The sequence below is a fragment of the Podarcis raffonei genome, chromosome 12 (genome assembly GCF_027172205.1).
Source record: "Podarcis raffonei isolate rPodRaf1 chromosome 12, rPodRaf1.pri, whole genome shotgun sequence".
Classification (NCBI taxonomy): Eukaryota; Metazoa; Chordata; class Lepidosauria; order Squamata; family Lacertidae; genus Podarcis; species Podarcis raffonei.
The window spans coordinates 22212164-22500521 of NC_070613.1; the positions used below are offsets into that span (position 1 = coordinate 22212164).

General features: G+C 43.4%; 5 protein-coding genes and 4 long non-coding RNA genes across 19 annotated transcripts in view; 5 read left to right on the plus strand and 4 right to left on the minus strand.

The window, feature by feature from the left end:
• The first annotated feature begins 3007 nt into the window (after nucleotides 1-3007).
• Nucleotides 3008-51164, plus strand: C12H10orf67 (chromosome 12 C10orf67 homolog). The gene is made up of 16 exons (XM_053359253.1): nucleotides 3008-3247; nucleotides 6103-6223; nucleotides 7339-7482; nucleotides 8901-8975; nucleotides 9955-10104; nucleotides 19832-19973; nucleotides 21828-21886; nucleotides 23558-23629; nucleotides 26586-26657; nucleotides 34403-34555; nucleotides 35562-35641; nucleotides 35780-35845; nucleotides 37078-37162; nucleotides 37615-37698; nucleotides 40208-40313; nucleotides 50800-51164. Exons 1-16 carry the CDS (start codon nucleotides 3078-3080, stop codon nucleotides 50862-50864), a joined length of 1644 nt encoding a protein of 547 aa, XP_053215228.1. The 5' UTR covers nucleotides 3008-3077; the 3' UTR covers nucleotides 50865-51164.
• A 5137-nt stretch (nucleotides 51165-56301) lies between these two features.
• On the plus strand, nucleotides 56302-63130 carry LOC128424156 (uncharacterized). Its single transcript, XR_008332937.1, has 2 exons — nucleotides 56302-56362; nucleotides 62993-63130. It is a non-coding gene; the product is annotated as an uncharacterized LOC128424156 (long non-coding RNA).
• A 4771-nt stretch (nucleotides 63131-67901) lies between these two features.
• On the minus strand, nucleotides 67902-70759 carry PTF1A (pancreas associated transcription factor 1a). The gene is made up of 2 exons (XM_053410029.1): nucleotides 69867-70759; nucleotides 67902-68473 (listed from the first exon to the last, which is right to left on the minus strand). The coding sequence occupies exons 1-2, from the start codon at nucleotides 70540-70542 to the stop codon at nucleotides 68271-68273; spliced, it is 879 nt and encodes a 292-aa protein (XP_053266004.1). The 5' UTR covers nucleotides 70543-70759; the 3' UTR covers nucleotides 67902-68270.
• A 10517-nt stretch (nucleotides 70760-81276) lies between these two features.
• Nucleotides 81277-93959, plus strand: LOC128398353 (uncharacterized). The gene is made up of 2 exons (XR_008327099.1): nucleotides 81277-81546; nucleotides 93849-93959. It is a non-coding gene; the product is annotated as an uncharacterized LOC128398353 (long non-coding RNA).
• Nucleotides 89968-99853, minus strand: MSRB2 (methionine sulfoxide reductase B2). The gene is made up of 5 exons (XM_053359358.1): nucleotides 99705-99853; nucleotides 97948-98060; nucleotides 96936-97012; nucleotides 92911-93058; nucleotides 89968-91665 (listed from the first exon to the last, which is right to left on the minus strand). Exons 1-5 carry the CDS (start codon nucleotides 99844-99846, stop codon nucleotides 91558-91560), a joined length of 588 nt encoding a protein of 195 aa, XP_053215333.1. The 5' UTR covers nucleotides 99847-99853; the 3' UTR covers nucleotides 89968-91557.
• Nucleotides 99854-99947: 94 nt separating this feature from the next.
• On the plus strand, nucleotides 99948-197255 carry LOC128398351 (uncharacterized). 4 transcript variants are annotated; one of them, XR_008327095.1, is made up of 3 exons: nucleotides 99948-100149; nucleotides 103683-103852; nucleotides 197077-197255. It is a non-coding gene; the product is annotated as an uncharacterized LOC128398351 (long non-coding RNA). The 4 variants fall into 4 exon arrangements; XR_008327096.1 differs by having other exon boundaries at nucleotides 103683-103848; XR_008327097.1 differs by lacking the exon at nucleotides 197077-197255 and adding an exon at nucleotides 146853-147048.
• ARMC3 (armadillo repeat containing 3) lies at nucleotides 107062-166238 on the minus strand. 7 transcript variants are annotated; one of them, XM_053359349.1, is made up of 20 exons: nucleotides 166057-166238; nucleotides 159633-159722; nucleotides 157532-157580; nucleotides 147044-147161; nucleotides 144313-144438; nucleotides 142851-142919; nucleotides 142454-142629; nucleotides 140358-140552; nucleotides 138782-138965; nucleotides 132358-132510; nucleotides 132134-132239; nucleotides 121024-121273; nucleotides 120292-120428; nucleotides 119423-119591; nucleotides 118686-118786; nucleotides 117026-117142; nucleotides 115153-115236; nucleotides 111445-111645; nucleotides 110428-110590; nucleotides 107062-109009 (listed from the first exon to the last, which is right to left on the minus strand). In XM_053359349.1, the coding sequence occupies exons 3-20, from the start codon at nucleotides 157577-157579 to the stop codon at nucleotides 108800-108802; spliced, it is 2607 nt and encodes an 868-aa protein (XP_053215324.1). In that variant the 5' UTR covers nucleotide 157580; nucleotides 159633-159722; nucleotides 166057-166238; the 3' UTR covers nucleotides 107062-108799. The 7 variants fall into 7 exon arrangements, with proteins under 7 accessions (XP_053215324.1, XP_053215326.1, XP_053215327.1 ...); XM_053359351.1 differs by having other exon boundaries at nucleotides 142454-142626; nucleotides 166129-166235; XM_053359352.1 differs by having other exon boundaries at nucleotides 142460-142629; nucleotides 166129-166235.
• Nucleotides 197256-203419: 6164 nt separating the features above from the next.
• On the plus strand, nucleotides 203420-263524 carry PIP4K2A (phosphatidylinositol-5-phosphate 4-kinase type 2 alpha). Of its 2 annotated transcripts, XM_053359356.1 has the most exons (10): nucleotides 203420-203817; nucleotides 223383-223480; nucleotides 225413-225509; nucleotides 238417-238569; nucleotides 252415-252561; nucleotides 254277-254315; nucleotides 256578-256691; nucleotides 259484-259724; nucleotides 261408-261511; nucleotides 262452-263524. In XM_053359356.1, the coding sequence occupies exons 1-10, from the start codon at nucleotides 203677-203679 to the stop codon at nucleotides 262530-262532; spliced, it is 1215 nt and encodes a 404-aa protein (XP_053215331.1). In that variant the 5' UTR covers nucleotides 203420-203676; the 3' UTR covers nucleotides 262533-263524. The 2 variants fall into 2 exon arrangements, with proteins under 2 accessions (XP_053215331.1, XP_053215332.1); XM_053359357.1 differs by lacking the exon at nucleotides 238417-238569.
• A 3551-nt stretch (nucleotides 263525-267075) lies between these two features.
• LOC128424392 (uncharacterized) overlaps nucleotides 267076-288358 on the minus strand; it is a 23956-nt gene continuing 2673 nt past the window's right edge. Inside the window, exons 2-3 of the long non-coding RNA XR_008333005.1 lie at nucleotides 286979-287211; nucleotides 267076-267149 (exon numbers count right to left, since the gene is read on the minus strand). This is a non-coding gene — a long non-coding RNA (uncharacterized LOC128424392). The remainder of the gene's footprint in view (nucleotides 267150-286978; nucleotides 287212-288358) is intronic.

Below are 288358 nucleotides of genomic sequence, written 5' to 3' on the forward strand. Positions count from 1 at the left end.
ACAAGGGAGAAAGGGTGAGTGGGGAAGAAGGCTTTGTCATGGCCACGCTGCCTTAAATAGCCTAGGCATAGATCAGAGAAAGCAAGTTTTCCCTCTGGACCGTGCCAAAGCCCTGCCCACTGCAACACAGCAGCCACTCTAGAAGAAGAGGAGGAGGAGTTTGGATTTGATATCCCGCTTTATCACTACCCTAAGGAGTCTCAAAGCGGCTCACATTCTCCTTTCCCTTCCTCCCCCACAACAAACACTCTGTGAGGTGAGTGGGGCTGAGAGACTTCAGAGAAGTGTGACTAGCCCAAGGTCACCCAGAAGCTGCATTTGGAAGAGCGGAGACGCGAACCCGGTTCCCCAGATTACGAGACTACCGCCCTTAACCGCTACACCACACTGGCTCTCATTATCCCACCCCCCCTTGGCAGCCTTGTGCCAGGCTGGTAGCACAACTCGGGCGCTCCGTGGAGTGGCAACAACTCAAGAACTGTTGCATGCTGTTGTTGAGGATTAAAGCTACTGCATCCTATTCATTTTTTCTCTCCTTACCCACCCCCATTCCACTTGCAACTGCCAGTCAGCACTGTATGGTCACTGAGCATTCTCAATCCTTACTTGCCTCTTTGGGGAGTTCCCAGCCCCTTAGGGATTCCCCCCACCCATAAAGATGGTTTGTTTGCAAGCGCTGGGGTTTCTCAAGTCTATGGCTACATGAGGAAATGCACTCACAGCCTGAACACTAGAAATGGCAGGAGCAATGCACAGTTATAGCACCTAGTCCTAGACCATGGGTAGGCAAACTAAGGCCTGGGGGCCGGATCTGGCCCAATCGCCTTCCAAATCCGGCCCGCAGACGGTCCGAGAATCAGCGTGTTTTTACATGAATAGAATGTGTCCTTTTATTTAAAATGCACATCTGGGTTGCTTGTGGGGCCTGCCTGGTGTTTTTACATGAGTAGAATGTGTGCATTTATTTAAAATGCATCTCTGGGTTATTTGTGGGGCATAGGAATTCGTTCATATTTTTTTCAAAATATAGTCTGGCCCCCCCCACAAGGTCTGAGGGACAGTGGACCGGCCCCCTGCTGAAAAAGTTTACTGACCCCTGTCCTAGACTCACCTACAAGGGTTGAATGCTTGTTCCAGCATGCTCTAGTATGGAGGATCTGGCAGCAAATCTATTACTCTCTTTTAAATACTAGGACCAGCATCCCCCATCCCCCCCGCGTTTCATAAAACTGAGACCTTTCCGAATAGAGATCTGTGCTGGTTTTCAAAAAGTGAACCTCTAAATCATTTTCACACCCACGCCAGAAATTATTGCAGATATTATAGCTTTTTTACCCATTCCATTAATCATGTACATTTGCATTGCTATAGTTACGTGCCTCTTTTGGAAGGAAGGACGGAACCATTTTGTAAGTCACTTTTCCTCACAGGACACAATGAAAGATTAATAAAAGAAATGTAGAAAAAAAAGACATTCAACGCCAGTAAATACAGGAAGACACATTTAATGTCATTAATTCTGTTTGCTGTATCTAAATTCAGACACTGCATGTAGACTCATCCCAAGCTATCTTTAAGACAGAAAACTGTGTCATCAGAACGTTCCTTGAACAGTTAAAAATGGGTGGTTATTCAAGCTTGGTGTAAGAAGGCCTTGTCTGATCTGCAAAAGATTTGCTGCAAGACTCCTGCTCTGGGTGCAACAGGTCTGAAGTGGGGTTCAAATCCCATGCAAACAATATAAAATAGGTGGTATTTGGGCGGGAAGGGCCTAAGTTTGGCGATAGAGCACCTACTTTGCATGCAGGAGGTCCCAAGTTCAGTTGTCTGTGCCTCACAAAGCAATGCTACAAAAGAATCACTTTACCACAGCAATGGAGGAACCTCAGACCTGGGTGCCAAATTCTGCCCTCTTAACATCTTTATCTGGCCCAGGTGACCCTGCACATGCCACACCCCCTTCTTCCCTAGCCACACCTTTCACTGGTCCTGCTGCACATTTTCCCTAGGTAATTTTGCTTGGTTGCAATGTGTCCTTGAGCTGTGGCAATGCCTCCTGCTTCCCTGCCACCACACCGCCAGAGCACGATTTCTGTTCTCATCCTGAAGCAAAGTTCTTAACCTGAGGTACTATTTCTGGGTTAGCAGAGTCTGTAAGCTGAAGCGTATGTAAGCTGAAGTGTATGTAACCCGAGGTACCACTGTACAGGCTTGAGTAGACCCAGAAACTGTGTTCGGTACTGCAATAACATAAAAAGATTAAGAGGGTTTCTTTGAAAACGTGCAGAGTACACTCCCTCAATCAGATGGGAGGGTTTGAGGACATGACTCTCAACTTGTACAGACTCAGACCCCAGGCAGCCAATATGGAGCCTGAGGGAAGCGGCCTCAAAACCTACCCTCCATTTTAGCCTTAGGCACAGGAGTGATGTTAGACAAACTCTGTATCCGGGAGGGTAAGGTAAAGTTAAAGGACCTCTGTCCAGTTGAATTCAACTATGGGGTGTGGCACTCATCTCGCTTCAAAAAGAGGGAGCCGGCATTTGTCCACAGACAGCTTTCTGGGTCATGTGGCCAGCATGACTAAACCGCTTCTGGCGCAACGGAACACCATGACGAGTGCCAGAGCGCACGGAAACACCATTTACCTTCCCACCTTCCCACCCACTTCCCACCTGTTTATCTACTTGCACTGGTGTGCTTTCAAACTGCTAGGTTGGTAGAAGCTGCGACAGAGCAACGAGAGCTCACTCCATAGCGGGGATGCGAACTGCCGACCTTCTGATCGGCAAGCCCTAGGCTCTGTGGTTTCGACCACAGCGCCACCCGCTCCCTCCAATCTGAGAGGATGGGCAGAGGTGCCCCTGCGTGATTCTTCATGCCCATTCGTGGCTCCATGAATGGAGGGGGAAAGTAGGCAGAAGGGGAGGGAAAGAACTCTGCAGGAAATCATCATTCCTCCTTCCTAGAATGGAGAGCAGCAGCCCCTCCCTTTGAGTGCGCCCTGCTTGTCGCCATGGCACCCCCACCATTAGCTCCTGGCCAGCGTTGTTACTTGCTCTGAAAGAAGAGGAAAGATGGCCCAGTCCATATCTCTCCCCACCGTCCTCGTCCCTGAAGAAGAGGACATTGGTGCCACTGAGCGCGCACGGGCCCTGCAATCCACGCGGAGGCTGAGCATGTACCCCAACATCCTTGAGCTCCTGACACTGTATAACAGCTTTGATGAGTTGGAGCTGGACTACCGGTAATGCATCAGAGCTGCCTGCAGGGGGTGATGGGGAGGACGGGTGAGAAGGGAAGCGAAGCAAAGGCATTCTTCCTCTCTTCTCCTTCCAATGAAGCTCTGTGGAGAATTCAAAAGCTTGCCTTTATATCTCACCGCCATTTTCTCCAAGTGGCTCAAGGAGGCGTGAAAATGATTCTCCCCCATTCTATCCTCAAAACAACCCTGTGGGGAAGGCTAGGCTGAGAAGCTATGATTGGCCCCAAGTCAGTCAGCTTCATGGCTGACTGGGGGATTTGAACTCAGGTCTCCTAGGTCCTAGTCCAGCAGTCTTACTGCCATACCACAATATAATACAACACATGTAAGACCCAATTGGGTTTGACTCTGGAGCAGATGCTGCTGGCTATTCATAGCTGCTAATTTGTGTTTTACTTTTAAAAATATTGTTATTTATTTATTTATTTATTAGAAATATATAATGCTTAATAAAAAATATGTCATTTACATAAAAAACAATAAAATTATAATAAAATTTCCTTAAAGCTAGATAAAAAACCAAACAAAAGTATATATTCCAAAATGAAACTGAACAGTGTTCAAAAGAGAGAGTTAATAATTAAAGAGTCAGAGTCTAGGAAGTCTGGATAAATATAATTTATAAGAGACCTTTAAAGGTCATTACTGTCTTATCTCAAACTACCCGAGAGAGTGTGCATTCCAGAGGAGAGGTGCATAGCTTTATTCTGTGCTGCATATTCTATGTTTGTGAGCCGCTGCGTGTTCCTCTTTTAAAGAAGGGGCAGAAAATAAAAACTAGATGATAAATAAATGGACTGTCTGGAATGAGGCAGCTTCCCATATATTTCTTCATTTGTTTTCCATTGAGTCTTGAAACCAGAGAATTGTCCTACCAGGTATCCCTCATTTAAGAATTAAATAGCACAATGTATTGCAAATCCCGTCATACTGAATGACTACATGGACACTCCAGATTTAATTGGCAACTCCATGCTTCCTTGTGCAATTCCAGAAGGTTGGCGGTTCGAATCCCCGTGACGGGGTGAGCTCCCGTTGCTCAGTCCCAGCTCCTGCTCACCTAGCAGTTCGAAAGCATGTCAAAGTGCAAGTAGATAAACAGGTACCGCTCCGGCGGGAAGGTAAACGGCGTTTCCATGCGCTGCTCTGGTTCACCAGAAGCGGCTTAGTCATGCTGGCCACATGACCCGGAAGCTGTACGCCCGCTCCCTCAGCCAATAAAGCGAGATGAGTGCTGCAACCCCAGAGTCGGTCACGACTGGACCTAATGGTCAGGGGTCCCTTTACCTTTATGTCCCATTAATGCTGTGCACCAGAATTAGTTTCCTGGCATCTCCAGTTTATTCTCCCAGTGTAGAATGGTTTAAAACTGAATTGTATCTCTGAGCCACTTTCTGAACCAGTAAATGCCATTAAAAATGGATGTTAAACTTTATCACGTTGCTATTTAAAGAACTTGTAGATATGATGAGACTTACAAACAGGGAACACTTGCATGTTGCAGAAATGCGATCAGGGGAGTGGTTCTGAGAGATGTTAACGCAGAAGGCTATTTTTAAAAATCGAACTGGCATGTGTCCCCGTTTTGCATTAAGAGTTCCCCCTGCAAATGAGCCAAGTTTAGCCTGGGTGACGTACACATTGACTCATTCTACAGCCAAGAGACTAAGCAGCTGCCTTGACCACCTGTTCCCTGTTGTTGGAAAATCCAGTCATGTTTAGAATAGCAGCCACCTCCCGAAGATTTGCGTGTTGTCATTTCACCCACCTTGTTAATCTGGGCTTCCAAAACATTGCCACAGTGGAAGTCCAGGGAAGGAAGGAGGGGGACCCCTGTAGTACAACTGAAGAGTGTGCATGGCAGATGTAACCAAATGGCGATCCATTTGTGCTCCCCAGAGAAATAACATTTTGAAATCTAAGCAGGGCTTAGCTTGGCCAGTGCCTTGATGGGAGACTGCATAGAATCCCCTATGCAAGCTGATCTGAAAGCGAGTGTGTGATAAAAGTGAACTCAATAACTGTGTGAGTGACGGGATATCCTTTTAGAATCATTCATTATTGAGGAACATATATAAACCCTCTTTAAACTTTCTACATACAAGTAGTGTGGAGAGTGGGGACTGTCACTTTTTTGCTCCCCAAAATTTAGAGGGAAACCTCTGAAGCAGGGAGCTTTCTGTACTTTATGGAGGATCCCCGCACAATTTAAGACCCTGATCTATGCTCTACATTGTGCAGGCAGCTTCCACAAGTAAAGGAGAAGAGGCTGCTGGATCAGGCCAATGGCCTATCTAGTGCTGCATCCTGTTTTCACAACGGCCAACCAGATGTCTCTGGGAAGCCTGCAGTCTTCATCTGAACATCAGAGAACTCCCCGCTTTTACAGTTTCTAGCAACTGGTATTCAGAAGCATGTAGGTCATTGCCTCCTGTGGCAGTGAGTTCCATAGGTTAACTATGCTTTGTGAAGAAGTACATTCTTTTATCCTGAATCTTCCACCTTCAGCTTCATTGGGTGTCCATGAGTTCTGCTGTTATGAGAGAGGAAGAAAAACTTTCCTGTATCTACTTCCTTGCTGCTGTGCAAAATTTTTATAGACTTCTGCTTCAGAAGTTCACCCTCCAGCTCATGAACAATAGGGAGCGGAGCGGAGCTTCACATGCCTGTCCCCTCTCTTGCATTGCTTTTACACATGAGTAAAACACTTGAACGAGGCAATAACTTAAAAGCTTAATGGATAGTTTAGCAGATTATTGCTACTTTAAGCTTCACATTTGTTCTGTATAATATCTTTGCTGTTTCAACTAACTATATTTCAACAAAAAAATCCATAGGCACACGATTTCAGATAACCTGAAAATAGGTTTTGGGATCTCAGATCATGCTACGCAAACAGATACAAGTGAAATAGGAGATATAAAGGTCTTTATAGAAACGACAAGAACTTTATTACAGGTAAGCTGTTTTCTGCCCATCTCTCAAGCAGAGCTTTGCTGGAATACATATGTGGCACTGTAGCTGTTTACATGGGAGGCGGGTGACACTGTGGTTTAAACCACTGTGCCGCTTGGACTTGCCGATCAGAAGGTCGGTGGTTCGAGGCCCCACAACGAGGTGAGCTCCCGTTGCTCTGTCCCAGCTCCTGCCAACCTAGCAGTTCGAAAGCACACCAGTGCAAGTAGATTAATAGGTACTGCTCCGGCAGGGAAGGTAAACGGTGTTTTCATGGGCTGCTCTGGCTTCGCCAAAAGCAGCTTAGTCATGCTGGTCACATGACCTGGAAAAACTGCCTGTGGAAGCGGACAAATGCCAGCTCCCTCGGGCTGTAAAGCGAGACGAGCGCCGCAACCCCAGAGTCATTCACAACTGGACTTAAGTGTCAGGGGTCCCTTTACCTTTAGCTGTTTACATAAAGTAGCTAGTTCTTATTTTGTGCCAACAACAGCCATTTTTAACCATTCTAATTTAACATCTGCATTCATTCTTGCTTCAGAAATCTTGGCTATTTTTTTCATTCCTTTCATTGTCAAAGTCCTTATTGCCACTATTATCAACTGTAGATAGCATATGCAGGGGGAAAGTGAGATCAAACTGTTTATGAGGCATGTGTGTGCAAGCCTAGAGGAAGCTAGGCTCGTCCTTGTAATGCTAAGCCTTAAAACTTGTAATGCTGAGCTGTAGCTTAGCACAGGTGTGAGAAACCTCTGGTCTCCTCCAGATGTTGCAGGACTACAGTTCACATCATCCCTGTCGGCCATGCTGCCTGGGATTGATGGGAGTTGTAGTCCAACAATATCAGGGTGCCCCCAGGCTCCCTATCCCTGGTTTCAGTGCTCTGTCCAAACTAACCCACTGAAACAGGAATGCAGGTGTCTGGGTGTGGTTGTATTGGGTTAAGATGCCCCTTCCCAGGCCAACTTCATTGAGATCACACATGGACTGGCACAGTCTGTGTGTGGTGCTGTTCATTTAGTGTGCTGAAACAGCTAGTTTGGTAGCTCCATTCTGTTCAACAGCCACATAATAAATCGTTTTGAATGAGCGTGCCATTAATCCTTTTGTATTTTCAGTTCACAGACAGGCTCTACAATGAGTTTGCTATGTACCGAAAGATCCTTAAAGCGCAGTATGAGGAAAAAATACAGGAAGAGGCAACCAAGCTCTGGCTAGCCATAAATGACAGGCTAAAATACATTGATGACTTTTACAAGCAGGTACAGGGCAACTTTCCTCATTCCGCTTTAAGCATCCAAGTGCTGAAGTGTAAAGCATCAATGCGTAATCTGTGTGAAGGTTTTGTGTTTGTTTGCTATTTGGTTAAAGCAGTGTGTGTGTGTGTGAGAGAGAGAGAGAGAGAGAGAGAGAAAGAAAGAGAGAGAGAGAGAGAGAGAGAGAGAGAGAGAGAGAGAGAATATCATATGCTGGCAGTTAGCAGTGCAATACAGAAAGCACATTAAGTGGTTTACCCTGTAATTCCCTCGTTGTGCTATAAAGCACTATAGAACTCAGCCTAAGAACCAGCCCCAAACTGGAGCTCTTTTTGTTGTAGGCAGGGTGGTGAGAGAGAGATTGTTGAAAGGGTCTCCCTTCCTTTTCCTTTCCTCTCTTTTTAAAACAAGTGATTATGTTTATATGTTTTTGTTTTTTTAAAAATCAGCCTTTCAGTTTGGGCATGTGTTACAGCAATTGTCAGCACAATCCGCTGTTCACTGCTTAATCAAAAATAAGCATGAGCTGAGTTCCATAAGGCGTAGTCTCAGGTTAGCGTCCGTAAGGTGGCTCTGCACCATTATTCTGCAATGTTCCAATTGCATTCAGAACAGTGGGATATACACTACGGATATGATCCAGGGATTGATTGTGCCGAGCCCCAGCAGAGCCAGCACAGGCAGCTGAGCCCTGGCAAGCCCTGGGCACGGTCTGATATCTGCAGGGTTCATGTGCCGTCAATGCTGACACAGCAGGGGACTGGACAGAACTGCCGCCTGGTCCCTCCCTGACCAGAGAACAGGATGCTGTGGGCTTGTGGCTCCACCTAAAGGCAATCCATTGTAACTGCTTCTACTGTACCAGTCACAACCTTTCTCCAGAACTTGTGTGCTTGGGTGTTGCAAGGGCTAAAGGTGTTGGAAGAGGCAAAAACACACTTGAGGATTGTACCTTTGCTCCAAAGAGCAAAGATAATGATGGAATTGCTTTCTTTCCTTCCTTCCTTCCACATTCTCTCCTTCCTTCTTGTTGCATTTCTGTCTCACCTTTTTCTCCAAGGAGCTCAAGGTGGTGTACACAGTCCCCCCCCCTTTCAAGCCCCACAATAGCCCTGCGAGATAGTTTAAGGCTGAGAGGTAGTGACTGGCCCAAGGTCACCCAGTGAGCTTCATGGCTGAGCAGGAATTTGAACCCTGATCTACCATGTCCTAGTCTGACACTCTAGCCACTGTGCCACACTAGCTTGAATACGTCTTTTTTATTTTGAAATTTACAGTTGGGCAGCACCTTTTTTATTGGGACCAACCAAAACGTCCTAAGAAAGGCACTGCCCAACAGTGGACTTTGAAACATTTCCTTGCGGGCTTTGCCTTTTACCGTTTCGATAATCCGTAAAAAGTTAAATCTCGCCCTTCAATTACAGAAAGAGGAGAAAATGCGATATAGCTACCAGCAACAACTATGTGATGCACTTGCAATTCTCAAAACAAACTATACGGTGAGTTTTTGAATTATTGCTACTGTGTATATTTTATTTATCTGACACAGCGCGGGGTGCAGCGTACCCTGGTTTGCTTGGTTAAGGAATTCAGAGTTGGAATGGCCCAGCTAAAAACCTGGCCCCATGAGCCAGGGCACAAAAAAGCAGTTCTTAGGGTCAGGTGCAAACGTCATACAAGCAGATGTGGTATCCTTGTGCAGGCTTTGGGATTCACCCCTGCTCCCGGCTGAGCTGTTCGTAAATAGCAGAAGCAGCTACTGGTTCTGGAATGCAGGTGCTCCCCCACCTATCCCTTCCACCCATCTGATCATAGCTGGTCATATAGTTGTAGAGTTGGACCAAATGGATCATCTAATCCAACCCTCTGCAATGCAGGAATCTTTCGCCCCACCTGGGGCTCGAACCCACGACCCTGAGAGTCTCATGCTCTATCAACTGAACTATCCATCCAGACACATCCCTCCCTTCCCCCACACCCTTCCCTAACTACTGAAATAAAACAAGAAGTTTGCTTTTGTAGGTAGCTGGCAAACACTGTGTGCCCAGGTAGACTATGGTGTCCATTCCCCTATTCTCCTCCCAAAACTGCAATTTCCAAAGCTCTCTGTGAAGAATGTGGGAATCGTAGCTCTGGGAGGGGAATTGTGGAACGGCCTACTGATCATAGAATCATAGAGTTGGAAGAGATCACAAGGGCCATCGAGTCCAACCCCCTGCCAAGCAGGAAACACCATCAGATAATCAGATAATGCTCATCTGATAATGCTCAGCACCCTAAACTACAGCTCCCAGGATTCTTTGGAGGAAGCCATGGCTGTTTAAAGTGGCACCATAGTGCTCTAAACCTAGGGTGAGGATGTAGCCAAAGTCAGGCATGATTTAGTGTTACAAAAACCAATCCAGCTGTTGCTGCTGTGCCTTCTGACTGCGATCAAGTGCTTTGTGTCTCTCATTAATGCTCCTCTTTCCTTGGCAGAAATATTTCTTACTTGACCCATCCGAAGAAGGTGGAGAAACCGTACTTTCAAAGTTACAGGTACTGAGGGGCAAGCTTGAGGAGCAGGCTGCTACAATTGAAAATTTGGAGGCAGAGGTAACGAGGCTTAAACAAATGTCCCCTGAAAAGGTAGGTGGTTTTCCAAAGCCTTTAGCACATGGATGTGGGCTTCCAAACGCTGTAGTTATTGTTTGTTGCATTTATATCTCACCTTTTCCTCCCAGGAGGTTTCCCCCTCCTCATTTAATCCCCACTGAAACCCCGTAAGGTAAATTAGACTTAATGGCCCCAAGTCACCCAGTGAGCTTCATGGCCAAGTGGGGATTTGAACCCTGGTCTCCCAGGTCCTTGTCATATCAGTCTGCCTCAGGACACCCATTCAGATCCCCATAGGAAGCTGCACTTAATGCAGAATGCTGCAGTGCAATTGCTGACAGAAGTGAGGCCTTGTCAGTATATAACATTTGTGCTCAGAGATCTGCACTGGTTGATTTACTACCAGGCCAAGTTCAAGATGTTCTTTGTATATACAGCGGTACCTCAGGTTACATACGCTTCGGGTTACATACGCTTCAGGTTACAGACTCTGCTAACCCAGAAATAGTACCTCGGGTTAAGAACTTTGCTTCAGGATGAGAACAGAAATCGTGCAGAGATAGCAGGAGGCCCCATTAGCTAAAGTGTTGCTTCAGGTTAAGAACAGTTTCAGGTTAAGAACGGACCTCCGGAACAAATTAAGTACTTAACCCGAGGTACCACTGTAAAGCCCTTAACAACTTGGGACCAATTTACCCACGTGTGCCCACTCAACCACTGATGGGCGGAATTGGCACTACAACAGGGACCACATAATATCCGTTCCATTTTTTTAAGGACTCAGTCGTTTAGTGTGGCAGTGTGGGAATGTTGTGGATAGTAGGAGAGGATATATTGATTCAATATTATCCTTCCTCACTCACGCTAGTGAGCTAGTAACAGAGCACATTCCATTGCACAGTGCTGGAAGCAAGTTGATGGATTTGTTAGAATCGTTTGAATTGAGCGATCCAGTCTGGCTTGTTCCTGGTAAATTTCCCCTTTAGTTCCCTCTTAAAAACAAGGATGACACAACAGTCTTCTTTTAAAAGTAATGATAAAGTTTACTTACATTCAGTTCACAGTATTGTCCTGAAGGCAGGCTTTAATCTTGTAGTCATAGTTACAGTTGTAGAGAAAAGAAGCCTCACACTTTCTATCTTGCGGCTTCCGTCCTCTGTAAGGATGAGCCATGTGTTGCTGGCTAAGAGCCGGCAGAGGAGTCTGAAAGGTGAAATGGGAAGAAGGCAAAAAAGAGTTAAAATAGGAAGATGGCTGCTTGACTGGCCCTTTTATAGGGTCTGCTAGGGCCATGCCCATCTACCTGGTCACACACAGGGGGGGGAGGCTCCAGAGCAGGTTTGAGAGGAAGTCCTACCTGTCTGGAGCAACATTCCCCTGCGTGTCCACTCTAGGAAACAGGAAATGTTGTATTTGACTGCTACAGTGAATGATACATCCTACAGGCAGCACCTGGTGCTGGATTACCAAATAGGCAGAGTAGGCCTTGGTCTGTGGGCCCTACGCCTTCTAGGGGCCGCACAACAATGGATCAAAATAATATTGATTTGATCTTGAAATAAAATTACAATCGAGCTTTCTTAGTTCAGTGTGAGGGGGGCCCTGAGATTTTTGACTGCCATGGAACTCCCTGCCTATTGAGAGCAATGCTCCGCTGAACTCCTTTTGGCACCTGCTAAAAACCTCTTTGTTTAGACTAGCCTACCCAGATGCTTAGAAAGTTAAGGTAATTTTAATCTAAGTATTTCAACTTTTGTATGTTTCAAAGTATGGTTGCAGGTTTTTCTTGATTTTATTGTTTTATCTTTTTGTAAACCGCTTTGAGGTTGTTGTGTTTTAAAAAATAATCAAGCAGTGTATAAATTGTATGAAATAAAATAAAAATAAATAGGAGTTAAACATTTTTAGTGTAGAAAGGCAAATGTATTTCCCTCTAGGACTGTGAGTTGCTACAGGGAGAGCATTGCATAGTCTGTTCTTATGTTATACTGATGATACTCCATTAGGGAATGTCTTTGGACTGGGTTGTCTGCATGGTGAATTGGGTCTCAGTCCTGTTTCTAAACGATAGATGATTAAATAGCAAATGTACCCTAAATTCCATCAAAGAACTCCACAAGTCATACTGGGGTTTAAAGAGAAAGTTTTTAATCACTGTCTTATAACATACAGTTTTGCAGTGGGTAAATTGCAGCATGAAGTTAGCAACTCAGAAACTACATAGGGTGATAAAGCTTTGAAGTCTCCAGAACGATGTACATTCATATTTCGCATCTATCTTCTAAGCCAGGTTGGCAAGGTTTACCTTTCCAGCACTGCAGAAGCAAGTCCCCGCGCTGTGCCAGTTTAGCTCAGCGCACAGGGACTCACCAAATGGGCAACTTAGTTCAGGGGCGGCTCATGGGCCTGTTAAACGACCCCCATGGGCTGCTTGTGGTCCATGGGCCTTAGGTTGCCGACCTCTGTTCTAAGCAAAAAAGAACTGTTGCTGTGGGCAGATGGTAAGGAGAGCCTCACCACAAAGCCTTCCTTCTGTGACAAATAGCTGCAGAATGCTGCAGAAAACCCTCCCTTTGCTCGTTTTGATAGTGTCCTTGCTGCAGCAAGGCTAATTGTTTTATTTACAGTTCTTATTTATGACGGATGGTGGCGCTAGAGCTATAGATTCACCATGCAAAGCCCACAAAACAGAAGCTACAGCACAACTAGATTTTAGAGAACTGTCTCTTACAAACAGACCGCATTTGATTGTAAAACATTTTTTTTCAATCTGTGCAAATAATAGATTACAAATAGTTGCTGTTGTTAATTATGATGATGCTGGTGACAAGCATTGTTATCAGTATTATTATTATTATTATTACTGTTATTATTATTGATATCCCCTTCCTCTCCTCCCACCACTGCCCCCATATACTCTCACTCTGCAGCAGATGGGGGGGGTGGAGCACTGCTGTAGAGAGGGGGATCAATTTTGCTATATAGTAGAATCATAGAATTGTAGAGTTGGAAGGGACCACAAGGGTCATCCAGTCCTACCCCCTGCAACACAGGAATCTTTTGCCCAACGTGGGGCTTGAACCCATGGCCCTGAGATTAAGTGTCTCACGCTAGTAGTAGCAATAATAATCTATATGCCTCTTTTTAGCCCAAGGGCCCCCAAAGTAAAATGCAGCGGAATTCAAGGCAATAAGATAACAAGATAAAATTAATTTCAGTTATGATCCTTGTGGCTCACAGCACAGTGAGCCTTTGATGCGTGAGTTCTAGCCTTTTAAGCCTCTTAAGTCCTGAAACAGTTCTTTAAAAGATCCTTTGAAACCGTGAATTTACTGTGTAACCACATAGAGTGGAACGATGTCTCAGGGGACTTTTGACTAATCGTTTCTTTGTACTGTGTGATGTTTATTAACACCCTCTGGCAGATCCTTAACTGGAGAAATCCTAGAGGGTTTGGGGGAGTATTTTGGGGAGTTAAATAAAACAAAAAGGAATCGTGTCAAGTCCAATGAAGCAACTAAGTAAGAACAGTTTTCTGCAACCCATGGCTTATACCGATGGTGGGGTGGGGACGATGTTAGGGACTCACTTTAAATTGCCTGTTATGAGCCCATGTGCTTTTGGAGGGTTATATACCAATTTTAGCTTCAATAATTGATGCTGCTTCCTAATTAATTGTAATTATTTCTAAAGAAGAACAGCTGCATATTAATATAATGGATGACTTCTCACATCTCTGCATTTTGGCCACTGATTCCCATAAACCTAAATGGGTGTCAAGTGCTTGATCACTGTGATCATCACCTACTCCTGTACTTGCATGATCGTGAGCACTTAGCTTTTTTTCCTTTTTTTCTTTGAGCTTTTTTATTTTGTGTAAATGCCCAGAGAATTTACACAAATGGACAGTATACAGATGATGGTGGTGGTGGTGGTTGTGGCGATGATGGTGGTGGCTTTTTATTGTAAACTGTGTTTTATTATCTGTGCCCAGAGAACTTGGATAGCATACAGATGATGAAGATAAAAATATAACCTTGAAACAGTCACTTTGATTTCAATAGGATTAACTCAATAGCAAAACTCTGTGTACAGCAATATATGTATATCCTACTTCACATCCCAACCCTAAACATATTTTACTTGGAGTTAGTCCCATTTTGTTCAGTAGCACTTCCTTCTAAGCAAATTTGTTTGTATTTTAACGTAACTTACTCAGATTCTCCTACAAATTATTCAACTTGTTCAGTTCTGGTTAAGCCAATGCAGCCACTTCACAACATGGGAGAGAACTGTAAACCATTCCATGGTCTGAGCTGAACATAATGACAACATATACCAGACATAGCAGCATTCTGAGCCAGCATTCGACACCCACTTGTGTTCTGATAGAAACACCTTGTGGCTGAGGCAGCCATGTGAGCCACTCTGGGAAATTATTTGAGGGGATGAGTAGGAATCCCCATATGTCATAGACTAGACAGATGAAGAGGAATGGTGGAGACCGCCTCCCCAGGGGCTTCCAGAGAGGAGGAAGGGGCAGATAGTATAGATCTGGAGGGCCCAGGTCACACCCTAGGAGAAGAAGAGGGAAGAAGTTCGGAAATAATGGAATACAGGGAGCAGGAACCAGGTAGTGTAGAACAGGCAGAGCCTGAGCAGCAGCTGATTGACACACTGTCACTTGAGAGTACAGTGGTACCTCGGGTTAAGTACTTAATTCATTCTGGAGGTCCGTTCTTAACCTGAAACTGTTCTTAACCTGAGGTACCACTTTAGCTAATGGGGCCTCCCACTGCTGCCATGCCGCCAGAGCACGATTTCTGTTCTCATCCTGATGCAAAGTTCTTAACCTGAAGCACTATTTCTGGGTTAGCGGAGTCTGTAACCTGTAACCTGAAGCGTATGTAACCTGAACCTGTACAGTGGTACCTTGGGTTACAGACGCTTCAGGTTACAGACTCTGCTAACCCAGAAATAGTACCTCGGGTTAAGAACTTTGCTTCAGGATGAGAACAGAAATTGCGCAGCAGCAGCAGGAGGCCCCATTAGCTAAAGTGGTATCTCAAGTTAAGAACAGTTTCAGGTTAAGAACAGACCTCCAGAACGAATTAAGTTCTTAACCCGAGGTACCACTGTATCCCAGAACCTGTTCCCTCCCCAAAAGCCAAGTTGAAAATAGCAGAGAAGAGGGCTCAAAGGTTGGTGGCACTTAACAGCCGCCATAGGAGGTAGGAGGAGTCTGAGGAATAGGAAGTGCAGAGAAGAGGAGGTGGAGCTTCACTTGAGGCAACTTCACATAATGAACAGTGTGGATGGAATTTTGCCCTGCTAATTCTAATAATAAAAAGGAACTGAAAAGCTCGCTTTTCCCCTGTCTCTCTGCTTTACTGGGCAGGCGGCCACTAGCCACTGACAACACCCTGACACCAGGGATAGCAATAAAATTAATTGATTAATAAATTAATAAAATGAACCAGACTCTTTGAAAAGTTGGTGCTGCACAGAGCATAAGTCCGAGTGCAAGGGACAGCTACCCACTTTCCCCTGCACTTCAATCTTGAGGCCAGTCTCAGCTTGGTGGCAAAGTTGCACTGCTAGATTGTAAGCAAGCTTAAGATTTTGTGATGGGGCTTTGCATAAGTATAGGGAAGTGGGGCCCTACCACCGGGCCTGCCCCCAAAGTTGTGTCCCTTCTTCCAGCTCCAACCAGTTCCTTCTTGCATGGCTGATCTCTGGTGCATGCCTTGGCTGCATGAAGGTTCCCATCTTACAGGTGCTGCATGCATAGCCGGGGGGGGGGGGGAGCTTGGTTGCCGGATGTGACCCCATTCATCCTTTGGTGCATCTTGTGAACACTCCTGGTTGCACAGGGCTTCTGATTGCATAGATGAGCTCTCACAAGTGCAGGTAGTGAACCATGCAGACCTTCCCTCAAGGCATAGAGGCCAGGGGTGATGGATCAGGGGGAAAGGTAGGTCGGTGAGGTGGAGCTGGTGGACACCATCCGGCTTGCCTTTACTCTGATGGTGTCAGGGTGCTGCTGACGGCTGCTGGCTAACTTCCCAGGAAATCAGACACAGAGAAAGAGAGAGCTTTTCAGTTCTTTTATTTCTACAGGATCTCAAGAAGACACAGGAAGAGCACCTTACTCTAAAGCCCATGTTCCTCATAGCAAAGCTCCACCCCCCTCTGGTCGTTAATTCCTATCAATCAGACTCCTCCTGCTGCTAACAGCGGGTACTAAGTATAAGCTTCCTTTGGGCTCTCTGTTCAGTGATTCGCACAGAACAGGGGTCAGCAAACTTTTTCAGCAGGGGGCCGGTCCACTGTCCCTCAGACCTTGTGGGGTTCCAGGCTATATTTTTTTGGGGGGGGGGATGCATGAATTTCTATGCCCCACAAATAACCTATAGATGCATTTTAAATAAAAGGACACATTCTACTCATGTAAAAACACGCTGATTCCCGGACCGTCTGCGGGCCGGATTTAGAAGGCGATTGGGCCGGATCCGGCCCCCGGGCCTTAGTTTGCCTACCCATGGCATAAAACGTCTGCTTCTCGGAGATGAAGAGGGTCTGGTAAGCTGTTCAGAGACAGTGTGTCACTTGGCTGCTGCACAGATTCTAACACAGCTGACTCCTGCCTCTGTTCAATGCCAACTTGCTCCTGTTTTTCATCAGTCATTATTTCCCAACTTCTTCCTCCTCCTCCTCCTTCTTCTGGGGTGTGACCTGTCTCAAACACAAGTCTAGGTCTATACTCTCTGCCCCTTCCTCCTCTCTGGAAGGTTCCTGGGGTTCCTCCACCAGTCCTCCTCACCTGCCCAGTCCCTGGCAGATGGAGCCATTTCATGTAATACACACATGGAAGGGGCGGGCAGGAGGGAGGGAGGGAGACAGTCCAAAATCTGTGACTTGAGCACAGCCAGGCCTTTGCCTTCACACACAATGGATGCCTGTTGAATGCATGTTTTACCTGATCCAGCACAACAAGCAAACAGGGAGATGGTTCTGCTCCACCAACTTAGGGCATCTGCAGCCAACCAACTGAAGCTCCCCCCCCCCAAGAGCTCAAGCTGCTAGAATTTTATCTAGTGGAGAGAGGGTGGACAGTAGCAGTTTTAATGAAAAAGAGAGTCCTCCCTCCCCAAATCCTCGAGGGCTCGCAATCTAGCTGGCTAACATGAACACCAACCAGGCACAAAGGAGGACAAAGAAACAAAGGAATTGGGACTTGTTAGTAGTGAAGAGTAAGTGAAGGGCCTCTGTGGATGCTCTGTGTATAACAGTGCAACAAACACACAGCTGTTGTACATCGTTACTTCTTTTTTTTTAATGTCCTGAGATGGCAGAAGAAACCGAGAGCAGGGGGCCAAGAAAATGTGCAGAAGGAATATCTTTCCCGGGGACAGAGTTGCTGTTGCATGTTGATCATGTTTTCCTAGTGTTCAAATGCCAATCCTTTGTTGCTGAAAAACACAGCTCTCCCACTGATCACCATTTAGTGCACCTCTTGCAATAATTTGCAAAGTTTGGTTCAGAGAATTTGCCACAGATACTTGTCCTGTGGCTGGAATATTCATTCCCCCTCTTCAGTTCTGAAGTAAACCTCTTCTGTTGATGGCGGAGGATGTTGTTGTTGTTGCTGCTGGGAAATTCCCTGGGAAAAGATGAAAGTCCTGGCGCTAAAGTAATATTAATGTCAACATCTGGCAGGCCTTGCATGGGAGAGCATTCCCTACAGGAGGGACAACTGAAATGGCCTTCTCCATTGTTGCCACCTTCAAAAATTCCCATGTAAGAGGCCACCTGAAGAACATAGGTGCCAATCTTAAGGTCGAGGAATATCCATGTCAAAAGATGCGTTTCATCGAGTATTTGCGTCCCAAGTTTGAATATTGTTTAATAATATTTTAGCCTTATTTGAAGGATGGGATTGGCTTAGGCCCTCCTCTTTCTAACTCTCCCTCTCTCTTAGCTCACTGTTTTCTTCATGTACTGATGCCAACTCGGTTTAATTCAACATGAAGTGAGGCAAGACATTTCAGAATATAATTATCTGAGAAAAACAATTGGGGAAAATTCACCTCTCCCTTCAGAAATATTCAGCAACATTTCTTCCCACCCACCCCACAGTTTTTCTGCCCTAAATAGAACAGATGGGGAGCATTTCCCCTTAGCTCTGAATTGGGCTATGAATTGTACTTATAGCAAGCACAAAGGTTGGAAAACGATAGAAATTATTACATTTTAAAAATGGCACCCTTCTGTAAAGAAGCATCTCCTGTTTTATCTCACAACAACCCTGTGGGGTAGATTTGGCTGAGAGAGGGTGACTAAGTCTAAAGTCACCCAGTGGGGTTCATAACAGAGTAGATATTTGAACCCAGATCTCTCTGGTCCCAGCCCAGCACTCAAGGCACTTAGAATGGAGGGGGGCAGGCTTGGAAACCATCAAGATAAATCACATTTCGGTATAAATATGTTCCAGGCATTGTCTGCTAGTTTTCTTTCTTCTATATCTTCAGATGATCTTAAAAGGGGAAACCTGCTTTCGAAACTAATCAAAAAGACATGTTTCCTTTAAATAATTACTAGCCATCGTGTTAACTAGCTTTGGGACTTTTTTCCCATAAGGATATCAGAAATCCACATGATGTTCTAGTGGCCATTGCAAAGTCGCGTTTCAACTTTCTTCTGAGAGCTTTTTTCCATCTTGTTGAAAAGAAATATGCGGCAGTAAAAATCTCGACAGCCATTTGACAATCTATGCAAATGTGTTAAATAGCTTTGAAGCAGACAAGAAGAAAGGGTGGCTCTCCCAATAAGCTTGGATGCATACGAAGTCCTTTCCATAATGAACGTGGCAAGATTTTAACAAAGGGCATGCATAATAAAAATGTAAATGAGTTTGCTTTACCAAAAGTATAACTTTAAAGTCTTTTGTTGCGTGCTGTCCTGGAACTTTCCTACAAGGTTATCACTGTTCGCATGGAGATTTAAACCAGAGTCTTCAATGGCATTAAAAAAAAAAAAAGGAAACCCTTGGACGGCCTATGTGTGACGTGCATGCAAAGTTATCTTAATGTTCAGAATATGAATTGCCTCTGGGTGGCTCCGGCATGAAGCAGAAAAACCAACTGTGTTGGTATCAGGCTGCCTGATGGACTCCATGTGGCTCCCAGCCTGGAAATTTCACCGATTTGACGTCTGATGTGCTCCTCATGGCAATGGCAGTGCTGTCACTGAGAAACGGCACAAAAGCGACAAGCCCCGCCCCCTTTCTCCTTAGCCGTGCACTTTGCAACCCCCTGGAGTTGCCTGCCCATGGCTTCTCTTGCCTGCCTAGTTACGGACAGCACTTCATAAGCACAGAGAGAAGTGTGGGTGGATAGGCCCCAGCTGCCTTCCTGGATGCAGGCCCCACAATAAATTGGCCTGAATGATGAGGGCAAACAAACAGTATGATATGCATTATTCCTGTCAATAACGTGTCCCCATGTGTTACAGTCTTTGTATGTAGGGTTCCGCAGCCTTTCTTCCGGAAAGTTCTATTTAGTCCCCTTAGTTTCCCCTCCCATTCATATTATAACTAATATGACAGGATTCAGAAAAACGATATGATAGCTTGCATTGTATAATTACTGTGTGCGCCCCCACCCCCACCCCGGCGGCATATTTACATTGTGTGTTTGTGGTGGTGTTTTTCCTTTTACGCCTCACGGTTTTGAAAACAGGCGGCTTCTTAATCTTTCAGGTCGTACATGATTTAATGATTGAAAAAGAGTTGCTTCAGCAAGCGAACTCGGAGTTGAAAGGAGAAAATGCTACCCTGCTTGACAAGCTTAAACGCCTTCAAGAAGTTATAAAACTCAAAGTGAAAGAAATGACTAACTTAGGTAAACTTTCCTTATAGAACAAGAAACTGATTTTATTTTATTTTATTGAAATTTTGTGGAAATTATTCAGAGCCTAAATTGAGCCAATAAGCATAGCGTGGTAATTATTGTTTCCCCCCCATTTTTTCTGTAATTTGAGGTGGTCTTGAACACTTTCAGAAGTAGTAGAAAGTAACCTTGTTTCAGTGTATGTTTTCCTTGTATTTACCAATGGGGGGGAAGGGAGAGAAAGGTTTGTTATTTACACAAATGTTGAGACTTCTTATATTTACAGTTCCAAATGATTATGTTGAACAATACTGTGAAAGAATTTTCTCCAAAGTCTTCATTTTAACAAATACCTATTCTTCTAATAAACCAATAGCTCATACCTGCTCCTATGTAGTACCCATCTGACGATGAAGTATAATAAGAAATCCATTTTAGTGAGGTGTATAATAGACATTACAATACGTCTGCTGCGGGGTGATATGCTATGTTTTGCTAGTTATTTCAAGGCAGAGCTGATGCCCCAGAGCCTTAAGTAGTTATATATTTTACCAATTCCTCTTTTAGAAAAGGCTTGAATTTATGACATCTTAAAATGTGTGCATATTTCTTTTTTATTTCATAAAATTTATATTCCGCTTGAGTATTTTAAAAACCCATCAGAATATAAATACGCAAGTGCTAACATGCTTTTTATTGTTGCATGCTGGAAATTCAGAAATGTCTGGGTATAGAAGGTGTTTTTTTTAACCTTTTCTATAAAAAATAAAATAAAATATATTGCATTCTGGTCTTCTAGGGCAGGGGTCAACAACTTTTTCCAGCCGTGGGCTGGTCCACCGTCCCTTAGACCATGTGGTGGGCCAGACTATATTTTGAAAGGGAAAAAATGAACAAATTCCTACGCCCCACAAATAACCCAGAGATGCATTTTAAATAAAAGCACACATTCTACTCATGTAAAAACATGCTGATTCCTGGACCATCCGCGGGCCAGATTGAGAAGGTGACTGGGCCGCATCTAGCTCCCAGGTCTTAGGTTGCCTACCCCTCTTCTAGGGGCTCCCAATGCAGCTAGCATGCTTTACGGTGGTAAAGTGCATATATATATATATATATATATATATATATATATATATATATATATAGTAAGAACATCCATCCTAACAATACAAATGAAGTCATTACAACAGCGTTAATGGAATTAAGGGGGATAAAAGCATCAGTGCTGTTGCACAAGAATAAAGCATGAAGCCAGAATTATACTCAGTGCTTTTTTTTCCTTAAAAAATGTTTAGGGGTACTTTCATTTTGACTCAAGAAAATCACCATTTTATAGATCAAACTGAGACAGTAAATGGACAAAAGTACAAAGATTCACAAAATGTTTAGGGATATGCGTACCCCTGCATCTCCCCAGAAAAAAGCACTGATTATACTGATGTAATTTCATCACCTCACATTATGGTGTCTTCTCCCCACCCCACCCCCAACGCTGCCCAATGCTCAGAACCTTGGTCTGAGCAATAAAGAACCACCTGCTAAAGCACTTTGTATTAGCTGTGACTAACAGCAAGGATGGGCAAGGCTGGTATTAATGAAAAGCAATGGGCGTTCAGACACACTTGGCTCTTGAACTTATTTCTCCCTCTTGCTTCTGTGGCCAGCCAGCTGAACAGCGGGGAGAAGGGCTGCGAATGTCAAGGGCAGTTGTGAAGGTCACCGGTCTGCCACTGCCTCCATCCACCCTGCATTCCAGTGGGCTCACAGACTGACCTGTAGTGCACAATATGAATCTCTTTAAATAGCCATGTAATTTCATGGTCTGCTTTATCCCACCACCCCTTTTTTTCCTGCTTCTTTCAGAGTCTGAAATAAAACATATGCAGGACAAAAGGCAAAACGATATCAAGACAATCGAGAAGGTACTGTATTCCTTTATTTATTTATTTTGTTGACAGTGATGGATTAACTCATAGAAAGATGCAAGAGCCTGGGAGTCATTCGCCCCCATATAGCCGAAAGGCTGTTCAAAGGCTGGCCATCCTCCTGCCCCAGCTTTTGAGCTATGTTTTATATTAGCCCCCTTATTGTTCGGAGATCAAACAAGCTGGTGTTCTTCCTTTTAAAAGATGCAGCTATTGAGGGGCTTGAACTGGGAAATCTCAGAGTCCCAAAGCTGGAAGTTACCTGGGTCAGGTGTGCAAGGGAACAAGCTTGTGAAATTTCAGTGCAGTACCTGCAGTTAGCAGAGACAGTGTGAAAAATGTGGATTTGACATGTCTAATATTCTGTCCAACAGCAAATTCAGGCTGCTGAGTGTCTGTTGTGAAAGTGAAATGGCTCCACCACAAAATAACAGGGTGGTTTTTAAAAACTTCATAGGAATGCAGTTTGTAAATCAAATGAAAAATAATGTTTTAAAGTCCCTCAAAAGGCCTGACAAGCACCTGTGTAGTCTCAGAACTTACAAAATGTTGATACTAGCTGGGCCTATAGAGTGGGGAGAATGCAGAGGGTGGGGAACCTTTTTGAGCCATAGGGCTGCATTCGCTTGTAGGGAACTTTGCGGAAGACAGAGATTTCCCCTTTCCCATGGGCTTCCTTTCGCTGCTGTACCAGTTACACTGGCTGCCTGACTATTTCCAACATGAAGGTTTACTAATCTTAGACAACACTTTGATTTTGGTGGGTCTACAAAAGCATGTTGAGTTATAAAGCCTTACGCAGCTCAGGAACTCAGTACCTTAAGGACTGCCTCTACCCATATTAACCAACCTGGACCCTGCGCTTGTCATCCAAGGCTCTCCTTGAGAGGTTCAGAGGGTGGCAACACGAGATCGGGCCTGTTTTGTGATGGCCCTTGCATCTGTGGAATGGTCTCCCCAGAGAGGCCATCATTACATGTCTTTAGGCACCAGGCGAAAACATTCCTGTTACCCAGGCCTTTGGCCATCAAATAATCTATGGTCTGTTAACACTGTGTGGCTGGGGGACTGTTAGTATGACTATTTTATTATTATGCTGTCTATTATTATGCTTTGTTTTATGTTTTCATTATTATTCTCCATAAAATATCTTTTTAATGTTGTACACTGCCATGAGTTCTTTTGATAAACGACAGTATATAAATCAAATATAAAATAAAATAAGCTCCACCCCCACCCCATGTCCTTTATTATTATTTGTGCTCATGATGGTATATGTTATCCCACTTTCAATATTGTCTGCTCCTGCAAAAGTTTTGGGGATGGACATGCTGCTTAGTTTCCTATCAGTGCATGTCCCATAGATTCCTGCTGAAATCCTGTAACTTTTAAACCACAAATGTTACAAGGTGCTTTGTTTTGTCCTCATTTTCTTGTGCTCCTCCAGATGGCTATAATGTGGTAACATTGGGGAAGCATCACAAAAATAATAAAGCAGAATGATGATATGTGGATGGTACAGTATGAATCCATCTCTAATGCACTATTATTGAATACACCTGTGGCGGGGGATGGGACGGGACACCAGTCTAGAGGAGCTCTTTGGATGCAGCTCACAGTGGTACCCTCTTATAATCTGAAACCTCACAGTCATGTTTTACATTTTAGCTTCAGAACGCTCAAGAAATCATAAAACTGGAACTTGACAGGGAGAAGCAGAGAGTTCTAGCTAAAGCTCTGGTAAGTTCCTAGAGAAAAATATTAAGCTACTAAACATCATGTTTGCTGGGTCTTGTTCAGATATTGCATTATCGCACCTTGTGCATTTTTCCTCATTTTTCCCTTCCCAGTAAAATGGCTGGAAGGATTGAGCTGGTGTCCCAACATGAAATGGAGAATTCATTCATAAATTTAGGTCAAGCTCCATTGTGACCTCTCAAGCTTATTGGCATTATTATATAACAAAATGTGCTTCCCAGCTTTCTCAGCCACCTTGAAAATGGGAGCAGAGGTGGTGTGTGATCCTGAAGTTTAAAATTCCATTCTGAATATGTACATGAGTATCAGATTATGATCCCTTAACTGTTTATTTTGCATCTTTCTTCAGCTCTTGAAGACAAGTCCAGGTGGCACTAGAGTTTGAACTTGGAAATTAGAATTCTACTCTTGAGTGTGCATGCCAGATTTAATTACAGTATCCTAATCTTCACTTCAGAAAATCACATTGTGACATATTCTGCATTTTTTACCTTCTCCTTTAAAATATGAGTGAGGGGTTCAAGTTGGTATTTAAATGTGAAATACATAATTACATTCATCATTAATGTACATATGGAGTCTCATTGTGATATCTGAGCTTCCAAGGGTATTTTATCCCAGTGGTCCCAGCCAGGGAACAAAGTTCTAGCCCAAATGGGGCTATGTAGTAGGCACAGAGTCCAGAGGCACCACATCACGTGTCAGTAGTACCAGTTCAGGATCCATGATCAAAGTCTGGACAAGCTAAGGCCAGGTTCCAGCAAAGCAAGGTCAGACAAAGTAGAGAAGAGATGCAGACAAGCAAAGTCAAGCAACTGAGATGACAAGGTCCAAAAGTCAAATAAGCAAGGTAGGCAGCACCATGGATAGCTCCAAGTGGCTCCTGGGCTTAGGCAAGGCAGGCTTGAGCGTCGCTGCAGACACCAGTGAACCTAGACCGAGTTTTAAACAGGACTGCAGCTTCTTCTCAGCACCCAACTCTTTTAGAAGCCATTGACACCTGTGGCATGGAGGGGAGGCCAGGGTTCTACTACGGCCTCTGGGGAGGGCTATGAAATCTCTTTTGGCCAAAGAGACAGTGTCATTGTGGACACCTCCAATGCTGAGTAGGCAAGACAATCAAAGGTTGGTTCAGAGGGCAAATCCTTTTCCTCATCTAAGATGAGGCCTCTGAATCCATGTCCTCTTCCCTCAAGGATTGGGAGTCATTGCCTCTGGGCATAGCAAAGGGAGACATTGTGTTCCAATCTGTTTTATATCTAACCTGGTCCTCTGGAGAGTTTGAGACCCCACTCAGCAGAATGCGCAGGAGGACCTCCACACCGAAAACTGGCTTACTGCATTACCACATTTGGATGTGAGCGATGTAATGCACGGTGCCATCTAAAGAGCCTAGAATTACCTAAATGAACTGCTGCTTGTAAATAGTTTGCACATAACACTTGGCCAAACCAGGGCTTAGCATGAATGAGCAATGTGCAGGTTGATCCAATGGAGCTGAATGCTGGAACAGTCAGGACAAACAAAAGAAATAACTTATTTACATATTGCCTAGTTACACCATGGATTGTGCTCCCGTAAGAGGCAGTGATGGCCACCATCTTGGATGGCTTTATATGAAGTTTGTTTGTTTGTTTGTTAGTTAGTTATACCACCCTTCATCCAAAGATCTCTGAAATTATACGAAGTGATAGGGTATATGGCTATGAATGGTTACTATCCCTGACAAATGTGTTCTTCCTCCAGTGTCAAAGGCAGTGTGCTTCTGAATGCCGGTTGCTGGAGGGAAGAATTCTGTTGTGCTCAGCTCTCGCTTCCCATAGTTCACTGGTTGGCTGCTATGAGAAAAGGGTGCTGGACTAGATGGGTCACCGATCTGATTCAGCAGGCTCTTCTTATGTTCTTAGCCAGGTTCCCAGATCAAAGGTGGCATCCAATGTGCTCCTCCCCCAGTCCTGCTGCTGTGGTTTGGCTTAGCGTTATAGCTGAACCTCGACTGTTGACTGGACTCTGTTATTCACAAATCACCCCATGCATGAGATAAGCCAACAGGTGCAAGGTCAGCCAAGCCAGTTGCTATGGCAATGGCCCAGTGTTAACTATATAAATGATTAAGGCTTGTCACTCAGTGGGTCGAAGTCTGCATTACATCTTGAATTGCTGAAGCAACAGAATTTGTATTGGTATGTGTGTATCTGCATAGCCTACAAGCTGAATGTACATATCAACATCTGGAACTGTATTACTGAAGCCTTTTTTTCGGTAGCAGCAAACTATTTGGGACCTTAAGTTGCCTCTGTGTGGTGAGTGGATTGGGTGACAACTTGTGGGTGTCTCACTCCAGCACAGTAGCAGCAGAACCTGGGGTGGAGTGCAGCAGCCACAATTTTCACTCCACAAACCTGCCTGCAGAGAATGGGAACACATTCAATGTGGTTCTCATTTAAAGGCAAACTTACCAAATTTTCACTTTTTAAAAACAGTATGTGAATTGAAAAAGAGCTATCCTTCAAAATTCACACGTCTGAATATTGCAATCCAGTTCTCTGGCCAAGTAATGTGTGCAAAAATGCCTACACAAGGGTAAACTGCATGCAAATGCATATATCAGTGAAAATAACATACACAAATGTATTGTAATAGAGGAGATTTTTTTGCAAAATGTGTAAATTAGGAGAAATTGGACACAAGAATATGTATAGTAGGAGAAATTCACACAAAAATGTGGACTACATATCAGGCAGGATCTTTTTAAAAATTTGCAAACTAATGTAGAAATGTGGAGAAATGAACTTTTGATTGGAAGAATGAGAACCTGAAAGAAACCAAATTGGACATATTCGTCCATCGCCAAGCTTTCCTTTCTAGTTCTTGAACTTTTATAAACAATTTATTCCCGCAACCATGTTGAATTTTCTTTTGTCTTTGTATTTTTAAGGAAGTGAAAGAAGCACAAGAAGCTGTAAAAATGGCAGAGGCCGCTGCTGCTGCCGCTGCTGCTGTACCAAAGGTGATTTTTACTTTATTTGTTGTTTATATTCTTATTACCTAATGATATGGGATGTACCTGATATACATTGTATGGTATGCTTGACTTTTGGGCTGGGAGATGGAGGTGGAGAGAGGATTGGAATGGATATTGCCTAAAAGCACAGCACATGCCAGTCAGGCTGGAATCTTCGCACACACAAATAGAACACCCAGCAACCAACCATGCCTTGGGGCCTCTGATCTCTCGCTGTGCCCGAAAAAAATAAAACACCTATCCACGCGACACTGATTAAAACAGCTCCACTTATATACCATGTAAAGAATGAAAGTTTAAAGTCTCCCTCACCTCCTCCGCTTTCCGCCCTCCTATTTTTCTCTTTCTCTGTTTTCTCCTCTCTTTCTCCCTCAGCCCCACATTGCCTGCAACAAAAAATGTCTTTAAATGACTGTAAATGACATGTATGAAGGATTCTGTGATTTGAAAATAGAGACACTGAATGTGCTTTTGTTACTTATGGAAAATCTTACAATAAAATGTGTGTGTGTGTGTGTGTGTGTTGTGATAGAAGTTGTTGGAGAAAGCCTGCTCTCTGAGGGTTGCTCTTCTCCTCAGCCGCCTCTGCTGTTGCTGCTTTGCTGCTTTGCAAATGGCACCGCCCACAGCCTGCCTTGTGGCAATTCACTCGTGGCCCATTTCAGTCAAAGTCTTGGTTGCCTGCCTCAGTGGCAGCAATTCAAGCTAACATGGTGGGACGCAGAGCTGCATAAGGGGCGGCCAGACAGCAGGGGCGCCTTCCCCGCAATGGCGGGCAAACTTGGAGAGAAGGGAAAGGAAGGGACAAAAAGGATGGAGACAGAGGGATCTTCCACACGAGGGAGGGGAAAGCGAGGCGAGTCTCCTTCTTCAGTTAATTGGTCTGCCTGGTGAATGCATTTCTCAGCAGGGATGAGGAGCCGAAGGACCCCAGTGTGCGCACTTCTTCTCTTGCCCTTGGTTCCCTCTGCAGATGAGACACGCTTGCCAGCCCAGAGCTAAAGACTTCTGAGGCACAAGACTCCCTGGAAGCCCCACCCTCTGAACTTGACAGCCTCAATCCCTCAACCTCAATGTTGTTTATTAGGGTTGTTTATTAGATGGCAAGGGAAAGGCGCTAGCACAAGTAACATTTCAACCATGATTTTTCATGAATGGGAGGTGGCCCCGTTGTCCCTTACTGGTGTCATGCTCCCCCCCCCCCCGCTGTGTCGCCTCAACCTCCTTTCCTTGCAGTGAGACGCTCTGGGCAACGCCCAGTGCTTTCCCACCTTCCTCTTCCTCCCTCTTTTCTCAGTGGGCAGCTGTGGTGGCAGCGCCCTTCCTCTCCCTCCCTCACAACTGGCAGAGGGGCAGGGCATGCACAGGTGTCTCTTCGTAGCCATGAGAAGGAGGAGGAGGCACTGCCCCTGCCCCAAAGGCCCGGCCTAGGCACAGTTTGCCTCCCTGTGACTTCAGCCTTGATGAGGGAGCCTGTTGTCAGGGCGTCTGGTTATGTCCCCTCAGAAATTTGCGAGGCCTCACCACCACTATGCCACTGCTTTTAGATTTTTAAAGTGAGAGGTTCTTGCTTAATTGTTCATCTTCTCAAACTCTAGTGAGGTTTCCAAAGATGGTTTTGTACACAAGACATGTTTCTTTCAATTGACCTAGTATAAAACAAATATCTCCATGAGATCATGTGACTCAGAGCCTTATCTGTTGAGGTCTCTGTTCCCCGGATGTTCTCAGCAGTGCTTAACTTAAAAGGTGGATGCAGTGGGTGCCTTTTAAATAACAAAATGTTACTTTTATATTCCTTCACAAAAGGCAGGGTGAATTTAGAGCTGATAAACACTGACTAAAGGTTATTGTTACCTTACATCTTCCTCAAACTTCAAATAGTGGCACTCAGCAAGCCAAGTACTCAAAAGTTAACATCTAAATTCATTTATAAATCTCCCTGGCTCTTTGAAGCTGTATTGCCTGCAAAAGGTATTTGACTTCCTTTATTAATCAAACTGATATTTGGGGAAGTGTGACATTCAGTGGGAAAGCCGCACATGCTGAGATTAGCTGATTCTAAAAACTGTTCCAGAAGAAAGGACAGAAATATGACCAGTTAATTATAATGTGCAAATAGTTTCAAAATATCTGTAGTTTGTACTGATAAATATAAAATGCAGTGTGTTATCAAGCTTTCTGTTTGCTGTGCTTTAGGAGGCAAGCTAGTAACCCCATGCATCAGTGTCATTAATCCCTTAAAAACTATTCCCCAATAAATTAACCTGCAGGATCACCAGCTGATAAAGTATAAAGCCCACTGAAAGTAATATGGCTTAGGTGAGTCTTAACTCACTCTCTGCATGGATTTCAGTAGGGCTTAAGCATCACTAACTTTCCCTAGATAGGGGCCAAAGGGTTAATTTGGGGGGGATCTACGTGATTAATATTTTTAGACCAACCAACAGAGCAAAGAGATGGTAGTGACAGCTGGAAACTTGGAAGTGTGGCTCATCCGTAACTAGGGGTGTAGGAAAGCAGAAATTTCTGTTCCAATATGTATTTGCCACAATTGGCAGTTTCCATTGGGATTATGGGAACTGTAGTTCAACAACACTGAGGGGGGCACCATGTTGGCTACCCCTGCAATAAGGAGAGTTTAAAAAGCGGAACATCGTGGCCAGGATCCGAAGGTCAGTAAGCTGAAGGGTTTATATTTCTCAAACAGCTCCACCATGCCACATGGCAAAGCTCATATTGTTAAGAAATGTTGATGTATATTTTATTACCTTATTATTTATTTTATTTATATACCACCTTTATCTCCCAACCATGTCAAGGTGGTGTACATGGTTCTTCTCCTTCGCCCCATTTCATCCCCTTACAACAACCCTGTTGAGGTGGTTTAAGCTAAGAGATGGTGACTGTCCTAAGGTCACCCAGTGAGTGTCATGGCTGAGTAGGGATTCGAACTCTGGTCTCTCAGGTCATAGTCCAACACTCTAACCATTACACCAAAACTGCTTAGAGCTTTTGATGTTTCAACGGTATATAAATCCTGGTAAATAAATCAATAAGAATAAATAGTAAACTTAAAAAAAAAGTTTCTTATATGATATGAGAGAGGAGTTCAAGAGGGCTGCTGTTTAAAGGAACTGGGAATCAAAAAAGCCTACTGGGCATGACCAAACCATTTGGGTGCTCCTAAAGTAGCTTTTTTGGATCCTAGCCATCCTGTTGGCATTTTTTTGTATTTATGCATGTATATATTATTACATATATCCCACCTTTTATATCCCCTAAGGAGCTCAAGGTGGAATACATGGTCCTCCTGCTCCTCAATTAAACGTCACTTGACCCTGGGAGGTAGATTAATCAGAGGGACAGTGACTGGCCCAAGGCCACCCAGTGAGAGCTTAATTCAAACTCTGGTCTCCCTGGTCCTAGTGAGGGCCATCCCTGTGAGGTGGCCATGGCTGCTGATCTGGTGACTGTGTCCTGAGTGGGGTTGTCTATCCAGGGCCAGAAGTGAGAGCTGCAAGGAAACCTGGAGCAGAAGGTGTGAGTGGAAGTGAAAGGAAAGTGATAGCATTGATCAGATAATGCTGAGGGCAATGCCGCCTGAACAGTTTCAAAGTAAGAAATATATTATGAGGCCATAATAAAATTATGGGGCAGAACATTCCTTCATTAGATTACACCATCCTTATAAAGAATTTAATGGTCGACTTTCAATGCTTTAAATTATCATTAATAACTTGAAAAGGAGCACTAGCTTGTATCTAACATTAATCATACTCAAGAGTCGACCCATTCAAATCAGTCACCATAACTGACTTAGGTCCATTAATTTCAATGGGTTTACTCTAAAAGTTAGCTCAATACAACGTTTCACTATTACATGAATGCCATATTCTTGAATAATATAGACGCTGCAAGGAACCATTCCTTGTTGCAAGCATCACCTAGAAATAACTGGCACTACCTGCTGTTGCACAGCAATGGGGCTAGCAGTGATTGGCCTGGTGTAACCTGCTTGTCGATTCCTAGATCAGGGAACTGATTCTCCTCTGTCTAGACTTCCGGGTTGGCGCCATCGTCTAATGGCGGATTCCCTCCGAGCTCCGGAGGGAATCGGCTCAACAGGGGCTGGGTTCTGCCGCGGCGGCGACGCGGGGACCCTTAGAAACCACAGGCGCTGAAGCCTGTGGACCTGGTGACTCGGCGGGCACCATTTGCGCCCCCCCCGACCCGCAAAGGAGCCTTTTTAAAGGCTCTGGAATGGGGGACGGAGAGCGGCGTGGTGCTGTGAGTCGACTGCTTCCCCTGCTGAGTGAAGCCGCATGCCATGGACGGAGAGCGCTAACTTCTTCTTCTGAACATTTGGATTAAAAGTAACGACCCGTGAGTAACACGGTAATTGGACTTAAAAGGGAAATTTTGGGGGGGGAATTAGGCACGACCGGGCAAGGTGTTAAGAGGAAGTCAGCCTACCCGCCTTGTAAACATCGTAAAGCAAGGATTTTATTACTAAGGTTGTGAGAATACCTTTCTTCTTTGTGGAGAAAAGCAATTAACTTTACGTTGGGGCAATTTAAGTGATTGTGCTGGAGGATAAGAGCTAACATTGAGAACGGAATTCACCCCTCCCCCAAGACCCGGGAGCGATCGGTGAGAGAGCCTGCGGAAGAGGCATAAAGACTTTGACAGCTGTCAAACTAGCTGTCAAAGTTGGAAGAAAAGGGAAACTCTGTTTTTGCTGACTCTGCTGGTTATATTCGCTACAATTTGGTAACAAATTGTTAAAATAAAGAAGAAAAGGCTAACTTGACTTTTGGGTGGGAATTGGAAGACATCAAGAAACTAGAATCCCTCTAGAGGGGGTTCAGGACATTACAAAAATGGCTGTAAGTGGAAAAATACTGGCTGAACTGGAGAAGACCTTCTCTCTCCTGGGAAAACTGCAGGAACAGACGGATGTTTTGACTATAAACGTCACAATACTGAAGGGAACAGTAAACAAAGTTGCTGAGCTTGAAAGGGACATGATTCAAGTTCCTGCAGATGAACAGGGAAGCGCTGTTGTTGATCTAAAAATCCTTACAGCCAAACAAGAAAAGAAATTTGAGACACCTGAGAATGTGATTGAACATGATGATCTGAAGGAAAAAGAAGGAGGAGCTATGATGTCGCAGATGATTAAGAAGAGCCAGAGGCATGTTAAGATGGATACAAAGGAAAATAAGAACAGGGTGATGAAAATTTGGTCTGAATTGAAGAATGGAAAATGGAGAGATCTCCTTATATGGAGATCTGAAGACATATGGAATACAAACATGGCTAATGTGGAAATTGGAGCCTTTGGGACATTTGGACTTATGAGAAGTAAGAAACAAGATCTTGGCTCCATTGTTAAATATGGAGGTCTGGCTGGAAGAAATATGGACCTTATTGGAACAGAGCTTCTTCGAGATTCGGAATCTAAAATAAAGGACTATCAAAAAAACCGGCAGAGAGGAACTGAAAGAGAGTTGAGCGCCTCGGACGTGAGGTCGCCAGGCTGACTGCAGATGGACTGATGGACTTTGGTTGGGGTTCGAATTCGGGAAAGGGGGTGGTGGGGCTTTGGGAATCCAAAGGGTGTATAAATATATTTTGGTTTTGCCACTAACATAAAAATGGGGTTCGGGGAAGGGAATTGGGGCCGACCTTAGAAAAGGATTGTTAAGAATAAGTGTTGACGTATAAAGATTGAGGTTTTTAAGTTAAAATGGGTTAATTAAATTGATGGGGCATTTAGGAAAAGTTTTTTAAGAATAAGTATTGATATATAAAGATTGAGGTCTATAAGTTAAAATTGGTTAATTAAAATGAATTAGAGAAAATAAGGTGGGGACAAGAATTTGCTGAGCTAAAAATTGGAATTGGAATACAAGAAGGGCAGGTGTGGGGAAGTCAAGGAAATTGGTTATGGAAAGTAAGCAATGTAAACTTTTTCAATTGTTTCTTTTTCTTTTTCTTTCTTCTCTTTTTTATCTTTTTTGTCTTTCTTTTTTATTTTTTGAAAATTTCAATAAATATATATAAAAAAAATAAAAAATGATTCTCCTCTGTCTAGAGCAGCCTTCGCCAGCCTGCTGCCCTCCAGATGTTTCAGCAGTTGGGAGCTGCAGTCCAAGACATCTGGATGTCACCATGTTGGCAAAGGCTAGTCTGGAAGCACCTGAATGACGAACAGATTAGGATCCCTGGGCTGAAGCCCACTTCATGCGCACGCGTGGCAGCATGGCAGAAACTTCCCTATGGTTTGGTCTCACAAAGCTCAGGAGTGTGAAAATATCTCAACCATGTATGCAGAACTGAGTGTGTGGGTCTTTATGCACTGCTGTGTACCAATTGTGAAGAGGAGGACAATTTTTAACCCCAAAGAAATAATATATTAGTAACAGGAAATAGGATAAGGTATAGATTGCACTCAACTCTTTCACTGTTATAGCATGAAAAAAATATTGGTGCCAGTCAGAACCTCAGAGTCCCCGCACCCCAGCATCCCTGCTTAATTTGCTGATTATGTCCATTGCTACTGTGGCCTTTATGTGAATAAGTCAGCAAATAGCACTATCTATCTGGGTAATTTTGGCTGGTATTCAGAGGCATACTGGAAGGCATCCAACAAGGTTCATAAAGCAGCATGAGAGAAAATAGAATACAATTACTGTTAAGCACATATGCACCTTGTTCAATATTTATCATCTAACACAGATTTGATGAAGTCGCTTGAATTGTAGGCAGATACAGTGGAGGGCACCTGCAGCCATTTCAAAAGGTTTGCAAAGCCTTGTATTTGTATATATCTGAGTTGTGTTTGCGCAAGGAAATTTGCTCTTTTTTTTAACATGAAGATATAAAAAAAGCACAACAGGATTCCTGCGTTTCACAGAAAGTTCAGACACCTCTAATGAAAATCTTACTTTCCGCTAACTACTGAAAACTGATTATATATTTAAGAAAAAGAAATGGGTTTGAAATATGATATAATAACCTCATTCACCTAAGGACCAGTTCTTAACCTACCTGAGAGTTTCTCACATGTTTATAATAATAAATTGTACGGTTTTGTTTAACTCTGAGCAATGCCCGCTATCCAAAAAAGGCTAGCCTAAGGATCTTGACAAATCAGAAACGAGCTGCTATGTGCAAATAAATAGCTCATATACCTCATGCAGTTCGAATCCATATTTCCTTGACAATTTCAAGTTGCGTGTTTGATGCATGTTGTTAAAACTTTAAGGCAATGTCCATATAAATGCTATTTGTTGCTTTATTGATAAATTTCTGTATTTGTCTTTGTGTGATTGCATACATTAGAATATTTTTTTATGTAAACTACTTAGAGATTCTGTATATTAAGTGGTGTAAAATACAATGCAATACCAAAACAAAATACAAATAGATGTGTTCTGTATTCTCCAGTAGCTTTCAGCACAACCCTATACATGTCAAGTCAGACAAGGCCAGCTGGGCTTCCCTTGGGAGGGCATTCCTGATTCTGAACAACGCCATGGAAAAGGCCCTGCTGCTCATGTCTACCTGCCATACTCCCTGTTTGCAGAGCAGGAAGACAGTGGATCTCAGTGGTGAGGGGGATCCCTCTGAGACAAGGTGTTCCTTGAAAATCTCAAGGTGTGATGTCCAAAGTGCGCAACAGTAACTCAGGTTTGTTTATCGCTGTTGTTATTTTATCACAGGTGCCCTCAGTGCAAGAAGGAAAGCTAGCAAAGAAGGGAAGGAAAGGACTGAAAGGGAAAGTAGTAAAAGCTGCTGCTGTCTTCGCTGCCGTTGCCGCTGCCGCTGCCACCAAAGAGGCCAGACAAGCTGCCACAAAAGAAGCAGAATTGTTGGTATGTTTTGGTGATAAGGTATTGCTTTGTTACTCTGATCTAACGTAACTTAGGGGAATAGACACCAGGCCATATAAAGGTGAGAGTCGTGGTTTGTTTTTTAATGACACTTCCAGCGGAAGGACACCTGCATCCTCACCTGATATTTTTCATCCATCGTGTGTCCAAAACAGCTGGGGTAACCCACACACCTCATCTCACTACCATCCTTAAGAAGAGCACCACATCTGGGTGCTTCCTCAAGAACACAAGCATGCCTTTGCTGAGATTTTCACTGCCCGTGCTTTCCTTCTTCGACTTTCAGGACAGATAGACCAAGACATCTTGGTTGTGCCCATTCTAGCCCTTTGCTCAGGGGTTGCAATCCTACGTCCAGTCAGTTTTTATGGAGAATCCAGATGATGATGATGATGTCAGATCTTTACAAAAAATTCCCTGCTATTTTGCTACTTGGGAAACTTTGGCTTGTGGGCCTAATTTGGTCTGGCCCAAGTCCCAATTTGACATGTGGTGCCCTTCCCCACAAGCCATGCCCACCTGTCCCATAGGAACAACCAAGAACTTAAAGTGAGTTTCCGATTGTTCCTTTGCAAGCGGGCTCCCTGCAACCCCTGATCCTTTGCAAGTAGGGCTCTCCCAAGTTGGCTGGATAAAGCAGTATAGATTCTAAGTGCTTCCTCTAGACAGCATTTTTCTCCCTCTGCAGAGGAACCCTCATGCTAAGTTTGGCGATGATATCTCGAGAGGTGGCTGACCCTATAGAGAAGAAATGGACAGGCAGACAAACCACTTTCCAAAATATATAGTATATTTGTCATTGCAAGATATTTTAGAATATATCGCTATAGAAAAATTGAGATTTAAGTCATTGATTGATGGATTGAAAATTAATAGCAGTGGCCAACTATTATTGTTGTGTGTGTGTGTGTGTGTGTGTGTGTGTGTGTGTGTGTTTAGTATACATGGCAATCAATGCATGGCTCTCTTTTGTAATACACTTGTACAGGAAGATGAGAAAAAAGCCTTACAAGAAGAGATAAAGAGGCTCAGAAAATCTGAACGAGATGCCAAGCTGCGCGTAAAGAGGTATATGCACAGGAATTTGCTGTGTACACAATATTGCTGTGTATTGCTGTGAATTTGCTGTGTATCACATATATTATAAGATTTGTTAACTTCCACACTCACAAAACATACCAATGCTATTCTTGCCTCTCTGTTTAGACTTGAACAGGAGTTCAGTAAATCGAGTCGATCTTGGGAAATGAAGTTCGAAATTCTAAAGAAAAGGTATTATTACATCCAAGATGATAAAAGGTCTGGAAACCAAGCCTTATGAGGAGCAGTTGAGGGAGCTGGGCATGTTAAGCCTGGAGAAGAGAAGACTGAGAGGTGATAGGACAGCCATCTTCAAAACTGAAGGGCTGCCACATGGAAGGTGGAGCTTGTTTTCTGCTGCTCCAAAGGGTAGGACCTGAACCAATGGTTTCAAATTACAAGAAAGGAGATTCCGAGTGAAGGTTAGAAAGAGCTTTCTGACACAAAGAGCTGTGTGACAATGGAACAGATCCCCTTGGAAGGTGGTTGGCTCTCCTTCACTGGAGTTCCTTAAAGAGAGATTGGATGGCCATCCGTCAGGGATTCTTTAGCCCTCATTCCCACATTGTAGGGGCTTGGTCTAGGTGAGCCTTCAGCTCCCTTCTAACTACAATACTTTGATCCTATGCAAACAATTGTGGGCACTCTCTACCCACAGTTAAACATTTCTCAGATCCATTGATTTCAGTGGAAACATACTTTTGCATATGTCTGGGTCATACGGTTAACATAAATACCTATATATTTTGGATTGGATCCAGAACTATGTTAATTGAATCTAGTCAAAATTAGTTATGATTTAATCTAAATCCCATTGGTTTCAATAGGAAGTAGGAGTAACTCAGTCTGGATCTGAACTTCTGCTGCTAATACTTACAGGTGCGAGAGAGAAACTGTTAAGTGGATATTGGTGCAACTAGCCATATACAGTGGTGCCTCGGTTTACGAACTTAATCCGTTCCGGAAATCTGTTATTAAACTGAGGCGCGCTTTCCCTAATGAGGCCTCCCGCTGCCGGTACCCTTCCACCGTTCGGATTCCATTATTGGACTGAGGTAAAGGTTGCAAACTGGGACACTACTTCCGGTTTTGCAGAGTTCATAAACCAAATTGTTCATAAACAGGATGGTTCTTAAACCGAGGTACCACTGTATAACCTTAATTCATGTAAATGAAGCTTCCATAAGAAGATAACGAAAACAGCTGTTGTATATTATCTATATAGCATAACTGGCACTAGGAAGCGCCTGCTGGTTAAAGGGAGCCAAAACTCCCATTGGGTACATAGAGGCTTCTGTAGCTCTTTGGCTTTATCCTTGTTTGAAAATAAATGTTTGGGGTTTTATTTTTTGTTTGATTTTTCTTGGGGGGGGACTGCCTTTAATTTAAGAAATACAATTTAAACATTCCCATTTATCTTCTAGCCTACATGCCATTAAGGACGAGATGTTTCTTAGACAATCATTGCGTCAATCAGCAAAATTTAGACGCCCTTCGCTGGCTGATAAGGTATGTTCAGATAAGCAGCCACTAAGGGCAGACACATTGTTAGGTACAAACTTGGGGCATGGGCAGAAAGTTTGCATAAAATTTGCATATGCTAATTCACATGCTTAGATGCCTCTGGGAAATTAAGTTGACGGTTGGCTGAGGCCTCTCCTGCTGCCCTGTAAAGAACTTGTTTTTAAAAAAACAGTTAATGGAGGGAATCCCCTCTTTCAAACCTCTGGTGTTGGCAGGGGTGAGGAATATATATTTATTTCTGTTAAGGGCTACATTTATTTGGGGGTGATCTGGGCAGGGTGGGGAATCAGATGCCAGTTGTGGGTAGGGCCAGAGCCATAAGTGCTCATGAAACCATGATTTCTGAACTGGGTTGGCAAACCATAACATTGAAAGTACTGTGATCAGCACTGATCATGGTTTATAAATAACAGAAATGTCTCCTGTGCTCCTTCCAGACAGCTCCTCCTCTGCACATCCAGCACCCTACAGGCAAATTGGCTTCTTTTACGAGCAGCTTGTATATGCAGTATGCTCCTCTGGTACGTAGTTTGATGTGTGTCTATAATATATGTTGCTTCGCTTCAGTGTCCTTCTCCTCGCACCTGCCCACACATTCCAAACAGGTAAACAGGCCCTCTCAAAGGTGATACGGCTTTGGCAGCAGCCTGTACACAACCCCCCTTTGCCCACAAAGCTCCTGATCCAGGAGGGGATTCTGAACTTGGGCACATAACTTGAAAGATAATTTATATTTATAATTTTATTAGTTGTGTATATATAAGATGGTGAACAAAACTGCTGATTCCTTTGGTCAGTTTGTGTGCATCATAAGCATTGATAGATGCCTGCAGGAACACAAAAATGAACACACACCGTCCTTTTTTGTGAACAAAATATGTTGTTACTGAATCACATCGTTAGTCCAACTAGGGCTGCATATACACCAGGCTTCCTCAACCTCGGCCCTCCAGATGTTTTTGGCCTACAACTTCCATGATCCCTAGCTAGCAGGACCAGTGGTCGGGGTGATGGGAATTGTAGTCTCGAAACATCTGGAGGGCCGAGGTTGAGGAAGCCTGATATACACTATATATTTAAAGTGCATTTAAAGCACACACACACACACAAGAATCCTGGAAACTAGTTTCTTAAAGGTGCTAGAAACTAAAGGGTAAATGATAGTTCCCAGGATTATCGAGGTGACACAGTGCTTTAAATGTATGGGGGGGTGTTAAGTATAGTTGTTTAGTTCACATTGAAATGGAGAATGCCTGTATGTAAGAAAATTCCATTGAAGCTAGGGTTGCCATATTTTGAAGAGCAAAAAAGAGGACACCCAAGAGAAAATGACCCCATGAAAATTAAAAGTCCCAGGGGGCGGGGTTTGGATGCAGAGGAGAGGTATCATATTAAAAAAGAAGGGAGGGAGTAAAAGAAGGAGGGAGGGAGCAGGAAGGAGGAAATCAGGAGTGCAATCTGGAGGGAGCTGTTGCTTCAGTCCCGGGCCTCAGTTCACCTTGCTTCCTTCCCCTCCCCTCCCTTCCGCCAGGTCTGTGCCCAGCCTAGCCCCAGCCACCACTGCCATCTCACCAGCAGTCCCTCATTGCCCAGCAGATGCTACAGCAAAGGAGGGGACAGGGTGGGGGAAATGCTGGGAAGGAGGAGAGACAGAGAGAGGGGCAAGGCAGGCAATCCAGGCAAAGCGAGAGCCTCCTTGCCTCACATCACTCAGCAACCAGGGCACAAGAAAGTGAGGGGGAGGGGCAAACCAAACAAAAAAACCCCGAACATTTTGGCAAATTCTAAAAATCCACCCAGACAGAATTTTTAAGCCTGAAAAAGAGGGCATCTCCGGGAAAATCCGGACATATGGCAACCCTAATTGAAGCGGACTGAAGCTCTCTGAGCTGTAACAGGTTGATAATTAACTATTGATGTTCTCTGCTAGCTTATACATGAGTGTTTAACCTTAGATCATGTGATTAAGACATTCAATTGCAAATCTCCATTTTGAAAGGGAGTTGCCTTTGCCTTTTGTTCACAGTCAGAGAAACCTTGTGATAATGAAGCCTCTCCAGGAGCTGCATAGCCTTAGGCTGGATGCAGGCTAATGCAAGCTATGGGAGAGAGAGCTTTGATTTTTGCTCCGGTCGTAATTATGTTATATACTTTAGAAGAAGAACCTATACTTATATAAGCATATGTTTTATGTAATTATCTGGGTGTATCATTGATCGTTTTTTGTACATGTTTTGCAGAAGTTCTGATTAGTAAAGCTATGAATCATGGGCCTTCCAAAAGGGGTCAGCTTTTATGCATCCAGTTGCTTCATGCTGCGCAATATTAATATCTGCAATAATGTACATAGCCTAGCTTAGTACCACAGCACTGTCAGGTATCGAACAGAAGCATTTTTCATTCCATCATTCAAGCACCCACTAAGCTCCTTTTAAGTAGAGATGCCCAGGTGTGAACCAGGGACCTTCCACTTGTAAAATGTGACTGCTGCCCCCCAAGCTATGTGCTTATAGGAAACTGCCTTATTCTAGGTCAGCCGAACATTGTCTACTCTGACTGGCAGCAGCTATCCAGGCTCTCAGGCAGAGAAGGTCTTTCCCATCTCCTTATTCCTGGAGATGCCAAGGACTTTACCCAGAGCCTTGTGCCTCGGAAGCATTTCCTCTACCACTGAGCCAAGTCCCTTCCCATAATCAGGTTGTGTTTATAAAATTGCTGATACCAAACTCATTATTTTAATACAAATTTCTGCAATTTAGGAGGAGTCACTGCCTTTATAGTGTAAAGGCAGGGTCTTTCTAGCGTGAGATTTCTCAGAATGTTCCTTTGTGCGGGAAAGTTATTTTTGTGTAAAAAATGGTATCACAATTCGTATTATTCATAACTGCCATACTTCATGATGCTTAAGATGTCTAGATTTATGTTAGTTACCATCCTGGTCAACCAAAAGATGCAGTTTAACTAAAAGGTTCCTTTAATTTAACTGCAATGGCTTTTGAGTGACTTTAAAAATAAATATTCCATGTTCAGCCCAAGATAGGTTCTCAGGCAGATTCAGGTTCAAATGAAGATGAAGAAGGCATGGATATTGAGAAAATCCCAGTTCTGATTAAAATTCCCAGCGCTTTTGAAGCTGGTAAGTAATGACATAATTATATGTTGCAGAAACTGTTTATCTTCAGTTAAACATTACATTTTTTCTGTCTTCTCTCTTGCTATTAAAACTGGATTATAGTTGGGGAGAATGTGTCCAAAATTATATAAACAATGGAACCAATAAGCTTTATTCGTTTAAAACTTTTATCCTGCCCTTTCAAAATAGTACAGAAGGCTGTGTGCGAAAGCTAGTATCATAACCATGCCAGAACATGTTAAAATACATATAACAAAGCTACCATCCACATCTATGTGGGAGTAAGTACTGCTGAGATCTGTGCAGCTTGCTTCTGAGTAGACCTGCATATGATAGACCTGCATAAGACTAAAAGAAAGTGTTGGAAAAGATATGGAAACAAAGTCAGAAGATAAGATTCAGACAATAAGTAGGCACCAGAGACTGAGTCAGAAGAGTTCAGTTTAATTTTATTTCAGAAGTAGTTCAGCAACAAGTAGAGGACCAAAGGTTCCCAACCACTGAGCTAACAGCTGGCAGGTCACATCACACGGGTTGCATTCCCATTGGCAGGCGACAAGCTAAAAGCCAGATTCTATAAACATAAGAAGAGCCTGTGGCCCATTTCGTCCAGCATCCTGGTCTTACAGTGGCTAACCAGATGCCTACAGGAAGTTTCAAGCCGGAACTGAGCACAATAGCACTCTTCCTCTCTTGTTGCTTCCAGCAACTGGTGTTAAGAAGCACATTTCCCTTACTGGGGTGATACCGGTGGGGTAATAGCTCCGGTGAGGGACGTTTGTGCTCCTTCTGGGTTACTTTGCCCACCTTTGGTCCCCACCCTCAACTCAGCTCTAACCTGTGGCTCCTAGAAGCTGTCAGCATCCAACAGCAGCCACACTCTGGGAATGACTTGGACTGGCCTGCTAAACCAGGTGAGGGTAGCCAGTGGGTCTCAAACCCTCAATGAGTTAGGGACTTCCCCTGCATGTAAAGACAGGCTCTGGCAGATTGAGCAGATGAGACTAATAGTGGGTCCAACCGTCCAGCAGGCGGTTTCTGCATGTGCTGTCAAGGGAAGTGAGGGACATTCGGGGCTCATCGACCTGGGAAGGTAGCGCATCTAGAAAAAGGAAACTTCCTGCCTTGCAGGATTTCTTCGGAAGAAGGAAAGGCTAAGGAGTAAACCCTATAGAAATCTAGAGTGCTTAGGTGGTGCCTTGAATGTCTCCTTTCAGCAGCTCCCGCAGCCAAGCAGGTACCAAGTGTATTGCTCTGCTTTCCCTTGGACCACATAAACAGGGCTAAGAGGAAGGTCTTGTCATCTGGACAGCCCAGGACCTCCATACACACTGCCCAGGCTTGCACCCAGGGGAGGTCACTTTGGTGCTGCTAACACAGCAGTTTGAGTTCACCCCCTCTAGGCACACTCCATTGTCTCTTGAGACAGATGGATGCAAACAACTGCCTTTAAAGGTAAGGGGACCCCTGACCATTAGATCCAGTTGTGGCTGAATCTGGGGTTGCAGCGCTCATCTCACTTTATTGGCCGAGGGAGCTGGTGTACAGCTTCTGGGTCATGGGGCCAGCATGACTAAGCCGCTTCTGGTGAACCAGAGCAACACACTGAAACGCTGTTTACCTTCCCGCCGGAGCGGTACCTATTTATCTACTTGCATTTTGATGTGTTTTCAAACTGCTAGGTGGGCAGGAGCTGGGACCAAGCAACGGGAGCTCACCCATCTCATTAGGAATATAGGAAACTATCTTACATCAGGCCATATTATTTGTCCATCTGCCCAAATGTTGTCTGCTTACTGGCAATGGCTCTCTGGTGTCCTCAAGCTGAAGGCATTTCATATCACAAGCTGCTGGAATTGAACCTGAGACCTCCTGCTTGTGCTCTACCCCTGAACTGTCAGGGTAGCCATCGTAGTGCCTTCCAGATGTTGTGGAACTGCCATTCTCATCAGCTCCAGCCAGCATAGCCGGTGGTCAAGGAAGACGGGATTTATAGTCCAACACCATCAGAAGGATGCCACGTTATCTATCCCTGACCAACACACTTACCTGGGAGTAAGCTTCTGTGTTCAGTGTGCTCACTCCCAAATAAATGTGTACACAGGATTGCAGACTTTGCTCTTTTTCTTCCTTCCTGGGCCTTTGCTCTATGTAATTGAGCAGTGTTAAAAATGGGATAGCATCTGAGCTCTTCATTGTGTGATAGAAACCTCAGTTTTGTTTTATGTACTCAAGGAGACTTTTCTCACAGTCTGGTAGAGAGGCACTATTTGCACTGTAATCTTTAGAGTCAGTCTTAATGAGCAAGAAAGACACGAACCCCTAAGATAAAACCACTGAGGAACAGCGACTCTTTCCGTGGCTTGTCAGTAGGAGAGAGCTCAAACAGAAATATCTGATGCACAGAAGCAACTCCAGGTTTTTTCCTGATAGATTACACTGTTTGTTTCTATTTCAAATTACTTTGTCAGCGCAAGAAGAAGGGGTTAAGAGGAAGGTCACTCTTAACAGACAGTCACAGTGAAGGGAATGACAAGGAGTTTCTAATAAATTTGAAATCCATATCTCTGTCATTCTTGTAACCCCTTTGAAGTATAAAACTTAAAAGTATTAAATAATTCACATGGATTCCCAACTGATCTTCTCAAAGGAATGTTTTCAGCAGGTGTCAGTAAGGGGAGAAATGCAACACTGCTAGCTTGAGGGGGGCGAAATATATGATTTAACCAAAGTTAGGCTATCGCTTAAAGTTTTGATGATATCCATAAGAACAATTATTTTTATCTATTTAGAAAGATGTATAAACTGCTTAATTTAAAAAAAACCTAAGAGGTGTACATAAAACAATATGAAACAATAATCAATAAAACGAAGTTAGAAAATGTTAGAAACAAGTGTGCATAACTGAAGTATATGTCCATATAGCCTGTCTGAGGTAAATGAGTATTTAGCAGGCATCTTTAAAAAAAGTGAGGGTGGCAGCCTAATCATAATAGACAAGGCATTCCAAAGCATAGCTGCTGCCACACTGAAAGGTTGACTCCTAGCAAATGTGGAACAGGTATTAAATGGCACTTGTAAAGCTGAACTTACGGTAGCTGCCTACTCAACCAGTTCGATCTGTGGAAGTACAAGGTGTACTTATTATATGGGACACCAAAAATAGTATTTGGCCAGAAAGAAACCTGTAAGCTGTCAGGCCAACACTGCACCAAACAGAAGTTGATTAGCAGTGTTTGTGTTCCGTAGAATTGAATATAACCCCCCCAAATTCAAGCCAACTCCTATCTGAATAGTTCCAACTCTGTGCTCTGTTTCTTGATCACACTGGAGTGTGGCGGAAGGTTGGAGTGAGACAGAATGATCCGACTCATTCTGCATGATGACATATCATATCTCTATCTACATCTGCACAAACGCATTGGCTCAATTCTCCAAGCGCTATCCTTTTGCTGTCAAAGTGGCAACCAGCCACACACAAGCAGGAAGTATGAGTGGGCTTGGGGAACTCCAATATTTGCAGAATTATATATTTAAAACCCCCACAAATCTTTAGGGGGAAGTCCATATGTGGGACGGGAGACAACAGCCCAATTCAGACAGAGCGTGCTCATAACGCCAACCGCCTGTTGGCGGGAAAACAAAAAAACTGCATAGGGTGGAAGAATGGAATGAAGCATTCTGGGAAACCATGCACAGGAACGACTCTCCTCCCCCCCCCCACTGCAACATCATGTTGCAGTTCCCACTTGTTGTTTTCTATTGCTTATAGGAGCAACACCATGTATATAACTTGCTGTCTAACATCCTTTCTGTCTGAATTTTCAGTCATTAGTTTGTGTTAAGCTCATTGATATAAATGGACTGGATATGTAGGCAGTAGAGACTGGTCAGTCTGCTAGCCCCCACCTGTCTGTCTTCTTACTGGCATCCAGTCCAGGAGGCACCCATGGCTGCCAGCTTCCTCTTCTTGTCCTTGGGGGACTGAGCAGAGAGGAGGATGGGAACAAACCAAAAATTAGTTGGCTCCACCTGTGATTGGCGCTTGCTCTACCTACCTTTGGCCTCCTTATCTTCTCCCCCCCCCTTGCAGTCCCAATGGGCACCAGCCACCTCTGTATTGGCGGGTGGGGCATGTATCAAAGTTGCACAGCCACCCTAACAACTCTGATTGTGGAGTGATTCTAGCAGGGACAGAATCTGAGCAGTGGATGTGTACTCTTAAAAGACTTGGCGAAAATTCTTCCTTTCCCCAGCAGCTCCTACCTCCTAATCCATTTGTCCATGGTTTTCGTTCACCAACAATATCAGCTCCACATATGCTTTAAAAACAGGAAATGGAGAGAACAATTTTCTCTATTTAATCTGTGTGAAAATAAATCCTTAAATATTTGTCAAAGTTTTCTGAACACCTAAGAACAGTAATTACTAATAGGGCTGCTTAAAAATATATATTTTTTCATTCAATACTGTAACCAATTGCCTAGTAACAATGAAATCAAAATCAAACATCATTTACTTGCTAAAGGCTCTAATGAAAGTAGTGGAACTTGGAGAAGGGCACATGTCACTCTGGACATGCCAATACCATCGAGACTGAAAGACTGATAAAGCTTTGGCTTCTGGTTTTTCTTTCTGAAAAGAGCTTATTTATTACATAAACTGATCTCTTTATCCCAGCACAGGAATGTCAGATCCTGGAGCTGCAGTGACAGTATCTTATTGAAACATTATAGTGATAACTTTATCAGCAGTGTGTGACACAGGGTGACTCCAGCCCACAACATGTGCCTTTGTCATAGGTGTCTACAAACATTTCAGATAAATTGTTTCTTTGGTCTGGAAAAAAAACATCCAATGTCCCTTTGGCTCTCTCCTCTGCATATCTCTTTAACTTTTTTTCTATCTATATATATATTTACAGCGATTTGAATTTGCTGAGAGATAAAAGCCAGACTGAATGACCAAAAAAACCCAACCCCCCAAAAAACCCTCACACGTAACATTACTAGTGACTCTTTAAATGGAATTTTTCATTCAGACTTTGACATTAAACTAGAAAAGCCTTTTGGCTGTGACCATACAAGCATAATAAATTGTGTATGTTTGCGATACTGAATGAATCTTGCCCATATGCTGCGCTGCAAGGCTACATGAATGAAGCATTTACCAAATCAGGCCCACCACATTAAACAGAAAAACAATCTTTATTCATGGTAACTTATCAGTTTCAATTAATCAACCTTAACAATGGAAATTCTGATGTGTTCAAGCAACTTGAAAGCAATAGGTCATCTCCAGGGCAGCCATGTTGTGTCTTTGTGCCTATGGCTTCAAACAAAGCAACATCTCCAATAAATGTCCACATACAATTCCATATTGGCAGCATAGCTACTTTTAAACATCTTAGCACACCTCGGTCTCTAATGTACTGGCTCTGCAGATATGCACTGAGTTTCCCTCAGGTTTTGCTGTTCCCAAATATAATTGTTTTCTAGTATTTTTTTTGGAGCTCTGTTAAGTTCAAACAAAGGAAAAGACATTTCCATTGGATGACCATCCTTTCAGTTCCTCTGCTGCTATGTGAATAAGCATTGTGCAAACCATTCCAATGGTATTGAAAGGGGGTAACCATTGGTTTGATTTGGTTACACGGTTTCCTAAAGCGCTCCCTCCCACTGCCTTAGGGTCTGTGAAAGGTCCGTGACCTGTTTAGAACTGCCAAGTGAAATGTCATGTCGCCCCTCCCAAAGGGGAGTATCTGCATTCATTTGATCAGTATAAAAAATGATTGGGGATGGCGAGATCAGTGCTTTTGAATTGCAATTTATAGCAGTTTACAAAAATGCACATTGTTGGAAAAGAAAACATGGAAGTGTTTCTTTCTAAATTGCATTACCTGTGAAATGTCATTAGTCTTTTTAGGATATTTGCATCCAATTTTTACTATGAAAAACTCAAGAGAGGCTTGAAGCGAAGAAACAGGCTCCCCTCCCCCCATTGTATTAACTCTTACTCCCCTTGTTCTTATTCTGTATTTATTTTTGGTATCCAAGTATCTGGAAACTAAAGTTTCATGCAAACTTCTTGTTTTATTGCTGCCTTCTTTATGATAATAGCATGTGGCGCTGATTTCTCCAGCATGACACGATGATCATATCTTCCTACAGAGTTTATGCAAAATCATTGTTTAAATACATTTGGTGTATGTGTGTGTGTTACAACAGCATCTAGATTGATACTTTCTCTTTATTCGGTCCCCATACTCTGAGATCTACGGATGAAGAAAGGTATATAAATTTAATAAATAATAATAATACTCTTCCCAACCCTCCTTTTTTGTAAAAAGCTTTTCAAGATATTCAGGCAATTTGTAAAAAGTCATTTGTTGCACTGGAACAAATTGTTGTGACCAGTGTTGCATTTATAACTGGAGACACAGCAGTTGAAATAGTTTGGAATCTCATTTTAGGCTGCTTGTGTGTGTGTGTGTACATTACACGGAATATCCATGTGGTTTATTCCCTATTTGGAAAATATAGGTTATCTTAATACATACATAATTTAATTGCGCGCACACACACACATACACACACACACATATATTATAAATTCTGCGTTATTTTCCTGAACCAGGATGGAGAGCTCACATTACAGATGTGCCAGAAGTAGGCAAGTTTCAGATGGGTTGGCTACAGCTAACTTCTGCCCTTTCCCTGCCCTAGAATGAGAGGCTTACTTGTTTCACCTCCCAGCAGAGACTGAGGCTGGTTATTTATAGGGATTCCCTCAGAGGCACCATAGGCACCTGCTTCCCAAACTCTGGAAGGTTCAAAGTAGGACAGCAGTATTTCATTAACTGCTGCATAGGTGACGTCACCTGATTAACTGCTAAGCCTCAAGACGTCACTTTCCACACAAGCAGCAACATGTGGGTGAACAATGAGAGGTTTCCACAGCAGCTGGAATAAAAACTAACATGTAAATTAATGTGGCACGTGAAAGGACAGCATTGGCTCCTTTTCTACAGCGTTCCCCTCTGCCTGAGAATTTTCAGCTGGATCCACAATAGAGTTGCCACCTTTCTTTTTTCCTTTTTCTCTACTCTGAACAGCTGCATCGTGGCAGAAGTTCAACGAATGTAACTTTATCTCAGCATGCCGGGAAAGGCTGCACCCATTGAACTTCTGCCTTTTGCGCAAATCTCATCGAGGCAAAGGCTCTGCCAGGAAAATATAACCACCCTGATTTTACCACATTGTACAACAGGCTGTGTCTCTTGAAAAATCATCTCTGCCTGTCTCCATTTTAAGGACAACTTTTCAAAATCCCCTCCCCTGTGCGAATGTTTGAACAGGTGAAACAGCCCTCCCATCACAAATTAATTCCTTGTATGTAAGTCTCCCTTGCTTGAAACAGAATGGGTTTCCATATGTGTTTAGTGCTCAGGTTGACAGTTGGCACAATCCTATACATGTCTACTCAGAAGTAAGCCCCACAGACTTCACTGGGACTTACTCCCAGGTAAGTGTGCATAGGATTGCAGCTTTAAAGATAGTGTGTTTCAGGGTCTGTCTTCAGGTCTGCATAGGATAGTAGCCTTTGATTATGTGGTGCCTAAGGCAGCTTCCAATGGAATACAGATAACTGGATTATCTGTATTCCATTGGAAGCTGCCTTATACTTTAGACCATTGGTCCATCTAGCTCAGTGTATTGTCTACCACGGCTGGCAAGGGCTCTCTAGGATTTCAGACTTGTTTCCCTCCCAGCCCTATCTGCAGAACCTGGGACCTTCTGCATGAAAATCACGTGCTCTACCACTGGTGCACAACTACCACTTAACACAACCCTTTATTGTTTTTGCTGCAAGAGGCTAAGGTGGCTAGCCACCTGGAAACTACAAGCGAGCAGTTAGAGGTGTGCAGCCCAATCCTATGGATGTGTTCATGCAAGTGAGTCTTGCGCCTTTAAAAGCCAATGGAGCATCTCCACGCCATCAAAATACTATACCATTTTGATGGCCCATTGATTCCAGCCTGTTTTGTGTGTTTTTAAAATGAACTTGAAGCACAATCAAAATGAGATAAGAGAAAAATACCAACAAAATATTCAAGAGAAGGACCTGAAATCTCTCTGATGTTCTACCAGGTCTCCTTGTGGCGCTGGCTTAAACATGGCAGGTAGTATAGAGTTGGGGTTGGGGTATACTAAACCCCTCATGAAATCTTCCTGGTCTTAGCTCATGAGCAGGTGATGTCCTGTCTGGTGGCAGGTGGGGGAGCATCTGGTGGTGCATGTATTGCTTTGACGGTCTATTGTCAGAGGTTTTCAACCTTTTTGAGTCCATTGCTCCCTTTACCAACTACATTCTTTCTGCAGCACCCCTGTGGGGCTCAGGAGCCCAGTTATGTCACCCTTTGCCTGCAGAGCTGGCAGCCTCTTTCCCTTGTGGAGTGTTCCCTCAGCTTCCTCTCTTCTCCCCTCTCCTTGGGAGTCCTCTGGGCAGCCGCTGCTGCCGCCCCTGGTCTCTGAGCTACCCTTCCTCCCTCCCCAAAGAGAGGTGCCTCCTCACACTGACCCAAAGGGGCCTGGGACTTGTCTGTCCATTTCCCAACAGCAAGTGCTGGCGGGCAGGCTGGCTGGGCTCGCTCGCTTGCTTGCTTACTTACTGAGACTGCCTCAGCTCCTGGCAACCAGCACCCCCTGACCAGCCCCAGAGGCAACATTTGCCTGCGGAGCTTATAGCCAGTGTTGCTGCAACAAACAGCTGTGCAAGCCTTTGGGAGGCAGAGATGCAAGAAGGCATCATAGGAGAGAGGCAAGGATAGAGGGACAGAGGCCAGTGTTGCCTGCAGCACCCCTGGTCTATGTAGTAGTTGCTACTGTTTTTTTTTTAAAAAAAGAGTGTTTTGTGGCACACTAAAAGCTAATAGATTTGTGTGGGATTGTTGAGGGTGGCAGCAGGGGCATAGGAAGGGGGCGGTGGGGGCAGGTCGCCCTGGGTGCCCTCACTGAGGGGAGTGACATTTGGTGCGCCCCCCCACCTGCCCGTGACTCCCAAGCCCACCCTGAGCTGTTGGGGTAAGGGGGGGAGCTGCGCCACTTTGCTGGTGGCATTCCCCCCTTCCCCCTTCGTTTTGACAGCTTGGGGGAGGCTTGGGAATCGCAGGTGGGCAGTGCGGCAAATGTCCGCCATGGGCGGCTTGCTCCACCCCCGTGAGGGGCTTCCTCCGTCCCTGGCTGCAGGGCGCACGCACCACTCCAGACATCCGAGCGACTATCCCACACTTGGGAGGGCACCCTCTGTGCCATGCCTCCCTTGGGAGCATGCCCACCCTGGGCAGCCCAGGCATATGCTCCACTTCTGGGTGGCAGGAGAGGATATATTGTTTATTAATATCCTTCCTAACTTGCGCTAGCAAGTTTCTTCACTTAGCAGAGTGCATTCCCTTTCTTACGCAGAAGAAAGCTGGTTGCAAACTCGTGTGAGTTTCTTAAGACAATAAGCAATTCAATCTGGCTTGTCCAGATTGAGGTATGTTCTAATATTCCTGGTAAGACCCCTTTTGAATCCTTCCTAAAAGAATAAAGACACCACGGTCTTATTCATAACAAAAAGGAGTTTTACTCACGATCAGGCAGAGCACAGTGTGATCCCTGAAGGCAGGCTTAAGGCTTAAAGTTACAAACATGTACAAACAGGTTTACCCCATATGGAAGATGATCAGGGGAACTGCTGTGGGCAGTCAGCAGTACGGTTCAGGTGAATGCAGGAAGCAGGCAGGATGAACAGGAAGGTCGAAAAGAGAAAGGTAGCAATGTGACTTGGCCTTTTACCAGGTCTGGAAAGGTCACACCCACCTACTAGTCACATGCAAGGAAGGATGCTCCAGGCCAGGAGGAACAGGAAGTTTCAACTGGCTGGACCAAACATTCCCTTGCATGTCCACTCTAGCAAAACAAGGAATGTTGTATTTGACTGCTCCCAGTGGATTACATCCCACAATTTGTTGTGGTGGCAGAAGGTTGTGTAGACTTTATCAAATGTGTGACGTGCTCTGTTGTGGACCAGAGCCCACATCAACAGATGCATGAAGTAGTATCCTCTCCTTGAATCTGATGTAGACTCTGGTCCACACTAAAACTTATATGCAGTGTAATCCTACACGTGTCTATTCAGAAACAAGCCCTGCTTTCCTCAGTGGTGCTTACCCCCAGGTAGGTGATGCAGTGGCTTGCAAGCCTTACCCTTCAGGGTGCAGCAATCCTTTCTGCAGCAGACTGATTTGGTTTAGAAGGGCTCATCAGTCCAATGAACAAGGCCGTGGGAAGGCAATATGCCAAATGCTGTTTTTATCATAGTCTTCCGACAGTGGGAAATAGCTGTTTGTAACCCCCTCCAAATTGACCTGTATGGAATACAGCGTTGCATTGAATTCCACGGTGCAGTTTCAAGCTATCTGTGTCCTCTCTCTTCCTCTTCTCAGCTTCAGAGTCCGCGGATGAGGAAGAGTTTGAGCAATTGCCTTCACCCCATTCATCTATACGCTGATAGCTGGGATAAGAGCCACCTGTGGGAAGAAAAGGCAAGAGAGAAAGTAAGAGTCCCCCTCAACATCTGGTCACATGCAGAGGATGTCCTGCACAGCTGCCCTGTCCAGTGAATGCTTTCAGTTCTCCTACCAATCCCATAGGGTGCACAGGAAGCCATCTCTCCTGAGTAATGGAGTCCTTCCAAGCTGAATAGTTTCTACTGCACACACTTTGTGGGCAAGTTTGTCCAGAGAGTTGGCTTAGGGTTACTTTTTTCTGCCTTAAAGAACAAACAGCCTTAAATAAAGAGTTAACTTAAGGCACATCTTTCTGAGCCTTTACATTACACTGCAACTGCTTTCAGTTAAAATGTAACTAGAAGTTGGTCCTTAAATTCAGCCTGAAGGCTGCAAATCCAGTTTTGGCAAGGAGTAAAACCAAATCCCATATCATCATTCTGCAATCATATTAGAATATGTTTTCTTTAATAAACTAGGATGGTGGGGGTTTTTTGCAGATAATGAAATAAAATTTCTTCCCTACATTGTATGTTTAAGTATAATCCCAGGGTTGGGTCATTCACATTATTTTTTTGCCACACAAATTCCTTCAATGAGGCCTGGCAACCAAATATGTGAAACAACTCAATTGAAAAGTGACTTGAAAATTCTCTCTGTGGTGTGGCTGTCTTCGATGGCACATTCACACATCTAAAGAGCCATCACACACCAGATGAATGGCATGATAGCGTGAACCAGGCCTCATCTTCATTCTCTTTCACGTGTGGACATATCATCACGTATTTTGGGATTAGGTTACAGTCATACATCGGGTTACAGATGCTTCAGGTTGCACGTTTTTGGGTTGCGCACCTCATCGAACCCGGAAGTACCGGAACGGGTTACTTCTGGGTTTCGGAGCATGCGCAGATGCAGAGCTGCGGGTTGCAAACGTGCCTCCCGCACGGATCACGTTCTCAACCCGAGCGTCCACTGTAGTTAAAATCTTATGGTGATGTTGGTAACCTTTTAATGGCAGCCTGTTCAGAATCAAAGGTTTCTTTAATTATTACAAACATAGGAAACTACTTTACATAGACTCTGAACCAGACCATTAGCCTTTCTATCACATTATCCACACACTGACTGGCAGCAGTTCTCCGGGGACTTAGGTTCCCAGCTCAACCTGGAGGTACCAGGAATTCCATGTGCCCAGCCAGGAAGCTACCATCCTTATTTCTTCCTAATACCTCTTACTGTTTTTAGCCTTGTACAGTGGTACCTCGGGATGCGAATGGGATCCGTTCCGGAGTCCCTTTCGCATCCCGAACGGAACACAAGGCACGTCTGCATGTGCACGGGTCACGTTTCGCTGCTTCCGCGCATGCGCGTGACATCATTTTGAGCGTCTGCGCATACGCGAGCAGCGGAAGCCGGAAGTAACGTGCTCCGTTACTTCTGGGTTGCCACGGAGCACAACTTGAACACGCTCAACCCGAAGCACATTCAACTTGAGGTATGACTGTACATTGCTTTAGCAAATGCTGAAAGCATGTCTGGTTTTGTTTTATTTTTACTTTATTTTGAAATAAGAACATACAGATGCCATTTTATCTTCACTCAAGTTGCATCAAGGCTTACGTAGCCAGGAATCTTTTTCCTAATGCAAATATATTTACCTTGAGCCTGTGAGGTTCATGTGGGAATGTTCAGGGTGGCAGGAGAGGATATATTGTTTATAAATATCCTTCCTAACTTGCGTTAGCAAGTTCTGTTACTTATCAGAGTTACATCCCCCTTTTTACATGCACAGCAGACAGCTGGTTGCAGGCTCGTGTGAGCCTCTCACTATTGTACAGTTCAGTCTGTCTCAGATTGAATTGAACGTTCCTGGTAAGTTCCCTTAAATCCCTCTTAAAAGAACAAAGACTCAAAGAATAAAGACTCAACACCCGTCAGCCATGATATTACTAGCTGGTGACCTAAACGCAAGAGTGGGCCCCAACGACAACGCCCTATACGCACATTTTCACCAATGGCCTCCAGAAATGGAAACTATCCCACCCCTAATGACAAGATCATCCTACGATAAGACATGCAACATTGGAGGACTACATTTAGCACAGATGGCCTACAGACAGAATCTACACTTACTGAATGGGGCTATACAAGGAGATTATCCTGGTCAATATACATATTGGTCAGGACACAAACTGTCAACGATAGATTATTGCATTGTTTCCCAGGACCTGATCCCTAGGATATCAAAATTCAACATTACAGCAAGAGCTGAAAGTGATCACCTACCTTTATCCCTCGTGTGTGATTTACCCTTTGATCTGCCCAAACCACAACACAGATATCAACCAGATCTAACACCCGGAACAGGCCTCAAGAAAATCAGATGGAATGGACAAGTGAGCGAGCGGATATCTAACTGGTACAAATCTGAGGAGAGCTACCGTCTCTCAAAAGCAATTATGGAAGGGTGCTTAGAAATAGAGGAGAGCGCCCTGAACATGATGACAACATATGAAATGCTTATACAAAAAATTCAAGAGTTTGTTGTAAAACCGAATTCCAAGTCTCCCCACCATAGGAAAACTTCCAGGGAGTGGTTCGATCATGAGTGTATAACCTCCAAGAAATCATTGATCCACTCCTTCATCTGCCATAAGGATAATCCAACAGAGGATAACAGACAAAGGATGCTTGAAGCCAAAAGAAGTTACAAAAAACTCCTGACACAAAAGAAAAGATACGCAATGAAGTTATTATGGCAGCAACTGATAGAGGCCTCCAAATCAAGTAACCCATCATTATTCTGGAGAATTGTAGCTGTACAGCCGGATAGGGGCCTATCACAACTATCCTGCTGCATATCAATGAAAGCCTGGGAAACACACTTCCATTATCTTTACGAGGAATCTAGCGATGAGTCCTATGCATTAGACATACCAGATACAGCCATGGCCAGCAGTCTCAATAACAGAGACTCATCTGCTGATTGACCAACTAAAGAACGGGAAAGCCCCCGGAATTGACTGTATACCAGCGGAACTTTTTAAAACCAATGCGAACTGGTGGGCTAGCCTCTCTGTTCACATATATAGATAGAACTGCACAGATTCCATACGACTGGGGGACTTCCATCATTATTCCCGTTTACAAGAAAGGCTCGAGGGATGATCCCTCCAACTATAGACCTATAAGCCTCCTGAATATAATAAGTAAATTATACGCTAAACACCTCAGCGAGAAACTGTGCGAATGGATAGAAAGAGCGAAGATTCTTGATGATGCACAGGCAGGATTTAGACAGGGGAGATCCACAATGGATCACTGCCTGATCTTACAGCACCTAGCTGAGAAATACACGTCGCACCACAATCACCACCTATTCGCAGCATTTGTAGATTTTAAAGCAGCCTTTGACTCCATCCCAAGAACCCGACTCTGGGACAAACTTAACAAATCATCCATAGACCGACGTCTGCTGCTACTAATATACAAACTGTACAACAACACACAACTTCGTATAAGATGCAGCCAAGAAGGTCAACTCTCTAATTTCATTAGAACAACAAAGGGAGTTAAACAAGGATGCATTTTGGCCCCCTTTTTGTTCAACATCTATATAAACTCCCTAATAGACCACCTACAAGGAGCGGATACACATGCCCCAAAATTAGTAGACAAAAAACTGCCTATCCTACTCTATGCAGACGATGTGGTTATACTGTCCCAGACTCAGATGGGCCTCAAAAGAGCTCTTAACAGCTTATCCCAATATTGTAGAGAAGAGAAACTAGCAGTGAACTACCAAAAAACAAAAATCATGGTTTTCTCTAACAAAAGGAAAATATACAGATGGAATTTAGACAATCAGGAGATTGAACAAGTGACATGCTTTAAATATCTAGGAGTTATATTCCAAGCATCAAGGAAGAAGACTGCCCACATAAATTACAGCTCCTCTACAGCACAAAAAAGTACAACAGCAATCCTAAGATTCCATCGTACAACGGGAGGAAATTTAATTACTGCTACAATTAAACTATTCGTTGCAAAACCAACAGCACAAATACTATACGGCGCACCACTCGTCTCCCTCTCTAATCTAGACCCATATGAAAAGATACAACCAGGTTTCCTTAGATCACTCCTGCAAACACCTAAATGCGTCCCAAACGCCGCCCTACGACTGGAAGCGGGCTTATACAGCATTAAAGCCAAAGTATGGATAAGAACCTTATGCACTTGGCTAAGACTTAACAACTCGCCGGTTGGACTACTTTCCCTGATGCTTCTTGACAAATTCCAATCTAGTTGGTTGAAGGGCACTCTCAGAAAACTGGCCACATATGGTCTCTCCCCAGAGTATTTATTAAGTTTAGAAAGGGGAAGGGCCAAGAACATAATCAAAGAAAGACTCAGGGACATTGAAGCCCAAAATGACTTTAATCAACTTCCGATAACTTATAAACTTCTATACAACCTCCAAAGGCCCCATCTAGCAAACTATCTCAAAGTTCTAGACAACGCTAAACACCGATGGGCATTTTCCAGGGCCCGCTTTAACGCTCTCTCTTCAGCTCTTCTAGAGGGAAGATACAATAAAATACTGATCGAACAAAGATTATGTCCCTGTAACAGCAATGAAATCGAAACCATTGGGCATGTCATCTTATACTGCCCATTATATCGAGACTCAAGAAAAGAGCTGATCAAACCGATTCTGAGGAAAATACCTCGTAGTACAGACGACACCTATATTAGACACCTCTTAGCTGACAAAGAGCCCGAAATTAACAGGTCCGTGGCAAAGTACTGTTACATCGCAACAAGAATAAGACGAGCAATGATGTCAACAACGGAGTTCAAATTGTAAACATCGAAGGAACGATAATAAACAGTAGCGACACCTGAATTGAATTTTTAAAACTTTAAAAGTCGAAACCTGGTCATAAATATAAGCACCAATTCTGTGAATTGGCCATATTTCTACTGTTATTTGTAGCACAATACTACTTTTAATGTCATATTTTTGTAAATTGCTTCCTGGTCACTGACTGTATTAAATATATTTGATTTTGACTCAACAATCTTATTCAAAGTCAATAAAAGAAGTTTACTCACATCAGTTCACAGTTGGATTCCTGAAGGCAGACTTAGTTACAAATATGTACATGCAGATCTACCCCATATGGGGGAATAATCCCAGTGCTTCTGCTAGCAGAGCAGTCCTAGCTAAAAGCTGAGAGCTAGCAGAGCAGTCCTAGCTAAAAGCTGGTCAGAGGAAGAAGGAAATCAAAAAGTGTGCTGCGTGACTCGTCCTTTTTTTACCTGGACAGGTTAGGTCATGCCCACCTCCTATTACATGCAAAAGGAAGGATGTTCCAGCCAGGAGGAACAGGAAGTTTTGACTGGCTGGACCAAACATTCCCTCGCATGTCATCTAGCATTACAAGGAATGTTGTAGTTGACTGCCTCTCATGGATCACATCCCACAGTTCAGGTGAGCAAGGAGCTTTTTACTGCCCCTCAAGCACAACCAACCATCCTTCACACCCAAACGGAATGCCAACAAGAAGCACCAGGTGATACGGGAGGTACTGCACTCTTTTAAGTGACTTCCTCCATCCCTTAAGCCAACCTTCTGAGAGCCAAACGGTGGGTACAGCCACAGGTAAAGGTGGTTAGAACAATGAATGTGATGCTTATTTTGCCTGGTAGGTGACATTCCACCCACGTTAAAAGAGGCATCGTGAAGATTTAAGGACTCATTCCAGCCAGGTAAAAGCCCTGCAACAGAGACGGTGATGGGTGTGGCTTGGGGAAAGGGGCGTGGTGCAGGAATAATCCCAAGAGCCCAATCAGAGGGATTGAGAGGGCCCATTTGACCACCACTGACCTCAACCATCTACATTCAAATCCAGTTGCACAATGTTAACAATTTTCACCTTTTTGAATTGTTGGGACTCCAAGCGCCAAGTCCTCCACTGAGGACCCCCTAATAATGAACCCTGAGCCTGGATGGTGGTGAATTGATTGGAGACTCCCTTGTGGTTTGGTGGGGAGGGAAGTGCTTCTCCCCCACGCCCGACCCACACAATGGCCCCTCTGCAGCAGCCCTTGCCATTCTTCAGGCATCAGCTCCTTTTGCTGTGTGTGCCACAGGCGCTTCCAAAGGATTGTTGCCCTAGAAACTTGGTTTCAGCCTCCTGCTATATATCAACAAGCTTGTTTTAGCAGTCCCTTGGCTGAATTACAGTTACACAGTTTGGCGCTTCTTTCAAATTTCCTCCCATCACTTGGGCCAAAGAAAGGAATTTTTTTCCTCCTTTAGAAATGAATTGGCTTAATTAGTAAGTAGATTAATGGCAATGGCTGGTGAGTTGGTTTCCAGCAGAGTTTCACCAGAGAGGGTTAATCGGAGTCAGGGCTGGAATCTTTCCCAGAACTGGCTGCCAGCCATTTTTCCACCAACCAATCAACCCCAGAAAACAAACGCTCTAGTCGCAATACCCACCCGAGAAATAGAGCTGGTGGAGTTTTGCTTTGAGAGACACCAGCAGCAAAAGCTGCCCAAATGAGCGACTTTGCCTAATGTTACTCCAAGGGTAGGGGGAAGGGGGGGGGGACCCAGACCAAATGGGTTACAGTCTGAGAAATGGATAGCTAGAGGGTTGGACGCGGAAATAAACGCAAACCTCAGCTCGTTTTCTGCCTAGGGCAGGTCACTCTTTCTCCGTCATCTTCCTCCTTTGTAAAATGTGGATAGATTGCATGCGATTGTGAGGACTGATAGCATCAAGAGTCCTTGAATTGTACTTAGGGCGTGCATAACCGCGTCCTTCTAAGATAAAACCTCGTCCTTTGATAAGTCCCACCGACTTTAACTAAGCGCCGGGGCTGATTCACACATGCATGTACACGTCCCTCAGCACCGTATGAATCAATGTGGGTATTTGCGTGAACGCCCTCTGTTGGAAAGCATTGCGTTTGAAGTGGTGTCAGCTGATAAGAGCTATCTCTTAGGCGTGTTGACTTTTTGTGATGGCTGTTCCACACGTGCAAGTAATCCCCTGAAGTCATGTATACACTTGACCTTACTTTCAAGGCATCCCTACTTAGCCCATTTCCCCAAGAGAAGGCTTGGAAACTGCGTCTAAAGTGTGAGAGTCTACAGATGGACGCAGCCACTTACCCACACGATCCCTTTGCTGTAGGCTTTTAGCAAGGCTTTTGAGTTTCGCTGGTACTTGGTTAGAGAAATCAATATGTTGCATCCAGCTAACCTACACTAAAAACAAATCACTCTGAGAAATGAACTATAAAATGAAGCTGGATCCTTCCTTGTTAAAAACCACACACCAAAATATGGATTGTTAAACTGGATCACATATTTCCATTTCCCCTAAATATGGAACAACCACCACAAAACTCCTTAAAACTGAAGAGTGCACAATGAGAATAGGCAACATTCACTCTTATTTTTCCCATACTGATAAAAATGCATTCATAATTTAACTGGCAGCTGCAAAAAAAAAAGTCTTGCAAAAAGAAAAAGAAAAAACCCTGCTGAGAAATGCATATAATAGGAAAAACAGGTCGCCTGGACAGCAGTGTAATTAATGCCAGAAAAGGCCAAGCCGGTTTCATAGATTCTCTTTTGAGGATATCAAGACGAGACCCAGTGAAAAATGACGCATGCTTTAGCATTTCAGAAAGCTGGCAACTGGCAGAGTTTCTCTTTCCTTCCCCCCTTCCCCACTCCTTTTTCTCCTCTTTAACTTTCTGCCTCCGAACAAAGGGGTCGGCAGAACTAGCTAGGTTGTAATGAGTTCTGTGTCCCTAGCCTATTAAGGGCATCATGGAAACATATTGTATCGAAATAGTTTGGAGGAGAATACTGGGGATGAAAGAGAATGGGTGCTTTGATCAGCTCCCTGGGGTCCTGAGTGCGCACAGACCGGCTTGCAAGGTCTTATTCAGCTCCAGCGAGACACACTTACAAGACCATTCAATGTGATTTGCATATCTGTAATTTATCACATTGGGTCCCCCGAACATTTTTTTTTTGCAAGGTAAATAAAAGTTGGGTTGAATAACAAATATCAATCATCTCAGAGAGAGGAGGGAGGGAGGGAGAAGGAACTGTCTGCGCAACCCACACTAACGCTGAAGAAGTCTGCAAAGAGAGGCAAAGAAAACGTTTAGCCCAGCAAAGAGAAGTTCAAAGAGTCCGTTAGACAACAGGTTCAAGGCTAGTGTAAAAAAAAAATGAAGCTTTTGGCAACAGTTGCCATCCAGCGCTGTCCTGCCACTAACAAAGCTTTTGGGAACCGAACTCGTAAAAAGAAATCGCCCCCAGGCACCTAGGAGGGAAGGCGATGCATGTGAGCGAAAGATAAAAAGTTGGCACCTTGCTTTAAGTGTCTTGGGGCAGTCAAGAGAACGCTCTTCGCCTCTTTCCATCTTCCTTAATTTCAGACGTCCCCTGTTAACTGGTTGTAAACTTTTACTGGAGACCGAGAGGGGAGCATTTCTTTTTTTAATCGCTCTTCCCTCCCCTCCCCCCCCCAGCCCATAAGAGACATCAGTAAGAAAAGGCTTTTGGGGGGAAGAGGATGAGATGCCTCTCCAAAACAAGAGGCAAGTTAACAGGCTGGCATTGTTCGGCGCTCTCACAAACTTCAGCGCAACAGCAAATAAGAATCTTCAACTTGACCTTGGAAAAGGGCTCCGCGCCTCCAGCTAATCTATCAAGCCACCCCCAGTGACAATGATGTATTTCCAAGTATTGTCAGATCATGAAAAGATTGATAAATTCGCCGCTGCACACCCAGACGGAGCGCTCCTCTTTGCAAGAAGGAGGCACGCTGGAAAAAGTGCGCCTCCTCGTCCGCAGGTCTTGGGGAGGGAAAGGGGCGAGGGGGGAGCAAGAGTCGAGAGGCGCTCAAGGGAAGAGAAACGAGCTCCCTTGAAAGCAGACCGGTCATATTTCTTGGAGGAGCACGAGAAAGCTGGAGACAATCCTTCTCATATTAAACGCAATATTTCTTGGCTTTGGCGAGGAACAAAAGTCATAGCAAGACGTCTTTGTGACTAATTCAGTCAAAGGGCCGGCTCTGGTTCCCCCTGCAGAAAGGTCACTGTCGTTGTGTATGGTCCACCAAGGGGGGGATTTCACAGGGAAAACGGAGCCAGCTGTCCCTGTCACACTCTCCGCACTGGGGGAGCCCACACTGTGCATGGTTGTTAACTTCATTCTACACACCTGCAAAATCTACCCATTTCCAAGACTTTTCAAGGGGCTTTTTTCTTCTTCTTTGGAACTCCCCTTTTTTTGCCTTCTCCACTTTTGACAACAACTATTCAAGTTTTTCTTGAAAGCGCTGGGAGGGAAGGAAGAAGGGGGGCGCTTTCTCAGCTTCGGGTGGGTGCCCATTGAGCGCCTAGCCAAAGGAGCTGCCTTCCCACAAAGCGAAGTTTGACAAAGTCCCAAATAACTTTGCACCGACGTGGAAACGGCCTGTTGCTAACGGAAGTGCCCTTTAGCCAAAGCGCGAGCTGCAAATCGCGAAGGCTGCTGCCCGGGCAGGCGCTCTCCCGCTTCCCCCCGCGCGCTCCTTGCACTCTCGCCTCTTCGCTCCAGCTCTTCGCCAGCGCCACAAACGGCATCACCTTTCACTCCCTTCTCCCTTCCTCGCTTCTGCACCTCAAAAAAAGAAAAACACTCAGCAACCCTCCAGGGGCTTTTCAGATTCCGTCGGGGCTGAGAAAGGCTCAAGCTCCCCAGAAGCGATCGCTTTAATTGGAAAGGAATGTAATGCCCAGCCAGTGGGGCCACTCTCTTTCCCAACTTCGGTCTAGAGCAAAATGAGGAGCTTGGAGAGAGAAGGAGTCCTGACGGGGTTTCCAGTCATGGGAAATGGAGGCTGCTTTGAGAGCCTCCCACGACCAACCTCTTGCCCCCACAGACTCCGGGTTCTTCCCCCGGCCGCCCGCATCCTTCCCGCGTCCCCATTTACCCTCCTCAAAAGCAACGCTTTCGGCATAGGCCTCGCTAGGCACTGGAGGCCCGTCAAGGCGCCGTTGCGCCAAAGGCGACAAGAACAACCCACCTGCCTTAAGGAGAGGGGGAAACGGCTCCCCAAAAGGCCATTCCCCAGAAAAGGCGGGTGGAGGTGGGCCTTCGCCCGGGGCTGGCAAGCCCAGGCTGCCTCAGGGAAGCTTTGCGCGGGACAGCAGCTCGCTGGCAGCGTGACAGGCGTTCCGCGCAACAAGTTCCCTCAGAGCAGGTGCGCGGCAAGGGGAGGGGGAAAGGAGCTGCCGGCGCGACGAGCGAATGAGCCGGGCGGTTCAGAGAACCGCAACGGGGCTCCGGGGTGCGGGCCGAGGTCAGGGACGAGGCACCCTTTGCCTGGGCGCCTTTGGCCCGCGAGACGAGCGGCCTGGAGACAGGAGTGGGCGCGGAGCTGGAGGCGAGCGCCAGCGACACAGTTCCTGTCAGGGGAGCCCGGTTCTTCTCCCTCTGACAGGCGCTTGGAGGGCGGGTGGCGGGGCCGAGGCGACGCTCGCCCCTTCGCCTTCCCCTCAGGGTGTCCGCAGCCACCAAGCCGCCTCCTGCTCGCGAGCCCGCGCCTCAGACCGCCTCGCCTTGCTGGGGGTCCCTCTTGGAGACCTCCATGCGCAACGAGGCCAGGGCAGGCGGACACCTCTTGTTGGAGGTCTCTTTGCCGTCTCCCGGGCCCTCGTGGGCAAAAGGAAGGGGGCTGGCTCTGCGGCAGGGGGTCCTCTGTTCTCTGGGGTGCCGCCAGCGGGCCTCTCGCAGGCTCCCCGGAACCACAGGCACTGAGGGGAGAAGAGGGGCGCATGCGCATCTCCAGCCGGGGACCCTCCCCAGGCGCTCGCTCCACAGTTTGGGGAAAGTTTGGCCAAGCTGCCCAGAAAGGCGCCTGGCCCTCGAGCGACGAACGTGAGGCGCCAGAGCGCTGGGCGGAGGCCTCCGGAGGCTCCCCGGCTCCTGCTGGGGGCGAAGTGGGGCCGGGGGGGCGCTCGGGGGGGTGAGGAGCGAGGCTTTTAGGAGGCCCACCGAGGCCCCTGCGCACCAATCTGGCGGCGCGCTCGGCTGAGGAGGCTGCTCTCTTGTGCAGCCGCGCGCGCCTCATTCGCCGCGCCAGCCACTCAGGCGCCCCCCTCCCCCCGCCCCTTTGTTCGCCTTAAAAGTAATGCTGCGAATTAAAAGAAATGACAATGTTTTCCCCCTGCTCGCAAGTCCCGGAGAAGGGCCCTTGAGCTTGGCAAAAATCAGGCGAATCATTCAGCGTGCCACCCCGCACCTGTGATCTTGGCATTGAAAACCCCGCAGACCTATTCCCTATTAAACTTAATTATTCCCCCCAGGCACACAATGGTTGAAATGGAGCAGGTTGGAGTCTGTTTATTGGTCGTAAATGTTTTTCTGAAGATCTTCTGAATCTCATTGTTAGCTCGTTGTTTGAGTCTGCCCTCTTTCTTTCAGCCTAGAGTAGCCTTGGACTTTTCAATTTTCAATCGTAACATCTGCTTAATCGTACGGATCAAAATATGGAGACACAAAACATATGTAATGGTGGATTTGTTAAATCCTGGTAATGAGTTATTAACAAGGGAAAACAATAGGCCAGGATGGTGAGAGCCGTATGGTAACAGAGTCACTTTATGCAACGCCTGACGTTCCCCTTCTTGATAAATGGAACTAAGGTCTGAACGCCAGGTGATAGCAAGAAAATCAATGTCTTTAGAGGCCAGCACGGAGACTTTTTTTTCTGTGTGAAAAATTAGGAGACATAAAATGTAATTGGCTGATCAAGGAGGGGGGAAAGTAGTGGTCTTAAGTTTAATTGCCCGTTGAAGGCTGAGCAAAGGCAGACAAAAAAAGAGAAAAAAGAAGCAAGACTCTGGGCCTGTTTGTTTGCTAGCATCTCAGCTCCCACTGCAAGTGCATCATTGAAAATGTGTTTTATTATAACACATGCCATGCTTTACAGTTCCCATATTGTGTCAAGACAATGCTTAATGGTACATTAAAGACAAGCAAACCATGCCAACACGTCTTGGAGACATTGTAAGGGCCTCTCTCTCCCTCTGCTTGTTTTAGGCAGCTGCAGCTCAGCACCCAGAAAAACACAAAAAGAACAAGTTTGAAATACCAGGTGCATCCGAGGGAAACCCGACAGGGATTGATATGTTATAGCCCAGGACATGAACCTAGCAATAAAGATATCATTTCGATTGTCTGCGGCTTCCACGCCATGTAAAAGGCAAGAGGCGCCCGGGCAGCCTGTTCTCCTGGCAGCAAAGCTTTCTCCCTTCCCCAGCCTCCTTTCCTATCTCCCTCGGCCAAATCCGAACACCTGTTGGCCAGACCTCACATCCCGTCGTGGGAATCGCTGCCTCCTAAGGCTTCCAGATCTCGAAAATGCAATTTGTTGTGGAATGAGCGCGGGCCCATTCCCACAGGCCTTGGGGAGGGGGAGAAAGGGGGTGGGGGTGGAAAGAAAGAGGGATAAAAAAGGGGGAGGAGGAGGAGAGGAGTGAGATTTACCAGGGACACTCAACTGGTGTTTGTTCATCCTGGCAGCTGGTCCTCGGTGCCACTGCAAAAGAGACCTTAATGAAAATGGGATGAGTTCATGCCTAGCCGAGGTTTCACACCCCATATATTATAGGGGCCTTAATCCTAATATTGGCGGATTAGAAGGCCTGGGAATCCCAAGGGAGCAGGTTCTCAAGTCTCCCTGCAACCCTGCCTTCGCTTGCAGGAGGAGAGACACTTCCTTTCCCATACCTTTTCCCCAAAGAGATTGATGCTTCGAGGTTTTTAATGGTCTCTCTGCGCCTGCTTTGTGTACGACGAAATGGCCTTTTCAGTGGGATTTAAGGGGCATCACGAATGCTGTTGGCCTCAAGGGCGAGGACAACTTGGCTGACAAGAAGCAGGAAAAGTTCAGGAGATAACTTAAAAAAAAATGCCTGCAGCTTTTGTGCCTGCTTTGGGTATTTAGAAATAACAAAATAAATAAATAACCCGAGGCTGCGCCTTCGCACACTGGGGAGGGGAGGGGCGTGCAAAGAGCACCGCGAGGCCAGTCCCGGAGCAGTCAGGGTTTGGTCTGGGTTTTTCATAGGCAACATAATGACCAGCATCGTTTTCATAATTCCCATCATCAACCCCCCCCCCCATTTGACTGGCAGGCAACTTTGAAAGGACTATTTCTAGTTGTAGATCAGGTATCGTGTGGTCAACCAGATCACAATAATCTTGCTGGAAAACCTGCAACTGGATTATTTTGAAAGCTGGTTCTGTTTTCTCTCCACCCACCCTGCTTCAGCAACGATAAATAAATGCTGCTTACTTCCGATCAGGCAGCTGAGCGGTGTGTGTGTGAGAGAGAGAGAGTGTGAATGCATAATTTATTTGAATACAAACCCACCAACCCAAGGGGAGGGGGCACATCTATGAATATTGTTATTGTTTGGGGGGGCGAAGAGGGGAGGCTGATTTCAAAGGCTTGAATTGCTGTCAGTCATGCGAGCCCACACGCTGGTTCCTTCCAGTGCCAAGCAATATTTTCCACGGCCCCCCCCAACCACCCACTGCTACGGCTCTTCCATATCTTGATAGTTTTCTGCTGCAACTTCCAAGCCAGTAGGGCTTGTGGTGGGAGTTGGGAGGGGTTATTTGGGAAGCAGACGGGGTCTGAAATGAAAGTTATGCAATAATAATAATAATAATAATAATAATAATAATAATAATAATAATAATAATGGCAGCAAAATTGCTGCAACTGGGCTGAATGGATTTATGAGCGAACGCCCAAGAACCTGTCAGCCTCTTTGAAGCCGGCCTTTTAAAGGGACTTGCCAAGTCAAGACGGGAGACTGACAAGATAGAGACCCTGGTGTTTTCCCCGCGCAGGCCGGCTCTTCCGCTTGATCTGCACCATACTAAAGGAGGGTGATGAGGCATTGAATGACAAAAACCACACACACAAGTGGCACGGCCGAAGAAAAGGTGCCCCTTAACAATGCGTGTAGTGTTTGAATTGTGCAGTGCCACAGCAGCACATCCAATCGAGTACACACACACACACACACACACACACACACACACACACACACACAGCCAACGGGACCGGCCCTTCCCTAACTCAGATCCACGACTATGCTGCAGTCCGACGACCATTTGACTTTCTAATGAGTGTAATGCGATTACATGCCTCCTGGAAGCGTTTGTGCCAAGGCGACTTTCTGTGTTTAATGAGGACCTAATACAGGGCAAAATCGAATTAGAACTTGGGCTGCTTGCCGCCCTCCTTCTCTCGCCCGCGCTGCAAGAGCCTCGCTGCATTTCTCCAGCTTGTCCTCGTTTCTTCCTCTTCTCCTTTTGCACGGATTGCGGGATGGGGGGAGCAGACTGCGTGGGGAGGGGGGGCTTTGGCCCCATCTGATGTGGCCCAGTGGGGCTCGCGGGGGGTAACTGCTCTTGGAAGGGATCCACGAGGCTGGCCTATCTAGGTTAATGCAATTAGGCCAGGCGATCATCTTGCTCCCCCTAACCCCAAGTTACCGGAGTGGCGGGGGGGGGGGCGATTATCCACCCGGGACTCCGCGCGGTTCCCATCCGCTCGGCTGAGCAGCGCAGCCCGGGGCAGCTCGCAAAGGCTCCCGGCTCAAGCTGCAGGCCTGGGCTGGGCATCTGGGATCTTCTCCCCGGGGGGATCCATCCTGCCCACCCACCCGGCCCGCCAGGCTTCGCAAGCGGCGGGTACCACGGGAAAATCAGCACCTGCGGCCGGGGCAGCAGCAGCCCAGCGCGGCCAGAAGTCTCTCTCTCTCTCTCTCTCTCTCTCTCTCTCTCTCTCTCTCTCTCTCTCTCACACACACACACACACACACACACACACACACACACCCCAGGCACACATGAACTCCCTCCGCGCCAAGGTCCCACTCCTACAGGTGCAGAGAGGGGGGCTGCCCTGGTCTAACATCTCCTGGGCTCCGATCCTCTTTTCTTTTTTATTTCTTCTCCAATAAATAATAAAAAAGACCTTTTAAGGTGTTTGAGGGCTGCCGCTCAACACAGGGCTTCTTGTCAAACAAGCCACTTCTTCCTGGCCAGGGCAGCACCATCATTCCCCGTTTTCACAGAATCATAGAATGGCAGAGCTGGAAGGGATCCCGAGGGTCATCTAGTCCAACCCCCCGCAATGCAGGAATCTCAGTTAAAGCAGCTGTCCAACCTCTGCTTAGGAACCTCCAAGGAAGGCCTGAGAACGTTATGCCCTGAAGTTGCTTCTCCGGGCAAGAGGTTTGCATCCCATCTCTTCCTCCATCTCTGCATACGCTGCCCTGCTGCTTGGGGTAAAATGCTTATTTAGGGTTATTTCCCGTCTGTTGATGTTCATTGCTCTGAATCGTGTTTTCGGTATTTTAAGAGGCACACTAATCTCGCCTCCATCTGGCGTTAAATCACGTTTATCCCTATTTTACAGATGAAAAACTGAGGCTGAAAGTAAACTGTGCTGCTGCTGCAAGCATTGTTATTGCTAATAATGATGATGATGATGGACTTAAATCAAAACTTCTTTTGAAAATTGGTGCATTTTAATTAATTAATCAAAGACGTGCATAGTACAGAATCTTAATGAAGGTATTCCTTAATTAACATGCCCTTTCAAAGGACAGTTACTTTTTAGAAGGAAATGATCCCCCACAAAAGGAATAATCTCTTGCAATAAGAACTTTTTTAAAAAAATTCAATACCCATCAGTATTGTGGGGGAAAAAAGGATTTGAATGCATCCTCCCCATTGCAGCTGACACAGCTAGAAAGGTTCTGCAGCCTCTATGCTGTTCAAGAGGTCTGTGTCTTTCCTTGCTCTCAGTCTCATAGATCCATTGATGGGGAAGCGATTTGCGGTACAGCCTCACTTATCTACAGATTCAAACCTTTGCCTTTATTATTAAGAACAGAAGTGGTGCTGATAATACCAAGGCTGTAAGTTCGACCCCCCTATGGGGCAACTGCATATTCCTGCATTGCAGGGGGTTGAACTAGATGATCCTCAGGGTCCCTTCTAACTCTATGATTCTATGATTCTAAGAAGAGCCACTGGATCTGGCCAGTGACCCATCCAGGCCAGAATCCTGTTCTCACAGCGGCCAACCTTACTCACCATGCCCCGTTAGTGCTTTTTAGCTCACTTCTTCCTAGTGCTATTTGTCCCAAATAGCATCCAATATATAGAGGCCCCATCCGCACTACATATTTAAAGCAGTATCATGCCACTTTAAAAAGTCATAGAATCCTGGGAACTGTAGTTTGTTAAAGGTGCTGTGAGTTGATAGAAGATCCTCGTTCCCCATCATAGAGCTTTTTATACATATATACATCTATATTGGTCCCAAGAGATATTTCTCATCTCACCTGGCCAAGGCCGTTTATGAACTCATTTGAAATTAATGGTTCAGTAAAACTCATTAAAAATTATAACCAGGACTTTCTGCTGTCATAAGAAAACAAATCTATAGGAAAAGTATCACGCTAGAGAATAAAAATGTAAGACTGAAACACTAAAATTAATGTTACCCATTCTCTCCATGGTCTGTATATGTCTCCAAACTTTTTTTGAGTTCAACATTCACTCAAGAGGGCTTTGTGTGTCAGAGGGAGAGCCAGACCCATGGAAATTTTGTAGGTGAAGCTTTTGCCAGGAAAGTTTGCAACACGAGTGTAATCCTATCCAGATGAGTCACTCTACTCTAGAATAAACTGGGATTAGGATTTTGCATCATAGATGTGGCCAGAAAACTACTCATAGTAAATGCAGGATAAGTCTCTTATTGCTAAATGCATAGGTACAGACCAATTCCCATCTCAAAGCAACTTCTCTTGGGATCAAGGTAGTTTTGTCCAGTTTAAGGTTATAGCTGAACACTGATGCCATCATACACACATACACCACCCACTCATGCACACACCCCTCCAAATAAAATCACCTCCAGATTTAATCAAAGTTTATTAATAATAAAATATAACTGGCATATTCGACAAATCGTAATAAATTATGTTCACATTTTCTGGGATGTATGTTTCCTTTTCCAACAAAGAATTGTGCCCAAAAGGTGCTGGTGGATAAATCTCAAATTCATTGCATATTTTTAAATTAGCATAAATTATATAAATTATACATTCAAAAGGACAGTTCTATTCCTGTAACTCTAAACAGTAATAAATAGATAAATAAAAAAAAGTTGATTGCCATTAGAATACCTTTCTGTAAAGTACCTTTGAAAAATAAACGCCTTTAAGTACAAATGTACATTGGTAATAAAGATTATTGATATTTACAACCCAGTAACTTTCACATTTCATGCTACAAAGTCAAAGGGGGGTTCATTTTCTATGTTGTTTAGGGAAGGCTTGCTGTTTAATTTCCTAGGGTCTTCAGGGGTCCACACTTTAGCAGTCCTAATAATGTTTTGTTCCTTCAGCTGTTTCTCGTCAGTCCAGGAGAGAGAATGCCCAGCCAAAGGAGGAAGCCCATAATCCGGGTCGCTTGGAGAAGGTGATCCTGGAGGAAAAGAGAGGAAGAGAGGTGAATCACAATCGCAATATTCTCACCGAATACAGGGAAGAATCAACACCTGCGCCAAAGCGCCCCGTTTTCTCTCTAGGCTATTGTAGCGCAGGACAGCAGCAGGTGCTCTGGCTAACCTTGGCGTTCAACGCCTGTTGCACGCAGCGGCAACGCACACCGCCATGCGGTTATCTATCTATCTATCTATCTATCTATCTATCTATCTATCTATCTATCTATCTATCTATCATCTATCTATCTATCTATCTATCTATCATCTATCTATCTATCTATCTATCATCTATCTATCTATCTCTATCTATCTCTATCTATCTCTATCTATCTATCTATCTATCTATCATCTATCTATCGAGAGAACTCTTAATATCTGCATCCCAATTCCCCCCAAAAAAGTATTCTCTCCACCCGGACTGCTCCTGAGTGCTTGGAGGAAAACACCGACTAGGAAGCGCATTCCTTTAGAGTGCGGAAGGGGTTAGAAGAAACTTTTAGCATAGCACGTAGGAGTCTCCCTTGAACCTGCCAGATTTCTAAATCTTTTCCTAACCACAATGAGGCGCCTTGTATTCGCGCAAAAGGCGCATATGCCTGTGCTACTCCGTAGGACGAGCCCTCCTGAAGCTAGGGCGCGCACATGAATCCGTGCACTCGCTTGGCCGCGCGTGTGGGGTGTGTGGGTGGGTGGGTGGGTGGGTGTGTGTGGGGGGGAGAGAGGGAGAGAGAGAGAGAGAGAGAGAGAGAGAGAGAGAGAGAGAGAGAGAGAGAGAGAGATATGCCTAGTCGTGGCGGCGATTCCTTTCCAACCTCTAGTTGTCTAGACCTGAAGAGTTTGCGGGTGCGGACGAGAGGAGCGCACTTGAGAAACAGCGAGCGCCTGCTGTCTCCCCGAGCGTGCGCTCCTTCCTCTTTACCTTTCCGGGACTGCTTGCATTTGCGTCTGTGTACAACAAATGTGCCCGGGTACGTGCGGGTGAGAATTTCTGTGCGCGCGTCTGCGGGTCTCCCCGCGTGTGAAAACGCCAACTCTAAAAGTCCGAGAGTGGGTGCTGTTGTTGGGTATGTTTGCGTGCCAGGGTTGGCTCGTGCGCCCATGGGAGGGAGGAAAAACGTGTGGCAGAGTGTGAGAGGAGCTTAAGGGGGAGTTTTCAGGGGTGGGTGATGCCATCGGGTACATGTCTTCCGGGGGGAGAAAGCGAGGCAAACACGAGCGCAGCGCTAGAACTAGACTGCGAGGGCGCCTGCGCCTTGAGGCGCGCTCCGGAGCGGCTTTCCGAGAGAGCCACCTTAGCGCAGGAAGCGCCTTCCTTCCCCGGCCAGCGCGCGCGCCTCTCTCGGGGGCCGGTCGGAGGGCGGCGCCCGCACTTACTTGTCCCGCGGTGGCAGATGATGACCTTCTTGGGCTGGCAGGGGCTTTGGGTGCCGGCGCCGCGCAAGGGCAGGTCGGACTGGACCAGCTCGCTGAGGAAGTTGATGTAGCCGATGGCGAGGCGCAGCGTGTCCACCTTGGAGAGGCGCTTCTCGTAGGGCAGCGTGGGGATGTGCGAGCGCAGCCCCTCGAAGGCGTCGTTGATGGACTGCATCCGCCGCCGCTCGCGCACGTTGGCCGCCTGACGCAGCTGCTGCAGCTCGGCCTCGGAGCGCACCCGGCGCCGGCGCCTCGCCGCGGCAGCCGCGCTCAGCGCCTTCAGGCCCGCCCGGGGCGACGCCGCGCTGCCGCAGCACTCGGCCCCGAAGCTGCTCGACGACGGCGACGACGGCGGCGAGAAGGACGACGAGAAGCTGCCCGCCGCCCCCTCGCAGCAGAAGGCGCCCTCCGGCTGACCCCCGGGCCCGGCGCCCACGCAGGCCCCTCCGTCGTCGCCGGCGCGGTAGCAGGCCTGGAACTGAGGCGACAGGAAGTCCACGTCGGCCTCCAGCAGCTCGTCGCCTTCCAGGGGGTCGCGGGACGACTGGTCGGTGAAGAAGTCCTCGTCGTCGAAGTAAGGCGCTGAGGTAAAAGAGTCCAACCCCGCGGGAAAGTGCTCCAGCAACACCGCCTCCATGGCGGGCTTCTTTCCCGCCTGGCGGGACACTGTCCAGCAGCGAGCAGGACGAGGCCAGGCGCCGCCGCCGCCTCCTTCTCCTTCTCCTCAGCCCCCCGCCTCGGGCTCCTGCGGCGCCTCGACTTGCCGCGACTCCTGCCTCGGGCTTTCGCGCGCGCTCTCTCCCCAGAGGGAGGCTGCGGACTTACACGAGCTGAGGGCTGGCACGCGAGGATTCTTATAACTACAACCGCAGGCGCGTGCCATTAACCGACAGCGACAGCCAATCGGAGCTCGGCCAGGCGGAGGTGGAGGGGGGCAGTGGAGGGACCCCGCGGTAAAGGAGGAGGAGGAGGAGGAGGGGGTCGCGCACACCTAGACGGCTCCTGGACAGGAGGCGGGGCCGGCGGGGGAGGAGGCCGGCGCGCGCGCTCTCTCCTGCCACTCTCCAGTTAGCGCTGCCTGCTGCCCGTCGCCGTCTCTTTTGCGCAGCGGATGGTCCAATGGGGCGCTGGTTTGTGGGAGCTACAGGTGCACGTCCGCCGCGCCGCGGGGAAGGCCACGGGACTGGCAGGCAGCGCGGTGCCATTGTGCCTCTGCTGTTGGAAGGCCGCAAGGAAAACGCTCAGCAAAAAGCCAACGCACTTGGCTAGCCCACCTTCTTTGCCAATGAGCCCAACCAACAACGCCCCCTTGCCTCTCCGAAAGCAGGATCCTGCCCGTGGTGTCTTTATTAGCCGGTAGAAGCCAGACGACTTTGCGCCGCAAGCGCGCAAATGAACACCAGGAAACCTTTGGGAATGTCATTAACGTGGGCGCAGAACACCAGTCCCTTAAACCTAGACGCTGTGAACTCCGATCTGGAGCATTACACCAGGGGGAAAATCCTGACCATTCAGAGAATGGTTTGTTTTTTTAAAATGTCAATGTTGCTTTATTTGAATTAGTTTCTACTTAACCATGCGGTCACACTCATAAGAAAAGGAGGTTAAGAGGGAGGCCTCCCCTTTCACTTTGTGAAACTGGAAAGTCTCGCCCACTTTGCTGACTGTGAGTGTGGATCCACCAAGAGTGGTTACTGCGAGTCAGTAATCCGGGGTAAAAGATTACAGATGCCTGCGTTCGGGCTGCAAAGTAAGAGCAAGTGAAATTAGTGGGGAGTAGTTGAAGATGCGCAGGTGTCTACTCAGAAAGAACCCCGTTGGGGCCAAGGGGATTTTCTACCCACCGTAAATCAAACAACAAACGAGAATAGAGGAATGAAGCCGGTGACCGAGAGTTAGGGCAGAGGGAGCGAGGAGTGAAACTGCGCAAGAAATGAGCTTTAGGTTGAGATATGGGACAGGGCATTTCCCAAGCAATGAGGCTGAGTTTCCAGGTCTATCGCCATAACTGCCTCCTCGATGATTTAATACAGAATGAATTTCTTCTGGTTTTGCACTGGCCTGCAATTTTGGACAATATCCAATTACTCAGCTGAAAACAGAGATCAAAGAACAGGAGGCATACTTTTCAAAACGAGTTTCCTCCCGTTATTGTTGTTGTTGTTGTTTTACAAAATGTAAATATTTCACTATGTACACTCCATCACATCTCTCCACGCCTATTTATTTGTTTGTCTGTTTGCTAACCTATCTTTCTCCCCAAGGGAGCCCGGGGTGGCAAATAGCATTAGAAATGAGACAAACATTTAAAAACTATTTTAAACCTTTTAAAAAATGTTAATAACATGGGAAACATACACTCACACAGTTAATAGTTTCAAGGCTGCCAGAAACAGCATCTCCCAGCTGCCACATGCCAGGGTGAACAGACACGTTTTAAAGTTATTAGTTAGCATAAGAAGAGTCCTGCTGGATCCTTAGTCCAGCATCCTGTTCTCACAATGGCCAACCGGAAGCCTAAAGGGGAAACCCCCAAGCAGGACTTGAGCGCAATAGCACTTTCCCTCTCTGCGGTTTGGAGCTACGGGTTTTGGGAAGCATTCTGTCTCGCACTCTGGAGGCAGATCACAGCCATCGTGACTAGTAGCTACCGAGAGCCTACCTACTCCGCCATGAATTTGTCTAATCTCTAGGCAAAAGAGACAGGGAAGTTGCGGGCATCCGGATGCTTTGGACTCCAACTCCCATCATTCCTCATCATTTGCAATGGTGGACGGGGCTGATGGGAGTTGGAGTCCAACAAAAAAAAAACATTGGAGGGCCACAGCTTGCCCATCCCTGCTCCAGGACAACTTGCACTCTTTAGTTCTGCCCGCCCTCCAAACACACCACGAGCACCAGGGAGGGCGTTTTCCAGCCCTTGCGCTCCTGTCCCTACTGGGTAATAGCGGCTGCTATAGTATTGGGGTTGGTAGCCATCTGGGACTATCTACTGCGCTTGGCAAAGGATTTGATGGTGGTGGTGGCGGCGGCGACATGTCTTGACAACGAGGTAGTAGGAGAGTAACTAATCCGCCTGAAGTGACTTTGTGCAAGCACCTCTGCACCCACGGCACGCACAGATCTATATAGTTCTATGCGCATTGGAGAGAGGTCAGTAAAGCTGAAGCACGATTTTGCCTGCCCTTTAACAAGAACAACCGAAGCGTGGGTTGATTGGCTTGCATTGTGAGCGTTTTCATGACACCCGAAGTTAAGGACATCTTTCCCCTAATACATCAGACCAAATTACATCAGCTCCTTGTGATTGGGTGTTTATCGATTTTTAAACATATCGGATTTTTACTCTCCCCACCCTTTGTCATCTGCCTTCTACTCCTCTTAAATTCAAACCCTAAGTTGCAGCGATCGTTTCCTAGCTTCTCCGCCCCCCTCCCGGCTGATGAAAGACTTGGGGATTCTGAACCTGGCCAAAATGTCATCTTACGGAGCAATGTTTTCTGCCCTTAAAGCTGTGCAATGTCTCCCACTCTAACCTTAAACACAGTTAGCGCGGAAATAGAGAAGCACGCAGGTGTCTGCATACAGCCTCTGTTGCTGAAGAGTAAGTCCTTTCTCTCTCAGATTGGTAAAGAGCTACCTCGTGTCGTGAGAACCGTCGGGGCGATCGCTGTGCTGCGAGAGCGCAAGACAAATTGCGCCTGATAATATTAAGTCTGTTTTGGATTCTGAGTAATACTACACTGAGCCTTTTCCCCATTTTTGCTGAATTTTGTAGGATCTCCGAGTGTTAGTGTTTAGAATAGGGGCTCCAGGGGCATTACTGCTGGAGGTAGATCACGCGCGCGCGCGCACACTTTACGGGAAGCGCCTTTTGCACAGTGCAGAAATACAGATAAGAGGCAGCGCTTCTCTCGGTCCATGCAGTGCAAAGCTAAGGGCAGAAGGGTAATGAATGACCAGACTTCAAAGCCTTTCACAAACCGCGATAACACGGGGGGAAAACTCCGGAGAATAGACCGGCATGGCAGCGAACAAAGGCTTAATTCTTGGAACGTCCTGGATCTTGCACTAATCCATTCGAAAAAGAGGAGAGGAAATAAAAAACATGGTAAGGGTGAAAGCGTTCGTGGATTGATCAGCGCTTTGAATCGATTCGTTCATTCATCACAGATTATCAGTGTGAACTGCAATTGGAGCTGCTCCCGTGGTTTATACGTTTAGTGAAGAATGCATGTACGCCCTTCGATGGGGACAATCCTTTTAAGATTACTCACCAAGTCACAAGTTGCCTTCTGTCTCCACCCACCCCCGGACCCCCGCAGTGTCTAGCTTGGCTTACTCTCTCCAGCTACCTACTTTGCATGTACAGAAAGGTAGCCGTGTTGGTCTGCCATAGTCAAAACAAAAAAATTTTTTTCCTTCCAGTAGCACCTTAAAGACCAACTAAGTTAGTTCTTGGTATAAGCTTTCGTGTGCATGCACACTTCTTCAGATACATGTGTATCTGAAGAAGTGTGTATCTGAAGAAGTGTGCATGCATACGAAAGCTCATACCAAGAACTAACTTAGTTGGTCTTTAAGGTGCTACTGGAAGGAACAATTTTTTTTTACTTTGCATGTGTTACCTTGACCTTTTGGAACACTTACATTTAGTGTGGCTAATTTGTATGGGGCTCTCAAACCAGCCTAGAGGCTTTCTCTGCCCTAGAGGTAGTTGCCCTTAATCCCAGCAGTGGAGATAAATTTGTGGCTCCTCAGTGTTGTGATGGGTCTAACCACTGGATAACATGGGGAAAAAAATATCACAAAGCATGTGCGCAATGAAATGGACTTGGATCTTGGAGACCTGAGTTCATGCCCACTGCTGCTATTTGTGTGTTCCTGGGCAAGTGTTTTTTTCCAGATGCAAGTTCCCATCTTTAAAAGTAGAATGATAACTAGTTGTCCCTGTGCTGGTGAGCCACACTATAAAAATAGTCAAGCACATTATAAATGAAATATGCTCATATACATGTAATGAATTGTAGCATAAACACTTCCAGAATGCACACAACCTCCCTCATGCAATCCTGTTCCTCCTTTGTCTTTCTAACTGGCAGGCAGTAAGGTTTGGAGTCAGGGATGGGGAACCTGTACAGATTTTATTGGACTACAACTCCCACAATCCCTGGCTATTGGCCATGCTAGTTGGGGCTGACAGCAGTTGGAATCCAGCAACCTCAGGAGGATCGCAGGTGTCTGGCCTCTTCAGCAGCCGCAGCATTTGTAGCTGGAATTAATCAGGGCCCTGCCCTCCCAGGCTACGTGGGGAAAGGCCTGCAAGGCAGGGAGCAGAATTCACAGCCAAGATGGAGTTAGAGAATACCAGAGAGAAACAGAAAATTATTCAATCCAGCTCCAAGCTGGAGCTATCTGCAGGAAGAACCCTTTAAATCTAGCCATGATTCCATTTCTGGCACTTCTTCACTGTGCTACGGGCCCTGGTAGACTCTAATGAAGAGGAGACATTGGTTACCTCTCATATCCCACAGCTCCAAATGATGGGCAGTGCAACCATATCTCCATCTATTCAGAAGTAAACCCAATGGTGTTGAATGGAACTTATTCCCAATTAGGTGTGCCTTAATGTTGCAATCCTATGCACAATGCATGTGAGTAAACTCAAATGAATTTAATGGGGCTTACTTCTTATCAAGTAGTGTGTGGGATTGGGCTGCATATGCCTAATCTTACACCTGGACTTGGGTCTCTCACTGTAGAGATTAGCCTACAGTCAAGATAGCATTTCCATCTAAAGAAAGAGTGGATAGATGATGCACACAGATCCACACATACTCAGCTCTGATACTGTATTATTATATTCAGGATAATGGGTTGTTCTTCTCCTGTTTGGCTCAATTTTGCCTGCAGCTGAATCAGTTTCATAAATAGTAGCAAAGCTACAGAAAGGGTGGGGTGCAGCACTTAGGTATTAGCTATGTTATAAGTGACTCCCTAATGTGCATCAGGTCATTCACTTTAAAATACAGTAAGCCAGCCCTGCTGCATTTGAAGGCCCCTCAATTTTGCAGTGTGGGATCCTAGACTTTTGCTCACTCTGAGCACCACTGGGACAAGGACCAGCCCAGGATATCTTGCTGCATTACCGTAAATTAGAGTGTCCTGCCCTCCTTCAAGTACAGCCAAGTTATTTTAGCATCTGGGGCAACAATTTCCCCAAGTGCCTCTCCCCCTTTGTGGCACCGAAAAAAGAACAACACCACACTAAATAACTAACCATTTTGCTTTCAGTGACACCCAAAACCAGCTGCCTCAATTTGTCTCTTGGTAGAGTGGGCCCTGACTGGGATGGAGGAAGAGAGTCTTGTGATAGCCAATCGGTGTTTTGCCACCATGCACCAGACTCTTTTCTCTGCAGTACAATTCTTTGTATCAAAGATGTTGTCACATAACTGTTTCACAACCTACCCCAAGGGCTTATACATTACATTGATTTAATATGTCTTCCCACCCTCCTTGCCAGGGTAAGGTATTTTAGGTTTGCCCTCAGAATGGATAATTTGGTACACAGGAACATAGGCAGTTTCCTTATGCTGAGTCAAACCATTGGTCTACCTAGCTCAGCACTGTCTACACTGACTGGCAGCTCCTCCTTCCCAGTTCTACTTGGACACACCAGGGAATCGAACCTGGGACCCTTTGCAAATGTAGCAGCTGCTCTAGTAGCTACCAAAGCCCTCCTAGAAGTGGAATCTATTGAACACAATCTATTGTCTTCAGTGTGATTTACTCCCAGATAAGTATGAAATTGTAGCCTAAATCTGAGGATAGGATCCTTGTTCGTGAACCCCGTTGTATGATTAAGGGAGGCTGCAACCATATACAGTGGTACTTCAGGTTAAGTACTTAATTCGTTCCGGAGGTCCGTACTTAACCTGAAACTGTTCTTAACCTGAAGCACCACTTTAGCTAATGGGGCCTCCTGCTGCACCGCCGGAGCACGATTTCTGTTCTCATCCTGAAGCAAAGTTCTTAACCTGAAGCACTACTTCTGGGTTAGCGGAGTCTGTAACCTGAAGCGTATGTAACCTGAAGCGTATGTAACCTGAGGTACCACTGTACTCTTGGGTTTAAGCCCCAATGATTTTTTTAGGACATAGGAAATATATGCAATGTGGTATACGTATTACCTGGAAATAAAATCTATTGAACTCAATGGGGCTTGTGAGTTGGCAGGTATACTATTGCATTCTCAGTAAATTCTTTCCAGACTAACAGCACAATCCTACACATCTGCTGAGAAGCAATTAGACTTCCTATGCACTTACCTGGGAATATATGCATTTGAATTCAATGGAAGTTACTTTTGAGCAGACATGCATAGGATTGCATAGTAAGATATTTTGTGTTCAGTGCAACTCACCCTGTGTACTAGGACAATCAAGTAATGCTCTGTCTTTGAAAATATAAAAGAGGACAGTCATTGGAATCCTGCCTCTAGCACTGGAACTTGCTAGTAGGGCAAAGAGCAGAAGTAGACAACCCACCTAAATATGGAAGTCTTTACAGTAGCAAAGCTGAGGTAAATTTTAAATGGCACACTAGGTCTAGATCAGTAGGTGTGATTACCAAGGGTTGGACAGTGTATTATTTCCACCTATGCAAAGTACTGTCATTAGGAGGCAAAGCAAAATATTCCTCTAGTAGTTCATTGGTGAGGAAATTGTGGCCCTCCTGATGTTGCTAAGCCTTAAGTCTTCAGAGCCGAATACAGAATGGAAAACCTGGGGAAATAAGTGATTCCTTAAAAAAACACTTTATCTTTTAAAATCCATTATTTTTAATTATTTGTAATATTAATACAAAAATGCATATAGAAGGTTCAATATTGCTTTCCTTTCATACGCAAGATGAGGCCCTCTTCTAAGATTATGCATTTGCAATCTATACAGGTGCAAAATAAAGTAAAGTATGCACTTTCTTTAGAAGTTTCATGTTTGCTAGTCAATCAAGTAAAATGCATCAGATCAACAAATTAGCTACAGTCCTATACCAAGTTACATGAGAGTAATTCCTACGTAACAAGGAAATGGGAACTTCTGATTAGACATGTGTACAGTATGAAATTTATGATCAGGTGACAATAATAAAATGTCTAAGTAAGATTAAACATCTGGAAAGGGTCACAGTTTTAGGAAAGCATGAGTGTTCAGATTCCAGGTAATACAAGACAGACTACTGGCATCAGGGTCAGAAATTTGATTATCTCCTACATTTGAGGGATGACTTTGTAGTTATAATTTTCTACCTGTATGGGGTGGACCTACATCAATTAAGCTTTTATTTACATTGGAGGAAAATCTCAAAATGCTGCACAATGGGACTATGAAACAGTAGGTGACTCAACTTAATGAACCAGGGATAACTGTATACGTATTGTCCGGAAAAAAGCAGGGCATGGTAGAGGTGTATACATTTATGCAATATTGTCGAGAAAGTGGATAGAGGGAGGTTCTATAATGCTGGAACATAGACTCATTCAGGAGATTTAGCAAAAGATCTGAGATAGAAAAAAAAAGAAAGCATAAGAGCATGAGACAAGTCCTGCTGGATCATACTATAGGCCTATCCAGACTAGCATCCTGTTTCCCAGAGGGACCTAACCTCTATGAGAAGCCCACAAGCAGGCTTGAGTTTCCCAGAAACTGGTATTCAGTGTCATACTTCCTCCAATACAGGAGCTAATATACAGCGGTCATGATTAGTAGTCATTAATAGCTTTTTCCTCCATGAACTTGTGTAATCCCCTTTTAAAGCCATCCAAGGTCACCAGATTCCATAGTCTGCCAATGCAGAGTGTAAAGAACTACTTCCTTTGTCTGTCCCTGGATCATCCAACATTCAGCTTTATTGGATAACCCCAGGTTTCAGTATTATGAGATATATAGATATTCCTCCATCCACTTTCTCCAAGGCAGCATTTCTTAACTCAGTACACATTTTATAGAATTAACTGCACACTGTGGTAACAATCACTTGCTTAGGTGGCTTTTAAAGGAGATTAATGGAAGACAGATCAATCAGTTGCAGATACGATGACTAAATGTGGCCTTCAGACTCAAAAGGCACTCTGCCACTGAACACCAGTTGGTGGCAGAAAACTAGTTGCTGGGGGAAGTTCTTTTGCTTTCATTGCCATATCTACTTCTGAGCGTCCCAGAGGCATCTTTATACTCAGACCACTGATCCATCTAGCTCAGTTTTGTCTACACTGACTGGCAGCAGTTCTTCAGGATGTCATACAGGAGTCTCTGCCAGACCTACCTGAAAATGCCAAGGACTGAACCTGGGACCTTCTGCAGTTGCTCTACCACTGAGCTACAGCTGGCCTCTGTATGCAACAGAGATGATGTATACTAGATGGACCTTTGGTTTGACCCAGCAAGGGCTTTCTCATGGTCTTCTGACTCAGTGGGAGTAAGGCACACTGGTCCCTGTGGGACTTCTGTGTAGGCAGCTGTAGGCTAGCATTGTATTGCCAATTCTTTTCTTGATGGACTCACATAGGAAAAAAGGGCACAAACTGAATAGTGAACACCCTGCATGGCAACATTCACAAGCTCATTTGCTGTGTGAGCATCTGCTGTGAAGTCACACCTATTTTTCTCCATCCCCAGTAGGTGTGCCCTTACTGTTGCATTATATATTTCTACATGCACACACAGTTTCCACATTCTCCACTGCCTCATACACTTAAGGTATGTGGGAGAGGCCACTGAAATAGATACATATATCAGGTCTGGTGCACCTACTGGAATCATATAAGCAGAATTGGTGAGAGGATATATTTATTTAGGCCCACCAGTAATCTAATAAGGCTTTGGAGTTCCACTGAGTTCTTTCTCAGAGAAATCTGACTGGTCTCTCTCCTCTCTGTAGGGGGTGCTGGCAACCTCTCTGGGTGCCTTGACCCCCTTCTTCCCCTGCTCCGACGCCTTGTAATCCTGGGGGCTGAGAGAAACGGGAGTCTGCCGGGCTAAGCTGACTTCCATGCTGTTTCCCCCCATGGTCGCAGCTTCCTCTGAAAACAGTCAATGGGGCAGGCCAGAGGCCCGTCCACAAAGCAGTATGGCGCCCCCAGCCCGGCGGCGCTAATGGGACAACAAGGCGGAGCGGCCTCTGAGGGAAGGAACACAAAAGCCCCTCGCGAATAAAAGCCCGCCACAAAAGGCGCCGAGGCGGCCACTTTGCGGGCGCACCTGCAAGCACGGGCCTAGCGCGGCGCGGTGCGCCCTCGGCGAGGAGCTGGTACCTGAGCAGCCCTCGGCTGGTAAATGCGCCATAAAAGAGCCTCTTTTCAAGGCCTTTCAAGCCGGGGGTCGCCGTGTCTCCTCCTGCCCCCTCCCCCCTCCCCAGGGCCAAGCTGCAGAGCAGGCAGCATCCATGGGAATCCCACCACTTGTGCGCCTGGAGACGAGGGAGGGACGGAGGGAGGCAGGGCCTTCCCCCCCGCGCCCCGCTCTCTCCACGGAACCCTCGGAAGACTGTAACAAATGGGACGCCATCGATTTGTAGGCGCTGCTGAGGCAAATCAAATGACGGCGGGGGGCGGGGAGGGAGACGAAGAAGATGTGGGGCTACGGCTGAGGAGGGGCGAAGTGAGGTGGGGAGCGGAGGGTGAAATCAACGGTTAGAATTGTCTCTCGCTCTGCCGGGCCTGCAGCAGTTCTAAAGCCATCCCCTTGGTTTCTCTCTCTCTCTCTCTTCCAGCCTCAGGCTATGCTGGCTCCTGTGACTGTGCAATGGAAAGTAACGTTTATGAGGGGATAAGATCCCTCTGAGCATGTGGCGAAACTTCGTTCTTGTTTTGGGGGGTCGGGGAAGCCTTCCGGTACATTTGCTATTCCACACGCCCCGAAACACGTCTGAAGCACGAAAGGGCTCATTTTGAAGTAGGGCTTGGCCCCCGAATCCGTTTGGGTGGGTGTTTCCCTCCCCGCGAGAACCTCTCTGAGCAGGTTCAGGTTGTGCTTCGTGTATGGGGCAATCTACATTCAGAATTATACACATTTTGGCGATTAATGGGGCAAAGTGAAGTGCATTTCTTTTCCCCAACCTTCTTTGCGGGTTAAAATTATTGAGAGAGAACGATTCGTTCTTTCATTAGTGTATTTATCGCACTCACAGAGGCCGATGTGCACTGAGGGGCAAGCCAGCAAAGCGGCTTAACGCAGGCGCACTGCTGCTGCCTATATATATATACGTATATGGCTCATCAACTCTTTTTATTTCCTTGCAGCCACTGGAAGGGGAAATTTCCCGCTTTTAGGAGGCAACCGAAACATTTTTGTGCCGAACAATATCTAAGCCGAATAACTTATTGTTGGGGGTGGGGGCGTCTTCTTGAAATATCACAGCGTGTCCAACGCGGATTTGCATCTACGCTTGATACTCAAGGCGGATCTCCTCCTCAAGTAGGCAGGAAGCACCATCCTGGATCGCGCGCCCTTGTCCAGCTAAGGCTGCCGATCTACCAGGTCGCTTTCGGATTCCTTCCTTCGGCAAACGGGAGTGATCAAACGCCGGGAAGAAAGGCTGGGGAGATGCTCAACAAGATCAACCGGGAGAGGGCTGCTCGGTAAGTTTGGTTTGTGATCCAACAGATCCTCATCTCTTCCTAAAGCGGGAGGCTCGATTCATATATATATAGAGGCGTTGATGATAACAACACACCACTACACCCAGGCGAGTTCAGGGCGCTTGCAACAGGTTTCTTTCCGTCCCTGGGCTTCCAAGCCGCGCGCAGCGCGACACCTGTCGGCAGCTGCCCGGCACTGCGCCCCTCACCTGAGCGCTATGGAAGATGGAGTGGCTTTTGAGCTGCTGAGCACCTCGTGGCTCTGGGGATGCGCGCGTGCTCGCGCTCGCCCCCATGAAGGATTTCCTCTGTTTGCCTCCCGCAGATTAATCAGCCGCGGCTTTCCCTATAAATCCCACTTCTCCTAAGAAATGAGCAGCGTCCAGGGGCAGGGGGTGGCGCTCTTCAAAAGGCAGCACCTGCAAAGGCGGCGGGTTGCCAAGGGCTGCAGGGAGGAGGAGGGGCGGCGGCGGAGGATGCTCGTACCTGCGCGAGCTGCTTTCTCTCCGCTCTCGCTCGCTGCCCCCCGCCCGCCTCGCTCCCTCTCTCTCCCCCCCTCCCTGTCCAGCCGGCCTGGAGCTATTAACGCTTCCCTCGCCCCGCCCCTGCCGGAGCGCTTGGGAAAGCTTCGCAAAGCTGCAGACCGGGCTGGTCCATGGGAATCTGGCCACTTGTGCGCTCCGGAGCCGGGAGGGGGCTGTGCTTCCTTTACAAAAAGAGACACAATTAAGCAAAATGCTCAATGAACATTATAAATGATGGGCAATCGCTTCGCAGATTGCCTAGCAAATCAAATTATATATGGTCGCTCACGGGTGATTTCCAGGCCCTTTGCAAACCAAACAGGTATCTTTTTGTGCGTTTGTCCTCCCTCATCTCTCTGCTCCCACCCCCCCACTCCCTCTGCCCCGATTTTATAAACAGGCTCTTTAAAAAAGAAGACAAAAATCATCCCCAGACGTGTAAGTGGGCTTGAAAAGCGGGTCTTTAAGTATTCACCCCCCCAGCTCTCACCACCACCTTTGTTAGCTACTGGATTTCACACTAGCACAGGAGGTAGGGAAAGGAGAAAGGGGGAGCCAACACGTTTACAGTGTCCTCTTGTGAGTTTGACCAACAGTTGGCTTCACAAACCCGTAGGCACCTGCTCACAAAGAGCAGAGGGGTCGCCTGGATTTCCATAAAGGATGGTGCTAAATTTGAGCACACAATAAAACGTGATGGCAGCTTAAAAAAAAAAGTTTCAGTTAAAAGACCTCGAGGATCAATGTCTACAAAATAATAAAAAGCTGTGCAGGGTGAGGAAAGCAGCTTGTGGAATTAAGGAGACAACAGGCTGCCCTGGGGCTTTGTTGATAAGCAACCTGCGCCTTGAGCCCTGCACCCAGGCACCCAGACAAGAGGCTCAGAGAGTGCCCTAGGGCACAGAAAGTTGGGTACACAGAGAAGGGGGTCAGTCCTGAGTCCCAAACCCATGTTGTGGGGCTTGAGTCCCCCCCCCCCCACATATGGGAAAGCGGATTGGAAACTAATGCAGGACCATGGCATGGAAGAACAGCCTGGAGGTTGTGGATCTTCTTTACTGTATCATCACGATCAGTTTGTTAAGATTTCTGAAGGCCTCCCTCAAAGCAAAATGGTCACGTTATTGGCAGAATTCAAGAACTAGGGGCCGTCCACTGAACTTCAGAGGCAGCCGTTTTAAATCAAAGAGGTTCGGACCCTGTAACCATGCAGTCCTAAATGCACTTCCTTGCAGGGCTGCATGTCTACTAAGAAGCACATCTAATTGAATTCAATGGGGCTTAGTCCCAGGCAAGGCATCTCAGAGACAGGGGCGTACCTAGGGATTGGTTAGGTTGGCCCCCACCAAGGGTGCAGGCTAGCGGCAACATTATGAGGAGCCGGGTGGCAGAGCCAAACGCCCTCTGAACAAAAAATAATAATGGGGAAGGGAAGTGCCCTGGCCCCTATGGGGCAGGCCTGGGGTGGGGTGGCGGAGCAAAAAGTTGTGCCTCTCTGCTCTGGCTTGGAGTGGCTAGGAGCCCGTCTGAGTGCTTTCTGGGCAGCAGCCCTCTAGGTGCTCCACCTAAGCAAAAGGTGATGAAAAGCAAAGTTTTTGAGTTTCTAGGTCATGGTCTATCCTGGCTTCGGAGGGACCAATACATCTCCTTCTCAAGGGTGCAAGAGAGCCTAGATATGCCTCTGCTAGATATGCCCAGGTAACTTCCAGCTTTTAACAGGGGCAAACTTATGCAATCTTTCTTAATATGGCTTCATGTGCAAGGCCAACATTTGGTGCCTCCAAATGGATCTTCTCAATTATGGATCTTCTACATTTTGCACCCCCTCCAATCAGCACCCTGTGCTGAGGAACTGCCTGCAGTGACCTAAATCTGGTGCTGCTTTAAAGACCCCTGCCCATAATAAAAATTAAAATCCAGCCGTCAGCACACACAAAGGCAACCAAATTCAACAACCAAAAGCTGCTTCCTTCAGTCTTAGATCAAGAAATAAAAATGATCCACATGAGAGCAAGTTTGAGAACTCAACACAGATTGAATGGGATGAATTTGCACAGTGGAAACTCCTCTGATTCTCAGATATTTAGGCTGCAATCCTATCCCCACTTGCCTGGGAGGAAAGTTCTACTAAATTCAACAGAACTTGCTACTTCTTCCCACCAAAAAATATTTTAAAAGAATTTTCCAAAAATTACTTTTACAAAACAGTGAAAAAACCTTATCTCCTCTTGGAGATCTGTTCCCTGTTCTTCCCTGTTGTTTCCATATGTTTGAGTTTGCCATGTTTCTTCAGAGAACCAAGATCAAACCCATATTGCAAAGCTACTCAAAGATTTCCTAGGAACCCAGAAATAGCCAGCCTTTCTTTCTGTAATGCTTATGCTTGTGTGCGTTTACCAGAAGTGTGATCCATACAAAGTTGCCATTAGTTCAACATACGTTGAGTTTACTCAAAAACCAATAGCTTTCGAGGTGTGTGGAGCACAGTAGCTGGCTACTAAGACAGAGAACTCAGTCCAAAGCTGTCTGCCTTTTGTAGGCAGCTGTAGGATTGCTGTGGTATCTGGTTTGTGGTACCCACAGGAACATGGCTGAGCACCTGAAGACTGATGCAAAGAATTGGCTTTCTTTTTAAAACAATTTTTTCCTGCCTCCCTTAAGCTTTATCACACATTTGACAACTAAAGGACCTACTGCTTCTCTGGGTGGTTCTAAACACTGTATTTATATATTTTAAAATCTGTGTTCTGCCTTATTGTAAAGCCTCAAGGTGGGTAAAAACCAAGTTACTATTACTTACTAGTGTTTATTCTTGAAATCTCTTATTGGCTTTCCATACAATTAACTAGTAGGGACTGCTGGCATTATTTGGGAATTCTAAGAAACCAACAGTAACCCTTTACTGTCAATCAGTGCAGTTTTGAAAGGTTCAGTCCACCATTTTGATTCAAAATGGCATCCAGTGATATCTACCTGTGGACTAAAACCTGCTGCTTGATCTGAAGAACCACTGTAGCAATTTTTTATTTGTTAGAATACCTTAATAGTTGTCCTAATCAGTGCATTTTTCAAAGACTGAGCTTGTTATTTAGTTTCAAAATGGTGTCCAAATATAGTCAGGAAACTGCTTATTGACCTTAGGGACCATTGTGCCAAATTTGGTTACAACGTATCTTAAGCAGTGTCTAAATCAATGCAGTTTTTATTTCTTTAAAAAAGGTTCAGGTTGTGTACTTTTTGACGTTGTGTTTATTGTTTATGACTACTTTAGTTATGTTTGTACTTACGTGGTTTTTTTTGTACGTTGTAAGCAGCCTTGAGCACGGTCTTAACTTTGGAAAGGCGGCATACAAATGAAATTATTTATTTGTTTATTGTATTTGATATGCTGTGCCACATAACTTAGTAGTGACTGCAAGTAACAACAATTTAATAGCAGCTTATACCCTACCAATATGTGCAGCCAGGGGGTCCTAAGGCTGGCAGAATTAGCCAATGCCACCTGTCTCTGATTACTAGGATGAGTAGCACTGTGGTTGGATTTAATGCTTATTTGTTCTCCTTTGTCCTCTATTGTTGTTGTTTGGGTGGGGCTGCACCTGTTCATTCGGGCGATGTGGCTTTGGTCGGGGCAAGCCTTCTGAGCTGGCATATGAAGCCTCTGGGAATGGGTGAGAATCCAGTGCCCTCTTTGTATGGTGCCAGCATTCATTTTGGATGCTGTGCAGGTCTGTGCAGCTTGTGTCCTAATTTACCGTCCCTCTGCCGGTTATTTCTCACACTGGGTTTTCCTTTCCTCTTGGAACGATGCCATGGCTGCTTGGCGTCATTAGATCAGATGCTTGGCATGTTTCAGTCCACTTCAGAGTGAATAGCTGTCATTTGAAAAATCTGGTCTGCTCTTCATCAACAGACACATCCTAGGCTGATGGGCCACTTGCACAATTTTCTCTTCCTTTCAAACTACTTTCACTGTTTTAATAGTGAAATACTAAGCACACAAAAATATATATCAAATGGGATTTCCAAATTGATTGATATGCACTTTAGACAAGAAAGCTTGATTCAGGCTGGAACTGTTCCAAGGACTGGCATGGATTCAGATTTTTAAGTAGGGATTAGGGCAGGCCAATCAGATGTAGATCTGGTTTCAAACTGACTAGCTCAGTCATATGCCCTGATGTACATTAGCATCAGTAGGCTATCAGCTCTGTCCTCTAGCAGTAGCACTTAAAGCTGGTTCTACCGACCGCTCAGGAGTAGAAACACAGTATCTTTGACAGCAACAAATATTTTGTTCTTTGAATTCCAAATGTTGAAGCTGTGTAATATTTTTGGCAGGTATCGATCACAGAAGCTTACACACCAAAGGAAAGCTGTCCCCTCTCAGCACTAATTATATGCACTACAACCCCTCTAATTAATGTATTTCACATTTGAAACACCTGAAATGGGTTATCTGAACATTTCCCCATTGATCATTATTGACCTTTACAAAAGTTGGACAACTAGACTGCTGCATACTGATCATTTGCAAATTTTTGTATACCCTTTAGTGATGCATTACTAGCAGATTACCTTACTACTTTGTACTATTATGTCTTCATACACTTTGCACCTGTTTCTTCAACTGTTTGTAATATGTTCATTTATGATTGTATGATTCAGCCTTTTTAATTACTGTTATTTGCGCAGGCATTCTCTCTCATTGGAAACATCTAGACTGTTTGGGGGGGGAACTCTCCCCGGTGCCCCAACTAAATTGACTCGAGGGTCCCCCAACCCCAACCCCAACCCTAACCCCAGGATGCTACAAGGGAGAGGAAAACAATTCTGTTCTGTTGGCACAGAGTACCTCTCTTCAGCAGTCATCACTGGATCCCACCCATTATGTTTGGACAACTGTCTGTTTCTTGGAGATGGGGCATGTCCAAAGATGGCTGGGGATGCTGCTGAGAATACAAGCAGGGGTCTGAGATTACAAAGCAAGACCACCAGTGCTTGCAAAAACTTAAAACCAGCATTAGCTCACTTCCTCTATGCCAAAGAGCTCTGTACAACACAGAAACTTATCTGTCAAGCTGGAACCAGGAATGGCAATGATGACTTGCACCACTGCACTCAAACAGCGCAAAAACTCCTATAGGGCTAAAATGGTTCTTTGGTGCCATCTTGTGTGTTAAAATGGAATGAATTGCAGCTCTCAGACTTGGTCTTATTGTTGAGCCTGGGAGAGCAGCTCAGCTCTTCTGTTGCACCCGAATTGTCAGGCTGAATCCTGGGAAGAGCTTGCTGGATTAGTTCAGATATGTCCAGCCTGATTCTTTTTATTGGGTGTTGTCCCAACTTGAGCCACATTCACGCCACACATTTGAAACACCTAATGATGCTGCTTTAAATTGCCATGGCTCAGTCTCACACCCGTCTCGTAACAGGAGATTGCTTTTAACACCTAAAGTCCTGGAAACAAAATGTTATTAATTATGCTGTTTCACGGTCTTCTGAAATAGCTTTCATTATTCCTGTAGATGAAAAGAAGGATGTGTTCCACTCGTGGTGCTGCCTTCACAGTTGCTAGTTGGCTGGCTGTTTGCTGGCACCATCCCAAACCCAATGGAGGATATGCCACCTTTTGCTGGCATAATCCTTCTCTTTCAGCTGCTGGTATCAAGCCAGTACCAGTTGGCCAGACCAGGCAATATATACAATGAAAGCTTTCCTGTGAATAGACTGAAAAGGGCACTTACTTTGAAACCTGGGTAAATATTTCACCTAATTCAAAACATGGCACCTGTACAAAGCCCTCCTCTTTGCTGCCACCTCCCAAATCACATAGGCCTCTGCCGCCTTTGGTTCTGTACTGTATGTTTCATGCAAATTGAGGATCTGAAGCCTATACCTTCTTTGAACCTGTAAACTAATTGCTCAAAAAATAATCAGGGTTGAGAGCCAGCTGCAGGCGAGTTCAGATGACAAAATAAATGCAGATACAAGGTTGATAGCAATTAGATTGCCACCTGCTACGCAGCTTTAATCTGCACCCCTGAAGTCCAATTGTTTGCAGTGGTTGGCAAAGGAACAAGGGGGGGGGGGAGAATGCTTCAAGTGCAGGAGGTATTAGGGTCTTATCCGAGGGACGGGAAACAGGATGGAACTCGTGCCAACTTTGCACTCAGGTCCCTGTGGTGTCCTTTGAATCCCTTTTGAATTATTATTAATATTTTCTATAGCACTTTTAATTGCTGAGTGCTTCAGCCCTGCTGCGGGGAGAGTCAATATTATTACCATTTTAAAGCTGGGTAACTGAGGCTATATACCTTTAAAACACATCAGAAGCACATTTCTGCTCTCAAGGAATTCTGGGCGCTGCAGTTTGTTAAGGTTTGCTGGGAAATGTAACTGAGGGGTGAACTACAGTGCCCAGAATTCTTTGAGGAAAAGCATGTGCTTTGAATGTGCTACAAAGGTACCGTGTGTACAAAGCCTTAGTGACATTTACTAGAGATGGTACATAGGGACAAACGCAGGTGGCTTCCAGCGTGAAAAAGAGATATATTATTCAGGGCAGAAATTGTATGTTTTGGTGGTCTAATCTGGGTTCAGATTGGCACGTCAGCATCCCAGTGGGCCAAGGAATAAAACACAACCAGTGATGCAGACTTGGCAAATTCTAGTTTCCAAAATCCACAGCTGGCGCCAACCAAATTGTCACACCGAGAGCCAGTGTGGCGTAATGGTTAGAGTGTTGGACTAGCCTAACCCAACTTCACAGGGCTGTTGTGAGGATGAAATGGCAAGGAAAACCATGTATACCACCTTGAGATTATTGGAAGACAAAGGCGGTATATAAATGTAATAAATAAATATATAGTGTGACAAGTTTTTGGCTTCTCCAGAACTTTTTATCAAGGATTTTACACAAAGTGTGTTTGTGTGTCTGAGTCTGAGAGATTATTTCTCTCCAAAAAATAGGCTGATGCAGCTTATCAACAGCTTGCAGCCACAATGGCTTTGTTTTACCTCCTCTACTTTCATAGACAGTAAGCCTCTAACACCAGTGCTGGGAACAAGTGGGGAGAGAGCTGCTGCAGCACCAGGTTCTGCCTGTGGGGTCCCAACAGGCTAGGCTGCTGGCTGACCATGAATTTGTCTGATCCTCTTTTAAAGCCATCCAAGTTACTGGCCCTCGCTACCTTTCGTGGCAGCAAATCCCTTAGTTTTAACAATGCAACGTGTGAAGAAATACATTCCTTTGTCTGTCCTAATCTTCCAACTTCCAGCTTCATTGGATGGTCTGGAGTTCTGGTACTCATGAGAAAAGCTTCTTCCTAGCCACTTTCCCCATGCACAATTCTATACACTGCTATAGCATCTTTCCTTACTTACCCATTTTTCTAAATTAAAAAGCCTGAAATGCAGTAACCTTTCCCATAAAGGCCTTGTTCCTACCCCTTAAATCATTTTGATTTCCCTTTTCGGAACCTCCTTCAGCTCTGCAGTATTCCTTTTGATGTCATGTCTTACTTCTTCCCCGGCAACCTTCAAAATCCTGAGACTGGTGTTGTTTCTAAAGCTGCATCGCCTCAAGAGGCTCATGTCAACCAAAGATTCAAACATAAGTGCAAATGAACTTTTTCATGCTGAAGTCAGGATCTTATGAGAGCAGCGCCTCCTAAGATTAAGCTGCAGGCCTAAATTCTGCAAAATTCCATTGCCGTATATTCTATTGATGCTGCCCTACCGGAAGCAAAATCCAGGTGCTTGAACAAAAGACAGGGAAGTAAGGGGAAGCTTCAGAGATGGTTATGTTGACTCACTTGCATGCACACTGCACCACATCTGATCCTCGTTATGTTGTCTTTTAATAAGTGACTCACATCAAGAATAAATTAAAAACCACCGTGAACAAAACATTTTATTCCAGCATTTACAACAGGAAGCAGTAAACACTCCATTTATGTTTTGCATTATTTCTTTTGAGGGAGGAGGGAATAATTTTATAAATAAAAAAAAAGTAATGAAGACATACTATTTTATGAATTGCAATGCATCCCAACCCCCATTAATAAAATCTAAAATGCAGACTAGTAGGGAATAAAAATTGTTCCCAAAATTGCCAGAGATCTACAAAGAAAAGGTGCAGCAGCAGAACATGCCAGATGGATAACTGCTGTTTTATATCAACATTTACATTTATATTTTTCAAAAAGTCCCCAGCATTCAGCAGAACAATGAAACAGCGGGAGAAGTAGCTTGTAGCCTTTAATTTGAATTTTCCTAAGGTGAAGTTGTCAGAAGACAGGTGCTAATAGTGCCACAGCTTCATTGGTTTCAAATATCGTGCTTTCTAAATTCATCTCATGATTTGGGCCCCTATGCTTTTTAATTTTCACATTAATGATGTGGTTCCTCACTCCGGCAATTAGAAGTAGGAAGGTGTGTTGTCCGATGACATAGTGCTACTTATGCTTTCCCATCTGGGTCTTAAAAATCTACTGGTGGATTTTAGTTTGTGCTGTGAACAGGAAAGCCTCATAGTAAACTACTAAAATAATTGTTTTTGGAAAACGCAGCTCTAGAAATAAATGGAGTCTGCACCAACATGAATTAGAGCAAACTCACTCCTTCAGATGTCTTGGGAGTCCTCTTTAGCAAATCCTTGTCTTGGAAATGGCATACTGAGTCGGTTGCACCAATGTAACACAAAATGTGGCCTTTCTCTCCAACAATGAGCAATCATTTAAAAATTATATTTATAATTTAATTTACATTATACTTAAGAGGCATGTACAAGGCTCCTGTATTTCCTTTTTAGAAATCTGTGAATGTGATTTGCATGTACAGTGGAACATCGGAAATTGAATGTAATCCATTCTGGAAGGACATTCAATTTCTGAAACGTTCGAATTCTGAGGTGCGGCTTCCGACTGGCTGACAGCTAGGCTTTTTGCAGATTGGAAGCCACATCAGATGTTCAGGTTCCAAGGAACGTTCAAAAACTGGAACACTTACTTCCGGGTTTTTGACGTTCGGGAGCTGAAACATTCAGGAATGGAGAGGTTCGAGAACCGAGGTTCCACTGTAATTGATTGCTTCACCTATTAACAACGAGGCAATCAACTATTTTTTAAATAAAAAAAGCAGCGTGTACATTAATTTGTATGTGTAGATATGCTGTCTGTGCTGGATTTAATGGAACTGCCTACATGCAGAAGAGCTCTGCATCCACATAAGCAGGGCACACAGGTCTCCAGACTAGCCTGGCTACCTTAGATGAGCCTATTCCATCACAGAATAAGAGCAGCACATCTCACATCAATGGTTTGGCATCCCCCCACATGCATTCTCATTAATTACCATCACTATGTATACACAAAATAGGCACAGGCACCTGGCTCCCGATACATTTTCAAAGTGGCCCTCTGCGGCAAAGGAGATCAGAGCATCAAAGTGGTATCAAATGCACAGGTTGTAAAGAAGGAAAGTCTCACTGCTTGGAGCTTGGTTTAAATGTTAATGCAACACTGTTGATGCAGAACCTCTGCCCAGATGGCTCGGGACCATCACCGAACACATGGCCCAGATGGGCATCGCACTGCAAGAGAATAACAGACTTAGTTGCAGTGCCAGTTCTTTAAATTAAAGCGTATCTACATAAATTAAACAGTCTGATTTCATAGCCAAAGGGGCCAATTAAGTCTGCAACTGCCATATAAGCAATACCTTCTGTGTTTAGAGCCAACTTCCGAAGCCCACTCATTTTAGTGTGCTCACGTTTGCATGCATGCAAATGCCCCAGGTGTAAAGTGTGGCCTCTCCTGGGTAAGCTTTCTGTGGAAAAGATACCTTAGTGCTAATAAGATGGTTTTCTATGCAAAAACAAACAAACAAACAAAAAAAAACATTCTTCTTGAGAATACCACTTTAAAATCAGTATTAATTAATAGTATTGGGGGGGGGGGGAGAATGCCCTCATTCCAATCAGAATACAGTACCATTGTTAAATTTGTGAGTCAGTCAGGAAATCCACTGGGACTTCTGATGCAGATTCCATGAGTTTAATCACTCAAGGGGCAGTTCTATAAATTTTCCTTCAACTTTTGTAAGGTCAGCTTTCCCATCCACTCATCATACAACTGTCTCACATGTGCAGCCTGATCCTTTGCATATTTACTCAGAGGTAAATATTGTTGTATTTAACCGGGCTTATTCCCATTGGAAATGTGCACCAGAGTGCGGCAAAATCCTATGCATGTCAACTCAGAAGTAAGTCCTACTCGATTTAATGAGACCATTAATGTTGTGTAGGATTGTGTTGTAGTGGTCTAAACCACTGAGCTTCTTGGGCTTGCCGATCAGAAGGTCGGCGGTTTGAATCCCCGCAACAGGGTAAGCTCCCATTGCTTGGTCCCAGCTCCTGCCAACCTAGCAGTTCGAAAGCACATCAAGTGCAAATAGATAAATAGGTACCGCTCCAGTGGGAAGGTAAACGGCATTTCCGTGTGCTGCTCTGGTTTTGCCAGAAGCAGCTTAGTCATGATGGCCACATGACCTGGAAAAACTGTCTGCGGACAAATGCTGGCTCCCTCGGCCTGTAAAGCGAGATGAGAGCTGCAACCCCAGAGTCGTCTGCGACTGGACTTAACTGTCAGGGGTCCTTTACCTTTATAGATTTGCCCCAGAAGTTCATACATTAGGTCCACTACCTGGGGCTAATTTCATGATTCATGAAAGTGTATTTAGTTGTATTAATGCGGCTACACTTCGCTTTTTGTGACACATATAGAATAAGAGACTTGCATTTAAGGAACTTTATATGCTTTCTTTAAGGTAGGTGTACCTGTTTGCAGATGACTTCCGTGCTGCTTGTTCCTAGTGAATTATCAGGACGTCTCAAGATATTAGTATTGCTTTCATCTGTGCCATGTGTCCCATATGCTTCTGAAAAGGATGGCCACCCTGTGCCAGAATCATATTTCGTTTCTGAGCTATAAAGGACAGCAAAGTTGCATATTAATGAAGGGTTGTGGTGCACGCACGCACGCACACACATGCATGCACGCACGTGCACACACAGAGGATGAGATAGATAGATAGACAGACAGATAGATAGATAGATGCATGGAGTCTATCATTAAATTTATCTCTCACCTATGAGCAAGAAAGTAGCTTGGAGAGGGATGTTGCTTTCCCAAATAACATTGCCTTTTTATCTTGTTCTTTTCTCCCCACCCCAAAGATGGCAGTAGTAGTGTTCAAAACTCCCATTGTTCTAAGTGCATTTTGCAACAGGGAATTTCATTAGCGCAAGCAGTTTCTGACACAGTACTGTGCCTAAGATTTCAGATTAAAACTGCAGAGTGGAAGGAAAGGAGGACCTTTTTCTGCCTCCCCACTTCCAGCTACTCTCTGAAGACTGGAGAAGAGACCCTCTTAATAATATTAGGGGTGGGTGGGCAGGTGGATGAAAATGCTGACAACCATAACTGCATTATTAAAAAGGCAATCTTGTATAACATGTGAATATCCTTAAATGGAAGGCTAAAAAGATGAAGTTTTGCTTTTAAATAGATGTTCAGTATGGAAATAATCAGGGCTGGATTTAGACACATCATAGAAGCATTTTTGTTGAAAGCATTGTAAATTTAAACAGGGAAAACAGGTAGAGAAAAACGGGACTCCACATCACCATCTGGTGGCACAATGTTATATTGCATATAAATCTAGCTGAGTCCCAGGATTATTTATAGCCCATGTGTTGTTGTTTTTAATAAATAGATGAAGGAGGGAGAGCAATTCAACCAAAAACTAAGGACTTCTGTAGCCCATTGATTTCAGAGAAGACTTTAACCCTATGCTTGATTTCTCCATGAAAACCAGTGAACCACAGCATGAACTAAGCATAGTAACTCATAAGTAAGTACAACAGATTTCTATTGGGTGTATTTGTTAGTGAGTGAGTTTAGCACAACAGCCTTAAGCCTGTGCAGCTTTGACAGGACTGTGTCCAAAGTTTCTGAGGCTCCAATCCTGTACCCACTTGCATAGGAATAAGCACCACTGAGCTCAGGAAGACTTACACATGAATATTCCTGCTGTTGCCCACATATGCCTTTAAGGAACAGGACACATGAAAAGTTCAAAGAAACAAACAAAACATGTCTATGTCTTCCAATTAAACATAGACATTTACATTTTTAGCAACCATGGTTTAACAAAATAAAAACGTTTTGTATTCTTCATACTTTCAGAAATATGGATCTATCAAGAAACATTCAGGTGGGAAATTGTGTCCTGTTTCAATCAGACATATACATTTTAGTTGTAGCCTGATTAAGTAGGAACTTTGTAAAAATCTGTCTGATATGCCTAGTCCAGCCACACTTGCAAACTCCTGGATCAAGGTGTACAAACTAGGCAAAATCAGCACTGTTCTAAAACCAAAGAAAGAAAAGCAGAGAAAGTAGACACCCATGTGAAAAGAGTCTCTTTCACCATCTTCATTTATTGAAAAACATTTATAAACTTCTTACTATTTAAAATTTTTATAAGTAGTGTATAATATGAAAACAGACAATGCCATTACAGAGCCTAAAACCAACAAAACAGTAAAAAGCATATAAAAACAAATCTTCTAAGAAAGGCGGACCTGAAGTGAACTCTAGTTCAAAAAAAACACACCCTAGGCCACAGTAAATGTGTTAGTCTTTGAAAGTGCCACCAGAGGGACTCCTTGCTGTTTTTCCATCTTACAATGTAAATGCAGGGAAGAGAGGCTCACAAGTATGCCAGAGATCCACTTTGAACTACTGAAAGTGCAACAGCAGGGATCATTCAGTGTGCAATTTAAGGGTTAAACAGGGCTTGTGCACAAGAGTGGAGATTTATTATGCAAAGGAAGTCAGGAGCAGTAATGTTTCTGAATGGCAGTTGCTGGAAACTAAGGGAGAGGAGTGTTGCTGCGCTCAGATCCTGCTTGTGGGTGTTCCACATGGCATCTGGTCGGCCGCTATGAGAACAGGTTGCAGGACTAGATGGGCCACCGGCCTGATCCTGCAGGCTCTTCTTATGTAAAGCAGTGGGAACAGCTCATTGCTGCATGAGAACTACCACGGGATTGGGACCAGTGCAATTATACTCTCTCCATTGACTATGGCTTTTCAAACAGGTGTTTAAAATTGTCTTGTTCACTGTGTCTTCTACATCAGGTCTACATTTTCTTACTGTAAAAAAAAAAACCCCAACAACCTTGCCAATTTTCTGCCTTATTAAAATAGCTCCTCACCACAAATATCCCTGTGCGGTTTATTTATAAGTACGTCACTTAGTCTGCTAGAAACATGTTAGTAGCCACCAAAATGCTGCTGCTCAAAATTCTATTTGTTCTTTGAAGTAGTTCACCAGAGCATTTGTGGATAAATGGACATTCCCCAAACATATGTGTTAGATTAGCCCTTAATACACCATTCCTTCAACATATGTTGTTTACTTTGATCTGCATTTTAGCTGTCCCAAATGTAGTTGAGATGATTTTAAGAAGTATGACCCTTGCCTATAATTTTATGACTGGGCTGAGGTTTGATGTTCCATTAAAATTCTGTGATTTGCTATCTATAAAACCTGAGGCTTATGTTCCATGTATTCCTAATCCTTAGTGAATTCTTCATAGGAGAAAGCAGTAACCTACATATCCTGCAGAAACACTTTGCATGCTCAGAGATTAGGATGCTTCTCAAGGGGCAGCTCTTGCTTTTGCCTACAGTTCAGCAGTAAACACAATACAGCTAGGGAGGAGACTCCTTCCAATAATCTGAATGTGGGTCTTATTTCTACTTGCAGCAGGCTGCAAGAACAGGTAATAATATCCAGCAGCTCAGACCAGGCCCCCGAATACCTAAGCAGTCAGAACCGGTGGGAGATAGCAGTCTATTGTGCTTTCTACTGCTCCCTGCAGTCAAAAGGGAGAATTCTGCACTAGTTAAAGGTTCCAGACTAGAGGAAGCCAACCTGGGGATGTCCAGATGTTGTGGACTACAAGTTCCATCATCTGTGACTATTGCCTGCGCTGGTAGGGACTGTTTGGCATTAGAGTCCAAAGCATTTGGAGAGCACCACTTTAGCTATCCTTGTTCGAGACAATTTCCAGGGACTTATCCTACATAGATCACAGTATGATTATTATTATTTACTAAATTTTAATTGCTTTCTACAAAAATAATCTCATGGATTTTACAAAGAACGTACAAACGTATAAAAGAATTAAAAGAATAGGACAATGATACAACAATGTAAACAGGAAAAAACAACAACACCCACCAGACAAAAAAAAGTGCCTGGTCACCACCAAAACAAAAAACGATCAACAAATGTCCAATCAAAACTTAATCCGCTAATATTATGCAAAGTCAAATGCCTGGCAGTATAGGAAAGTTTTAGCCTGCACTAAAATATATTAATGCTATTGCCAGGTGAGCCCCATGGGGAAGAGTAGTCTGTAAGTGGGGAGATGACTAAAAAGGCTCTCTCCCTGAATGGACAAATAGCAGAGTTGGGGGAATTTTAACTGGTAATATTTTGCAGTGGGGAAAATTAACCTGTCCTCCTGCAGTGTCGCAGTCCTGATCTGAATCAGGGTCTCCTCACTGCTGCATGTAGATGCACCCTTAGAGCTGGGCAGCCCAGGTTCAAATCCAGGCACAGCAGTGAAGTTCAATGGGTGACTTTGGCCCAGTTGCGCTCTCTCAGCCTACTGTACCCTCACTAGTTTGTTGTGAAGGGAAAGCATTATGTACCTGAGCTCCAGAGAGAGTCAGACATACACACACATGTATATTTGAAAAAAGTATATTGCAATTAGACTCCTACCTGAACAGCGCAGCATTGCAGCATATGCAGTGGTACATCCCAGGCTCTGTGTTAGTCAGATGGATTCCACTAAATGGCTTCAAACATGCATTGTTAATATTCTAATTCTTAGCCATCTTTCCCACCCTCCACCTCCAAGTCAGCTTGCAAAACCAAACATCAAGCAGGCTCATATGTGGGAACTTCCAGTGTAACATGGATATTCAACCTGCATGTTCTTTGTCACCCTGAGAAGTTTCATTCCCACCTTTTACTCTCCTGGGGGTAACCAAACCAAGGAGCAGAATCTTACAGGTTCAGGTATGTGGTCATCACACATTTACAGCACCCAACATCACTCTTGTCTAAACAGACAGAATCTGTGCTCATCACTACAATCAGTTTAGGATGGATAAAGAGAAGTAATTCTTCACGGAACTTTATAGGATTTCCTATAACGTTATATTGTGTTTTTAATATTTGGTTGGAAGCCGCCCAGAGTGGCTGGGGAAACCCAGCCAGATGGGCAGGGTATACTGTAAATAATAAATTATTATTATTATAATTATTATTCCTGCCACAATTTGTGATGATGCCTTTAAAAACGGACTTAGTCATGTAAGAAGAAGAGGTCTATCTATTTCATCTATTAGAGGTGGGGAACTTTCAGCCTGCAGGATAAAATTAGGCCTGCCAGTCTGGCAAATTTGACTTGCATGGCTGTTTTCAGCCAGCCCTGCCCACCTGTCACTCATCTGGTGTCCTAGGTCTAGGACATCAAGTGCAGGAGAGGTAAAGCCCCAGCTGCCAATGAATCATTAGGAGTGCTCAAGTGGCAGCAGGGCTTGCAGGCAGTACTGTTTACATTTGCTGCCCAATGCAAGCCACCCTGGGATTGATTCTACTTGGGGGTTCCTGGTTGAGATCCTGAACAGAGCCAAAACTCTGCCAAATTAAGGAATAGTTATGCAATGTATGTCTGCATTGAATATACATTTCACCTGCTTGGAAACTATTACAACTCTTGGCTTACCAGTTCAGTTCCTTTTTCCCTGGTGACATAAAACTGCTCAGGAGTCAACTTCTTTTGCCAGTCAGTGGTAACACTCGACTCATCGTATCTTGTCAAAGAACCCACATCTTTATCTAGAAAGGTAGAAGAACAAGAAATTCAACCAACAAGTATATGCCACTGTGCGCAGAACAAATTTCTATATGCCAGATTGCACCAGAAGGCGAACAGTAATTACATCCAGAGCCAAGAGAAGGCGATACATGGAGGCCTGCAATTACAGCTGACAAGTTGCTGAAATACAAGGCGCTTAGAACAGCTGCTGAGAGAGAAGCGTCACTCCACAGTGGTGGCATTTACTAGGAAATGGTCAAAGGCTCATATTCATGGAGGAGTTGTTTAATGGGGTCTTGAGAACAGTAAAAAAGATATTGCATACAGTTAAAGGGGTGGGAAATCTTTGTAAAGAAAATGGTTTCAAATAAACATCATATCACCCTTGACGAATCGACAGCTCTTCCATCTCCCAGAGGCCTCATCAATCCTGCAACACACAGGTTGCTTCTAAACCACCATTTCCCCTCTTCCTGGTGCACACAAATTTACTTGCAAGCTCGCAAACTGACCTGTGTCTGTTGCAGAGCTTGGCTAGTGTGCCTGACTGGTCTAAGCATATTAAGCTGCCTGGCAAGTTGCACACCAGCAGTATTTGGCAAAGCTAAAAGCACAATTCTAACTTGCCAGGATGGTGTGTTGCACTGCCAGAAAGGGATCCAGTGTGATGGATAGCCCAGCTTAACACTGGTGGATGGGAAGCTGCCTAGTGATGGCTAGTGTTTCAGGGCCAACAGATCACCAAAGCGGTAAAATCCTCAGACTATGATAGCCTGGAACTGGCACAATGAAAAGGGGGGGGGGTGTCTATTTAAAAACATTATTTAAATATATACACACACACACACCAGTTGCCTTCATTTTGCAAATGGAAAAACTGAGTCTGAAATATAGTTATTTGCCCAAGTGATTTAATGGGCAATTAAAAACAAGCTTGGCACTCCATGGTCCACATCCAAATATTCAGGAACTGGTGCCCATTCTGGCTCTCCCAGAATGCGAAAGGACAAAACAAGGCCCATTCCAGGGACTGTATCAGTGAAACAATGCAATTGTGTGACTAAACAGAGGCCTGATCTACCCAAGCAGCAGAATGAGATGCTGGGGTGCTTTGAACCACTCCCGGCTGCAAGTGACAAGTGAAGTACTGGGTCTGAGTGCTCCCATACTTAATAACAATAATCTGTGCAAGTAAATAAACGAACCAAAAACTTCTAATACACCAATGTAATATACCAGCTAGCCTCTCTGTGGCGCTAATTTTATACCTGTAAAAATTAAAAAAATGTGTTTTTTAAAATCACACTGGTATGACTTGTAGTCTCAAGTAGTATAGCCTATTTTACCACTTCAAGATGATACCACCCATTCCCACTTTGTTTTGCTCTGCGCACACGCACACGCTGTCCTTCCTTTGCACTGCAACTCGTCTCCCTAACGAATAAACCCGGGTAATTTGCTGTTGCTATAATTAAATCAACTCTTAAGTCATGCATAAGAAGACCAGAGCAATCGCCTCGAGCTGCCTCCGAGCAGCAACCGAAGGAGCACCGCCCCCCCCAACTTTTGCGCCGCTCCCTCCCCGTGAGGCCGGGAAGCCCCGTAGGGAGACGCAACCCCCACCCCCGCACCCCTCTGCCGCCCAGCCAGCTCCGAGCAACTACCGCCGGTGTCGGTGTGCGCAGCTCGGGGGCCATGGCAGACGCCGCTCCGGGCTGCCCCCTGCGAAGCGCGCAGAAACAGCGGCGGCGCCTGCACGACCGGCTGCAGGGCGCGAAGTCTCCTGAGGACTCGAGCGGCAGCCATAGCCGCCTCCGAGAGCCCAGAGCGCCGAACGCGGCTGCGTCGCGCTGCTCCCGGGCTCCGCGCTTGGACTGAGGCCCCGCCCCGCCCTTTTGCCTCCCTCTGCGCGCGCGCGGCCTGGCGGCTTCTTGCTTCGCTCCCGGGCCCGAGAGAGGAGGATGCGCGCGAAAAGGCCCTCTCCTCCTCGAGGGAGGCAGGCGGGGCCGCCGCTCCAGAAGGCTGTTAACAAGCCGGGCGTAGACGACTGTCTGACAGGAATCCAGGAGGTGCAAGTCGGAATCCGCTCAAAACGTTTCGCCGCCTAAGGTACAGGCAGCAAACGAGCGCCCTGCGTCAATGTGTTGTTTTGGCACCTGAGGAGGCAAATTCCTCCACAAATTCCTCCACAACTGCTTCTTCCACCTCCTTGGCAGGAAAGCTACTACTACTACTACTGCAGTACTACTGTTGTAACATTAAATAATGAACCATTTGGATGACCTTTTGTGACACCCCAAATCATCCGCCTGAGGCAATGGTTTCACTCTAATGGTGGGGCTGGTCCCAATCTTCATACTCTTCCCAGCAAAATGAAACGTATCAAGGCAAAGATGAGGATGAAGAGTAGAAGCAACACACTTCTTTCCTGACTCTGGTGGCACCAGAAAGAAAACTCCGGGGGCACAGAAGGGGGAAAGTATATTTCTAGGTGGGCAAGTTGTGTCCCATATGTTAAGATGTTAAGATAAGGGGGGGGGGGAGTTGATGACTGCAGTCCAGCAGTGTGTGTGTGAGACACTGCTCATGGTTCCCGACCCCAATTTAGTTTGAGGGTTTCATAGAATTGTAGAGTTGGAAGGGATGTTGAGGACGATCTAGTCCAATCCCCTGCAAGGCAGGAATTTCAACTAGATCATACATGACATCTTCAACCTCAGCTTAAAAACCTCCAAGCAAGGACAGTGCATCACCTCACGAGGGAGTTCCAATGTCAGAAGGTTCCATTTCTTATACATGCCCTTCTTACATCTCAGCTCATCTGTAAGTTCTTTAGGCAGCCACACCAGTTTCTTTAAGTGCTTCCCACTTTTCTTGTAGGAATTGTCTGCCTTTGTGCCTTTAATATTTCAACTTAAAGACTCTCCCATCATAGCTGTCAACTTTCCTCTTTTCTTGCGAGGAATCCTATTCGGGATAAGGGAATTTCCCTTAAAAAAACAGAAACGTTGACAGCTATGACTCCCATCCATCTTGGACTCCCTTCTCTTTTGAGTTTTTCTGACCATGGGATTTCACTCAGTAGTTCCTTAAGCTTTTTGAAATCAGCCTTCTTAAAGTCAAGAGTGCACATCCGACTACATTCAGCTTTCCTTTGCCTGTGTGTAATGAAACCCAAGAGGACATGTTCACTTCCTCCCACGGTTCCCTGTACTTCCACTTTGTTGATCAGTTCCTCCCTGTTGGTAAGGATCAGGTCTCAGAGAGATACCTCCTGCCCTGTTGCTTCTTCTACCTTTGACCTGCCCTCTTAATAACAAAACAACTAAATTTTATGGCTCTTTGGAAAGCAATAAAAAAATTGAAAGGTAGAGTTTGCATCGGTTCTTTGGACTTTAAATGCTTAAACACCCTGTGCAGCTTTCCTTATCAAATGTGCAAACCCTACACAACTTTGATGAGGGCAGGGGAGACTGGATATTCTGATCATTGATCCCTCCCATCACTGGTAACTTGGTTCTGAGATCGTTTAATTAGAGATACCAGGTATTCAACCTGCAACCCTTTGCATGCAAAACTTGTTTACCACTAGCCCATGAAGACCTCATCCATAAATGCTATCAGCTATAAAACATTTTGCCCCCACCCAGCCAAAGCTCCATAACTGCCTTTCCAAAGATTTCAGTATTTCAGATATTGACTTTCCAATCAAACTTTTTTAGCAGACAGCCAATGCATATTACAAAGTATAATGGGAATCAATATTAATACTTACATTTTTTATAGAGAGGATAACTATATTTTAGATGAGAAGTGAATTATGAAGATAGCTATTGTCCTGACCAAATCTACATCTTCCCTTGGAGCAATTTAACCTATTTCTACTGCACCATTTGCACTTGACATAAATCACTTGCACACTAGGAGTAGGTGCTAAGTTCAGTGGAAGTTGAGGGCACTCAGGAGATCAAATTATAAGGCCCATCAATTGCCGTCTAATCTTGAGTCAAAGTTCATGAAAACTGCAGTGAAAGAGGCCCAGCACAAAGTTTAATTAATGATTAGATCAGTTCGCTTCAGCACTCAGAGGGAGCATGCTGTTAATTATATGGGTGTAATGATTTTACAGTATGTAGCAGAGGGTGGAATGAATCTATGCTCCACTTCCAGCAGTTACTGGAGAGACATTGATTCAACAAAACATGAAATGGAACACGGAACAAAAGTGACAGGTTTGATGCCAGCCAGCATTTTAGAAATATTGCCACATATGTGTAAGAAAATGGGATTGTCTATTAATGTTGACATGGTCTTCATGTTCCAATAATAGTTGCATTGGATCAGAATTTCTGTGTTTATAGATTAAAATCAAGTTCAAAAGTATAAATAGAGTAATAAAACACCTCAAAGCCAGTAACACAGAGAAGAATGCAATATACCAGTAGCTTTCAAGGGTCTCTCTGTGACTAATTAGCTAAGTTACCCGACAGCAGCAGCTAAAAACAACGAGGACCAGGGGGACTTCCCTTGGTAGGTTGTTCTACATTAGGTGTAGCCAACATGGTGCCCTCCAGTTTTTGCTGGACAACAGCTTCAGTAAGCTCAACCAGCCTGACCAATAAGGATGATGGATGCTATTGTCTAGTAATATCTAGAAGGCATCACATTGGCTGTTCTAAATCAATAGTAATCAATCTTTTCATATTAAGGATTCAAGCCCAAATTTGCATTTGGAGATCCACTTTTTCATTTTGATATATTTGTAAGACTGTAGTATTGTTGCTGTGATTTACCTTAGGTCAGGCTGTGGCTTTCCTGTGAAGAAGCACCACTGAAATCAAATGGGCTTACCTCTGAGCAGACATGCCAAATATTTTACTGTTAACTGTGCTATAAACCTTCAGGAATGCAACCCAGATCATTAGGGGGTCTAAAATTCCTATTAGGACAACATTATGTCAACCAAAATAATGTGCAAGCTTTCAACTTCTCTAGATCTCTTCATCAAGCTAAATGATAAACAGAGTGTGGAGAGGAGAAACATTAGCTGATGGTGAAGCAACCAGGTTTGTATATGGAATGTAGGAGGAGATAGCAGACATTCAAATGAGGCAATATTAGGTGCTATGCACATTTCACATTCACCTAGAGCTGCTGGGAAGAAGAAACATACAATGATAAGAGTCCTCATATTTTAAAACAGAGAATCCAGTTGTTACCACGGTCTATCTCAGTTTGTCTGAAGTATATTATATCATCTTGCTAACTATTGGGGCTGGGGAGTGTTTTTTTTCAGGATTCTGTCTTCTGGACAGCAGCAGGAAAAACAGCATGTGTGTGGGTGGGTGTTTGAAAGAGTAGGTGGCAGCTAGTGAGAGTCCTCTCCATGTGGCGATTATATTTTTCTTGATTTAACTGCATCTTGGCACAGCCTGGCTGACAGGTTTGAAGGGCAACCTGGTCATCACACACATTTACGTCAGCAGATGCTGAGTTGCATCTTTTGTCCGGATGGGTGAGTCACACACAGACAGGCATCACCCCCATTACAAGCTATATACTTTCAGGGGCTATGAACAAAGATTTCAAAGTTTGCCGTAAATACTTTTTGATTTTCCTTCAATATTACTTCTCTTTCCTAGGTATGCCAGCACCTTGCAAATTCAGGCAGTTGCCTGGGGACCACAAATTTTATCAAGGATTTCTCTTTGAACCGAGTCTTCAACTTGCTGAGATCTTACCCATCCTCTCTGCTGCTCTTCCAGAACTTTGGAGACTGGTAGGGCAAATGAAGCCAGGAGCTCAGAAGTGAGTAAGTGGTATGCTTTTGCTGATCATTAAACAAGTCTCTTGAATTGTAGGTGGTGGTGAGGAGCAGAAACTGCCCTTGATTTCCCTGGAGACTCCCAGAAACATATTGCCAGCCCATTATTACATTACTTTGTACAGAGGTTTTACATATACAGAGGACTTTACAGTTCATACCTGATATGTAAGAATTCCACTTCTGCAAATGCTTGTAGTAATTCATGGCAAATAGGCATTATGTTTACAGGGAGGTAGGCTTCTCTCCCCCTGCTCTTCATCCTTTCTTTATGTTTGCACCAGTTACAAGACAGAACAGGAGACCAGTTTAAATAAAAGAAAATAAATCAGGGGATACAATACTGAGGCTGATCACTGTGGAATATAGGAGAGAGAACCTGATACGTGATTGGCAAATGGGAAGTGGCTTCATGCCAGGTGGATGCGAGTTCAAAGAGATGAGTGCCAGTGGCAAAGCTGGGCCTGGATTAGAACATGACAGGAAACAGGTGTTAGGAATGAACTAGTCCAGAAGCACAGAGTACTTGCTGAGACCTCTGGTCAATTGGCTGGAAGCCATCTCCCTGCTCAGACATTTCCTGCTTCATGCTGAGCTACACTGCCCACCAACAGAGGTACATGAAACCCCAGCTAACAATTGAAATGACAGAAATCCGCTTGTTTTCCATATAAATCCACTATAGGCAGGGCTGTGTAATCACAGTACGAAAGCACAGAAGAAACAGGTTTGGAGCACAGAATTCAGTATCTTAAGAATCATACTCTTATTCTTTCTAACAAAACAAAAATTAATATTCCAATCCTTATATCTGTGAAGACAGAATGAAAATGTGCAGGCTTTCCCCATTACTCCATACTGAAGGAGAGGTAGGAGGAGGCAGCTGAGTAGGATTCTCAATGGGCAGTGGATGGGGGACAACGCATAGTTCTTTGCTGCTCTCTATGAGTAGCCAAAACTAATTTATATATGTGCCTAGGATTATTCACATGTTTATGCTGTTCATCGTATTCAGCTTGGAGCAGAACTCTGAATATGTTGGTGTGTAATTTTGATTTGTTTTGTTAAGTGTGGTGAATACGAAGCGTAAGCTACAGGAAATCAGCAGGAAGCCTAACTATGTATGCAAGGACATTCTGAGGCCTTCACTCATATTTATACCTGACAAATCTTCTCAGGCACATTTATCTCAATAATGCATCTAGACGGCATTGGTTTTCTATATTTCCATTACCCAACAGGCTCTGTCTCTCTGTCTTCACACACACCCACACACCCTGTCATGGAAGTGCTGTCATTCCAGCATAAACCCTAACTTTATGTAGATTAGCACTATTTATTTATTTATTTATTTATTTATTTAAATTACATTTTTATTTACTTTTCATTCAGTTACACATTTTTAACGATCTTTACATTCAAGTTATAACCATTTTCAATATTGTATCTTTTCCTACCCCTGTGACTTCCCTCCACCACATTGCAGCTTCTTCTACTTACATTTATTTTTCCATTGTGTTGTGAATATTATTTTCATTTTTCCCCATAAAACGAGTGGCTTATCTATCCATATTTTAGCTTTGCAAAATTTAATATGTGTGTTTATTTACTAAGTTAAACATCTCTAAAAACAAGTATCCACAGAAATAAAAAAGTGTTCATTTAATCAAAACCTTAAAAATGCCACCCACCCATCAACTATGCTGCTGTATGTGTGTCTTTGCCCCCCACCCCCGCTTGTCTGTTGATTTGTCCAATCTCTGTGCCAGACTATTTTATAATCATCCTTCCTAGCCAAAACGTCTTGAGTAGCACAGATCTTGAACACCACAGTGGACAAAGAATCATTTGTCCACAGTGGCTTCCTGTAGGTTATTTTAGTGGATTTATCACCCTGAACTAAGCCCAGGCCATCTGTTACATCCTTTAATTACAAATGCAGAAAGAGGTAATTCACAAAGGCATCATAAAGAAAGTAAAATATAAATGATTTAAGGGCAAGCGTATGTTATGTTTCATGCAGCAATCAGGCATAAATGACTTTTAAAAAATCAAGATCTTCCTAACAGGGCAGGGATGGGAATGCACACCAAAGGAATCCTTTTCCTCAAATCACCCAGTCTTCTGGGGTGTCATCCATCCAAAAATGACATATCTGATTAATTAAAACATACACAAGATTATGTTGTTGCTGATTTATTAGTGGAGTTCAAGCTCTTTCATTAACACAACGTTTTTTCTTTCCTCCTCCTGGGTCTTTTTCCCAGGAGGACAGATTGGGAAGGGGGAGCACAAAAATGCAAGGAGTATTTATGGCTCAAGCACACAGTGATATTTCAAAGCCCCATTTTCAAATCACTTTGAACTGACAATATTTGATCAAATAGAGATTGCAGTATTTTAGAAAGGATATGAGATTCCCATTTACATTTCAATATTTTTTTTCTCAGTTCTGTGGGTTGATTAAGACTCATATGAATATTTAATCCAACTGCTTGTCCTGACTCTCTCTTGAGATTCCATTATTGAGAACGCTGATACATCTGGAGAAGTTAAGCTTAGGGAGTAAACACTCATTTCATGAAGGGTGAATTTTATCATCGTGTCTAAGAGTGGGTTGGAAAAATCCTGGTTCCACAATTTGTCTTAGCCACAAGAGGAGTGGGCAAGCCACTGTTCATTCATTACCTCTATTTCTTTCTTCTCCCCTCTTAAGCGTTGTATTTGTCCTGACCACTTTTTAAGTAATACCCTGGGGATGTACGTGCTTAAGTGTAAGCCAAGGATCTCCTCCTGCTCCTAAGATGTCACTCAGCAGGTCCAGTAAATGCCATCCCTTACAGCATGTGTGGGGTATTTGGTTTTCCATTATGAGGTCCCGTTGACTTACAGATAACCAGGGGCTACTTCTGAGCCAGAGCTAGTGGTGGGTGGAGGTTGTAGTACTGCAGGACTCTCTCTCTCTCTCTCTCTCCCTCTCCCCTCTCCCTATGCCAGTCAATCTCTCTGTGTTGCATGAAATTAGGTTCCCCACCCCAGTACTACAGACTTCCCAAAGCCCAAGTCTAGGTGTCTTCCAGGAGAAGTAGGAGACCTCAGTGCACAGAATCATCCAGTGCACTAGCAGGTCCTCTGCACAAGTTTACTAGTGTTAGCCACTCTGAGACCTTGGCATGGGGCGGAATATAAATAAAATAAAATAAATAAAATAAAGCAAGGAAAAAATGATTGATTTGTTTTGTGCTATGTGGCTGGGTGAATATTATCCACAACAGCCAGTAGGGATGGGTGAATCTCAACTTTGGTTTCTTGTTTTTCCACTCTTAAAGTTCACTTCTTCACATTTCCACACCAGTTTGTGAATTTTTAGAAAACAAGTCCTTATAAAAAATTCAGCAGCAGTGTGAATTTCTTCTGATCTACACATTTGCATACCATTTACCCAAAGACAACACATTTTTGTACGTTATTTTTACCAATATGCAACTTTATGCACACTTTACTTTTGTTCACGTTATGTTGCTAATTTCAAAGGATGGCTGTGTTTCAGTTCACACATTGTTTTAGAAAGTGCAAATTAGGTAGGTCCCCCTACAAATGTGAAATGAATCAAATATGTCCCCCCATCCCTAGAGCTAGTAACCAGAATCCAGGCAGTCAAACCAGTTGTTATGCCCATGGATCTACCCCATTCCGAGCTAAAGTTGGAGTTTCTGAACTGATAGTTCGATGTGAACTATCTATTAGGCACTATTCACACTGTCCCTGCTTCAGGGTTATAAGCAGATTTAAGGGTGCTGCTGGATGCCAAGATACAGCCAAGCTTCATGTGTTGGGGCAGCCATGTTTATTTTATAAATTTGTCTGCCCCATTCACATATAAAATGGTATGAGTGTGGGTCTATTTTTTAAAATATGAAAAGAAGCACAGGGTAGGGAAGCTAAACCCTCCCCTCCTATACTTAACTGGGCTCTACCATCCCCCTGCCACAGTTAGCTAACTTGCATTATGGGAACTATGCTGGGATAAAAGTAAATCAAGCAGAAGAACACAGCTGACTAAAACGGATGTGTGGGGATAGTTTCACTTCTATGCCTTGCATGCTCCACAGGCTCTCCCTTTTACACATGAACAGGGAAGACATGTGAACACTCACGGCTGCCCCATCACATCTAGTTTGGCCCTATGATTGTCTATTTATTTATTATACTTCAGTTTTATGTCATTATCGTTGATGAAAATTGAAAAATAAAAAAAGAAAGAGAACAGATCTATTAATGCATAAGAATAGTCTGTTGGATCATGCCAATGGCCCATCTTGTCCAGCATCCTGTTCTCACAGTGGCAAGCTAGATGCCTGTGGGAAACCAGGGAGTAGAACATGAGCACAAGAGCACCCTCCTCTCCCGTGGTTTCCAGAAACTAGTACTCAGAAGCATTTCTGCCTCCGACTGTGGAGGTAAGAGCATAGCCATTATGGCTAGTAGCAACGGATAGCTTTCTCCCCCACGAATACATGGCAAAAATAAGATGTAATACAGGAACTGCCGTGCTGCCCCCATTCAAATGGAAAAGTGACAGCAAATGCCCTTGTGAGCTGTAAAATTTTAAAACGTAACCTATAAAGAATAAAGTCCCCACTTCAAATTTCTGGTATCTGCATTTTATTCCAAGAGACTAAAATAAATAAAATATGATTAAAATATAAGCAAAACTTGTGCTGAAATTCTGGGCGCTCCCCAAATATTTTTCTAAGACAGAATCTCCATGTAGTAAAACAAAAGACCCAGCTCGCCTATCTAGATTCATCAGTACATGTAAGGTGCTGCAGTTGGCACCCAGCCCATCTTTGAAAATGAGCCCTACAAACCTCTCTGTGTTAATTAGCTTTACGAACAAGCAGCTTTTGGTTTCAAAGAGCTCTGGAAATATAATTAAATACGTCCATAGCGATCTGCCTCTGGACTGCCTTCTTTCATTAGATTGCCTGGCTGGTACATGAGATCTACAATATATACTTGAGGGGGAAGCAGAAGTCCAGGTATTCCCAAGGGAGAATCATCAACCAATTTCACTTCATTCCATGCTCTGGTGTACTCTCCACGGACTAAGCTGCAGCTAACACCAATTCTGTCTGCTAGAACCTATGGGAGGAAGTAACCAGATGAGAGATATATTTTACTTTATTTTTATTACATTGACATACTGCCTTTTGGTCAGTGCACTGAAGGGCTTACAGTTTAAAATAGTGCTTTACCATTTGAAAGACATGCTATAAAAGGGAAACTGTACATGGAGAGAAGAGGAAAATAAGCGAGAGGAAAATGATTGAGCAGAAAGATTGTACCATGCATTTCCCACCCTGAATAGAAATCATTCAATGTTGTGTTTGCCTGTGGGAGTTGCCATTTCACTGCCCAAGCACAAGACCATTAAGCTTGCTGTTAGAGAGAATTATCTCTTGTAAGAAAAAGTAGCCTTTTAAATATTTAATATTTATCTTGTGCTTTTCCTACGTGCTCAAAATACTTCACAGAAACTACCCTCACAATAACCCTGTAAGGTAGGTTTGTACTGTTATGTCCAGGCTGCAAAGAGGGGTATAAAGGCAAGAAATAGTGTCTAGCTTTTCAGTGAAATAATAATAATAATAATAATAATAATAATAATAATAATAATAATAATATACCATACCACCTTTCATCCCAGGATCACAGGGCGGTTTACAGTATAAAAACACAGAAATACTTAACATAATTACAAACAAAACAATAACCTTCCACAGCCTAAAAGGCCAGAGATTGTTTAATTAGCCAGAGGCCTGGCCAAAGAAAAATGTTTTTGCCTGGTGCCTAAAGATATATAATGAATGTGCCAGGTGAGCCTCCCTGGGGAAAGTATTCCACAAACAGGGAGCCACCATAGAAAAGGCCTGTTCTTTTGTTGCCACCCTCTGGACCTGTCATAGAGGTGGCACATAAAGAAGGGCCTCAGGTGATGATTGCAGGGTACATCCAGGTCAGTTCATATGGGGAGAGGTGGTCCTTGAGGTATTGCAGTCCTGAGCCATTTAAGGCTTTATAGGTGAAAAGCAGCAATTTGAATTGGGCCCAGACAGAAACTAATTGACTGCAGCCAGTGCGGTCAGGCCAAGATTGGCATTATATGCTCAAACCTTGCCCCAGTGAGCAACCTGGCTGCTGAATTCCGAACTATCTTCAGAGGCAGCCCCACATATAACATATTGCAGTAATATATAGGTGAGAGGATAACTCACAGCACTGCACCAGTCATCAGCATGGTCATTTGTATTATTTTGCTTTTAATACAGCAATGTATTAACATCACTCACACTTCTCTCCCAATAATTTTAAATGGTGCTTACAGAATAGGACTGTGTGTCTTTGCTTGATGAGAAATCAATACTAACCAAACACAAAATGACTTAAATACACAAATAAATAAGGTTTGAATAACAAGGATATGTTGAAGTTGATATACATTAGCATAAGCTGTGTGCTATTAAAATGAAACTTGTATCTGGCTGAGTAATTGACTTTACCTTGAAAAGTAAGGCCCTATGGTAGAAGGTCCCTTTGTTGATCTTCCCAATAGGCACGACATTGCATTTCAGTTCATATTCAATTTCACTTATATGAAGTTCCCAGCTGAATTCATGCAATTTGTCTGTTTCGATTGGACCGCCCATCTTTTCTGCAACAAACCTGTTTTAAAATCCAATAGTGACTTAAATTAACAATTGTCATAATATTTAATCAGGTTTAATACTAGCATTGTTTCTACCAAGGATCACTTTAAACCTTAAGTGGTGTTTAAATATGTTATATTTCATTATCCATCTCAATAACTTTCAAAGATGCACACATTCCCCTTCCAGTTCTTATCTGCTTTGCTGACTCTACATGATCTCTCAAGGCTTGTTAGTAGGAGCTGATCTTTTTTCCTACAGCACTTAGATCCTTTTAAATAATAAAAAATAAGTATGAGGAAGAAAAAAATCATCTACAGTACAGATATAAATAAGGGTATCTGTTCCCATATAAACCAGCTTTCTACCTCAGAACCTCTGGGAAGGTTCTTGCTCCACAAGATGTCACAACTGGAGATTAAGCTGGCACTACAAGGAGTTCAGTCTTTCATGAGGTGATGCCTCAGTTTTGAAACTCCCTCAGCTGTGTCAATTTTGGGCTGTGTCAATTTCCAGGAAAACCATAAAAATACATTTGTATTTTCAACCTTTAAAACCCTTCCTGAATGTTGGAACTTTTTTTTTTTAAAGCACCTTTGTATCGTTTAGGCTTTAAAAGACTATTCCTTTTATTATTTGTCAGTCCTATTTTACCTTTCAATTACATGAAATTGAAAGCTGTCTTAAGTCTGTTCTGCAAAGAATGTGTGACCAAAAGGACCCACAATACTGAGTAAACAGAGACAAACTCTCTGAAGGGTTGGTAAAGGAAAGCAGGTCAAAATGGGGACTATATTCAGTAGATTTCTAAATCAATCCCTTAAAATATTTACTTTGAATTCACAGAAAAGACATTGTCCTGGTACTCACTGCGCAAGGGCTACAACCTGTTCTTTCGTGGTTGGTAGTGGGAGAATTGTTTTGGAAACCTCAGTAATGTAATCCACCAAGATGGAATCAACAGGGGGATACCATAAGGCCTTTAGAGGAACTTCTTCCACTATTTTAGGCATCACTGGCTCCGGTTCTTCTTCTTTGGGTTTTTCTTCTTCCTTTTTCCCTTTCCCTTTTCTTTTGCAAAAAGCACAGGGGTATTAGGAATGCTTCCCACATGCTCTGATTTAAGTGAAAGTAAATAGGTATGTCAGCTTAGAGGAAAGAAAGAGATATTCTCTCTCTCCCCAAGGTGCTTTAATCACCATTAGATTAGAATTCCCTGCCTCTTTCCAATGACACAACACCTAGCCTTATGTTCAAATGGACGTGCCTTTTTGTGTGCTCCCACAAAGGCCCCCGGGGACGCAGGTGGCGCTGTGGTCTAAACCATAGAGCCTAGGGCTTGCCGATCAGAAGGTCGGCAGTTCGAATCCCCGCAACGGGGTGAGCTCCCGTTGTTTGGTCCCAGCTCCTGCCAACCTAGCAGTTCGAAAGCACGTCAAAGTGCAAGTAGATAAATAGGTACCACTCCGGCGGGAAGGTAAATGGCGTTTCCATGCGCTGCTCTGGTTCGCCAGAAGCGGCTTAGTCATGCTGGCCACATGACCCGGAAGCTCCCTCGGCTAATAAAGTGAGATGCGCGCCGCAACCCCAGAGTCGGCCACTACTGGACCTAACAGTCAGGGGTCCCTTTACCTTTACCTTTACAAAGGCCCCCCACCATCGCCCTTTTCTAGAAAGCCATTCCACCACCACTACCACCGCAAAACGGCTAAGATCCTATGTTATTTTCTTGATTGGCCTTTTCCCATATGAACCTGTCTACTTTCTAAGTATAGATAGGGCCCTATCTTGCATCCTACTACTGATGGTACTAGGATGGCACTAGCACAGGGCAGTATCATGTCACCAGAGACACCAAGACTGTGGAAATCCTTGTCACCTGAGGTTTGCATTACCTCCACAAAACAGGCTTTCCAGCATGTAGCTACTGTTCGTATGTGATTAGATGCTAGGAGGATATCTTTATTAGATATTATCCTTTCTTTCTCACATTTGTGAGTTCAGAAGAGTGCCTTCCCTTTGCGGCTTAAAAGGGAAGCTGAGATCAGCTAGTGTTAGCCTTTTTGTTTAAATAATCCAGGATGCTTTAAGGCAGACTTAAGACAATATTTTATTTCATCAGAGCTCTGGCTTTGATAGTTTATTTTTACTTGCTACTGTCTTTTTATATTTGATGGGCTGCTGTATTCGCTTTATTAATTTAATTTTACTGCTGTGTATTTTTATGGGTTTTAAACAATTTGTTAGCTGCTTCGAAGGCCTATGGGTAGAAAAGGCATCTGTTAAAAATTAAAGAATTAAAGAGTCTGCAGAAACTAGCAAACATGAACCCACCAAATATGCAAGTAGTCCCAAGCCATCTTTAGAACAAGATGCAGAAAGATCTCTGTTAGCTGGGTGATAGGCAGATAGAGCCACTAACTGCAGTTCCTGGGATTAAAGGGACCCGGAAAAACTGCAACCAAATTAACAAAAATTGCTGCCAGCTGTTTCCATTTATCCTATGAGTCACATGTTTGTTATTCTGTGTGATCATGAGCACAAGTGTGGCCAGGTATGGTTTTAACCATCTGCATATATTGTTGACAGACGAGTAGAAAATGTGGGACCTCAATAATCAGGAGAAATACTGTGTGAATTGCTCCTGTGATAGCTGTATTATCGGTATCATAATTCAAAACAGCTGTTACACACTCTGTTCAACCACTTTCATAAATTTCCGAAAGATCACACTGGCGACGAAATGTGTGCATCATGTCCATTGTGGAAGCAGCCTTCACATCTGACCCAGAATTTGACCAAAATTCATTTGTGATAGATACCTTGCCTGTTGGGAAATGCTAACATTTTGGAAATCCCAGAATATGAGGTTTTAACTGGTGAAGTCAGCTGCATAAGCGTAACTATAAAGGAGCTGAATTGGGTCCTGTATAGACACTGATGTTTTAAAAACAATACTTCCATGAATCCAAAGGCTTTCCTTTTAAAAAGCAGGAAACTTAAAAGGAAGCAAAAAACCCAAAGCAACCTAAAATAAAAAGAAATCAAACAGCAGTGGAACAACAACAACAAAATAATCAATAAAGCTGTTTTGCTGGATTGACACAAAGAAAGCTACTCTAAAGCCACAAAACACAAACATAGATCTGTTTCTCTGCACAGTCTGCATTCATCCTTCCTCCTAGATTTATGCTGCAACCCTAGACACGCTTACCTGATAGCAAGTCTCATTGACATTTTATTTACTTCTCTGAGTGGTCATCAATAGGATTGCACAGTTAGTGTCTGAATCTTGCTAGTGAGCTTGGGGAGGATTACCGTATTTTTCGCCCTATAGGACGCACCGGCCCATAGGACGCACCTAGTTTTTTGGGGGGGGGGGGAAATCAAGGAAAATTTTTTTATTTCCCCCCCAGGTTTGCGCAGCCATCCCCAAGCTAGAAGAGGGAGACGGAGCGCTCCGTCTCCCTCTTCTGCCTTCAGGGACAGCCTCCCTAGCCTCTGTGGGGCAGTGCACTCCGCTGCCCTGCAGAGGCTTTGCGCAGCCATCCCCAAGCTAGAAGAGGGAGACGGAGCGCTCCGTCTCCCTCTTCTGCCTTCAGGGACAGTCTCTCTAGCCTCCGTGGGGCAGCGGCTTGCCCCGCTATCCCCCGAGGTTGTGGGGCTGGCGGGGGGGAGAAGCAAGCTTGCTTCTCCTCCCCGCCAGCCTCCAGATCAGGTTGGGGAATAACGGGGTGGCGGCGCTGTGCCTCCCCACTGTCCCCCGAGATTTGGGCTGCAGGCTGCTTCCCGCAAGCCTTGCGAGCCCGCGGGACCTCCCGCCGGGCTTGCAAGACTTGCGGATAGCTTCCTGAAGCCTGGAGAGCGAGAGGGGTCGGTGCGCACCGACCCCTCTCGCTCTCCAGGCTTCAGCGAAAGCCTGCATTCGCCCCATAGGACGCACACACATTTCCCCTTCATTTTTGGAGGGGAAAAAGTGCGTCCTATAGGGCGAAAAATACGGTACCTACTTCTAGCCAAAATGAGAACTTAGTCCTATATAAACTTTGGGAATGCTCTGCTTTCTATGCAACTGTGATCCCCAATAAAGGATACACCATGATCTCAAGTGCCAGGGACATAGACATCAAAGACTTTTTATACAGTGCTGTTAGCCCACCCTGCCAGTCTAACATGTGCTAAAATCAACCAATATGGTATCTTAGAATAAAAACAAAATTAGTACATATGGAATATGTATTTGGAAGAATCTGAAACAACTGCCTGGATTTCTGAGTGGTTGTAGAAACTTGTTTTTATTATGTGTAATCATATATTTTACCCGTGCTTATCCCTTGGCTCCATTTCTCTCCCCTTCCCTTTGTCTTTTTTTTAGATTGGAAGCCCCTTGGGGTATAATCTTTATAAAGCACCATGTATATGAATGGTGCTAAAGGATAACTAAATAGTAGTAGTAGTAGTAGTAGTAGTAACAACAACAACAACAACAACAACAACAACAACAACAACAACAACAATAATTATAGTCTCAAGCTTCTACACTTAATAAGAATAAGAAGCTCTTAAGAATAAAAGTACCTCGATCCTTTCTCTCTACCACCTCCTTTACTGACTGAAGAAGACCGTCCTGGAGATTCTGGCTTCTCCTTCTCCTCGATTGAGCTATAGAAATTACAAAGTAATTTCCCATTTCTCCTTGACTTCTACAAGGCATAGACATTCTTAGGGTGTTGTGCACACATTGCATAGAGGGCAGTGGCAGTGATGTTAAAAACCTCCAGGTTATCCTCAGACAAAGCCAAAGGCAAAATAAAAAGTATATGGTTCACTGTGGAACACTAACACTAATACTAACAAAGAGACTGAAAATGGAGAGTAGCGCCCACTGGTGGAGGAAGAGGGGGTGGGGGAGTGCACCACCACCCGCAGCGCGATCCTGGTGGGGTGCCATCGCAGCTGCCCCCTGCCTACGCTGGGCGCCACGCCCCCACAGGCAGCGCACCACTCTCCAGGACGCGCACCCCACCCCACCCCTGGGACGCACGGCAGCCACGCCCATGCCTACTCACCGGGGGCAGTCCACCCCGCCCCCCAGTGCCGGAGCATGTAGCTCTGCCACTGATAGCACCTTCATAAGGAATGCATTCAAGGTGGCCAGCTGCTAGTAAATTAGCATGCTGGTTAATAAAATGCTTCTTCCCTGTATTTAACCTTATCCCCCCCCCTTTCTTAAATACCAAGCAAGGAAGCAAGCAAGCAAGCAAGCAAGCAAGCAAGCAAGCAAGCAAATAAACAGAAACAGAAAAAGCATTAACTTATTACCACTTACAATAGCAGAATAAATACTTATTTACTATGAACTGGATCCAGACTAATTTAGTTGCACTTAGTTCCTACTGAAATCAATATAAAAAGTTATTAATGATGAACAAGTTCATTGATTTAAATGGGAGCTATTACATTGATTTCTGTGCAAAACAGTGCAACATTATACATGTCTGCTCAGTAGTAAACTCCACTAAGTTCAATGGGATTTATTTCCAGGTAAGAGAGTATAGAACCTGTGGCCCTTCTAGGGTTGCTGACCTACAACTTACATCATCCCTAACCGTTGACCATGCTTGCTAGGGCTGATGGGAGTCCATTGTTATCTAGAAAGCCACAGATCTGCCACCCCTGTTGTATAGGATTGTGACCTTAGATTGGATCCAACCCTATTAATTCACTGGACATTTTAAATCAAATATAAAAATTAGAAGACTGGCTTTTTACACCCGGAGAGAAGAATATAGTCAGTAGCATTCAAAACCAGATGTTACTGGCATTAAGGAACAGAGATAAAGTTTTTCATGCTTGAATGCAGATCTGCATTGGGGGAAATATACATGACTGTTGATGGCATTGTTATTTCACACTTCTTTCATTATAATGTGTATTATTGTATATAAATCATGTTGTGCAGTTGTCTTAAGCGATTACATTAGATGCGCGAAATCAGAAGGACTGTATCTGCGGAATCAAGAATTCATGAAGGGAGCCACAGGGATTGTGAAATATTTACTGGGGGTTTGGATGTCATATATATTTTGTCCTTATTACATTTGGGTTGGTAGATCTCGCTTATACTGTTGCATGCAATTTATAAGGGTTTCCTCTGCTTAGCACAGATTTTGGATAAATGGTGTTTAGATGTTGTATGATTAGTTTCAATCCTTTAAAACTGCAGACTGCCCTGCATGCCTTGGCAGGAAGGTGGTATATAAATGCAATGAATGAATGAATTGAATGAATTTTCAAATTTTACTTCCTCGTTCTGGTTTCAAATGCTGACCAGGGAGATGCATATTTGGTTGGTCTAAACATACTCATTTTCACCTAATTCAGAACAGTTTTCATCAAGTTTAGAATTACACCCAGAGGGAAACTGTGATTCCAAAGCTCAAATACATACCTAGCTCTTTCTCTACTAATTTTTCTGTTAGTACTACTGCTGGAGTTTGTAACTCGGCTGCTAAGAAAATCTTGTGGTGATTTTTCATCTGTTGCAACAGGAGGAGCTGTGAGTTCACTGGAACAATAAAGGATGCTATGCTGTTGCTGCACACCATAATATCAGACAAATAAGTATTTTGCCCACATAACAGAATAAAATGTAATCTGTACAAAAAAGTAGAAGTATGTATCACACGGGGAGCGAAGGAGCATGCCTGAAGACAGGGATGCCTACCCTTTTTCAATCAATGGGCCACACGCCTGCTGTAGATATGGCCAAAATGGCCAACAGCCACTCCTTTACACAGATGTGCATGTGCACACAAACCCTCGCCATATTTACAGCACATGTACAGACCACACACGCATCTCACAGGCAGTCAAGTATGCACACTACATTTTGATGGCCCCCTTCAAAGTGCCAATTCTAAGGAGCCCAGATCCTTTCAGCCTCCCCCAAAATATTTTGGCGAGCCCTGCCCAAAAAATTGATTATGCTGATCCTCCCCAGCCTGCTCCATCACTGTCATGTGAGAGCACATGTAAGACGCCTCCCTCTGTCCCGGGGCACCCTCCTTCCTCCCCTCCCCTCTGCGTCCTCAGCCTAGCGCTAGCACTCCATGAGCCCCCGCCATGGAGGGGACTTGGCTACTGGCACCAGTTGGTGTCTGGGTGGGGAGAGGAGATGTAAGTGGTCACAAAAAATGAAGGAGTATTCCTTCCTGAGCTCTAAGCCCTATTTGCAACAGTTGCTATTGCAAGAAGGCCCCAGAGCACAGGAAAGAGGGAGTGGTGCTGTGATAGAAGGAGAAGAAGCATTTTTCAAAGTAAATCAAGTTAGAGGCACCCAGTTTTTGGGTTGCTGAACAAATGCGGGGGTGTCACCTGGGGACCCCTCAAGAGAAGAGATTTTTTGTTTTGTTTTTAAAAGCAAAATTATTGGGGGTTTCAAAAATACTCTTGGCAGTCAGCTCCAGCACACAGGCTAGCCAACCCCTATCCTAAGAATAGTCTAGGTGGTGTGTCAGCAGGAAAAAGCCTGTTGAAGTACATGGGACTGGACTGAGGATGTGCGTAACCTTCAAAGAGGGATGCAACTAGAGGCATTCCTTTCTTGTCATGGTCTTTTAGACAGTACCCCTGCCATTCTATTCACTTTTTTTCCTTTTTGGGTTGTGTGTTTTCTTTCTTATCTTTTCCACTTCTATGTATTCCTGTTCCTATTTTCAGTCTTTCCTTGGACGTTTTCTTTTGTTTGCAAGATGGCTTCAACTTAAACTGCAGGTGTTGAGAAAGTTGCTTTAAAAAAACCCTCAATGCACAACAACGCTTTGGGTAAAATGTGATGTGACAGCTTCCTAAATTCCTAGCATAATTAAAAGTGATAAAACCAAAATTATCCACAAATTGTAGATAGTTGGTAGCCTTCTGTGAGTGCAAAGGCTCTTGATCCAGATAGGTTTGCTAATGGAAGAGGAAGGAAGGGGATGTTTGCTGATTTCCCCTCCCTACAACCCCGCACCCCCCCCCCCGCGAACATCTCCCAGAAATCTTTTTTGCAGGGTCCTCAATCTCATGTAACATGCAATATAGGTCAAAGTAGTGTTTAACAGACTCACAGTTCTGGTGTTTTAGAATTTACTAAGATTATAGCACGGCGATCATTAAGCTGCTGAGCACTGAGTTCCTCCAGTGACAGTAGTTTTACACCTGGTTTTACCTATGTAGGAAGATTAGAATGAAGCACAAGATGTAAGTCAACGTAGGTTTCAAGGAAACTTGACTGTCTCTAGGTGAGCCACCAAAACGGTTAATCTTGCCCGGCTGCTCAGAGCAGCAGAGGATTGGCTCAGGGAGTGTGCGGACAGATGGACTCCTAGCCACTCCAAGCCAGAGGGGGCCAACCTAACAAACCCCTAGGTACAACCCTGACTGGAGCAGGCATAGCAGACTTTAGGGTTTGTAAGCTCTAATTTATATTTTAATAGAATCCTAAGGTCCACCAAGGTCAGAGCTAGAATGAGTATCAGTCCTGGAGTGGGTGTTTCTCAGCATACTGCCATGAATGGGCTGCCAACCAAGACTGACTGCCTCATGCATCCCCTCCCTACATCCTGTGCTGTCATTTGAGCTGCAACTGGCTGCAATTGAAGCTGGGTAGTTGTCATTTTTTATGCCTCACTGCATTGCAACTTGCCAGCCCATCAGCTAATGGAAGTATGATGGGTTGTTTCATGTATGTGAAGTCTTAGCTTGCAAAAGATTTGGGGCATTATTGATACACAGGGTTTATAAATAGAGCAAGAAGACAGGCAGTAGCCCTCTGAAGATTTTAACATACTTAAAGTAAACTTACCTGTCCAAAGTCATAGAACCCATCTGTTATTATGTTGCTGGATGTTAAAAAACCCATTTGGCTATATTTCTGTGGAAGGTTGTGATCAAGTATTGAATCCAAAGCTGCATCACTGAAGTTGTTTTTGCGCCCAATGGACAGGTTAATTTCTTCAAGGATATCTAAAGCACTGTTCCAGAAACAGAAGTACACAATAAAAAGGGTTATTTGTACTCTAACCCATTAAAAAAACATCTTATTCTAATATAATATAATGCCTATTAATATCTGATCTAATCTAGCTTGATCTGTTATGGCAAAGAGACTCATTCTGCAATTAGTTATGTCTGTTTTAGTTCTCTGTATAGTAGAACTAAGCCATTTCTAGTTCTCTGTAGAGTAAGACCACTGTATAACAGTTACAGTGGTGCAAAACTGTGCCTGAATAAGCTGTGAAATAATTTATCTCAATCAGAATTTAAGAAATTAAAAATACATCTCTATGTGAAATTCTCAGAGCAGGGATCCTTATGTAGTCAAAACAGGATAACCTGTACACATGGAGGTGGTTATCAGGAGGCTTGCAAAACTGCCAAGGTTTGTAGAAGTAAAAAAAAGTATTCAGGAGAAAAAATTTATGTGGGTGTGAAAGAGGGGGGATATGCAGGCATAATGAAAAACCATTAAGACTGAGCATGTTCAGGCACATAATACTGGTTGTTGGTAGGGAAATGTAAACTAAGGAAAGTGAGAATGTAATGGAGTATCCTGAAGAAGGGCATGGCCAGCTGACTAGAACCCTGAACAGGAGCATTACACACACATATAAATTCTTGATTACAAGTTCTGCAGTCACCATTAATAGTCACTCTGGGATTCCTACTACTCACCCTAGCCTGGTCATTGCAGCAGCGGTTGGATCATCAGCTGCACAAACCATAACAGCCCAACAGGCATTTCTTCGGACTTCATCATGTTTAGAATATAGGAGCTTAATAAGAGGGTCAAGCCCTCCTGAATTCCGCAACTAAAAAAGAAAAAAAGATACATTGCTTGCTTGCTTGTCAAAGAATACATTCATTCAAGTAGGAATATTGTCCACTATAGACAGCACTTGGCAACACTAGGCTGAAAAATGAAGGTTATGTCTGCACTGTGTTTGCTTCTCAGAACAAACTGAAGCAGAATAAATCCACCACCAGTACTGTATTAATTGTGTCAAGAGCATGCTGAATGTTGCAATAAAACACCAGTCCCTGGTGAGGCTCCACTGATATCCCTCAAATGAAGAAACCAGAGATTGAACATGGGATCTTCTGTATACAAAAGCATATGCTTCAATATGAAGCTAGTACCCCACCTCTAGTTTGCTTCATTCATACCCCACCCCCAAACTTGCATAGTGCACCATGGTAAAATTTCCCTGCACAAATTTTATGTACTGTAACAAAGACAGCACATACTTGGTTCCTAATTTTTATATAAGAACCACAAACTAGATCTTTTCTAGGAAGCATAATAAATGCACTGATTCAAGAAAGCTGCACAAAGCAAAAGATACCAGAGTCCCCCCCCCCCCAATCATGATTTTCAAAGCAGATGCTGCATTGCATGTACCTCACCTCAGTCCTGGCATCCGCATCACAACCAACTGCAGCGACGGTAAGAGCTGCTCGGCTTTGCACTATGCTGTTGGTGGAATGCAGTGGTTCTACAATTGCTGTCATAATACCATGGCTCTGGATGCTGAGACGCAGAGGCTCCTGGGTGGCCAGGTTGGTGAGAACAGTAGCAGCACTTGCAACGACCCCATCTCTCTTAGAACTCAGAAGGTTGATCAGTGGCTCAATGCCATCAGCTTCCGCCACTGCACTAGAACAGGGGATAAAAAGGGGAGATCCCCAAAGCTATTTTAATTTTTAAGCTGAGGAAAGAAACCATCCTTAACGTATCCCTTTATAAGACATATCTACTGCTTATGCTGACATTCAAAAACCAGCGCAGATGCTCATGTGTATTGAGGCTGAAACATTTACAGCACATACACACGTTTCCTTAGATGTCCAATCGAGCTCAAGTAAGTGTGCACAGGATGTGCCATTTCCATTTCTAATCCTACCCTTTCTTCAGCCTGAAGTTACCTATCAGTAGTGCAATCTAAGCAGAGGAATTCTTTTTGCATGCATGCATATTATTATTTTTGTAAAGAACATAAGCCATATGCCCAACTGAGTATCATTTCATAGTCATTTTATAGTAGGCTCATCTGTTTGTTAAACAAAACTTGGCAGAAGTGTTAGCATAGGAAATATACAGATGGAAATCTCAGTTGTCCATGTGCTCTGCTATTTATATCCTTGCTGTTAAGCACCAACCTCTACATGTTTACTCTGAATTAAGCCATAGAAAGTGTGCTTAGGACTACAGTCTTACAGGAGGGAAGGCCTGGTAATTTTTAGTCAGAGGTAAGGATCGCTGAGCACAATGGATTGGAGCGATAGGGCACAATTCTATACTAAGCTTAAGGGAGCAATCCTATACTTCCTGGGTGGGTGGGTGGCTGAGCTGCCATAGGATGTTTCACTTTCTGTGGGTGAAGAGGGGAGGTTCACAGGCAGAGACCTCTGCAGTGCAACAGCTGTTACTCTATTGGCTGGTGGTGCTTCAGAGGCAGTAGGCCATAAACAGGGCATTCTGGGGATGGATCAGGGCAAGACTCAGATGTACTGAATTCAAAGCCCCCTTGTTCCTCTGACATGGCCTGAAAGGGGCAAAAAGCACACCAGCTCTGGATCTTATTTTCTCAATTGGGGGGAGGTATTAGAAGACCCAGTTGGTTGGTGTGTGTGGAAATTCCACCCTACAACTTCTGCCCTGGCCATTGTGAACCATCAGAGCTTAGGAAGTAGCAGTTTCTCCATTTTAGGTTTGCTCTGTTAATGAAATTTTAATCTTCATCCATCAAAGGAAAAAACAGTCACTGGTCCAAGTTCCCCCATTTCAAATCAAGTAAATTTGTTAAATTTACTTTTAACACTTTTATCTGACTCTAACTCAAAGGAGTTCAGAATTTGATTTCCAAGTTTAGAGAGTCAGGCCCGCTTAGCTTCAACAGCTGAATTACCCATGTCCTTCATTCAGACCTGAGAAACATGGTTCCAGCTAAAGAATCTCAAGCAGAAGAATGCACTGTGCATACAATATGGTATGTGAGAATCTCTCCCTTCTGTCAACAGAAATGCCTCAATTATGAACAATTTAATATCTGTGCTTACTTTCATAAATGTTTTTGATGGCATGTAATAGTAGTAAAAACAACAACTTTATTATTTGTACCCTGCCCATCGGACTGGGTTGCCCCAGCCACTCTGAAACATAATAAAACTTCAAAAATTAAAAACTTCCCTACACAGTGCTGCCTTCAGATGTCTTCTAAAGGTTGCATAATTACTTATCACCTTGTAAACATTTAGAAAATTATTTCCCTTTCATATTAAGCTTAGTGATTAAGTTTTGATAGCTAGCATTTTTATTCTACTGTGTGATCATTTTATTGTAAGTTCATGATTAAATGCTTCGTTTTATACCCTACAATAATTTATCTCCTGAATCACTGCCTACAAAATCCAAATGAATCTTGGGGGCAAGGATAAAATTTAACATGCTGCCACCATGATAGTATGAATCACTAAATACTAATATTTTATTCAGTGTATTCTGAAGGCCTAAGGCCAGGCTATAGGACAAAACATTTTTTGATTCTGGATCTGGTTAAAAGATCCTGATGTTTCTTCTAAAAAGGTACAACTGTATACCTTAACTAGGGAATAAGTTCCACTGAACACAGTGGGGTTTACTTGCAAGTAAATGTGCACTGGACTGCAATGTTAAATATTAATCCAAGTAATTAGGCAGTCTATTGAAAGATGGATACAATTTGTTGGAAATTCCCAAAGAACCAACACAGGAAATAAATTAAATGGGGTTTAGAAGCAAATACAGTATTTAGCATAAAAATAAAAGAAAGTGACAAAACTGGCTTTAACCTTGTTCTAGCTAGCAACACCCCCTTTCTGGATTGTAGGAAGAACAGGGATGAAAAATCTGTAGTCTAAGGTCCATTTCACAGTCAGTCTTAAGCTTTAGGCAAAACACATGCCCTAGACTACAATTCTTCAAGGGCATGGAAGTTTAAAAGAGGCAGAAAATAATGAAAAGTCTTCACAGATCCACATTCAACCCAACCAATGACAACAAATAAAAGACAAGTTCAGCTATACCTTAAATAAGAAAATACTTTCCTGAATGGAGGCGGAGAAGAATTTCCGCTTATAATGTGGACTCATTAGAAGTCTGTGAGTCATAGTGACTTTAGAAGGCATGGTTCTGAAAAGAACAAGTAGTCCATCTCAGATGAATTTTGACTATGTTGGCCAGCAGAGGCTTTCTAGAATATGGATATTTCCCAGTTCTATGTGAAGATGGCAGGTGTTGAACCTAAGACCTTTTGCATACAGAACATGTGCTCCACCACTCAATTACATCCTCTATTTCTAGGATGCCCATACTCATGCTGATGCAATGAGGACTCATATTTTAAAGATCCAAAGTCCTGATCCCGCATATTTGGAAATATGGATTAGGCTTAGGATATAAGACTGTTTCTTTTTCACAACTCTTTGGTAGTCCCACCTATAAGAATATGGTCCTATGGGAACATGAGATGTACCGTGGTTGGGTCAGAATAGTGGGATCTTCTAGAAGCTTGATGGGTCTTTTTCTTCTAGCTTTAATGAAAATTAAAATTTAGTCATTTTGAACTTCCCAATCTTCAGAGTCCTACAAAATTAAAGGAGGGATTCTGTGCCCAGTGTTTTGAGCCAAAAGTATAACTTGGCATTCTTTTGTACAAAGACAATGAGCAAATATGTCCCACAGCAGCTGGTATTTTGTGGGAGGGGAGGGGTGGGGTGTTATTGGTTTGTGGGTTTTTTGTTCTTGTTTTTATTGTGTATTGTTTGTTTTTATATTTTTATGTTGTGCACTGCCCTGAGATCTACAGATGAAGGGTGGTGTGCAAATTTTACTACTACTACTACTACTTCCAACTATATTACTTTGCTCTAACCATAACAGATACCTACAACTCAGGATACCAAATCATGCATCTGATGAAGTGAAGTGTAATCCACAACAACTTATGCCGTAATAAATGTATTCGTCTTTAGGGTGTCATCAGATTCTTCTTTGTTGTTGCTGTGAGAGACTAACATAGCTTATCCCTCTGGGATATTGGCATACGCATTGTGTTAAGTTCTGCAGGCTGTCACTAGGGGTCAGTGTTAAGTCACACATTAATACAACAGAGGCGAGCTAGTAGTTTATTCCAGACCTCAAGCACAGAAGGACAGTAAGTTTATGGGGAAAACATAACATTATATAAAAAAATCACAAATTATCTTTTAAAAACAAGGTTCAGTAGAATATTCACAATTTAGATACAAACTCAACAAGAATGTTGTCTGCGGCAGCATTATCTCTGTTTTATCTAATTCAACAAACCATATGCCACTTGTAGTCTTACTTGTGGGGGAAGAGTTTAATTTGCTGTTTGGTGGTTGCACTTGACTGATGCTACTCATAAAGCATTTCCTGAAATCTCCAGTGATGTTTGAGGCATTTCTGATGAACACAGAGTTTATATTTGCATTTTGGTACAAGGGGACAGCTTATGGCTGTGTGCTCAATAAATGCTGAAGGTCTGAAATGAAATTGATAGCCTGTAGCTAAGGCTGAAGGAGAAGAGTTTGTATTACACCATTGATACCATCCAGTCTAATGACTTGATGATTCTTACACCAACAGGAATATCTTGTAAGAAACTGTCACGAAAACTTCTTCTGGTATGTCTTTGTTCTTCTGATAAAGTGGCATTCCTGTAAGTCCTCTTCCATTCTACATGTGCAAACAGCATGGGATTCCCAATAATTATGGTGATGTGGCTATTCTAGCTGTTGCATTCAAACAAAAGACAGTCCTCAGATCAATGGGACACCAAAAGATGACAGAATTTCATTTGTTTTGAAATAATTTCTGCTATGTTCGATCTGTGATAAACTGCTCATATAAACAGATATATCCAGAATTGTCTTTACTAAGCTCTTGGCAAATTAAAGTCAGCTTTCTGTGACTTTTCCAGTAATGATTTCTCATATGAAGTTTGAAATTTTAAGCCTGGGAAAACTAGGTAGGCTCCCATAAATGAGTTATGTGGGCATACTGAACGTTGCACATGGTTCAGCTTATCAATTTGTGTTTGCCACTGAGCATAGCAATACTAAATATTGTGAATACAAATACAGTGAATTCAACTTGGCACAACATATTGTTGCATGGAACCCCAATTTCCAAGCGGTGCGATATTCCACAGGTTTCAGGTGCTTATCTAGGATTTGTGTTTCCTTTTGAGATAAGGCACAGTTGTCATACGTCCAAAATTTCCTGGACATAGCCGGTATTCAGCCCTTGTAAACAGCGTCCAAGCGGAAATTGCTGAAATGCCTGCGAAAATCCAGATGTATGGCAGCCCATGTCGTAGTGTTGTTTTTGGTGATTGTCATTTAAAATAGCTCAAAAACCTCGGGTTCTTGCAATTTTGCCAAATTGTTTTTCTGGTATATGGTTTATTTACACAAAAGTACAACTTGAGGCTACGATGGAGAGATTACAGCATTAACACCCCCAAAGCATCTTGTTTCTCCCATAGCTGCAGCCTTGGATCCAGACATTGCTCTTTGACTCTGCAGCTTGCTGCTTTACTTCTAGGTCACATCACTCCAAACTGTCAACACTAAACTCTAGCTTCATCCTTCTAACTAACCATGAGTCCAGACTCTAAAATTAATTAACTGTATAAACCACTAGTTCCCATCCCTGTGTCAAAATTTATATTATAAGTCATAGTAAGCAGGAAATTGACTTTTTGCTTATGAAAACTGTTAAGCTCCATATCTAAAATTGATACAAATAATACAACTTAAGAACTAATTCAGGTCAGTTCATCCTTAATATTTATGTGACAGTCAGTGTTTTCTCAAAATATTTCAAAGAGAATTAAAACAAAACCAAAACCTTGACACAACAAACTAATGAAACAAAGTCATTTATTCTAGTATCCTCTGTGTAGTGAAGAGTGAACAGTGGTAACTTGTTACCAAGAATAATTAATATTTATGGCAGTAATTTAAATCCAGTATAATATTCGCCTAATCTTTGTTTTACAGAAGCTGTTTATGTTGGCAGGTTTTGGGAGCTTGTTAAAATATAAATAGCATTTAGAAGGCAACTACTTGCCTCATTTTACATTTAACAACTTGTATAATACATATATTGTGTATTAATAAATAACACATGGTTCAATCTCAATAAAAGTGGTACCAGTAGAACAGAATGACCAATAGATGGCAGTGATACTGTAAAATAATGTCCAGCCTATTAAATCAGTGGTTAGTTTTAATAGTGAACTGCTGGTACAGTTTTGATTATTTTATAACTGGATTGATGGGAAATCAACCAGCACACACAAGTTTACTGAGGAGATGCTCATGGACTTTGCAGCAGTAACATGAGTGCCTCCTTGGGGTCAGATTTTCAGTCAAGCTTTTATCTGAAACCGAGATGGAAAACATGAGCCTAGCTCATGTTTTTCTACAGCCTAGCTCACATTTACCTTTTCCTTTCTTGACTTTCTGAAAATCCACCTTTCATTTTGGAGGCTGAAATTTCTTTGAAAATGTGGCTCTGGACATTCAGTCTTATGCTTTCCTTTGCTTATGCTTGCTTTAGCTAATACATAGCAAGCCATGATATGTTGCTATAACCAAAGGAGCAACCTATGGTAGGCAAATAGGACTGTACAAGTCCTTTGCATCCTGTACCAAAAGCATTGTTCTATACACAAATCTGTGATACTTTAAACATGCTTGAAACAACAAATTAGGCATCCCTTAAAAACAACAACAACCTGACACAGATTAGTCAGGAGAGAATATAATCTTAGGATGAAGTGACTTCTCTCCCAACAGACAAATGTTTAAACTTGAAAACATTTTACCATCATTAATACATGGCTGTTTCCCTCAGGACAGGCAAAGCCTGGTTAGAGAGAGATGTTGTTAGCACACACTGGCCTGGTTCACACGCAACACGTAAGTCAAGGTGTGTTTAGTTTAACCAACAAACCAAGATCTTAAGCCATTGTTTGTTGCTGGCTTATGAAACTTGGCTTGTTATAACTATGGCTTTTTATTACAGGCAAACCCAGCATGGTTTGTTTGCACACTCTGCGTCAGATGCCTGCCAAACAATGGCAAAAAGGTACCAAAAAAGGCCACTATTAAGGTGAAGCAGGTCTCTCTGCCACTTTGTTCAAAGAACCCGCTCCTTACTCGGGCTTCTTTCCCCATCCCACTTCTTTCCCCATCCCACTTCTCCAGGCTTCTTTCCCCATCCCACTTCTCCATTACACCCCATTCTTCACAAGGCAGACAGCTTCGTTTTGTAGCTGCTGTCCAATAGCAGAAAGTTTGAAATGACTACAACCCAGCACTCCCTACTAAATCTAAAGTGGGATGTAAGCAGCAAACTGAAATGATCAGTACATAATGATACTCTAGTCTACCCTATTAACTTGTAGCAACCACACACACACACACACACACACACACACAACAGTTGTTGGGGATAAAAGTAAGCATTCACATAGGTAAAACTGGGAAGGTTAAGAAAGTTCAAACTCCTTATGGCATAGAAATCTAATTCTTGGAGGGGCACAAAAAACCTTTGCCCGCAATTTGCAACTCATGGCTGCAGGGTAATTAGCACCTCCTGTGCAAACACCTGATTTGCAATCCTCATTATGCACTGAAGCCTCAGTTCTGTTTTCACAAACCCATGAACAATATTCCCTGACTTTGGTGGCCTGGAGTTGTTACTTGCATTCGGTATATGCTTATAGAGATGGGCTTGCCAGACTTCATAATAGGGGTTTTGAGATATTGCTTCCCATGTTATCCATTTTCTGGCATAATGCACAACCTAAATGATGGTTTGATCAACAGCAAAGACCCTACAGTATGGGCTGCAAATAGTTTTTAACACAGACTGCCTTCCTGACTGAGGAGCAATCACAAGATACCTAATACATGTAGTTGTTTGACTCTGAACAGATGGCCTCCCAGAGATTAACAACTTAATTCTGGTCAGATGAGGAGGCTGTGGTGTGCATATATCTGTGGATCTCATCTCATGTACTCTCACATGAGAGGCACTCTCACACTGGTTTCAGAAAGATATTATTTTTACTTGGCTCTCTATGGAGATGCACCAGTGAAGCTACCACTATATTATCACCCAGTGCAAGGAGAAAATTAATGCCTTCAAGATGTTCAAGGATGTCACTACTCACCACCCAAGGTGATGCCTTTTTATGAAAAACTGGCAACCATCCTTTTCAATAGAAAAGGTATGACTCCAGGCTACACTGTGAATAGTGGTATCAGTGTTCCCAACCAGTATCAGCTGAATAGACCCAAACCAACCAAAGAGTCTACATTTAAGCAAACCTCATCAGTCATGCTAGGAACACCTGGCCAGTAAAGGTGGATGCCTTCACCCTCTTCAGGAACAAGTGCCAACTCTGCCAAGGCCAATACTTTCAAGCACCCCCCACTTCCTTGGGCTGGCACAATCTCTTCAGGAATAATCTGTGCTTGCTTAGACCAGGGGTAGTCCCTGCATCCTCACCTCATCCTCATTTATAACATGTGCTGGCTGCTCTACAGCAGTGCTAAGTGGGCAGAAGCAGCTTGGAATGACCACCTGTAGGCATCAAGCAGCACAAGGTCATCCCCAAATCCTTCACCAACTCTTATGAGTCACTGATACCAATAACAGAAGTCCAGCCCTCATTACACCTCCACTCTCTTTGTGTAAAAGGCCACCAACACCCATCAAGGTAACAACAGTCCTCCAAAATTAAGGATTTACTGCTCCTCTTGTTTCCATCCAAGAGGAAGACCAGGTTGAGGAGGTGGTTACTGCAGTGGGTACAAATAACAGAGAGAAGATTTATGTTCATCAGGAATGTGCAGAGAGAAGGCAGATTATAGTTCCGGCAGCTGTACGCTCCCTGTACTACTGATTGTAGCTGCAGTGATGATGACCAGCATGGAGAAGACACAGAAATGAAGGAGAATTTGTTGACACCAAGGAAGTGCACTCTAGTGAAGGATAAAGAAGAAGCTACCTATGAGCTCCCATCACCACCATTTGTTTCTGTACTGCTATTACAGTGCTTTTTACGCCTTTGGAAGTGCAGCAGTGTACTATTAACTCCAGTTAGTCAATTCACAACCAGATAGCATGGGAGAAAGGAGACAACATGGAGAAGACATTGCTTCTTCTTAAAAGCAGGCTGAAAGTATCATATCCTGCATATGACCAGAAAAACTGCCCCAGCTCCCATTCCTCACTGCCATAACCAAACTGCTACTACATTACTGCCCCTTTCCGGTTTATGAGGCACACTGCACATGGGCCAGTAAATAAAAACTTCACACACGTTTACAGCACGACCACATACCACAATAAGAATGACTAGATGGGAAAAGGTGACATGCCCAGGACCTCAATACTCTAGCAACTGGTTATCACTGAAGCCCAGCATCAAATCCTTCATCTTCCCCAAAGGGGATTCTAGAGAGCATCTACAGCCCACCCTCTTGAGGATTGGTTTTTACAGGACAGCATTGTACCAATCAACTTTACAATTGTTTTCCAACTTGAGAGCTGAGCAAAGCAATTCCAGCAGGCTTGGGCCCTAGAGGCCAATACCTGGTTCTTTATATGTGAGCCTAGCTACAATTGACATTAACTGAAGAGCCACAGGAAAGGAGTATCAGAGTCAATATCTACTGCATTTTTTCAGAAAACAGAAAAGTGGGTTGAATAATGACTACACATGATGAATGATGTTTCGTCTGGTAATGTTAAATTAATATCAGTGGCTATTAGAGCCGAGTGAATAATTTGTGACATGAAATGTATCCGATGAATTATGTCTCTTTCTCTTCATGGAATATCTATGAGCCAATCACTTTCTCCATTTCATTCATTATTTGAGATACTCCAAGAAACCTTTTGCAAATTTCATTGCTTTAAGTCTTTTGACATTTGAACTACCTTGCTCATTTGTGATTGTTCATGTAAGGCACATATGGTTTTATTTCTGACTGAGTGAACACAGCCCTTATAATCTGGATACAGATGGAAACAAATGGAGGAGAAAAAATGTATATGTATGCGCATATGTGAGTATGTATGCCCACAACTGTTTTTTATGAAATTTCATGCTTAACTCAAGATGAACACACCTGAAATAAGTTCAGTTCATAAATCCTGATCAACTGTTGACTGGCCAGTGTAATCATTGCTGTTAGTTTCTCATAAAATTCTCTAAATGACCGTCTAAAATGCTGCTTTATAGGCACATTCAGTCAACCAAGGCAACAATCCACAGCATTAGACTCTGTTTCCCCTTTCTTTTGTGGAGTAGCTTGCAATGAGGGATGGAAGAAGAGAAATAACTAGATCTAAAAGGACTACCAAGTGGAAAGTTAGTACTGAATTGAACTTAATTCCCTAACTTTGTTATACATGGTTATGTGTATATGTACCATATATTACACTGATCAACACCCTAGTATGTATCCAGTAGCTTCAATAGAAACAGTCTGCACTGTCAACAAGATTCCTTAACAACAGAAGATGAACATCAACAGTATCTTCCCTCATGCAGCAAAAATCTATTTAAGATAAAGTTAACCCATGCCAATGGTCTTCACCCTGTTTGAAGATCCCTGTGGCTTTTTAAAAGACATTCAAGTTCAATCACACATTTAATGCAACATATCCCATTTTATTTTCTTATATTTATAGCCCACCTTCCTTCCATCATTGAATCCAAGGTGACATACATGTGGTTCCCAGACAGTCACCTATCCTGGCACTGACTAGATATGTACCTGCTAAGCTTCAGCAAAGTGATACCTTAGTATATATTCAAACCATATTGTGTAATTCCATGTAGAAATAAAAGTTTAGATATGGGGTTTGATCCAGACCTCTGTATGTGTCATGACTGTGCACAGGGATTTCCCCTTATCCCTCATCACATGTTCACAGCTGCATGTGCTACATACTACAGTAGGTCATTTCAGGAAATGGGGACCTCACAATCTAGCCCACCAGCTTTATTCAGCCAAAAAATGCTTCAGTATACACAGAAAGAGGAAATTCCTAAAGCATGGATCTTTAGGAGAGCTATAAAATGTTTCATGAACTCCCCCCACCCCAATGTATTATTATTTTTAGCCTCATTTTCTAAAAACTTCCCAGATGTGCAATGATGCACATCAGGAAACATACATATTATTTCCAGGTTTCTTACAAAAACACCTAGCTGGTTTCACACACTACACTGGATTTGCATATAAATAGTCAAGAAAAATGATGGTAAAACTTTGACAATTGTCTATTCAGTGAATAGCACAGGAGCCAGGATGTAAAGCAAAATGGAGGTAACAGGACAATATGCCACCTAGAAATTTTACAGAGGTAAAATATATGTCCTGATAAATGTGTTCAACAATTCTTTATTCCTCTTGAGCTTACCTTGCATTGGCAGGGTGAGCTGTTGTCAGATTAACTAGAGCAGTAGCAGCAGCTTCCTTTACCTCTTCATTGTCGCTGCTTAGCAACTGAACTAGCTGGGGAATTCCTTTGGAAAAATAATAATAATTGTATGTATGCAGTCTCAAATTAGCCATGGCAAAACTGCAGATTGGTAAATATTTTCTTACGGATCATAAGTTCTACCTCCACCATAACCGATTTACCTAGAGTTCCAATGGTTTGTTTGCTAGCTAAATTCTCACACATAGCAGCGATTGCTTGAGAAGCAGCTATTTTAGTTCCATCATTATCGGTTCCCAAAAGGGTGACTAGACATTTTTCAACTTCTTGTTCATTCAGGATTTTTCTGTTTTCAGCTGCGCATAAAGAAGAACAACAATAACAATCAGCAACATCAAATGTTAAATAGGAAGGGGAATGAAAGATCAAATTTTCATGCAGATTATGTCGCTAGCAAACGTTTGTTTCCATTCAGCACAACATCAAAACACAGTGTATTAAAATGCACTTATAAAGTGTCACACCCTTAAGCTGCATACAGAACCTCACACTAACTTGGTTAAGTTTGCTGAAATATGGGAGTTTTTAAAGCAGGTCAAAAAAATGCATTTCACTTACCAGCAATAAGCACTTGAGCTAATAACAACCAATTATGTTCCCTTTAAAAACAACAACCCTGAATCTATGCAGAATCAGAACATGCATGCCCCGCTTCCTGGCAATATATCCTCACTAAGGGGTACTAATAGGAGCAGTGTACATGAAAATTAAAGAAGTCAATTTTTTAGTGGAGATGCTGTATATCTGACAGTTGCTGTATAAATCAAATTAGTGCATAGACTAGCTACCATAGGATGGTAGTTTAAAAAGTGCATTATGCCTTTTTCACAGATTCATACACTCTTAATTTCTACCTAGACCAACAGGAAGAAGGCTGTGAATGCTCCCTGTTTCATCACTAGAGACAAAACACTGGGGTGAATGCTCCACAGTTTGACATCATTGCAATTCACATGTGGGTTTCACAGTGAGGACAAGACCACAGATTCCCCCATTCAGGGCCAGTTTGCAAGGGCCAGAGTGAAATGATTACACTCTGAATGTTGCAGCATAACAGTTTGTCTTTCCAGTATGAAATTAAGGTTTTATTGAATGCTGCAGCTCTGCCTAAGGCAAAGGGAAGCAAGAAGTGGAAGTGTCCCCCTCACACACATAACATCATGCAGCTTATGAGAATTTATATAACCTAACTAATTCTTTTACCTTAATATGAGAAATATCCCCTGAATCCTAGAAGGTTTATCTTACAACCCTCGCCCCGTTTGGTTAGCTTTCAACAGCCATACAAAATTAGTGCACTAAAGGGACAGACAAATATACTCCAAATAAATATTATACTATGTGCCTCATAAAGCTGCCCAAAGCAAGAAAGCCCTTGTTGGCAGAGTTTTGTATATCTGAACTGCTCCCTTTCATGTTTATTCAAAGGAATACTTAAGCACTTACATAACCTTAAGCAGACAGCCGATCTGCTAAGTCCTATTGACAAGTAGCTAAAAGGATCAAGGCTTAGATTTAATTTTATACTTGTTCTATTTTAGAAATGGAGAAATGTCACCTAAAAGAGGTTTTATACCAAAAAATGAACCTTTCCTTCAGCTTAAATATATTTACTTTATATAGTGTGTTTAATAATAAAAGTTAAGGAAGTTCAACAGATTATTAAGCAGTCTGGTTACTTTTTTTAAAGTCCAAAATGTACATATTTATATTTGATTAACTGTTCAGAACATTCATAGCAAAAGCTAGACTAGAAATAAAAGGCATTAGAAATCTAGCTGCTCCACTTTCTCAATTTTGCACCTTAAAAGGTGCACCCTTTCATATGCGGTTTGGTGGAAGAGATGTTTTGTGTTTGTGTTTTTTGCTTGTTTGCTTTTGTTTTACAGGATTCAATAGGTTCTGGGAGAATTCTCAACAAAAGCAGACACAAGTTTTGCCACATCACTGACATGTAACTGCAAACACTCTAGAGATGGCATTAATTGGGATTACAAATTGGCTTGACACATAATGGACTTTGCCTCCGGCTTGATCCTTGCCAAACTTGTGTGTAATCCCTGGTAATGGTCTCTTGGGGGGGGCGTGTCTCCATACTTCAGTCATTTGTTTTTGATAAAGTGACTTCAATGTCCCTTAGTACCTGGAACAAAAGTGTTTATTATTCTGACTATTTCCTAAAAAGCAGGTACAATCTTGTTTTAATAATAATAATAATAATAATAATAATAATAATAATAATGCACACTTTAGATATAAAACATATTTACATTCTGCATAAAGGGAAATAATGTTCGCTTTAATTGTTGAAAGAGAAAATGAAAACCATCAGAAAGACTAGAAATGCATTTCATATCCTATTACACTGGCAATGCAGCATTGGTTCTACTTATGTAGGTTACTAGAGAATAAGTCCCACTGAACATGGGGCATACATCAACACCAGTAGGAATGGACTCCACACCTCTTAATAATGGAATCATGTTGGAAGGACAAATTAATACCTTCCAACATTTCATAAATGAAAGTACAGTGGTACCTCGGGTTACATTCGCTTCAGGTTACATACACTTCAGGTTACAGACTCTACTAACCCAGAAATAGTGCTTCAGGTTAAGAACTTTGCTTCAGGATGAGAACAGAAATCGTGCTCCGGCAGAAATGCGGTGCAGCGGCAGCAGGAGGCCCCATTAGCTAAAGAGGTGCTTCAGGTTAAGAACAGTTTCAGGTTAAGAACGGACCTCCGGCAGTGGCGTAGCGTGGGGGATGCAGGGGGGGGCCCGGCCGCACCGGGCGCAACATCTGGGGGGGCGCTCGCACTCGCAGCTCTCTGCCCCTACTAAAATCCACGGGTTAGGGGACGCAAATTACTTGCCTTGCCCCGGGTGCTGACAACCCACGCTACCCCACTGACCTCCGGAACAATTTAAGTACTTAACCTGAGGTACCACTGTAGGCATCTTCTCTAATACCCCAGTTTTCATACCAAAGACCAATGTCTCAGGGCTCCCATCGCCACCTTTACATACTGCTGAAAGCTACACTTTATCTGTTGCTGCTCATTAACTGTGTAATACTTGCCCTCTGCTAGGGATATGGGAGAAATTTGATTCAGTTCACATCTAAAGGTGAAACAACCTACTTTGCACTTTCCAAAACAATACAAAAACTGAAACATACCAATCCTTCTGCAGTTGCACTTCTCTGAGTTTTGTGTTGCAGTTCTCCAGCCAATGAATATATCCAAAAATTCTATTGGTGTAATGTTTCCATAAAAACAATTTCACTGGTGAAAATAACCTTTAAAATGCTCTGTTTTAGGGGAACTATGTATATTTTTTGTATATACATATATAATACAATCATAATGTATATACAGATATGTATATTAACTCAGTGTACAGCAACTGTGAAAAGGGCAAATGTTATGCAAAGGATCAGGACAAAAGCTAACCAGAACAAAACTCCCAATGTCATAATTCTTTTATGCAAATCTGCTGTGCAAAAGCATGTGACATACTGGGTACAGTTCTGGCTGCCACAACTCAGTTGCACCCGTGCTAGTTTGTTGCAGACTAGGCAAAACAAACGTTTTATACTTCAGACTACATTAATTTCATTCATAAAGAAAGGCTGCAAGAAGTTACATAGAGTTATATCCAGAGATACAGTATAATAGGTAGTAGTTCTTGACAGAAATCTATTACAGCCTATTGTGCAGCTCCTCTTATTTTTTAACAATGTCTGTGGGGTACAGCAAAGCAAAAGAAGACTAAGAAAGAGAGGCAGGTAATATATTTTCTTTTCCAAATGAATTTGAGAGCAGGGATATAATTATATATTGAAAGTACAGTTTAATAAATTGGGGGGACGACTTACTGATTTATCTATTATCATATTATGTATTATCATAATTTGAATAATTATTATTCATGTTATTTATATCCTGATTTTTTACCAATCAGCTGTCAAGCAGCTTACGTGATAAAGAACAAACAGGCTGCAACCTGTTTAAGAGTGAGTAAGCGTGGGTGGCGCTGTGGGTTAAACCATAGAGCCAAGGGCTTGCCAATCAGAAGATCGGCGGTTTGAATCCCGGCGACGGGGTGAGCTCCCGTTGCTCGGTCCCTGCTCCTGCCAACCTAGCAGTTTGAAAGCACGTCAAAGTGCAAGTAGATAAATAGGTACCGCTTCAGCAGGAAGGTAAACGTGCTCTGGTTTGCCAGAAGCGGCTTAGTCATGCTGGCCACATGACCCGGAAGCTGTACGCCGGCTCCCTCAGCCAATAAAGCGAGATGAGCACCGCAACCCCAGAGTCGGCCATGACTGGACTTAATGGTCAGGGGTCCCTTTACCCTTTACCTTTAAGCCCATTTTTTACTTTGTGAGACATATAGTACAATTCTAAGTATGATTCCTCAGAAATACATCTCAGTTGAGTTTAGTGGTGCTCAATCCCAAGTAAGTGCATAAGGGATTGCAGCCGTACCTCCAGATAAACAAAACATGCTTAGGATTGGCCTAAAATGTTTCAAAGGTAGCAAAGATAATGGAAAAGTTCTAAAACGATAAAACCAAAGAATTGTTCAAACCTCAAGAACAGGTATCTCAGCAACAACTAAGAAGTTCTTAATAAACATTCTCAATCAAGTTTCAAAAGGATAAAAGCTACTGGATCAGGCTGGCCTCCCTAGGAAGGTGCTACCTAAGAACAGCATGAGAAGTCTTGGCCTTCCTCTTGGATTTTAACCACTTAAATAATGGAAGCAGAACCTGGAGGCAAGATTTCAAATTGATTATATAATAACTACCCTACTGATATTCTTTTTAAAAAATAAATGAATGTATTTTTACTGTCATTATTTCTCCATTCACATGATGAAAACAAGGAACTTTAAATCTATAACTGATTGACGTTCCCCTCAGTAGTACTGCTCAGGGTTACGTGGATCTTAAATGGACATTCTGTGTGATTAATCTTCATTGACATGTTATATATAATAAGGCCTGTTGGTATAATTTCTGTTTTTCCTATGGTTTCTTAAGTTCCTCTATATAACTCTTTTTAAAAAAATTATTACTGTTATTTTCATAAAATGTATATATCTCTTGATTATTTAACAAAACCCTCAAAGGGGTTTACAAAAAGATAAAACAAGAAAATTTTACAGCTATACATTAAAACATCTAAAAGTTAAATTACTTCAACTTTCTAAGCATCTGAGTAGGCTTTAACCTGCCAAACTAGGAGACTATGGAAAAATACATAAAATATTAGAAAACAATTATCTAGCAAGAAATAAGGCACTTTTCTGCATTAGAAAATGTGTGAGACAAACGTACATAAATTAAAGTAATATTGCCAGAAATTCTAGAAGTAACTAATCACCCAGATATGGTGGAAACAAGAAGCATCTAAATCTGCCACATTTTACGTCACCAGAACCCCTTGAGGGATTCAGAACAATAAGAAGTACATTATTATTTATATTACTACATTTTGTCGTTTGGCACTGCAGTCCTTCGATTTCAGCTTTGCAAATCACTATACAGATGCTACTCTGAGACATAAACAGCACTGTCATGCTGAGTACAAGCTATGAGCATTCAGCCTGCTTGCTTCAAAATTCCATAATGAATTCAAAAGCAGCGAACTGTTTATATAAATAAATAATTACAGAATGAATAATTATAAAAAGTAAGATGAAGTGGCTAATCCACTGGGGACATTAATCTATATGTCATTTTGAAGGCTGCTATGCAAAAAAAAGTCTGCTCCCTAGCAGCCCAAGAGGGGAAATTCTAAGAATATGAGATGGAATTAATCCTGGGAATGAAAAATATTTGCCAAGTGGGGGTGGGGAGACCCTTGAGATTACAGTTGTTTAATTAAATAAATAAAAACAGGACTGAGACAACAAATCTTTTGTAAGGTATTTTTCTTACACACACGACGCATTTGATAGTGAATGGAGGGGTAAAATGTGACAGTAGTGCGGCATTTCATATTTCCATGAAAGATGTAGGGGGGAAAGGCTATGAAACAAGGCTCAAAGGCCTGGTCTTGGCTATACTTGGCTGTAATTCTATACAAGTCTACTCAAAAGTAATGTGCATTTGAATAGACAAGCAGAGCAGTTCTACTGCAAGATGCACTCCTATACTGTACACACTTTCCTGGGAGTTAGCCCCACTGGGACTTCCAAGCTAATTTCCATAGGATAAAGCTGCATATTGCACATAGAAAAAAAGAGAGCATTATTTAGTTTATTATTATATGCCTCATAATAAACAGAGATATAGTTGCTCTTAAGAAATAATCATAGTGGGTCAATGACACAAGGGAGATGGAGTGTGCCCACCCACCACTCCTAAATAAAACTTTATGCCAAGTAGCTGAACTAATTGGCAAAATCTGTGTCAAATAATCACAATTAGTAAGAACTTTCTACAAGGCAGGACATCCCCCTTCAACATGGTCCAATATTACCTTCAACCATAAAAATATATGCCACAAATATGCTCTAAGGCTTTCCATAAGAAATAAGTATTTCAGAAATGACATACGGTCGTAAGCTGCTTTAGCAATAGCCTTTGCTGCATTCTTCTGAAAATCGGTGAGAGTGGAAACTTCAGTGAAGGCAAGTAGTTTTCTGAGGCCCCCTGTCTCCTGAATCAATTGCATAGTATCCACATCCTCAAGACAATTTGCCACCACTCCGAGAGCTTCAACATGTAAATCATTAAATTCCTAAAAGTTAAACAAATACAAACATTACAGTAAATGTAAATCACTTTGAGGGTTTTTTTACAATCAAGTGGTATATAAATTTCATTAAATGAATAAATAAATAGTTTGCAAAATGCCATGTGTTTAATGTAATGCTTGATCACATTTATATTTTAGCACAAAATGTGTCAGTCATTGGAATTTTCTTTAAAAATTTGTTCACAGTTTCCGTAATGCTATATAAATACACTGCCCAACTGTACAAAATGCCTTGTTGCAATCTATTTAAAGTAAGCCCTAACACAAGCTTTTTGTCTGAGGCCTATTCATATGTGCCAAAGAATTTGCAGGAAAGGGGCCTCGCTGCACACAACCTGAGTGGGTGTGGAGGCATTCCTCGTGCAACGGGCATACAGCACATGGTGGAAAGGGATTGAAAAAGCTGCTATCATCCTCTTTAGGACAATTAAAAAGACAAGCAAAATTATTCAGTTGACACCAATAGAATCTGAATACTTCTCTGCAGAAATACTGAAATTTTAAAATTTCCAATTGATATGCAACTAATTAAGCCTTGTGATTTCTCATTGAGACAAATAAATGATGTATATCTTATCACAGAAACGGAAGGTTCTTACAAACCCAATCCCTGGTTACCATTTGTATACTTTGAAACTAAACATTATTCTATACGCCAAATCTTTAGTAACATCAAATAAAATACTAGTGCAATAAGTATCCAACACATGTAAGTTATTTGTCCTGATTGCTGCCCCTGGGGATGCATCTGCCACTTCGGATTGCATGCACTGTGCTGGATAGTTGGTGGTTTCGGCTACATATTCAGCCAAATAAATGATTAACTCTGCCTTTGATGACAATGCCCAAAGCTAGTCATCTGTTTTGGACTGTTCACAACCACACATTCACTAGTAACCAGCACTGCCCACCCAGTCAATGGGGCTACCCTCTCTTTGGATTGAGGCCATTAAAAAATAGTTTACAGTTCTATGCAATTATTAAGAATGAAGTAAGGATTTTCAGTACATGTTTTGCGTGAAAGAAGTTGCATTTTATTTACCGTACAGATTGTTAAAGTTCAGTTTAGAGTTGACCATATGTTTCTAGTAACGTTTAAATACTTAACTGAATAATCAATTACCCAGTAGATCCATCAGTTAAAAACAATTTGTTCTACTAAAAGTTTAACTAGCAAGATACTTAAATTAATAATTTTATAAGATGATACGTACAATGGCACATGTATGCATTATCTAAGTCACATAATGCTTTTTTCCTTCTAATACAACTGTGAGTTTATTCAGATTGAGTAACAATTAATGGCCTACAATTAATATGACTAACTAAGATTTCTTCAAGCAAATGACAGCTCTATATTTAAGTAAAAGGTACCTTAGTTTCAAGTATCTTGAAAAGATGGTCTAATCCTTGATGTTCTCTTAGCATAACTCTGGTTTCTCTATCAATGGAAATAGTACCTAAGGTTTTGAGAGCTAACAACTGAATAATTGGATAGTCAGACTTCAAAAGATCCAACAAAGGAGGAATCACATTTAGTTCACGAACTGCAGCACGACTCTGAAAATCCTGTAGTTAAGTACCAAACAGAAATGGTTAGATGGAAAAACACAATAATGTATAATGTTGTGGTTTTGCAAGACGATTACCACAAATGCAATTAAATTATTTGTTATTTTGAAGCTGACAATTGTTAGGCTCCAAATATCACAAATTACACATTACACAGAACAATACTCAGCAATCCTAGTTTGCAGGGCTTCTTTTCAGCCGGAACTCACTGGAACTCAGTTCCAGCACCTCTCATGCAGGTTCTGGCACCTCTCAGGTAGGTGCCATTGCCATTCTAAGAATGAGAATAGAGAGTTCTGGCACCTCTTTTTCTTGAAAAATAGCACCAGTTTGTATATAATTTGAAGCATATTGCTTTCACGCCACATTTTAAAATACTTTTCAAGAAGAAACTGACCTTAAATTTTTTTAGTACATATGACTTTTACAAAAAGCATCACTCAAATTCAGTTTGATAATTTTATCTGCATGTGAAGGTCTCTGCACATTCACTGCTATTTTATTACTTATTAAATAACTGAATATTAAAAACTTTCTTGCAAAATATTCCAACCTTTTCTAGTAATAAAACCTTCCAAAAGAACGATTGCGTCCTAGGCAGTATAAAAATGGTATATAAAAAAAAGAGTTTTAAGGTTTTTTAAAAATAGCAGCTTATGCATGTTTCTGTGCAATTTCTATTATCAATCTAAGCAAGCACCAGGTGCAGTTGTCCAGATATATCTTACAACAAAGACAGCTAGATAGCAAAAGAAGGGAAACAGCAAAATGTGATTCAGAATAAAGACATGCTCTGATGCCCTAGAAAAGATTGAGCTGTGAATTGAATTCATTACCGAGTTGATTCACTTATAGCCCGATCCACAACACAGTTAAATTTGAGTGCTTGAACTTAAGCCAATTTGGTACCACTGAAGTCAATGGAACTAAATCCGCTTAAATCCTCGTGTTTCAGCTTCACTGGATTGTGGATCAAGCAATTAGACTCTGAAAAGAACTCCCATACACAAATGCACCATTCTTTTGCTAACCAGCATATGGTGACATTAACACTTGATTGTGAAAGTAACCAATTACAATAACCTTCCTTTCCTTATGAAAAGAAGCTGTCAAAAGCATTTACCAAGAGTTAAGAAGATGTGCAAAATCATGGTGTGTTATGCAAGAATAAGCCACAACCCATTTCTGATTCCCTCCCTCTCCCCCAAAAGACAGACATTTTCACAACCCTCTCTGGAAGGGTCAAACCATTTTTTCCACACAATGAAGAGACAATGGATTTTATGCATTCTAGTCTTAAAAAATGATTTCCTTTATATGCATGCAAATGCAGTTTGTTCCAATTCATCCTAAACACATTTAATTGGAAGCACATTCCACTGAAATCAATAGGACTTGCCATCAAGTAAATCAACCCAGAGCAAGAGAGATCCACAGAGTATTGTTCATGGATCTCACCTCCTACCCCTCCTCACCCCCATGTCAATTACAAAAGGGTATTTAAGAGTGTAAAACTCCTGCAAACAGAACCTGGATCTCCATTAATAGTGACAGCATTAATCATCCCTTGGGCAGGGATGGAGAAGTGGATGTCAGACTCCTTTATACCTCTTCTGCCTAACATGTGATCAGCATTGATAGAGATGACGGTGTTGACCATCTAATGGGGACACTTTAGAGGGGAGTTCCCCAAGTTCAACAGTAGGTAGACAGTGAATGCCGAGTTTATGGGATATGAGGAAGATGTATTGGAACGGGCTATTGGGAAAAACTAGTGTAAATTTAAAGATAACCATACGCCAACCAATAATTAATTTTGAAGTACAAACTGAAGATGAGCATCACTTTATAATTAAACAATATATTCCTTTATACTTAAAGCAGTGAAAAATAATCACCTGTACCATGTTATAGATGCATTCAACACAATTCTTCTTAACATCAGGATCAGGACTTCCTAGCAGGCTGATGAGCGGCTCTAGTCCACCTTGCTCAAATATTTGCACTTTACTGTTGTATTCTGCTGCCATGTGTACCAGACAAAGGCTGGCAAACTCATGGGTGACGACATCTTCTATGGCATAAAAATGAAATAGTGCAATTAGCCATTAACTAGCATAGTAAATACTCTCATTTGTTGATGGTTAGCAAAATGTCATTAGAAACTATATGTAAACAGAAGCTCTTAATCCAGTCTCATCTCATTTTGCTATACACTTTTAAAAGAAAAATCCAAACCACAGTCCTTCAAAAAAATATTAAATGACAGAAGCACAAAGGAGTACTACAAATTACCTTCCGGTGCCAGGCGAGCTATAAATGCACTTGTAACATCTAGCTGTCTTAATGATTTTTTCACATCATCTACAATGAAGCAAATGTAGATATGAAGCAATATATTTAGTCAATATATTGAAAGAATTAGAATCGCCAGTGCAATTAGAACTGGCGATGTAATCTTAATATTACAGTTGTATTAAGTTCTACTAGGTAGTAGAAAATATATGGCTGCTGTATGAGTAACATCAAAGGTGGAGTGTACTTTGCTGGGAGTTGACAGGGAAATATATTAGGGGAAATTAGAAAACCAAAAAGCAAGCCACTTCCAAAAGAGATCTTTATATCCTTTTGTGCCAAACAACATCAGATACACAATAACAGTCAATTAAAGAATGAAAGAAAATGACAAACACTCCCACTCACTACTTTTGGCAACAATTTTGCAAAAGCTTTCATTCTAAACCTCTTTAAAACAGTTTTTGAATGTGCTGATCAATTTATTTTCATATTTAAGAACAGCCATAGTCCTCCGTCCTCCCCCAGTAGATTTGGGTACATTTATCAAAGTTATATTGAAATGCAATGTTCTAGTTTCGGTGATGATTTCAAAATGTTTGAAAGACACAAGCAGACTTGGACATATTTGAAACCAGCAGCCTCATACCCAGCGTTGTTCAGGAATTCTAAGAAACCAAGACATGTGAGCAGACCATTTGAATGGCAATGCCCATCAACTTGGGGGGGGAGACCCCTCAAGCATTTAAGGGGGGCAAAGGGACCACAGCCCCTAGCAGTTGGCTCCTATGGTGCCACCTGACTTCCTAGGCCAGAATAATTATGGGTTGTTGTGGACATGATGTAGCTGAAATGGCTTGTAGTACCCTCCCCTGATCAGAACCCCTGGTCTATAGGGTTTTTGTTTCAAGCCCCATAGTGTCTGATGCAGGATTACAAAAGCTTTGAAGCACACCTCTTTTGATAAAACAATGTGTGTCATTATTTGAGGTCAGGTCTGCACAACTGGTGACATGTCAAGTCAAATGCAGAAGTCAAACATAGCCCATCCTTTGCATATTGCAACCTACCAGGTGCTTGACAACCACGCCTGCATTTGAAGTCTCAGGCAGGAAACAAAAAATATTTATTGAGCCCCTGGTGGGCTGCCATATTTGACAGTGGTTGCAGCTGGATGGCTGAGTAACAAGCTGTTCAGGCCTCATCTATGCTGAATCTCCACTCTCAAGTACTAGATTATTGTTCTCTGTATAGGCCCTTCTTCCTTGCACGGAGACTTGGTGGATAGTGATGCTGCCTCCAGTATAGTTGTTGGGATTACTCCATCAGTGTGATGATATAGGAGCCCCAAGATTTCAGATGAATTATTCTACTGTCATTCTACTGGACTATTATGATTTCATCAGTTGCACTTAACTTATTTAATATTGCTAGCAAATATAATTGTGCATGATTCTCTTACTGTGAGAAGCCATCACCCCAACTACCATGGTGGCATTTCTGCGGACAATAGGGTCTTCATGTGTAACTAATTTAAATAAAGGTTCCAAGGCTCCAAGGTCAAGAAGAGTCAGCTTATTTTCTTCACCTAAAAAGCAAATAAGAACATAAGAGGAGCCTGCTGGGTCTGGCCACTGACCCACCTAGTTCAGCATCCTGATCTCACAGTAGCCAACTAAGATGCCTATTGAAAGCCCATAAGCAGGACTTGAGCACATGAACACTCTCTCCTGCTGTGGTTTCCAGCAAATGGTACTCAGGTGCATACTGCCTCCAGTTGTGGAGGCAGAGGATAGATATTATGACTAGTAGCCTCTGGTAGTTTGTACCCATGAAATGGTCCCTATTGTCAGTGGTCTTTACTGTCAACACAAGATGAATAATAATATTAACAAGTGGGACCTGCAGCAGTAATGTTTCAACACAGAGTGCTGCTGATCACAATTCCAGCCACTCTGTTCTATTTTCCCCCTCCCAGTTTTCTCCACCACGAGCCCCACCCAATCCATCTGAACCGTCAGCCGCGTTCTGTGGCCAATCAGAATCTGCAGTCCTGATGTGGCTGTTTTGGGATCTCCCTTCCACAGGGTTTTTCTTTAAAATGTATTCCATATTTCAGCAAATTTGGGATCCCCATAGGTCTTCTGATACCTCCCCCGTCCCCCTTTTGTGAGTGAATGGTGCTATTTTGGTTACATGAACAATGGCATCCACAGTCTGAACACCAGAAATTAAAGGAATAGCATTAATATTCCATTAACAGGGATGGATGAATCAATCAATTTCCAGTCCATGCACTTTTTGCATGTGCTTACTCATAAATCTGCTCTATCTTGATTCAGCGGAGTAGCGTGGGTTACAAGCGCCCAGGGCAGGAAAGTATTGCACCCCTTAAGGCAAGTGTTGTGCCTCTATGTGGCGCTACTGCTCTCGACTGAACTGTGGAGCCTCAGTAGGACATTCGTGTGCGCCTCTTTGGGCTCGGGCACTACCACCACCATGACAAAAGTCTTGCTCTCCACCCACCTTCCCCACCAGCAAGGGACACTGTGCAGCTGAGATATGCAAGAGTCCGTCCTCTCCCAGCTCCTCCTCGGTGTGCTGCTCAGGTGAGGTGGGCGGGTGGGATGGGGAGCGCTTCTGGTCAGGGTGGCAGCTGCAGAGGCGTGCCCGTAATTTTTTTTCTGCATCAGGGCGATTGCCCAGCAGCTGCCCCCCCATGCTCCACCTCTGATCCAGTTTCCCCATTAATCTGTGAATTCGTTTTTTAAAATCCTTACAAATTTGTATTTCAGTACTACTTTAATACAAAGTCTTAAATGTATTTTTCTCTTAGAATGCATATTTCAAGATTCATTTCGATACATTTTTGAGCTGTGTTAGAACATTTAGGATGTCCAAAAGCAGGCAGATAACCCAAGTGCTGACTCTCTCATTAGCATGGGAGGTACAGATAAGTCAGTTCACGTTAACGTGAATTCAGGTCAAAATTCACAAAGATCATAATATTCCAATGCTTCTAATAATAGTACTGGAGTCCTAGAGCACAAGATCTTCACTATATCATTATAAAGCTTTATCCTCCCACTTCAGCTTTTCTATCTTAAATCAAAGGGACATGGGTAGATTCTTACACACCCATGTACATGTGTGATTCAACAACAACAAAAGGTAAATATATGTTGTCTAGTGCTGACTTTGCTTATGGCTGCTTTTGAAAGTGAAGTTGCTTTCTTCACCCCACACAGAAACTAATGGGAAGATATTCTAGCACCTCAAAAACAGGAACAATGCTTTGATGTTACAGCTGATTCAAACGGGCTTCTACTGTTCTCTCTTGAGACTAAAACAACTCAGAATATATGCGGTGAATAACAAGAAAAAGTGTTGTGTTTAAAATCTTGCTGCAGCTGAAGAGCTAACACAAGAGGTAGAAAGCATCTCACTTGCAGGGTTTTGTCTCAGCCAATTTTAAAGAAATGATCCCTCACATCCCTTCTACAGTGGTACAATCCCATAAAACGTGTGCCAAAAGCAGATGTCTGGATCAGCTGTAAGTCTGATCTGGCTAAGTAATTCCCTCATCTTCATCCTGCAGAGGCTGCTCATGAGTCATGACTAGAGATGGACAAAATCTCTCAGTTTTGTTTCACTCAGTTTCTTGTTTTTCCAATCACAATTTCAGTTCTCCACATTTCTACATCAGTTTGCAATTTTAAAAAGGGGTTCATGAAAATTCACCTGCTTTTTTAGTGCAAATTTATTCTAATATGTACATTTTGTATGCATTTTTATATATAAATTTTGCAAGCAATTTCCCCTCATGTTTTCACTTAAATATGCATTTTCATCCACACTTTCTCATAATATACACATTTTTGTGCACATGTGGGTGAAGAACTGCATTTCAAAATGTAGTGTGAATTTTGAAGGGTAGCTCTACTTTGGTTCACATATTGGTTTTGCAATCCAAACTGAAGCAAATTTCTATCTCATTCCTAGCCATGACCCAGCTAATCAAGAGAGGAACCATATCACTGCACTCTGGATAGTATCTTGCATATACTTGTGACTTAAGAAATATTATGTAGCAGCAGCAATAATTATTAATGGAAATTTTATGGTACCAAGCAGATTTATTAATGAGAAGAAAGACAAGACATGTGGTAAGATTTGATAACTGAAACATTAACCTTTTGATGCAAATTTATAGATAGCTTCACATGCTTTAGACAAAACTTCCTCTTCAGGAGAACTGAGCATCAGCACCACAGTTGCGGCTTTCTTGCTTTCAACTGATAAAGGATCAAACTAGAAAGCAACATTATAAGATTATCAGCAAATGTGAAACATACAGATCTTTAATGTCCATTCTGGAAATTTATCATGGATGATACAGAAATTAAACACTGGATATAATCTGCTATTTCAAATTAGAATAGAAAGTCAGGATAGGGTTACTAACTCAAAGGCTTCTTTCAGTGGCTGGTTCCTTAGTTGCTTGGTTAGCAAGTCAGCAATTTAGAAAAGAGCCAAAATCACAATGGGGTTTGTCTGCAAATACTTTGAGCAGAAACATGTTGTTTTTAAATGAATGAGAAACTTCATTGGTCCAATTCACATGCAACTGTAAACCTTAAGCCATGGCTTACAGTGAACAAGCAGAAGGATGGTGCTCATTTGGGCCCATCCCTCTTCTCCCTGTGCTATGAGGGAATAAACCAGAGCACTGACTTAGCATTATGCACAAATCAGCATTCATGGTTTGCTTCTATACAAGCAAATCAAAGGTGGAAGCCAAGGTTTGTTTTTGGCTTGCCACTTGTGGTTTGTTTGGAGCATTCAAACCATCAAAGGAGCAGGTGTGTGGTTTTTGGTTTTTTTTTAAGGCTTTCCCTGGAAAAGAGAGTGACATGTCAACAAATACATCAGAAACATACAAACTGAGTCAAAATTGTTTCCTCATCACTAATACAAGTTCCCTCTACAATAAAAAATACTCCCCATTGTAATTTATACATACTGTAAATTCTGGCGTATAAGATGACTTTTTAACCCCGGAAAAGAGGTTAAAAAGTCGGGGGTCGTCTTGTACGCCGGGTATCCGCCCCCTGATGCTGCTGCGGCGGCTCCGCTCCACGCCAGGAGAGAGCCACCCGGTGCAGAGCCTGCCCAATGCTGCTTCGGAAGCAGCAGCAGGGGCAGCTGGCTCGGCTCCGTGCCGGGCGGCTTTCTCCCAGCACGGAGCTGCCCAGCGTATTAGGCAACTGAGCTTATAATACGAACCCCCAAATTGCAGCTGCCAATTTGGGGGGTCTTCTAATATGCCCAGTTGCCTAATACGCCAGAATCTATGGTAGTTCACCATTAGCAATACCCAAAAAAACGTTCATAAGCATCAAAATCCTTTAGGCTTTTTGTTGCTACTGAAAAACAAAAAAGTTGGATTCTTCTCAAACCTGGAAGTCCCCAGTCTTCATTTTGCCAAGTCTCCAAACTAATGAGTTTTCTTGATTTTCTTGTTTTATTTTTTTGTAGACCACTTTGAGGGGTTTTTCCTTTGTTTTGCAATCAAGCAATGTATAAATTTTATTAAATGAATGAATGAATGGCTGCTAAGACAAGGCTACGAGAATTCCATTTTGTGACACTAAGCTGCGTCATAGAAAGAGATATTTGAGGCATTCTTTTTGTTTCTTTAATTATCTGTAGCTATTCAGAACAGCCAGTAATAAAACGTTTTCCTTTGTCATCAGAAAGCACATAACAAATTCTGTTTTGTAACATCACATTCCTAAAGATCCCAAACCACCTGCTATAGAGAAGTTATACTGTATAAACAATATTCCAAATTAATAAAACAATTTCAAAAGCACCAACAAGCATCAACCTCACCCAGCAAAGCATGCACTTTCACTGATAGCTCTTGGTTCTCTTTTGTCTTAGGGTCGAATAAAGTTCCATATTGATAACAATTAACTGTTGTGAGCTGATAAAACTCAAGTCACATTTCTATTAAGATCAAACAAAGCGTCCAGCCATATTGCCTCTTAACAGGAAGTTGCAGAAGTTCCTCTTGCTGCTCTGCATCTAGTTTCCAGGCTAGAACAGTCTCCAGACCAACCACAAGTCACAAACAAAGAACAAACCTTGGTTGTGGCTTGCGGCTAGTATGGAGAGAGTTAAACCATGAGCCCTGAATTGGACATCATGCTAAACCAAACCATGCCCTTATTTCAGTGTGTTGCAGCAACAAACAACTGGCAAGGAGCAAAGTGGCCAGGATCTTCTCCCTGAGAGCCAGCACACTCATGCTTAGCTATGCTTTCCACCTCCCCAAAATCGGTTTCCCCAGCTTCTAATTTTGTATCATGCTCTAGCCCTGGAGTGAGGAACCTTTTGCAGCTCAAAGACCACATTCCATTCCAAGGACTGCATACCAGCAGTGGGCATGACTAGAGGTAAAAATGGGCAGCACAATGGATGCAACTCTTAGCTTTGTACAATAGTCTATATTCTAGCCATACAAACCATAGACCATTCTACACACTCACACACATCACTCTGTCCTCCATCCAGGCAAACAAAAGACAATCTAACAGTTCCAATGACACATTTCGGCCTGGCAAGGGATGTGACCTGTGAAGGTGATGTGGTCTCAGAAGAGTCCTGAGGACTAGATAGAAAGGCCTGGAGGGCGTCATGTTTCCTAGTGAGTGACAGGGACAGGATGTTGGAAACTGGCTATATAACGTATAAAATTTAGTGATCTTGAAAAGGAAAAAGCTGACAATGTGGTGCCGAATGGGATACTGTGGGCTCTGGACAGACTTAAGGAGTACTTAGGTGAGATAACATTTATTGTTGATAGGCTATAATCACATATAAACAGGGTAGCGAAGAACCTACAGATATGACCAAAGCGTGTGAACTCAATATAGCGTCCACAGATAATTTTCAACATGAATTACACTTTTGTCACTCCTGTGTTCTTGCTCAACCAGCTCTCAAGGTCCTACACAAAAGGGTTTGGAAAAGTATGAATGGAGATCATTGTAAACTGCTTAATGATGAACTCTGTTCAATGTGCAGGTGCAGTCGAAAAGCAAACAGGTTACTAGGGATACAAAACGGGCGAAAAAGAAAGGGAGTATAAAACCATACAATTCAAATGCATCTGGAATTTGTACACAATGCTGGTTATGTCAGCTCAGAAAGAATATTGTTAAATGGAAGTAAGGATATCAAGAGTGACAGCTTAGATTATTGAAAGTCTTCTGAAGAACTGCTATCTGAAGCTAAGTAGCATTAGCTTCAACACCAGTATAGAAAATAATGTAATGACACCAATATATATGCAGGACAGAATCTATTATTTTTCCTTTTTTATGATACAAACAAAATGGAAATAAGCTATAAGTAGGGAAAGTAGCTAATTCATTTCCCTCACAGAATGCAATTGAACAGTTGCAGAATCTTTTGCATCAGGATGCGTCAATGCCATGGAGACTCTTCATCTCGGGGTCATGGGTTCAAGCCCCACAATGGACAAAAGATCCCTGCATTGCAAGGGGTTGGACTAGATGACCCTCGTGGTCCCTTCCAGCTCTACAATTCTGTGAATGAAATGAGCTGAATAACATTAAATGAAATCCACATCTGTATGGACTCTAGCAAGTACATTTTATCTTTAGCACATTTGTAGCTGCAACAGCGGCATGTAAGCAAACATTGGTCAGGTTCATAGGTAACACTAAACCAAGCTATGGCTTAGTATGAGCAAGTAAGCATGCTGGTACACAAAGCAAAAACCTCAGCTGATTTGCTCCTCCTCCAGTCCTGCGACTGCACTATCCACAGTTTAACATTATGTGAACCTGGGCTCATTGTTTTCTTGCTCCAAACAAATCATGTTCTTGGCTTACCATTCACAGTTTGCCTGGAGCAAGACAAATCAGGTAACACTAAGCCAAACCATGCAGTGGTGGCGGCGGCAGAATTAGTGTAGGAGCAAAGGGCATGCAAGGCATGAGTACACTTCTTCATTCACTCTTAGCCTTGTTTTGGCTTAATGTTATGTGGGAAGGAGTCCATAGAATCAGTATTAACATTTTAGAGGATCCTACGTGTGAGCTACTCCACCCTTTTTTTTTTTTTGCTATGTGAAAAGGTAAAGTACATCACAAAAAATATAATTCAAAGACTTAATGTGTTAATATGGATGGGCCCTCAGTGCATAGAGCATATGCTTTCCATGCAAATGGTGACAGGTTCAATCCTTGGCACCTCCAGGCAGGACTGTGAAAGCCTCCTGTCTTTAACGCTGAAGAGCCTCTGCCAGTCACTGCAGATAGTATTGACCAAGACCAATAGTCTTGACTTGGGGTAAAGCAGCTCCCTGTGCCTTACAAAGGTTTATAGAAAGCAGCAGAGTATAAAATAATATTACCAGATAGCTTTCTGGGTTCTTGATTCTTCTACAATCCATGAGACTCTGATTGCCCTTGAATAGCTGTATAAATCTTAGGATTCAGACACCTGCCCTTTTCTTCCTATTAAACTTCCAGTGTCCTATGGCCAATGGCTAAACCAAAGTGGAGCCTGTTATGAATTTACTATATGCATTGGCAAATCCATACTGGCCCTCTAAGGTGGAGCTGGGTCCTGTGGTGGCGGCCGCTATTCACAACCACCAATTCTGCAAAGTCTCTTCCTCTTTCACAGCATTCCACACACGGCCAGCTACGCTAATTTCAACAGGAATTTTGCACATCTTCCCACACATGCCCCTTTAAACTAATAGAAGTTTTGTACAGCATAAGTGCTTGGTGGATTGCTCTCATAATGTCAAATGGGAGATTTAAAAGATTTTCCGTACATTATGAATAAAGCTGGTGAAATATTGCAGCTCCCTTGTGGATCCAAAGCATTCTTTAGGCAACAGGAATGACTTAATTGTTTGATGCCAGGCAAGACTCCAAGAAGTTTTTGGCAACATCAGTTTGTTGTTCTGCTCACTGGAGAGCCAGCAAAGCACTCTCTCTAGAAAATAATCTGAGCAAAGCAATCTCTCTCTATACAGCTAAATGCATTCAAAGATAGTGACAGAAATTGGCCATAGATTGCATATTCTGCACTACTAACTATAGTGGATATTCTAGTCTATAGTGGATATTTTTAAATATATTTTAAAAATAGAATGGCCCTTCTTGTGCTGTCTTCACATAAGTTTGTATCTCAAAGGCCAGCTCTCCATGATGCCCGACCGGTCAAAGCACTGTCATGATTCAGCCATCTGGAAGCGATGCAAAATGTTCATTTCCATTTCTGACCTTTCTCAAACAGAGAGAGCTCTGCTATGAAATCCAGCTGTTCTGACCCTATTTAATAGATTGCTTGAAACCAACATAGTTTGAGAAAGGGCAAATCCTTCTAAAAGCCTTTCATTCTTCAGTTTAAATCAAACATTTTGGAATGCTTTACATTCAAACAAAATTAGGCACTTTTATCATGCTCAATTAAAACAGTATCTTGGATCTGGACCAACTATTTTTTGCCAAGCCTACACCATGTCGGGTCCAGTCTACATTGTGGGAACAATTTTAAGAACATTAATATGGTTAGAAATGCCAGTCTTTCTAGTTCTTGGTTCAACAGTGCATCTAACAGACAGATACTATGCATGTATGCTCAGCTGCAAAAGCCACTGCCCTCAATGGGACTTATTCTCAAGTAAGTACTGTATACAGAGTATTGCATTCTAAGCCGCAATCCGAACAAATTTTATTTCTTAATAATAACATGAGAGCAATGAGCAAAACAGCAAAGTTTTTTTTAAAAAAAAAAGTCATAGAAGCCTTGGGTAGATTTGTTTGTACTGAAATAAGAGCAAGGTAAAATCAGTTCAGTTATTTAGGTTTTATGGAAATTTCTGTAAATATATTTTCGTTTAAATCTCACAGAAGACAAAGGTCTGGCTAAAACAAACAAAATGAGAGTATGAAACTATAGTGTATAGTGTTGGAAACTAATGACTCAAAACTCAAGACCTTGGGTACATCCTGTTCATGTTTACTCAGAAATATGAGTAAACCACCCTGGTATAGGGCGGTATATAAATTCAATAAATAGTAAGTTCTAATGTGTTGAACTGAATTTGAGCAAGTGTGTACAGTGGTACCTCGGGTTAAGTGCTTAATTCGTTCCGGAGGTCCATTCTTAACCTGAAAAGGTTCTTAACCTGAAGCACCACTTTAGCTAATGGGGCCTCCTGCTGCTGCCGTGCCGCATGATTTCTGTTCTCATCCTGAAGCAAAGTTCTTAACCTGAAGCAAAGTTCTTAACCTGAAGCACTATTTCTGGGTTAGCGAGGTCTGTAACCTGAAGCGTATGTAACCTGAGGTACCACTGTAATGTAAACAGTTGAAGCCATCCTGGGAGATTTTGGAAGCAGTAGAGTCTCCTTATCCATACAGTGGTAGAGCTTCATGCTCTGGCACCGGGGGGGGGGGGTGCAGAGAGCAGGCGTGTCCCAGGGGTGGGGTGCGCTGCCCACAGGGGCGTGGCACCCAGCGCGGGGGGGGGCAGCCACGATGGCACCCTACTGGAATCACGCTGCCAGGGGCAGTGCGCTTCCCCTGCACTCCTCTTCCTCCACCAGTGTATCTATATCACTGTTCATTCTAGACCTTCTCAAGTTCTGATTAGTTCCAAGCCAGACTTCTGAATTGGCTGAGAACTTTATATAAACTTCATATGTCTGGGAAACAAACTCCCGACTAGGATGCAATTTAGCTGCCAGCCTTCGGTTCATACAAAAGTGAGATACCAACTGGCATATAAGTTTTTAAGAGAGAGAGCAGGAAAGTCATCTCTTTGCAAAGTAAAGATGCCAGAAAGCCAACTGTAGTTCCTTCACTCTCTATTCATGGATATTCCTGTTTTGTTTTGTTTTATTTATTTACTTAATTTCTATACCACCTTTCATCTGAGGATCACAGGGCGGTTTACAATATAAAAACACAAAAATACACAACATAGTAACAAACGTTTAAAAATGTTAGAAACACACACACCCCACACACCAACACACAGTTTAAAAGGCCATAGATGGTTTAATTAGCCAACGGTATGGGAGCTTAGTCATGCTGGCCACATGACCCGGAAAAACTGACTGCGGACAAACATCAGCCCCTCGGCCAGTAAAGCGAGATGAGTGCCGCAACCCCAAAGTTGTTCACGACTGGACTTAACTGTCAAGGGTGCTTTATCTTTTTATGGGAGAAGAAGAATGTTTTTGCCTGGCGCCCAGAAATATGTAACAAAAGCTCTAGGCAGGCATCTCTGGGGAGAGCATCTCACAAGCAAAGAGCCACCACAGAAAAGGCCCATTCTTGCGTTGCTGCCCTTTGGACCTCTTGTGGAGGCAGCCCATGAAAAAGTGTCTCAGGTGATGATTGAAGAGTTCATGGTGGTTCATATGGGGAGAGGTGATCCTTGATGTATTGCAGTCCTGACATGTTTAAGGCTTTATAGGTCAAAACCAGCACTTTCAATTGGGCTGGGAAACTAATTGGCAACCAGTGCAGTCGGGCCAGGATTGTCATTATATACTCAAACCATCTTGTACTGATGAGCAACCTGGCCGCTGAATTCTGCACCAGCTGAAGTTTCCATATAATAGGGTTGCCTATCCAGACCAAAACTTGTTGAGCTTTCTTTGGCAAAGTTGTTGAGCTACCCTATATTCTGGGTATAATGTGTTATTTAATGCAGAAGTTACCATAGATGACAGAAGTTAGGCTGGCCGAAAGTGACAGATGGCTCTCCACTCCACCGAGTGCATATGTGCTTGTGGTAGTCAAGCTAATAGAAATAATGACAATTAATAAAGCAGACACACAAATATGGGGCTACATGCAGATCACAACACTTATGGATAATCTCTGAAGTTTAGCAAGAATGTCTATACTAGACTAAGAGAAATATAAACTTTCACACTGGACAGTCAACACAGGTTTGTTGGAATATTTTACAGAACATACCACCAAGCCTGTAAGAACTAAACATGATTAGGCTAGAAGAGTAGACTTTCATGGTTCAGCATGATATGATAGCAACAAAATAATTTATGCCCACTATTTCCAAGGAAGATCAAAAAGAGTAACTTTAAAAATACAAGATACTGATGACCACTCACATTATAAAGCGCTCATAACCCACATACTCTCAGCAGCCAGAAGCATCATAGCCAGACACTGGAAAGACCTGTCAGGAGTAAACATGGACCAATGGTATCAAATAGTATGGGAAACAGCCTTACTAGAAAAACTAACCAATAAACTGAAACTGACATAGGTACAACTAGAAGACGCCTTCACCCCGATATGGTTCCCCTTTATCACATACATAGCCTGATAAGACGACAACAAGAATCCACCAACAGCATGCGAACCAATCTAGCTAACCTGATCCAAAAATCCACACACACCCCACACTCACACACATAAACAAATCTCAACCAAGGACAACCAACCACACCCTAGGCCATCTCAACCTCTCTCACCACCAAGGAAATACAACAATTGAATAGTAAGAGAACCCATACAAGGGACACTGAACCCATACAAGGGACACTGCCACAAAACCCCACACATACACTAAGTAGAAGAACAGAAGAATTATCACCCCACCCCACTCACCATCCTCCATCCCCCTCTTGCCCCTCTTTTCTTCCCAACCTAATACTACATGCAATACTAATGTCTCACAATAAATGAAACTGATCTGTAGAAAACACAACTTGAAAAAAGAGACAATGAACGTATTTTTGTAAACTAAGAAATCTTTAATAGTAATATAAAAACATTCTCTGCTTCAACATTTTTGACTTTATGGGGGAAAGCATAAATCCTCTTTATGAATGGTTTCATTGCAACAATTGAAACAGAGGTAAAACAATGTTGGGATAGTTCTTCTAAAATATTCTTTTCAAACATCTTTTAATTTGCATATCAAGTTTAGAAATATAAACTGCAGTTTATAGTCCTTGTGAATTATTCTTCCAGTTTTATGAAACCTGAGAACAGTTCAGTCACTTAAAAAAGAAACAGGATACCTGAACCTAGTTTCCACAAAAGGAAAAAGCCAGGTGTCCTTTGTAAGTGAATGTACTCCTCTCCTTGTCAGGAAAGCAGCATACAGTGGTGGGAAACAGACTAGATCACCTAATATGCTTTTGATTTGGGTGGAAGTGAAATAATCTATTCCCATACCAGATCCCTTCCTTCTGCTGCTTCTACTGAGGTTAAAAATGGAATAGAAAGATTTGCGCAAGTTGTGAAGGAAACGGTTGGGTGGCAGAAAAGGCGCGGGTGACGCTGTGGGTTAAACCACAGAGCCTAGGGCTTGCCAGTCAGAAGGTTGGCAGTTCGAATTCCTGCAATGGGGTGAGCGCCCGTTGCTCGGTCCCTGCTCCTGCCCACCTAGCAGTTTGAAAGCAGGCAGTGCAAGTAGATAAATAGGTACCGCTCCAGCGGGAAGGTAAACGGCGTTTCCGTGCGCTGCTCTGGTTTGCCAAAGACTAAGCAGCTTAGTCATGCTGGCCACATGACCCAGAAGCTGTACACCGGCTCCCTCGGCCAATAAGGGAGATGAGCGCCACAGCCCCAGAGTCGATCACAACTGGACTTAATGGTCAGGGGTCCCTTTACCATTACCTTTATATTGGGCTAAGCTACCGGTAGCATCTCCAAACTTGTACAGCTTTCTGGAACAATTTTATACATGACATTCCATAGAGAAGAAGATGAAGAATTTGTTCCCACCATATTTTAGTGTTCTCAGTTTTGAGCACTGAAGACTATTCTAAAATTTCATGAGATGGTGGAAAGATGTGCTTCAGAACATTCAGGGAACAGATCAATTGCTGGAGTCATATGTTTGAGAACTGAAGCAACCATTTCAATTAAGATAGTGGAATTTTACTTACATCTTGATCCTTAGCATAGCAGTAGATGTCAGTGGAACCTGTTTTTTCATGTAATGACATTGATTAGTTGAGCCCTTTTATACACATGTGACTTCATGCGAGCTGTAAATATTTTATTTATTTAAATGTATATCCTAACCTTCACTATGTAGACTTAAGGTGGGCTACTTACAGCCTGAAACAACAAATAAGCCACATTGTGCACAACAACTCCAAGGCTCTAATCCTAACCCCACTTCCCCAGGAATAAGCCCCATGAGCCCAGGGGTCCTATCTTTTAGGGGCCGAGCCCTTTTGCTCCTCCCCATACTGTTTTTTTCTAGACCAAGGACAAAGCTCACATATAATCAGATTTGAGATCCACCTTTACTCCACAGGTGGTAACCCAATGTCCACAGTCAAAACCCAGAGATTATACTGTATATTCCTTTCTTTTCCATTCTTCTTATTCCAAGTAGAAAAAGGCCTACCGTAATATAATATTTTTCAGAAAATAAATGTGATTGGTCCCTCTGTTTACACACACAGTCAAACTGAAACAAAAATGTTCTTTATCTTTATCTTTACAATACATTTTTAGAGGCAGAAGGGGAAGTAAGTGGGAGTAAAGATTGAAGGAGGAGAGCAAACTTGAATGTTATAATTGTGAAACATTTTCATTTTTATAGTGAGGAGTGTTTTATAAACTTACCACATCCTTGGGAGGAGGCTCCACTTCCTTTTTAATTTTTTTACCCATTCTAAAAACAAACAAAAGCGCAGATGATGAACAGACAAGCAATGTTGAGTGGACACAGTTTACACAGGGTTTCAACCATAATTCAGTAGACTTCATGGAATGATTGTTACTGGAGTGAGGAATGATTCTTAGATTTACTTTATCTGCTGAATGCAAGCTGTTAGCAAAAGCCTTTTACCTCTTGGCCATCCTGATGTAATCCATGGCTCTAGCAGTTGCTAAAGCAGTAGCAGCTCAATTTCACTTGCTTCAAAAAGCTCTTATAATGCCACTCACTAGCTCTTAAGGATGCTTTCAAACTTCAGAAATAACCAGATTTTGGTTGTGATAAGTGAGACCATTTTCTGCACTTACTGGAGTTTAAAAAGTTTGGCTTTATTTTCAGATGCATTTTAAGGCAGGCGCATGTACATTTACGGAAGTTTGCTGGCAATTTTTGCATTCACAGAGCTGTATCATTTACACATACTAATGGTGCATTTGGCCAACACTAATCAAATCTGTTCATATGTGTTTAGTGGAAAAATAAAAAAGGGGGTGGGTATTTATAGCATAGCCCAAAGCAGATGAGGCCAGAATGCCAGCAATTATAATGTATATTTATATTAGATCTCAGCTAGAATATAAAGTACACAAAAATTCAATCAGAGGAAGAACCATGAACATGACATACAACTCTAGTTATAATTGGAATCTGTGGTTGCAATTTATGAGCTGACTTCACAATGTGTACTATTATGAAGTGTAACCACTAAAACTCAGCAGGAGGTCTGTCAATTCTCAGTACAATATACAAGTCAGCACAGCAATGACATAAAGACAGATGGGAGCTTAGGAAACAGAGTGACTGCTATAAAAAAGGCTTCAATTGAAATCATTGGTTCTGCATAGGAATATACTTTCAGCTTTTCTCTACAACTAGGCTCAGCAGCGTGCCAAAAGTAGAAACGTATACAATGATAGCTTCTTGAAAAAAAGTTTAGATTGATAAATGTAATCGCGATTCACTTCTGCAATCTTTGTGCATAGAACATTTTACAAGGGAGAGATGGGTTTCCCAACCCTGTGTTACAAGGCTGAAGGAGTGTGTTTGAATTTCCTCTGTTAATTCTCCTCTATAAAAGCTGTACATAAACACACACATGGTCATTTAAACACATACAGACAGACTCCAAAACACAGAGCGTGTATAACTGCAGAGGAAACACTGGAAAGGAGGGCTTGTCAGTGGAACTTTGACAGGAGAGCACGGGACGAGTTAAACCCATCCGTTTGCCAATTCTCCCTTGCCAGTGCCTTCTCCTTATCCCTACATTAATGTTAATGTTTCTGTTTGAGCAGCATACATTTGCCAGGATAGTATGTAGTTTTGCCCAAACCAACACAGCTAATCCATATATATGCCTACGATATATACAGTAGATATATTCATTTAATACCTTCACTTTCTTTTCTTTGCAAATTAAAATATATAGGCTTCCCACAGAAAACTGATTACCATTTTTATTTGATTTTCTCTGTGATCCTAAGCCCTGGCTCAACCTGATAGCACCAACTTCGAGTTTGCCAACCCACTTAAATGTATCACATATATGTAGCTGAAAAGCATAATTCTGCCTATAAGGGGAGCAGGGGAAGGGAGAGCTTTGTACAATTATATAAGAAGCACTTATTTAAATAAGGAATTGATTCTCTAGAGCTGTTGACCCTGTGCTCTCATTTACACCTGTGCTAACTGAAGATCTAACCTCATCATCTTGAACTGATAAGTGACGATATAACCTCATCATCTTGAACTTATGTGAGGTTTTGCTCTATACAAGGTGTAACTACACAAGCTCAGTGGTAGGGCTGGAGAATCAAATTTTCACCTTGGGATTTCATTTAGTGTGTTTTGAGTTATATAATTTCCCTGCTTTGGTACATCTAAACTGCATCCCCACCCCCCACCCGCACCCCCTCTCCCAGTTCAATAACAACATAAAAACACACTAAGATTTGCAGGAAAAAATATTGCTATGAAGCAACTATTTGTTTTCAGGAACTTAAGTACCTTTTTTACCCCCACCGCCTGTAACCAGGATCCAAGTCAATTGTCTTCTTTTCCTTGCTAGTTCACTGGATTTGTTCTATCCTCTAAAACCTGAAGCAACATAGGACAAGAAATGCTTTCATTTATTGGCAACTAAAAAATGGGCATGTTATAATTAAGTGGAATTATTTCTGTTAATCACACAAATGTACACAGATGTTGAAAAATTATGAACCAGGAGTACTTTCCCCCTCAGTTATGCAAATTCCCAGTTGATTAGCATCATGATTGTATTGCTGATTATTTAGTCATTGTGCAGGCTTCTGTCTTTAGCAGAAACTTCCTGCAACAAATTTGACTACTTCTTGGCCTCATCCTTTTCCCAGCTGTGTTTACATGACCAAGGCGAATCATATTTAATGTGCAGCAACAGAATCTGTTCCAAACCTAACTTCTGTACTACACACATATATTCCTAACTGAACGAAGAGGAATAGGAGGATAACAGTATCCTCTTTTAGTGGTATATATAAACGGTGGTAAAAGGCGTTTCCGTGCGCTCTGGTTTCCGTCACGGTGTTCCGTTGCACCAGAAGCAGTTTAGTCCTGCTGGCCATATGACCTGGAAAGCTGTCTGTGGATAACATAGGTTTTAACAATGCTTATGTCCAGCAGGGTAAATTCACATCAGAGAGTTGTAGGGTAGGAGAAGGAGACAAAACAATGCCACAGTCCACTCTCCATTCCGTAAACATGATTAAGGCAGGGGCGGAGGAAGGGGTGCGGTAGGGGTGGGCCGCCTTCGGTGTCACCACTGAGGAGTGCCGGGCAGCATTCACCGCGGGGCATGCAACGCGCCCGAGCCATGCGTCTCTACTGGAAGAGACGTGGTGCCTTCGGTGCACGCAGGCTCCGCGCTGTCCATACGGTCCGCCCGCTGCCTCCCCCCCAGCTGTAGGGCAGCTGAGTGGGGGGAGACAGGCAGACTCCAGAGGCCCCGTAGTGCGCACCACCCCAGGGCACACCTTGCCCATGGGCGCACCGCCCCAGGCGTCCGAGCGGCTTCCCCTGTCGCTGGATTAAGGGAGTGAGAATATTAAGAATGCATTGGTATGTAGTCTTATATATTGTCTGGGTCTTTGGTTCATTAAAAGTAATCATGCATGACATGACATGACATGACATGAATGAGTAGCATGCTAGTACAGATAATGCATTTGCTCCCACTTTGCTCCTCCCTCTGTACAACCAGGTAAACAAACCAGAAATGAATATGACTGCTGAATCTGGGATTCTCATCAGTTATTCTTGATCAAGACAAAATCATAAACCAATTTTCAACAGGGATTTGTTGTTGGTTTGCCAATTCTGGTTTGTTTAAGAGTAATAAACCAGATTCCCGGGATCAAAAACCACTCAAAACTTTCCACTTACATGTGCTCATGCAAAGGGAGGAATAAAGAGGGAGTGAAGGGGATGCCTACACCAGCACAGTACAGTGGTACCTCAGGTTAAGTACTTAATTCGTTCTGGAGGTCCGTACTTAACCTGAAACTGTCCTTAACCTGAAGCACCACTTTAGCAAATGGGGCCTCCTGCTGCTGCTGCGCCGCCGGAGCACGATTTCTGTTCTCATCCTGAAGCAAAGTTCTTAACCTAAAGCACTATTTCTGGGTTAGCGGAGCCTGTAACCTGAAGCATATGTAACCTGAAGCATATGTAACCCGAGGTACTACTGTACTCATTTACATTGTGGATTATTAAGCCGTAACTCATGGCCTATCATTGTGTGCAAACACACACAGTCACTAGAAGATCCTGTCCCTAGTTGAAAACTCCAAAACCGAGCCTTGTAAGCTATTTCAAAAAGCAAACATTTTCACTGTGTGATGCAGTACAAAATATAGTCATTACTCGTTCATGAAATAAAATTAATGGAGACAGATGACAACATTTGGCTCCATTAATTTAACTTTGTTTGGGATAAAATTTGTAAGGGTTCGTAAGGCAGAATACAGATTTCTAGTGGATGTGACACTAGCAAACCACAGGGATAACACAAGCTGTGACAAACAATCTGAATGGAAAAATGATGTGTGAGATTTCCGATGTCTTGCTGAGATGCACAGCAAAATCCTTCTTCCCAAGAGGGAAAGACTTTAAGAAAAAGCGCTTTAATATAAACCTAAAATAAATGGAACATGGCAGCTATTCAATCACTTGCTTTAAATTAGCAGCAGGGCAATTTTATGAAAAAGATGAGGGGGGCTGTCTTAAAAGCAAATCATATTAAAGGGTCACATAAACTAAAGAGCTTCTTAAAGAAGTGTCACTGTAATTAGATTAAGCCCTGCTTTCCATCTCTAAACCCAAAAATATATGGATGTTCCAGTTGTGTTATTTACTTCATGTTTGCTGCAGAAACAAGCAGAAAGATACCTATTTCAGGTGCCGTTGAAAAGCAGGGTAATGCAACCACTCACGTGTAACACTTAGTTGGTCTAAACTCTAATAGATACTTGCTTGATTAAAATAAAAACTCACCCCCAGTGTTAGGTAACATGGAATTATATTTTGATGTTGTTAAATCAATAAATACATACAACTAGGAAGTGGCTGTTTTCACTCCTACTCCTTTCATCAAAGTGCAAGTACATTGCTTCAAATCTTTAACAAGCAAGCTTCCATCCTGGTTGCTACATTTATCATCACAACTCTTAAGACCCCTTTCTTAACACCAGTTAAGTGTATCTCCTGAAGAGTTAGAGGGGTATCAAAGTTGTCGAAGACACAAGAGGAGTAAATTAATCAAAAGATATCAAGCATGGAAGAATACTTGGACTTGTTATTAAGGCCCATCTAACTTCTGTCAATAACATTAACAGGGATTGGACCCAGACAGAACTCAGTCAGAGCATAGGGCAGCCACACTCCAACTAAAATCTTTTCTGTGAAAGGAGTGCCTTGCGGATGACTATCAGAGTGCCAGGGTGTATAAGGAACAATGAAGCACAATGGATGAACAATAACTTTTTGGTCTGATTGGCAATTGCCTTGTCAATCCTAATTGATTAGGCATTAGCAACCACCTAATTAAGGGAAAGGGACGCAGGTAGCGCTGTGGGTTAAACCACATAGCCTAGGACTTGCTGATCAGAAGGTCGGCGGTTGGAATCCCCCGATGGGGTGAGCTCCGGTTGCTTAGTCCCTGCTCCTGCCAACCTAGCAGTTCGAAAGCACGTCAAAGTGCAAGTAGATAAATAGGTACTGCTCCGGCGGGAAGATAAACGGTGTTTCCGTGCGCTGCTCTGGTTCGCCAGAAGCGGCTTAGTCATGCTAGACACATGACCCGGAAGCTGTCTGCAGACAAACGCCAGCTCCCTTGGCCTATAGAGCGAGATGAGCGCACAACCCCAGAGTCGTCCACAACTGGACCTAATGGTCAGGGGTACCTTTACCTTTAATTAAGATTATGAGAAGATTTCATCCCCTATTACAACTGCCCCTCCTTTTCCTTCCTCTGTTCATGTCCACTGTTGTATTTAGGTTTTAAGCTCTTTATGACTGAGATCTGGCTTCTTATACCTGGCACTTTACAGAGTAAAACATCAATGACACTATATAAGCACACACATGTATATATTTGATACTATTCGGACAGATGCAAGGAAAAGGAAGTTTCTGCTAACAAGGAAGGTTCTGGTAACCAAAGCAGTGGTGGTCTTTGTTTGCTCAGGCCTACGGCACAGCATATATTTTATATGTAAAAGATCCCATTTCAAGCCCTTCTAGTCTTGGGTTAAAATGATATCAGATTGCAGGATGGCAACATACTTTTCTGTGCCTTGGAAAGTCTCTACTAATCAGAGTAGGCAGTGTTGAGTCAGATGGAGCAATGGTCAATTTCAGCATAAAGCAGGTCTCACTGTTTAGTCTCTTTCTTCCTTCACCCCTTCAAGTTCAGTGCTTGACAACAGGTAGCTTAAAACAACTGTTCAAATAATTACCGTATTTTTCGCCCTATAGAACGCACCGGCCCATAGGACGCACCTAGTTTTTTTTGGGGGGGGGAATAAAGAAAAAAAATATATCCCCCCCCAGCCACGGCTTCAGCGCACCCCGCGCTCCGGGCAGCAGGCTGCTACCCGCAGGGCTCCCTAGGCAGCGGATGTCTGCCCGAAGCGCGGGGCTCTCTGCTTCAGCGCGCCCCGCGCTCCGGGCAGCAGGCTGCTATCCGCAGCCTAGGGAGCCCTGCGGGAACTCCTGTGGGCTCCCCAGGCTTGCTGATAGCTTCAGCGAAAGCCTGCATTCGCCCCATAGGACGCACACAGGTGTCCCCTTCATTTTTGGAGGGGAAAAAGTGCGTCCTATAGGGCGAAAAATACGGTAATTAACATTCATGAATAAAATCTGAGAGCTACTCCTACCGATGCGGCATCCCTACCCAAGCAGGCAGTCAGTCACTCCTGTGCCAGTCCACATTACTAATGCCTGCACTGCATCACTCTGATTTTAAAACCTGTCTTTCCTGTCCTGGACACCCTTTTCAAATGCAGGGGCAGCCTTGAGTGGCAAGGATGACAGCATGAAATTGTAACACAACTGACCTCAACTGATTTGTTAGGAACTGGAAAAATGTACACTTCAGAAATGAATTACTTTCTAAATCCTCTGAAATCCTCCTCCGTAAGTCGGTATATTCCTTGCTTCTTTCCTCATATAGTTTTGGCTAAGCTGCTCTTCATTAAAGCAAGGCTCATTATGCAGCTACAGTGGAGATCTTCCCAGAGAGACAGAACTATCCCTACCTACAATGTTGGCAGGGAGAATATTAGCTCTCAAATATGGAAAAGGGAATACATATATGATAATAAAGAGCAAAGCAAGTAAAGCACAAAATCCTCAGATGTGGCACAGTGAGCCTAGTGAAGTCAAGAAAAAACCCTAGTTGAGCTGCCCAAAGTATAATCAAAATTGATCAAAGCTCATGTGGTCCCACTCATTCTTCCCCAGTGGCAGGTTTTGGTTTTTGTTTTAAATGGGATTAGGGTCAAATGGGATGTGGAGATACAGGATCAAAGAAGTAGAGAAGCGGAACAGTCAATCCCTCTCACAGGGAACTCAGAATTGTAGCTCTGGGAAGGAAATAGGAGTCTCCAAACAACTGTCCGAATCCTTAACAACAGCTCCAAGAATTCTTTGTGGGAAGCCATGGCTGTTTAAAATGGTACATAGTGCTTTAAATGTGTCCAAAATGTGGAAAAAAAACACCTCCCTGCTCATCTCTGTCCTGCCAGCACAAGCAGAGTTGCTGCTTCTATGTTCAGTTGCACTCATACTTCTTCTATGAAACTGTTATGTACTGAGTTGAATAGGATCCAAACTGCAGCAGTCTGATTGGTCCTAGAACAATAGGATCCAAAATGCAGCAGTCTGATTGGTCCTAGAACAATAGGATTCAGAATGCAGCAGTCTGATTGGTCCTAGAACAATGCAGCAGTATGATTGGTTGGCAGGAACCACCCAATCATGCTCCAGATAGAAGTGAATCCACAACCTGATTGGCTTACAGTAGAATTCCAGAATTAGCCAATCATGTGCAGCCCATTGTGTAAATAATGTATATAAAGCAGATACTTTGAGGGGACATTCATTCATTCCTCCTCACCACTATGAGCTGAATAAAGAGCATGAAATCACTTTGCGACTCTGAGTATATTTCAGAAACTATGCCTGGGATTGGGCTAAAGAGTTATCCGAAATATATTAAATAAAATCATAGAATTGTGGAGTTGGAAGGGACCTCAATGGTCATCTAGTCCACCCCCCTGCAATGCAAGAATCTGCAGTTAGCCCCTATGGGGATCGAACCTGCAACTTGTCATGAATAGCACTATGCTCTAACCAGCTGAGCTAACTGAAAATAGTTCATTCTATTTCTTCAGCTTTTTTTTTTACTTCATGCATTTACATTGCTCTATGATTTGTATGACTGTGTGGGTGGGTGGGTGTTCCGCTTAGGTGTTATTTTTATGTGGATCGGTATATAAATTCTGAAACCAACATAAAACATTTGAATACTTGCAAAAAGGAAACCTTTCTTTTAAAAAGCAATTTCTTTCTTTCTTTCTTTTTCTTTCTTTCTTTCTTTCTTTCTTTCTCCCTTCCCCTCCCTCTCTCTCACACAGGGGAAACGCCTTTTCTGGAAGCGTATGCATTTTGTTGTGACACGTGTGTGCGTGAATCTCTAAACGCAATGAATACCCCCATCCCGTTTAAAATCAATTTGTCTTATTCATATGCTTGCTTTTTTCCCCTTCAAAATTAATAAAACAGTTGCCAGCAAAACCCAGAGGATTCATCAACTGTTACCCGGGAACAAACACGCGTCCTTTTCCTTGCCTTAGACGGCTTCCCAGCCCAGCCTTGGCCCGGCAAGTCTCACCAGTTCAGGGAGATCTGTACACTACTGTTTACACGGGTAGCTGCGTTCCCAAGAACCCACAACGTCCGTCACCTCGCTCTTTTCCTAACGCGTCCGGCTTCTCCCGTTGCTAGGTTACACCACCAGGCGAGAGACTTCAGCGCATGCGTAACAGGAGCTTCCCGGGCCCGTAAAGCACAGAGTATAGGCGGGAGGAAAGCAGAGCCTGCAGTAGCTAGTCATAGACTTGCTCAAGTAGACTAGCACACCACTTACAGATTCCGGGTTCGCTTTGAACGCCATCTTTATTTCCGCTGGGGCGGGACTAAAAGCTCATAGAAAGCAATGAGAGGGGCAGGAATTTAACGTGCCTGTGATGGAGCAGTAGCGCCTTCTCTCCACCACCCCAACAAAACGTGGCAGCAATGACAATTCTAGTACCCTTTCCAACTCAGGTGTTACGTATGGATTTTTATTTTTATTTTAACTTTGAAACATTTAAAAGCACAACAATCTGCATTCAAGTTTTCAGATTAAGATTGCTTTTACGTGCGTAAATGAATGTATATGCATGGCTTTTAATTGTTACCCGTTCTGGTATTTCTTTTTGGTTTTGTTTTCCACCGAAGAGCGAGATAGAAGTGTTTCAAATAAATAAACTGAGCCCTGGATTTTCTCCTGGGACGTGTGACTTTAGTAGGCTGATCGTTTCTTTTATTTATACCCCTCCTTTTTCCCTGATAGGGACTTATATTTACAGCAACCGTAAATGTGTGTGTATGGGAGACTTTTGGTTGGCACTCTAAACCAATCTCATCCACAGCCGTCTAAGAATACTTGAATCGTAACTTTAAAGAACTTATCTCTATGTAGCCACTGTGCTGCTTCTAATGCTGCTGATGACGTTGACGACGACACATGCGCAGTTACTAGCAGGGATCGGGGTTTTTGAAAGCTCAGAAGGAGGAGCCTCTGCTCCTACTGTCCGCCTTATTTTCTTGGAAACCCTTTTCGTTATCTCACGCCTACGCCACATTACTGAGGTGGTGTACAAGAGACATATGATCCAGTGTTAGTTCCTAAAACACCCACATTCCCTCTGGTACAAAATAACGCAGTTCGCTTTCGGAAATACAGTAATTCACACACAAACACATACTGCATTTTAATTTGTATATATGCATGTGTGCATTTTAACCGCACCTTCCATAACGTGTTCTTTCCTACACTTAGTTACACAGCTGTGAGCTCAAGATTAAACTGTCCAATTACAAATACCATCATGGACAGCAATAATGTGGATGCACTGCGGAATATCACAGAACAAACTTGAGCAGAATAAATCCACCACTAAAGCAGAATATACCAAATCATAAACTTTATCCATATTCTATTGCCTCATATCTGGGATTAAAACATAAGGTTTCCAGGTCCAAAGGCAACACATAATCTTCCATACAGACATGGGACTCAACATCTTTCTTTTGAGAATTTGAACACTGGGACTAAAGTCCCCTTCCACCATAACCACCTTCACTCCCTTTAACTACTCTTCAGGAACATACTGGCCCACCTTCAAAAGTGGGAGTGAAAAGAACCACCATCATTCTCTGTAAAATAAAACCAGTGCTTTTTTCTTTAAAAAATGTTCAGGGATACTCTCATTTTGACCCGAGAAAGCCACCATTTTATTGTTCAAATCGGGAAAAATAAATACAGCAAATGGACAAAAGTACAAAGATTCAAAAAATGTTTAGGGGTATGCATACCTCTGCATCCCCCCCAGAAAAAAAGCACTGAATAAAACCTTAATAAGATTGTCCCCTGCCCCTTGTGGAGCTAATGAAACTTTGCCTTTACCACTCCATAAACACAACAGAAAGGTCAGAACATGATTAAAAACATTTGTATTCTGCCCTTCCTCCAACTTGCTCAGACACTATACCATATGTGGCAATTATCCCAATTTATTTACGACAATTTTGCAACATAGAAACATGCCATCTAGGGTTGGGAACCTGTGGACCTGCGTACATTTGCTGAACTACAGTGCCCATCATCCCTGACCATTGGCCATACTGGCTGGGGCTGATGGGAGTTGGAGTCCAACAACACCTGGATAGCCATAGTTCCTCATCCATTGTCTACATTGACTGGCAGCAGTTCTGCAGGGTTTCAAATGGAACATTTCCAGTCTACCTGGAGATCCCAGATTGAGCCTGGGACAGTCTGCATGCAAAGCAGATCCTGTAGCTATTACCAAGTGACAGCCATTCCCCTCTTAGCTGTTGCCCTTCTCCTTGTTCAAGGTAGGTTAGGATGTTTGTGCTACTGGCCCAAGATCACCCAATAAGCCTCTTAGCCCGAAACCAGATCTCCTTTGTTCAAGTCCAACAGAGGCAGCTTTAGGGGAGCACAACCAGTTCAATTGCACTGGGTGCAGAGGCTCAGGGGTGCCACAGAGGGCATCTCAGCTGTGGTGTAGACTGGAAGGTGATGGAAGGGGGCTGAATTTTGGCGTCGCACAGGGTGCCACTGAAATTTGAGACTCCAAGATCCAACACCAGTGCTAACCATCAAACTGGATGAAATTATCCCACAAGTTCACATGCTTATTGAGGCATTTTGTAACTGAAGTGCAGGAGGAATTGACTATTGTACTGATCTGCAAGGTGTGATTACATGCAGGGTAATCATTTGTAGGAGCTAATTGGAAAAGTGGAGTAATCTAGTCATAAGAATATGGTCTCAGGACATTGGAATATTGGTCTCTTTCTACAGTGGTACCTCGGGTTAAGAACTTAATTTGTTCTAGAGGCCCATTCTTAACCTGAAACTGTTCTTAACCTGAGGTACCACTTTAGCTAATGGGGCCTCCCGTGCCGCCGCCGCACGATTTCTGTTCTCATCCTGAAGCAAAGTTCTTAACCCGAGGTACTATTTCTGGGTTAGCGGAGTCTGTAACCTGAAGCATCTGTAACCCGAGGTACCACTGTATTGGCAAGTGATATGCATACTCTGCACTGGGAATATTTGCTTCCATTCATGGTTTAATTGTGGACCTGTCACTCATCTCTATTTGTTCATTGTTGCCAATATAAACATTATTCTCATGGGACTATTAGCAAATTGGTATTTGGAATGAACTTTTTAGCCTTCTTTTATCAGAGAGCTTTGCTGTTCAAATTCCTCCTGTGAGAATCTCTTTCTCCACCTTTCTTTCAAATAAGTAAAATAACACATACACACACATTGTTTTATGAAATAGTCAGCCAACCCCCCTCCCACAAAGAATCTATTAGCTTTGTGAAAGAAAACATCCTGGTCCTCATCTCATTCTGCACTGACTATTCAGAACTTGAGTTTCATCTAATGCTATGAACAAATTAATAGCATTTGGCAGTGTGTACTGTGGTAAAGGGATTCATGGCATTTTTCTATTCAAATGTCATGGAAAGGTTGGAGGCAGAGGAATGGTGGGAGGAACCATCAGGAGAACTACCAAGGGAAGAAGGCTCAGAGCCTGGGGAGTGGTGGTGGGACAACGATGAGGGGTCACAGGGAGAAAAGAGAGAAGACTGGGAAGAGGAGGTGTCAGAAGCTGAAGATGTAACAGGGCTTAGTGAGCTGGAAGAATCTGTGGCAGAGAGCAGTCCAGAACCAGAAGCTGAAGCAGGAAGGTGGGAGGAGAGAGGCAGAGATGAATCAGGCTGATGAAAGAGTCATGAGCATCTCCCTCACCTGCTTCAACAAGCTCCCCTGAACCCTTCTCTCCCAGAACCAGAAGAGGCATGAAAAGGGCAGAGGAGAGATTAGCGATGTGCAAACACAGTCTCTGATTGCTTGGGAAGAAACCCTGGAGAAGAAGGGGCTTAGGCAGCTGCGGGGAGGGGGTACCTTCAGCCTCAACAACTGCTTCATGGAAGCTAGACCTACTGGAGATAAGTTGCTGGGCTCATTAGGCCTGACACTCCTGTGCAGAACGTGTTTTTGCTAATAATGAGTTAACTCCAACTTGCTCAATGTGATTTACTGCTGGCTAGCTGCTTACATCAAACATTATACAGTACCAGCTTTACCAACAAGAGCACGGCTATTTTTGTCACATATATTATGTGCATACAGCACTACCACCATGCCGCTGATTGCAAATCCATTATTTATTTCCAATATACTCACATACACCAGTGGTGGGAAATCTTTTTCAGACCAAGAGCCACATTGCCTTCTGGGCAGACTTCTGGCAGCCTAATTCCAGCAGAGGGCAGAGCCAGAGACTAGGTGGGGAAACTATTGGAAAATCTACCTTTATACATTGGACTAGTTTCTACACAGACTCATACACACATCTGTATTCAGGCAAGCAAGAGACATTATCAGATTTAGAGAATACATTCCAGGCAGACGAAAAACACCCATGGAGGGTGCAAGGGTGAGCAAGAGGAGAGAAGGTGTGGCTGAAGAGAAGGTGTAGTTTAAGGAGAGTCCTCAAGGTCTGGACCCTAGAGCGGCACTTTTGGCCTCCGGTCCTGAGCTTCCCTGTCCCTGATTTATATCCTGCTCTTTCATCTAAACGATAATCAAAGCAACTGACAAAAACAATGTAATATTATAATATGAATAGAAGAGAATATTTGGAACTCCCGGTGTTATGTACTGAAGTTCTCACCCTGGACCAGCAGGGGGATACTGTAGATAGTTTTCACTCAGGTCCACGTCAGTTATTTTAGGCGGGAAACCCTGGGTTGTTGTTGCTACAATGTTGATAGCTGGCTGCCTATAAAAGCAGGCCGGCTGAGCTGTTTGCTGTTCAGTTTTCTGTTCCAGCTTACAAAATAAAGAGCTGCTTTGGAGAAATCGCTGTGTCGTCTGCCATGTCTACCCACTATTCAACACTGGCGACGAGGATGGGATCGGTGGACATCAGAGCACAGCCAGATGCGACCATCCTCTGAACTGAGCTGAATCACAGAGCGAAATCACTGAGCGAAATCACTGGACAGAACCAATTCAGAGCTGACCGTTCTGGCGAGAGCACTGTGTTCCATCCATCGCCCTTCTCTCCGGCATCGGAATCATGGCTTCACTTGTGCCTCTACCGCCGTTTGCGCCAGCCTCTGAATCATGGGACTCCTACCTCGCTCGGTTTGACTGCTACCTCCAAGCCAACGAGCTGACAGCAGTATCAAAGGATCGGAAGCGGGGCCTATTCCTCAGCCTCTGTGGGCCTGAGGTGTTTGAGACGGCCCGAGCATTGGTTGCGCCTGAAGCAGTCCAGGCAACACCATGGGACACGATCCAAGAGAAGCTCCGCAACCACTACGCACCAAAGCCGTCCAAGATTGCTGCCCGCCATGCGTTTTACCACCGGAACCAGGCAGAGGGGGAGTCAATCAGCAACTACACCACTGCCCTCAGACAGGCTGCCATGCACTGTGAGTTCCGAGACTTAGATGATGCCCTGATGGATCGAATCGTCTGCGGGGTCCGGGACATCCATCTGCAACAGCGTCTCCTCGCCAAGCCAGACCTCACGCTACAGAAAGCCATTGAGGAGGCTGTGGCCTCAGAAGCTGCTGAACACTCCGCCCAGGAGATCCGCAAGTCCAGCAGCCCGTGTCTTGCTAGGAAGCCAGTTCCAGTGCATCATGAAGAGGCCAGCAGTGATGAGGCATCCTCCAGTGAAGACGATGACGTGCACCAGACAAAGTGGGAGCGCAGGAAGTTCCAACAGAAGTCCAAGAGCCAACCGGAATGTGCCGGCTGCGGAGGCAACCATTCCCGTGCCAAGTGTCGATTCAGAGTCGCCATCTGTAGGAAGTGTTCCAGAAGGGGCCACATCGCTAAGGTCTGCCGATCGGCTCCGTCTGACACCCCCCTTCACCGACTCGCAAGTCCAAGTCTTCACTCCAGTCTGCCAAGGAAAGCTGTTTCGCTCTCACCAACTGCCGCTGCCCGTCTGGAACCACGATTGGCCAAACCGACTCGCCTGCGCGATGCAAGCTGAACGTCACGGTGCTCATTGAAGGATCTCCATGTGACATGGAGATTGACACCGGGTCTGCCCTGTCCATCGTGTCTTGGAGCACCATCAAAAGACTGGTACCCAGAGTGTCCAAAAGGCAACTCGACTCTCACCGCGTACACCTGAGAGACCACCAGGGAAACGACATTCCCGTGGTAGGCATTGGCCGGTTCCGGATTGCCTTCAAGGATTTTTCGGGCCTGCTCCGACTGGTGGTGGTCAAAGGTCAGCGGCCAAGCCTCCTAGGCCTAGACTGGTTTGATGCCCTCGGCCTGGAAGTCACCGGCATCAACTGCATCTCTAACGCAGAGACTGAGGGTCTGGTCAAAGACTTTGCCGAGGTTTTTGATGGCACTTTGGGGCAATATACAGGTACGCCCATCTCCTTTAGCCTTGATCCACAAGTCGCCCCCATCAAGCTAAAGCCACGCCGGGTTCCCTTTGCTCTCAAGGCTAACGTGGATGAACAACTGGACAAGCTGATCGCCCAAGGAGTTTTGGAGCCGGTTGACCACGCCAAGTGGGAAACCCCCATCGTCATGCCTGTCAAGCCAGACGGGTCAGTGAGAATCTGCGCCGACTACAAGTGCACGATCAACAAGGCACTTCAGCAGCACGCTTACCCAGTTCCTGTTGTTCAACACCTGCTGCATTCCCTGGGTGAGGGTAAGGTCTTTGCTAAGCTGGACCTTGCCCAAGCCTATCAACAACTGCCCGTCGATGATGCCACTGCTGAAGCCCAGACGATCGTCACCCACCGAGGGGCATTCCGTTGCCGCCGGTTGCAGTTCGGGGTGAGTGTGGCTCCTGGCATCTTCCAAAGCCTTATGGAGCGTCTCCTGCAAGGGCTTCCGGGCGTGGTACCATATTTTGATAACGTCTTGGTGTCCGCAGACTCACACCAGCAGCTGTTCGAGCGCCTCCGTGCCGTGCTGACCAGGTTCCAAGAGGCCGGGCTCAAGGTAAAGAGGGAGAAGTGCCAGATCGCCGTTCCACAGGTAGAGTTCCTGGGCTATCTTATCGACGCCTCCGGCCTTCACCCGACCACATCCAAGATCCGCGCTATCCAGCAGGCCCCCATCCCAAAGAACAAGACGGAGTTGCAGGCATTCCTGGGGCTGCTGAACTTTTATAACATGTTCCTGCCCCACAAAGCCACGGTGGCTGAGCCTCTTCACTGACTCCTCAGCACAAAGACGCCTTGGTCCTGGGGTCACCGGGAGACGGCGGCCTTCAACACGGTCAAGGCTCTCCTTTCATCGGACAGTGTGCTGGTACAGTACAGTGAAGCCAGGCCGCTGGTCCTTGCTTGTGACGCCTCACCTTTTGGCATTGGCGCTGTCCTTAGTCACCGTTTTCCAGACGGAAGAGAAGCACCGCTCGCCTACTTTTCCAGGACACTATCTCCAACGGAACGGAATTACAGCCAGCTTGACAAGGAGGCACTGGCACTTGTGGCTGGAGTGAAGAGGTTCCATGAATACCTCTATGGCAGGACTTTTGACCTCATCACTGACCACAAGCCGCTCCTGGGCCTCCTCGCCGGTGATCGTCCAACTCCACCGGTCCTCTCACCGCGCATGCTGCGATGGACTGTTTTCCTGGCTGCCTACCACTACCGGCTCGTCCATCGCCCGGGGAAATCGATGGGCCATGCCGACGCCCTCAGCCGTTGCCCTCTTCCAGCGTTTGTGGAAGACCCGGCTCCAGCTTCATCGCTCCTCCTGATTGAGGATCTTCCGGCAGCGCCTGTATCGGGTGCCCCTGTGGCCTCTGCATCTGCCCAGGATCGCACCATCAGCCATGTGCTCAACTGGGTGTGGAGGGGGTGGCCACAAGGGCCTTTTGCATTGGAGTTCCAGCCCTTTGCAACCAGACAACATGAACTCTCGGCTCATCGCGGCTGTCTGCTGTGGGGAGATTTAGAGAATACATTCCAGGCAGACGAAAAACACCCATGGAGGGTGCAAGGGTGAGCAAGAGGAGAGAAGGTGTGGCTGAAGAGAAGGTGTAGTTTAAGGAGAGTCCTCAAGGTCTGGACCCTAGAGCGGCACTTTTGGCCTCCGGTCCTGAGCTTCCCTGTCCCTGATTTATATCCTGCTCTTTCATCTAAACGATAATCAAAGCAACTGACAAAAACAATGTAATATTATAATATGAATAGAAGAGAATATTTGGAACTCCCGGTGTTATGTACTGAAGTTCTCACCCTGGACCAGCAGGGGGATACTGTAGATAGTTTTCACTCAGGTCCACGTCAGTTATTTTAGGCGGGAAATCCTGGGTTGTTGTTGCTACAATGTTGATAGCTGGCTGCCTATAAAAGCAGGCCGGCTGAGCTGTTTGCTGTTCAGTTTTCTGTTCCAGCTTACAAAATAAAGAGCTGCTTTGGAGAAATCGCTGTGTCGTCTGCCATGTCTACCCACTATTCAACACCCTGCATGTTGAGATCAAGGAGGCACAATCACTGTACTCCTTTTGGTGCCTGCTGAAAACATTCTTGTTTAGACAAGCCGACCCAGATGCTTAGAAAGCTGAGGTAATTTGAATCTGTTTTAGTATTTTAACTTCTGGATGTTTTAAAGTATGGTTGTGATTTTTTAAAATTGATTTTATTGTTTTACCTTTTTGTAAACCTCTTTGAGGTTCTTCACAATCAAGCAGTGTATAAATTTTATGAAATAAATAAATAAAAGAAGGTCACAAGAAGAGATAAAACCTCAGTGTTAAATCCTCATGCTGGGAGAAGTACTGGCAGAGTTCACTTCTTCTGAGCTGCTTCCCACTTTGAAAATGTCAAAAATCAAATTGCCACCCACCCAAGAGCATTAGGTGGGGTGATCACCAGATCAGTTTATAAAACTATAAGGGTGGCTTTCACTGGAAACATAGCAATGGTTTTCCATTTGAGATGAAATTGTTATGAAGATGTTTTCTGAAATATAATCACGTTTTTGTTTGGAGTATAAATAACTTTATTTCATTTACTATGCAGTCCATATTATAGGCAACAAATAAAGTAACACTATATCTTCTTGGGTGACATAAATGTTACCATTTTCAAAAAGGTTCTTAGCATTCATATTGTGGTTTCTCCTTCAGTGATATTTAAAGACAGTCTTTCTGTTTGTTTAAGCCTTTTGAAGTATTTATTTTTGGAGTGTCTTCTTGGATCATCACTGTGTGCTGTTCAACGACACAGCAAAGCAATATTTTAGCAGGAATTCCTGTTTTATGCAAGCATGGAATGTGACTAGAATGGTGACCCTACTAGAGCATGTTTGATAGTGTGAGGTCTCTAAAATTATTCTCAGAATGCCACTCACTGATTATTCTATTTTCCGCAGGGGCCCTCTGGCACTAAGGCACCTAAGAACCAGTGGCCAACTCCAGGGCTGCTTTTCCTTGCCCATTGAAGCACTTTGGCTCCTCTCCTTGGTTCCTTGTAGCTTTGCAATGACTAAATTTGGGGGTGCAGCCATAATTTTGTTTCTCCAGTGTCCCTGAGGCTGCATTTTCACTGTCGGTTTTGTTGTAAGCACTTTTGGCTTTATGTTGTTGTTGTTTAGTTGTTTAGTCGTGTCCGACTCTTCGTGACCCCATGGACCAGAGCACGCCAGGCACTCCTGTCTTCCACTGCCTCCCGCAGTTTGGTCAAACTCATGCTATTATATGCCTGTTGTCTTTGTCCATGGAGTTTTCTTGGCAGGGATACTGCCAAGTATCCTGCCGGTTCCTGCTCCAGGTGGATCACGTTTGGCCAAAACTCTCCACTATGACCTGTCCATCTTGGGTGGCCCTGCACGGCATAGCTCATAGCTTCTCTGAGTTATTCAAGCCCCTTTGCTACAGCAAGGCAGTGATCCATGACCACTGCCTTGGTTTTATACATCCCCCCCAACTCCTCTTTCCTTTTTCCACATCTCAGGATACGTCCATCCCACCCCGCAATCCTCATAGTACAATGGTTTTCAACTGATGTGCTGCAGTGCCCTGGGGTGCCTTGAATGATGGTGAAGGGAGCCAAGAACAGGACCAATCTCTGTACCTCCTTCTTTCCCTCCCATCTCTTAATAGATACTGTAGATTAGATTGTGTAGATTAATAGAAGTGGCCACGTGTGGTGGAAGCAAGGGTTGTGCCACCTGCAAAGCGTGCCTGATGGGAAATGTAGTTCCCAAGCTCTGCCTCTACCTTGAAGGGGGCTGCACTGTCCGCAGACAGGCCAAAGGTAAGCCTCAGAAAGTGTTGGTCAAGGAAGCTGTGGACTCAGAAAGGTTGTAAACCTATGGTTTAACCAGCTTCCTCAACCTCAGCCCTCCAGATGTTTTGAGACTACAATTCCTGTCATCCCTGACCACTGGTCCTGCTAGCTAGGGATCATGGGAGTTGTAGGCCAAAAACATCTGGAGGGCCGAGGTTGAGGAAGCCTGGTTTAGGAGTTGGTACTAGGTGCCGCAGGAGAAAGCAGCTATTGGTTACTATTGCTTTGACACCCCCCTCCAAAAGGATCAAAGCCTCTCCTCTGAACTGAGGGGACGTTTCCTGAAACAGAAGGATTCCTTCCACTCACAGAAGAGTTAACTGCACACAACCCAATGTGGAACTTTATTTTCTTGTTTTTGTGTGCAAAACAAAGCATGTAATTTAAAGTTACATATAATTGGTTAGAAGAAGCATTACCATGACTGCCAAAAATCCTGTCCCGATTTATCGAGCCCCTACCTATGTGAGACAAATCAAGTGTGAGTTTTCAGAAAGTTTGTAATCCATAATTATTTGGAACAGCATCTTTCATCTTCATCTTGCAAAGGCATTTAAAAGCAACATGGATTTGTTCATCAAAGCCCCACACATTTGAAAGATTTAAAGCTTCAGAAAAAATTGTGTACTTTCTGGTTCCTGAAATAATCTTTCCAAATGCACAGAAAGCACCCTGCTGAAGAAGACATTTTTCATTTCCTGAATGATCAGTCCTGGCGTTATTATTTGCCAGATTGCATACTTGAAAGAAGACTTGCTCACATTACTTTTTCCAGAGGCATCAATCACTTTATGTTTATGATCAGCTATGAGTTATGAATATGATCTATTGGCATATTGTACAAAGATTTCCTCATTCACCTTGCTTGATATAATAACCCTGAAAGGATTGGTAATAAAGAACTTTTCCCCCTGTTGACTTGTGTAAGAACGAACGTACAACTCGTCATCAAGATTATTACTTCACTGAAACAACCAATATTTTTCTTCCCACAAAAATATCCAGTTTTAAAGTTAACCCTTGTTTAGCCATTGATTTAATTGTACCTTAAGTATAAGAGTCTTGAACACTAAGAATTATGTTGGGTTGTGATTCCATTGGAACCACTGAATGAGCTAGATGGCCTGACTCAGTACAGTGGTACCTCGGGTTAAGTACTTAATTTGTTCCGGTGGTCCATTCTTAACCTGAAACTGTTCTTAACCTGAAGCACCACTTTAGCTAATGGGGCCTCCTGCTGTTGCCGCACTGCCAGAGCACGATTTCTGTTCTCATCCTGAAGCAAAGTTCTTAACCCGAGGTACTATTTCTGGGTTAGTGGAGTCTGTAACCTGAAGCGTCTGTAACCTGAAGCGTCTGTAACCTGAGGTACCACTGTATAAGGCAGCTTCCTATTTTCTTACTCAGCAGGTGAGGCTTCAGTTAACAACACAAAAAGAGCCGGCTGGATCAGGCCAATGGCCCATCTAGTCCAGTATCCTGCTCTCACTGTAGCCAACCAGCTGCTCATGAGCCATTCCAGGCAAGCTGATTTTTGGATGCTTTGGAGTCACATGGTAAAGTGTTTCTATGCAAGTGCACATTGTAACACACACACAATTGCTTCTGCAATATCATGTGACCATCTGCAAAGTGGATCCACTCTGTCCAAATCATAGGAAGCACATCGGAGTCTTTGGAAGCAATAACAAAAAAGCAGAGCTGCAGTAAAAAAGTTATACGCATTCAAGCAAAAAGGCACCAAATAGCATCTGGTCTAATGACAAAATTGTGCAAGGACTAACTATCCTTTGTGACTAACAAAAGAAGACTGCTAGCTCCCTGTTCCACAGCAAGAGGAGGAACCCCATTTAAGCTTTCTTCTTGCCAAGCAGCCAAGGGCCAGTGTCTCACAAATATGATAAAAACCATGCTTTACTGTACTAATGTATGTGTGATTTATGCTTCTTTTTGTAAGTGGAGCACATTACAAGCAGCTGAAGTAAACAAAGTGCTTGGCTTGTGTGCCGTTACGCCTTAATCTCCTTCTAAATTATATTGCTCATTTTTAAAATGTGCACTCATAAGCTCTAGAAAGTGTTGCTTATATGCATTTTTGCTGCTGATAATCAAGCTGATGTGTGTGCTTAAGAGAACCTTGGCTTAACCCTCTATATAATTTGCTATTATTGGAAGCCAGTTGAGATGATTACTAGGGTTTGTGTTTTTTTCCATCTAGATTGTGCCAGAATCCAAAAAACAGCAGGTAGTCATACACATTATGCTTTCCTTCTTCTATTTTGTGTGTGTTGTTACAAAAGCCTAATTGGATCAAGTATGGGTCATGCGTTGGATCTTTTATTTCTAAATATGTAAAATAACACCCCTCTTCATCTAAATGCCTGTCCTTGGTTTGTTGAGGCTATCTGTTCCATATTTCATAACTGGCTGGAATCACCTTTTTTGGAGAAGTAAAAGAATTGGGCAGGGGAGGGGAGAGGGAGTATTAGTGCAGGGTTGGGGAAGATGTGGCCCTACAGATGTTTTTGGATTCCCATCTCTCATTACCCCCAAATAGCTTGGTCTATAGTCAGGAAGGGATGCGGGTGGTGCTGTGGGTTAAACCACAGAGCCTAGGACTTGCCGATCAGAAGGTTGGCAGTTCGAATCCCCGCAACGGGGTGAGCTCCCGTTGCTCGGTCCCTGCTCCTGCCAACCTAGCAGTTCGAAAGCACCTCCAAGTGAAAGTAGATAAATAGGTACCGCTCCAGCGGGAAGGTAAACGGCGTTTCCGTGCACTGCTCTGGTTCGCCAGAAGCGGCTTAGTCATGCTGGCCACATGACCTGGAACCTGTACGCCAGCTCTCTCGGCCAATAAAGTGAGATGAGTGCTGCAACCCCAGAGTCGGTCACGACTGGACCTAATGGTCAGGGGCCCCTTTGCCTTTACTTATAGTCAGGAAGGATGGGGGCTATAAACCAGGTGTGGGGAACCTTTGGCTTTTGGATGTTGCTGAACTACAATCTCCACCATCCCTGGCCATTGGCCATGCATGCAGGGGCTGATGGCAGTTGTAGTTCATCAACATCCAGGAGGCCAATGGTTCCCCCTACTGCTTTAGTCCATTGACATCTGGAAGGCCACAGGTTAGCATTCCCTGTCTTTAGGAAATAGAATATTTCAGAACATGACAGGTCTTTAAAAACAAATGTTCCTTCCTTCGGAATACCCCAGCTTTGTAGCTGAGCAGACCAGACAGTCCCTCCCCAGAGGGACCCTTATTTTTGTAATTGTGATCTGGCAATCTTACTGTGCTCATTACTCTGCTCCTTAGACCAAATCCTCTCTCAGTGTAAATTAGAATAACTAGCTCTGATGGGAACTGCAGTCGTTTACATTGTCTAAGGAGATGGTCCTGTGAAAATGACTCTGCTTTTTTTTGCCAGCAGGAATTAAACTCAGCTCTTGTTCAATTTTCTGCTTCAAGATAATGGAAAAAAATAGGTGGGGGGCGGAGGGAAACCATGTACACCACCTTGAGCTCATGGGAGTAGAGGTGAGATATAAATGTAACAAATAAATAAAAATGAACAACAAACAACAGGTTCTAGCAATAAATCCCATACGTGAACTCAGGGTGTTGTCATTTCTGCAAGAGTATCTATGTAGGTAAATACAATTCTTGTATTAAAAAAACAAAAACAAATAAGCCTCTCTCCAGCACACATATTTTGCTCACTTTTTTTCTGTGTAATTTGCAGTGCATACATCATAAGCAATATATTTCAGTGGTGGCTTTACATAGGTAACAATTATGGAAATGTGCTGATAAAATGCATCTTTTACAGCTGTAATTCTGTGTATTAGGAGCATTTAATGGAGGGGTAGAGGCACTGACCCAGTTCCTCAGCTTGCTTTCTGCTTCCAGTGGTGTGGTAGCAACATTTGTGTCATGCCACTTTGAGGTGCCTTGGTTCTTCCACCTCCTTCAGGCCAGACAGTAAAAGGCCCCACACTACCCAGAGGTCCTCTGCCAGATGACAAAATGTGGATGCAGTGGAAGCAATAAAGCTATCCTTCTTTGCTGCCTTCACTGTCACCAGGTAGGCTCAGTGTTCAATTGCACTCAACCAGAATTTTCCTCTGCTCACGTTTGTGTGTTTTTTTAAATAATCTTTATTACTTTTAAGACTTACAAAAAAAGAAAGAAGAAGAAAAAAAGGCAAGAGAAAAAGACAAAATAGAGCAGAAAAGAAAAAAGGAAAAAAAGAAGAAACAATACAATACAATATATAAACAATACAAAACACAACCTTAGCACACTAAACTAAACAAAACAAAACAACAATTTAAAAACATATATCATATCATTTCATTACTCTATCTTTCATTCCCTTATTTCATCGACCTCCTCTCACCTCCCTTTTTGTATTCCACTTCTGTTACTTGTTTCAGCAATTGCTTTCCATCTTTCTCTATTTTTATCATTATGAATATCTTAACATACTTTTAGCCTTATTTTCCATTAATACTAAAGTACTTATTTATACTTAACTCCTTATAACATTTCTGCTAAAGCCATAAAGTTTCATTCCAACAATTTTCTAACACTCATTAATTTTACAATATTTCTATATATAAACTTTAAACTTTCCCAATCTTCTTCCACCATCTCTTCTCCCTGGTCTCGGATTCTGCCAGTCATTTCCGTCCATTCCATATAGTTCATCAACCTGGAGATCTTCTGTCCGAGGCTCTTAAATCTTTTCCAAGTCCCTTCTGCAGTTTTTCTTCATATTCTTTGATGCTGAAGATGCTGAAGAGCAGGTCTCGGGGGGGCCCCGACCCAACCATGCCCCCATTCCCTCTCGACAGGCCAGCCAACTCTCCACAGCTAGAACCAAGGTCCATACAATATCTCAAATCATGTTTCAAAGCTCCTCCAAGTCCAAAGGCCTCCACAACTCCAATCACCTCCTGACCCAGATTCAGAACCCAAAGGTCAGCAAATCCCTGCATGAAAGAGTCTATCCAACCTTCCTTCTCCAGTCCAAGCAGGGCTCCAATCTTCAAATTCTGACTTTTTCTATATTCATTCATAAAAGGCCTCCACTTATAGCCCTCGATTTGCCTCTGTAAGGCTGGGGCTCCCACTTGTATTACTTTAGGTTCAACAACAACAACTTTCTCCTTCTCCCCAGTTTGTCCTGTCAAAGTAGGTTCCTGTGTCAAGTCCTGAACAGTTTCTGTGTTGGTGATCACTTTTTGTCCCAAATTAATCACTTTTTGTCCCAAGTTCTCAAGTTTAGTATTCATAACATCCGTCTTCTTGTGGAGCTGTTCCAACGAATAGCTTATCTTACATAATACAATCACTAAGGCTCCTTCTGTCGACATTCTTAAGATCCAAGGTCAATCTCTGATTCTCACAGTTCTTATCTTGCAGCTGGAAAAACCCCAGCTCCACTCTTGTAACAGTTTCAAAAGCTCCCTCTAGAGGGAAACAGTCTCCACTTGTATCAATCCTTTCAAACACAATTTAAACTATAAAGTTAGTTTCAATTTTCAGTTACTTTTCCTCCTTCTTAAACGCAGAAGGGGACAATGGAAACAATATATTTCTCTTATTTAGCCATCTGTCAACATACTTTCTGTTCACAGTCAATGAACTCTCCCAAAACGTCAATCTTACTGGCAGCCCGTTTCCAGGTTCAGAGCAGTGGTAATTTGATTTTTCACTCTCTCCTGCAGGTTCGCTAGGTCCAAAATTTCCCCCCTCTTCTCCTGCTTCCAAGGGGGGTTTTAATAGTTTTAACCGATGGAGATTTAATCCTTTACAAAAGACTTTCCAAGGCTTTAACTTGCGACGTCTTTGCTTCAATCTATTTACAAAAGAGGAAGGCGGACTTCCTGTTTAAAACCTTCCCGTTTCGATGCCAAATTAATAAATTTAAAGATCCAATTTTCCGTTCTACTCACGGGTAGTTGTTTAAAGTCAAATTGTCCACAGGAAAAAGTCAGCGCTCTCCGGCAACAGTGATGCGGCTTCACTCCATGAAAGAAGCAGTCAATTCGAAGCACCGCGCCACTCACCCCACTTCGCTCCGGATCCTCAAATCAGGGTTTCCCCGCGAGTAGGGGAGGCACAAAAGGTGCCAGCCAAATCCCAGGTTCACAAGCTTCTCCCGTCTGTGATTTCAGTGGGTCTCCACCTTCGCCGTGGCGGTCAGACTCTGATTTCCATGGAGCAAATTCCTCCCGATCGGAGGAACTCCGCCATTGCCTGGAGGTGCCAACCCGGAAGTCTTTTCCTCTGCTCACGTTTGAGCCACCCCTCAGCTTGTTTCCTCACCCTAAGCTCTGGAGTATACCAAGGAGCCAAAGGGGTTCCATGAAGCAGAAGAACATGAGATATACTGTCACCATTCCATTCCCCTCCCATTGAGGTCAATAGAAGAGAAACTTCCTGTACTGCAATTCTGGAGCTGATGTACACCCGCCAATTGTCCTGATTTGACCGGGACATTGCTGACAAAAGCCGCAAGCAGTGAGGTCACCTGGTGGGGTGGCATGATGGAGGCAGGGGATGCCCTAGATTTAGGTTAGAAGAAGTTGGAGGGTATGCTGCTGTAAATGTGTGCCATGGATGGGGGTATGTTTGTGGCTTGAAGGCATAAGTATGCTTCTCCTCTATGTTCTTAATTGCTGTGGCTGTCTCCCATGTCGTCCTGCACCCCCGCTTTGCAATATGTGAACACTGCGTTTTGTCTCAGCTATATTAGTCTATCGCTGTTCCCGTCCCACGTCCATGGGGAGCGGCGTCTTGCACACGTGCAGGAGAGGTACTCGCCACCCCTACACGCAGTTAAGCCCCCTGTTGGCAAAGGCTACAACTCTGTCCTTTGAAGCCACCTTTTGCCTTTGGGCACCTGTGGAGATTGGCGGCTACAAAGAACCTTCTAGGTTTGTTGTTTGGGCCTTGAACGCGTAATTAGAAGTGAATGTTCCTCTCTGTTTATCAATAATGCAGATTCAGCACAGCTCCTCCGCTGTTTGTGCAGCTATTATTATGCAGCACAATATGTTCACACTGACAACACAGCCCCGATTAATAATTTAGCGCTGATCTGGAGGAGTCTGTCACATTGAGCAACGGCTTTCGTCACCAGGTTTGTAGTTTGGCATTCACAGGCAGGGCCAGATCAAGGCCTGTGTTAAACGTGCCGTAGGCTACATGCCCTGTAATGTAACAATGGGAGAGAGAACCCATGTGAAGTGTGGACCTATGCCTGTCCTTGTGTTTGCTCAGTTCATTTAAAGTCAGCATGTAGCCATTCTTGGGACACAGTGGAGGCTGCTGGAACCTAGTGGGGCATCAAGGAGGTCCCATGGAGGGGCACCTAGGTCTCTATCCTCCTCTCTTGTGAGGAGGATGTAATACTAAATCAACCACTCTGTGGCTTGCTTCCCTGTTCAATTAAGAAAGAAGCTTGATACAACTTACTCTCATGTTGAGTGGACAGAGGATTGCAGGTGGCACTCATCATCCCGCGTGACATATAGTGAGCTCCATTGCTGAGCGAGGTTTTGAACCCAGGTCTCTCCCATGCCCTAACTGAACAGTCTTACCACTTAACCTGTACACACTGCAATCAAGTAGAGTTGCCAACTGATCAAAAGAATGGCCTAGCCTGCTCAGAAATCTACAGCTGTAAGCTGATTTATCTGTGCAGATAAGCATCAGCAGAGAACCATGTCAACCCCTGTTAAAAACACAAAAGCAGGCCGGCTTGCTTCTCCCAATATGTTGGATGTTAACATTTACTGTTGAAGTAATTATGCTAGTGCTTATTTTTGGGCTTCCACCCACACCCTCTTGCTCAAAAGTCTGCAAATAAGCTATATCCAGGCATGCTATTCCACTTACATCGAAGCACCCACAATATTGTTGGCTGACTACTTGAAAGCTCTAATCCACTTTCCATATTTGTTTACCTGCATCTTCCATTCTTTTGACTGCACCTTATCTTTAAGAGTACAAATTAAAGCGTAACACAGATGTTTCCAGAAAGGGAGCCCTGTTGATATTCCACAATCTGACAGTGTACAGTTTTGAATGGATAATAAAGCATTGAACATCCATCCAGAACTTCAAAAAATACAGACCCAAGCATCCTAGCCAGAAATGGATTTCAGAGGCGTAACCATGTCAGCCTATTGTGCCAATAAGAACAAAGAGTCCTCAGGCACCCCTGGCCAAGGAAGGCACATGTCTGATAGTGAATTCTTTATTGACAAAAGCATGCACTTTCAGCAATTCCAATGGTGCCCCAGATACACCCACACACTTGCTTCTGGCCTCTAGGCAGCTGTCCCAGGGCTGTGCTCTACAGAGCAGTTGCAGCAACAGTGGGGACTACACACCCCAACCAGCTTCTGTACCCTTGCCTGACAGGGTGCATGCACACAACTTGAGGCTTTTCCTGCATGGAAGGCATCGCTGCTCTTCTGTCTTCAAGCCCCTCCTGGTTCTAGGAGGCAGCAGGGTGGGGGATGATGGGGATTCGATTGGCCTGTCCCTTGCCTGAACAGCCTCTTCCTCCAACATATCCTGCCTGCTCATCTCTGTCTCTGACAGAGAAGAGCATTCCTCTTCCCCCTGCCCAGGCCTCTGCCTCACGGGTGGCACCAAACCCCATATAACGCTGGCCTGGACCAATGCCACACATGTGTCAGGCACTGGCAGCTTCATGGTGGCATGTATCTGGTAGTGTTACCATCTTCAGCTAATTGTTTTGATTTTTTATTTATTATTATTATTATTAATAATAATAATAATAATAATAATAATAATAATAATATATTTATACCCTGCCCATCTGGCTGAGTTTCCCCAGCCACTCTGGGCGGCTCCCAATCAAGTGTTAAAAACAGTACAGCATTACATATTAAAAACTTCCCTGAACAGGGCTGCCTTAAGATGTCTTCTGAATGTCAGGTAATTGTTTATCTCTTTGACATTTGATGGGAGGGCGTTCCACAGGGCAGGCGCCACTACCGAGAAGGCCCTCTGTCTGGTTCCCTGTAGCCTCACTTCTCGCAATGAGGGAACCGCCAGAAGACCCTCGGCGCTGGATCTCAGTGTCCGGGCTGAACAATGGGGGTGGAGACGCTCCTTCAGGTATACACGACCGAGGCCGTTTAGGGCTTTAAAGGTCAGCACTAACACTTTGAATCGTGCTCGGAAACGTACTGGGAGCCAATGCAGATCTCTCAGAACCGGTGTTATGTGGTCCTGGCGGCCACTCCCAGTCACCAGTCTAGCTGCCACATTCTGGATTAATTGCAGTTTCCGGGTCACCTTCAAAGGTAGCCCCACGTAGAGCACGTTGCAGTAGTCCAAACGTGAGATAACTAGAGCATGCACCACTCTGGCGAGACAGTTGGCGGGCAGGTAGGGTCTTAGCCTGCGTACCAGGTGGAGCTGGTAGACAGCTGCCCTGGACACAGAGTTAACCTGCGCCTCCAATGTACTAATGTACAAACTTAACTGATACAAATGTACCATGTTTGGGGAAGGGCTGCAGCTCAGTGGTTAGAGCATCTGCTTAACATGCAGAAGGCTGCAGGTTCAATCCTTGGCATCTCCCAAGTTAGGCTGGGAGAGACTCTGAAACCCTAACAAGTCCCTGCCAGTCAATGTAGACTATACTGAACCTGATGGACTGATAGTCTGACTTGGTATAAGGCAGCTTCATTATTACGATACAGAAAATTTCTCCTGGTAGACATTGAATCAGTGTAGGGATTTTCTGCATCTTTCCTTACATGGATGTTGGCACCACCCAGGCTTGGTCTAATCTCTTAAGGTGACCATGTGTCCTACTATACAGAGAACAGTCCCTGGTTTGATGCCCTGGCTGGTCCAAGTCCCATTCCAGATAAAGTACCATAAGAAAGGAGGGCTTGAAGTTGCCAATCAACAGTTAGCATCTAGACAGCAGACAATACAGGCAGGCCGGCCGCTTGGTTGCAGTCTTCTTTGCTATGGCAAAATGTACTGTGTTTCTATTTAAATTACAGTTATGATTTCTAACTTTACATGTGCACATTTTATGCGAATCTGTGCCTCTGCTCCCCTTTTTTTTGCGAGGAGGGGATGAGCCAGGAGTGGCCAAATTCCACTCCCCGTGAGTAGCTGGGGAAGGGAATTTGGAGAGGTGAAATGGCAGAAAAGCCATTTTTGCATCTTGGGGTGTGTGCACACTGTACATTTAAAACCCCATTAATAACCCATAGTCCCCAGAATTTTGGGGGAGAACTCATGTGCATTTAAAGTATGTCTTTTAAGATTTGTTTATTTAGAATATTATGTGTGCTTTTTCCAAACTTCAGCCTGGCAAGAACCAGCTCCAAATGATTGCATAGACTTTCTGGTGAGGGGCTGTTTGCCCTCCCCTGCTCCCTTCTCCTGGAGAGGGCGGGGTATAAATAAAATTATTATTATTATTATTATTATTATTATTCCCAGGGATCAGTGGTGGGAGGTAGTACAGAGAAAGAATAGCCAGAACCCCCTGCCATGACATCACCTGGGGCTGCCCTTAGGTCTCAGGTTTGGGTCCTGAACTCTCAGGATGCTTCTGACCTAGCAGACCTAACTCTTACAAGCTATTTTTGTTTCCTGAGCCAAAGGACAAGATGCAACCCCTATTGTGTGCAGAAGGTGACCAGATGGGACATCAAATCTTACTTCAAAAGTGGCAATGCAGCAGCATTCCTCACCATGCCTCTTGGCACACACAACTGCCTCTCCTCACCTACCCACCCTCGGCACCTGCTGCCTGATATGGCCACATCACTTTATTTTACCTAACGGTAGGGCCACCCCCAACCTCACTTCAAATACTTCAGAGTCTGGATTGAATGCCAGACTAAAAAGCATTTGCCCTGGGCTGTGTAAAGTTCCCCTAGTGTTGTTATCTCAGAAGGACTATCATAGGACCAAAGGAAGCTGGAGTGGTGGCTTGTGGCCACTGGGACTAGTTGGGTAGAAAGTCAGGGAGAAAGGCTGAGTTCTACAAGGGCAGTACTGAGACTAAGGAGAAGAAGGAAGCTTACAGCCACTGCTGCCTTCCGTACTGGTTGTAAGGGGCAGACTGGTGGGGCAGTGACTTATTTGCCCTAATGAACCAACCACCATTGAGAAGCTGCCCCATGCCAGATCAGAGTATTTTGTCTATCTAGCTCAGTATTATCTATGTTGGATAGCAGTAGTTCTCCAGGGGCTCAGGTGGAGATCATCCACCTCAATGACTACCTGATCTTTTAAACTGGAGGTGCCAGGAGGGATTGCACCTGCGACCTTCTATACACCACTGAGCTCCAACCCTCCTGGACACCATGTCACAGGAAGGAGAAAATTTCTAGAGACTTCGATTGCATAAACCAGCCCTTTGCATGCGTTTTGGCGTGTAAATGAATAGCTGAGGTGTACAGCACAATTTGGTCGCTTGGAATCGCTCAATATCAAATTAACTTCAGATGTGCTTGGATTTATCTGTTGCAGGAGGCAAACGCCAGGCCAAGTAGAAGATAAATTTGATATGCTTGCAATGCAAAGGCCATTTTGTGAGTAGAATTATAAACGTCCTTTTAGAGGTATTAACTTCCCCCGTGCTTACAAAAGGAAACCAAATATTTTTGCAGTTGGTCTGAGAAATGTTTGATCCAAAACTTATTTTTCACACTGGAATGTTTGAAGCATCCAACATATTTGGCCCATGATGAAAATGTCTGTCTCTGTTGCTCGGCTGCTGTTGTTTTTCTTCCTCTCTACATCATCTGCGCTGTGCACAAACAAGCGAGAGCCGTTCCATTCCACTCATTTTTCTTATGTTCTGTGCTGAGCAAAGGGAGAGTGTTTTCCTTTACATTTCCATTAGCTGCTGCAGCTAAAGACAATTAGGGGGAGCAAACGGAATAGATTAAGAGAAAATTAGCTTGGTTGCAACACTGTTGGAGCCTGTTGGCATAAAACTACATTGTGTTTGACAGTGGGGATGGTGATATTTTTACTGCACTGACACTTTTTGGTCTAAGACGTAAAATTATAACATAAACAGCTTCTTTGGAAGAAATAATTATAGGTAGTTACTCAGCTGCAGGATTGCAGGAAGCAATGATCATACCTTTAAATCAGGCATAGGCAAACTTGGCCCTCCAGATGTTTAGGACTACAACTCCCAACATCCCTAGCTAACAGGACCACTGGTCAGGGGTGATGGGAGTTGTAGTCCGAAAACATCTGGAGGGCCGAGTTTGCCTATGTTTGATCTAAATCCATTTGCTACATGGCAGGGTTGGCTAACCTGTGCCCCCCCCCCAATGCTGCTATACTACAGCTCCCATCATCTCTGACTGTTGACCATGCTGGCTGGAGCTGGTGGGATTTATAGTCCAACCACATCTGGCAGGACACTCCTACTCTTTTTGCAACATATGGAATACAAAGAATTGTAAGACCAGATTTAATCTAATCTTCCCCATCCCTGGAATCCCTTGCTTGTAAAATTAATCCTCATCATAACAAACATTGGAAACTTCCTTATCCCAGGTTAGACTGTTTCCTCATCTAGCCCAGTAGTGTCAACTCCGACAGGCAGCAGTTATCTAGGGCCCACCTGCACTATGCATTTAAAGCAATGGCGTTTTGCTTTAAACCATCATGGCTTTTCCCAGAGGATCCTGGGAACTGCAGTCTATTTAAGGTGCTGTGAGGAAACCCCTGCTCCCCTCACAGAACTATAATTCCCAGAGTTCCCTGGGAAGAGGCATTGATTGGTAAACCACTCTAGGAATTGTAGCTTTGGGAGTCAATAGGCCTCTAAGGCAGACAGCGCTACCTCTAAGTCGGAATCAGATTTCTGAAGACAGAAACTGCACCCTAAGCTTCTTCATCTCCTCCTCCTTTACTGGAACCAATCACTCCAGATGCAGGCAGATCCATTCCAGCCTTTTTATTCTGCCCCCCCTCTCTCTGTCTCCCCACTTGACTGGGTCCATGCTTTCTTTGAAATGTCAGAGTGAGTCTGGGCACACCCAGCACATACCCTACACACATGTATGCTTGCTTTTAACATATACTGTAGTTGTCTCTGATATTTCCCCAGTCTTTGGCAGACTGATCCCTGATGTCTCTGTGCAGCCCATTTGTTGAGTTCCTGATCAACTTTCAAGATAGTCAAAACCATTGTTAACAGGCTCGTTCTGAACCATAGTTTTCAGCAGGTGGTGCCTCTTACTGAACACACACATTGTATCTCTGTATTTATTTAAAGGTACATTCTTCCACCTTATCAAATGGCACCTTATCAGCTGTATTCCATGGAGGCAAATTTAAGACTCCTGTATGTATGTAAAATATTTGTATAGCCTTTTGCCTCTGTTGGCTCTGCAAAGATAATGCAGAATACTTCCTCCTTATACATGAGTAACGGAAGTGTTTACACAGGCCAGGCCAGATATATGCAAAAGGAAGACAGGTAAGTTGATAAATTGACTAGAGGGTTGCACAGATGCAATTTAAGCCTTTCTTGTCTTGCACCAATGCATATAATGAAATGAAAAGAGAATAAATAACCCTATCTCCATTGTGTAGATAGAAGGACAAATTTGTCCGAAGGGAGAAGAAGAAGAAAATGCAGAAGCCACTTTAATTAACAAAGGTGAAACATTTGTAATGTGTGTTTTGGCTTTATCTCAAAACAAGTATAGTTGTTTCTCAGAGTTTGCAAGAGGGTGTGAAACCAGCTGTTTCCTGTATGAGGCTTCCTCCAGTATAACCCATTCCTATGGAAGAGAAAAAGAAAGGATTCTCAGCGCTTTATCTTTATTTTACCCTAACAAGGCAGCTATTTGCTTTAGGCTGTGCAGTAGGGGAACAGGGGTGACCCTTAGACCAAATGGCGCTGCAGGCAAGGAGGCGTGGCTTCAATCCACCTACTTTTCTAGTAAGAAAATGTACTTGCACCCCATTTCATGATTTTGATGCAGTGTGCATGCATGATTTATCCCTGCCATGTAAGATGATAAATTTGCATACCTGGATCTATAAATCTGTACTTATTCATGCTATACAAACTGTTTGTATCTGCTTGTTTCAGCTACTGAGTGGACAGTTGAGGAATGATCTGTAACAGATGCACCTACCTCCCTGGTCCAGAAGCCTCCAAGCTTGCAGCCCCAGGGCACTTTGCTTGATTGCAGTGAATGAAGTATGGGCAAACTATTAAGATGTAGCCTGGCTGATTGCAGTATTTTTAGGCTGCTTTGCAGTGTTGCCCCTCCCAAGGCAACACACTGGAGTTTTAAAATGGCACTGGTGACAGAAAGCTGGGGGAGGGCTGATGTTCCCTGGCACTTAGCTGTGTTGCTTCTGCCTAACCTTTAGCTGTGATACTTATTTTCATTTCTCTGCGCAGTTCGTATATGTATTTTTGTATTTATTGGCTGCCCTAAAATAATTCTAGTCACAATTTAACTAGTCACAATTTTAAAATGCAGCATATAGAGGAACTATAGGATCAAAAAGAGAGAGACTAGTTTAAAAACAGAGAGCCGAGTGGCACAACTCTGCAGTCTTAAAATAAATTTAAAACAGGAACCAGTATTTTACTCATACCTTTTTTGCATTATATTTGAAGTAGTGCCATTGAAAAGTGACAGAAAGGGGGAGGGGGGCAGTACACCAAGGCTGGGATAGAGAGGAAACATCTTGCTACTTTTTTGTACCTCACCTGAAACCTTAAAGGTAAAGGTAAAGGGACCCCCTGGCCATTAGGTCGTTGTGACTGACTCGGGTTGCGACGCTCATCTTGCTTTATTGGCCGAGGGAGCCAACATACAGCTTCCGGGTCATGTGGCCAGCATGACTAAGCTGCTTCTGGCGAACCAGAGCAGCACATGGAAACACCATTTACCTTCCCGCCGGAGCGGTACCTATTTATCTACTTGCACTTTGATATGTTTTCGAACTGCTAGGTTGGCAGGAGCAGGGACTGAGCAACGGGAGCTCACCCCATTGCGGGGATTCGAACCGCTGACCTTCTGATCGGCAAGTCCTAGACTCTGTGGTTTAACCCACAGCGCCACCCGCGTCCCTTTACCTGAAACCTTAGGTGATGACAAAATGCAGCCCTCCTAATAACACTGCTGAAAGCTTTTAACATGCAAGTTGTTATTCTTTTGGACTCTGTTTTGAACAACCGAAACGCTGCATTGATGCAAACACAGAATGATCCATAGCAGTAGAGAGAATCCCAACATAATGAATTGAAATTTGTAAAATGCTTTGATATTGGCACTGCAGGCATATTAAAAAATTCAAATATATGTTATTGTTTACTTCCTCGGGTGCATTCTTAGAATGGCATTATCAAATATCACACATCAGAATGGTTCTTTTTAACCACTGAGTCTAACTTTCCTACTTGTGTCTGAACAGCTGAACACAATGGAGATTCATGTGCCATAGCTAAGTGGATCTGTTCAAATAATTTGTAATGGTTGCACAACAATAATTGGGCAACAAAGGATTTGTCTTTGTGGGTGTTTTTTGTCCATCTAATTCTACTGAATAAAAAGCCCTCTCTGAAATGTAACGGAATAACAAATTGACAGGCTGGAGCAGAATATTACACCACCATCTGTTGTTGGCATTGAGATTGTGGTAAACATCTCAAGTGCAATTCAGTGAGCTCAGCAACAACACACCTGGGATTAAAACTCAAGCTGTGTTTTCCGGCAGTTGGGTTTCATCCACAATCTATATATAGCCCACACTTTTCCTGCATCCTAACAAAACTTAGTTGTAGTTATCTGCTGGCCAAATTAATTGCCGAATGATCACAAGCACTCCATGACCACAGTTGGGTAATACATTCATTAATACCAACCAAAAAGTTATTTAAAAATGGCAAACTTTCAAGTGTTCCAGAACTCTGCCAGGCAATTCCTCCCAGGTGCTGAGATATCAAGTTACACGCTTTGGATTCTGGGATGAAGTTGCAACAGCTGACACAATATTGGCGGGGGTGGGGTGTGGGGTGTGTGAATGGTTGGTTTGCAACTTGGTTCTGTCCTGTCCCATACCTGAAACGAAACACTTTTGTTTAATGTGTGTGGGACAGAGAACAGAAGTAAAACAAAACTCATGACAGCCTCCTTTTTTGGCAAAGCTAGGGGGTTAATACTGGAAGGTTTGCCAGGTAGGAGTCATTTTGGAAGTCCAATAGTATAACAGGAACACTGCTTCATATCTCAGTACCCGGAAAGGAGTTAGCCTTCAACTTCTGTCTTAAAACTCAATCTATAAACAAGCCTAATGGCTGTAACATCTACCCTGCCATTTCCCACCCACCTAGTTTTCTGCTTTTTTAAAGTTTTCATCCTCCAGCCACCACCCCTACCTTGTGTATCATTTTGCCTGGCAAAGAATTTTCAAAAAATTCAAAAGCTTGCCACATTTATTTCTTTATTACTAGATTTCTCTCGCAGCTTTCCTCCAAGGAGATCAAAGTGACAAACGTGGTTCTCCATACATTCCATCCTACCCTCACAACAACCCTGTGAGGTAGGTTAGACTAAGAAATCGTGACCTGTCTGAGGTCACCACGTGAGCTTCCTTGCTGATGTGAGATTTGGTCTCTGGGGTCCGAGCCCGACATTTTGACCACTATGCCACAATGGCTCTTAATTTTAAATTGCTCAGCTGTAGACTTTGGAGGGCAGGAGGGGGTGTTATGGTGTTTTATATGACCTCCTGTGGTTCTCTTGATTGCAGTTATTGGCTTATCTAGGCTGTGCATACACTCCTGTTTACTTTGCATCCTGCATGCTCCCACTGCTGTTTTGGGTAGCAATGTACACATGATATTAGCCACAATCCATATCTATACTGTATCTATCCTGTTCTTTCTTATGAAATACTGTTTTTGATGCATTTCCCCATAAACCAGCTTCGCTTCAACTTGAGAAAAAAGGACAACTGTATTTTATGCTGGTAACAATGCAGGAGGCAGCAGTTATGAGTTACAAGTCTCTGTAGCCACAGCAGGCGCTGTGCTTCTCCAGCAATTTGACTTCACTCCTGAAGACGCACTCCATTGCCTCTTCAGACAGATTGATGTCAACAAATACATTCTATAGGAATAGTTCTTTAACTTCCTGGGAGCTCTTTAAAACATAGATGGGGAACCTCTGTCCCTCCATGTGTTGCTGGTCTCTATAATTCCCATCAGCTCCAGCCAGCATAGCCAATGGTCAGAGATGATGGAAGTTGTAGTCCAGCAACATAGGGAGCGGGGCTCACATTCCCCTTCTCTGATTTAAGAACTTGTAGGTGAATGGATTTAGAATACGGCAGCTTGAACATTTTTTAATCTGACATTAAGTTATAAAACTTAATGCTTGGCCATCTCTATTTTACATTATTCTTCAGAATACCCAGGGGAAGTCTGGGAATCACTTTTGATTCCCAAAAGGTGGGAATCAGGTGTAGGCTTGTATTTTATTTTTTTAGATTACAAATGTGTTTCTTTTCAAATTAAACAGCTTGATCTTATACCTGTTTACTCCAAAGCAAGTCCCACAGAGTTCCAACTAACTCCCTAGCCAAACTAACCAACACACAATGGGTGTTATTTTCCTCATATGAGAATTAGTATTAAATTTTCCACATCCGAACAAACAGTGGTGATATTTTCACAGAAAATGGATTGTACACTGGAGACTACTGAGATCTTCCCAGTCTAATTAAGATATATTTGAAAATGAAAAGATAGGGCTTTTTGGACATAATTCTACAAACACTTACTCTCTAACAGTCTTGAGACCAGGCTAAATAACAGTAAGCAAAGGGCAGGAATGATTCCAAGCTACTATGGGCCACCCTTTAACTTATGCATTAACAAAAAGAAGCTAGCATTCAGCTTCCCATTCAGTTCTGGCACCTGAAGCTGATGTCTCTATGTCCATTGACTGATATGGAACTGATTCACTGTAATGATTCTTTGGTTTGCAGTAGCACTGCCTTTCTGTGAATCACCAGCAACACAGCAGTGACTCAGGCCCTGTGCTATTATTGTCAGATGCAGATTAATTAGCTGGAGAGGATCTGGGGTTGTCCCCAGTGCACAAGAAGGTTGGTGTGAAAATAGCAGCTATTATTTATTGGTGTGTGGAAAATCAAATGCCAATTCCCACATGAGGAGGAACATAAAGTATACCGGTGATAAAAATAAATCGAGTAGATGAATCTGACGGGGAGGTAGATTGGAAAGAATAGATTAAGAAACCTAGAAGGGGGAAAAGAAGAAAAGGCAGAATGGAAGATGAATCTTAAAAGAAAAAGATAAGATATAAAATGGTAGGTGGAGAGAGAAAATAGAACCGTGATGATAGTGAGCCTTAATGAGGAAAAGTTCTCAATGCCAGTTCTTGACTTGGGATGAAAGGATTTGTCAGTTTTGGCTCTCTCAGTTTCTCCTTTTTCCAGTTATAAATTTAGTTATCCAGTTTGCAGCATTTTGCAATTTTTAAAAAAAAAAAACCCTCATGAAAATCCATCACCATTTAGTGCATATTTCCCTAATAAATACATTTTCAAATGCAGTTTTGACAAATGTACACATTCATGTAAGCAATTTCCTTCATATAATGCATTTACATATGCTATTTTAACCAATACATTCGTTTTTATGCAAACTTTCCCCTACTATACACATGGGTTTAAAACATGGGTTGGTTGGTGAACTGCATAGCAAATCTCAAATAAGTGCAAATTGCATGTTTGATTTCCATACTGTTTCAGAAAGTGCAGAAGCGATAGATTTGGCTTCAAATTAGACCTGAATTGAATTTCTGTCCCATACCTAGTCTTGACCATAGTTGAGGGTTGGGGAATGTTTTGTGGCCCTCCTGATGTCTTTGGACTCAGCCTCCATCAACCCCAGACAGAATGGCCAATGGTCAGGAGATGATGGGAGGACCACAGGTCCCCCCATTGCAGAAATGAATTGAGTAGAGTGTGTTTTTTGTGTCCTGTGGAGGAACTTCAAAACATTTCCCAAACTATCAGAGGCAGAAGGTCTTGGGTTGTATCAGGGCTTGCCTGGGAGCTAGCATGGGGGATGAGAGTGCTGAATATGTATTGGAGTGGGGGGACGACCGCAATCTGAGTCCCCACCCCATCTCCATAGAGCCAGGGACAGGCAGGGAGAATTGTGCTGACTGCAATGAATTTATTTTAGTCTTACTTGTTTTCAAGTAATATGTTTAGGATCAGGATGATAGATCCTAAGATGAGGTCAAGTGCACATGAGGGTTTGTGAAATTCCTCCCATAAGTCCCAAGCAGCACATTGCAAAAGGGAGATGGATGGCAACATGGGTAGGCTTGTGACAAGAAGATAGCTATGAGTGTGTTCAAGACACACACAAAATATGTTTTTTTCCCCAGTCAGATGTGTACGTTACTGAAGGAACACATCACCTTTAAACTTTAAATTTAGTTTAGTTTTTAAAATGAGAGATGTGCACAGGAGGCCCATGTTGTGGTTTGCATTGTTTATTTTTGTTTGTTGTAAAATAGGGCATGGCTGAGTGCTCTCATGCTGCGGTTGTACAGCAGAGGAGCACACAGTTTCTTAAAAAATCAAAACATGGAAATAATAACCTAAGATCTAGAAAATGGAGGAGGCACAGGTCCTAATTATATCACAAATAATATTCATCTGGTGCCTATGGTGATAACGTCCTCGATGCAGCGATTTTATTTGCTTGCTTAAACAATTTGTTTGCCACTTAGTTGCAAGTGTCTTTTAAGTAGTGCACAAGAAATAAAATACAGAAAAGATAACAATCCCATTAGAATTATAAAATAAGACTTCAGTTCAAATGCCTGCTGGAGCAATCAATCAATCAATCAATCAATCAATCAATAATAAAAAGCAATAAAAATAAGTAATCTTGGGAATGAGGATAGGAGCATTACTCCCCCCCAAAAAATAATAAAAAAACAAAAAAACACAATACCAGAAGCACAGTCTTGTAGTAAGAAATGATGCATAACAGTTAGTTACCCATGCTGGTACCTATTTCGGATTTTAAATTGATTCTATATACATAACTGTTGGCGGTTTTTAAGTAGTTTTATATGTAGTTGGCTTTTGTTAAAAAATTGATTTTATATACGCAATTGTTTAACTGTTTTTATACAATTTTTATTGTACTGTAAATCACTTTGAGATGCCTCAGATTAATTAATAGCAAAAAATTAGAGACAACATAGGCATTCATCACACACACATGCACCCCCTGTTTAACCACTCTTAACCAGATTAGCATTACAATGATGAAAACCAGCTACCCTAGTCTTTTAATTTAGAATAAGGAAAGGGGTCCTTACCAAATCCTGATTTTTCCATCTGCCAAGGTGAGTTACTTGGATGCAGTAGTGTGGAGACACTTGACTATTTGATCAAGGGTTTGGGGATTGGCTTTACGAGATGATGCTAATGTGGGTATTTTTGTGAAGTGAGTCATTTGTTTTGGCTGATCCTTGCCTCTTTTGTGCTCACAGATTGTGTAACTCTGCATAGCAATTTCCTTCTCATACAGTAGGTGTGAAAGAAGGGAATGAAACACCCTCCGCCTTCCTCTTCTTCTTCTCATTTTCCATGCTGTGTATTCTGTCTCTCATTCCTTCCCATAGTTGCTGTGTCCTGTCAACTCTTATCTTGGCCTCGTTCCTCCGAGACATCACCAGCACCAGCATTATAAATTAAGATTACTATGTTGTTAGACTACTTACACTGCCTTTCATCTCAAAAAGAAATACCAAGCCGGTTCAGAAACAAATAAAAACCAACAGCAACATAGCAAGAATAGAGAGCCAACTGTGCATGGGTCTGTTTCTTCCTTGTGTGTGTTTGTGTATTTCTGCAATGTATACTTTGCAGCTGCTAGGAGTGCATCATGCGCCTCACGTAACTTCCAACACTACAAATATGGCTTTCTAGCAATGGAGTAACAACAACAACAACAACAACAATTTATTTATACCCCACTCATCTGGCTGGGTTTCCCCTGCCACTCTGGGCGGCTTCCAACAAAACACTAAAATACAATAACCCATTAAACATTAAAAGCTTCCCTAAACAGGGCTGCCTTAAGATGTCTTCTAAAAGTTTGGTAGTTATTTTTCTCTTTGACATCTGGTGGGAGGGCGTTCCACAGGGCGGGTGCCACTACCGAGAAGGCCCTCTGCCTGGTTCCCTGTAACTTGGCTTCTCGCAGCGAGGGAACTGCCAGAAGGCCCTCGGCGCTGGACCTCAGTGTCCGGGCAGAACGATGGCGGTGGAGACGCTCCTCCAGGTATACTGGAGTAATGGAGGAGGAACACCATTTGAATGGCAATGTCTATCAACTTGAGGGTGCTGGCCTCCTTAAATATTGGGGGGGGGCAAGGACCTTGGCACCTAGGAGTTGGCTACTAGGACAGCCAGCATCTTCTGTTTTATATAAACCACAGTTTTGAATGTTACCCTAAACTTATACTGTGGTTACTCTTAAAACAGGAAGAATGTGATGTTTCCTGAGCTCAGTTCTCTGAGGCAGGTTGTACATCTTGAACAAAAAATGGTGAGTGGGCTTATTACGCAAATACATACTTCTCTATGCCACCATATAATTCACAAGCCTTTTTTTGCAAGCAATTTGCATGCTTTATTATCATGATATTACCTTCACAGGTATCTTCAGACACAGATATTATGATTCACCAGTGTGAATTCTGACCTTTGTATTTAAAAAGTATTGTGAGAAACAACACTTAGCAAAGAGGAACGACTACTCCCACAAAGTAGAGAAATAAATACTGTATTCTTGATTCCTAAAACAACAACAAAAATATCACTCCTTATTGTGGATCATTCACTACCAAAGGAAGGAGGGGACTGTCTAAATTACATGTGGAACAATCCTTCAAGAAAATTTCTACCTCTCCCTCTTTTTTTCTACCTCAACCTCACCCTCTTTTTTTTTTTTTAACTACTGGACAAAGAAGAAAAGTACCTGGAAAGAGTATTCTAGGGAAGTAAGCACTGAGTGTGGGCATTCTTTATGCATGTGCCCAATTTGCACTTCAAAGCAGACACCAGCATCCATTTCTTAATGGATCAGGGTAGAACTGCCACCTTCACATCTAAGCCCCACTGGCTGAATTCAGATACAACACTAAACTGTGGCTTAACCTTACAAGACCAAGCTTCAGTGAGTCTTGAATGTGCATGTGTTCTCCAGCATGGCTGCAAGGAGGAGATTGGAACCTTCTACTTCTGTTTTATATAAACCACAGTTTTGAATGTTACCCTAAACTTATACTGTGGTTACTCTTAACTATGGTTAGTGAAAACAAGCCAGATTCATTACTCATGGTTTGAAACTAGTTTGTTCGAGCTTACTATAATTAAGATTAGCCACAGTTTGGGGTTAGAACAACATGCTAATTTGTGGTTAATCTAAAACAGGAGTGGAAGCTTGCAATCTCCTTACTGCAGCCAAAATGGAGACAGTGATGGTGGAGGAGGTATGTGTGAGCCTGAGACTCACTGCAGCTTTCCCCCATAAAGATAAACCACAGCTCCCAGAGTTCACATGTGTAAATGTGCACATAGATGTGGGAGTAAGTCCTTTTTAACTTAATGGGACATGTTTCTTGGTATATACATATATAAGATAATGCCATCACTGTCACCTTCTCAGTGTCGTAGGTAGTGTGCATCGCTGTAGGACAAAAGACATCACAGAACTGCCAGTTGCATTGACTCGGCAGTTTCTTCAGCAACAAAAATGTACTTCCTCTGCAGTTTGCAAACCCTGACAGCTGACCTATTACTAGCTTGCAGAGGAAGTGTTGGCAGCAACATCATCTGCAAATGTAGGAAGGGATGGGGTGGGGAAAACCACACAAGAAGTATGCACATGCAAAACAGCAGCAGGGGTTTCCAACACTGTACTTTTACTTGCTGCAGATGCAAGATCCTCATTTCAAAGAGAATTAGGCGCATACATAATATTCTGCTGAAGAATATTCTTGGACACTGACCCACACTATGCACACTGATCAGGTCCAAATCTCCTAGTTAGCTTCACCACCAAACAGGGTTTCAGGCAGGGTCTGTCACATTCAAACTCAAACTTCTGCAAAGGTAGCACAATACTTTCTGAGCCTAAGATGGCACTGTAGAGGTACTAGATTAAAAACAGCCATGTGCTGTCCTTATTCTCTGATTTGTAAACAAATTGGAGGAATTAAAAATGCTGCTCTAGTTTCCATAGACAGTAAAGCACACACATAGGGCTGTGCATGCTGTGCTGACTTAAAATGCGTCTAGGTCATTCTTTTTCTCAATTTGGATTGAAGCTGGTTGAAGACGAAAAATGCATCAAAATGCAGCATTTCATCAGAAACAGCAGAATAGACATTGATTGTGGCTAATGGAATGTGTACATCGCTTCCCAAACCAGTAGTGGGAATGCACTGGATGTAGCATAAACGGGAGTGTGTACAAAGCCACACACCCGCATCCTAACCATGTTTACTTGAAAGTATTTGCCACTGATTTTAATGGCATTTACTTCCTAGTAACATGTAGGATATGCAGCCATAGCAGATTTCTAAAAGAAGGGAATTTGTAACAAGAAACAATAGTAACTAAAAACAGGCATGGCCTGGAATGCATTAGGTGTGGGAAGACCATCTCTGATGAACAATATAAAGATTCCTCAAGATGAAAAATGCTTTTCTGGCATAAGCCCCAAACTGAGAAGCTGGCGCTGCATTCTCAAGACAAAGAGCAAGAAAACTAGCACCAGCATCAGAGGCCAAGCAAAATCTGAGGCCGGGATGTGGGAGCTCATTTTTAATATGGGAAAGTGCACTGACCTAGCCAAATAAGGAGTTCTTCAGGACGGAATGCAAAGGTGATGCAATGATGAAGACCCTAGCAAGTGTTACTGGTTTCTTATGCTTTTATCCAGTGGGAAAAGCCAAGCAGCATGCAGCCATAACCGTGAACAACCCAGTTAAACAAAGGGCAGCCTCATTTTGGGGGTCATTGAGTGCTCTTGTAGGTAACCAATGCACTGATTCAGCCTGCTAGGTGTTCACAGACCAAATTTAGTGACTCAGACCGGCATACTGATTGGTATCTCTTCCCGCAAGGATGTTGGCGTTGCTAAAAGCCAACCACAGTTGCTCCAAACCTGGGATAAAGTTTCTTCTTCTATGAGGTGGTGCCTGTTTCAGTTCCTTATCTGGCACTACTGCTGCAGCAGGTGGAGCTTTCTCTATGCATGCTACTTTCCCCCCCTTTTTCAAATCTTGATCTAATGTTTCTGTTTGCTTCCTTATATTCTCTTATATGTTCAGTAACCTGAACGGGTGCAAAATGATCTCCACAATGGTTGAGGGCAAGTTTGGTTACATTATGTGCATTTACCTGCTGGTGTCATTGCTGAGCACTGGGGCCATCAGAGATGCAAGATACCCACACATTTCTCTCCATGCAAAGAAAAGTAGCTTGGGGCTAAGGTCAGCAGTTCATCTTCCTTCTGCACCCCATTCCTTCTATCAGGTTATGAGATTCTCCATTAACTCCAGTGGGAGTGTCTTTACTTACAAGACCGGTTTCACAGATGTAACAGATCACACCATCAACACAGGGTGAGGGCCAAAGAAATGTGATTTTCACATTTCTCTCCTTGCCAGTCACAAGAAAAATCTCCTTTCTGAAGCTGCTCTTTGCATTTCAAAGGAAGCTCCCACTGGCATGAAGAGCAGCTTCCCTTAAAGCAGGGATGGGGAACTTGTGGTCCTCCAGATGTTGTTGGACTCCAACTCCCATAAGCCCCAGCCAACATGGCTAGTAGTTGGGAATGGTGAGAGTTGTGGTCCCAACAACATCACAAGTTAGCCATCACTGCCCTAAAATGCAGGCAGCATTTTCAAAGAGGTGAGATAAAGAGCTAATCTTCCTAGTGGTCTCTGGGCTCAAAAGACCTGTGTGTTAATTGCATCCACATAATTAACCTCAGAAGTACCGTAGTTTGGCCCTGACTCAAGCCAGCATGAGACTTGAACTAAATAAATGTGGCCCTTTCCCCACTACACCCACCTTGCAAAATTTCCCCCTTGCATTGGGGGAATCCCACCAGTGCAGAGAGCATGCTAGCAGCACATGTGTTGCAAATCTAATATAAATTCATTACAACAGTGTAGCATCTCATTCTGGTGGTGCAGTGAAATTTAGTATCAATGTTATCTTTGCTCTAGCCAACTCTTCTATTAGGCATAGCAGCTGCCTCAGGGAACTGATTTTGAGTGTCACGAGAGGGCAGTAAAGTGATAGTTATATAATTTATTATTCTTGTATTTTTCTTGTCAAGTGTCTGTGAGATTTGTTGCATCAGATGCCAAAAAGAACTTGACTGGCCTTGGGTACATGGGAGGCAGGAGGCACCAGTTGCTTCTCTGCCTCAGGCAGCAAAGCCTCAAAGTCCAATTTTGTTCTACCCAGTGTGCAGAACAGGATAGGTTGTAGTTCAAAAAGAAGAGCCTCCATTTCTATGCAATAAAAATAATTGTTATATGTTAAGGTTTCTCCAGGATAGAGTTGGATTGCAACTTAATATTTTTAAAGGCATTTTAATGAGATTTGTTAATGTGCTCACTTACATTACTTACTTATGTACCCACCTGACCTTCACCCTAAAGTCCCAGGACAGGTTGCATTATGACATAGGTTTACCAGATGTCCCTGGGTTCCAGGGACAGCCCCCGGATTTGCAAATCTGTCCCCAGGAAATGTGGCAGCAGCAGCCTCAGCGGCCTGGAGCTAGCCTGGTAGCGCAGTTGGCTCTGGCTGATTTCAGGAGCTGCTCGCTGCCATGGCGCCCGCCATTTTTCCTCACCGGAAGTCCCCATATGATGTTCCGGTGAGGAAAAATGGCGGGCGCCATGGCAGTGAGCAGCTCCTGAAGCCAGCCAGAGCCAACTGCACTACCAGGCTGGCTCCAGGCTGCTCAGACTGCCGCTACCGCCACCACTGCCGAAGGGGAACCGGGGATGTCCGGCGGTATAGATCTCCTGCCCTCTTCCCCCTTTGTTTTGACTGATTGGGGGAGGCTCGGAAGTTGCGGGCGGGCGGCTGTTGCCCAGTTTTTTAAAAACTCTGCGCATTTATGTTTCACAGGGTGCAAAAGAAGGGCTTTGCACCTTTATACAATATGCATGTGTGCTTGGGCCCAGGGTCTTTTGCCTCACCATCCCCACTACTGACGCCCTGTTACTACTCAGCTTCAAAAAAAAAAAGTGTCCCCAGATTCATTGAAAAAAATCTGGTAACCATATTATAACACAATATTGAAAACAGTTTTCAAACAACTTAAAATTACATTTGTCTAACCTACTTGATGTGATAATCGTGATGAGAAGCAGAAGACCATTTATCCGATCATTTTCCCGGACCCAGACCTATCTCCCATGAAAACAAAATCTCGAAAGCAGTTTACAACAGCAAAACGTGTCGTCAGAACAATTTAAAAACCGGGAGAACCCACCAACCAACACCGGTTTTCCATTGCTCGTCAGGAGAGACTTTAACCAGCCACTACCCCGCCACCTACAATGCAACCAACTTGTCTCAAGTTAGCAGAAGGGCGCTCGGAACGAGGCGTCGGGCAAAAAGGGGGGAAAGGAGTTGGTGAAAAAGGGGGAAAGGCGGCTTCACATTCGGCCGCCGCGCATGCCCAGAAGTGCCGCGCATGCTCCTTAGTAGGCAAGAAGCCTTGGCTCGGCCGCAACCTCGCCTCGCAACTCCGCCGCTGGGAGCGCGATGCCTCTGTGGGCGGGGCCAAAGGAGTGGGCTGGAGGCAGTGGCGGCGGCGGCCTCCCCCCCCCGTAGGAGGGTAGAGGGCGTGGCCTGAGGAGGCGGAGGCGGCGCGCGGGGCCATTTCATCGAGCGGCGGCGGCGCAGGCGGCCCGGCCAGGATGCGCTTGGCAGCGTCTCGCGGCGGTAGCAGCAGCAGCAGCAGCAGCTGCGGCACCAGCAGCAGCAGCGCCAGGGACGAGCCCGCCGCTTCCCTCCTGCCGCAACCGCGCTAGCGCCCGCCGCGCAGCCACAGCCGTGCTCCGTCTCTCCTCCCGGCCCTGCCGGTCCCTGCTCCACCTCCTCCTGTGTCGGCGGCGGGAGCATCGCCGTCCCTCCTTCTCTGCCCTGCTCCTCTCGCGTCTGCTTCCTCGGCGTCTCCCATGGCGGCCCCGGGCAACATCGTGTCCGTTATGGCCAGCAAGACCAAGACCAAGAAGAAGCATTTCGTGGCCCAGAAAGTCAAGCTCTTCCGGGCCAGCGACCCGCTGCTCAGCGTCCTCATGTGGGGGGTGAACCACTCGGTAAGAGCCGGCGCTTCCTGGGGCGGGGGGTGGTTGCTTTGCTGGCCCGGCGGAGGCCCCTTCGTCTCCGCCGCAACCTCCGCCTCCTCCCTCCACCCCTCTCCTCCTTCCTCCTCCTCCTGTCAATGCGGGGCCTCTCTCTGTGCCCCCTCGCTCCCCAAACTCCGGATCAGTACCTTCCCCATAGCTCTATCTCCCTCCCCCTTCAGCAGTTCTGAAAGGGAGTACGTACTTGCAACACCCCCCCCATATGCACACTTTCTCTTTTTAATCCACCCATCTCTCCCACCCCCTTTCTCTGTTTTATAGGGGATTCCTGCCAGTAGCTCCTAGTGAGGAAGGGGACTGGCTAGTGTAGTTAGAAAGGGGAAAGATGAAATGTCTTCACCTGTGGGGTAGGCAATGTGCTTCTCTGCCTGTGGGGTAGGAATGTGCCCTTGGGTACTTGAGTTCAGAGGCATACTGCCCTTGGGGTGGCAAAAGCCATGGGTACACTCTGCCTTATAATCTTTTCTCTTTGTGCACCTTTCTCTGTCGTATGCACACACAACCTTGTGTATAGGGCTATGGGCATCCCAGTACTTGGTAGCTGCTATCGCTATTTGCTGTGGTGACTAAATGGACCTCAAAGCAATACCGTTCTTATATTCACTGTGCTAGCCGATTGTACTTCTTGCCCTGAAATGGGCTTGGGGGTGGGAATCTGCTAAACAAATGCTGCTCTTATTTAAGTGCATCTTGGGGATGGTTGACAGTTGGGCAGCGTTAGATTAATGGTAGGAGCTGTGTGTGTTTTGCCACTGGGCTAATGGCTTTGCTGCTGTCCAGGTTGGATGCATTTTGCTGAGTAGTGGTAAAAAAATATGTCAGGCTGCAGAAGTGCTGGGATCTGTTATACATGCACAGCAAACCATCTCCCCCCCCAACCCCAACCCCCAGACATAATCAGTATTGTGTAGCTGGGAGGCAGGACGATTAATGATGTCTGAGATAAAGCACTGCTAGGGCAAGGAAGCTAGAGGCATGCTGCTGCCTTGGAGTACTGCAGTGTTCTGCTTCTCTGTTGGTAGCGGCGCTTCTACCTGTGCGGTGTTGATCGGATCAGATCAAGGAGAACAGAAATGTGAGACTTGGCTACTGGCTTTTGGCAGAGTTGTAGCATATCAGCTTGAATATTGGCAGTGATAGGACCTTGTGACTTCAGCCAAATATTATTTATGAGCAAGCTTTGAAAATAACTAGTTCTGATGGCTACGCATGTCTGGTTTCAATGTTAGCTGCTCTAAGCTGTACTTTGTAGTAGGACTTAAGATGCTTGAAGCTTGGATTGCACTATGTATAAAAGGCTTTAAACAGGGAAAGGGGTGTTGACTTGTCAAGTAAAAAACATGTGTAATGTCTTACCTTGTTAGGGTTGTGTTCACCTGGTTGAAGTGGTGATACTTCAGTTATGCAAGTGTGTTCAGACGAGACCTGCAAGGTTTTCGGTTCAAGGTGCTGCTGCAAACTGCCCTTGAGCTTGAGGAAGGGGGGGGGGAGCAGCACAATCTGCACTAGGTTCTGTGAACTTCTGATATTTGCAATTTGCTGACTCTCCCTACTTTGCTTGGACAGAAACCTTTGCCGTCTTGTTACTTTCAGTTACTGCAGTTATTTAAAACAAACTGACTGTGAATTTCTCCCACTGAACTTGTGTGCCTATATTGGCAGCTTTTACCAGAAGCTAAATCAGGCTGCCTTTTGATCTTCAAACCTAGCTACTTCCAAATCCTCTCTGCTGCCTACACACTTCCCCTCTCTTTCTTGAAAAGTGCATTGTTTTGCAAATACATTTGTGTTGTTGAGAATTGTTTTGCAAATGCATTGTTGTACATATATGGGAAATATCCACCACTGCACAGGCATTGCCCTTTGCACAAGTGCAGGTTTGTATGCAACTTTAAGATGTTAATGATAACTTTCATAGCTATTCACTCTGTTCTATTTCAGTGGTGCTATGCTGCATCTTGAGGTAAGGTTTGTGGTTTGGTGACTAATCATCCTCTTTATCCAGAAACAGCATAATACTATCTTTCTTGGGAAACGTATCTGTGTTAGGGGGAAGTTGGCTAACAAGTCTCCCGAAGCAGTGTTACTAGACTTCTCATTTCTCAGACTTATTCTTGGCAACCAGATATTTTGGAAGTTGTGCTAAACTGTGTAATGGCCCTCCGTCTTCATATTTCCCCAAACAGCAAGTGAAGATCATTTTAACGACAGCTTTTCATCCAAGGAAGAGTGATTCTATGTGAAAACTTTATCTTAAAATATGAAAACCAAGCACAGCCTCTGAGCATTGCATGTGGGTATATTTACACATGTGTCCATCTTCGGTCACTGTCCTAGGACTCATCACCCAAGAACCTCTTTTGTATACAAGAAATAATTTCACATTTCTGAGCCACAGACCCTTGGTAGCAATCTAGGCTTGGGTTTGTGGAACTGTGAAAGTCATGCATCACCTGTGGCGTCCGCCTTATGATAAATGAGAGAGATGGGTTGTTGACTATTCAGTTCTCTTTTAACCTCTGATTTGTTTACATCTTCAAGAGATGAAGGCAAGTTCAGGGGTTATCTCAGAATAATTGATAATGTAATCAGACTTGTTTTCTATTCATTGCGGTAGTAAATGCCATGAGTTGATGACTTTGACATTAACATAATTGTAACAGATTTGTCTTGTAGGATGAGAAGCTGCAGGATATGTTGAACTGTAACTTTTAGTGCTGAGTTTTCACCATGTTTTTTAACTTCAAGTCTTACAGTGGCAAAATAATTTTTCTAGATGCAGTACTTCTAAATACATAACTTAATAGACTACTTGGGACATGTGTTAACTTAGAAGCAGCCTGATCTGGTAAGAAAGGGGCCATAGGGCTAGACTTGTAAAAGATAAGGTAAGTTAATTTGAAAAAGGAATTTAAAAGTCATTAATAAAGATTAGCAGTCGTTAGGTTGTCTCCCTCATAGCTTTAACTTCTTTTTAAACTCTACCAGACTGAGCAGCTTTTGTAAGATACTAATGTTGAAGTCATACTGAATACATTGAAACCACAAGTGTAGAATTAAAGTGTGAAAAGTGTAAAATCTGAAGAAAAACCAGAGTATGTGTAGAATTAAAGAAATTGCAGAAACATGCTCTTAACTAAACTTGTAGAAGAAAAGAAAATACGGTTTTAAGTACTCTTATTTTGTAAGTGCATGTGTTGGAATGGCCATTCTTTTAAATGACCAAAGCGTTCTAGGCAATGCTGGAAAAATATATTTCAATTTCCTAAGCCAGTTTGAGCTTTATATATTTTTAGATGCCAACCTTGGGCAAATATGTTATGGCTCGTCTCCCCACACCTACAGATTCTATACCTTTTGTAGGCATTGTTAGATTCCTGCATCTTTGTCTAGTCCTGGGCATAAGGGAAAGTACCGTAAATGCTAGGAGTGGTAGGAATGCATTCGCCATTTGTGTGTGTAGGCTTTGAATAGTACATAACTGTGTTCTGTGTTTGTCTACAGCTTCCTTGGAACCTGTGCAGAGTATCTTGGGTGGAGAGGAGTCCTCTCACTCATCCCATTTGGCACAGAATATAGCTACTTGGAAAGTGGGTAGAGTAGAGTCTCTTCTGCCCTTGCTAAGAACTGATTGCAACATTTTTATAATCCCCACAACCCTGTTTCATATCACAGTGAACATCTGTGGAATTTCTTGTCTGGGAATGAAAAAGCTTTCTGTGAACAGTGTTTCAAACAAGCAGCTTTCCCCATGAGTAAGGACCATGTAATAGAAAACTCTTCTTTGCCTTCATTTTCAAAAACAAAAAACAGCAACTTCTTAAAAATATAGTGCTATTGTTGCTAGTCAATGAGTTTTTGCCCTTTTTAATATATATATTTTACTATAGTCTCTTGGGGGTAGAGCTAACTTTTCTGCTTAGAAATGCTTGACCAAATGGCTCAGAGCAAAAGTAATTTGTAATTTACCCACACACACTCCAACACTTGAGCAGTGAGTGCTTAAAATAAGCTTCTGAGCTTTCACCAGCAGCTACTACTAGCTCATGGAGCACCTAGCCTGATAGATATGCAGATCATGCAAGTGCAGATTGGCACAAGGCCAAAACAATATTGACTTTCCATTTTGAGCAAGAAGAAGAATTCAGGGTAAGGATGCTTTCCTCAGAATACAGCTGGGCATTACAAGATAGATAATCTTTTGTTCCAAGCCCATTAATTTCAGATGCTGACAGCATCACTAATAGACTTTTATTTTTAGGAGACTATGAAAACAGCCTTGGCTTCAAACTTGAATATAAGAATGAAAAAGGTTAGAATTCATTTGTAACATAGTGTAGGTAGACCTAACTTTTAGGTTGGCTCTTTGCTTTGGTTTGAGGGTTTTATGTGGCCCCAGGTTTGTAATGCTGGAGAATGGGGTGGACCAGATTCCTGTTCTACCTCTCCCAGTAATGCTATGTCTTAAGCCCTTAGGCCTCACTCTTGCCAGCCCCACCTGGGGGTGGGATGGAGAATGGAGCCATCTATAAAGTGAAATGTTATGTATAATAATTTATTATTTATACCCCGCCCATCTGGCTGAGTTTCCGCAGGCACTCTAGGTGGCTTCCAACCGAATATTAAAAACAATACCGCATCACACATTAAAACACAGGGCCGCCTTCAGTTGTCTTTTAAAAGTAAAATAGTTGTTTATTGCCTTGACATCTGCTGGGAGGCCGTTCCACAGGGCAGGCATCACTACCGAGAAGGCCCTCTGCCTGGTTCCCTGTAACTTCACTTGAGGGAACCGCCAGAAGGCCCTTGGAGCTGGACCTCAGTGTCCGGGCTGAATGATGGGGGTGGAGATGCTCCTTCAGGTATACAGGACCGAGGCCGTTTAGGGCTTTAAAGGTCAGCACCAACACTTTGAATTGTGCTCGGAAACGTACTGGGAGCCAATGAATATCTTTCAGGATCAGTGTTATATGGTCTCGGTGGCCACTCCCAGTCACCAGTCTAGCTGCTGCATTCTGGATTAATTGCAGTTTCCGAGTCACCTTCAAAGGTAGCCCCATGTAGAGTGCATTGCAGTAGTCCAAGCAGGAGATAACCAGAGCATGCACCACCCTGGCGAAACAGTCCGCGGGCAGGTAGGGTCTCAGCCTGCGTACCAGATGGAGCTAGTAAACAGCTGCCCTGGACACAGAATTAACCTGTGCCTCCATGGACAGCTGTGAGTCCAAAATGACTCCCAGGCTGTGCACCTGGTTCTTCACGGGCACAGTTACCCCATTCAGGATCAGGGAGTCCTCCATGTAAAGCATAGCCTGTCCCTGCTATTCGAGAGCAAGGCCTTGGAGTACTTAGTGCAACTCTGGCACAATGTGACTTACCTGCTGCTCTCCCATAATACCCCAGTCAGCCTACCTGTTGACTGACTTTGGGTTTAGCCCTGAAAATGTGAGGACATGCAAGCATTGGACAATCTTCAAAGTGCTCTGACTTAACTGAGTGAGAAAACGTATCAAGGGGGTGGAACAGCTCCCCTATGAGGAGAGGTGGCAGCATTTGGGCATTTTAGTTTAGAGGAAAGACAATTAAAGAGTGATATGATAGAGGTATATAAAATTATGCCTGGTCTGGAGAAAGTAGATAGGGGAAAGTTTTACTCTCTCTCATAACATTAGAATTCATGGACATCCAATGAAGCTGGACATTGGAGGATGCAGAACAGACAAAAAAAAATGCAGCAGATAGTTAAACTTTGGAATTTGCTCCCACAGGAGGCAGTGATGGCCACCAACTTGGATGGCTTTAAAAGAGGATTAGACAAATCCATGAAGGATTAGGCTATTGTTGGCTATTACCTACCCATAATGGCTATGCTCTGCCTCCATGGTTGAAAGTTATAAGCAAATTGCAGGAAACTACAGGAGGGGAGAAGGGTCTTGCACTTGGATCCCGCTTGCTAGCTTCCCATAGGCATCTGCTTGGCCACTGTGACAACATGATGCAGCTGGGTGAGATGAGCCACTGGCCTGATCCAGAAGGCTCTTTTTACATTCTTAATGGAAAAAAATACGTCTTTCAGGCCAAACTGTAGGAAGATCTTTTCTCATGCTGTGCCATGTTGGCTAGATTACGGGGCTATAGATCTGATTTGCATTCTTCTCAATGGAAATCCGATGTGTAGAACTCTAGGACTGGCTTGTTCTGAATTTCTAAAAGCTGTTGCAGTGACTGCCAATATCATAAAAGCTGGGCCATCCAAAACAGAATCGAAATCATTCGATGCATTATGTGGATACATTTAGTAATGCTAACTGTCAGTCATAATAGAACATTGAAGACACAGTGAAGATGTCAGGTAAGATACAATAAGTCAATGCATGCTACAATACCTGCCAATTTATTGCCCAATTCATTCAGTTTGCTGAGAGCTCCAAAAGGAGCCTTGAATCCCTTTCTGCTGCCACTCTGAATAATTTGGTGGTGTTTGCAAACTTGGGTCACTTTGCTGCTCACCCTAACTTGAGTTACGAGTTATCAGTCCATAGGAGGACTTGTTCTCTTATCCTATGAATGCCAAGTTTCTTCAGGAGCCTTTGAGAGCTTCTCTCAAATTTAAGTATACGATGTCCACTGGCTCACACCTGTCCATATGCCTGACACACTCCCCACAAATGCTAAAATGTTCGTAAGACAGGACTTGCCTTTGCAGAAGCCATGTTGATTCTTTTTTGTTAAGACTAATTCTTGTGTAGGCTTGGCTATATCACAATTCATGTTACCTTTAACATATTCCCCAATCTACTCGAAACAGATATTAAGCAAATTGACCTGCACTTTCCTGGATTCTGGTCCCCTAATCTTTAAAAGCTAGTGTTACATTTGCTGTTTTCCAGCCCTCTGGTACAAAGGCCAATCTTTGTTGAGTGGTAACCACCTGCTTGATTAAGATGGCTTGGCATTACATAAATGGGCTTCATGTTTGAGGGAAAGCTACAGCACTAAAGGTTACACATTTTATACTTAGAGCAGATAACATGATGGAAAAAGTTGAAAGATTGCACTTTAAACATTTAACGCAAACTATTCAAACCAGCAGTTGCTATAGTTACTGTGGTAGCATCTGCAAACCCATAGGACATCTTAAGTAGGCAGATCAGACTCTCTCTCTCTTTCTAAAATGTGACTCATTTACAAGAACCAGATCCACTTTTCATACTAAGTAAAGGAACTTGCAAGATGTGTGACCTTATAGGAGAATAACACAAATTCCTAAAATATTCATGCATGGCAGTGATTCTTGAAATATAGAATGAGTCCAAATGGATACAGGGCATCTTGGAGGGATGGTAGTGCAAAGATAAGATCATGAGCCCTGTGGTGCCTGCCTTCCTACGTTGTCCAACTCCCTAAAAGATAAGAGAGGGTTGTCTATATTGGATCTCTGGGAAAACTTTCTTTCTACCTCTATCTTCCAACCTGATAGAGAAGAGGAGCTGTTTGTTCTCTTCTAATGATGCTGCTCTGTATGGCTTTAGATAGTCTGATGCCTTGCTCTTCTTTTTCGCAGGTGATAATGCCTCATGCCATATATGCTTGGCAGCTTTAGGATGTAGTTGCACCACTGTATTCAAGGTGTTCTGAACTTTCACCTGCAGAGCTGATGGTTAACTTGCCCCCCCCTTCTGTGTGTATCTTTACTTTTTGCCCTCCCCAACCCAGTATTCGCAGACTTTGAAAAAACTCTGAGCTGATGTCTAGTAACCCTGTTACTGTTGGAGGATGTTTTGTGAGGATTTTTCTTTGAATACCATATTTTTCCATGTACAGTGGTACCTCGGGTTACATATGCTTCAGGTTACAGACTCCGCTAACCCAGAAATAGTGCTTCAGATTAAGAACTTTGCTTCAGGATGAGAACAGAAATCCTGCTACAGCGGCACGGCGGCAGCAGGAGTCCCCATTAGCTAAAGTGGTGCTTCAGGTTAAGAACAGTTTCAGGTTAAGAACGGACCTCCGGAACGAATTAAGTACTTAACCTGAGGTACCACTGTATAAGACACCCCCTTGTATAAGACGACCCCCCTTTTTTAACCCAAAATTAAGAAATTAAGTTGTTTAGCTTTTTGGGGTGGGGTGGGGAGGTCACTTCCGCCGATCGCTCACCTGCCTGCCCACCACTGCTGATTGCACACCTCGCCGCAGCCAATTGACTGCCAGTTTGCCGCCACCAACAGCCAACCTGTCCACTTGCCACAGCCACCAATCGCCAGCAGGCCATTAATCGCACGTTCCCCCTCTGCATTCACTATCCGTGTATAAGACGACACCCAATTTTTGCCTAATTTTTTTTAGCAAAAAACATCGTCTTATACACGGAAAAATACGGTACTTCTCTTGGGGAAGCCAGTGTGAGGAAATGAAACACTGTATTAATTACACCAAAGCAGGCAGAGTTACTTAAGTTGCAAAACCCCAGCTGGGCTTAGGGTTAGACAGTAAATCCTAACATCGTTGAAGGCATTGGCAAAAGGGAAGAAGAATCTTGCTGAAGGCTTTTAGTTTGTAAAACTCTGAAATACTGGAAACCTAGTATGTAATTACCACTTCATTGTTCAGACTGTGAGTTCTAGTGCTCATGCAGCCAAAGTGGCACTGCCCAAGCAACAAGAGGGAGGTATTAGCAGTCTCGGGAACTTCAAAGTTTGCAGAAGTAAAGTGCATCTTTAGAAAAGCCCTAAGGAGAATGTCCAGAACAGCCCAGTGCAGACTGAGCATGCTCAGTGAGCACAGAATGTTGACAAACTCCAGTGGGGGTGGGGGATGATGGAATGCAGTGGTTGGAATTCTGAATGCCAGTGATGGACTGTGCAGAATTTGGTTGCAGATCTTACTTGTATCTGCTGAAATCCCATGGTCTAGAGATTGAATTCATGTATGTAAACCTTATTTTCTATTAAGGTTAGAATAGAATAGTTTGCACTACTGGAATTAAAAATCAATGGGCATATAAGTGTGTGCTAGTTCCTGTAACTTCAGTTGTAAATAGAAATGTAATATTTTCCATATCACCAACATAATACATTTGCTAGACAACTGCTACTTCATTAATAGTATCAAGATTCCCATCCCTTTGTGTGGGGTAAAACAGTATCCACATCTGCTTCCTTTGGGGCAACATCAGGTTCAGTTAACATGATTTTCCCTAGTAGACAGTCCTTTGTCTTTTTGGAATTCTGTATCTTCTCTGAACCTGTTTAGGGTTTTGTGGTGTTTTCTGGAACTGTAAGTACAACCATCTCGGAAGCGGAGTCTGTATAATTAGCCGCAGGCTGGCTTGATCTGAGCATTCTCTTGGTGGCACTCTTGATACTGTGTGGACACTCCTAAAATCTGTTGATTACAAGTAAGACTTGACACTTGACTTGTATAGAGACGTAAGCTATAGATTTGCCAATATAACCGTGTAATGCACCTTGTGATGGCCAAAGAAAATCCAAAGACCATCCCGTCACTGTCAGCGACAGTGGCACCATTGACACACCACAGTAAACCTTTTGTTAGCTGTTTACTATGTATGTGCCTAAAAGGGCTCTTTTGCTCCTCCCCACTCACATTGGGAAGGAAACAAAGCATGATCCCTGGCTTAGCATTTCCACCCAAACTGAGGATTGGGCATTGTTTTGTACCCAACAAACCATGAACTCTAGCCAATGTTTGCTCTTGGCTTACTGATCAGGGTTTGTTGGGTGCAAAACAATCCACTATCTCTGTTTTGGGTGTAATATTTTGTTTCCTCCCAGCATAAGCTGAGCCAGGGACAAAGATTTTGCCCATGCATTGTAAGACATTGGTTTTCGAGGTACCATGAAGTGCATATGCAACCATTAATTTGTGCATTTGTTATTGTTTAAGCTGAGCTGCAAGCTGTGTTTCTATGCTGATTTTATTATTGTAAATCTTGTATCACCATTGTTGAGTGGTGATGTTGGAACTGGTGCCAAAGCACATATAAAAAGGTTGTCTTTGTGTTGCCATAGAGCACATCACTCTGGAGTAAGTTAGCTTGGTATTAAAGCATATGGCAAGCCCTCCAACTTAATTAATTTCTTTACAGTTAATACTTTTTTCACTTTATTATTTTCTTTCTGGTTAGAGGTACGCAGACTTCCATTGCTCCCCACCCCTATTCTATCACTGAATCATCTGCTTTTTCTTGGCAAACTTTCTCAAGTAGCATCAGCAGCATAATTATTAGAACTGATGGGCTTGCTAGATAATATGCACTCACTTCTCCCAAATGCTTTTCAGTTGAGCACATTGAATGCAGGCAAGATGAAAGTACTCAATATGCCTTTAATTTAATTGCACTCTTGGAGACACGGGACCCCTTGTATGTTGGTTTAGTGTTATAGCAATCAACCCCCATGACTATGAGCTGGTTCATATGTAAAGCTAAGCCAAACCATGGCTTAGCATGAATGGGCGAGTTCCTGAGGAAACCCCAGTTTATTTCACTTCAGTGCAGCAATGGCAACACAGGAGGAACAAAGCAGCTACAATCTTCTCTTTGCCATGGTCTGGTTTAGCTTTACAGGTGCCTTCTAGAAGACAATCTCTTCCCCCTAAGATAAGATGACATCACTTGGATTTCAAATCAGAGTGGTCAAAATATGCAAAAACTGCTAAAAGCTACTATGCATCAAAATTCCAAGGTTAGGGTCAGGATACAATTCAACAAAATAGGTTATTAACTTCATAACTATTAACGGAGATAGTATCTTACAGGTTGAAGAATCAAGCTTATTTTCCATCCCTTATATTCTACAACTTTAGCATAAATTTATCTTCCCAGAGTGGCTAAGTAGTAAGGCAGTAGGAATCTGAAATGAAAAATGGCTGTCATAATAGCTAATGCTGCTGATTTCTAGCACATGATTGAAGTAGATTCATTAGTATGTAAAATGCCATATGTACACATGCCTTAGCTATCATTAGCTATACAGTGGTACCTCGGGTTAAGTACTTAATTCATTCCGGAGGTCCGTTCTTAACCTGAAACTGTTCTTAACCTGAAGCACCACTTTAGCTAATGGGGCCTCCTGCTGCTGCCACGCCGCCGGAGCACGATTTCTGTTCTCATCTTGAAGCAAAGTTCTTAACCTGAAGCATTATTTCTGGGTTAGCGGAGTCTGTAACCTGAAGCATATGTAACCTGAAGTGTATGTAACCTGAGGTACCACTGTAGTTGGTGTATGCTTTTAGCCAGGAAATCTGTCTTTTGGCTGCATTCTCTAATGCTCTGTAGAATGTATTTTTTGGTAATTCATTAATATGAAAAGTATGAATCTGGTGGTAGTGGTTCTGCAAGAGGAAAAATGTAATACCAAGTTGTGAGAGCAGCTCAAGCAAGTCACTTCACTTAACCATTGCTTCCTCTTATTATTGCTCTGTTTGTTCAGTGGTGAGTATTTTCACTTTTTAAATACAGTAGCACCTTCTCTCAGTTGCATGTGGCAGGTCTCTCTGCATTTCGGCATAATGGAAGGAACTTAGGAGCTTCTAGGTATTAGTCCACAGAGGCAAGTAATTTATCTTGAAGGAATTAGAAACCTGTGACCTTCCAGGTGTTGTGGGACCCCAGCTCCACAGTCATCCACAGCCAGGAAGGCCAATGGTCAGGGAGGGATAACAGAAGAGCTGCAGGCTGCTATAAGGTGCCGAGAAGCACTTGAAATGGATATCTATAAAGGAGAACTTGAGTGTTCCTTTTTCCTCAGGAAAAACAAATTCAGTAGCAAGCTTGTCTCTTATATGAAAAAGTCTCCATTTGCTGGTTTGATATGAAAACACCCAGTACTATTTTCCTAGAAAAAGAGGTGCTGGAACTCCCCTTGAATGCCTCTCTCGTTTTCTTATAATGCCAATTGCACCCACCTGAGAGGGACCGGAACTGAGTTCCAGTGAGTTCCGGCTGGAAGAAAGACCTGAAAATACCTATGTCAAAGTTCGTCCATCTATTAAACAGATTCATGAACTTGGTAGATGAATAGATGAATTGCTGCTCTTCGTGATTTATTTATTTTTAAGCTTGGGATTAATTCCCAACTTACATGCATGCTTTATTGTATGTGGAAGTGGTGGGGGGACGCAGGTGGCGCTGTGATCTAAACCACTGAACCTCTTTGGCTTGCCAATCCAAAGGTCAGTGGTTCGAATCCGTGTGATGGGGTGAGCTCCTGTTGCCCTGTCCTAGCTTCTGCCAACCTAGAAGTTCGAAAGCATAATATTGTGAGTAGATAAATAGGTACCACTGTGGTGGGAAGGTAAACGGTGTTTCCGTGTGCTCTGGTTTCTGTCACGGTGTTCCATTGTGCCAGAAGGGGTTTAGCCATGCTGGCCACATGACCCGGAAAAGCTGTTCGTGGATGAGCGCTGGCTCCCTCAGCCTGAAAAGAAAGATGAGCGCTGCATCCCATAGTTGCCTTTGGCTGGACTTAACTGTCCGGGGTCCTTTACCTTTTACCTTTACCTATGTGGAAGTGATAGAAAATTCATGATGATTGAAGTTGTTTTTACTAGCGGTTAGAGCTGAACAGCACTGAGAAACCTACTGAATATAAACTCACTCATTTTAATTTGGCAATGCTTTGTGCTCCACTATATAGCAACAAGTTTAAGATCTGAAGCACTGAGTCTTTTGATGAGAGCTGCAGAGGAAAGCTTACTGCTATTGGTGCTTTCATCTATTTTGTGAGGGGAGAGGGGGAAGCTCTTATTTTTATTGATCCAAGTTTGGTATGGTTTCTTTACTTATTCTGCGTGTTCTGTATATGTTTTCCTAAACACATGGATGTTTGTTGCAATAGTTGCTACAAATCCTAAGCATATGCAAAGCTTTGGTTTCAGTTCAAATTCCAGTATTAGTAATTGTTCTGCCTCCTAACCAATGTTTGAATCAGCCTCTCCAAGCAACATAATTGCCGGCAAACTACCTGTATTCGATTTATGCTTTCCTGATAACCCTATTATGCCATTCTATCTGTCTTGTTTTCTGAGGTGTAGGTTCTTGGAGAGGTTTGAATCATGCTTGGCTCATTAGTTCACAGCTGTCAGCATTTGCTATTGCTAGCATTTAATTCAAGTGTACTTCAGGGGTCAAGAATATATAAAGACTGTTGAGCCACTCTGCCACACTGAGTTTCTGAAATCATAATTTTGAGAATCACCTTCACTTTTTCAATCTGAATGCTAAGTTAGGTGATGTACTTAAATGTGGAGTTCTGCAAGTATCCGTTTGCATTTTAATGGTCTAGAGATGGCAAACTTTCCAATGCTTATCTTAAAGAGAAAGATAAAATTAAGCAGTTTCCTTTGTGCACTGTTACGGAGATGACAACATTCTCCTCACTCAGTTGGATACTACATGTTTCACTTTTAGTGTTCTTCTCGTTATTCTAGCTTGTGTTGGAGAATTTGATTTTTGTCTGTCTGATTCTTGCCAAAAGGATGTGTATTGATTGCCATCCTTTTTATATAACCCTAAGAACTGCGAGTTGTATGTTCTGCTGATTGTGAAAAATTTGTCACCACAACAGAGACCATGGAGTTGGCATGTTTACTTTGCGGTCTTCTTCAATGAGTTCTGCAATGCTACAGCTACATGGGTTAAAGCCTAGTTGCACACAATTATACATTTGTTCTGTAGAGACTTTTATATGTTAAACAAGTCATGTGAACTGGCCTCTACCAAGGCACTGGAAGCACAAATTGCTGTGTGGATTCTTCACTTTGAATCTCTTTAATGGAGGGTGTGTTGTTGACAAAAAATGATGTTGTGTGTGCAGTTATTAACCAGCTGTCTTCAACAACTATGAGTGACTGGATGGCTGGAGTACTGTCACAGTGCTAGCAAATGGAGCAGTGCACACACGGATGCCATTCCTGCTATATATAGGTCTTCAGGGATTTCTCTGTGTACCCACAAGAAATCTTTCTGGACTGATCTGTGCTCACAACTGAGAAAGGGAGTATGGCTCCATAGTCAGTAATGTTAGCTGACCAACTAAAAATTGTAGACCTTTGTTAGCTAGTTATGAGCACTATAGGTGAGATCCAGCAATAGATAAGTCTTGAAAGAATATATATATTAAGGCTCAACTTCTAGACACATTTTTTGCTGGTTTAGTGGGATTTCCTGATTCCCTCTCCCATTTTTGCCAAGACTGGCAACAGTGGCTGTTTGTAATTAGCAATTTGTTGGGCCATTGTTTACATAAAAGTAGGGTACCTGGAATGCATAGAGTTATTTCTTTGATCTGGAAGACCTGGATTCATATCCCATGTCTACTGTGGACTTGGAGTGACCTTCCCGTGGTCAGTGAAGTAGGAGTAAAACAAATGTATTGGAAGTAAAATAAGCTTCTTAAATATGAGTAGTCCAAACTTCAAAAGTTGCTTCTTCTAGCTATGTATACTTCAGATGGTATTTGGATCAGTTCCATGAACTCTGAGTAGTAATAGCCTAGTTCTTTGATCTTAACAGCTGTTTGACAAAGGCTTGTCTTGTCAGTGGTGCAGAGTGACCTGATACTCAAATTAGACATGTCATGTAGGTCAAACAGGATTCATCATTACTTTGGCCTAACTGCATCATACTTCAGACTCAGCATTGTGTTTATTTAGCTGACAAGAAGATCAAATATCAATCCAGAAAAACAATTTTGTTAACTTCTGTTCATGTTCTCTTTGCAGATATTGTTTCTGCTGCTCTTTATGTCTTTTTCCCATTTCTGTTAAAGAAGAAGAAAAAAGCCAATAATATTGCAGCTGCCACATCCTGAAGGCACTTAATTCAGATTAGTCGCACTGTATATGTTGGATTGCTTCTGAAATAAGTGTTTTGAGGATTGTAGTCCCCGTTACATTCCCCATGGCACAGACACCATCTGTTCCATTTGCTTCTTGTGGCGGCTTGAGCATAATACATGGATTGCAGCCTTTTTTTTTCTTATCTTGAGCTTCTAGTGAAGAATACATTTAGTTACTAGTCCTTGTTCATAGTATACTTTCTTCAGCTTGTGAGTAAAAAATCATCTTGGTCTCCTAGCTAGAAAGAATGAAAGGTTTAAAAGGATGTTGACATTCTTGGTTGGAGATGGGACACCATGTAACCTCTTAGTTTCTAAGAGCACTTAAATAAACAACTTTTGTGTTTTTGCTCTTGCATGCTATGGCAGAACCCCAGTGGAACTGCTAATGTGATCCCTGGAGGATTAATAAACATCAAAGCAGGAAATGTTTACTAGATGCTTTAGAAGTATTGCATGTTGAAACTCTTGGTTAAAAGCACATTTGGTCAGTGATGAAGCCTCAGTTTACTGAATTGGAATGACTTAAAAAGTGGGATACTAATATACATACAGGGAATTTTTGGAAAGCCTTCTATCCACGGGAATGGTGGCAGCAGCGGTTACTTGAGCAATATCTTGTTATAAACTAAGGTTATTGTCCATAGAACTGGGGAAAGTCCCATAGTCATAAGAGCTTCTCTCTGTGTTCTTGGCAAGGAATGGAGTCTGTGGTTCAACGCCAACTGCTGTGTGCTTGACAACAATTTCTAACTAGGTCTAGTACATAACCATTGTAATGGCTATTTAGGTTATTTTCACCCTGTCTTGCAACTTAAAAAAGAAATCCTCAGGGTAGCTTATGAAACACAATATACACAACAGGGATCTGTGCTGCTTTCTTCTCCTGCAAACAGTGAGGGCAGGACCCAGGTGGGTAGTTTGTTCCAGGCAGGCTGACTGCCACTGTGGGAAGCTATAAAGCATTGCTTTCCCTAAGCACCATCACCAGAGGCTGCTTCCTTTCTTCTCCTCTTCACCTGCCCCCTCCCAGCATTCTAGTCCACAGAGACATTTCTGAACATGGGGGGTGGTGGTTCTGAATGGAGACTGCACTGGATTACTTCCAGTCTTGTAACTCTCTCTAGCCATATTAACACAGCTTGGTTAATATAAAGCCAAAGATAGCTAACCTAGATGGCCCTAGATGGTGTTAGACTATAACTCCTATTACCCTGGCCCATTGACTGTGCTGGTTAAGGATGATGGGAGCTGGTGTCCCAACGGCATTCAGAGAGCCACAGGCTAACTGCTAATTTAGAACGACATTTACAAGCAGGAGTAAGCCACAGCAAGCCTTGAACTTGTACACTTCCGTTCTCCCTATCCTCCAGGAAGTGGCGTTTGGAAGCTTCACTATTAACCATGTTAACCATGATTAACATGAACCACCACAAGTGAACTTGTGGTTTGTCTGGAGTGAGATACCACGGGGTCAGGTCTGGACACTAAAGCCAAACCATGTCTTAACTGCTGGCTGCATGGCGACAGCAGCAGAAACGAAGCAGCTGTGATTTTTGCCCCAATCATGTTTCACTCTTCCTTGTTCACACTTTGCAGTGGTTTGAATTGTCCAGTGAAACTCAGCAGAATTCACTTCCAAGGTTTTGATCTTCTTCACAAATCATTATCTGTCAGTTTAAATTCTGTATTTTAGAGTTATACCCTACATTCACAATTGTATATGGGGTTGAAACACAGATAGCTAAGAGCGCATAAAAGATAATAGTTAAAAAGTAATTAAACTACAATAGAATTAAAACAATGTAAAAACAAATCTGTTGAAATGCAGGCAGTAAAAAAAAACAGCACAGCACTATTAAAAGCCCTTTCCTTAAAAGCAGTCAATTCCCCAAAGCCTGTCAGAGCACGACAAATCTTCACCTGCTGGCGAAAGGACAAGAAGGGAGCCAGACTAGCCTCTCCATTAACGGAATTCCAAAGTCTGGGAGCAGCCACTGAGAAGGCCCTACCAAATGTGCCTAGAAGGGTGACAGGACTGAGAGGAGGGCCTCACCCAAAGATCTCGGACGCTGTGCAGGTTCATAAGGGAAAATATGGTCTTTCAGATAGCCTGGGCCTAAGCCATATGGAAATGGAATTGCTGACCACAAGATGTAGTAGTGGCCAACCCATTAGATGGTGGATGGAAGAGACTGGCGGTAGAGGTGTGCGGAAACCTCTGGCTTGTAATGTCTACTGAATGTAGCCTACCGTACAAAGTTAAGAGTTGCATCTGTTGCTGTCCTCACTTTTGCCTCTGGCCTTGCCAACTTAATTGCCCCTGGGGACATCCACCACTGTCATGTGACACACCCCCAACTGTTGCTTGTGCATGAATTCAACCCTTGGGCTGGAAAATGTTCCCAACCCCTTGTATTGAAAAACAAAGGCTGTGTGTGTGTGTGTGTGTGTGTGTGTACGTGTACACGCGCGCGCGCGCGCACACACACACACACACACATGCGCTCTTCTTGGAACCAGACTGTGATTTGCTTGTTTTAAAAACGAGGAGTTACACTTCGCTATGAAGGACAGTCAGATTAACTACAGTGGTACCTCGGGTTACATACACTTCATGTTACATACGCTTCAGGTTACAGACTCCGCTAACCCAGAAATAGTATCTCAGGTTAAGAACTTTGCTTCAGGATGAGAACAGAAATCGTGCTCTGGTGGTGCAGCAGCAGTGGGAGGCCCCATTAGCTAAAATGGTGCTTCAGGTTAATAACAGTTTCAGGTTAAGAACGGACCTCCAGAATGAATTAAGTACTTAACCCAAGGTACCACTGTATAGCTATTATAGATCTGTTAGATGTCTTGCACGAACTGCTAGGCCTGCTCTGACTTACAACTTTGAAGTAGAAATAAGATTTCCCTTGCGCAATGTGCATTTGCTTAAACAAATGGTTTAGGGCAACAATAGATGTTATAGTCTTCTCATCCTAGAAGCTATGTTCTGAATTTTACAAAATAGAGTTTACTTAACATCTGGACATATGTTATCTAAACATGGAAAAACTTTCCAGACAGTATGCCCAAATTAGATCCTCGAACAGCTGGAGAGTGGTTGCATCTGGATGTCTCAAAAGATTTTAGATTGAAGTAAGAACACAGATTTAGCATTTTGGCACACTTCAGATAGCTTGGATTCTAAAAGGGATCCCAAAGCATGCGAACTGTAATTTTTTTGAATACAGTTCATAGAACTTGCTTTGTACACTAATAGTTATTATGGTATGTTACAGTTCTTAATTTATCACACACACACATGCAGACTACATTCACCCTTTCCTGACTTATCAAGGTGCTTCTGGTGTATCCTCAGATGCCGCTGTGGTTCTTGTGGGCAATGGAGACCTGAAAATGTTTACCAGATTGGTTAGTCTGGCCAGGGCTTTTGCACAAATGAAGTTGTCTTAGGCAGAGTTGGGCCACTTGCAAAGGTATTTCTCAGTCCTGCTACCTTGAGATCCTTTTAATTAAAAATCCTGGGCTTTTAACACACAAAGCATTTGCTTTGCCTCTGAACAAAGCATTCTTCCCCAACAGACCAAAATTTACCATTATCATATTCAAGACCATTTCCTTAGGATATAGGCGGGTCCTATCCCTTATAAAAGTACTCTTTCTGATTTGTGGCAACATAGTACACAGTAACCATTGTTTTTCATGCAAATTGCACTTCACAAGATAAGACAAAACCATCATTCTACACTATGGCACAGAATGGTTCAGCTTTGTCTGGCTCCTCCCAGTCTTCAAAGCCAGGCACCAAAAAACTTGAAACAATAGAGTCTTCTTCAGTTTCTGTTGACCATCACTTTAATTGAAGATGCAATTTTGAGCAAGGCCTGAGAACAAAGGCTTCTCAAAGCTTGCCTCGCTGTGCCTGTCTCCATTGTGTTCAGGATATTTCCTATATCCTAAGGAAATGTATGCAGTTAGGCAATCTTCTGTGGCATTCATACCTTCTGTAATCGAGTGAGTCTGCTGGGGGGGAAATGTCAGTTTGTGTATGTGATGTAAAATGTCACTTTAGTAGTAAGCAGGAAAAGTTGGAGGTATGCTGAACAGACATAAAGGGATATAAAAAAGTTTATTCAGAAAAGGGAAATCATTTTTAAGTTTCTTGGGAGGGGGGGTGCTAGATCTCCAAATAGCATCTTGGAGTTACAGAGCTGCAGGAATAACACTGTTGTTAACAGTACCTCATTCTGTTTTTAAACACAACAATTGTAAATTGCCCTGCTTATAAAATTGGTTCTACTGCTATGGATTTGGGAATAAAGGATCTCCTGGGTTAGGAATGTCAACTGGCTTACCATTTTATTTTAAGCATTAATATGCTGCTCAGTTATTTGCATTCTAAGCTACATGCATAAAAAACAATCCATAGACAATAAACAATTAATGTAATACTACTTTAAAATGCCTGCTGCAAGCCTTAGTCACTCACCTGCACTTCAGCAAGGAGGTTACCTGTCTAATCTCAGCTGGGAGGGAGCTTCATAGACTTGGTCCCACCACTGAAACGATTTTGTTATATCCTGCTCTGCTATTGGTTTGCCTCGACGAATCTGCTAATTCAAATTTTCTCCTCCCCGCACATAGATCAATGAACTGAGCCATGTTCAGATCCCTGTTATGTTGATGCCAGATGACTTCAAAGCATATTCCAAGATAAAAGTGGACAATCACCTTTTCAACAAGTAAGTGAAGCAGTTGGTTGTTTTTAGTTTGGTTTATAATATGGATTATGTGATTCAGTCATTTGTAATAAGCTTAGACAGTATAGGCATGACCTACTGCATTTTTTGTCATATGGCATACAGTTTTCTCTAAGTATCTTATGTCGAACTGTGACTACAAACTTACTGGAACATCTGCATGTCAAAAAGTGGTATTTGTTAATGCAGGGATGGCCAACATGGTGCCCTCCAGATGATGTCGTCTCAACGCGCTGCAGAGGGTGATGGGACTGAAGCGATGGCCCATGGGAACTGCAGCCTCCTTGGCAACAGCGAAGTCAGGAACATAATTGCTCTTTCAGTCCTGACATGCTCTGCAATGCATCAGGACAACAGAACAGAGGAGGGAGGAAAAGATCCTTTCTTGCTCCTTCACATCCTGCTTAAAGGAAGGCAATTCAAGAGCAGAGGAGGTTTAGGCCCATTTGCCTCTAGAGTTTTATAAGGCAAGGCTAGCATAGGTCTCTTCTGGAAGTAAATGGGCAGCTGGAGCCGTAGCGTAATGTATGTCTGATGAAATGCCATCAGATGAAGAATTGCATCTTCTGTGAAGAGCAGCCGCCATTACAGTGCAGTACACTAGACTTGTCTCACCAGGCATGAAGGCATGAATGTCTCTTTGCTAGGTCTGAGTCCTGCAAATGAGGTTGGTGCTCTGTCTGAAGTTGCAGGCTCACCGATGGATCCAGGTTCTGCCCCCAGGCTGAGAACCTGCTTAACCAGGGGAAGCTGATGCGGTCAGTGGAAATCCTTTCCCTTCCTGCATATCAGGGCCTGCCAACAGGGCCTGCCAACAGCTACTAATGCAGGCTTGCCTGGATTAATCTTCAAGCAGTTTGCCTGTCACCAACCATGGTGAGGCACTGGTAAGCACTGGCACCTTAGGACCTTGGTTTCATTAAAGGGGCATGTAAGTCTAGCTAGATGAGCTTAAAGCTATCATAACACTCTAGCTTTCCATATGAGCTTACCCGCTGGCCCTGCATGATTCCCTGCAGAGGTTGGAATGGGTGTTTTTGAGATACTAACAGCAAATATCTCTGGCCTTTTCTTCCCCCAAATAGCAGAAGAATGCACTTTAATTTTGCAGGCATTCATTAGGTGCATCCTCCTCATTTCCCTCTTATAACCGACAGTACTAGAAGCTGCCAAAAGAGTTAGTGCAGTAAACAGCATCCTAATCACTTAGACTACGGGTATCGAACTTGCAACCTTGGCATTATCAGCATCATGCAGTAACCAGCTGAGCTATCCATGGATGTGGCACCACTTTCTTTTTTTTTTGTATGCAGAGCATGTGTTCTGCCACTGATCTATGAATTCCCCCACCCCCACCCCCCATTGCCAATGCAAGTTCAGTTTTTGGCAGCCTTCCTGATTCCTGGCAGCCTTCCTGATGTTTCTGGAATACAACTTCCATGATCCCTGATTATTTGTCATGCTGGCTGGGGCTGATGGGAGTTGGGAGGGCACTGGATTAGTTGAGCTGGAAAAGGCCTTTTCCGGAGACTTTGGATTGCTTATCTCAATCTAAGTAGACAACATTAGGCTAGATGGACCAAATGTTAGGCACTCCTGTGCTAGGTTTTTTGTTTTTTTTTTAATTGCACATGACACAGGCCTCACTTTATCTAGCTAGTTTGGACCTTCTAGGGAAATTCTGGGACAAAATATAACACATTAAGTTCTTGAGCAAAATATGATGTTCAGTTCAGAGGTTTGTTACAGTTCTGTTTAATGCATTTTGATGTAAATTTACAGTGTTCTGTATTATAGTAACTGTTGCTGTTTTGGAAGGTACTTGGTCTTGTAGGGGAGAAAGCTTACTTCTGGAGGTTTATCTTTATAAATTCTTAGCAAGTTTTTTCTTCTTCTTCAAATCTTCTGTTTCAGAGAAAATATGCCAAGCCATTTCAAATTCAAAGAATATTGTCCAATGGTTTTTCGTAATCTGCGAGAGAGATTTGCAATTGATGATCAGGATTTTCAGGTAGGCTATCTACCTTGATAAACAATATTGATGATTTCTAGCTTTACAGGCTGCAAGCAGGAGGGAGAAAGTCTAGGCAAAGACCTGATTTGGGATCATTATTTGATGGTAATTAAGTGCCCCTATTTCATGAATGTGGTCTATCACTGCCTGTGGTTGGGACTGCCTGATCCACACTTGATACTCGTATATTTAAATTGTGTTGCAACTGCTATTCCTCCATCAGACCTCTTGCTTACCTTCCCTCCATGCCTGTGGTGATCAGCAGGCCTGACTTTGCCCCACGGCAGGAGGGATAACCTTGGGCAGCAGCTGATGGAGGAATGAGGATGAAGACCTGAAGAGCAGTATCTACAGTTTCTGTGCCTTGGTGTGTAACCTTAGCAAAACTTTATTAGAGAGATATAAGGAAAGTCCTAATGGCACAGTTTTAGCGTTGGAAGTAGGTACACTGTGTTCATATCATCAGAATTTTTTGTTTTGTTCCACAAGCTAGTTTAGCGTGGGCTTCCTCAGAAGTATTCTGAAATCCTAAGTGGGTAATAAATGCTCCTTGCCTCATTGTGGAAATAATCTGCCTTGCTGACATATTTTTACACTTTTCAGTTTGTTTAATTTTCCTTCCACTTGTTTCCTCTCTGTCATTTAATATGGTCCGTGTACAAATACCTGCAGCGATAAAGACTCAGAGAGCTAGTAAAATAAAAATGTATTTGGCTAAACTATAAGGTTAAGTTAAAAAAACCCAAAACACTAATGTTTAATAAGTGCGATGAAGAATCTTACAATAAGCTCCTATATGGATCTGCTTGATTGCCAAGGTCATCTTCAGAGAACCTGCTCAGGGTGCCCACTTTCTGGGGTGAAGGGGGTAGCAACAAGAAGCAGGAAGGAGCCACTTCTGATGTCTTGCCCCTGGAACCTCCTTCCCTCGGAACATCTGCCAGGCTCCCTCTTTATTTTTAGAGGACCATGGAAAACACTTTCCCCCTTCACATTCAAGAGGGTGTGGTCCTTACTGCTGTTTATGCTACTGTGTCATATCCGTTGGTTTCTTGTGGGTGGTTGTTTTTTTACTGATAAGTCTTATGCTATTAGATTGAGAAATCCTTGTGGCTGAGAGGCAGGATACAAATGTGTGGAGAAGGGGTGGCCATTTTGTGAGCTTTTGCCTGGGAGAGTTCCAAATCATATATCAGCAGCAAAACTTGTCGAGGTATTGGTAAAATGACTCCCAAAGGCAGTGTGTTTAGACTCAGCAACACGTTATGAGACAAGGCAGTAGCTAAGGAGTCTTTTCTCATGGTGGTAAGCAGGTGATTTGGGGGAGCATAAGTGGGGGGTCACTGGGTTACTTGAATCCTTTAACACTGACCAACTGCTGATATTATGGTAAGGAACTTAGCCATCACGTCTGCCATCAGTGATCCTGATGAGTCATCCTTGAAATAACGAAGGGGGTTGATATTTGATGTTTCTCCAATTGCCTAAGAGGTTGGGGTTTTAATTTAAAGTATTGCAAAAAGGGCCTTCAAGCTAAAGTTGCCCTGAGGCAACTTGCAAGTGACTTAGACCGAAGGGGGTGGGAATCATGTATTTAAATAATCTAAATAATCAATGTACATTTTGTCTTAAGAGCTAAGCAATAAGATGTTCCTACACCTTTTCCAACCAGTAGTTCATTACTAGCCCCTCCCGGTTCTGTGCAATTGGCATTGCTTACACAGTGGTACCTCTGGTTACGAACTTAATTCATTCCAGAGGTCCGTTCTTAACCTGAAACTGTTTTTAACCTGAGGTACCACTTTAGCTAACAAGGCCTCCTGCTGCCACTGCTCCGCCGCCGCACGATTTCTGTTCTCATCCTGAGGTAAAGTTCTTAACCCGAGGTACTACTTCCGGGTTAGCGGAGTCTGTAACCTGAAGTGGTTGTAACCCGAGGTACCACTGTATTAATAAGTAATGTCTGTTCCCCTCCTTTGTTGCAAGTTGCAGTATTAGGAATTTCTGGTTCCAAGTAACATTCAGAGAGGCATTCTCCTCAATAGGGGAAATAACGTTTCATCTGAAAAAATCGAGCTAAAATTTTAACAGCTGTAACTTAAATAGAAGCCTTTTCGTCTTGAGAAATGTGTTATTCAGCCAGAAGGGAAACACAAGCACATGCTTGCAACTTCTGCTTTGCACCTCCCCACCCCCCCTGCTTCTGAAATTACCACTTCCTTTTGTTTCACAGTCAGCTGAAGTGCTCTGATAACCACTGCCATTCTGACACACAATATAGTATGGCTATGGTAGCACCGCAGATTGAAAAAGGGAGTGCTTTCAAAGGCGCATGCAAGTCAACTTGTCCATTCTTCCTTTTTGAAGCACTGAATGTTAACTTTTTCTACATATTAAAATATTTTGAGGTGGGGGGGGAGAAGCTGGATTTGTTTCTAGCCCAATGATGTGCACAGATGGCTTCTGTTAAGGCAGCAGAGATGGTTTACAGAGATAGGAAGTAAGATTGTTTGTCTAATCAGGATATATGCAGCTTCTTTTAACCAGAGCCAAGCTATTGGTCCAGCATTGGCCATTCTGACTGGTCCATAGAAAGCCAGGCCATTGGTCCATTTAGGTTAGTCTTTCCTTCAACCTTTTCAGACTCGGGCCCCACTTCTAACCCAAACATGCAATTGGTGACCCATTTCTCAATATTTTACCATATATTTGCATGGTGTGGCACTCCTGTTGCATTGCAACCCACCTCGGATTCAGGCCGTAACCCACTTGTGGGTCCCAACCCACTAGTTGAGACTAGTGGTCCATGCTGACTAGCAGTGACTCCAGTGTTTTATCCACAGCCCCATACAAAGATAACAGTGTTTAAACCTGTGTATCACTTCTCGGCCTTTAAGCTAAGATCAAGTGTAGTGTGTAGTTTAAACCTGTGACCTTCTACATGTAAGGCTGATGGTCATACAACAGAGCTTTGGTGGCAAATGGATTCTCTCTACACCCATAATTTATAGCAACTCTAATTTCAATTACTTGAAAAATATGGCTTGCAAATGCCAACCAGAATTCATTCTCAGCTATTATCGCTGAGCAGTGTGCAAGATGAACATGGGTAAAATGGCACACTTCCTGGTTTGTTTAATAGGGCATGTCGGTGTAATTAAAACAACTGTTCTACCCAAATGTCTTTGCTTGGAATCTACAGTAGATGTCCTTGATAAATTGTTCCAGGGGCTAGACATAATGTGTTTGTAACATGAACTTTTCAGAATTAGGACTGCGTGTAAGTTGCGGCTATTACACTCAGATCTGAAATCCATTTTATGGAACGCTTGCAAGCACTGAAGTTTCGGAATCGCCTCCTGCACTTAAAGAAATGAATTGGTGTCTTATTTCCTAACCAGCAGTTCAAATTGTGTGAATTGTTGTGCTTAATCTCTGTATAAGAACAGGGGCATCTGGCTCCAGTTACTCTAAATAGTTTAAGCCCAAATTCACAAATGTCCCAAACTCACTCTCTCGTTTGAAATCAAGACGTTCTGGTCTCAGTGGTGTTTCTTCCAAGTCAGCATGCTTAGAATTGCTTCCTGAATAGTTTTTGAAGGTGCTGCAAAATGTTTTGTTTATTGAAAGTTTATATAACGGGAGAGGGCTAAATGGTCTTGATTTTTAGAATGTGCTTGTTAATGTTCTTCACTCCAGTGAGAGACCTAATCAATAGCTGTCAGACCACTGCCATAAAAGTAGGACAGTCATTAGCAGATGACTTTGACCTTTATCAGGCAAAAGGCTTACTGGGTTTAATCAGTTTGCTCACAAAGAAATAGCAAAACATCTGTTTGTTTTTTAAAAAATCAGCTGCTTCACAAAACATATTGTGAGTTTCCTGTCTCAATTAAGATACCAGCAAAGGTTTCTCAGGGTATAAGAGGGTGAACGACAGTTCTATTATTTTCATCTAGGGACCATATTTTTATCTCTTAAAATCAAGAGTTCACTTATATACTTGAAATAGTTTTGCACTCTCAGTGAACTTGTTCAGGGAGCAGAAATCTAAGATGGCCACCTTCTCCCCACATATTTGTAAGAGAAATGGAACAAACTGCTGATCTCTACCTTAATACTACCTTTGTGAAATCAGATACTCATATGATGTCCAGCATTTTTCATATTCTAAATACAGTGGTACCTCACTTTACAAACACCTCAGGTTACAAACACTTTGGGTTATAGACTCGGCTAACCCGGAAGTAGTACCTCGGGTTAAGAACTTTACCTCAGGATGTGAACAGAAATCGTGAGCCAGCAGCAGCAGTGGCCCCATTAGCTAAAGTGGTACCTCAGATTAAGAACGGTTTCTGGTTAATAACGGACCTCCGGAATGCATTAAGTTCATAACCAGAGGTACCACTGTATGCAAGGCCATTTCTTCAGAGTTGTTGATTTTCTATTTGAGAGTAGAGATCTCCCATTTTAGTACCAAACTTCCTGAGATGTTGTGCATTGGGCTCTTAGTGTCTTTGATTAGAAAAGGCACTATGTGGGCTTTAAACAATTTTATTACAAAATGCCCATTGATGCCTTGCCATCCATGACATCTTCCATCCATTGTGTAGACTGGGATAGTGCCCGCCAGCATCTCTGCTCTAGAGAACACCAAGCTCTGGTCTCCCTTCTGATGATAAACCCACAGTTCTATGATTCATGTTTTGTGCTCGTAGTATTCCTTGATAATCATATTTTCAGAGAGAAAGGTAGCAGCCCTTTGCATTATGGAAAACTTGTTTTAAGATTCCCTTTTGAGGACTTTTGTGCACTGAAGTTATTTAAAAGGGCCATTGTAAAGATGGCAATGTAAGATCAGAGCATCTACCAAGAATTTTATCCCAGATTTTACCCTGATGCATCTCACCTCTTGTCAGATACAAGTCAAACCAGCAATTATTGTAATTTAAAGACAGAATGATGTATCTGTCATTTCTACTTAACCCTAACCTTTCTAAAAAGTTTTTTAAAAAATATCCAGCTTTATCATCCATTTCTTCACCTCTGAAGAAAAAGATTTCCTCTACTGCATTTTTTTCTAACTCCCTTTTTAGGATCACTTTTGACATACTCAGTATGTAGATTAAATATATTGCGCGATTGCATAAATAATCTTTAGTCTTGTGAAAAGAGCAATTATAATTTAATGATATTAATATGCCAACGAGAGTATAAAATATTGGAGATTAGAGTGGGCTAATTAAATTGACCTTTAAATCCTTCCTACCCTCTTGGAGTCTGTTGCTAATCCCTAAACTCCCATAGTGCAGATAAACTTCAAAGGGAAATGAGGTGGCTTTTCCTCTGTCCCCACGCTGCTCCTGCTGCTTGAAATTTTCATTGAGAAATGTTAAGATAGCACATGTCACAGGACGGAAGGCATCTTATAATGCCTCTCTGAGTAACCAGCTTGTGCAGGGAAACGCTAAGACTTTCTACCAGCTGTGGGGCTTACGTAGTAAAGGATTCTCCCTGTTCCCCCCGCCGCTCCCTCCCCACACTATAGGAAAATCGCTAATGTCAGAACTTCAGTTTTTGCTCAGCTCCCAAGCTATATTTCCATCCTGCTTCTTTTTCTGCTACATTACCTTCCCACCAGAGCGGTACCTATTTATCTACTTGCACTTTGACGTGCTTTTGAACTGCTAGGTTGGCAGGAGCAGGGACTGAGCAACGGGAGCTCACCCCGTCGCGGGGATTTGAACCGCGGACCTTCTGATTAGCAAGTCCTAGGCTCTGTGGTTTAACCCACAGCGCCACCCGCGTCCCTTTCTCTTTTGCATACCTCATGCCAAATCTTAACCCACCTGTCTCCCAGTGCCCAGCTTGCCTTCTCTGCCTCTGTTACTGTTGTTTCACTGGCCTCCTACCCTGGTGGTGATGACTGGCCAGCTGAATTATCTAGACCAGTTGGTGGGAACATTTTCCAGGCTGAGCTCCACGTTCCCTTCTGGATAACCTCCTGAGAGCCAGCCGCATGCCAATAGCAGTCAGAGCCAAAAGTGGGCTGTGCGGCAAATCTGAATTTTACCTTTATACAATAGGCTAGTTTCTATACAGGTTCACCCACCTCTCTATCCTCCAAACAAATGAGGCATTATCAGAGTTCAAAAGCTCACTTCAGCCTGGCAAGAATCTTAGGGTGCAGATTAGGGCCATTGAGGGATGTGGAGGGCCGTTGAAGGACTGTAAGTGGCCTCCGGGCCTCAGTTTCACCACCCCTAATCTAGATGCATTTTAATCCGGCTTCAGGCCTGGGTATGGCACTGAAACAGCCTTGGTTGTCCTGATTGGGACCTGTATTGGGAGAGAGATGTAGGGAATGTTTTCCCATTGATTTTTCGTAAGGAAGTAGCATTGCGGGGCTTCTGCATGGCCTCATGGCAGTTCTTTAGGGGTTCCACCTTGTCTCTAAATCACTGCTGAGGAGTCATCTGGGAATTCAGAGTGCAGTGCCACCCATATGCAGGTGGTTCCAAGCACACACTTTACTCAGTCTGAATCATGGGAAATTGTGCAATGGAATGGATGAGGGCTGAATCCGAATCTTGATAAGGCGGGTGTTGCAGGTAAATAGTTCCTGAGTGCGCAAATTGAGTAGACAATATGTTCTGAATGGGGTAGGACTCCACATGAAGGAACAGGTGACATTCCACTATTTCAAATGGTTGCCTGAAATCCAAGTAGCCTCAGTGACTGCATTCTCATGCCCACCTCTACCTGGTTTGCCAACTATTGATGTTCCTGGTCTGGGATTACCTGACATCAGTGATTCATGATCTGATAATTTCCTGGAGGACTATGTCACTCTACTACATCTTGCATCATCATCATCATCATCGTTGTTGTTGTTGTTATATTGAATTTGTTAGTCACTTTATCTTGCTTGGGACAACCCACAGTGCCTTACAACCAACCAAACTGTCATTATATGTGGGATGAAATGGGGTTTTATGTCATCAATCCTTAAAGCACTACAATGCTGATATGAGATATTCAGCCCAATTCAAGGTGTTGGTATTAGCTTGCAAAGCCCTAAGTGTCTAGGGATCCAGTATCTAAAAGAGCATCTTGCAATTTTTACTGGCCTTGCAATCTGCATGGGAAAACCTGCTCCTGGTCACCCTGTAAGACATGGCCCATGGGATGGTGGCACGGAGCTGGGCCTTTTCTGTGGCAGCGCCCCAGTTCTTGGTTTTTCCCTCAGTGTTTGGGCCTTTAACACAAAGGACATAGAACTGAACAGAACAATGGCTATCGCCTGCCGCACTAACCTTTCTGCTCTGTTGATTTTAAGACTGTAATTTTGCCTGGACTCTTAAGAGAGGAAGAGGCAGATACAAGAATATTACTAAATAATAATAATAATAATGAAAAACAAAGATTTTTTTTTAAAAAAAACACCTGTTGGAAAGAAGCTGTAAATTTCTTTGGAAAAAAAATAAGCTGGGCCTTTTTGGCTTCATCAGGCATATAATGTATTGGATCTAACAAGTGCCTGTACAGCCTCTGGCATGGGACATCTGTTTTGGTTTGTTTGAAGTTGTAAGTGTTAAAGGTCAGTTTAAATTTCATGACCTTCAGCAAATGCTTTTGCTCGACTGTTCTCAGTGCACATGGAAAATCTTTTTATTGACTTCTGCAAATACATCGTGACATTTTCAAGCAAAGGTTGCTAAGAAGGTTGCAGCCATTGGATAGATATAGTCGTGGGTTTGAAATAAGCTGGCATGTCTCTCAACTACATTCAATATCTGCAAGTAGTCCCCATTATGAGGGGGCAGGGTAGGTCTTGTCCCCTGAGCTTTTATGATGGCCCCACTACTTAATGAGTTAGTGCCAGAGATGGGTGCCAGGAGAAGGTGAGGAATACTCACATGGCTTCAGCGAAATTAACTCTTTATTCAAAGAGGCCAGGCAACTCTTCCCAGTAGAACTTGCCCCTATGAGGCAGTTGTGGAGGACTGAAGGTCCTCGCCTTCCCATAGCTCCCTATGTCTCCTCCCTTGGTTCCTTCTTAAGCAGTCTGATGCTCTGTCATCTTGCCTGCCTTTGCTCCACCCTTTACATACCTCTTTGGGCCCTGGGAGACCAGGTGGGAGGGGAGCTGGTTGCAGCAGGAGGGGGAGACTCCCTGGTTTCTTCAGCAGTCTGCTTTATCCCTGCCTCTTGCCCCCCTCCTCTCTACCTTCTGCCCCAATTCTGCACTGCTCACTGTCACAGTCTCTTCCTTCTCACTAAATTACCTCTTCTGCTTCTGACACACACACACACACACACACACACACACACACAGAAATTAGTAGTGAAAACCTGCAAAAGAGGATAGCCAAGTCTGAACTTTTAGTGTGGGTTGAACTTGGGCTGGTAATGCATTTGCAGGTAGGTGATGATGCTGATGTTCTCTTAGGAATCATAGAATTGTTGAGTTGGGAGGGATCCTGGGGGTCATCTAGTCCATCCCCCTACGATGCAGAAATCTCAACACGTGGTCCCACTATTCTAAGTCCCCCAACAAAGCTTGCCATCAATACCTTACATACTGTTTTTCTTAACCAGTTTTGGCCATTGTTCTTTTTCCCTGTCTCCCCCCCCCCCCGCCCCCATTTGGCATCGTATCTAAGACCAGTGACCTGTTCTGGAATCTACCCTCTCCCTTCTCTCCCCACCCCCTTTAAAAGTTAATCCTGAGAAGAAATTCCCCTGTTCTAGACAATCTCTCGATTGCTCTGCCCAGCCTGGCCTTAGACCAGATGTGTCAGAATATGGTTGCTTGTAGGCCCAACAGTCTTGGCAGATAGCAAAGGCCTTTCCTTTGAAAAGCTGAGACCCCAGAATTCTCAGAGCATGGCTTCCAATTTGACTTCGGATGAAAGTTCCTGCAATGGAACAAAATGCCCACCTATGGTTTCTTTGTTCTGGCTAAGATGTCCTTGGGCAGCAGGGGAAGGCATTTTCTACCTTAGAACTTGTGGAAATGGATTCTGAGATACTAGGCAATGCAAAGTCAGGATAAGTATTGGCCATATAGATCTCATGTGGGAGAAGATCGGTCCCCCTCCCTCCAGATTTTGAAATGCCTTGTTTTTCTAGTGAAAATGCCTAGTGACCAATTTCTTTTAAAACTGCATTACTGTACCTTTATAGGTTGTGCAGAATTGCTGTCTTTGCGGCTAATGAACCAACTTATTGAGACTTTTATAAGAAACGTTAAGTGGCCGTAACTGCCTAGAAAAGTTGAAGTGTCAACTTTGGGGTTTTTTCGAGGGGGAGGGTTCAGGTTGTTTAAGTGAAACTGATGGATAAAGCAAGGTATCAAGTTTTTTAGGTTTTTAAAAAGGTGTTTGGCCACCAGATTGCTGCCACAATATGTTGTATCTTGTCTAGATGCTTTTTCCTGTGCCAATTTCAAGCCATCAGTTGGATATACTCAAGCCTTCAAATTTGTGGAATAATTTTTGTTTCCAAGGTGATGTTATGAAAGATGACATTTTGATCTGGATGTCAAAACCTTCATATATAGAAGACACAAATGGATTTTTGTAGTGGTTTGATGGACACCAGAATATTAGCTTCAGTATGAATTAGGAGAAAGAACTTATTAGATGTGTTGGTCAAAGTTGGCAAGATAAGAAGTATGTTTTATAGAAAACTCATGGGGAAATTCTCATGATATGACAGTTCACATCCCAAGTATGTTTAACTGAATGCACCATATGGTCAGTTTAAGACATGAGTAAGCAAACTAAGGCCCGTGGACGGTCTGCGAATCAGTTTGTTTTTACATGAGTAGAATGTGTGCTTTTATTTAAAATGCATCTCTGGGTTATTTGTGGGGCCTACCTGGTGTTTTTTACATGAGTAGAGTGTCTGCTTTTATTTAAAATGCATTTCTGGGTTATTTGTGGGGCATAGGAATTCGTTCATTCCCCCCCCCAAAAATATATAGTCCAGCCCCCCACAAGGACTGAGGGACAGTGGACTGGCCCCCTGCTGAAAAAGTTTGCTGACCCCTGGTTTAAGAGTTTTGATGAGACACTTCATCTTCTTTTGATTTTTCTGTAGGGAATAATTTCACTTAGCTATAATTTGAGGACTAAAGCAGTCCCAAATGACATATTGAAATCAGCATGGGGGGAAACATCATAATACAGGTTTTTGTTGTTGTTCTTTTTAAAAAAGAACTGGATTTCCAGGATTCCTGTGGTTAATACATCATGACTATTTGTGGAATTGCTAACGTTATATACTCTCGTGATTGACTGTTCTGTGCTTTTTGGAATATGTTATTAAATGGTTCTGTATTATAGGCATTGATCTTTAGGCAAAAGATTGATTCCTAGTTTATTGATAGATCTAGAAAAATAGAGATTTGTGAGGGATGATAGGTATCTATGCCTAATTGGAAAGTGCTTCCATGGGGCCTGCATGTCTTTAATAATCAGCTGTCATCACCACTTCTGATCTCCCTGACTTTGAAACCCAAGAGCTGCAGGATTTCCCGAAAGTAAGGAAGTGGAGCTTCTCCAACCCCCCAGGTCTCAGTTGTTCTGTTCTTGTTCTCTCCTTCCAAACCTGTAACATGGACCCAGGCTGGTTAGGCATATGGGTGAGACAGATCCTGATCTGGATCAAAGTTAATCAACCAGAATCTTTCAGTCCAGGATATTTTATTATTTGTTGTCCAAGGGTAAAACAAGTGAGAAATAATAGGTCACCCCTGAAATAAATTAAACCGTATATTGTAACTCAATCCTACACTTGCTGTAGATCCTAGAATTAGTTGTACTAATTGGCAGATGAAAGCATAATAATACTAATTTATTATTTATACCCCGCCCATCTGGCCAGGTCTTCCCAGCCACTCTGGGTGGCTCCCAGCAGAATATTACAAACACGATAAAATATCAAACATTAAAAACTTCCCTAAACAGGACTGCCTACAGATGCCTTCTAAAAGTCAGATAGTTCTTTATTTCTTTGACATCTGATGGGTGTTCCACCAGGCGGGTGCCACTACCAGGAAGGCCCTCTGCCTGGTTCCCTGTAACTTCGCTTCTCGCAGTGAGGGAACCGCCAGAAGCCCTTGGAGCTGGACCTCAGTGTCTGGACTGAACAAAGGGGGTGGAGATGCTCCTTCAGGCATACTGAGTCGAGGCCATTTAGGGCTTGAAAGGTGAGCAACAACACTTTGAATTGTGCTTGGAAATGTACTAAATGTCAGTGGTATAGTGGGTTTTTCCCCTGGAGCTTCCCCAGGCAAAAGCTAAGGCAAAAACATGTTCATAATGAACCATTTCTGTATTGTCTTCAAGGGAGTGGAGACAGCAAGTGACCAATCAGCTAGGATCCTAGGCTTCCTCTGGTGTCATATGTACACAGGATGGTGATACTGAATATAAATAGTAGATAATTTTGCCAGCTAGCCACATTTATCTTAGGTCACTGCTATCCTTGAATATATATACATGTGGTTCTTACTGGTGGTGGTGATTGTTTTTGGGGTGGGGACTAGAAGAATTTTCAGGCTTGTGGCTCTTGCTACTTATAAAATCTATAAGAGTGTTTGCTAGTGGCTTCTATAGTAAATTATTGGTTGATACTGATAGCCTTTTTGCTGTGACTATCAATTATTTTTTATTGTTTCATGTTGCTTACTTAAGCCATTCCGACTCCTTCCTGGAATGCAGATTATTGCATATTTAATGATAACAGCACCACTGAAGGGATCTACATGTAAATAAAGATTCAGTTTTTTTAAAACTGAGCCTACACTCTTGGCACCATGTTGTGATGGAATAAACCTCCTTTTTCAACACGTCCTCATTCTTTCAGAATGACGCTGCTTTGGACAAAGTGATGCATCGAGAAAATAAAATGCATTGCGCTGTGCTGCTGTTGTAATTCTTGCTCTTAAAATATACCAAGATGAGATACTTGCTGAGACTAGCACCATTTGACTAGCACAGTATTAAATTGCAAGGCTCGAACCTGTATTGTATTGTATTGAAAATGACTGTCTTGCAGAAAAACCAGCGCATTTGTTTATCCAATGCTTGCTTTTGTGCTTTTTAAAAAGCATATATTAAATTTCAGCTTGCATTATATATGACGAGAGGGGGAGATATCTGTTCATTGCCAGTAATGTAGCAGGCAGGTGGCAGTGGGTAAATTTCAGAAACGCTTAAACTTTTTTCATTCTAGCAACCGCAGGGATTGATTAAATAGTGTTGTCTTGGAAGAAAATTCAAGAAACAAATCTTGTTTGGATGCGGCAATGCAGAACAAAAGGCACTTCAGTTCACTTAACTCTTGGCATGTAGGTCATGACATTAACTAGTGAATTTAAGCTGGAGTTGAGGGGAAAAGGCATTTTGTCAAGACTCTGCACTGCAAAATAAAGCCCCCTTGGGCAACTTTTTTCTGGAGTGGCACAAAAACAGAGGAAGTGTTTGTGTAGCTGGTATCTACCCTTAGAGCATTCTTCCCCTCTCCACCATCCCAGTATCATTCTGGAGCACCAGTTTGCTTTGCTACTTTTTTGCTGACAAACTGGCACGAAAGTAAACTTCTGGAGGTCTTTTGTGGAAACATTTCTCTCCTCCGTCCCCCGCCAGCAAAGTCCTTTCTGAACATTCAGTGCAGCCCTGATTTAAATCTGCTGCTAGTAAACCACCTTTCCCGAGGGTTTTTTGTACCATAATAGTTCTGCTTTAAGGATATTACAGTACTGCTAAATTGATTCCCCACCTTAGCCTTTTCCCCAGGTGCCCATGTTTTGACAATGGTATGATCCAGCTAGACATCTTATGTTTTAATTAACGTCTTGTTCTGATGCTTTCCTCCTTTTTTAACGTGACAGAATTCTCTGACAAGAAGTTGTCCCCTTGCTAATGATTCCCAAGCACGGAGTGGCGCCCGATTTCACACCTCTTACGACAAAAGATACGTCATCAAAACCATAACAAGTGAAGATGTAGCAGAAATGCACAATATACTGAAGAAATATCACCAGGTAATTAATTTCTTGTTTCGAGGGGGTGGGCTTGTGAGGAAAAACACATTGATTGAAGTTTTTATAATGCAGGAAACAGAGGTTTTAAACTAGAGTTGGTTTGCCACTGTATTTTCAGTTGAATCAACACTTTGGTACATAAATTTTAAACATTATTAGTGGCAGAGACTAGCAGTTCGAAAGCACGTCAGAGTGCAAGTAGATAAATAGGTACCACTACGGTGGGAAGGTAAACGGCGTTTCCGTGCGCTGCTCTGGTTTTGCCAGAAACGGCTTAGTCATGCTGGCCACATGACCCAGAAAAACGGTTTGTAGACAAATGCCGGCTCCCTCGGCCAATAAAGCAAGATGAGCACCGCAACCCCAGTGTCGTTCGCGACTGGACTTAACTGTCAGGGGTCCTTTACCTTTACCTTTGTTAAAACAAACAACTCTAGACATTTTTGAAGTCTGCATCCCATCCTGAAATATCAGCCTGCTCAGGTCCTTTGAAAGTGTCCCATCTAGTTTTTCAGCACCAGAGGAAAACTTTAAGTGGTGGCACCAAGATTTTGGTGACGATGCCTCAATTATGGAATTCTCCCCCCGGAAGTACAGCTGGCACCAACGTTGATAGCGTTTTGGTGCCAGATTAACACTTGTCTGTTTACCCAGTCATTTATGGGATGTTAACCAGCTGCTGCAATTGGTGTGTTGGAGTATTTCATTTATATTACAATCTGCTCTTATTTTGTTTGGGTTGTTTTAAATGTTAATTTAACCTACCTAGGAACCAAGTGATGGGGCTGGGTATAAAATGTTCTTAATAAAATCAGTAACGGTAGCTGGCTTGCTATAGTTGGGAAGATTCCCCTCATAATAGCACCAAAATTTATTTGCTTGAGTGTTTTGTCTTTCAACCTCCTCTGTCCAATTTTTTTATGTGCCTACATGATACTTTAGCTTTCACCCTAATACCATGAGTGGCAGTCAATATGGCTGCTGTCAACTCCTTACGCATATAAATTTGGTTAAGCAGTGCAGGCTAACATTAGATCTAGCACTTACCCTAGAAGTTTTTAGGTGCCTGACTTTAACAAATGAAAACATCAAATTCAACATTACTATTCTAGTTAAAATGGATATATGTGTATCACATTACAATCAGAACAATTAAAAGTTGACAATTACAGAAATAGTATCTGATATTAACTTGAAACAACTATTTGTGACCCAGTTGTAGATGTGAGAAATATACCTATTTTTGCTATAGTAGAGGCAAAATAATAGGAATCGCTGACCATTTTGTATATGTATCTATGGCATACTAATTTAGCAGCATATCTTGCAGGAACACATGTCAGGCAGCTAGAAGTGTGGCTGGTTCTCCGGAATGTGTGCATAGGATAAAGCAGACACATATTTGACTTTGCAGTTCCATGTAAATGAGTCCTTAGTGATTACAGCTACATCTGGGATTAAACAACATGGCTTTGGATAAGAGAGCATGACTTCAACCATTGTATTCCAAAAAGCAACTATATGTCAATCATTAGGGTCATATACAATGTATTAGCCATACAGGAAGCAGTGATTTTATTGCAATCTGAAATATATATGGAAGGAATACACATAAGGAATGCCTGTTTTTGAAGCACTTTTTGGCTTTATCTATATGTAAGGCATTTTTACCCTCTTTTGAAGAAAAGGCTCCTAGAGCAGCTTACAGATCAATAAAAAGCACACTGGGTTTTGCCTTCAGGCTTGCAATCTAAAATACACGACACAAAAGAAGATAGGAATGGTGAAGGAGGAGGAAAAGCAAAAGTGCCAGTTCTTAAGGTGACATTTCTTATCAGTTCGCGTAGCCAGTTCAAGGGAGCCTGAGGACAGATGCTAGTCCATAACTGAGATGCAGTTGATTTATCCCAAACACATCATCCTGCCCTGGACTTGTTCTCCTAAAAACAAGTAAACCCCCACCTTCTGAAAGGCAAGACAGAGCAAGTGTCAATCTCTTCATCAATGGCTAAGAAATAGGGCCAGAAAGTGTCTTAGTCATGTTTGGAAAGATGCTCCTCTCAGTTTCATTTTTTTGAATTGCCTCTAAAGGTGGCAACTGTCCCTTCTTTTGGGGGGGGGGTGTTTTGGGGAGGTCAGCAAAGCATAAACAGTGTTTATCATGTCTTTCTTCTTTCCTTCCCTCAAATCTCTGCTTCAGTGAGCATTGCCCAACTGAGGAATAGGAAACACTTGAACATATTGAATGCATTCTGTTTTTAGTTCCGTTTCAGGCATGCACAAGTTTACTAATAAATATGCTAAAGGGCACTATGCTTGCCTCGTAGATTTAATAGTCCCAGGAGTCCTGATAGCTGCATTAAAAGCCTATTTATGTTAAACAACCCACATTTTAAACTTAATTGCAGTGTATTTTTTATTTTAAAAAACCTGTGGTTTATATCTGCAGACTAAAAATATAGTTCTAATCCATCTGCTGCTGCAGCCAACTTCAGTTGACTCTCTTCTCTTTTTCTTCTACCACGTGTCGTCGTCCCCCCCCCCCCCCCGCATCTGTTAATAACTTTGCAGCCTTTTCTTTCCATTGCATCCTTTTTTTCTGTAGGACAGCTTCCTTTTTAGCTTGTTATACTTCATTCCTGACTACATGTAAGTGGTGCTGATTTCAGTTGAATTTTAAGGTGGAGTTGCCCCACATTCCTTTTTCAGCTTCATGCTAGTGTTTCCTTTCCACCACTTCCCCCTGCCCCAAAGTCAGCATGCATAGGAAACATGGCAGGACTTTGGGGTGTGTGTGTCTAAATTTACCGTTATTGTGTGACTATTCTTGATTCATTGGCTACTAGAATGCCAGAGGAGGGGCTTGCAACTATTTTTCTACGAACAGGTTTTGCTGGTTTATCTTGCTTACAAGTGACCCAGTTCATTTCTCACGGAACAAACTGCTACTCACTGTATGTTTTAACGTGGGTGGGCTGCATTCTTAGCATGTACGTCTCCTTTAAAAATATAGGGGAGTCTGTTTTTGTCTTGTTTCTTCCTGGTAAGATTTGGTCAGTTTTGTCTTTTGACCTGGGTGTTGTGAAAACCCTTTTCTGCTGTTGGACCTAAATTGTAGTTGTTAAAAATGAGAATTTGAATCTTCTTTTTTTTAAAATGTACATATATGCCTTCCTTACATATCAAGCTTTTAAACCGATGATTTAGGTGTCGTGAAATGTTTTACTGTGGTCTATGGTCTATGTCACCATTGTAGGGACGCAGGTGGCACTGTAGGTTAAACCACAGAGCCTAGGACTTACCAATCAGAAGGTTGGTGGTTTGAATCCCCACGACGGGGTGAGCTCCCGTTGCTCGGTCCCTGCTCCTGCCAACCTAGCAGTTCGAAAGCACGTCAAAGTGCAAGTAGATAAATAGGTACCACTCCGGGGGGAAGGTAAACGGCGTTTCCGTGTGCTGCTCTGGTTCGCCAGAAGCGGCATAGTCATGCTGGCCACATGACCCAGAAGCTGTACGCCAGCTCCCTTGGCCAGTAAAGTGAGATGAGCGCCGCAACCCCAGAGTCGGCCACGACTGGATCTAATGGTCAGGGGTCCCTTTACCTTTACCTATGTCACCATTGTAGCTACAGTAGAAGTACTGTAGTAGTGATCTAGCATGTATATATAGAAACAGCTTTGTAGATACAGTCAGGAAACATAAGACTTGTATTGCCTCTGCTTGCACGTTTACTTGAAGGTAAGTTCAGAGTGGAGCATTACCTGGTAAGCATGCATAACATTTTAGCCTTGACACCTTTAGCAGTTTCTGCGACTAAAGAACATTGACACAGCAGTGAAGTCCCAGAAAAAGATGTATGCAAATGGCTAAAAGTAACGGGGAAGTGGCATTAAATGCCACAGTTTCTTATTTGTTACCCTGGAAGAGATCTACACTCAGCCATGTAGCTCACCTGGTGACTGGGGGCCAGTCACAGGACTGCTCATTTTTATTTATTACATTTATAGGCTACCTTTATCTTTCAAGGATCACAAGGTGGTATAAATGGTTCTAATTTTCCCCCATTTCATCCCCACAACATCCCTGTAAGGTGGGGCAGGCAGAGAGGTAGTAGTGACTGGTCCAAGGTCACCCAGTGAGATTTCATGGCTGAGTTGGGATTTGAACCCTGTTCTCCCAAATCCTAGTCCAACATTCTAACCATCTAAAGACATTATTCCCTCAACTCCTCACAAAACTCCTTCTGGCCTATAGGGTTGAGTGGTGTGCATTTTAGCTACTGCTTTAAAGTAATGGACAAATGGACTTTAATCTTCTTTAAGGCAGGGTTAGGAAACCTGGGGCTCAGGTACCAATTGCAACCCTCCAGGCTGTGGTCAGAGGCAGCAATCCTTCTGAATACCAGTTGCAGGAAAGGGCTCTTGTGCTCAGTGTTATGTATTGAAGTGCTCACCCTGGCCACCAGGGGTATTGTGTATACAGTGGTACCTCGGGTTACATACGCTTCAGGTTACATACACTTCAGGTTGCACACTCCGCTAACCTAGAAATAGTGCTTCAGGTTAAGAACTTTGCTTCAGGATGAGAACAGAAATCGGGCTCCGGCGGCGCGGCAGCAGCAGGAGGCCCCATTAGCTAAAGTGGTGCTTCAGGTTAAGAACAGTTTCAGGTTAAGTGCAGACCTCCGGAACGAATTATGTACTTAACCCGAGGTACCACTGTATAGTTTTCACTCAGGTCCACGTCAGTTAATTTAGGTGGGAAACCCTGAGGTGTTGTTACAATGTTGACAGCCGACTGCCTATAAAAGCAGGCCGGCTGAGCTGTTCAGTTCCGTTCAGTTCAGTTCCAGCTTACTATAAAGAACCACTTGGAGAAATCTGTGCATTTTCTTTGTCAACACACTACTTAATACTCAGGTCCTCCTTGAGGTTTTTCCCATAGGCACCCGGTGAGCCAGTGTGTGAGAACAGGATGCTGGACTAGATGAGACCCTGGCCTGATCCAGAAGGGATCTTTTGATGTTCTTATGTTATATTCTCTGCCTTGGGAATTCTCCCCAGGCCTTCCCTTGCACCCCAAGGTTTTCTGTTTGTTTGACTAGAATGCGTCCTTGAACTCTGCTAATGCCTCTTGCTTGGCTGGATGGAGACAGGGTGTGTGTAGAAACAGGCCTATTTGTATAGAGGTGAAATATTTGTAACTCTACCCACTTTGGTCTGTGGCCAGTATTTCTATGTGGCCCTTGGGAGGTTGCCTAGAATGTAATGTGGACCTTGGGTTGAAAAGAGTTCCCCCACCTCTGGTTTAAGGTATTGACACTTCAACAGGGGTTGCAGTGGTGACTAGGACTGGGTGTTCAGTAACTCCCCACTCAAGCCTTACTTGTGTAGAGGTGTGGATGGGGTTGTTGCTTAGTTCCTGCTCATCCCATCAGCCAAGTTGGCTTCCAGAATTGCTGGGTTACAGCTTCTGATCTTGCTCTGTGTGCAATGGCGGAGCTGTGGGCAGCAGAACAGCTAGCAGACTTTTGTAATTAGTGTTGTGGTATAGCCAAGATTATTGAGATTTCTGTACCCCCTGGCTACAACCTGTAAGAACATTGAAAACATAATGATCTGCTTTTTCACACCTGACAAATCACTGTCTTGCCACACGTATCTTCTCAGGGCTGATCTAGAAATAATTTAATGAGGCCCTCTATACACCAAGCTTAAACTGAGTAGGAGATGACTCTCTAAATTGGCTTCACAGCACAGAAACTCTCTTTTACCAGACATTTGGCATAAGCTGTAAAGGTAAAGGTACCCCTGCCCGTACGGGCCAGTTGTGTCCAACTCTAGGGTTGCGCGCTCATCTCGCTCTAGAGGCCGTGAGCCGGCGCCGTCCGAAGACATTTCCGGGTCACGTGGCCAGCGTGACGAAGCTGCAGCTGGCGAGCCAGCACCAGCGCAGCACATGGAAACGCCGTTTACCTTCCCGCTATAAAGCGGTACCTATTTATCTACTTGCACTTAAGAGTGCTTTCGAACTGCTAGGTGGGCAGGAGCTGGGACCGAACGACGGGAGCTCACCCTGCCGCGGGGATTCGAACCGCCGACCATACGATCGGCAAGTCCTAGGCGCTGAGGTTTTACCCACAGCGCCACCCGTGTCCCTTTGGCATAAGCTGACCACCCTTTAAAACAATGCAAAACCATTCTGTTCAGCCTAGCTGGGATTAGAGAAGAATTTTTGTCTAGCACATGTGTATTTGAACTTTTACTTGTCAAAGCCTTGTCGTTAAATGCATAGTTCTCACCTTGAACATTTTTAGGGCAGGGTATTAATGAAGACTCATTCAGACTTGCATCTCTTTTTGTAAAATAGCTTTTATTTACACTGTGTGAAGCAGTGCAGCTTAAAAAATATATAGGCCCTTTAATCTCAAAGGAGAACGCATGTCTTTTTGTCAAAACGTATGCTGAAATGCTCTGGAGGAATTATCCTGGAATATATTGAAATGATCAAAGCACCGGCAAACCAAAGAACAAAGTCGGAAACGATTGCTGTTGCCAAGTAAGAGTTTCAGCAGCAGTGACAACTGCAGAACTCTTGATAGACATCTCTGTGCAAAGGAAATCAATGTAAAAATATGAAGGTTTAAATTATAAATACCTGATACAGTTGGCTTCTTTTTATTTCAAGAAGGTTCCCAGGGGCTACTCATACAGCAGATGATAATGATGGATTTCACAGCTGTGGAATGAGTTGTGGTTACTGATGATTTTTCGGGGGGGGGGGGGACCTGTCGTCTTAGTTAGCTCCAGCTCCTTTAGAACCACCCACCAAACTGGCACTACTGATATCATGAAATGCCTCTTTTTTATTATTATTCTTTCCACAATACACAATAACAGGGTTGTACTTGTCAGGGTGGGACACGGGTGGCACAGAGCCTAGGACTTGCCGATCAGAAGGTCGGCGGTTCGAATCCCCGCAATGGGGTGAGCTCCCGTTTCTCGGTCCCTGCTCCTGCCCACCTAGCAGTTTGAAAGCACGTCAAAGTGCAAGTAGATAAATAGGTACCGCTCCGGCGGGAAGGTAAACGGCATTTCCGTGCGCTGCTCTGGTTCGCCAGAAGCGGCTTAGTCATGCTGGCCACATGACCTGGAAGCTGTACGCCGGCTCCCTCGGCCAATAAAGCGAGATGAGTGCCGCAACCCCAGAGTCGGCCATGACTGGACCTAATGGTCAGGGGGTCCCTTTACCTTTACTTGTCAGGGCATCCCAATATGGAGCCTGCTGCCATCTCTAAAGTTTGCAGACCTTTATCAAGCTCTGCAGCATTAAGTTATTGTGCTCCAGACCACAGAACCTCACTCGAAGTGCAAGGAATGTTTTGACACACTCCTGGTAATAATGTTCACTTTCTTCATAAACAGTCTGCTAGAAACTGTAGAATAAACCATTGCTCATAGATCACATATAGACTTCCGCATTGTCACAGTGAGCTATATTCTGAAAAAGGTCCCTTATGGTGCCAGAATTGTGCCTTATATATGAGAGGAAGGAAGAAACTGATGGTAAAATGTTCTTCATTTCACTATGGAGAGTCAGGGATTTTATTTTTTCTTGTTGGCTTGGAACTTTGCATTCTGTTCATGCTCTGGAGCTTGAACATAATGAGCCACTGCCTCTGGAATTTTACAGGGACAGGGCCTCCTGGATAAGTGAAATCAGCATAATTGATTTGTAGGAAGGATAAATCTTTTTGTGGGGGACATACACACATAGATGAGGGGACACACCCATAGTTTCCTAAGACATGGAAACACCCCTTCAAACATACATTCCTGAAGATACACTGGAACAGCCAAGTTGTGAGTCCATAGCTCAGAAATCAGTCTGGTCACTAATAAGTCAAGGATATGGAGTCCATGGCTCTCTATTTGTTGGACTACAATTCCCATCACCCACGCCATTGCTTGCTGGGACTGATGGGAGTTGGAGTCCAATAACACCTGGATAGTCCTAGGTTCCCCATCCCTACTCTGAAAATGCAGTGCCAGTAAATTAAAGGAAGTGCCCAGTCTTTGAAGGATGTACAAGGACAGGGAGAAAGGATAGATAACCTTTTCCTCCCTCCCCAACCCTAAACTTCGTCAGCAAGCTTGTGTAACATGCTGCTTTTTCCTGGTCAACTTGTAGATTTATAGGAGCGTATACCGTACTTCATATAGTAGGAACACGCACTAGATAAACAGAACTTTTTATTTTAAAGGAAACCCTACTTGGTGTGTTTTGTTTCTGGTTTCCTATTTTGGGGCCATAGTAAGTAGGGCTAAAAAGTCCCAAGGTTGCGACCTAGAAGAAGCACCACACAGCATAATATCTCAGTTTATATTAAATGACCCAATGGCTTGGACTTCCGATGGTGGCAGTAAGACAATAACCTGTCTGAAATCGCCCTCCCTGAGCAAATCTGAGTGTTAACAGTTGTTTTAGCAATGAGTTATTTCATGTAATTGTATGTGCAATCTGTTTAAATTTGGAAGATGTATACTCCTTAAACGCTTAGTCATTTACAGTGCTGAGCATCTTCAGAAAGTATAATTAGCTCAACACTGTGCATGTCTTACAAACCATGAATTTAAAAGCCTTCTACTTAGTATATGCCTAGCATGTAGTGAATGCCTAACTACACGACTGGGGCAACTGATAATTTATGCTATATCCCCCTTTCACTTAGCATAGATGTCTTCTTTGAAAAGGCATTTTCTCCAAATCACATTGTGTTTATTAGCAATTTGAGTGGAAAGAGTGCAATTGCATTTCTGTCCGTGAGTGTGTGTGTGTGTGAGAGAGAGAGAGAGAGAGAGAGAGACAGAGAGAGAGAGAGAGAGAGAGAGAGAGAGAGAGAGAGAGAGAGAGACTGGAGCTCCTCTTTCAAGATTTATTGTAAATGCAACACAAGAGTGCAGATAATTGCTACCTTGATAATCCATTGCTTTTTGTGTCTGTAACACAGCTATATTAATATTTTCATCAGGGTAGTGGCATGACTGGCAAAATAGTTTGGGGATCAAATACGGTAGTTGGTGAGGGGACTTACACTGTGCAGAAGCCTGATAATAGTACCAAACAATAGTACCAAAAGACTGTGCACAATAGAATTGGGCAAAGACTACACGCAATGGAATTAATTTGGTGAATGTAGAGAGAAGTGGCTCAGGTTTGTAATGCTAACTTTCAAAGGACAAGAGGCACATTTTATTAGTCTTCGTGACTAATAAGAGCTGTTGGATTTAGTTTTAATACTCAAGATAAATTTTAGTATACGAATTCTGGAATTTACTGTGTTAAACAGAGACGGAATTACACATTGTCAGTACACTATGCAGGAGTCTTTGTCTGTTGGCATCTAAGAATGAGCAGTATGTGAGGCCTTTGTTTAATATGCTACAGTATACTCGCTGAATGTGTTTAGGAAAATTAGTGTTTTTTCTTTTCTTTTCTTTCTTCCCATAGGGCTCAATTTGTCTTTTATTTATAGATTTGTTTTTAAGTAGTTGAAAGCTTTAGACAGTTTTTTTTTTTAAAATAAAAAACGCTGAATTCTTGGAATGTATCAAACGAAGACTTGTTTGTGACTAGATTTCCAATTAATGTGTAGGCAAAACTGAAACTGCCAGTTAATGGGCACCAACAAAAATCCTGTAGCCCTCTTTCTGAACAATTAATTTTGTTTGCCTACTTTCCAACAGAAATAGCAGGAATAAATAGGTTTTAAAGGGGGGAAAGGTAGGAAGCTTTAGATTAATTTATTAGGTTTTTGGATGGAAAACTTATTTGCCCCTCACCACACCTTTTTTGTGTGTTTACAGTAAGTTTTATTAATAGCCACAGACAATTCCCATTTCTCTGCATAATGTATCAGGAACAAAGGCAAGAGCTCTAACTAGTATATATGAAAAAACCTGATACAGTCAAACCAAATACCTCCGTTTTAGAACGTTTTCGCTCGCGAACAACGAAAACCCGGAAGTGTGTGTTCTGGTTTTTGAACATTTTTCGGAAGCTGTGAATGTCCACCGCGGCTTCCGCTTGAGTACAGGAAGTTCCTGCAGCCAATCAGAAGCCATGCCTCGGTTGTCGAACATTTTGGAAGCCAAATGAGCTTCTGGAATGGATTATGTTCGACAAACGAGGTTTGACTGTAATGTAAAACCCTGGAGTGTGGGACACGGGTGGCGCTGTGGGTTAAACCACAGAGCCTAGGACTTGGCGATCAGAAGGTTGGCAGTTCGAATCCCTGCGACGGGGTGAGCTCCCATTGCTCGGTCCCAGCTTCTGCCAACCTAGCAGTTCAAAAGCACGTCAGAGTGCAAGTAGATAAATAGGTACCGGTCCAGAGGGAAGGTAAGTGGGGATTCCGTGCTTTGCTCTGGTTTGCCAGAAGCGGCTTAGTCATGCTGGCCAAATGACCCGGAAGCTCCCTCGGCCAATAAAGCGAGATGAGCGCCGCAACCCCAGAGTCGGCCACGACTGGACCTAATGGTCAGGGATCCCTTTACCTTACTAAAACCCTGGAGAGCTGCTTCCAGTCAGTGTAGACAGTACTGAGCTAAGTGGACCAGTAATCTGACTTAGTATAAGGCAGCTTCCTTGAGGCATGTGAGTTGTGAAGAGCACACAATGTGCCATTTATCACTTCTCTCCCTGAGGGAGCAGGGTGCCTGTCAAGGATTAGATGTGCCAACAGGGTTTCCTTCCTCCTTATCTCCTCCAGCTGTGCGCCTGCTGTTTTCTTATCCTGCCAGCTGCCAGCATGCCAGCGTATTTAAACCTTAAATTAGAATACCTGTTTTAGTCATCACTTTCTGGTCCAATGCCATCATTTATTTTAATAGCCAGTGTGGTGTAGTGGTTAAGAGCGGTGGACTCGTAATCTGGTGAACCGGGTTCGATTCCCCGCTCCTCCACATGCAGCTGCTGGGTGACCTTGGGCTAGTCACACTTCTCTGAAGTCTCTCAGCCCCACTCACCTCACAGAGTGTTTGTTGTGGGGGAGGAAGGGAAAGGAGAATGTTAGCCGCTTTGAGACTCCTTCGGGTAGTGATAAAGCGGGATATCAAATCCAAACTCCTCTTCTTCTTCTTCTTCTTCTTCTTCTTCTTCTTCTTCTTCTTCTAGCTTTTGCATGTTTGGTAGTAGGGTATTATCACTGGTCCAAATGAGACTAGGGGTACTTACTTAAAAAAATTGAACAAATATACTTATGATTTATGAAATATTAATATAATGGTATGTTTACTTTCAGGTAAGTTCCATAATAAAGCTGGGTTTAATATCTGACACAAAATATTACTGTTACGGGTCTTACAGCTATTTTAAATCAATGATACTTGAACATTAGTGTTACTCGTGGTTTAAAAAGACAGCCAAGTGTTTGCTCAAGATCTTTTCCCTATATGGTAACCAGAGTCAAGTTATACTCCCTAAGCCCACCTCTGTTTAATTCTCAAATTTATTAAGAGAGCATTCCTTGTGTGAACTTAATTTGATAAATAGAAACTAAAATCATAGTTGGATGGAAAGCCATCTCTTTCATCAGTCTGGGAATACAGAATATATAGTCCTGCGAGGTAGCACAGTACAGCAAATATGGTTTGAAAAAGAAACACCTATATTGTAGAACATTTTTGTTTTTAAAAGATAGGGCAAATGAAACAAATACATTTTAATGCTATGTGGTTTTTTCCTGGAAGAAAAGTCATGTTGAGTGAAATTCAAAATAGTTGTTATCTTTGGATATGAAGAAAAGGCTTGTTTCACTCCATATTTATGTCACAAATGTAGTGTTTTATATGTCCCATGAGATTAACCCCCAGTCTGTTTCTATACTATTATAGATGTTGCTAGCAACCTGAAAAGCTGTTTGATTACAGCTAAGAAGTGTCTCCAGATATGGTTAACTTTGTTCATTGTATTCTTCTAAATACATTTCCATTTAATGTTGAAGTCACTAAACTAGGTATTTGCAGAACTGCAAAAAATAATAATAATTGTGTAAATTGTTAACTTTTGCACTTAAGAATTTGACTTATTCTGCTGTAAAAAAAGGAGTACTTTTTATTTTTTTAAAAAATCATTTATGGCATTGTACTATGCAAGTGTAGTCCATGCCATCCATCCTCCAATATTCATGTTATTGTATTCTCAATAGTACCGTATTTTTCGCCCTATAGGATGCACTTTTTCCCCTCCAAAAATGAAGGGGAAATGTGTGTGTGTCCTATGGGGCGAATGCAGGCTTTCGCTGAAGCCTGGAGAGCGAGAGGCGTCGGTGCGCACCGACCCCTCTCACTCTCCAGGCTTCGCGCACCTCTCCGCAAGCAGTGGGAGCCCGGCGCTGCTTGCGGAGAGTTGCCTGCATGCTGAAGCCTGCGCGCGCTGAGCTCAGCGCGTCCAGGCTTTGCAGACCTCTCCGCAAGCAGCAGGAGCCAGCGCTGGGCTCCCACGGCTTGCAGAGAGCTGCCTGTTTGGGGGCTGGGGTCGGGGGAAGCTCGGGCTTCCCCCAGCCCAGCCCCGCGCCTGGGGGGAAAATAATTTTTTTCCCTTTATTTCCCCCCAAAAAAACTAGGTGCGTCTTATGGGACGGTGCGTCCTATAGAGCGAAAAATACGGTAATACAATTCTAGGTGTCTTTTGCTTGGGAGAGTTCGGACTTTGCACTAAACCATAGTTTAGTGTGATGAGAATGATTCTCAGGGAGCTCCTGGCTCATGAGCTTCCCTGCCCCTTGTCCACCAGTGTAGCCACAAGGATATGTTGGAAGCTTTTGCTTCTGTTTTCCATTAACTACAGTCTAGCATTCCATTTGCATCTAAACTATGGTTGATGTTAACAGTGGGTCTCTGGAAACAACAGGGGAATAAGAAGCTCCAAGGTTTAGCATGGCTTCTAAATGTAAGCACTGAAATAAAGCAGAGAAAAAATTTGCACAGTTAGGTAGGTAACTTCTGTTTGGTATAAATGGAAGTATCTGCTGGGTCATAGGCATGGACTGAAATCCAGAGGAATGCATACAGAAAAAGGATATATCACTTGGGGTGCTGCTCCCTGACTTTCAGGAAGGTTGGGGAGATTCTGCTACTAGGAGTTGATAAGCCCCTATGAACCTGCTGAACACCGAATATGGTGTTGCGGATCTAGGTCCTTTTCTGGCTCCTCATAAATGGTTGGGTGTAATTCTTCCTTCCATTAACTGAAATAACAGAAGTTTCTTTTTTCAAAGAACACAACCCAAAAAGTATTTTTGATGCATACTGTGTTTATATCTGCTAGCTGAACGGGGCACGGTATCTATTTTGATAGCTCCCATATATCTGCAGGTGGCAGGCTCCAAGGCGGACATCCTTTTTTGTGAGGGAATGCTGAGATCTTAGAAGTGAAAGTACATAGTTTCTACCTGCTGGAAGTGAACTGTGTAATCATGAGGTGCAGATTTGAGGTGAGAACTAGTAGAGAAGGGAATTGCTAGGTTATGTGAATTCTGACTGTTTGTGAGAGACGAGGATTAGCGAAATACCTTGAAGAGATTCCTAACTAAATGGGGGGGAAATGTTTGTTCACTTTTCATATCTGTGTGGAAGAACCTTTTCAAATTCTGCAGTTACCCTATAGCGTGGCCCACCAACAGTTAAGGAATGTGGGCCTTCTAGAATTATTTTTTCTAATTGTTTGCATTGTGGTATAACTTTTCTCATCAAATCTGTATGTCTGAATCTTTGTTACTTCTGTGTATCTCTACAACAAATAACCAGTATGTGTCAAGTTCTAATATTAATTTTTTCCTCCTAGTTTATAGTGGAGTGTCATGGCAACACACTACTTCCTCAGTTTTTGGGAATGTACCGGCTTACTGTTGATGGAGTCGAAGTATATATGATTGTTACAAGGAATGTATTCAGCCACCGTTTATCTGTTTATAGAAAATATGATTTAAAGGTGAGTGAGCGGCTTCTGTTATGAATATTGCAGTAGCTGCCTTCATAGTCCCCTCCCCCCCAAACGGTACAAAATTCTGTGGGTTCTTAGAGGCTATCAGTAGCAGTACACCAGAAAGTGTCTAGGAAACTCTTTCGTTAAGCTATTATTATTGAAATAGTTTGTGGCTTATCTAACGCCCAAACCTTTTATGGAAGTAAGATAACGTTGAGTTGTATTGTGTGCTGTAAAGGAAGTGGCTTAGCAGAAGTATGCTTGCTAAAAGTGGATAAGTGCTAATGGTTGCAGTGAAAACCATTTGAGGGGTAAAAAAATAAAAAATAAAAATAGCTGAAGCAGTTCTCATGTCGTTAATGGATTCTGTAGACTGTTACAAATCAGTCTGCATGTAGATTTTTAAAAAATAAATAAATTAATAGAACCATTTTAATGGAGTTAGGAAGAATGTGTTAAAAGTTGAGCTAATATTTGTAGATTCAAAAACCCTAGTAAGCAGCTTCTATTTTCTGTTACCATGACCAAATATATTAGGCTGCAGTCCCACTTAGCAAGGGAGTAAGCCCCAATGTACTTAATGGGGTTTCTGAGTAGACAAATATAGGATTGCACTGTTGGTTTGTTTAAAGCTGTCAAACTGGCTCAGATTAGCTTATTCATATCCTGTCTTGTTTCCTTAGCAAGGAACGTGGCGAGCTGGAAAAAAAAATGTTTCAATTGGAAACTGGCCTCTCAGGAAGACTGACTGACCTCCAGTGCACTTTATTTTAACCAGCTGATACATGCTGTTTTAGCAAAAGAAACTGGTGTATACCTTCCCATATGATTTGCACCTTTGCATTTGCTTACATACTGAAATGTAACTATAGGGTGGCCTTGAGAGCTCAAAATCCAGAATGCAAAACAATCTACGTTCTCTTGGCTTAAATAGACGTGTTTTCTGGCCTAGCTTATTTTGAATGACAACATAATTCTTTCACCCCCTATTGGCTGTAGCATACCCAATGCCTTCTCCCTTACGTTAGTATAAATGGTTTTCTGGAGACAACAAAATTACGGCCTGTCAGTTCTGCTACCTGCCAAGAGTGGCATGCAGCTAACATTAATACTCCCAAACATCAGGCCTCCTCCGTTCCTACAAATTCAATTATATGTACATTGTACACCAATTCAAAATTTTAAACTTGTCTCATTAGCTGCAAAAGTTGGTATTTGGCAGGGCTGATATGCTCATCAATTGACAAGTCCAATCATAGATTCATAAAATTGCAGAGTTGGAAGGGACTTCAAGGGGTCATCTGTTGCAACAACCTGCAATGCAGGAATCTCAACTACAGCATCCGTGACAGATGACCATCCAAACTCTGCTTAAAAACCTCCAGTGAATGAGAGTCCACAACCTCCCAAGGGAGACCATTCCCCTGTCAAACAGCTCAAATCAAAGATGGTCAGCTTCCCCTTTTTTTCATGGTGTCATCAGACATTTCCAAATGGAAACACATCAGGGATCGAGGCCTCTGCTTAGCCTACTGCTATGCCAGAATGTTTTAATTGCTTTTGAATGTTGCATATACTGTAATCTGGGTGTGTGTAACTTTGCATCAGGGCTATGGTGAAAAACCTTACTGTGAATCTACTGGAGGAATTCTGCATAAAAGAACACCTATGCCCTTCAGTTTTACACTAGTAGCAATTTAAATACAGTATTTCTGTTTCAGGGGTCTACAGTTGCGAGAGAAGCCAGCGACAAGGAAAAGGTATGGCAAAGGTTATGTTTCCTTAAGTTGCCTAACTTCAGCTTTTAAGAAAGGGGGAAACAGTGATAATCATGCACCATGATTCTGCCATCACTCTGCCTGTAAATAACAGATGCTGGTTTCAAAATAATTACAAACGTTTATTTATACAATAAGAAGCATAGGAAATCAGACAGCATACACACATTCTGAATTTCAAGCATTAAAAAAAAAACATACAGTACTATTAAAATACATACAGTACTGTTGAGTTAAAAGGATCTCAGTAGTCATTTCTAGGCTACTGCTTGCAGAAGCAGATCTGATTGGTTACCAATTTGCTTCTGGGCATAATTCAGAGTTTGGCCTCAAAGAAAAATGGTGGTTGGGTATTTGCATGCCATCCCCCTCTGCCACTGGTGTATTTTCTGCACTAGTGCATAGGTACTAATGGGGAATTTTATGCCCCGAGTCAGTTGGTGCCCCAAAATCTGGATTAGGGTTTCTGGCAGTGTGTGTAGACTCACATCACCAGGCCTGAAATGCTCATCTTACCTTGTTGTGCTGCCTTTTTCTCTTCTTCTTTGCCAATGCATCTTCACCTTCCTTTACTGCTTCCTCTGCCTTTGTGTAAAGGACCAATTTACACATATCCCTGTATAGAAGTGTGAAGAAATAAGCATGTGCTGCCCTCTACCCAGTTCACCCTTCCAGAAGTTTTAGCTAAAAATACCTTGCACAAAAATGCTTTGTCTTTGTTACAGTGACCTGGTTCACATAAACATTGGCTACAGCTTGTGGTTCAGTGAGGAGAGCTTCACCACAAAGCCATTTTTGGCTGAAACACTAAGCCAAATCTGGGCTTAGCTCAGCACAGTATGGGAATAAAAAAAGGGCTTAGGAGGAGCAAAGCAGTGAACCAGGCCACTGAAGCTTCACATTAACTTGTATGTATGTCTTACATTGGCATACCTAGAGAACAAGTTGGAAAGCTACCTAGCATGCCCTTAACTTTTTGAATAACCTTGGGCATAGCACAGCTATTCAATCCAACATGCTTTAGCCAGATATCTCTTAGGGCAGGGGTCAGCAAACTTTTTCCACTGTCCCCTAGACCTTGTGGGGGGTTGGACTATATTTTGAAAGAAAAAAAGAATGAATTCCTATGCCCCACAAATAACCCAGAGATGCATTTTAAATAAAAGGACAAATTCTACTCATGTAAAAACATGCTGATTCCTGTACTGCCCGCAAGCCAGATTTAGAAGGCGACTGGGCCAGATCCGGCCCCCAGGCCTTAGTTTGCCTACCCATGTCTTAGGGCAGCGGTTCTCAACCTGTGGGTCCCCAGATGTTGTTGGACTACAACTCCCATCATCCCTGAGCTCTGGCCTTGCTAGCTAGGGATGATGGGAGTTGTAGTTCAACAATATCTGGGGACCCACAGACTTCTGAGATCGGGGGTGGAAATGTAGCTTCTCCCAGTGCTGTGTGTGGTGGTAGTGGTGAGGAAGCACATTATTCATGACACCTGCTCCTGATCTCCCTATACCAGGGCCGGATTTAGGTTTGATGAGGCCTTAAGTTACTGAAGGTAATTGGGCTCTTTATATAGCAGGCTGGGCCCATTACTTACATCATAGGAGCCTACACAACACAACACACTGTTTTATTTTATTTGTTTTTTATCTTTTGGAAATGTACATCCAGGTTTTTTTCCTTTAAATTTTTTTGGGGCCCCAAGAGAGTGGGGCCCTAAGCTTGTTTAGCTTATACATAAATCCGGCACTGCCCTATACCATAGTTAATTGGGGAGCAGAGTATCAGAATTGGGCCCTTTGGATGAGCAGCATTTGTGGGGCGTTTTGATGGGGAGTGCAGCTGAGCCCAGCACCTATTTCTTGTGCTAGACTTCTGACAAAACAGATGTGTGTGCAACGACTCTTGACAAGGTGAAGGCTGGTCTTGCAGATGAGCAACACGTTTCCTTTTTTACTGTAAATACTCTAAAACAGCTTAACTTAATCAAATCGGTCATAAAAGCAAACAAGATCTCAATTAAATGGGAAAATACAATGCTCCGTTCCTTACATTTAGAATCATTACTTGTGTGCACTGGAGCCGTAGCTCATTTGTGCCCCCTTGTGGCTATTCACATTTTGGATAGCTCTGAAATACTCCCCTGCGCTTTTGATCAGGAAATTCCTTGTTTTCATTGCTTGTTTCATGGGCTCATTGTTTTGAATCTGTTTTTATGTGCCAGCTTTCTCTTGTCCGTTTCAGGCCAAAGAACTGCCGACATTCAAAGACAACGACTTCATCAACGATGGCCAGAAGATTTATATTGATGAAACGAACAAAAAGATGTTCCTTGAAAAGCTTAAAAAGGATGTTGAGGTAAGGGGTTGCTTGCCTGGTCAGCTCTGAAGCTCACCACACTTAGCAAAAGCCATAGTGACTTTTGTACTGAGACCTCCTAGGCAGATTTACCCCACCAATTCAATATTGCAAAAATGCTGCAAATAAATGTTACAGTGACCTGCAAATTATTTGTCCTCCCGATTGTAATTGGGATTTTGCTAGTGTTTTTTCATGAGAACAATATGTTACGGAGGGCACCCATCCAAAGTTCAGGGATGGCAGTGCACCTGCCAGTACTTCTCATGGTACCCACAAAAGCTATCAATGATAGATATCACCTGATACAGGTGCCTTTCTCCCCCCCCCCCCCGATGGGGTGGTATGCCTGCACCAATTCATGATTCTGTCTCCTTTTCTGCTCTCTTAGATGTGGCAGCCATTGCACGAAAACCCCACAGCAGTCATTTTATGGTGTGCCATGACTCTGTGGCGCCATTTCATGACTGGTGCTCATGGCACTTTCTCAAAGTTCAAAATGCATCCACTGGGTCAAAAAGGTTGGAAACCCCTAAAATGAGGAGATAAAGGGGATTAGAGCCATGGTCTATTTACAGGAGGAAGGCTGAGGCTGGGGCAGGCTATTACTTCCCTTAAGCTGGTGGTGTAAACCAGCACCAGGGGGAAATGCACAAATGTTGCTTCTGTTGCTTTTAATATTCATGGCACTGCATCTTGAACTGTTAAAATGCTCCGTAAACACTTGATGTGCCTCTGAAATATGGGCAAAATTGCATTTTCTGCTATTTTAAGTATGACAGATTCTTGGAAGGTCGGTCATGTAATTGTGTTTGGAGTGGCTTCTGTGGCATTGATTAGAATTCATATTGAAGGGTCATTAAATTGTGTATGTAGGCAATTATTGTGTAGTGGTTTGGCATGCCACGGTGATAATGGAAAACTAGAATTGGATCTTGGTTTTATCTTTCACATTCTTATTTTTGGGGGGAGGGCATGCTAAGAGCAGTAGCTATGCTCACAAAACACTTAAATTTACCCCAATATATTTAGCTGAATGTAATTCAGTTTCAAATCAGTTTTAATCTTTGATTTATGTTTATAGCAGGGACTCTCTGGATCGCGGCTTTGCTTCCTTAGAGTCCAGTTTTTCTGGAAACTCTGCACTCTGCTTCTGAGTTTGCTTGATTATTCAGTGTGGCTTTTCAAGTTGCATGCAGCTGGGATGGGGCTAAGATGCTCAACAAGCCTTCATGGCAGCCGTCTAATGTATATCAAATTATTGCACTGCTGCAGTCTTGTCTTTAAGACCGATCTTCAGGATCAAACTAGTTGCAGCATGGCAAATTGAAAGGGAGGGTTGATTCAAATCAGGACAGTGGCAGGAGCAAAGGGTTAAAAGCCCCCTTCTGCATCCCCTCATCTTACCTATTAGTTTTGGGGGTTTTTTTAAGTAAATCAAGCAATGCACATGATGAACATTACATAGACTCTCTACACTGACCGGCCAAATCTGTTTTCCTTGCAGCTAGCATACTTTTATTGAAAGTTGTCATGTAACAAATCATTTCTTAAAGCAGCATAAATTTGGCTCTCCTGCCTTGCTTCACCAGTTCAATTTTGCCCTCACCCAGTCACTGCTCATGCACATGGTCCAGGCAGAATGTACTCTTGGAGCGGGATATACAGTGGTACCTCGGGTTAAGTACTTAATTTGTTCCGAAGGTCTGTTCGTAACCTGAAACTGTTCTTAACCTGAAGCACCACTTTAGCTAATGGGGCCTCCTGCTGCTGCCACACCGCCAGAGCACAATTTCTGTTCTCATCCTGAAGCAAAGTTCTTAACCCGAGGTACTGTTTCTGGGCTAGCGGAGTCTGTAACCTGAAGCGTATGTAACCCGAGGTACCACTGTATAGGCTTTGAGTGCATGATCTAGTTGCAGGGTACAGATCATGTGTTCAGAGCCTTAGGCACACTTTGCAGACTCCTGTGCAGAAGCTGTGGTCACTGTATGGCATTCCTCTCCCTTGTGTACATATGCAAACAGCAGGATCATTGGAGCTGGTGGGAAATGAAGCCATGTGTCTCACCAACATTTAGGTACAAATACATTCGTTCCATACTATTTTGCTTTTAAACAATGGTTAGTGAATTCTGCAAGTTTCAGACATGGTGATTACAAGAAGTTTCCTACTAGATAATATCGAAGTCCTGTCAGCCAGAGCCTTCAGTATCCCACAGAGACAAACCAATAGCCTGCTGAAAAGCCTACAAAAGGCATGGAGAAAGTCTTCCCCACTGCTCTGACCCATCATACTGCTGCTGGATAGGGAGGTTCCACTTAGCCATCAATTGATGGATGGATTTTACCTGAGCTAGTGGCCATCCATACACTCATTCTGTCACTAAATTGTGAGTTGTGTGAAGAATTGTTTCCTTTCGTCTGTCCGGAATTTGCTGCCAGTCAATTTCATTGGCTGGTTTCCTAGTTCTAGCAATATGTAAGAGGTAGAAAGTTCTCTTAAGCAACGTTCTGCTCAACTTCTCAAAGCAGAAAATAAAACCTCAAATCCACGTTATGGCTAGGGAAACTGTCGTGTTTCTCTTTTCGTGCCATGCATAAAATGTACCAGACTTGAAGAATCCCACTTGTTTTCCATTGAAGCTTCCTATTTTGGCTTTCACTCAAGTGAACCTGTTGCAGTAGAAAATAACATTTTCTGCAGAAAAGTTACCTTTTCCCACCCCCACCCAACTAGACCTTGGGATTTTCTACCCCTTGGTAACTGACCTTTTATTGTTGCCTTCAAAGTTCCTTGCTCAGTTGAAACTCATGGACTACAGCTTGCTGGTTGGAATTCATGATGTTGAAAGAGCAGAACAGGAGGAGGTTGAATACGAAGAGAACGATGAAGAGGAAGGAGAAAGCGATGGGGCTCATCCTGTTGGAACGCCTCCAGATAGCCCAGGAAATACACTCAACAGCTTGCAGCCTTTAGCTCCAGGAGAATTCGATCCAACCATTGATGTTTATGGAATAAAATGCCATGAAAGTAAGTATATTTAGACATAGGAGATATTTCAATTCTTGCATCAGTCTCCAAGTCTCTAGAAGGAAAGAAAACTCCACCAAGGCCAAAAAGCATGATGCCCAATTATCAATTGCTCATCTATAGTAGGATTTTAAAAACTTTTTGGAGTGGGGTAAGGGATCTTCAATGCATGGCTCTGATTTTAACATGTCATTATTAGGTATTGTCTGAATACAGTAAAAGCAGTTCACTTATAAATGACTACAATGCTGCATTAGCCAGCTATATTGCTAAATGCTACAGAAAGATAGAGATTCTGAGCTGATGTCTTGAATAACTCCTTTTTGCTTTCATTTGAAAGTCTACTGACTGCATAGACATTGGACAGTTATTTACAATGGCAAATACACCTTGCTTGACAAAAGAAACAGGTGATTGTTTTGGCATGTTCCAGAGGTTCTCTGTTTAGATTTTTACATTGTGCTGTGGGCAGTATAACTACCAAAGCTGATACAGAACAACAATTAAAACATTTTAAACAAGTTGAAATCTTACTACACACTTAAAATCCCCATCAAACAACCTGCAGCACTTACTACAAATAAAATTGCAAAGTGTGGGAGTGAGAATTCAGCCAAAGGACTGGGTGAAAAGATGAGGTTTTAAGTGGTGGCAAAAACTCATCATGGTACTACAGATTTTTTCTTCTAGTCTAAATAATAATAATAATAATAATAATAATAATAAAATTTATTTCTACCACGCCCTCCCCAGCCAGAGCTGGGCTCAGGGCGGCTAACACCAGCAAAATTACAGTAAAAACATAATAGGAAAAAAACCCTAGTTTAAAATACAGGTTAAAATGCAATTTAAAATGCAGCCTCGTTTTAAAAGGAGCCTAAAGATAAAACCATAAGGGGAGGGAAACATAAGGGTCAGACTGAGTCCAAACCAAAGGCCAGGCAGAACAGCTCTGTCTTGGAGGCCCTGCAGAAAGATGTCAAGTCTCACAGGACCCTAGTCTCTTGTGACAGAGCGTTCCACCTAGTCAGGGCCAGTACTGAAAAGGCCCTGGCCCTAGCTGAGACCAATCTAACCACCTTACAACGTGGGACCTCCTAAATGTTGTCATTTGTGGACCTTAAGGTCCTCCGCGGGGCATACCAGGAGAGGCGGTCCTGTAGGTACGCAGGTCCTACTTGGAAGATTAAAAAATGAGCACTTTATCTCATTTTAAAAATATTCTTGAGGGTCACTTTGATGACCTCAGGCTATGAAGCGGTTTATAAACGTGTTTTAAAAAATCTTCAAAAGCAAATCTAAAATATTTAAGCAAAGTGTTAAGGTCCTTACAAATTTACTCAGTCATCAAAAAACTTGTAAACTGTAAGTTTTGGTGTGGAAGTTTTAATTCTGCAGTCACTTTTAATTGCGCCAGCTTGCAATTGCAGCTAAGTGCACCCACACTTCCCCCTCTCTCCCCACTGATTAGTGTTATCTATCTTTCTTACCCCTTAATCAATTATCAAAGAGTGAAAAGATTTCTAGGACTCACATACGCCCTTTGACATATGGTTTTTAAGACACTATTAAAGGGGCAAAGGTCTACCACCAGAATAACTTCCAACTTGCTTCCGCAGAGTTGTTTAATCTCTTGGCTACAAATATGTGCATTATTTTTAGTACTATGAATTATTTTCACAGATGCACCCAGGAAGGAGGTATACTTTATGGCAATCATTGATATTCTTACTCATTACGATGCAAAAAAGAAAGCTGCCCATGCTGCAAAAACCGTCAAACACGGCGTAAGTTTCATTGATGTATATATTCCAACTTAGTCAGTTATGTTCACGTAAGGGCTGGGCAATACCTGGTTTTCAACTTCGCAATATATCACCAGCTAAACACCGCGATATACTAAGATATCACAATGTCTGAAATAAGGATGGAGCTATGCAGAGGCTGGCTTCACGGTTTTTCCCACATTGTGATTTTTGCATAGCATGCTCTCTCTCTCTCACACACATCATGATTTGTGATATATTGCCAGGTCAAAAATTATAAAACCAATATCATGATACGGACTTCAAAACCAGTTCTGGATCATATACCAAGATATCGCCCAGCCCTAGTTCAACATTAGAGATCACCAGCATTTTTAGACAAGTGGCCGCGTTTTTAATTTTGAGTTCGTGCTGGAGGAGCCAGTCACACCTGCGGCATTTCTCAGATAACACGAAATTAGAGATACAGCCGCCCACCGCCGCCCCCCCGACAGCCTTATGCTTACCATGGGAAGCCAGTCATGACTTGCTGGTACTGATTGGGGAGATCACACAATATTGAGTTCACACACACATAAACTGCTGCTCTGGGGCGCCACTTTGAAGGGGAGCAGACAAGGATGGTGATATGGAAGGGAGAGTGGGAGGAAGAAGGAAAAAGAAACTTGGAAGTAAAAGGCGAAGCTCTGGACAAAGATGACTATGAATCAAGCTGGAAAGAGTCGGAGAGGTAGGAGGGGCTTGGATGACTGGGTAGCACAACTTCAAGAGTCATCACTTGCAAGGCACTGGCACTCCCCCAGCATGCTTTGTTTTAGGGCAATGTTTGGATTTTTACTTTTGCTGTCCTCCTCCTAAATACCATGGTTACCATATGTGTGTTTTGTGACATGGACATCATGAACGCATCTCCTGCCACAACAAGCCAATTGTTCTCTTAAGCTGCCTCTTGCTTTTTCAGGCTGGTGCAGAGATTTCAACAGTGAATCCCGAACAGTATTCAAAGCGGTTCTTGGACTTTATTGCCAACATCTTGACGTAACCTAATGTTCCATTGGACAGATACGAGGTCTGGGAACAGCAGCAATGGCTACAAGTGTGTAAGGGATAAAAAGCTTCTTTTAAAAGGAACTCTCAAAGTGCTATCTTGCAGAAGGCAGCCCCCTTGTTTACATCTGCTGGCAAAGATGACTGACTGGGGTGAAATACTCGCTTTAACAGCTGCCTGATTTATGCCCAGCATAGTTCTAGCTATTTCTGATGCGTGCGTGTGAGTGTGTGCAGAAACAAATATAAATTAACTAATAATAACTAAAATAGATCAGCTTCTTACTCGGTGTGCAACAACACTCCGTAAATACTAGCTGAGCTGGAATGAATGGTTAGAGGTGGGTGGGGAGGAAGGCATTATATGCATGTTAAGTTCTACAATATTGGTGTCGAAACTAAACTGTGGATCAGTTTACGTTTTGAGCTGAGAGGTGCAAGACAGTATTTGGTGGCGATGATGACTATGACCTTACTGCAAATGTTACACTTAAACTACCCTGCATGTTGGCACTCTTTGAAAATAGAAACATCATAAGCTCCTTATGCCGGAAGCTTTCCTGTTGGCACCTTTTTCATTTAATTAAATTGGCCCATTGCAACAGGAAATAAGTCTTCCAGCAATTCAGAGGTCTGGCTCTTGTTTTACCAAAATCTAATGTCATAATCATGCTGTGTGTTCTTTGCCAAGGGTAGACATATTCTGAGGGAGGTGGAGCAGGAACATTAAGACTGTTTAATTGTCATGTTACATGAAGATTTTACACTGTATGTTTATCGTATAGGAGCTGAGTGTACTACAAAGGAAATCAGTGATGCTTTTTTGGAAGAAATTAATCATTTTGGGCAATAATAGCATTTTACACCACATGAACAAAGGAATAGGAAAGTCTGTTCACCTGTAACTGATCAAAACCGAGACATTTAAATGCTTACATTGTGCTGTTTTTAATATTTTATTAAAATATTCTTTTTTTAAGCCCTAAATTTTACTGTTTACATTAATAGGAAAACAGGGATGCTTTGAGTATGTCACAGTATGTGAATCTGAAGTTTACATGTAAAGTTATTTTGCAGTACAGATGAAGTAATTTCTTGAAGTATAATATGCAGTAATGTACCCAAGTGGATATTCAATTCACCTCCATGATAGAAAATATTTTTGCAGTCCATGGTGACAGGTTGTTTTGAGGTTATTTTATATGGCATTTTTATTACCTAATTAGCTCTGTTGCTCCAAACGATGCTGTGTTAACTGATTTGCCTAAAATTATGTTGTCGCCTATAACCTGCTTTGAAAAACCTCAGATCACTTGCGGGGGGGAGGGGAAGGTTCCAAACTTTGAGGACGACAGAATTAGATATGCTTAAAACTACGATTCTCTACTTAATACACTGTGCTAAAATTGTGCCTTTTAAAAATTATATGTTGAAACAGACATTCATGGGCAACTCAAAAAATAAACCACACTCTCTCTCCCACTCTGCAACGTAAAGCTCGTTCCACAAATTCCAGGTTGCCTTTTCCACTTACTTAATGCCAGTTCTGTTAAGCTTGCAGCTGAGCATAATAAATATGTATAGTTGGCTTCAGAGAACTCTGATAAAACATAAGCTGATCTTACTCTCATGCAGCCAAAGGCAATATATCCTATTACACTGCACAATATTTCAACAGGGCTGTGATCATAGAATTAGGAGGGACTGCAACTCCAACCCCCTGAAATGCAGGAATCTTTTGCCCAACATAGGGTTCAACACCCCCCCAAACCCTGAGATTGAGTCTCATTGCTCTACCAACTGAGCTATCCCAGGCTGTGTTACCTTTTTAAAAAAATGTATCCAATTTGGTTTTATTTTCCCACCGAAGATAATGAATCTTAAAGAGTGATGGGATTCTCAGTTATTAAAAGCAACCACCTTCCCCCTTGCTTTTAACCCACAACATTCCTGGACGCTTTAAAAGGCCATGTTTCTATGCGAAAACAGATGGATGTTGAGATTTACACTGACCTTTTAAGACCCTCCACCCACAATAAGTTAACCCAAACTGCTGATCCTTCTTGCTGTCTTGCAACTCTCCCTTTGTGGGGTGGGGGGAGGTCCATAACTAAGTGTTGGAACACCCACTCTGCCCGCAAAAGGTCTTCAGTCCAATCCCTACCATCTCTGGGAGAGATGTCTGAAACCCTGGAGAGTGTCTGCCAGTCAGTGTAGACAGTACTGAGCTAGATGGACCAGTGGCCTGGCTCAATATAAGGCAGCTTCCTATGTTGCATCTCATCAGTGCTGTTATCCCCTTTCCCTCCTGCCGTTTGGGCATACTTCCCAGCCAAGCTATTAGTGACTGCGAGGCAAAAGGCACAGCCCCACATGGCTTTCTCACCACCTGAGTTCTCCTTCCCCTTTGATATATTTATAATGTTAATGACCAACTCGTTACTGTAGTGGGGTAGGAGAGCTGAAAGTAAAGCCCATAAGCCTCCTAGAGCAAAATATATACATCAGGAGGCGTAGTTTGACCATAGCAGCTAGAGGGATGTGAAAATTTGTATCCCGGGCTTTTTAGACTCGTCTACCCCCATGTACTATCTGATACCAAAGGGGCACATTGGTTGCCAGATGTGACCTATGTTGGCATTATTTTCAGCTCTCCTGCCCCACGACTGTGTTGCTCAATACAGATGGCGGTACCCCCTCTTTAAAAGTCAGCTGTTGCAAATCTGGATGGCAAATTTCTTTAGTAGTTTGTCCAACATCTTGGAATAGCTGTAGCTTCTGTCTTACTGAGGCGCATGATACTCATAACTGCATTCTCTCCAGTTTGGGATAGATTACAAAAACACTTTTCAGGTTGATGCAAGGAATGGTTGTCAAGTCGTTGACAAGGGGGAGGTCATGCACTTTCCACACACGTCCTACTACCCTTGAGAGACATTACTTTGAACAAATCTTTTTTTGGGTTCCATTTTCTGTTTTGTGACGTAATAGCCTCTGAAATTCCCAGTCATTGCAAACGTACCCCCCAATGGACGGCGCACCATTGTAAGTTTATAGAGCTCCACCTAGCTGAAAAGTCTAGGGAAAATGCTTCACCAAATAAATGGCCATCTCTTTTCTCACCTGAATCTCTATTGGTACGATTGGATGTATTATATATACTGTATACTTGGGTGGACTATCACAACAAATGCTACCACCAGTGACTTTTCAGGATTATAAATAAACTTAACTAATTTCTACTGTGCCGCTAGATGTGTCTCTTCACTTGTTGTGCTATTATACGCAATTCTCACCACCCCAACCCTGTGCTAGCAGGTTTCCCAGCAGATCTACCTTAATGACCTGCATTGCAATTTGCTGCCTTGTATCCTGTGCCTGAGTGTGCAGCTAGGGCAACAGAGGTACCTTACTAGTCCTAACAGCATGTTGCTTTTCTCCCTTTTCTCTCGGGTGCCACAAGCAACACAAGTGTTACTCAGTTGCTTCCAAACATGATAAACATTGTGTAGCATCCTTGTTTGCACGCCACACTAAACCAAACTATGATTTGCCAGACCTGCGCAAATATGCTGGCATCTGGAGGGGACCTTGCACCCCTTTTGCTGTTTCCCAGTCAGTTTTGCTTGGGGTAACAACTAAAGTAAGATTTGGCTTAGGCCCCATCCTCACTATGCATTTAAATTCTGAGTTTCCTGGGAAGGGGGGATTGACTGTTAAATGACTGAGAATTGCAGCTTGATGAGCGGACCAGGGGGTCTCCTAACAACTCTCTGCACCCACAACAAACTACACTTCCTAGGATTCTTTGGGGGGAGCCACAGCTGTTTAAAGTGGTATCATACTATCTTAAGTATATCGTAGAGATGGGATCTAAGCAGGATTGTAACTTTGCCATTCATTCACCATTCTCACCATGAGCAGAGCTCTTGACTTCCTGCCAGAACTAATGTACCTTCTGAAACTAGGTTGCAATCTTAGTGCTGTCTGGTTAGTCCATAATTATTTACATAAAATGCACAACCAATTTCCCTTCTTGAAGTTCCTCTTCTCCTTGTTCAGTCTCTGCTTGGGCAAGATGTTATTTGCTCCCATGCTCAAAGATAAATATTTTGCCCTTATGGCATCTGGGCATAGGCTGGAGGAAAATGCTAAGAAGAGGGAAAGTTGAATACAAAACCTCTCTTCCACCACCACACCCCAAGCTCTCTCTGCATACTTCTTTGTGCAAACACAGCACATAAATTGACTTTGGTCTCTACAGCTTCAGCTCGTCTGTTTTTTGCCTTATGGGGCCTATAGTTGGGAGTCCTGCATTTATACTGGATCCCATGTTTCTATCTCTGCTCACACAGTATTTTTGCAAATACCGTACTTTGCTATTCTATCTCTCAGTAGTCTTAAAGATGCAAACTAGTATTTGCTGCAGTAGCACACGCTGTCCTCCAGACCTATCTTAACACACCATTACAGACAGACAAAAAAAGCTTATTGCAAGACTTACCAATCCTAGAGTTCTTCCTACGGCAAAGGCGTTCAGGATTTCAGGATCACCTGAAAAGATACACAGGGCTGCATACAACTCCTAAGGATGGCCCAGTCCTTTTTATGCCTGTTTTGGACAGAAATCCAAATGCAAGGGTTATATTCCATATGTGATCTACATCTATATGGTAGAATGCCATGTTATCAAATATGTTGACCTGTCTGCAAGTTTTATTCAAAATGCTGGTAAGGGACTGAGGAGCCTAAATAAAGCTTAGAGTTGATCTACCCTGGCGCTTGAAGTCTTCATGGACAATGGGAGCTTAACTCCCTCCCTAAGAGAAAGCAGTGGTCCACAGTTCTGCCACCTTAGTTATCTGACAAGGTAACAGGCTTCTTAGAAGTCAGAGCAGACCCAAGTCTCACTCCTAGCAGGCAGCAGCATGTCTATGAGAAGTATAGGTCAGGTTTTTTCTCATAACCACCCCACCACGTCGGCCCAGTTCCTGTAGCCCATCTCCAGAATCCAAGGCTATCCTGAATGCTTTTGCCATGCCCCTTCTAGTGATGCTAAAAGTTTTGTGCTAGTATGCGTACAATCTTGCATTTTATGTATTTAAATTGATAACTGTGGCTTGGCTTGATTTATTTCTTCCTTCATACATGCACACTTTCTCTGGCACAACTTGAATGTTTTATTTCATACAATAAACAGTGGTTTCTAAGGTACGGCGAGAATGTAAAGGAACTGATAGGAGGGCACTAATAGGAGGTACATGTTACAATAAAAGAGTAAATATTCCATTGTGGCCAATTAACATATGCTCTTTTTTGGGGAGTTAATTACATATTCCCCCCCCCCCCCCGTAACAGTCTTTGTCACTCATTACTGTTAAACTGCTCAGAGAGGGTGAGGACAACTCACTTTGTACCTCCTAGTTCTAAAAGCACATTCCAGACATGAGTAAGGCTTTATAAAATAAAGCACTTTGATTTGCTAGGAAAACCCCTTGTCCTCTTTTCTTTCGTCTCTACCATGTGTTCAGTCATTTCTGCCGTTTTATTTTGGGTGGTTTTAACTGGCAAACATGTTAATCTCAAAACCAGAAGGCTGCTTTTTATTGAATTTGATATTGACATCTAGATTTCTTTCATAACACTTCTGTGGAATGACATAAGGCGGGAGACAAACTTGATCCCCACTGCAAGTTCCTAAAGAGAAACTTAAGAGAAGACCTTCAACTGTAATATGGAGTCCTCCACCCATTAGGCCAGCTATAGAAGAACTTTGTGTTCATAGTAGCTGGATGCATTGTATTGCTGATTTGCAGAGAAGGGAGTGGGGGCATAACTGGCTATGCTGACATTAAACCTGTAAAGATGGTGGTGGTGCTGCGTTGATGCCATTCTGCTTCTGGAGCTAAGTAGGCCCAGCCCCTGTATGTTTGCCTGGGTGGGAAACCCAGTGGGAATCACACAGGAGCTGCCAAGTATAACAAACGTAAATGGCTAAAACTGCAGAGACATGCTTCTTCAGTATCCGACAGATGGAGTACGACACTTGAGAGAAGGAAATCTTATTTTAAAACTCACAACTTAAAAAAGTTTGCAAAGTAGTGGGATGCTGCGGCAAGAAGTCATGGCAATTCATGCAATGATCTAAATGAGCAGCTGGCACTTGAGCGCCGCAGCCTGTAAATGTTTATATGTTTAGAAAAGTTAAGCACAATGCCTTACCGCACACTTTTTCCCATACTAGCCTGCCCATAAGAACGGAAGAGGAGGCTGTGCAGTCAGGCCAGTGGCCCAGCCAGTCCAGCATCCTGTTGTTAACAGGATGCCTGTGTGAAGCCTGCAAGCTGGACATGAGCACAACAGCACTCAGTCCACCTGTGATTCCCTGCATGATGCCACTGTGGCTAGCAGCTGTTGATGGGCTCGTCCTCTGTGAATTTGTCTAATTCTCTTTTAAAGCCACTGAAGTTGGTGGCCATCACTGTCTCTTGTGGGAGTTCCATCCTTTTAACTACACACTTCATAGAATCAGAGAACTGTAGATTTGGAAAGGACCATCTAATCCACACACACACCCCTGCGATGTGGGGATCTTTTGCCCAATGTGGAACTTGAACCCATGACCCTAAGGTTAAGAGTCTCATGCTCTACTGACTGAGCTATCCCAGATGCATAAGTACCTTTATTTTATCTGTTGTGAATCTTCAACATTCAGCTTCATTGGACTGTCCACCACTTCTAGTGTTACGGGGGGGGGGACAGACTTCCCTCTATCCACTTTCTCTACGCTATGCATAACTTTATAACTGTATCATGCCATCTCTTATTTGCCTTATCTCTAAACTAAAAAGTCCCAAACGCAGCAACCTTTCCTTAAAAGAGGAACCTTTCCTTGAGAGCCAGTGTGGTGTAGTGGTTAAGAGCAGTTGACTCGTAATCTGGTGAACCGGGTTCGCTTCCCCGCTCCTCCACATACAGCTGCTGGTTGACCTTGGGCTAGTCACACTTCTCTGAAGTCTCTCAGCCCCACTCACCTCACAGTGTTTGTTGTGGGAGAGGAAGGGAAAGGAGATTGTTAGCTGCTTTGAGACTCCTTAGGGTAGTGATAAAGTGGGATATCAAATCCAAACTCTTCTTAAGGGGAGTTGCTCTGTCCCAGCTCTACATAATCCTTTTGAGTTGCGACGGCCAGAACCACAGGCAATATGTTCCAAGTGTGTTCGCAGCTTAGATTAGCATAGAAGCACTACTACGAGTATTTCCCCCACCCTTGTAAAGTAAAAGATCTGGAGGAGTACACTGGATCTTGTAAGCTGGACTTCAACAGTGCTGTGAAATAAAGGTTTGTTTTGGTTTCATGAATGTAGATACTGCGCCTTTCAGTCAAATGGTTTCCAAAGAAGCTCTCATCAGAAAGAAACAATAATCAAAATTAGCCCAGATCCTTACAAAATCAGACCTAACTCAAAACAAGTAGGATCAGCAGTTAAAAGCAGCAGGTTAAAGCATTTTAAAAACTAAAAAAAAAAAAACCTTGGAGAATTAAAAAAAGGGTTAGACATCAGCTTCTTGGGGGTAAACTACCGTTGTCAGAAACAGGATACTGAAGTTGATGAAATGCAGAGTTGGTTTGGTAACACATTTGCTTCTGCCACCCAAATGATAAGACATAAAACAGACCCTGTCAGGACTGCAACAAATTGCAGACAGACAGCTACTCAGGCCTGCCTATGTATTCCTAGGAGATGCCTCTTTCCCATTTGCAGGCAATGCTTATGTCTCTCTTACGCCACAGATACCGGGCAAAAATTATTCCATGAATAGATGTTCTCACCGTGCATTGTCCTGACGGACAAATTTAGGTCACAGCTACTTTAGGGGAAAGGTCATGGCCCAAGGGCACAATGCCTTCTGTACATGTAGACGGGTCCCGTGTTCAATCCTTTACAGTTCCAACTTCAAGGGGCCCTGGTCATGGCAGGGCTGTGAAATAGCTTTTACCCTGCCAGCCAAGGATGACATTTTGTAGGCTAGAGGGAGCAGTGGTTTGATAAGCCATGGTAGCTTCATAGGAGCATCTCTGTCCTGCCCAAAAAAAGGGGGGGGACTGAGGACGACAAATTGGGGAAAGGCTCCAGGCTAGATCCTTTGGCATAAGCAGACATAGCTAGGAAAGAGCTGTGGAACCCTGGACAGCAGCTGCCAGTCTGTGATGACAATACTGAACTAAATGTCCCAAATTGACTCAGTGATTTGATTGCAGCCCTTAAGGAAAGGGAATATACTGCTGTATTTTATTTTACTTTATTTTTTGCTTTTTTACTATTTTACTTTAATTTTAATGCATTATTTTTCCTCAAAGTCCTTTTGAGTCCCCTCTTCTCTACCCCACAAATCCCATTGGTGTGTTTTTTACAGTGTTGGGAAGATATCCCACTGAGAACAAACATTTAATCTCTTCTACGGTTCCATTACTTGCTTATTCACCCATCCACTTCTGAAAGAGGTTTACGGAGCACTTTTAAAGTAAACCTTAGCATGTTACAACCCTGAGTACTGTGGTAACTTGCTAAACCTGACTGCCATAGCCACAGATGCTCTAGGAACGATGAAAGAAATCTGGGGGTGGGTGGGGGGAGCGAAATGGAGCTCTGGTGCTGGACTCCAGTTGAAGAGCGAAACCTCAAGACTGCACTTCCTCCCCAAACAATGCTGACACTGAGCTGCAAAGGAAGCCATTTCAACTGACTTAATGTTCTTAATGTACCCAAATGAGACCTGACGGATGGACTATGACTCAGTGGTAGAACGCATGCCTTATAAGCTGATGGTCGTGGAGTTCAATCCCTGGCACCTCCCCTTATAAGGGTCAATTAGTAGGTGTCAGCGCTGCCCAAGGTCCCAGCTCACACAAGACCAACGCTGCTTCTTGCTCAAGTTTAAAAGTCTTTATTGAAGTTCAGTCTCATTTCCAGACGCGCAGCGCGCAACGCTACATCTATCCGTCAGACCGTAGAAGTCCCATCTGAATCTCCGCCCCCCTGACACCAGCTTAAGATTCTAGCTTTACTCCACCTCTTCCTCTGTTCCTACTTTCTCTGGGTCCTTCTGCTAGTCGGAGTCTCTGCCCTCCGAGATTCTTCTGACGCTGATTCTCCCGACTCCTCCTCCCCCCTCTTTCGGGCTTTAGGACCTGGCTCCCAATCCGGGTTTTCTGCTGTCCCGCGCTCCTCCACATTTGAACTTGGCGCGCGCGCGCAGCCTCCCACTTTCCTTCTGACCGTTACACTTGTGTCACTGCTCCCCCTTTCGGGGAGGCTAGCTGGACCTGGCCTTCCCTCCGTCTCCCCACTCCCCGATGGAGGAGAAGCTGGTCCTGACTCACGTGACTCTTCCCCCCCACTGTGCTCTGGTGGGGGAACTGGCCCTACTCCTCCGCTGCTCCTTTGGGACTCCCCTCTGGTTCCTTGTTTATGGATCGTCCCCTCTGGGATTCGCCTCGCCCTTACCATAGGCGCCCTCTCCTGGGAATCTTCTGATTCGCTGGAGAAGCTCATGGAATCTCTCGGTCCACTGTCATATTCCCCTACGCTCCCCTCTGATTCCTCTCCTCCGCTCTCTATCTGCTCTCTCCCCTGCTCTTCTGCTCCTGAGCCTCTGACAGTAGGTAATGAGGAAAACCTCTGCTTTAGAAGCTGAAAAGTAACCCAGCATGGCTGGTGGGAGTTGTACTCCAGCACCTGGTGAAGGGGACCGGAAAGCCTACAGTAAATAATACTGCTCCAGGTAAACTACCGTATTTTTCGCTCCATAAGACACACCTAGTTTTTAGAGGAGGAAATGGGGAAAGCCCCATTTTGGGAGGGATCAGCTCACAGTTATGCAGCTTCTTTTGCAAAGGGGAAAAGCCCCTTTTTTGAGGATCAGCTCAAAGTTGTTGAGCTTACTTTGCAAAGGGGAAAAATCCTGTTTTTATGGGGTTCAATTCACAGTTCTGCAACTTCTTTAGGAAAGGAAATGGAGCCGTTTCTACAGTTTCCAGACAGATAATCTAATCAGCCAGTCACATGTCACTGGGGAAACAAACAGCCTCCGTCTGCGGAACATTCAACAATGGAGGCCTGGGCAAGGATGCAGGGCCGGAAAGGGAGCCAGTGATCGACCACACATTCGCTCCATAAGACGCACAGACATTTCCCCTTACTTTTTAGGAGGGACAAAGTGCGTCTTATGGAGTGAAAAATACGGTAATACTGAGCCAGGCTGCCAGCCACAATGGCTATGCTCAGCCTACCCAACTGGAGGCAGTAATGCTTCTGAATACCAGTTGCTGGAAGCCACAGGAGTGGAGAGTGCGATTGTGCTTTGATCCTGCTTCCTGGTTTCCCATTGAGGCATCTGGTTGGTCACTGTGAGAAGAGGATGCTGGGCCATTGCTCCTGATCCAGCAGGCTATTCCTGTGTTCTTGTGAGCAATGGCCTGGCTGAGTAGGAGACAGCATCTTTTTGTTTCTCCTGCTTTGTAATCTATACATCCTCGGCACAAGTTTACTCTGATACGAATCTTTAACCTTCACTTTTATTGTGGCAATTTAGGGTGGAGCACCTAAGGGGAGCTTGCATAACTTGACAAGAAAAATTTGCTTTTGCTGCGAAAGCTCACTAAAGTGAAACATCCTATCCCGTTGGTCGGTCTGGGCTTGAAAACTTGGATCACTCTCTTTTGTGCAGTCCAAGCCTTTGATCCATTGTTCACTCGAGCCATATATCTGAACTGGTGCACGCAGAGCCAGAGAGGCCTGGAGGCTTTTTCAGCCATTGATATGCTTTAAAAGGAGAGCAGCCAGGATGCTTAGCTTCGCTCATTTCCAAAACAACAGCTATCACAACAAACGGCTGGCCTGCTCCAAGAGCTGTTAAGTCAGTTAAAAGGGTTCTGTTAATAACTCTTTCTTTTCCCACCATACAAACTGAAGCACGCAGCCAGGCCAGGTCTTTTGACAGGTCAACTTCACCTGCTGCAAATAATGCAAAACAATTCAGTACAGTGGAACCTTGGTTCTCAAACTTAATCCGTTCCGGAAGTCCGTTCCAAAAGCAAAGCGTTCCAAACCTAAGGCACGCTTTCCCATCGAGAGTAATGCAAAATGGATGAATCCATTCCCGACTTTTAAAAACAACCCCTAAAACAGCCATTGAACATGAATTTTACTATCTAACGAGACCACTGATCCATAAAATGAAAGCAATAAACAAAGTACTGCGGTCACACAGTCATTCAGTAGCTGAACTTGGTTCCACACAGTAACACACACAAAAGAGCCGCAAAAACAAACAGAGCTCAGCGTAACACTCAAAATGGAAGTGTGGCACTCAAAATGGAACCATGGAACCCAAAACAGAAGTTTTGGCACCCAAATCAGAAGAGGAGCACGTTTGGCTTCCAAAAAAAGTTCACGGATTGGAACACTTTGCAGTGTTTGGGTACCAAGGCGTTTGAGAACCAAGGTACCACTGTATAGGGGGAATGTACATCTGGAGTGGTTTTGGCCTTACCATCAGCTTGACAAAGACCAACATCCTGGGTCAGAACATCCCCAGCACTCTAGACATCAACACTGGTGACCACATGCTTGAGGTGGTAGATGATTTTGCCTGTCTGGATTCCAGCATAACCAACAACCTTTCCATTGATGCTGAGCTAGACCAAGCGTACTGGCAAGGCAGCTACAGCAATGGCTCACCTCTCCGAAAGCATATGGGAGAATGTGATTTTAATGTCCAATACCAAGATGAAGGTCTACCAGGTTTGCGTGTTGAGCACGCTGCTTTATGGAAGTGAGTCGTGGACAACTTAAACCTGCCAGGAGCGATGCCTGAATGTGTCAGGACAATTTTGGGCATCACATAGCAGGACAGGGTTTCAAACAAAGATGTGTTCTCCCAAGTCCACATTCCCGGCATGTTTGCACTTCTATCTCAGTGATGCTGGCTTGATCATGTACACAGAATGGTAGGCGGCAGGACATGGCTTCAGACACCAGGTCTGTTGGCAAACCAACTCTGTTACAGAGATGTCTGGAAATAGGACATGAAGGCTGCCAACATCAACCCCGCTGTGTGGGAATCCCTTTCAGATGACCTCAGAGCCTGGAGACAATCACTCAGGTGATGTATCCACAACAGTGCCCAGAGGAGGAATGACTGCTGCAAGGAGTGCAGAAGGAAGAAACACATGGTACACCTGCATCAGCACAACTGGACACCTTCATCTGCCCCAGCTGCAACAAAACATGTCTCTCCACATCAGTCTCTACAGCCACAGCAGGTGCTGCAACCTTCCAACAGTTAGACTCTCATCTCCAAAGGCACACTCTTCCATCGTCTCCCGAGACAGATGGATGCCAATGACATATTGCAGGGGGACCCAGTCATTAACTATGTAACAAAGTTGAGGAAAGCAATAGAGATGGTTTTCTTGCTCTAAACAAGCTGGTAGCTTAGAAAACAACAACCGCTAGAGAGAGAGAGAGAGAGAGAGAGAGAGAGAGAGAGAGAGAGGGCGCACACACACACGACAAACATACCCTTTCATCAGAGATCCTCCCAAAAAGCAATCTTTGCTGACACTTTCTTGCAATAGATATAAACAATCTACTCAGCAGTTAAGAGAGAGGCAGTTAATAGGTGTAATCATCTGAGTCTCAGACTCAGATTTAAAACTGGTTCATTTTACAGCAGGAAACCAATCAGGAAGGAAATAGCTGGCTCCTTGCAATGGCGGCAGTGCCACTACCCAACAGTGAGATGTCCCCAGTATGACAGCACAGATTGAGCTTTGGTAGGAGATGGCTACCAGCTATTGTGTTTCAGTCAGTGCTAGCAGCAGTGTCAAGACTGTCAGTGTTTGTTCTGCCACATGGGGCCATCTTTCTGCTCCCTTGCATTCCGTTTGCACTTCAAACCAGTAATTAGTGCCAATCTTCTATGGTACGTTGCTCAGAATCCCTCTTCCCATCTCATCTCCTTGGCAGGCAGTATGGCTCCTATGACCTTCAGCCCGTGTTGGGAGATGGTACACTAATGTGTGACGTGGTGTATGTCACTGTATTCAAAAGCCTTGCCCCCGTCATGCAGCCCACGCCTATTGTTTTAGCATCTTTGTAAGCCAAACATGAGAGAGGAGTTCAGAGGCATCAACAATTCAAACAGTAAGAGGCACCCTGGGAAGCGCTTCTTCAATCAATATGCATGGTAGCTTCTTTATTTGGGGGGGTTGTTACACTGCCAGTCCGGCGACTCAACACTGCCACTAAACTTGTAATAAATTATCCATCAACCCAGTGCTTTTGAAAGACATTTTAGAATTGTTCCCACCATTTTCTACATAGGCCCATAGCCAGAATGCTTGTGATGAGCAGTCAAAGGGTGGGAAGGAATCCTTGCAGAACAGCCAAAACAGAAAAACAGAAGGCCTCAATTATTGCATCAAATATTAATACAGTAACATTTAATTTTATAATACTTTTTAAACCACCACAACAACAAGGGCCTGTTGCTTGTCAGTCAGGAGAGATGAGCATCCCTTTGCTCACCCTGGGAAGTTCCGAGTGAAGACTCACAAATGCTTGAGGGATTTCCACACATTCTGTATGAACGCACACAAAACACTCACCTTTGCCCCTGCCCTTTCCCTTGCTGCCACCCGCTCCAAACAAACAAAAATCACATAGAGGCTCATCTGAGGCAGGTGAAAGTAGAGGTTAAGAGTGCCAAATCCCAGTGGAGCATCTTTTTCCAAGTAGCGGTATCATGGTACTTTAAATGTATAGTGTGAATGTGGCCTTGGACTGGCACTGTTTAACCCACCTTCACTTAACTACCTTGATTGATCCAGGCAGTAAATTCTACACAGGAGCTTTCTGAGGCCAGATGCAAAGGAAGGTGACTGCTTGGGATACTAGGGACCGCGATCAGGATTTCGCACGCCTGACCAACTTGCTGCAAATCCTTAGACCCTTATACTTCCATCTGAGAAATGATTTGAGACTAATTTTAAATGCAAGTGGTTTGGCTTGTGGCTTCTGGTTTGCAGCCATGATTTTCAGACTTCACGCCACAAATTTGAGAGATCTGGCAGTAATCCAACTGAATCAATTAAACGTTCCAGAAGGATGCCTGGGGGGAGCTCGGTGTCAAGCAAATTTCACCGCATTCAATACAAATTAATTCCGGAGTAAGTGTCTTGAGTATATTCAGAGACCTAGTACAAAAACACACGTTAAGAAAACCCGAGGTTAGGACCCCTTTGTACTGAAAAGTCCTTCCTGACTCTCTTGGTATAACACAGCTGACAGTCCTGCACAATACTCTCTGCGCAGTTTCAGTGTGTGTGGTTTATTTTAAAGTCCTTATTTTGCCTCCCAACAGAGGGAGAAGGCTCAATACTGATCAGCCTTTAGGGAGAAATGTTGAATGCAACCTTTTTAATAGAAGGATCATCAGTGTGGATCACACAGCTTTTCAGCTTACTTTTCTGTGAGATTCCATATTGCTGATGGAGTTTATCCCGGTGTCATCAAAACAGCATCCAGGTTTATCTCCTCATATCTTGCTTCTAAAGCACTATATTTGTATTGATTTTTTCAAGGAGTTCCATATAGCATTTCATCTTGCAAGTTCTTGTAAGCATGTACGTAACCCTCCCCTCTTTTTCCCCCTAGTTTTTTTGTGGGGGTAGCCAGTCCACAAGATTTGCCAGCTAAAAGCATGAGGTGAGCTCTGAATTAAGGACACTGTCTCCTCTCCTGTCAGGAAACACAGCCTTCACCAGCCTGGTGCCCTCCAGATGTTTAGGACTACAACTCCCATCAGCCCTTGCTAGTATTGGATTACACCAGGCTGGGGAAGGCTTGCAGCAGCATAGGTAAGCTGCAGGACATCACAAGCCAAAAAGAAGGGGGTGTGTTTTTCTATCCCCCACCTTTCTATCCAGGTCCTCAGCAGACATGCACCCTAAGTTTTGGAGGGGTTGAAAGGACATTATCTACAAGGGGACAGCTGGATATAGAGACAGATAACCTCAAGCTCAAGGGCTGAATGTGTGTGTCTCTCGCTCTTTGGCCCTCAGAACACTGGCCTTCCTCTGCACCCTCCTCAATTGATTTTACCTGGTGGGGCTATTATCATTGAACTGTTATACAGTGGTACCTCGGGTTAAGAACTTAATACGTTCAGGAGGTCCGTTCTTAACGGTTCTTAACCTGAGGTACCACTTTAGCTAATGGGGCCTCCCGCTGCCGCCACACAATTTCTGCTCAAGCTGAAAAAAATTCCCCACCCCTGCTTTGCAGTGAGAATCTATTACTGCTGGTTGCCCCGGGCAGGAATGAATCAAACAAATATTGTCCTCCTTAGCAACTTCCTTTCATCAACACTGATGATGCCAAGACTGCCTACATCCATTCTCCTCTCTGTCTCTCTCATACACATGCCTAATGACTTTGCTCTGCTCTTCTGTTGCCCTGTAGGCAAGTCTATCCTGCGCACGATCCTCAAACGCACCACAATATTATCTGCGCAGTCTCCACCAATTTTGTAACATATTATAGCTTTCTTTTTGTATTCCCCACCCCATTTCAGGTTCTGTAAACCAGCAAAGTTCCAATGCCCACAAAGACGTCAGCCAGTTAGCATGCAGGAAAGATACTGCTATGCTCTTCTTGACCTGGGCTACAAAGGACTTTTATGGGGATGAGACTGAAAACCGCAAACCATCTACAAGGGCCTAATTACAAAACTGCAATTGACATACAACAATTTTCTAAAACAAACTTTAAATACAGCGGTTTCCCACATGCTGATCTATGTCCTTTTGCAGACAAGTGAAACCTACAATTAATGATCTTTTGTTCTTCCTTTACTGCTAAAGTACTTGGAACAAATTACTTGGATCTCTAAGGTATCCTGTAAATGACTGTTAAATCAGTTGCTTTTTTCTGCTGTTGCCATCTGGTTTTCTTTATAAAAACTGGAACACAAAGGAGCTATGTGGTCCACTGCATACCTGTACATCTCAGAACATTTTTGGCTCCAGTTTTATCAAACTTGCTTCAGGTTTTGCTGCAACTGTTAGCAGCAAAATTATTCCAACATACCACCTCTAACAGTATATACTGCAAAGTTTAAGCAAAATCCCTGCAAAACACAAATAACCTCATTGCTTACGGAATTGCACTATGGATGAAGCTTTCAGTATGGCTTTCAGTCTAGGCATTTATTTGCTGGTACCCTGATTTGGCGGTTCGAATCCCCATGACAAGGTGGCTCCCGTTGTTCGGTCCCAGCTCCTGCCCACCTAGCTGTTCGAAATCACGTCAAACTACAAGTAGATAAATAGGTACCACTCCAGCGGGAAGGTAAACGGCATTTCCATGCGCTGCGCTGCTTTCGCCAGAAGTGGCTTAGTCATGCTGGCCACATGACCCGGAAGCTATCTGCAGACAAACGCCAGCTCCCTTGGCCTATAGAGCGAGATAAGCACCGCAACCCCAGAGTCGTCCATGACTAGACCTAATGGTCAGGGGTACCTTTACCTTTTTACCCTGATTTGTAGACCATGTCTGCACTGCAGGTCATTCTTGGCCCCCAGAATCTGTACCACTTCAGAAGGCAGGTTGGGAGTTCATTATCCAATACTTCCCCATGCTGTAAGCTTGGCAGGCAATCCTTGTCTGGTCTTCTCCCTGTTAGTTTTCTGTCTTTTTTATTTTTTACACTGGGAACTATTCAGTCATGCATGCTTCATCTGAAGTGGTGCAATCCCAAGACAGCTACACCATGCAACTTTCCTAAAAACATGTTAGGAGTCAGAATTCTGTTTCAAATCTCACTGAAATCAATGGCTAATTTACTGTGGGCTTTGCTTTTTTCTGGAATGTACCCTTTTACTTTCCTGTTTTATAAAATACTTAGAATAATTAGACCAGTAAACACTGTGTTATGCTGCTGAGGCTAGCTTTTCTTTACTAACTTTAATTGGGGAAACACACATCTTGTGTGAGGTATATTTGTGAATCTGGCATTGCCTCCATTTCTTTGTCATGGGACCTAAAATATGCAATTGAGCATGCAACAAATGGCATCAGGGAAACGAGCGCTTCTCTTCCTCTGGTCCGATAAAGATCACTTCCCATCCCAGGGAGAAAGGACACATTTGCATTTATCACTTACAGTTCATTGTCCAGTAAACCGCTGTCACAAACGAAACAAAAGCCATCTCACCCAGTCCAAATGTGCCTGGCTTTAGATTTGCCTTATCTAATTGCATATAGCGAGATCTCTAGCCTGTGTCATGGCAAAAGGCACGACTGTCAGTTGAGGCAGGTTTGGGGAACCATAAATGTCAATGCCTGGCTTCTCTTCTTTTTGCTGTTTTAAAGGAATCTCATTCTACCGCTCCAAACAAAGAGGCAACAATCCACCCACCCACGCAGATCCACTGAGTTGAACGGGGCTGGAGGTTCCTCTTTGCCTGACCCAAAACAGCTCCACCCAAAAAGTGGTCCTGGCATCACTCCTCCACGGTGGAGCTCCCTGTTCTGCTGACCAACAGGATTCTCACGAGCCGCCTGCAGAAAGTGTGGAAATTGGGTCTTCAGGGGCTGAGCCAGGCTGGGATCCACTGGATCCCAAGCCACCCCCCAGTGCCACCAACTGGTGGCATTGTGCCCCATTACTATGCTAGCTCCAGGCTGGCATAATGCAGATCAGGGGTTTGCCAGTCTTCTAGCTTGGCTGGCATGAGCGGAAGAGCTGCAGATGAGGCAGCAGCTGGGCCCTGCCTGTCAAGAAATGCACACCAGAGCAAAAAATAAAATAAAAAATAGCAGGAACTTCTGCCTCTTTGCAAATGAGTGGCTTGGCTAGAGGCCAAATATGCTTAGGGCCTATTAAGAGTGCTTAGATTTAATACACCCCAGAAGTACAGGTGCCTGATCTTCCTTTATTATTTCTGTATAGTTGTTTTGATGTTCTGTGCTGTTTTACATATAAACATCTCTCTCTCTCTTTTTTTTTAATGCTCATGCTTCCCTCTGGAGAAAATAATCAGTATATAAACTCGGGACTGGGAACATTCTCACAATTTCCGTTCCTCTCAGTTTCTCATTTTTCCAATGTATAAAGTTCAGCTCTCCCCATTTCCACATCAGTTTGGCAATTAAAAAATAATAAGTTGTCTTGGAAATTCATCGCATTTTAGTATGACTTTCTCCCAATATACATATTTTTGCAAAGCAATTTTCCCAAATCGATTGCATTTTTGTATGCTGTTTTCACTAAGGGCTCGTCCACACTTCTGCTTGTCCTATGCCTGGGATCCAAGCAGTTTTGCCTTTGCCCCACCACTGGAAACCCCACTCTTTAGTGCTAAATCGGAACAAATGGCAATCCAAGGAAAACCCATTGCCATTTGTTCCGGTTCAGCGCTAAACCGTGGGTTCTCCTGGGGGAAAGCGGCAGGGCAAAAGGAAGTGTTGATAAGCCCCAATACATACACATTACATGTACAGTTTAACCCTAGTATTAGAATTTTTGAACACATGACTTGGCCGGAGAACTGCATTGCAAAATTCAAGCACAAATTTCAAAGGATGGCTGTGTTTTTGCATTGTATATTGTTTTGGAAGGTGCAAATTAGGTAGGTTTTATTTTAAAGGCAAACTGAATCAAATTTATTCCCCATCCCTCATGAATACTGGACCCAGCTCCTTATAAAACCTTGCTCAGCATTCTGCTCTGCTGATTATGTGACACTGCAGAGAGAAAATGTAAGCCTTTTGGGAACTTGGCCTCTTCTCTATTGCTGTAGGTGCCAAAATGAAAGTGGCATCTGAAAGAGCCTATGGGATTGGTTCAGGCAAACAGAAATGCAGGTTATCATCACTTGGTAATACAGATACTGCAAATAATACAAGTTATCTTTACTTAGTACTGGAAGTGGAAGACTGCATGTTTAAATAAGTCCCCACTCTTGAAAGGAAGCGTCCTATACATAGAAGATCCGTATGTCATACCTTCTCCCTGGCATTTAGTTTTCGATGTGGGGGGAGATTTTATTTTCATTTTAAAAAAAGTATGGGGGTGTTCAATCAGACAACATTCCCTCTACTATCTCAAATGGTATGGCCCACAGACAGTCACTGAGACAAACAATTTGAGATTAGATGGGGTGGAGTTGCCATACTGGAAAAAAATTAAGTGCACATGGAAAACTAGACTCCAGGGAGAAGAATTCTCTATCCAAGAGAGTATAAAACATGATGAGCTGTTTGCCAGGACTTCAATAGTCCTTCAATAGGCTAAACACCGGAAGCTGTGGGAGTTCAACCTCAGTTCTCCATCAAGATGCGCTTTGTTTTTTGCTGCTTCTTCTTTTTTGTTCAACACTTCATCCACAGATTTGGGCAAACAACAACAACCTGCCCCCAAACACTCAAGCCAATGAAATATCATCAACAGAAATGCTTAACAACAGGGAAGCTGGACAAAAGCCTACGCCTTCAGATCTAGATCCGGATAAACACTCCCGCTACAAAACTCTGCAGCTGACAAATCCAATCCCTGATTTAAAATATGTTGTACAAAGGACACAAATATATCCTGTATTTTATCAGCTTCATGCCTTTTCAGCTATATTAAATATATGAAACACAGATTAATCTGGCATTTAATCAACATGATGTAATCATTTGTACATCCTCTATGAAATAGAAAATCAAGGAACAGATTTGGATACGGCAGGCCACAGGGACAAACAATAACTCATCTTCCTGATGGCAGCACTGTACTTTCAAAGTGATCAAATAATATCCCATTGTAATTGCATTGATTTTCATGAGAATTTAGAGGCTACTTCTGGTTCCAAAATATCTCCTGATGCTGAAGCTTCTTTGCTGCTCCAGTCTTTACAAACTGAGAATGTGCAAATAATATTTTGAATTAAAACAACAGAACATTGTGTGCATGAAAGAGAGTTCTATCGAAATAGAAAATTATGGGACTTTCGGTTGAATTTTCAGTGCCATTTTTGTTATTAAATTAAAACCACACGAGATCATGTAATTCCCCTCTAATATGTGGTTGAGTGCCTATCAGATTGGAACAAAATTGGAAACACCCCAAAACAAGGTAGTGACCTCTGCATACTCACAGAAGTGCTTAAGTTTGTGAATAAGATGGAAAACAAAATTGCCTAAAGGGAACCTGAAAACTTATATAATATGAACATAACTAGTCCAACATCCTGTTCTCACAGTAGCCACCAGATGCCTCTGGGAAGCCTGCAAGCCAGCACAAGAGCTCTTTCCCCTCCATAGATTCCCAGCAACTGCTGTTCAGAAGTATTACTGTCTGCAGCTGCAAAGGCAGAGCACAGCCATCATAACTAGCAGGCACTGACAGCCTCCATGAATCTGTCCAATCATCTTTTAAAGCCAGCTGGTGACAATATGTTAATGGCAGATGAGCCTGCAGAGTGGAGTAGGAGGGGCAAGGTCTAAGGAACCAGAGGTCAAGCAGAGTGTGAATTTACTAATCCAACTTTGTGCCTATTTGAGACACTGACCGTTTGGGTGTCAAAGGCTGAAAAGAAAAGTGGAAGGCAGAGAAAGAGAGGGAACTAACCTACCTAAGACCCTGATGTCTTATAATAAATATCCTAGAGCAAGAGAGAAATTAGGAGGAGGATATGCCTTTATAATTTCCAGAACTGCATGCCCCCATTCTTATTTAATTATAATATACTCAGGCACATGGGCGGGGCCAGAGGAGAATATAACATCAATAAGAATCAAGACAAATCTGAGGTTCTGCCCCTCCTCCCCAACAAAAGCCTACCCCCTTAAAAAAGCCTTCTGCCCCCCAACAAAAATCCTGCTCAGGCAGCCTTCCATTCAAAAGATAACAATTCTAAACATGCTTATTGGGCTATAAGCTCCAGCAAACACAATGGGACGTGAGTAAAAATTCATAGGATAGTACTGTAAATATGTATTATACAGCAAGAGAAGACAAGTATTGAACAAGCAACCCCCTTTCTTCTCCTCCTCACTCCTGAAACACACATTCTCACACTTACCTCCCCAAGGACCTGAGCACTACTCCAAGGTAGGTTTACCAGATGCAGAGGAAGGCAGGGCTCCTTCACCTTAGCAGTTGTGCATAAGAGGGATTTTCCACAGGTGCAAAACAAGGCACATGGGCGGGAACTATGCAACTATTAAAGGTACAGGAACCTTCTCTTTCCCCCCTGGGGCACACACACCTTTTTAAAAAAATAAGTTTTGCATATAAAAACATAGATTCATAAAGGAACAGGAGTTTGTCACCAGTACAGTCAACCTTGTGCGTGTACCATAAGGAAGTGTATGAAATCAATGGCTGATGTCTGGTTGATCCACCATTCATATTTGTGATGAATGGAAACTCTGTATCCAGGAAACTGTCTCTGTTTCAGCTACTACAATCTGCCAAATATTGTTGATTCAATCACTGACCCTGCAGCCAGATACCAATGTCCAATTTTATGCTGCTGCAAGCATGAAGATTATTAAATGTTTTAAGAAAAAGTTTGGTTTTGATTATCTAGAAATAAAGACAATGAACAAATTGAAATTCTGGTGTGATGTATGATATTAGGCCAAACAACCGGGACCCAAAGGTTTTCACTGAGAGAAATTTCTACCACATATACTAGTAGCTGGCAACATAAGATGAGCCTGATGGATCAGGTCAGTTGTCCGTCCAGTCCAGCATCCTGTTCTTACAGTGGCCAACCAGATTCCTACAGGAACCAAGCACAACAACTCTCAAGAACCTCCAGCCCATGGCTTAATTAAATCCACCAGGCCTCCATTTGTCCAAAGAGGCTGTTTTCTCCAAATCACACACACTGGCCCTAAACTTGATGTAATAATATGACATCAGGCGAGAGGCAACTACAGTTCACAGCCACACCAAAAATGCATTTGCAGGAGTCACCAATCATATACAAGGGCATTCTTTTTTCAGAATTTGCTTCTAAAAATGCTGTCTTCATCATCCTACTGCTATGAGTTTTGAGTGTGGGGGAAGACTCCCCGTAATTCCTGGATTTAGTAAACATTAGAATTAACCAATGTTGGAGTAAACTGTGCCAAATGCTGAAAACCCCTGGATTTAGATTATGCTAACAACCCAGACCAGCTTGGCATAGTCATTAACAGGGGACAAAGAAGGTCAGTGAAACCATCCGAGGGCCAGTGAAACCACCAGAGGACAAGACTGCCAGACAGGGAGGATGTCATGAACTAGCTCTCTGACAGAGGGGCTCCTACTCCAGCTGCGTGTGTTAGTGGGTGGCAAAAAGAAAGGGTTTAAGGTTTCAGTTGGGACTACAGAGGATGAAGGGAAATTGTGGTGTTTTGCAAGTAGATTGAAAGGCGAGGGAGAAGTGGGGCCAACAGAACTATTGGCAGACTGGCTAGAGCAAGCTGTAACAAAGGGACAGGTGGTATGGTTGGTTCTTCTGTCTGTAGACCTAATCCCACTGCTCCTAAGAGAGGAGCAAAGAATCGTCTTGAGAAGTGAATGCTGGAAATCTTTCCACTGTAGACTCAGGTTGTATATATGTGTAAATAAATGATATTCCATAAAGACACTACAGTCTCCACTGCACCTAATATCAGAAGGAAACACAAACCCTGGGTAAGCGCTGCCAACTCCCCGGGACACTCGATCAGAGATTGGAGTGGCGTGTAACAATACCTTGTGGGTTTGGTTTACCAAGCCATAAAGTTTTCTAGCGCTTTTATGGCAAATCTGGAGGGGAGGAAATTAAAATAGTCTAGCATATGATCAGCGCTTCAAGTAAAACAGTATATTATGGGATATGGAGGAGACTCTTGAGAGTCCCATGGACTGCAAGATCAGACCTCTCCATTCTTAAGGAAATCAGCCCTGAGTGCTCACTGGAAGGACAGATCCTGAAGCTGAGGCTCCAATACTTTGGCCACCTCATGAGAAGAGAAGACTCCCTGGAGAAGACACTGATGCTGGGAAAGATGGAGGGCACAAGGAGAAGGGGATCACAGAGGACGAGATGCTTGGACAGTGTTCTTGAAGCTACCAGCATGAGTCTGACCAAACTGCGGGAGGCAATGGAAGACAGGAGTGCCTGGTGTGCTCTGGTCCATGGGGTCACAAAGAGTCGGACACGACCAAACAACTAAACAACAACAAATGGGATATGCACACTAATGGTGCTGTGTTTTTATTTTAACGGTTTATTCTTCCAGCTGCTAGTATAATTTCCTCCACGGAGGAAAATCACACGTGACAGCGTTAAAACAATTTATTCACTGCCAATTTCCTTCTGAAAGTGAACAATTATACTAGCATTTAGAAGAACTGGACACTTCCCCCAAAGCTCCTTGCGTGTAATCCATAAAGAAACAGAAACTCAGCAGCTTTATGTATAGCTAATTTCATCAACATATTTTGCCTTTCATAGAATTGTTTAAGACAAGGTAAGCATTTAATCTCTTGAACAAATGTTTCAGTGCCGCGGTCAAATTTACACTAGATTGTGAGCAAATTGGCAATTTTAATGGTCAACATAACTAAGCTAAATGTGAATGGTAAATACAATTTTATCTGATTTTGTATTTCTAGCCAACAGAACCTGATTCTGCAAACAATTGTGCAGAGCTTTGCATTATGATTTTTACTGCAATTAGGTCAATTCCTTGAATAAGCTCCTTTTGGTGGTTTCTGTTCTAAGAGCTTGTGCCTCTTTTCACAAGCTACTCAAAAGGGATTGCGGCTGACAACAGGATCAAAATGTCCCAAGGCACTTCCAGCCACTCTTTTAATTATGATTTACATAGAATAATGGGCTATTATGTAATCTATGGACAAAATTTTACCAGTGCTTTAAAGCAATGCTAGAGCAACACAGCAACCAATAAAAGTCATAGTATCATAGAATTGTAGGGATGGAAGGGCCTCCAAGGGTCATCTAGTCCATCCCCGGCAATGCAGGAATCTCAGCTAAAGCATCCATGACAGATGCCAATCCAAGCTATGCTTTAAAAACCTCCACGGAAGGAGAGTCCACCACCTCCCAAGGGAGATTGTTCTCCTGTTGAACAGAGTCTTCAGTCATTTTAAAGACTAACACATTTATAGTGTGTCTAATTTATTTATGACCCAAACTGATTACAGCTCTTACAGCAAACTCATAGGATCACTACTTATGAATCGCTTTTAAAAAAAGAGGAAATGCATAATCATAAGAGAACGAAAGAGGAAATAATTTGCATAGAATGTGCATGTGCGTCACACACAGAGACACAGAAACTTAGAAAGAACTGCTATGATTTCAAAAGAAGCACATCTTACCCACGGTGAGGACACCTGTGAATCTGTGTGCCTGCTCAGTCTGTCTAGGTGGTGTTGATGGGAAACTTCAAGGCCACACTTGGTCTCCCTTCTTAGGACTCCTCCTATTTACTGAGGATTCCTCCTGACTTGCTTGCAGGACATTTACGCAGTTAAGATTGTATCTAGCCTTTATTGAGCGTTTGTTCTGATCAGTTTGCAGAGAGGTCCTATGACAAGGAGCCAATTCGTTCCTAGGAAATATAGCAAACAGGACATCAAAAAATATTAAAACAAGAAGCACGATTAATATTTTTATTTAAAACATTACAGCCACTAGGATTAAATTCCAAATTTGATCTTTCAGTTTTCATTTAATTACAGCAATGGGTACTGAAATGTGTGTCTGGATGTGAAATGTATGAGATGTAAGTACTAATAGTATCATGTCCATCCTCTACTCCACCTCCTCACCTCTCTACTAATGTAAAACACCTGTTGAAAAACCTATGAGAGAATGTGTGTGTATATATATGTGTAATCAAACAGGGCTACCTTGCTAAGCTATTCAGTCTTGTATGCTTAAACCAAGAAATTGTCTCTTCAAAGATATGCAAGTACATAATTATGAACTTTTGCATCAAAATTGATTCTTTGTATATAGTGGGAGAATTTATATTTACAGTGGTACCTCAGATTACATACGCTTCAGGTTACATACGCTTCAGGTTACAGACTCCGCTAACCCAGAAATAGTACCTCAGGTTAAGAACTTTGCTTCAGGATGAGAACAGAAATCGTGCTCTGGCGGCGTGGCAGCAGCAGGAGGCCCCATTAGCTAAAGTGGTGCTTCAGGTTAAGAACAGTTTCAGGTTAAGAATGGACCTCTGGAATGAATTAAGTACTTAACCCGAGGTACCACTGTACTTTGTATTGAGTTGAACACCTAGAAGTGTATTATGTTGATTCTGATAAGATTCTGTTTGGATTATTATCAGTTAGCACTAGTAGATGCATCAATGGCACGAGACAACTGAAGAAGCCCAGAAAACTCTGCTCAGGGAGTCTGCTATTCGCCAACCCCAACAAATTGGCCCTACCGGGGGCAAAAATACAGCCTCTCAACTGCATGGACTGCTAGGGCAAAACAGGGATAGAACGCTGGTACCCTGTCTTCTTTAATACTTCATACGCTGCTTCATCAGCACCTCACAGAATGACTGCAGCAGCAGTGTTAGCAATGGGGAAAAGTAATATCTGAGAGATCCTGGATTTATCCCTCAGAGTGACCTTAAACTCTACCTCCAAATACAATCTGTGAAATAAGGTAGCAACTTATACTGCAGTATCCTAGAAGGGAGTTTGGCTTTAGGCCAGCTTCTTAAAATATGTGTGTACCTA

Coding starts and splice junctions, on each gene's coding strand:
- ARMC3 (XM_053359349.1), bottom strand. CDS start 157,579: ATGGGTAAAAAAATTAAAAAGGAAGTGGAGCCTCCTCCCAAGGATGTG. Junction 120,429..121,023: donor ATGCGGATGCCAGGACTGAG/GTGAGGTACATG, acceptor TTTCTTTTTTAG/TTGCGGAATTCAGGAGGGCT. Junction 117,143..118,685: donor AATTCTAAAACACCAGAACT/GTGAGTCTGTTA, acceptor TTATTGTTCCAG/TGAACTCACAGCTCCTCCTG.
- MSRB2 (XM_053359358.1), bottom strand. CDS start 99,846: ATGGCTGCCGCTCGAGTCCTCAGGAGACTTCGCGCCCTGCAGCCGGTC. Junction 93,059..96,935: donor TGCAATGCTGCGCTGTTCAG/GTAGGAGTCTAA, acceptor TGTCCTTTATAG/CTCAGAAACGAAATATGATT. Junction 91,666..92,910: donor CGGAAGTCATCTGCAAACAG/GTACACCTACCT, acceptor ATTCTCTTGCAG/TGCGATGCCCATCTGGGCCA.
- PTF1A (XM_053410029.1), bottom strand. CDS start 70,542: ATGGAGGCGGTGTTGCTGGAGCACTTTCCCGCGGGGTTGGACTCTTTT. Junction 68,474..69,866: donor CATCTGCCACCGCGGGACAA/GTAAGTGCGGGC, acceptor CTTTTCCTCCAG/GATCACCTTCTCCAAGCGAC.
- C12H10orf67 (XM_053359253.1), top strand. CDS start 3,078: ATGGCCCAGTCCATATCTCTCCCCACCGTCCTCGTCCCTGAAGAAGAG. Junction 35,642..35,779: donor GCCAAGCTGCGCGTAAAGAG/GTATATGCACAG, acceptor CTCTCTGTTTAG/ACTTGAACAGGAGTTCAGTA. Junction 37,163..37,614: donor GCCCTTCGCTGGCTGATAAG/GTATGTTCAGAT, acceptor TGCTCCTTCCAG/ACAGCTCCTCCTCTGCACAT.
- PIP4K2A (XM_053359356.1), top strand. CDS start 203,677: ATGGCGGCCCCGGGCAACATCGTGTCCGTTATGGCCAGCAAGACCAAG. Junction 256,692..259,483: donor AGCTTAAAAAGGATGTTGAG/GTAAGGGGTTGC, acceptor TTGCCTTCAAAG/TTCCTTGCTCAGTTGAAACT. Junction 259,725..261,407: donor TGGAATAAAATGCCATGAAA/GTAAGTATATTT, acceptor TTATTTTCACAG/ATGCACCCAGGAAGGAGGTA.